The sequence below is a fragment of the Capra hircus genome, chromosome 6 (assembly GCF_001704415.2).
Source record: "Capra hircus breed San Clemente chromosome 6, ASM170441v1, whole genome shotgun sequence".
Classification (NCBI taxonomy): Eukaryota; Metazoa; Chordata; class Mammalia; order Artiodactyla; family Bovidae; genus Capra; species Capra hircus.
In genome coordinates this window covers 65,867,440-66,072,276 of record NC_030813.1, presented here as the reverse complement: position 1 = coordinate 66,072,276, position 204,837 = coordinate 65,867,440, and the positions used below count along the sequence as shown (strand labels likewise).

General features: G+C 37.8%; 1 protein-coding gene and 1 pseudogene across 1 annotated transcript; one reads left to right on the top strand and one right to left on the bottom strand.

Moving 5' to 3' along the window:
* Positions 38,093–188,542, top strand: LOC102184512 (cytochrome c oxidase subunit 7B2, mitochondrial). Its single transcript, XM_005681574.1, has 3 exons — positions 38,093–38,177; positions 101,745–101,800; positions 188,126–188,542. The coding sequence occupies exon 3, from the start codon at positions 188,185–188,187 to the stop codon at positions 188,422–188,424; it is 240 nt and encodes a 79-aa protein (XP_005681631.1). The 5' UTR covers positions 38,093–38,177; positions 101,745–101,800; positions 188,126–188,184; the 3' UTR covers positions 188,425–188,542.
* LOC102184235 lies at positions 90,698–92,284 on the bottom strand (annotated as a pseudogene).

Below are 204,837 nucleotides of genomic sequence, written 5' to 3'. Positions count from 1 at the left end.
AATGGAAGAATAAATTGATCAGAATGTTTAATCATTCTTGTGAAAAGGAATTATTTCTATTGCCCACATGTTAGTAGTAAAAATATACAGTTTGTTTTCCTTAACTCAATTCCATCAAATTAATTCAAAGCTAACTTTTTAAAATGATCTTTTCTATCTTTTCAATAACTCAGAGCTGCATTAATGGAACACTTTTGTGAAGAACCAGTCACGTTTTACCATGAGAAAATATCACAAGAGTTATTAGGAGAGCCCAAATCCTGGCAGTTTGTGCAAAAGAATGGCTATAAATGGTACCTTTTTATGTCTCTATCTTTTTTTTTTTTTGGCTGCATCTTAGTTGCTGCACTCAGGATCCTCATTGCATTGTGCAGGAACTTTTGTTGCAATGCGTAGACTATACATTTGTAGCAAACAGGCTTCAATGCACTGCAGGCTGTGGGATCTTAGTTCCCTGACCAGGAATCAAACCCACGTCCTCTGCATTGCAAGGAAGATTCTTAACCACTGGACCAGCAGGGAAGTACTTGTCTCTATCACTTAAAGATAAAATTCAGAATTGTTTCCTTCAGTACCAGGATCTATATTCACTGCTGCTACGTAATTACTTCCAACTTCCAGGTATGACTAGGGATGATAATATACTTACATGATTAATCCACAGTTGAAAAGGGCTTGCATTTTGTGTATATACAGAGTATTTGAATAATGTATACTTTAAATTGAACCTCACAAACCTTGAATTTGAGTTGGCAGAGAGTAGAATCACCCTCTTTTACAAATGGACATGAATCATAGAGAAGTTAGTGACCAAGATAAAAGCAAAGAGCTGGAAAGAACTTTGAAAGGTCATTTTTCCATCATTTAAAATCAAAATTAATGAAAAAATTGATGATGAACAAAATGCCTAAATTTTAAATAAATATGGGATTGGTATTAATAATTTATCCTTTTGCATCAGCATCTAATATTGCTTGGCATGGCACTGGTATAGACGGTGAGGAAAGAATGCATGTAATTGTATGACTGTTGACGGGGAGAAAAAAAGAGTGATGGCAGGGAAGGCTTCACAGAGATCTTAAACTGAATTTTGTAGAATAATTGGGAGTTCTTATCCCCCTGCCTACTCCCACAAACAACAAAAGCATATTTTCACCACCCTCTGAAGCATGAAGAGATACAGATTTTGAACTTCAAGAGGAAACTCTTCACGGTATTGGGAAGCAAGGTAAACATGAGGAAGTGAGAGTTGCTGATGTTGAAAAGACCTGCTGGGACAGAGAGAATTTTGTGTAAATTACTAAAAAGAATAGATATGATCCTGGATTAGTGGCAGTTTAATGAAAATATTGCAGGATAATAAGATGAAAACGAACATGCTATGCTTCTGTTTCAGAGAAATTATCTGATGTTGTAAGAGCTATGAAATAGACGGCCATAAATCTAGAATTAGTAACAGAATGGTGATATCTCATTTTTCTTTTCTCTCAATCTTTGTCTTCTAATTCTGTTTTTTTACCCCAATGAGTTCATTGTCATTCATAAAAATATGTGATTAAAAAAATAAATATAGGTATCACAGAAAATTATGAACCCTCTCAAAATCCTACTGCAGAGAAATTGTTAATATTTCATGAATATTGTGCCAGATACTTTTGTACAAGTGTTTGTGTTGAAGAATAGATTGACTGATTAAAAGACAGAATTCTGTAAATTTGAGCCAAATGTTCCATAAATGAATACTCTTAAATAATTTTAAAAACATTCCATTTATCTTTATCTCAACTTAAGATAGAAATATAAGGACAAAACGGAAGAAATTATTGAAGTTTAGATAGTCAAAGCAAAAGATTTGAAAGATACCATAGGTTTTTACTCCAGATTTCAGAATTTATTTCAGGATTTTTTCCCCTATTATGTGTCTAAATCGCATTTTTTCAAAGTGTTCGTTTCTCTGAAAATGTTTAGTTTTAGTTTTCAACTTCATAATAGTTTGGGTTTTCTTCTTGTCCCTTCCTTTCCCACTCTATGTTAATTCATTTTTACATTTCTCTCTTCTTATTTTTATAGTCTCTGTTAATTTTTTCTTTTTTTTTTTTTTTGAGCCTCTGACTGTCTTAATGAGATCATGTCTATAATTTATTTGAGGCTATAGAGAATTATTTATATAAACTTTTCCTTCATTTCCACCCCAAAAATGTTTTCTCTAGTATGAACTTTATCTGCATTTTCATTGTGCTTTTGTTCTTTGCCTTCTGGGCTGATTTCTGTTAATCACTGGATGAAGTCAGGTATTTACCAAACTATAGAGTGGGAAGTGGCAAGAGAATGAATCAGATTAGCCCACAGCAGCTTTTTAAATCTCAGGTTTCAAGCCCATCTCCCGAGATTTGTTTTATCTTCTGCCTAGAGACCATATTATTTCTCTGCTGTTGACATTTGGGTGGTCAGTGTGACTCATAGTGTAGAACTCTCAGTTTTACTTTCTCCGTGTTGTTAGTATTTTAGTGGTTATTGCTGCTTTCCCCAGCTTTCCCACTGTGATGCCAGTGGTCCGTGTTATGCTGCAGTCTGTGTCACAGCTATAAGAGTCTAGAGCAATTTTGTCTTTACCCCCATATTCTACCATCTGGGAATAAACAACTGGAAACTCATGAAGACAGGATTGTTTTTCTCTTACCTTTTCACACTCCGTATTATGGTGACTGCAGTCTTTGGAGGACAGTGTAGGACTGTAACATTCAGTGAAATCCACATCCTGTCAAGATATGTGTGCTAGTCAATATTCTTTCTCCTGTGAGTACAAATGTCTCTCCACTTGAAAGCTATTTATTATAGTTTATGGTCAATTACTTGTATTTATAGATGTGTTTTTCATCCCGATTTTTAATTATTATATTTTTGGAAGGATTTCTTAGAAGTAAAGTGCATTATAAATGTCTGTATTTCACCCGTTTAAATTGAATCCATCTATCATTTTTATTTCCATTAGATCAAGGTTGACCAGATTATCTTTTGCTGATATCATTTACTGACAACCAGAGCTACCTGGTTTTCCCTTCTGCTTATCAGGTGTCATTGGAATCAGGTATTCAACCTAGATTAAATCTGTTATGACAGTGTTGATAGAAAACACTTCCCTTTGCGGGAAGGAAAAAAACTATAATACTAGAAAATAAATATTATTGCAGTTAACCATTGACTGACATAGTCTTTCTCAGCTACCTGTATTTGTGAACAGTAGTCTGCATTACAACTTTGCAGGTGTTTGCTGATATAATGGAACATGTTTATTGTCATTTTACTAATTCCATATACTGTTTTCCAGTTTAATATACAATAAACCAGAGCTTTCATTTTTTAACATGCATATAAATTAGTAATGGTCGATGAGGTAAGGGTCTATGATTTTAAAGGAAGGATCTATGATTTTAAATTGAATTAAAATCCAAAGTGTTCATGCCAAACTGTACTCTGTGTTATAAGACATTGAATGGCCATAGTAAATAAGAAGCTAAAATTTCCACTGGTTTATCCTTAATGATGAAAACCTCTTAACAATTAACTGAAGAAGAAATTAAGTATTCTGTCTGGTTTTTCAATTGGAATGTTGCACAAATTGAGGAATAAAAGCTTATCTGCTTGTCCTCTGAATGATTTTGTTTCCTTAATTGTACAATTGAAAATATTCCTTATCATGAAAGTAAATAACAGTAATAATACATATTTTATTTGTATCATAAAAAACTAAATTTGTCCTCCTTTGAGCTTTATTGTTCTTTTTAAATCAGAATAGCAGATAGTTAAGTGTGGTATTTAAAACAGCTCAAAATTCTATAATAGATACACATGTTTTGATTTCATGGGGATGCAGTTTTCTTACAAAGTACCCAGTTCTAGAGCTTATAGCAACCACATTTGCCCCTGTAAAACTGATGATTTTATTGCTGTAAGCGTATTATATATTTTAATGAGTACAATACAAGGAAGAGCACATAGTCATTATGATTTTGCTTGGGCAGATTTCTTTTGAAAAAGGGATATCAAATATTGGTTTAGTATTTTAAATAATTCATCAGGAGATGAGTTTTTAAAACTCTCTTTAAGCAAACTGCCCTTGCTTCTCAAAGTTTAACTTGTTACTAGTGGCACTTTTTCCTTTGCTTCTTAAAAACAATATACTTGAGCATGGCATGGAGAATAATGCAGTTTTCAATTTCCACTGGAGAGTGAGTATTTAAAATATTAAGGATTAAAATTTCCATAAAATTTGATCACAGATACTTATATCTTAAGAGACATATTTTGGAGTTGAACTCTGGATCATTAAAATATAAACATTGTATCTCTCTAATGCAGTTTTCTATTTAAAACAATAAATATAAATAGCTTTGGAATATTTGGGGGGTGCTTAAGAACCTTTCTTCTGTTTGTAAATACGTTTTCTTTAAATTGGTCAGTATTGTTAGTGACAAGATATGTCACTTTTGAAGCCCTGCCCGTATCATGAGTATTTCTAGTTTTTCCTACTTTTAATTCCCTGCATAACCCATACCATCATCTAGGTTGTAGTTTTGCCAAGCTCTCATAATTGGGGAATTTTTTTGTGGGTGATGTGGTTGAAGATAATTTATAAGGCCCATGAGATCTGATATAGCACAATAAAAGCCTGTAACTAGCTGGTTTTGATTAAAGAGATATCAAATTTTCTGATAAGTCAAAATAAAGTATAGCTCTCCATGGTTTAATCCTAACTTGTAAAAACAAAATAAAATTCTGAGAAACTAAACAATGCTAACTTATAAAATTGTGTTTTCATGTTTTTAAATATCTAGCTTAGAATAATAGTGTAATTATTTTGATGAGATGAAGTACTTTGAACGTTCTGATGGTCTTTAACGAAATTTTTTAAAAATATAATGTATTTTGAAGCACTTTTTATGTAACCCTTCTTGCTCTAAAGCAACTGTTTTCTGAAGAAAAATTCAGCTCTCTGAATTATACCTTTTAAAAGGAGAATACACCTGAGAGATAAAAAATTGACCACAGATTTTCCGTGATGTACATGCACATGTGCATATCTGAATACATACTAATAAATTACATAGTATTTTTGTTTCGGTTGTTCACTTTTCAGTTCAGTTCAGTTCAGTCGCTCAGTCGTGTCCGACTCTTTGCGACCCCATGAATTGCAGCACACCAGGCCTCCCTGTCCATCACCAACTCCTGGAGTTCACTCAAACTCATGTCCATCGAGTTGCTGATGCCATCCAGCCATCTCATCCTCTGTCTCCCCTTCTCCTCCTGCCCCCAATCCCTCCCAGCATCAGGGTCTTTTCCAATGAGTCAACTCTTCACATGAGGTGGCCAAAGTACTGGAGTTTCAGCTTTAGCATCAGTCCTTCCAGTGAACAGCCAGGACTGATCTTTAAGATGGATCAGACTGATCTTTAAGACCTCCTTCACTTTTACAAGATATTAATTTAGTCCCCTCATACTTAATTGTATTTATTCAGTTAAACGTGATTCTTGTTGTGGACTGAATATTTGTGTCTCCCAAGGTGCATATGTTGAACCTTGACCTTCCATGTGATGGTGTTAGGAGATGGGGTTATGGAGAGAGAATTTGGCTTAGATGAGGTGGTAAGAATGGAACCCTTATGAATGGGATTAGTGCCCTTAAAAGAGTCAGATGAGTTTGCTTCCTCTCTCTGCTGTTACAGGAAGATACATTAAGAATTTGGCAGTCTGTTGGACTCTGTGGGCACCTGATCATGGACTTCCAGCCTCTGTAAGTGTGAGGAATACACCTCTGTTGTTTAAGCTACCCAGTCTATCATGCATTAGTCCTTCAATCATGTCCAACTCTTGTGACCCCCATGGACTACAGCCCGCCAGGCTCCTCTGTCCATGGAACTCTCCAGGCAAGAATCCTGGCTGCTGCTGCTAAGTCACTTCAGTCATGTCCAACTCTGTGTGATCCCATAGACAGCAGCCAACCAGGCTCCCCCGTCCCTGGGATTCTCCAGGCAAGAATTCTGGAGTGGGTAGCTATTCCCTTCTCCAGGGGATCCAGGGATGAAACCCAGGTCTCCTGCATTGTATACAGATTCTTTACATAGTCTATGTTATTCTTTTATGGCTGTCTAATCTGTCTAAGGCAATTCCTTACTCTTGGGGGAATATTTCTATCAAATTTTTAATATTTAGATATGTGTGAGTGAATGTTCAATCTCTCCTTCATGTTAGACTCTTTGTAACCCCATGGACCGTAACCCTTTAGGCTCCTCTGTCCATGGGATTTTCCAGGCAAGAATACTGGAGTGCCATTTCCTTCTCCAGGGTAGCTTCCCCACCCAGGGATGGAGCACACACATGTTTCCTGCATCTCCTGCATTGGCAGGTGGATCCTTCCCTACTGAGCCACCTGAGAAGCCCAATATTTAAATACATAGCCCCTTTATTGTGTAGTGATTTGTGTTCTGCTTTAAAAAAAAATTGAAAGTTGTATTGATCACCAGATCTGATTTCCAATTGAAATGAATGTTCATTAGAAAATACCTGCCTTTTATAGTTAATATTGATCATAGAGAAGTACAGCTAATGTAAAAAAAAGTCAAAGTCAAAATCAAACAAACAAAGCTATTCTGAAACACAAGGTGATAATGCCACATATAAAGTTTATGACTTTTCAATTGTTATGGCATCAATTGTTTAAATTATACCAATTTTGTTTGTTTGAATCTTCTATGAATAATTTCTACATAGCTTACATTTAAAGGTTAATTTTCTTTCTGACTAATTGGAAGCAGAAGCTCAGTGCTGGCCACGTGGATATGAAAATACACCCTGGGGCAATTCAGTAATTGTGAGCTTGTTTACAATATTACCTAATCTGTATTATCATTCTCTGTGCATTTTGAAAATTAATCTCTCTCCTGAGGAAAATTATATTAAATTCTTGCTATTATATTCTCATAAGTTTTCTTGATGTCAAATATGCATCCATCATGTGAGTTCTTAAATGTTATCCCTCTCATTTTATTCCAGAGGATGTAAAATAATGTCATTCATTTAATGTTGCTTTGGATTATGTTCTCATTTAAAAACTCTTCAGGGTAACATTCATCAACTTTGTATTCTAAGCAAATGAATTCAGGAATCTGTATCATTAGCATTAAGATAAATGCTAATCACTGGTATCATTTATTAAGTAAGACCCTTATGTCTGCTTTTGAAATAATAGTATTGTTAAAATGCCCACATGCATCTATCAGCTGAAAACTAAACAGACTGATACATAGGTACTTTTAATAGAAGGAAATATCTGAATTGGCATTTACTCCAACATTCTGATACATTTCCATTTCTTCCTTCAGTCTCCTACATTTTGCCTCCTAGTCATTACTGTAAACTTATGGCACCCAGACTCCTTCCCTTGAGTTTATGGTGTCCTACTAGTGTCATAGAGAGAAGAGATTTAAAAAAAAATCTTTTTATCCTGAATGCAAAATGGAAAGAGTATAGGCATCATTCTATTAATACATCATATAATACTCCCCCATAAATGAGAACAATACATTCTTACTCACAAGTAAAACTTGGTTTAATGTTTCTTTTAGCAGAAAAGCAAATGTGAGGGGGAAAGCTATTGCTTTTTATTTTGGAAAAAGTTGCATTGTGAATAGAATAATACCTTCTGGCCACTCTAAGAATAAACCATAGAATTGAAAATGCCCTGTAGAGACTTGTGCTAACTGAATTATTCAAATACATCCTTTAAAGAGCAGATCTAAAATGCTGGCATTCATCATAAAAGTTGAGTGATACATAATCCATTTTTCATTACGCAATTACTCCTTGCATTTCTGCCTAACTGATGGCCTTATTTAAGCTCCTTGACCTTGATGTCTGTATAGTCTGTAATGTCTGTATAGTCTCACCCTTCTACGTGCTGATGTCAGAATATTTCAGCTCATTTTACACTTACCTCTGGCTTCCCCGGTAGATCAGCTGCTAAAGAATCCGCCTGCAATATGGGAGACCTGGGTTCCGTTCCTGGGTTGGGAAGATCCCTTGGAGAAGGAAAAGGCTACTCACTTCAGTATTCTGCCCTGGAGAATTCCATAGACTGTAAAGTCTATGGGGTCGCAAAGAGTCAGACATGACTGAGTGACTTTCACTTCACTTCACTTTAAGTTTCTATTGGTTGGCTCATCACCTATGTGATAAAATATTAATCCTGATTATGACATTCAGGTTCCAGTTCTGAGGTCACATTTATCCTCTCCTTCCACCTATTCTACCATCCAGCCACCCAGGACAACATGGAATTCTCTGGACATATATGCACTGGTGTCTTTTCAATCTAAATCCTTTGTTTTGATTGCCTTTCTTATGCTCTTGTCTTGTTGATGACCTCTTATAAGTAATAGCTCTAACATCAAAAATAGATGTAGGAAACACAAAGAAGTCCATTTCTCATTCTCATTAGTAGAATTAATTCATGGCACTTCCCCGTATTTCCTACATCTATTTTTGTAGTAACTTTCATATGGAATTATGATTATTTGATAATATTTGCTTTTAATTTCTGTGTTTAATTTATAAAGTAACTATATTTAGATAATGGTGCGAAGGGGCTCAGCTCCTTGATCACAAGTTCAGTCTTATCTCATCAGTGTAACAGGATTAAAATTAATGCGTATATTGCCTTATGGACTTCCCATGTGGCACTAGTGGTAAAGAACCGACTGGCCAATGTAGGAGGTATAAGAGATGCAGGTTCAATCCCTGGGTTGGGAAGATCCCTTGGAGGAGGGCACAGCAATCCACTCCAGTATTCTTGCCTGGAGAATCCATGTACAAAGGAGCCTGCAAAGAGTCCATGGGGTAGCCAAGAGTCAGACAAGACTGAAGCAACTTAGCATGCACACACGCTTATTGCCTTATAACAAACAGGATCATAGCATACTGCTTGGTAATTCATAGGGTTTTTTTTTTTTTCCTTTTAACTTATTTTTTAATTGAGGGATAATTGCTTTACAGAATTTTGTTGTTTTCTGTCAAATCGCAACATGAATCAGCCATAGGCATACTTATATCCCCTCCCTCTTGAACCTCCCTCCTATCTCCCTCCCCATCCCACCCCTCTAGGTTGATATGGAGCCCCTCTGAGTTTCTTGATCCATACAGCAAATTCCCATTGGCTATCTATTTTACATATGGTAATGTAAGTTTCCATGTTACTCTTTCCATACATCTCACCCTCTCCTCCCCTCTCCGCATGTCCATAAATTTATTCTCAATGTCTGTTTCTCCATTGCTTCGCTGTAAATAAATTCTTTAGTACCATTTTCTAGATTCCATATATGTGTGTTAGAATACGATATTTATCTTTCTCTTTCGACTCACTTCACTCTGTATAATAGGTTCTAGTTTTATCCACCTCATTAGAACTGACTCAGATGTGTTCCTTTTTATGGCTGAGTTATATTCCATTGTGTGTATGCACCACAACTTCTTTATCCATTCATCTGTCAATGGGCATCTAGGTTGCTTCCATGTTCTAGCTATTGGAAATAGTGCTGCAGTGAACAGTGGGATACATGTGTTTTTTCCTCAGGGTATATCCCTAGAAGTGGGATTGCTGGGTCATATGGTGGTTTTATTCCTAGTTTTTTAAGGAATCTCAATACCATCTTCCATAGTTGGCGTATCAGTTTACATTCCCACCAACAGTGCAAGAGCGTTCCCTTTTCTCCACACCCTCTCCAGCATTTATTGTTGTAAATTTATTGTAGACTTTTTGATGATGGCTATTCTGACTGGTGTGAGGTCATATCTCGTTGTTTTGATTTGCATTTCTCTAATAATGAGTGATGTTGAACATCTTTTCATGTGTTTGTTAGCCATCTGTATGTCTTCTTTGGAGAAATGTCTTTTTCCAGGTTTTTGATGGGTTGTTTGTGTTTCTGGCATTGAGTTGTATGAGCTGCTTATATATTTTGGAAATTAATCCTTTGTCAGTTGTTTCATTTGCTATTATTTTCTCCCATTCTGAGGGTTGTCTTTTCACCTTACTTGTAGGTGTGCAAGGTTTTTAAAAGCTTAAAAGCTGTGCAAAAGCTTTTAAGTTTAATTAGGTCCCACTTGTTTACTTTTGTTTTTATTTCTGTTGCTCTAGGAGGTGGGTCATAGAGGAACTTGCTTTGATTTATGTCTTCAAGTATTCTGCCTCTCTTTTCCTCTAAGCGTTTTATAGTTCCTGGTCCTACATTTAGGTCTTTAATCCACTTTTGAGTTATCTATCTTTATGGTGTTAGGAAGTGTTCTAATTTCATCCTTTACCATGTAGCTGTCCAGTTTTCCCAGCACCATTTATTGAAGAGGTTGTCTTTGCCCCATTGTATAGTCTTGCCTCCTTTGTCAAAAACAAGGTACCGATAGATGCATGGGTTTATTTCTGGGCTCTCTGTCTTGTTTCATTGGTCTATATTTGAGTTTTTGTGCCAGTACCATACTGTCTTGATGACTGTAGCTTTGTAGTATAATCTGAAGTCACGAAAGTTGATTCCTCCAGCTCCATTCTTCTTTCTCAAGACTGTTTGGCTATTTGGGGTCATTTGTGTTTCCATATGACTTGTGAAATTTTTTGTTGTAGTTCTGTGAAAATTGCCATTGGTAATTTGATAGGGATCACATTGAATCTGTGTATTATAGTCATTTTCACAATATTGATTCATCCTACCCAGAAACACAGAATATTTCTCCTTCTGTTTATGTAGTCTTTGATTCTTTCATTAGTGTTATATAATTTTCTGTGTACAGTTCTTTTGTCTTCTTAGGTAAGTTTCTTCCTATATATTAAATTTTTTTTTTTGCAATGGTGAATGGGATTGATTCCTTGATTTCTCTTTCTGATTTTTCATTGTTAGTATATAGAAATGCAGATGATTTCTGTGTATTGATTTTGTATCATGCAACTTTTGCTAAATTCACCAATTAGCTCTAGTAATTATCTGGTACTATCTTTAGGGTCATCTATGTACAGAATCATGTCATCTACAAACAGTGAAAGATTTACTTCTTTTCTGATCTGGATTCCTTTTATTTCTTTTTATTCTGATTGCCAAAGCTAGGACTTTCAGAACTATGTTGAATAATAGTGGTGAAAGTGGACACCCTTCTCTGGTTCTTGATTTAGGGGGAATGCTTTCAGTGTTTCACCACTGAGAATAATGTTTGCTGTAGTCTTATCATTTATGAGACTTCCTTGGAGGCTCAGATGGTAAAGCGTCTGCCTAAAATATGGGAGACCCAGGTTCAAACCCTGGGTTGGGAAGATCTCCTGGAGAAGGAAATGGTAACCCATTCCAGTATTCTTGCCTGGAAAATCCCATGGATGGAGGAGCCTGGTAGGCTACAGTCCATGGGGTCACAAAGAGTCGGACACGACTGAATGACTTCACTTTCTTTCTTTCTATCATATATGGTCTTTACTATGTTGAAGTAGGTTCCTTCTATGCCCATCTTTTGAATAGTTTTAGTCATAAATGTGTGCTGATTTTGTCAAAGGCTTTTTCTGCATCTATTGAGATGCTCATATGGTTTTTATCTTTCAATATGTTAATATGGTGTATCACATTGATTGATTTGCATATATTGAAGAATCCTTGCATTGCTGGAACAAACCCAGTTTGGTCATGGTGTTGGAGCTTTTTGACGTGTTGCTGAATTTAGTTTGTTAAAATTTTGTTGAGGATTTTTGCATCTATGTTCCTCAGTGATATTGGCCTATATTTTTCTTTTTCTGTGTTGTCTTTGTCTGGTTTTGGGATCAGGGTGATGGTGATCCTGTAGAATGAGTTTGTTTGGAAGTGTTCCTTCCTCTGCAATTTTTGAAAGAGTTTTAGACGAATAGGCATTTGCTCTTCTCTACATGTTTGATAGAATTCTCCTGTGAAGCCATCTGGTCCTGGGCTTATGTTTTTTGGGACAGTTTTGATCACAGCTTCAATTTCAGTGCTTGCAATTGGGTTGTTCATGATTTCTATATCTTCCTGGCTCAGTCTTGCAACACTGAACTTTTCTAAGAATCTGTCCATTTCTTCCAGGTTATCCATTTTATTGCCATATAGCTGTTCATAATATTCTCTTATAATCTTTCGTATTTCTGTACTGTCTGTTGTAAACTCTCCTTTTTCATTTCTAATTTTATTGATTTGATTCTTCTCTCTTTTTCCTTGATTAGTCTGGCCAAAGGTTTGTCAATTTTGTTTATCTTCTTGAAGAACCAGTTTTTAGTTTTATTAATCTTTACTTTTGTTTCATTTCTTTTTCAGATGTTTAGGCTCAGATCTTTATGATTTCTTTATTTTTACTAATTTGAGGGTTTTTTTTGTTGTTGTTGTTCTTCTTTTCCCAGTTGTTTTAGGTATAAATTTAGGTTGTCTATTTGATGTTTTTCTTGTTTCTTTAGGTAGGATTGTATTGCTATAAGCTTCCCTCTTAGAACTGCTTTTGCTGCATCCCATAGGTTTCGAGTTGTTGTGTTTTCATTGTCATTTGTTTCTAGAAATTTTTTTATTTCCCTTTCGATTTCTTCAGTAACCTTTTAGTTATTTTAAAATATATTGTTTAATCTCATGTGTTTGTGTTTCTTATAGTTTTTTCTTATAATTGATATCTAGTCTCATAGCATTTTGGTCATGTTGCATGTTGTAATGCATGTTATGATTTCAATTTTCTTAAATTTACTGAGGTTTGATTTGTGACCCAAGATGTGGTCTATCTTGGAGAATATTCCATGTGCACTTGAGAAGGTGTATTCTTCCGCTGTGGATGGAATCTCCTGAAGATATCAGTGAGATGCATCTCATCTAATGTGTCATTTAAGACTTGTGTTTCCTTGTTAATTTTCTGTTTTGATGATCTGTCCATTGGTGTGAGTGGGGTGTTAAATTCTCCTACTATTATTGTGTTCCTGTCAATTTCTCCTTCTGTGCCTGTTAGTGTTTGTCTTATGGATTGAGCTGCTCCTATGTTGGGTGCATAGATATTTACAATTGTTATGTCTTCCTCTTGGACTGATCCCTTGATCATTATGTAGTGTCCTTCCTTATCTCTTGTAATCCTCTTTAAGGTCTATTTTGTCTGATATGAGGATTGCTACTCCAGCTTTCTTTTGCTTCCCATTTGCATGGAATATATTTTTTCATCCTCTCACTTTCAGTCTGTATGTGTCTTGAGGTCTGAAGTGGGGTTTCTTGTAGACAGTGTATATATGGGTCTTGTTTTTGTATCCATTCAGCCAGTCTGTGTCTTTTGGTTGGAGCATTTAATCCATTTACATTTAAAGTAATTATTGATATATATGTTCCTATTGTCATTTTCTTAATTGGGGTTGATTTGTAGATCTTTTTTCTTCTCTTGTATTTCTTGGCTATATAAGTCCCTTTAACATTTCTTGTAAAGTTGATTTGGTGGTACTGAATTCTCTTAACTTCTGCTTGTTTGATAAGCTTTTGATTTCTCCATCAATTTTGAATGAGATCTTTGCCAGGTACAGTAATCTTGGTTGTAGATTTTCCCCCTTTGGTACTTTAAATATATCCTGCCATTCCCTTCTGGCCTGCAATTTCTGCTGAAAGATCAGCTGTTAAGCATATGGGATTTCCCTTGTATGTTGCTTGTTGCTTTTCCCTTGCTGCTTTTAATATTCTTTCTTTGTGTTTAGTCTTTGTTAGTTTGATTAGTATATGTCTTGGTGTGTTTCTCCTTGGGTTTATCCTTTATGGGACTCTTTGTGCCTGTTGGACTTGATTGACTATTTCCTTTTCCATGTTGGGGAAATTTACAACTATAATCTCTTTAAAAATTTTCTCATACCCTTTCTTTTTCTCTTCTTCCTCTGAGACCTCTATAATTCAAATGTTGCTGCATTAGATATTGTCCCAGAGGTCTCTGAGACTATCCTCAGTTCCTTTCATTCTTTTACTTTATTCTGCTCTTCAGAAGTTATTTCTACCAGTTTATCTTCCAGCTCACCGAATTGTTCCACTGCTTCTGATATTCTGCTATTGATTCCTTCTAGAGTATTTTTAATTTCAATAGTTGTCTTGTTTGTCTCTGTATGTTTATTCTTTAATTCTTTTAGGTCTTTGTTAATTGATTCTTGCATTTAATCCATTTTGTTTTCAATGTTTTTAATCATTTTTTTAAATCTTTTATTTTATTTATTTATTTTAGTTTTTTATTTTTTAAATTTTAAAATCATTAATTCTTACATGCGTTCCCAAACATAAACCCCCCTCCCACCTCCCTCCCCATAACATCTCTCTGGGTCATCCCCATGCACCAGCCCCAAGCATGCTGTATCCTGCGTCAGACATAGACTGGCGATTCAATTCTTACATGATAGTATACATGTTAGAATGCCATTCTCCCAAATCATCCCACCCTCTCCCTCTCCCTCTGAGTCCAAAAGTCCGTTATACACATCTGTGTCTCTTTCCCTGTCTTGCATACAGGGTCGTCATTGCCATCTTCCTAAATTCCATATATATGTATTAGTATACTGTATTGGTGTTTTTCTTTCTGGCTTACTTCACTCTGTATAATCGGCTCCAGTTTCATCCATCTCATCAGAACTGATTCAAATGAATTCTTTTTAACTGCTGAGTAATACTCCATTGTGTATATGTACCACAGCTTTCTTATCCATTCATCTGCTGATGGACATCTAGGTTGTTTCCATGTCCTGGCTATTATAAACAGTGCTGCAATGAACATTGGGGTACATGTGTCTCTTTCCATTCTGGTTTCCTCGGTGTGTATGCCCAGCAGTGGGATTGCTGGGTCATAAGGTAGTTCTATTTGCAATTTTTTAAGGAATCTCCACACTGTTCTCCATAGTGGCTGTACTAGTTTGCATTCCCATCAACAGTGTAAGAGGCTTCCCTTTTCTCCACACCCTCTCCAGCATTTATTGCTTGCAGATTTTTGGATCACAGCCATTCTGACTGGTGTGAAGTGGTACCTCATTGTGGTCTTGATTTGCATTTCTCTAATAATGAGTGATGTTGAGCATCTTTTCATGTGTTTGTTAGCCATCCGTATGTCTTCTTTGGAGAAATGTCTATTTAGTTCTTTGGCCCATTTTTTGATTGGGTCGTTTATTTTTCTGGAATTGAGCTGCAGGAGTTGTTTGTATATTTTTGAGATTAGCTGTTTGTCAGTTGCTTCATTTGCTATTATTTTCTCCCATTCAGAAGGCTGTCTTTTCACCTTGCTTATATTTTCCTTTGTTGTGCAGAAGCTTTTAATTTTAATTAGATCCCATTTGTTTATTTTTGCTTTTATTTCCAGAATTCTGGGAGGTGGATCATAGAGGATCCTGCTGTGATTTATGTCTGAGAGGGTTTTGCCTATGTTCTCCTCTAGGAGTTTTATAGTTTCTGATCTTACATTTAGATCTTTAATCGATTTTGAGTTTATTTTTGTGTGCGGTGTTAGAAAGTGATCTAGTTTCATTCTTTTACAAGTGGTTGACCAGTTTTCCCAGCACCACTTGTTAAAAAGATTGTCTTTACTCCATTGTATATTCTTGCCTCCTTTGTCAAAGATAAGGTGTCCATATGTGTGTGGATTTATCTCTGGGCTTTCTATTTTGTTCCATTGATCTATATGTCTGTCTTTGTGCCAGTACCATACTGTCTTGATGACTGTGGCTTTGTAGTAGAGCCTGAAGTCAGGCAAGTTGATTCCTCCAGTTCCATTCTTCTTTCTCAAGATTGCTTTGGCTATTCGAGGTTTTTTGTATTTCCATACAAATCTTGAAATTATTTGTTCTAGTTCTGTGAAAAATGTGGCTGGTAGCTTGATAGGGATTGCATTGAATTTGTAAATTGCTTTGGGTAGTGTACTCATTTTCACTATATTGATTCTTCCGATCCATGAACATGGTATATTTCTCCATCTATTAGTGTCCTCTTTGATTTCTTTCATCAGTGTTTTATAGTTTTCTATATATAGGTCTTTAGTTTCTTTAGGTAGATATATTCCTAAGTATTTTATTCTTTTCATTGTCATGGTGAATGGAATTGTTTCCTTAATTTCTTTTTCTACTTTCTCATTATTCGTGTATAGGAATGCAAGGGATTTCTGTGTGTTGATTTTATATCCTGCAACTTTACTATATTCATTGATTAGCTCTAGTAATTTTCTGGTGGAGTCTTTAGGGTTTTCCATGTAGAGGATCATGTCATCTGCAAACAGTGAGAGTTTTACTTCTTCTTTTCCAGTTTGGATTCCTTTTATTTCCTTTTCTGCTCTAATTGCTGTGGCCAAAACTTCCAGAACTATGTTGAATAGTAGCGGTGAAAGTGGACACCCTTGTCTTTTTCCTAACTTTAGGGGAAATGCTTTCAATTTTTCACCATTGAGGATAATGTTTGCTGTGGGTTTGTCATAGATAGCTTTTATTATGTTGAGGTATGTTCCTTCTATTCCTGCTTTCTGGAGAGTTTTTATCATAAATGGATGTTGAATTTTGTCAAAGGCCTTCTCTGCATCTATTGAGATAATCATATGGTTTTTATTTTTCAATTTGTTAATGTGGTGAATTACATTGATTGATTGTGGATATTGAAGAATCCTTGCATCCCTGGGATAAAGCCCACTTGGTCATGGTGTATGATCTTTTTAATGTGTTGTTGGATTCTGATTGCTAGAATTTTGTTGAGGATTTTTGCATCTATGTTCATCAGTGATATTGGCCTGTAGTTTTCTTTTTTTGTGACATCTTTGTCAGGTTTTGGTATTAGGGTAATGGTGGCCTCATAGAATGAGTTTGGAAGTTCACCTTCCTCTGCAATTTTCTGGAAGAGTTTGAGGAGGATAGGTGTTAGCTCTTCTCGAAATTTTTGGTAGAATTCAGCTGTGAAGCCGTCTGGACCTGGGCTTTTGTTTGCTGGAAGATTTCTGATTACCGTTTGAATTTCTGTGCTTGTGATGGGTCTGTTAAGATTTTCTATTTCTTCCTGGTTCAGTTTTGGAAAATTGTACTTTTCTAAGAATTTGTCCATTTCTTCCACGTTGTCCATTTTATTGGCATACAACTGCTGATAGTAGTCTCTTATGATCCTTTGTATTTCTGTGTTGTCTGTTGTGATCTCTCCATTTTCATTTCTAATTTTATTGATTTGATTTTTCTCTCTTTGCTTCTTGATGAGTCTGGCTAATGGTTTGTCAATTTTATTTATCCTTTCAAAGAACCAGCTTTTGGCTTTGTTGATTTTTGCTATGGTCTCTTTTGTTTCTTTTGCATTTATTTCTGCCCTAATTTTTAAGATTTCTTTCCTTCTACTAACTCTGGGGTTCTCCAATTCTTCCTTTTCTAGTTGCTTTAGTTGTAGAGTTAGGTTATTTATTTGACTTTTTTCTTGTTTCTTGAGGTATGCCTGTATTGCCATGAACTTTCCTCTTAGCACTGCTTTTATAGTGTCCCACAGGTTTTGGGTTGTTGTGTTTTCATTTTCATTAGTTTCTATGCATATTTTGATTTCTTTTTTGATTTCTTCTGTGATTTGTTGGTTATTCAGAAGTGTGTTGTTCAACCTCCATATGTTGGAATTTTTAATAGTTTTTCTCCTGTAATTGAGATCTAATCTTAATGCATTATGGTCAGAAAAGATGCTTGGAATGATTTCGATTTTTTTGAATTTATCAAGTTTAGATTTATGGCCCAGGATGTGATCTATCCTGGAGAAGGTTCCATTAGCACTTGAAAAAAAGGTGAAATTCATTGTTTTGGGGTGAAATGTCCTATAGATATCAATTAGGTCTAACTGATCTAATGTATCATTTAAAGTTTGCGTTTCTTTGTTAATTTTCTGTGTAGTTGATCTGTCCATAGGTGTTAGTGGGGTATTAAAGTCTCCCACTATTATTGTGTTATTGTTGATTTCCTCTTTCATACTTGTTGGCATTTGTCTTACATATTGCGGTGCTCCTATATTGGGTGCATATATATTTATAATTGTTATATCTTCTTCTTGGATTGTTCCTTTGATCATTATGTAGTGGCCTTCTTTGTCTCTTTTCACAGCCTTTGTTTTAAAGTCTATTTTATCGGATATGAGTATTGCCACTCCTGCTTTCTTTTGGTCTCTATTTGAGTGGTATATCTTTTTCCAGCCCTTCACTTTCAGTCTGTATGTGTCCCTTGTTTTGAGGTGGGTCTCTTGTAAGCAGCATATAGAGGGGTCTTGTTTTTGTATTCATTTGGCCAGTCTTTGTCTTTTGGTTGGGGCGTTCAACCCATTTACGTTTAAGGTAATTATTGATAAGTATGATCCCGTTACCATTTACTTTATGTTTTGGGTTCAGGTTTATACACCCTTTTCATGTTTCCTGTCTAAAGAATATCCTTTAGAATTTGTTGGAGAGCTGGTTTGGTGGTGCTGAATTCTCTCAGCTTTTGCTTGTCTGTAAAGCTTTTGATTTCTCCTTCACATTTGAATGAGATCCTTGCTGGGTACAGTAATCTGGGCTGTAGGTTATTCTCTTTCATCACTTTAAGTATGTCTTGCCATTCCCTCCTGGCCTGAAGAGTTTCTATTGAAAGATCAGCTGTTATCCTTATGGGAATCCCCTTGTGTGTTATTTGTTGTTTTTCCCTTGCTGCTTTTAATATTTGTTCTTTGTGTTTGATCTTTGTTAATTTGATTAATATGTGTCTTGGGGTGTTTCGCCTTGGGTTTATCCTATTTGGAACTCTCTGTGATTCTTGGACTTGGGTGATTATTTCCTTCCCCATTTTAGGGAAGTTTTCAACTATTATCTCCTCAAGGATTTTCTCATGATCTTTCTTTCTGTCTTCTTCTTCTGGGACTCCTATAATTCAAATGTTGGAGCGTTTCATATTGTCCTGGAGGTCTCTGAGATTGTCCTCATTTCTTTTAATTCATTTTTCTTGTTTCCTCTCTGATTCATTTATTTCTACCATTCTATCTTCTATTTCACTAATCCTAATTTCTGCCTCCGTTATTCTACTATTTGTTGCCTCCAGAGTGTTTCTGATCTCATTTATTGCATTATTCATTATATTTTGACTCTTTTTTATTTCTTCTAGGTCCTTGTTAAACCTTTCTTGCATCTTCTCAATCCTTGTCTCTAGGCTGTTTATCTGTGATTCCATTTTGATTTCAAGATTTTGGATCATTTTCACCATCAATATTCGGAATTCCTTCTCCGGTAGATTCCCTACTTCTTCCTCTTTTGTTTGGTTTGGTGGGCAACTCTCCTGTTCCTTTACCTGCTGAGTATTCCTCTGTCTCTTCATCTTGGTTATATTGCTGCGTTTGGGGTGGCCTTTTTATATTCTGGTAATTTGTGGAGTTCTCTTTATTATGGAGCTTCCTCACTTTGGGTGGGGTTCTATCAGTGGTTTGTCAAGGTTTCCTGGTTAGGGAGGCTTGTGTTGGAGTTTTGGTGGGTGGAGCTGGGTTTCTTCTCTCTGGAGTGCAGTGGAGTGACCTGTAATGGGTTATGAGACATCAAAGGTTTTGGGATAATTTTGAGCTGCCTGTATATTGAAGCTCAGGGGAGTGTTCTTGTGTTGCTGGAGAATTTGCGTGGTATGTCTTGTTTTGGAACTTGTTGGCCCTTGGGTGGAGCTTGGTTTTGGTGTAGGTATGAAGGCATTTGATGAGCTCCTATTGCTTAATGTTCCGTGAATTCAAGAGTTCTCTAATGTTTTCAGGCTTTGGATTTAAGCCTCCTGCTTCTGGTTTTCAGTTTTATTTTTACAGTAGCCTCTAGACTTCTCCATCTATACAGCACCGATGATAAAACATCTAGGTTAAAGATGAAAAGTTTCTCCACATTGAGGGACACTCAGAGAGGTTCACTGAGTTACAAGGAGAAGAGAAGATGGAGGGGGTAGTTAGAGGTAACTGGAATGAGATGCAGTGAGATCAAAAGAGGAGAGAGCAAGCTAGCCAGTAGTCACTTCCTTATGTGTGCTCTATAGTCTGGACCGCTCAGAGGTATTTACAGAGTTATACGGGGCAGAGGAGAGGGAGGAAGTAGACAGAGGTGACCAGGAGGATAAGAGAGAGGAATGAGTAGGAGAGAGACAAATCCTGCCAGTAACCAGTTCCTTAGGTGTTCTCCACTGTCTGGAACACACAGAGATTCACAGAGTTGGATAGAGAAGAGATGGGGGAGAAAAGATACAGAGGGCACCTGGTGGAGAAAAAGGAGAGTCCAGAGGAGGAGAGAGTGGTCAAGCCAGTAATCTCGCTCTCAGGTAAACTTGGGTAGTGAAGTTTGGGTTTTTAAATGTACAAAATTGACAACAAAAACCTAAGAGCAAAGATTAAAAATCTAGAGTAGAGGTTGGATTTTCAAAGATACAATATTAAAGAAAAGCAGAAGGAAAAAGGAAGAAAGAAAAAAAAGAATTATTAAAAAACAAACAAACAAACAAAAAAACCACCAACAACCATCCAAGGACTATATATGGTGTTTGCCTTAAAAAAAAAAAGTCTTTTTTTTAAAAATAGTAATAATAGGTTATAGAAATAAAAATTAGAGGAGAAATAGAAGACTTAACAATTAAAAAAAAGTTAGAAAAAAAAAAAGAAAAAAGAAAAAAAAACAAAAAACAAAAAAGCAAAAAAAAAAAGGAATGATTTTAAAAATAGTCAAAAATATAACTGGCCCTTCTCTGATGTTATGGGCCGTGTGGGATCACTTCCAAGGTGGTTCCCTCTGTTTAACTTCTTCTGTTTGCTGGTTTTTTAGGCTCACTAGTTCAGTTGCGCTGTGGGGAGGGGGGATGCTGCAAACACATAGCACTGTCGCGTGCACACAGTATCTCAGCCCCGCTGGGCCTGTCCCTTCTCGCGGGGCACAAACCGCTCCGGCTCTACGATGCTCAGCCGGAAACCGTCTGGGGCCGGCCCTAGGCTGCGTGCACTTCCCCGGTCCAAGCCGCTCAGGTTCGGCGCTCAGGCAGCCCTCAGAGGCACAGATTCGGCTGGGACTGCGCTTTGTGCCCTTCCCAGGTCCGAGTAGCTCAGGAGTTTGGCGAGCACGATTGCCGCGGCTTGTCACCTTTTCTGCTGCTGCTGCTCAGCTTTCTGGGTGGACCGCTGGCGCACCCCGTGAGGCAGATTGTGACTGTCCAGCACCCCCAGAAGTCTTAGCAAAGGAGCCTGCTTGCAGTTAGGTAAGTAAAGTCTCTCTGGGTCTGCAATTGCCCCTTTCCAGTCCTTACGGCTCTGGCTGCCTGTCCCCGGCGGGGGATGGTCTGCAGCCGGCTTTTTCCGTTCCGTCCTTTGTTCTGTGCTCGGTCCTGGCGGTGTCTTATATTCGAGCTTTTCGCATGGTAGCTATCCCACAGTCTGGTTTGCTAGCCCAAGTTAGATCGTTCTGGTTGCGCGTGGGGCGTTCCTGCCCGATTCTTGCAAAGCTCTGCAGCCCGCGCCTCCCGCGCGTCCCTGCCCTGCCCCCACTTCCCAATGGCGGATGCAGGCGTCTGTGCTGCTTTTCCACTGGGGGAGTTACTGTTGGGCTTGTAATCTGTTGGTTTTAATTATTTATCTATTTTTCCTTCCTGTTATGTTGCCCTCTGTGTTTCCAAGGCTTACCACAGACTCGGCAGGGAGAGTGTTTCCTGGTGTTTGGAAAGCTCTCTTCTTCAAATTCCCTTCCCCGGACGGGCTTCCCTTCCCAGGACGGAGCTCCCTCCCCACCTCCTTTGTCTCCTTTCTCGTCTTTTATATTTTTTCCTACCTGTTTTTGAAGACAATGGTCTGCTTTTCTGGTTGCTTGATGTCCTCTGCCAGCCTACAGAAGTTGTTTTGTGGAGTTTGCTCGGCGTTGAAATGTTCTTTTGAGGAATTTGTGAGGGAGAAAGTGGTCTTCCCGTCCTATTCCTCTGCCATCTTTCCCTCCCTCTTCGTTTTTAATCATTTTTACTATCATTATTCTGAATTCTTTTTCAGGGAGTTTGCCTACTTCCTCTTCATTTATTCGGACTTCTGTGTTTCTAGTTTGTTTCTTTATTTGTGTAGTATTTCTCTGCCTTTTCATTATTTTTTTAAACTTATTGTTGTTTGACGTCTCTTTATCTGAAGCTTCAAAATTCAAGTCTTTCTTCCTTTTGGTTTCTGCCCTCCTAAGGTTTGTCCAGTGATTTGTGTCAGGTTCACATAGGATGAATTTGTGCTGAGTTTTTGTTCGTTTGTTTTTCTTCTGATGGGCAAGACTGAGTGAGGTGGTAATCTTGTCTGCTGGTGATTGGATTTGTATTTTTGTTTTGTTTGTTGTTTAGATGAGGAGTCCTGCACAGGGTGCTACTGTTGGTTGGGTGATGCCTGGTCTTGTATTGAAGTAGTTTCCTTTGTGTGAGTTCTCACTATATGGGCTTCCCTGGTAGCTCAGAGGTTAAAGCATCTGCCTGCAATGTGGGAGACCCAGGTTCGATCCCTGGGTTGGGAAGATTCCCCTGGAGAAGGAAATGGCAACCCACTCCAGTATTCTTGCCTGGAGAATCCCATGGACAGAGGAGCCTGGTGGGCTACAGTTCACGGGGTCTCAAAGAGTCGGACTCGACTGAGTGACTTCACTTTAACTTTCAGGGTTAGTTATGGAGAAGGCAATGGCAGCCCACTCCAGTACTCTTGCCTGGACAATCCCATGGATGGAGGAGCCTGGTAGGCTGCAGTCCATGGGGTCGCGAAGAGTCGGACACGACTGAGTGACTTCACTTTGACTTTTCACTTTCAGGCATTGGAGAAGGAAATGGCAACACCCTCCAGTGTTCTTGCCTGGAGAATCCCAGGGATGGGGGAGCCTGGTGGGCTGCCGTCTATGGGGTCGCACAGAGTTGGACACCACTGAAGTGACTTAGCAGCAGCAGCAGCAGCAGCAGGGTTAGTTCTCTGGTAGTCTAGGGTCTTGGTATCAGTGCTCCCACTCCAAAGGCTCAGGGCTTGATTCAAGATAGACCATATTCTGGGCCATAAAACACACCTCACTCTCAAGTCTTTGAGGCTGCAGTTGCCATAGCACTCCAACTTAAGAGATGAAAGGAGCTTTTCTCTGGTGTCTGCCAACCTCCTCAAACTTCAGAGGCTGAAGTCATTCTAAACCCTTGGGATTTGCCAGCGCTCCTCTCAGCAACTGATAGGTTTTTTTCATTCAATAATTTTAAATAGTTGATTGCCAAAGAAGACAGTAAGCCAACAATAGATTTTACTTTTTATATTAGTTCAGTTCAGTTCAGTTCAGTTCAGTCGCTCAGTCGTGTCCAACTCTTTGCGACCCCATGAATCACAGCACACCAGGTCTCCCTGTCCATCACCAACTCCCGGAGTTCACTCAGACTCACGTCCATCGAGTCAGTGATGCCATCCAGCCATCTCATCCTCTGTCATTCCCTTTTCCTCCTGCCCTCAATCCCTCCCAGCATCAGGGTCTTTTCCAATGAGTCAACTCTTCACATGAGGTGGCCAAAGTACTGGAGTTTCAGCTCTAGCATCATGCCTTCCAAAGAAATCCCAGGGCCGATCTCCTTCAGAATGGATTGGTTGGATCTCCTTGCAGTCCAAGGGACTCTCAAGAGTCTTCTCCAACACCACAGTTCAAAAGCATCAATTCTTCAGCACTCAGCCTTCTTCGCAGTCCAACTCTCACATCCATACGTGACCACAGGAAAAACCATAGCCTTGACACTTTTTATATACATAATGATAAAATATTGAATTATCTAAAAAAAGTAGGATAAAACAAATTCCTTCATATAATTCCAACTTAAGGTTGTGTACTATGATGAAAACACCCGTTTTTAATGTTGAAAATTTCTCCCCCAGTTTTATTGAAATATAATTGATGTACAGGACTGTATAAATTTAAGGTGTACAGTATAATGATTTGACTCACATACACCATTAAATGATTACCACAAAACTTTTAGTCAATAGCCATTATCTCATAAAGACACAAATCTGAAGAAATAGAAAAGGTATTTTTACTCGTGATGAAAACTCTTAACAATGTTGATCTACAACAAATAGCAGTGTTGTTCAGTCTCTCAGGCATGTCCGACTTTTGCCATCCCATTGACTGCAGCATGCTAGTCTTCCCTGTCCATCACCAACTCCCAGAGCTTGCTCAAACTCATGTCCGTTGAGTCGGTGATGCCATCTAACCATCTCGTCCACTGTCATCCCCTTCTCCTCCTGCCTTCTATCTCTCCCACCATCAGGGTCTTTTCTAATTAGTTGGCTCTTTGCATCAGGTGGCCAAAGTATTGGAGCTTCGGCTAAAGCATCAGTTCTTCCAATGAATATTTAAGATAGATTTCCTTTAGGGTTGACTGGTTTGATCTCCTTGCAGTCCAAGGGAGTCTCAAGAGTCTTCTCCAATGTCACAGTTCAAAGGCATCAATTCTTCAGCACTCAGCCTTCTGTATGGTCCAACTTTCACATCCATACATGACTACCAAAAAAACCATAGCTTTGTCTAAACAGACCTTTGTTGGCAAAGTAATGACTATGCTTTTAAATATGCTGTCTAGGTTTGTCATAGCTTTTCTTCCAAGGAGCAAACATCTTTTAATTTCATGGCTGCAGTCATCATCTGCATTGATTTTGGAGCCCAGGAAAATAAAGTCTGTGACTGTTTCCATTGTTCCCCATCTATTTGCCATGAAGTGATGGGACTGGATGCCATGATCTTAGTTTTTTGAATGGTGAGTTTTAAGCCAGGTTTTTCACTCTCCTCTTTCACTTTCATTAAGAGTCTCTTTAATTTTTCTTCACCTTCTGCCATAAGGATGGTGTCATCTGCATATGAGGTTATTGATATTTCTCCGGCAATCTTGATTCCAGCTTGGGCTTCATCCATCCTGCATTTTGCATGATGTACTATGCATATAATTTAAATAAGCAGGGTGACAATATACAGCCTTGAAGTACCCCTTTCTCAATTTGGAACCAGTCTGTTGTTCCATGTCTAGTTCTAACTGTTGCTTCTTGACCTGCATACAGGTTTCTCAGGGGAAGGTAAAGTGGTCTGGTATTCCCATCTCTTTAAGAATTTTCTTTAAATATAATGAATTAACAGGAGTGTTAATTATATTTATTATGTTCTACATTATATCCTTAGTACTTATTTATTTTATTTATATTGTAATGTACCTAGTTTGTACCTTTTGAATGCTTTCATCCAATTCTCACTCCACCACACTCTCCACTCCTGGTGACCACAAATGTGACCTCTTTTTCTGCCTTCTTTTGATCTTGTTTCTCAGTTTTGTTTTGAAGTATAATTGACCTGAAACATGTCAATTTCTATTATACAACATAGTGATTTGATATTTCTATACATTTCAAAATAATCACCATGAAAAGTGTGGTTATGTCACCGTATAAAGATATTACAAAGTTATTGACTATATTTCCCATACTGTGTATTTTATAACCTGACTCATTTATTTTGCAACTGGAAATTTGTACCTTTCTCCTCATGTTTCTCTCCTCTGACAGTCACCTTCTTTTTCTCTGTATGTACAACTTTTTTTCTCTTTTATGTTTTTTCATTTGCTTTGTCATTCAGAATCTACATATAAATTAAATCATATAGTATTTGTCTTTCTCTGTCTGAGTTACTTCACTTATCATAATATCTTCTGGATCCATACATGTTGTCACCAAATGCGAGATTTCATTCTTTTTTATGGTTTATGGCTGAGTTATATTCCATTGTGTGTGGATTGATATATATATCTATATATAACTACATATCTCATATCTTCTAAATCCATTTGTTTGTTGATAAGCATTTAGGCTGCTTCCGTATCTTGGCTATTATAAACTGTGGTATAATGAACAGAGGAGTGTGTATGTCTTTTCTAATTTTTGTTTTCATGTCTTTGGATAAATACCCATGTGTGGAATTGCTGGATCATATGGTCATTCTATTTTTACTTTTTTGAGGAGTCTCCATACTGTTTTCCATGGTGGCTGCACCAATATATGTTCCTACCAATAGAGCAAGAGGACTCCCTTTTCTCTACATTTTGGTCAACACTTTATTTGTTTTGTTTGTTTGTTTGTTTGTTTTATAATAGTCAATCTAAGAGGTATGAGGTGGTATCTCATAGCAGTTTTGATTTGGATTTCCCTGGTTATTAGTAACGTTGAGCATCTTTTCATGTGCCTGTTGGGCATGTGTATATCTTGTTTGAAACAATGTTCAGATCCTCTGCCCATTTTTAATTGAATTATTTGCTTTCTTGATGTTAATTTGTAGTAGTTCTTTGTATATTTTGGATATTAACCACTTATTAGATATATTACATGCATTATATTTCCTTCCATTCAGTAAGTGGCCTTATTGTTGGTTACTTTCACTGTGCTAAACTTTTTTCTGTGATTTAGTCACATTTGTTTCTCTTTTCGTTTGTTTCCCTTGCCTGAGGATACAAAAAAGCCCCTAAAAACCTATTACTAAGACTGATGTCATAGATCTGACTGTCTATATTTTCTTCCAAATGTTTCATGGTTTCAGGCCTTACATTTAAGTCTTTAATCCTGTTTGAATTTATTTTTGTGCATAATGTAAGAGAGTAGTCCACTTTGGACAGATACATACAAAAGAGTCTAAACAACCATTTTTAATGCTCTTAACTAAAGGTATTATCACGACTTTATAATTATCAATGTAATTCTGACATGTAGTTGATAGAAACTGGGCTGAGATTCAGACCTATATATTTCAAAATTGTTGTTGGGTTGTATATTTTTGTTAAATAATAAATACAGCTTTACTGTTCTTGACTGTTGTTTTCTCCACTTGCCACTTTAAAATAATAGGTATAGAAAATACAAAGGATCAGCTTCACACTCATTTCTTGGTTGTAAACTTTTAATGGGATTTCCTGCGGCACAGGGGCAAAGAATCCGCCTGCAATGCACGAGACCAGGGTGTATATCTGAGTGGGGAAGATTCCCTGGAGAAGGAAATGGCCATCCACTCCAGTATACTTGTCTGGGAAATCCCATGGACAGAGGGGCCTGGCAGCCTACAGTCCACGGAGTCACAAAGAGTTGGATATGACTGAGCAACTGAGCATGCACACACATAAATGTTCTATTAACTAATAGTAGAATAGGTTGATTCCACTGGTTTTAGAAGTAGAACACTGACATACATTGCCATTCTATGAAAACCTTACTTTAGTGCACTACTTATTGAGTGTACCAAATTCCTTCCTATAATGAGAATAGGATGGGAAAAGTGGTATCAAAGAGATAAGAGAGTAAAAAAATTTAGAAACACTGGTAAGAAGCATCTGAAAGAAGTTCAACAATAGTTTTTAAAATTGGCCAGGAGCAGAATGAAATACTTTACAAAGCAGGGATGCCATTTCTACTACTTTTAGATCAGTTTTCAAATCTTACAAAATTAAAAGTTAACCTTGGGCCACAGCAATAAGTTGGAGAAGATAAAATGAGGAGAGTCTTTTTCAGTAAATATAACATGATGTATATTCAAGCTTGCTGATGTTCTTATTTCTGAACTGTTTGCACAGAGACATAGATGTTTAGTAGTGTGGAAAAATCAAATTGTTGCTGATGTAGCTACCTGTATTGGGTGGTGTTGGCTTTGTGGATATAAATGGAAAACTAATTCAATCGTTTCTCCAACCTGTTTCCTGACTGGCAAGAAATTACTTTGTAAGAACACAAATTGATTTTTATATTATTATGTAATAACAATTTAAAGATAGAAAACTGGGCTTCCCCTGTGGCTCAGTGGTAAAGAATCTGACTACAATGCAGGAGTCACAAGAGACACAGGTTTGATCCTTGGGTTGTGTAGATCCCTTGGAGAAGGAAATGGCAACTTGCTCCATTATTCTTGCCAGGATAATCCCAGGGACAGGAGCCTGGCAGGCTCCAGTCCATGGTGTCACAAAAAGTCAGACGTGACTGAGCACACACAAAGATAGAAAAGAAGCTGGAAATAAAGACAGAGTAAGGGCAGAGAAGAAAATAAAATGAAATGTTTGTTTCCCAGTCATGTCTGACTCTTTGTGACCCCATGAGCTGTAGCATTCCAGGCTGATCCAGTATTTTACTTTCAATGTGTTAATATTACTTTTAAGTCTACATGACATATGGATGGATGGGCACTTATATACCATGATTTTTATTCACTTACTTTACTCATTTGAGGAAAGAAATGTGTCTGGTACTATGGAAGTAATAGAAACATTTGTGTACAATATAAATATATTTTTGTATCAATACTATTGATTTTACTTCTAAATTTAAGATTTACAGTGTCTTCAGAGTTTATATATGTCTTGTCATCTGATATGATGAAGCTGAAAATATTTTCAATAAAGTCAATGCTTGCTGGTACAAATTATTAAGCAGGGACACACATATACATACAAACACAATATTGTAAATGAGAGACAACAAACTAAGATATTTAAGGTGACAATCTACTACTTAGAAGCAGGTTAATATAGTGCTAGTTCAGGGGCTCTAGGATAGTACATCACTTAATAGTGTGTGACATTAGACATATTATTTAATCTCATTGCTGTTTAGTTTCCTCGTCAGTCAAATAAGAATAATCATCTGAAGAGTGATTTTGATGTGAATCAACTCACGTTGATTCATATGACTATGTTTTGAAAAATACCTGGCTCATAGTTAAATGTTCAATAAATGATGGGTTTTATTCTCAGTTATCAATTGAGCCTAACAAACTTCCTTGACATTTGGTGGCTTAAAAACATCAACTTATTATTTTCCTTTGTTGTCCTTTTGGCTCAACTGAGTGGTTCTCACTTGCAGTCTCAGATACAGTTGCAGTCAAACAGCAGGTGAAGATGGGGCCATAGGAAAGTTTTTATACTCACAGACCTAATGCCTTGGACTGAGGCCCACAATTATGGTGGTTATTTCAGGATTCCTCTCTGTATGTAGCCATTTTGCATGACAAGGTAGTTTCATAAATCAGACTTTATATAGGGCAGCTAGCTTTCCCTGGAGCAAGCATTCCAAGAGATAAGAAGTAGAAGCAGCAAGTCTATCAATGTCCATCCACAAACTGGCACAAATATGGTGCTTGTGCCATATTCTCTAGGTCAAAATGGAGTCCTTTCAGATTCAAGAAGAGGGGCCTCAAACCTTACCTCTCAGTGGGAAGTGTGTCAAAGGATTACAGCCATCTTTGATCTGTCACATATATTAACATTATTCAGTGACCTATTTAATGAATACCAACATTTCATGACTTCTTGGCAGTTGATGACCTCTGTGGAATTTAGATACATTTGCCCTAGATTCTCAATATTACAATGTTAAAAAAAATGGTATTTGAACAATTAGCATTATAATCACTGGAGAATTCCAACCTATGAAAAAGACAACCCCAGCTTTATCCCCCATTGGCTTGCATCATTTGGAGTGCTGTTGTGTATACCACCATTACCTAATAGTTAAAGATCAATTCAGAGAGGACATGGAGGAAGAAACATTTGTTCTTCTATAAAATCCATTGAGGATACATATCTCTGTTTTAAACCATGAAACAAGATTGTGAGAGAATTGGGTCACATATGTTGCTCTCAACAGGGTATAAAAATTAGAGGTCATTCAGGTTCCAGGGAAAAGAATTACTGGGGCAGGGTGGCTTCTTCCTAAACCTTAGCTAAAAATGGCAGCACAGATAAGCAAAGGGACTTCAAAGTTCGGGATTGTGACAATGGAGATATGTTTTTCTGCTCCTGTTGCACCAGCCCCTTAACCATCCCTTTATTTAGCTAATTGACTCCAGACCTTAGTGAACTGGCACTTGAGCCAGTTCAAATGGCAATTTGAAACAAAGAAATTTTAAAATTAGTTTTGGAGGTTCAGTTCAGTTCAGTTCAGTCACTAAGTCATGTCAGACCCTTTGCGACCCCATGGACTGCAGCAGCCAGGCTATCTGTTCATCACCAACTCCCAGAGCATACTCAAACTCATGTCCATCAAATTAGTGATTCCATCCAACCATCTCATCCTCTGTGGTCCACTTCTCCTCCTGCCTTCTATTTCTCCTAGCATCAGGGTCTTTTCCAATGAGTCAGTTCTTCCCATCAGGTATTGGAGTATTGGAGTTTCAGCTTCAGCATCAGTCCTTCCAGTGAACATTCAGGAATGATTTCCTTTAGGATTGACTGGTTAGATCTCCTTGCAGTCCAAGGGACTCATAAGATTATTTTCCAACACCGCAGTTCAAAAGCTTCAATTCTTCGGTGCTCAGCTTTCTTTATGGTCCAACTCTCACATCCATACATGACTACTGGAAAAACCCTAGCTTTGACTAGATGGACCTTTGTTATCAAAATAATGTCTCTGCTTTTTATATGCTAAGTTGGTCATAGCTTTTCTTCCAAGGAGCAAGCATCTTTTAATTTCATGGCTGCAGTCACCATCTGCAGTGATCTTGGGACCCAAGAAAATAAAGTCTGTCACTGTTTCCATTGTTTCCCCATCTATTTGCCATGAAGTGATGGGACCGGATGCCATGCCATGATCTTTTTTTGAATGTAGAGATTTAAGCTTTTTCACTCTCTTCTTTCACTTTTATCAAAAGGTTCTTTAGTTGCTCTTTGCTTTCTGCCATAAGGGTGGTGTCATCTGCATATGAGGTTATTGATATTTCTTCCTGCAATCTTGATTCCAGATTGTGCTTCATCCAGCCCAGCATTTTGCATAATGTCCTCTGCATACAAGTTAAATAAGCAAGATGACAATATACAGCCTTGACGTACTCCTTTCCCTATTTGGAACCAGTCTGTTGTTCCATGTTTTGAGGTTCAGTATCACAAATTTAGACAGGCGGTTCAAATGACCTAAATAAATGGAGAAGTCATTTCTGTCAAATATCCTGCACAGTATTAGCTATAAAGAAAATAAAAATAAAAACTTGCCAAGAAATATAGTCTCTCAAGCATTCATGTGGTACTAATGTAGTTGGATATTTATTTTTAACCTGAATCACTTCTTGACCAAGATATATTATTTTATCACATCTCCTACTAAATTCCGTAATTTGTTTCATTAAAAAAAAAACTTTTGAAATCATATACTTGCAGTAGAGTGGTTGTAGAATCACACACAGCAATCAAAAATAAATTTCCAAGTAAATTAATTTATTCACTTGGATTTCTTAAACACCTTGAAGTGTATGCATATAATAAAAATGAACACTTAAAATCTCTTATGTCCTATCCCTTTCCTCATATTCCACAGTCATTCCCATATCCCTGCCTCCAAAAGTCTTCATAAATGCCTCCTTAAACTACCACACAATTGCACTCATCTCACATGCTAGTAAAGTAATGCTCAAAATTCTCCAAGCCAGACTTCAGCAATACGTGAACCGTGAACTCCCTGATGTTCAAGCTGGTTTTAGAAAAGTCAGAGGAACCAGAGATCAAATTGCCAACATCTGCTGGATCATGGAAAAAGCAAAAGAGTTCCAGAAAAACATCTATTTCTACTTCATTGACTCTGCCAAAGCCTTTGACTGTGTGGATCACAATAAACTGTGGAAAATTCTGAAAGAGATGGGAATACCAGACCACCTGACCTGCCTCTTGAGAAATCTGTATGCAGGTCAGGAAGCAACAGTTAGAACTGGACATGGAACAACAGACTGGTTCCAAATAGGAAAAGGAGTACATCAAGGCTGTATATTGTCACCCTGCTTATTTAACTTCTATGCAGAGTACATCATGAGAAACGCTGGGCTGGAAGAAGCATAAGCTGGAATCAACATTGCCAGAAGAAATATCAATAACCTCAGATATGCAGATGACACCACCCTTATGGCAGAAAGTGAAGAGGAGCTAAAAAGCCTCTTGATGAAAGTGAAAGAGGAGATTGAAAAAGTTGGCTTAAAGCTCAACATTCAGAAAATGAAGATCATGGCATCTGGTCCCATCACTTCATGGGAAATAGATGGGGAAACAGTAGAAACAGTGTCAGACTTTATTTTTTTGGGCTCCAAAATCACTGCGGATGGTGACTGCAGCCATGAAATTAAAAGATGCTTACTCCTTGGAAGAAAAGTTATGACCAACCTAGATAGTATATCCAAAAGCAGAGACATTACTTTGCCAACTAAGGTCCATCTAGTAAAGGCTATGGTTTTTCCAGTGGTCATGTATGGATGTGAGAGTTGGACTGTGAAGAAGGCTGAGTGCCGAAGAATTGATGCGTTTGAACTGTGGTGTTGGAGAAGACTCTTGAGAGTCCCTTGGACTGCAAGGAGATCCAACCAATCCATTCTGAAGGAGATCAACCCTGGGATTTCTTTGGAAGGAATGATAATAAAGCTGAAGCTCCAGTACTTTGGCCACCTCATGTGAAGAGCTGACTCATTGGAAAAGACTCTGATGCTGGGAGGGATTCAGGGTGGGAGGAGAAGGGGACGACTCAGGATGAGATGGCTGGATGGCATCATGGACTCGATGGACGTGAGTCTGAGTGAACTCCGGGAGTTGCTGATGGACAGGGAGACCTGGCGTGCTGTGATTCATGGGGTCGCAAAGAGTCAGACACGACTGAGCGACTGAACTGAACTGAACTGAAGGACCTATATCATTCACCTCTCATATTTTACAGCTTTCTGCCTAACTCTCTAGTTTGCTTCTTCTTCGTATTGCATTGTTCTTTAAAACAAAGCATCAGACTTTACTTTCACCACCAGACACATGCACCACTGGTCATCGTTTCTGCCTTGGCTCAGCCTCTTCACACTTTCTAGAGCTATTTCTCTGCTCTTCCCCAGTAGCATATTGGACAGCTACTGACCTGGGGCCTTATCTTCCAGTGTCATATTTTTTGTCTCTTCTTACTGTTTATGGAGTTCTCAAGGCAAGAATACTGAAGTGATTTGCCACTCCCTTCTCCAGTGGACTACGTTTTGTCCTTGAATATTCATTGGAAGGACTGATGCTGAAGCTGAAGCTCCAATACTTTGGCCACCTGATGTGAAGGGCCAACTCATTGGAAAAGACCCTGAAGTTGGGAAAGACTGAGGGCATGAGGAGAAGGAGCAACAAAAGATGAGATGGTTGGATGGCATCATCGCTTCAGTGGACATGAGTTTGAGAAAACTCTGGGAGATATTGAAGGACAGGGAAGTATGGTGTACTGCAGTCCCTTGGGTCACAAAGAGTTGGACATGACTGAGTGACTGAACAACAACAACAACATATTCCACTATGAACAAAATAACCAATCAGGCAATTGACAAAATTTTCTTTAGAGAATTCTGATCATTCCTTCTTGCCAACTTGGATTCTGAATGGATCTACATTTAGAAGCAGGAGTACTATGATCAGTTTTCAGAGATAGAGAAAAGAAAAATGTAGGAAAAGAAGAGAACTGTCCAGTTAGAACTGGACATGGAACAACAGACTGGTTCCAAATAGGAAAAGGAGTACATCAAGGCTGTATATTGTCACCCTGCTTATTTAACTTCTATGCAGAGTACATCATGAGAAACGCTGGGCTGGAAGAAGCATAAGCTAGAATCAACATTGCCAGAAGAAATATCAATAACCTCAGATATGCAGATGAAGGTGCCAATACAAGGTGCCAATTTTCACTTCTGAAGTTAAGCTCTATGATGGAACAACAACAACAAAAATCTACATGGTTAGAAATAACTATAAAGGGAGGAAAGTACACAAAATACATGTAGTTGATTTGGAGAAGATCTTTTCAATAGGGATTGCTTCCACACCTTTTCTGAAGACTTTCTGAAAGTGTCAGGCTCGCAGAAGTGCGACACACAAAAGACTGTATATCCCATTTCTTGGCATCTTGTCCAAAATAGTATTTATCCCAGATTTTTAATTTTTGATTAAAAATTAGTCTTTATGTTTGTACTAAAATAAGTCAGCTATTTGTTAGATCTTAGCCTTATTCTTCTGACTTCTACCATGGTCTCATTTAGAAATGTGAAACGTATAATAAACAAAATTCTGATTTTGTTTGTTATGCATGATCAAACCTCAGAAACAACCAACAGTAGATTGTCTCTGGTTCCTGTCTTTCCAGACCCAATATAACCAACATCTTTCCATTAAGAATATTAGGTAAGATACTAATAAAGCAACGTGATCTGGGACACTAGCAGCTCAGGGCAGCTTAAAGAACTAACTTCCGCTGGTCTTGGGTCATGGCGAGCAAGCTTTTTGATGCTGTCCTCCTTACTGTCCTGTTGGGGTACCATCCTGCTGTGACCTGGTTCAACAGGCCTTTGAGAGACAGAGGTCCTCCCTTAGATGCCAAAGGATGTCCTCAGTGAAACATTGCAGATAAGGTACACAAAACAAGTCTGGGCAACTGAGGCTAACTTATACTACTCTTGAGCTCATGTATAATCAGCTGAATTTTCTTGTTACAGTTGTTTTGTCATTTATTATATATTATAACAAAGTACTTTATTATTTAGTAAAATTTTAACTTGCAATAAGCCTTTTCATAGACAATGAGACTTAAAAAAGAAAGTGCATATTAAATGAGATTTTAAATATTAAATTTGTTTTTAAGAAAGTTCATAAATATTAAGTACACAAAAAAGTTGTCATCATTTATCATCCATAATGAGAACATTAGTGATATCACTACCAAAGCCAGAAGTGATAGATTTGCAAAGAATCATCATCATTTACTTCAAAGGTTAGTAGTTATTTTAAGAAGACTGTACTGGAAGATAAGAAATCAACCCACACATGGCTACAGAAGGTGCATGTACACCTTCATTGTGAAATAGATATTTTCCTTTAGAGTAACTGACTATTTATCTAGTTAGTTTTTATTATACTTTTAATCCCAAAATTTTAGTGCATGAAGTTTGATATATTGGCTATTACATAAGGCCGGTTTTGTATGATATTGCTATCTGGTGCTTCAAGTAGAAAACAAGTAAATTCCCATGCTTTTTCTTTACTATTCAGCTTGTGGAATCACATTAAAACCTGACAATTCATTCCTCAGAAGTAAAACATCTGCTATTTTTGTGAATGTTATCTTATATTAAAAGGATTATATTTAAAATAAAATTATCTGCAGTGATATGAATTTAAAACGGGCAGGTCATAAGATCATAGTAAAAGATAAAAATTCTTACTGAGAAATATATGCAATGACTATATCCTCAGAATTGGCGGTGGTATGTACATAATTCATAAATGCATCTGAACTGCAATTGACTTGTAAGCTGTTAATTGTCAAACTTCACAAATATTGTTAGGTACAGATATACCTTAGTTTTCTTTGTGTGTGTGTGCTTCATGTCATTGTGTTTTGTAGATGCTGAGTTTTTTACAAATTGGAGGTTTGTGACAACTCTCCTTTGGGTAAATCTATTAGAGACATTTTTCCAACAACATTTGATCACCTCGTGTCTCTGTGTCACATTTCAGGAATTCTTGGAATACGTCAAACTTCTTCATTTTATTATATTTGCTATAGTGATCTGGATTAGTGATCTTTGATGTTACTACTATAACTTGCTGAAGGCTCAGATGATGGCTAGCATATTTTAGCAATAAAATATTTCTTAATTAAGATATATCTTTAAATTTTAATTAAGGTATATACATTGTCTTTTTTAGATATAATGCTATTGTACATTTAATAGACTACAACATACTTAAACATAAATTTTATATGTGCTGTGAAGACAAAATGTGTGTAACTTGATTTATTTGGTATTTGCTTTGTTCTGGTGGTCTTGAGCTGAATTTACAATATCTCTGAGATATGTTTGTATATAGTTGACTGACCTTCAGTATCTGCAGATTCCACATCCGCAGATTTCACATCCACAGATTCAACCAACCAAACATTGAAAATATTTGAAAAAAAAATTCAGAAATTTATGAAAAGCAAAACTAAAATTTGCGGTACACAGGTAACTATATAGCATTTACATTGCTTCAAACATTGTAAGTAATCTAGAGGTGATTTAAAGTAAATGGGAGAATGTACATAGGTTATATGCATATACCATGGGATTTTATATGAGGAACTAGAGCATCCATGAATTACTACTGTATATAACAGTTTGATGAATTAAACTACAAAATATTTTGTGATAAAACCAGAATTGGCTACCCAAAAAAAAGAAAAAAAACCCAACAACACTCAAACATAATAGCATATGTTTTCTCTCTTTAGTTTCTCCTTAATAAGATTTTATGAATAGTTAATTCTTTAAAAATACATTTTAAAATAAATTTAATTATCTAAAAAGCTACTCAATTTTTTATAAACCAAAGTTAAAAAATTTTGTTGCATTGTTTAAAATTCATTTGGAAATTTTAAACAGTTCAAAAGGTGTGCTAATGGAATTCAGATTTTGAAGATATTACAGTTATTGAAAAAGAGCTGGTGACACAAGAAAGACATTTATATTTACCTCTCCAAAATAAATAACCTAATCAAGTTCACATGAATTTTAAATGATGCACAATATAAGATTTAATTTTGACATTCTATAATTATTTCTTGAGATATTTTAACTCATATGAAGAATCTTTTGATGGAGTGCTTATTAAAACAGGATAAATTTGCATTCTTAGAGAAAGTAAATGAAAGTTAAGAGGCTCTCCAATTTGCAGCATCTAAGTTTGGCAAAACCTTCAAAAAGATCACAAATAATGGAAAACTTATTTTATGAAACTTGTGTCATACAAATGTTTGCCGAAGACTGTTACTTTGAGTAGAGACAAAAAAGACAGTACATGGGAAAATATTTGGACTGAAAATTATATATTTTAAGAAAAACTGGAAATGAGATTTTCTGTTTAGCATAATTTCTCTGAGTTTATTTTCTAAATTTAAAATATTATCTACAGTGAGGAGTAAATTAAAGATGTCAAAATTTCCCATATATCAATCATAACATACATATTTGACAAGACTGTAGGCAATTAAAAAATTTTAAAACAGTAACACCATATTGGAAAGGCAATGGCAACACACTCCAGTAGTCTTGCCTGGAAAATCCCATGGAGGAGGAGCCTGGTAGGCTGCAGTCCATGGGGTCGCGAAGAGTCAGACACGACTGAGTGACTTCACTTTGACTTTTCACTTTCATGCATTGGAGGAGGAAATGGCAACCCACTCGTGTTCTTCCCTGGAGAATCCCAGGGACGCGGGAGCCTGGTGGGCTGCCATCTACAGGCTTGCACAGAGTTGGACACGATTGAAGCGACTTAGCTGCAGCAACAGCAGCAGCACCACCATATTAAAAATATATTCTTCAGGAAAATATTAGTGACACAGTAATACAGACAATAAAGGCTGAAACTAATTAAAATACATTAAGATTTGCCAAAAATTACCATTTTGCTGTTTTTTAATATTCATATTATAATGAAGACATCTTAAAGTTTTTGCTTAAATATAGTTTCTTTAACTTTGAGAAATAATTTTATTTTAAAAAATGAATTTTGAATTGCCTCTATACTAAATTCACCAATATAAAATCTCAAAAATTTATAAACTTTTTTGTCCCCTTTCACTTTCAGGGGTCCTAGCTTGGAAAACATATGGTCACCATAATTAATAACCTGGCATGCTTAAGAGAGGTCAGATACACTGCAAGACTTGCAGCTCATTCTCTGATTACAGGCACTTTCAAATTTCTCTCACGGCCAGGTGGGATTAAGATGTAACCGAAAGAAACAACCAGACAGTTTGCCAAAAGATCGCTGTGACAAAGAAGGCAAAGAGTCCCACCGGAAAGACCATGCATTTCGTTAAGGAACAGGAACCCTTGTCCCAATGCTGTTTCCTTTACAATGGAGGGACACATACAAGAACAACACCCTTAACGGTTCTCGGTCTTTGGACGTCTTCCTGTATAGCCTGAGGCAATTAGCTATCTGATTGGTTAGTTCTAAAAGAGGAAGTCGGGATGTGACCCGCCCCTTTATTTCCTTTTAGGGAGGAGCAATCTCTAATAGGTTCCCTCCTCACTCGGCACTCAGACCCCCAGGCAGTGAAGTTGACAGGCTGAGGATTTGCTTCTGCGCCATCTTCCGTTGGATGCTGTCTGGCCAGTGGTTGGTAAGTCTAATTCTGGAGTTCAGTATCAGTAAGCCTGCGGTTATAAGCCACACTTAATTAAGTACCTTCTTTAGCAGTTGTAGGGAAATATTTTGGTTTTCCTGCCACTTTTTTTTTTTTTTTTTTCCATTTCTCTCAAGGGAAGAGAGAGACGTTACTTACGGTACCCTTCTCACATACAGACATCTAGAATATAGAGTGGGAGTAAAGAGAAAACGAAAAAGAGAAATTTGTGTTTTAGAGTGTTTATGGAGTAGCACTTCGGGCGCATGCTTATGGCATGGTTAGAGTGGGAGGTATTGGACAGTGTTGGACTAGGCACTGACCGCGTATTTTCAGCTGTAGGGAGCTGTGACTACATATTTTCAGTGGTAAGAGGCTGTTCCAGCTGATGGCAGTTTTGTTTACAGGAGAGTGGCTGTGTTTATATAAGCAGACGCCGATTTCTGTAGCGGGCAAGTCTGCATACTTTGGGGTGTAAGCAAAGGTAGGCAAGCTTTCAAGGGCTCAGCAAGTAACTCTGACCAATACCACTGAGATATCCTTATTAAATGCTGCTGCTGAGTCGCATCAGTCGTGTCCGACTCTGTGCGACCCCATAGACGGCAGCCCATTTATTAAATGCATCCTAGCCAAAGAGTTGCTGCTGCTTGGGACGGGGGAGCCTGGTGGGCTGCCATCTATGGGGTCACACAGAGTTGGCCACGACTGAAGTGACTTAGCAGCAGCAGACCTTAAATTCTGCACATTTCATTATTTCTAAGTAGCCTTGTCAGAGACAAGGGTTTGATTATAGAGTCTTTTCGTGTACCAGCCTTTTTTAGGTCTCAAAGTGTTTCTATTGTAATCAGCAGTATCTGCAGGGTGTATTTAGTGCTAGGCTTAGGTTGTGGCAGAGAAAATATGATGAAATTCTGGTTATTTTTTTTTATTGTTTTGAGTCCCCTTCAGAGTCAAGAGAGGAAACAGGAACAAATTTAGGAGTCATATGACTTGTTCCTATGTTTAAAAGTTGCTCCTATCTCTTCCAGGAGATACAACAGGACTTGGTGACTAAACCACCACCACTTATCTCTTGATCTCAAGTGGCCCTAAATTTGATAATTTCATATACAGTCTGACATGACTTTTCACTGCTGAGATTCAAATTGTAACTCCACCAATAGGAGGTTGATGGATATCAAAATTAAAAAAAAAAAAGGGAACTCCTACTGTAAAGAGTAACTTGTTGTTTAGTCCCTCAGTCATGTCCAACTCTTTTGTGACAGGCTCCTCTGTCTGTGGGATTTCCCAAGCAAGAATACTGGAAGAGGGTTCTCATTTCCTTCTCCAGAGGATCTTCCTGACGCAGGGACTGAACTTTGGTCTCCTGCATTGCGGGCAAATTCTTTACTGCCGAGCCACCAGGGAAGCCGATAAAGAGCGTATAACTTCCTAAATTCAGAAGGAGAAATAACTCAATAAAACGATTGCAAAAATAGTCTCTAAAAAAACAAGTCAGATAGGCTTGTGCTTGGGATTCTCTTGTTCTAATGATTGTATTTGGTTAGTTTGAGGTATTCAAATAATTTAAAATTTGTGCTTAGGTTAATATAGAACAATGGAAACAAAAGAAAAACTGGAGGAGAATAAAACTTATTTTAGAAGAAAACTTGAGAAATTATGGAGTGAATTGACAAAGGTGACATAGAAAATTACACTTTGAAGTTCCAGTAGACATCTATAAGAGAGAAACAGAGAGTCAAGGGGATGTAAATACTGTTCAAAGGAGTATAGGAAAAGGGAGAGGTGTTCAGTTGTTGCTAGATTGAAATAGGTCCCCAGGTCCCAAATTAATCAAAAAGAGAAAGAGGCAGGATCTCAAATGGAATGTCTCCTTCAAAGAGAGTCAAGAAACAATTGAGGTAAGAAAATGATGTAAAGTACATTAGAACAGAATCTTAAATAGTGAGAAAAGTAGGAAGGTCTGTAGAATATACAAAGTATCATTAGGTGATTTTCAGATACTATAGTCTTTGTAGATTTGCAGAGAGATACACTTAGTTTGTGCCTTAAAGGAATATGCCCGAGAATTAGGACTCAAGACAAGGCTCAGCAAGATAAGGCATATTGCAAGGAACAAAGCAAGAAGATGAGTTAAATTTAATCTTGTATGGGCTTGATATCAGTCTGATTGGAGAAGAGTCTTTTTCGTGGCATTATCCATCTCAGAGAAGTGGGGGATAAGAAATCTGTTTAAACAGTAGATACTTTTAGTAAACTCAGAATGTAGTGATTTCGTCATTGATAGTTGAAATGATTCTGGTATTTAAGAAATGGAGGAAGAAATTAGGAAAAAAAAAATCACAAACCCTGATGTCTAGAAAAGATAAAAAGGAAAGCAAGTATTCATTTCCAGCAAACAGCAATAATCTTTTATATTTTGGAGAAGAGACCAAATTAATAAGCAGGTTAAGCAGTTAGAAACTCACCTTTTGAAACGGATTAAATGGTTAACGAATTAACTACAACTGTCTGAAAGGTATAGGAAAATAAAAAGTAGAGGCATATTTTATTGCTGTAGAAAAATGTGTAGCAGAAAAAAAATGCTGTTTAAGGCCTGGACACTTCAGTGATGAAAGACACTGCCCGCAGGAGCATATGGAAGGGCTATTAGTTCTCAGTGGGCCCCTAGGCTCTCAGGCTTCAGAAGCATCAATTGCAGCTTCACTTCAGGAATCAACTGTTGAAAGTGATTTTTCAGCCAAAATAATTAAGATAAAAAGGAAACCCTCTCTGTGATATAGGTTTCCCCAGCTAAGCCATTCCACGGCAAGAGGGAGTGGAAAGAGCCACTGCCATATAGGATTGAAAATACCTGCTTCCTGGAGATAGTAAGGCTTATTTCATGAGATAGAGTTTCCACTTCCAGTAGTAACAGTGTCAAAAACTGTAAGTTAAAGGAGAGAACAGAAATGAAGAGGTTTTAAAAATATGTTGCAGAGGGAAGAATACTTCAGATAAAATCTGGTGATCTTGATTGCAGAATTTTAAACTTTTCTGGAAGTCAGAAATGTCTGAAATGTCAGTCCGAGAGAGGCAGTGGTATGCTAAATGCATTTTTGTGCCTAGATTGATGAGTCCATTGTGTCATAATTAATGTACTAATAGTTTTCTGGAATCTGTACTGCTCACACAGACTTACAAGCATCCAGATGAAGCTAAAACCAAGAATATTTCCAGGTACACTTCTTCCTTTTCGTGCATACTCAGTCGCTCAGTCCTGTCCAACTCTTTGTGACCCTATGGGCTGTAGCTTGTTAGGCTCCTTTGTCCAGGGGATTCTCCAGGCAAGAATACTGGAGTGGGTTGCCATTTCCTACACCAGGGGATCTTATCAATCCAGGGATCGAACCTGCATCTCTTGTGTCTCCTGCTTTGGCAGGTGGATTCTTTACCGCTTGTGCCACCAATTCTGATTTTTAAGAACACAGTGTTTTAGGGGGATATCTAGTCTAGAATCTGGGAATGTCTTATATTTAAATTTTAGTGCTGTGAAGCCAGTTTTAAGTTTATATGTTAATTTACTATTGTTTTTAAACCATACATTCCAAACTCAAAAACTTGTAATTCAAAAACTAAAAAAAATATACATTGATAAATCTAATTTCTGTTATGTTCCTTGCAAGTTGTACTTACTAATATTTACTTGTTTAACATGGGATTCCCAGGTGCTTCAGTGGCAGAGAATTTGCTTGCCAAGCAAGAGACCCCGATTTGATCCCTGTGTAGAGAAGATGCCCTGGAGAAGGAAATGGCAACCTAATCCAGTATTCTTGCCTGGGAAATTCCTTGGACAGAGGAGCCTGGCAGGCTACAGTCCAGGGAGTTGCAAAGAGTCAGACATGACTTAGCCACTAAACAGAAGCAGCAGTTGTTTAACAAACATTACTGTAATTGTTAGTAAATGCCCAATATTGTCCTGTGTACTTTGCAGTTGTTAACTAATTATTTTTGTTTGGTTTGAGTTAGACTATGTGGAAAATTCTTAAAGAGATGGGAATACCAGACCATCTTACCTACCTCCTGAGAAACCTGTATGCAGGTCAAGAAGCAACAGTTAGAAATGGACATGGAACAACAGACTGGTTCCAAATTGGGAAAAGAATGCATCAAGGCTATATATTGTCACCCTTCTTATTTAAGTTATGTGTAGGGGCCATCATAAGAAATGCTGGCCTGGATGAAGCACAGACTAGAATCAAGATTTCTGAGAGAAATCAATAATCTCAGGTATGCAGATGACATCACCCTTATGGCAGAAAGTGAAGAGGAACTACAGAGACTCTTGATGAAAGTGAAGACAAGAGTGAAAACCTGGCTTAAAACTCAATATTCGAAAAGCTAAGATCATGGCATCCAGTCCCATCACTTCATGGCAAGTAGATGGGGAAACAGTGGAAACAGTGAGAGACTTTTTTCTTGGGCTCCATAATTACTGCAGATGGTGACTGCAGCCATGAAATTAAAAGACGCTTGCTCCTTGGAAGAAAAGCTATAACCAACCTAAACAGCACACTAAAAGGCAGAGACGTTACTTTGCCAACAAAGGTCTGTCTAGTGAAAGCTATGGTTTTTTCCAGTAGTCACTTGTGGATGTGAGAGTTGGACCATACAGAAGGCTGAGCACTGAAGAATTGATTCTTTTGAACAGTGGTATTGGAAAAGACTCCTGAGAGCCCCTTGGACTACAAGGAGATCAAAGCAGTCAATCCTAAAGGAAATCAACCCTGAATATTCATTGGAAAGACTGATGCTGAAGCTGAAGCTCTAATACTTTGGCCACCTGGTGCAAAGAGCTGACTCATAGAAAAGCCCCTGATGCTGGGAAAGATTGAAGGCAGAAAGAGAAGGGGATGACAGGATGAGGTGGTTGGATGGCATCACTGACTCAATGGACATAAGTTTGAGCAAGCTCTGGAAGATGGTGAAGGACAGGGAAGTCTGGTGTGCTGCAGTCCCTGGGGTTGAAAAGTTTAAATGCAAATGCATGCATATATGAATACATATTTTTAATTTTGCCTTTTCTCTACAAAAGAAATCAAATTTTATACACTGTTCCACACCTTGTTTTTTCCTTTAGTTGCTCATTCTAGAAATACTTCCATATCAATAGGTAGGGAGTTTCTTTCTCATGGTGTAAAATATTAATATAGCTGTAGCATGAATATTTGTGAGTGATTTCCCTTCTTTTGCAATTAAAAATAGTGTGGTAATAAGCTTATATACTTCTCATTTTTGGCAAGTTATCTATAGTGTAAATTCTGAGACCTGATTTTTTGGATCAAAAGTTAAATGCATATATAACATTGTTTGGTGATGGTGGTTTCGTCGCTAAGTTGTGTCTGACTCTTGTGACCCCATGGACTGTAGCCTGCCAGGCTCCTCTGTCCATGGGATTCTCCAGGCAAGAGCATTGGAGTGGGTTACCATTTCCTTCCCCAGGAAATCTTCTTAACCTAGGAATCAAACCCAGGTCTCCCATATTGCAGGCAGATTCCCCACCGACTGAGCTATGAATAAATGATTTCAAATATTACAATGAACCATATATCTAATCAGTTACAGGTTCCATTATTCATCAAATACGTTAAACTTGGCTACCAAATTCATTCAAATCTTACATACAGAATTTTATTCAGAAACTAATGCTCTCCATTTCAAGAGACCAATATTGTCAACAGTTAAGCACTTAATATCCAATTCTTCACATGAATTTTTTGTCTGATGGGCCACTGTTGAGCTTTTCTCATGAAGTCTGAGCAATAAAATTATATTTCATAGATGTTCTTACAGTATTTTTTCAGTAGATAGCATTGTTTATATATTGCCAAATCTCATAAGTCTTTTACATTTTGCATTCTGCTTATATGCTTCACAATAGCCTTGTTAACAATATTATGAAATGTTGAGATTTTTGCCAATCTGATAAGTGAAAAATATTACTTCAGTGTTGTTTTATTTTGCATTCATTGTATAATAATAGGACACAAAAGAGTTTGATATCTTTCTATTTGTTTAAGGGCCACTTGAATTTTTCTGTGAACTGGCTCTCAGTTTTTGTCCTTTTTCTAGGGAACCCTTAGTGTTTTATTTTTGTGGTATCCAGCTACTCTTTTTATATGAAGAAGATATTACTTTTGTCTCTGATGTGAGTTTTACATGTTTTACCCATGTCAGTCATTTGTCTTTTGATCCTACTAATATTTTTAATGTGGTAAAATATATCTATTTTCTTTTATGAGTTTTGAGTCATATTTAGAAATGTATTTCTCCAAGTTTATAAAGAAATTTATTTTCTTTAGTACTTTCATGGTTGCGTTTTTTCCTTTATACCTTAAATCTTTGATTCTTTTTGAGTTTGTCAGTGGTCATGAAGTGAGATACAGATTCAACTTTATTTTTTTCAGATGACTACTTTTTGAACTCGTTAGATGTATGTAGTAAAAACATGTCTTTTTGCCTGTCTTTGACATGATACAATTTATGAATCCTTGAAGAAACTATACCCATTTCAGACGCTGAGAACACCTTTGACTGAGAAAAAGTAGAATAAATTCATTAACATGAGTTTTGGACTTTGATTTTAGTATTATTAGCAATTTGATAGCAATTTACTAGCAATTTGGCTTTAATATTTTCAAACTGCAGCTCACAAAGGCCTGAGACTTTGACCATAGACATTAAATTTCTTTGAACCTTTAAATTTCTTGTATTTAAACTTTCAAGGTTATCTAATTTTTGGACTTTAATTTATCCTTGGGCATTTAATAATTTAAAGAGGTTATTTTCAAGTTAGGAATTTGTCTATAATGTCAGAATTTTATTCTTAGAATTTCAGCCTTTTGATATAATTACAGGACTCCTGATGAAAATGGTGAATGTGCTGGTCAAAATTTGGGATAAGAGATAGAATTAGGATTAAATTTTCAGCTTTAGATTTAGAATGACTACAGATTTACTTCAGTTAATGTGGTTTTTGACCTGTTTTGAAGGATTCTGGGCTTGAAAATCTAAACTGGGAACAGTGGCTCTAGAAAGATACCCAAAGTCATAGTTGGAGTGGGTGACTCAGTGGTGGAATGTCTTAATAAGATACTCATTCCTTTCTCTAGGGGAAAGCCACTCCTCAAGCTGAGCTGAAGCTTAATGATTAAGCTTAGAAGTTTAGAAAGAACAGAATGCTGCAGAATATTGGTGTATGGGAGGGACCCATACACCAGAATATGGTGTATAGAATGCTTCCTGCCCACCTCTGATGTTTCCTTTATGTATAAGATCCATTGTCATAACATGTCTGACCTTTCAACCTAACTTCTACCCAAGTAGGTCAGGGAGTTATTTGATTGTTGAATTGAGAAGGGGAAACTAGGAACCCCTTTATTTTCACTTGTTCTTGGAATTGAGCTGTCTTCAGGAAGCTGCTCTGCTCTCCTGTTCTACAAGGGTGGAAGAAGGACTGTCACCAATACCTTATTTCTGAGACTAAAAGGGAGACAGTATAATTTTGGATTCAGTACTAGAAAACATAGTAATAAACAACAGTCTCCACTATCTGCTTTAATCAGACCCAAAGGTAATATTTGGATCTCTCAATTAAGCCAATTCAGTAAGCCATTTTGTAATTCTTAAAACTGAGTAGGAATGCCAATTATTGACCTTCCTCACCGCCATCAAAGTGAAAAGACCATGATAAGAACAATGGGATGGTTGAACTGAAATTTCAGATGCTGGATTTTGCCTCATAACTGAACTGGGAATCAAGACGGCAAGGACATCACCATTCAGTACACTCAATACATGCTCAGTAGCAGTCTACTGAGGGAATAGCTGTGTGGAGGGAATGTATATGAGTTATATCTCCATAAGATATGTATAGAAAAATGAGCAAGGGTTATCTGCATACCAGCCTTGATGACTTAATGTTGCATATGACTTAATGTTCTGAAATGTGAAATAACAGAAAAGTCTAAATTTAAAAACTAAAATTGAAGTTTTGTTTTCGGCTACATTCTCAGAAGCAGAAATAATGAGATGGAGAAGTAAAGTAAGTTATATATTGTACACCTGAGTGTTTAGAACTGCCAAGACTATAAAGTCACATCATGTTGAGTTTTGGGTTTTTAATATTCATCTTTATTAATTTTGTTCTGAATGAGCACTTGGATGTTTTTCATCAGTGACAGATTTTTGTAAATAATAAAAGCACTACCCCTACCCCTAACCTTAACTTTTGTGACACATAAGAGCCAAGATAGTTGTTTTAGTCAAGTCGCCAAATTGTCCGTAGGTGAAGAACATGAAAAGATGTTTTTTCCTCTACTTATTAAGCTGTAAGGAGTAGCTGTCTTCCCCCCGTTCTAAAGGAGTCCTCTTGGAAACTTACTGGGCCTGACTCAACTATAAAACACTTGTCTGTCAGTAAAATCTCTGCAGAAGTCAGATAGCCTTGTACAGCTCAGACAAAGAGATGATGTCTCTTAAGTATTGGGTCTCATTCCTCCTTGAAATTCCTCCTACTACCTAGGAGTAGTCCCCACAGTACTTTCATCTAGTACTTACATACCTATCCTATGGTATAACCTTTGGCTTTGGAGAAGGTAAGTGTTACTGTCCTTCTGGTTAAGGGCAGTTTAGTACCATCATTGGAGAAGGCAATGGCACCCCACTCCAGTACTTTTGCCTGAAGAATCCCATGGACAGAGGAGCCTGGTAGGCTGCAGTCCATGGGGTCGCGAAGAGTCGGACACGACTGAGTGACTTCACTTTGACTTTTCACTTTCATGCATTGGAGAAGGGAATGGCCACCCACTCCAGTGTTCTTGCCTGGAGAATCCCAGGGATGGCAGAGCCTGGTGGGCTGCTGAGGTCCCCTGGTGGGGTCGCACAGAGTCAGACATGACTGGAGACTTAGCAGCAGCAGCAGTACCATCATTTAGGGGAATAAATGGCTACAGATTTAATCCTATGATTTATGAAAACGTTTCTAGGAAAAATGAAAGAAGGTTCTCTAACTTTATAGTGAATTCATTTTCATGTTGTAGGAAGCTTGGACTTTTCATAGGAAATATGAGAAATCCATGAATGTTTTATTCCCCCATACATCCCTTACATGATTTTTCTGTCATTTCTGCTGATAAAGATGTTAATACTGTACTTGGGGGCATAACAAATGCTTCACAAATGATAGCTATTAGAATAATTATGCTTATTATTTTGAGATCTTAAAAATGCCTATATCTGTGTTGCAGAGGAATCATTAAAATGGAAATAACTTTTAAAGTCATTTATTTCAGTTATAAAATGAATTTATGGTTGAAATTTAGGTGGAATGGTATCTATCATGAGCTTTGAAATCTGCAGAGAGGAATCCACATTTTCCTCATGGAAGACTGCTGCTTGGTTCACAGCTCACTTTCTCTCCTTGGTAAAAGAGTATCTCCGCCCCCACAAACATATATATGTGTACAAATGTCACATACACACCTATATACACATGGGCATGCCTTCGAGTGCACTTAGGTTTTTGTTCTTGCCACAGCTTAATTACAGTGGATTTTGTGCTTTCTAAGGCACTGAGACTTTATTCCCTACAGGTAGCTAAACCTAATAGTTGGGAGATGATCTCTTACTTGCCTTTCTTAACTGATTTTTTAAACTCTACTTATAAGGATTCAAGTTCATTTTATTCCCTGTGTAATACAATGACAACTCTTCAAATAGAGTACTGTAATGTCTAGCTAGAAAAAGAAAGCTACTTCAGGTGAGGTAATATGAGATATTGTAAGGCTATAGTAGTTGAAAAAAAAGAAGGATAAATACAGGATGAAGTATTGATAATATTTATTGGAGGAGATGGTACATGATTTGGACCTTGCTTTTTATAAGTAAAAAAAGAAGAAAGCATATCAGGTATGGGTATTAATATGAATTAAAGCCATTTCTTGAACATACAATAACTTTTTTCTCCAGCTATAGAGAAATACAGCAATAAACAAAAAGTGATGAACAGCCCCTTTTCCCTGATTTTACAGTATGGTAATTTTACAATACACTGTGATTGATTGATTATTCCTGTGATTAGGGAACAAAGGAGATATGCTGTCAGCAATGAGCCTACCAGGGTAGACCAAAGAGTTTAGGATAGATGCTATGCATTATGTAGGATCAGCAAGAGATTTGAAACCAGAAAGTGAAAGCATGAAAAACGGTACTTTAGGAAATTTGGTCGTTGGTAAATTGAATGGAGAGAGACCTAAGTCAGGAAAACCAATTAGGGAAATAGTAGAATAATCTAAGCAATAAATGATAATAACACCTAATTTAATTTTGCCTTTTTCAACAGTGAATTCAAAAGAATCAGTAGTTCTTTTAGGTTTAATTTATGAATGGAAGAGATAATTCAGAGCTTCAGGATTTGTAAAAAGGTATAGAAATTTGGAAGAGAAGTAGTTAAATTCATCTTGATATACATTTGGATATTGGTCAGTGCCTATATACAGAAGAAAAATCCCTATATAAATATTAATGTTTTAATATTAAAAATGTTATAAAAATTAAAATTATAAAATTTAATTTTGTATTTTGGGGTGGCCTGCCTTGAACCCCATCACTTGAGAGTGGACAGTAATAGGCTATTTCCTAAATTAGTGTCTTCTAGTACTACTGGAGGCAAATAACTACTTTGTTTCTTAGCAGAAGTCCAAGTGGTGTTTTTCTGCCTTAGCATTTTCTTGTTATAGAGAGAATGAATGCCAGCTGAGCCAGGAGAGTTATCACCTCCTTTTCTTTTTAAAGACTTGAAACAAGCATGGGGGTAGGTGAAGGCAGGGGAGAAGAGAGCTGGAAACTTAATTTTAAACTTAATTTTACAAAAAAAAAAAAAACAAACAACGTAGCATTTCTTAACAGGGCCCACAGCTTGAGTGACCTGTATTTCCAGACAGTTGCCCCTGTCTTGACCTGTTTGTTTCTGGTTTGTTGTCTGTGCCCCCGGGGGTGAGGCCAAGGACAAAGGACAGTTGGGAAGCCAGCCCTGGTCCACAAAATAAGCCTTCAATTGTCATTTTAATGGGTCTACCATTTCACCTTAATTTAAGTTCCTTACCTCCAAGAATATATCTTGTTTTGTAAGTTCACAAGCTGACACATCATCCAGAGAGGCTATTTATTTTTCCTATCTTCTTCACACAAATGCTGAGATTATTCTAGCAACAGTAATCAAGATCTTCTGTCTTTGGGTTGCAAAGAAAATGCATTCAACTGTACTTGAAAGAGAAAATTGAAATTTGGCAACAGATGATAAAGCGCATTCTCCTCTCTTTCAATTCTGTCTGCTCATATCAGCTGAACTGCATTAATAAAAGCAAAAGGGGCAAATATACAATAATCAGTTGCCCAAAACTATGTTTTAGGTGTGTTGTGGCTTATTCCTATTACAGAACCTTGTGCTTTTAGTCCTTTTTTGGGTCAGTGCTAGCATGGTGCAAAATGAGCCACGAAAGTAGTCCCTGGAGGAAGGTTTTCCCACTAGCTTTAATAGCAGAGCTACTGTGAATTTTCTAGAAATATGATCAGATCTCAAATATGATTGCCTTGCCTATCTGCTCATTGTAACCTTTTTACATTTACTGCTATAATTATTTTAGGAAATAACCCTGTAAATTTATTAGCATGCTTAATGCTAGTTTAATTATTTATTGCATTTATTGAGTATGCAAGTCATGAAATTGCCACTGGGTACATTTACCAATAGCACAACCACCACAATAATAAAAGGCATCCAAAAATAAAAGTAGGTTGGTGCCTCTGAGAGAGTGAGTTCCATAAATAAAGGGCATACTGCAGATTTTTCTTTTCCCCCATCAGACATTCTCATGGTCATGATGATTGTGAAACCATAGTCCAATTTATAGAAATACATGGATAAGGGCAAAATAAAAGTTCATACTCAGGTACACTCAAAATAATTCTTTATTGCTAGCCCTGTAATAGGTGGATGGCATGAGTCTAGGCAAAATTTTGAAGTAGGAATAGTTGAATTTTAGGTACTTCAAGACTCCTCTTTGTGTACCTACTTATGTTTCCTTCTCCAGAAGCCTCATTTATTTTCTCTTCCCTCCAAAATTATTTATTCTCAAGAGGAGATGAGATGCATTAACACTGGGGTTTAAATGATGAAGGGGGCACTATGAGACCAAGCAGCCTAGTTTCAAGTCCATTTTTTATTATTTTCCATCTATGTGATTTTAATGAATGATGTCTACCTCAGGGAGATGAGGTGTTGGTACAGCTTGAGCTTATGCAATTTAGAGGACTCTTTTTTGAAAAACACAAAACTGTGTCTATACATTTAGGTAAGAAAGTGAATATGTATAATTACAGTTTAAAAATGACAAATACAACAAAATTCAGGAAAATAAATTTTACTGGGCATTCACCAATCATGTTTGTCCATAAAAGTTTTTCAACAATAAGAATACCTTCCCAAAATAATGAGTGGTCTTGGCATACAGTGACCTATTCTGATTTTCTGAAGATGTAGGGATTACTTTGATTTTCTCTCCTCTTAATGAATCATTTTTTTTCTGATAATGAAAACTGATGTGGGGAAGATGGATGAAGTTTGGGATGAGTCAGGCACCACTGAGTAAGTCACCTCTCTAAGAATACTGTGCTGCCTTTCATATAAGCTGATGACAAGTCCCCAAAGTAACTCTTGTGCAAGGAATGCATGTCTTTGCCTTACTTCCTGAATCATGGCCAAACCAATAAACTGCTTGTAAGATGTATCATAAAGTCCATAAAGAACTATTGAAATAAAGGTAACATGACAGTGATTTCAAAGATGCTCACCTATACTGTTTACCTATATGTGACATTTCCAATAGACTTCTCCCAGTAACATTATGAAAAGTATCACTTAAGTCTGATATCACATGTGATACGCTTTTCTTTCTAGCCTATATTCTAACCTGTAACAGTAATACTAACAGTCCCTGCAGTTAATATCAAAGTCAGGAAGAAGACTCACAGGCCACCAGAGTTAGCAAGAAGTCCTTGACCATCCTGAGAGGAAAGGTATTCTTCCTTTGACATTGATGCATTAAGTAGGCTGTTCTTTGGAGCCTTTGGGTTGTACTTAATTATAGTCCTTAGTATTTGCCTCTCCTAAAGGATGCCCAACAATAGCCAAAAATAAATTTAACTGAATAGGGTGAAAGAGTAAGGAAATAAAATGAATACATAAGAGGTCCGTTGCACAGAGCTGGAACAAAAGAAACCTACTTAAATCTGAGATTCATTTTCTCTTCACTGCATCAGAATGACATGCCTGAAATTTAATTTGGTTTTACAATGCTCACAATCATGCTTGCCTTTCAGGATGTGTTATTCTGAAAAATCTGTGGTCTCTTCAGCTTTTGCTGAATGCAGAGTCATTCTCTAGTTGCAGGAGGAGACGGGAAAGAAACAAGAGTGGGCTCAGAGTAAGCAAACTAATCCATAATGAGGTGGCATAGTATTTACTAGTCTACTACATAGATTTCCCCCATAAGAATTGGGGGAAACTGAGACTTGATGTAAACTACTGTCTTTTCCCCAAGGCTCTGAGATCAGAGACAAGGGAGTTTTACATAGTTGTGTTATTCATCATATGTGAAGCGAATTGCCAGTCCAGGTTTGATGCATGATACAGGATGCTCGGGGCTGGTGCACTGGGATGACCCAGAGGGATGGGATGGTGACGGAGGTGGGAGGGGGGTTCAGGATGGGGAACACATGTATACCCGTGGTGGATTCATGTTGATGTATGGCAAAACCAATACAATATTGCAAAGTAATTAGCCTCCAATTAAAATAAATAAATTTATATTAAAAAAAAAAAACAAAGTGCATTCTCTTAGACTCTTTCAATTGGTTCTGGGGGCATATTCTAATCTTCTCCTTGTCTCATTGCTCTTCCCTTTCAGTCTTCTCTGCTGGATCCTCTTTTTCATTCTGGCCTTAAATGTTGAAGTGTCCCAGGACCCCGTCCCTCGACCGCGCCTGTTTAGACACATTCGCTCCCTAGGTGATCTTTTAATTACCACTCTGACACTGAAGGCTCCCTAGGTTCCATCTATGGCCTGAATCTTTCAGCCGCATATCCAAATGTCTGCTTAAACCTAACGTAACCAAATTTGAATTCTCGACTTTTCTCTGCCAACTCTGTTTCTCTCATAGTATTCCCCTTCAAGCAAATGATAATATCTAGTTGCTCAAGTCAAAAAATTTGGCATCATCCTTGACATCACTCTTTGTTTCATATCCCATGTCAGCAAAACTGTTGGTTGTACACTTTTGAATCTGACTACTTCTCTCCATTTCTGTTGTCACCACTTTCATTCAAGCCACCATCATCTATTGCCTGGACGTTTACTTAATCCTCCTACTTCTTATGTCTTCCCTTGCCTCCATTTAACTATATGTCTTTCTTACATTGCCAGAAGTTCCATTTAAAATGTAAATATGCTACGACCCTCTTGAGTACGTTGCTGTCATACTCAATGAAGTAGAAAATCCTTATTCACCCAAAGGCCTTACATTATGTGCCTCCAGACTCCCTAGTTTCTGTCCTTACTTCCTGTTCTCCAGCAGCTCTGCTGTTCCTTTGCACTTGCAGTTTTCCTGTCCAGAATGATCTTAGTCCGTGCGGTTCGCTCTTTTATTTCTTTCAGTCTTTGTCAGCTTGTCAGAGAAAACCTCACTGCTTGTCTTGCTCAAGGAAGCAGTTTTATCCTGCTTTATTTTTCTTTAAATCTTTATTGTCTGCATCTCCCAGTAGAATGTGAGATCTATGTTGAAAGAGATGTGGTCTGATTTGTCTTCTTTTATATGCCCAAAGTGTCAGATGTCCGGGCATAGTATAGTCAGTAAGTAAATATTTGGAGAGTGAATGAATAAGTCATCGTTAATGTTCTTGGGGGCCTCCATTTGTATTAGAGCAGCATCCTTTCTGTTCTGTAGTCAAGTCCATTATGGTTCCCAGCCAGTTTCCCGTCCTGGCTTTTAGTAGCTAATCTCTACTAGAACAAATGCCAAATCCTAGTGATTATGAAAACATGGCATGCACTAAGGAAGGCCTAGACTTAGGCTACATTTCTGCCCAGACACACCAGAGTAACATAAAGCTTCAGAGCTCATTACAGATTCTTCTTAATGGGGGCTTAAGTCCGCTGTCCTACTATCTTCAGCTAGAAGTCGTATTTTCAGAGCAGGGACAGCTGGCTGTGCTGGTTGGAGGTTTCAAGGCTTAGGTGGCTTTCTGTAAGAAATGCTGCTGGGATTTATTCCTTTGTGTAAATCAATTTTCCTATGTTACAAAAGTAACACTGACTAGATGAATAAGGAAACGTTGGCAAAACAAGAATTGTAGAAAAAAGTAGAGAAATAATTATTCAAAATTCCACTACTTGCTGTGTTTCTCATTAACTTTATTTTAGTGTTTGTTTATATTTGGGGGGTGTGTGTGTGTGTGTATGCATGTTTATGCAGTTGGGGTAAGCCAGCAGTATTTACTGAGCATTATTTGTTGCCCTGGTGGCTCAGGCAGTAAAGAATTTGCCCACAATGTGAGAGACCTGGGTTCAATTTCTGGGTTGGGAAGGTCCTGTGGAGAAGGGAATGTAACCCACTCTAGTGTTTTCGCCTGGAGAATTTCATGGACAGAGGAGCCTGCCAAGCCGCAATCCATGGGGTCTCAAAGAGTTGGACACGACTGAGTGACTCACACACACACATTTATTCAGAGCCTTCTGTCCCTGTCCTAATTATCTTAATTTAAAAAATGAGGGCTTTTGACTTTCTGTCCTCAATATGAATACTCTTAAGGAGGCATTCCTTTCACATGAAATTAAACTTCAGTCTTTCCATGTTACCATTACCCTGTGCTGAATGTACATTTGTCCTTTTTGTTATCTATCTATCTAGTCTCTCTCCCTCTCTGAGAGGCAATACCCCTAGAAGCCTGCTCAGATATTTTGGAACAGTGTTGGAAAACAGAATTCCAGTGAAAACGAGAGAAGTATGTGAGAGTGCCATTGACTTGAAGAAGAGTCAAGTAGTATTGTGGTGTCAGGCTTGGTGGATATAGGGAAGAGTTGAATGTTAAGGAATATTTGTGACTGAACCTAAATTCAGGGAGCAGATAGCAGGTTTAAGGCCAGACCTAACAAAGATGATGTGAAGTCCTAGCCAGAGAGAATGCAGATAGTAAACATAATGGATAATGGAAATGTGGGGACATTTTATAAAGGTAGATGAACTAGTTCTACCAAGTCGACTTTTCTCCTTGGGTTTATTAAATTAATATATGATCATTACAGAAACCCTAGAAAGTACAGTTAAGTAGCTGTCCACTTATCTTAAAATATCTTTTGGTGCTTGCTTTGTGATATTAGTGATATCTAGGGTGGAGATTAGAGAAAAAGAAAATTGAAAATTGGAAGAAGTAGGGCTTCCCTGGTGGCTCAGATGGTAAAGAATTTGTCTGCAATGCTGGAGACCCGAGTTTGATCCCTGGGTCAGGAAGATCCCCTGGAGAAGGGAATGGCTACCCACCCCAGTATTATTGCCTGGTAAAGTCCATGGACAGAGGAGCCTGGCGGGCTACAGTCTGTGGGGTCACAGGGAGTCAGACATGATTGAACGACTTTCAGTATACAAGAAATGAATAGGGAAAGACATCATTGCAATATAATCACTCAGAAAGAAATAGTAATCTGTCATCTTTATAAATATAGTAACCTGTCCATCCCTGCTACTTGACCTATTATGTATTACTTTTGTGATTTGAGTCAAATCTATTACTTTAAAAAAAACGCTTAAATTCATAAACCGGCATTAACAAGCTGGAAGTAGACCAGAATTTAAATGCTACTTATTTCCTATAATTCTAAAAGAATTCATTGAAATCTTAGTGGAATGCAGTGTCTAATACCTGAGGGCACCCTTCTGAGATACCTAAGTCTTTGCCTCAAAGGAAAGTGTTGGGCTCTTATGGCCCCTTCCAAGGTGCCACTTTGTCACTCTCATTGTGCTCTGAATTCACAGTACCCGGCATGTGATTTATTGCTTATCAGAGAAGCTCTTATTGTCACTGTGCAATGTTGTTCTCCAGATATTTGAGCCATTAAGAGTGGTGTCAGCATAGCAAGCAAGCCTTCCGTTTTGGAACATCAATGCCTTCCGCAGGGGTCAGCAGCCTACTGGTTCTGGCCTGATTAATAGTTGTAAACAGAAGTGAGCTGTGTCCAAGAAGAGGCGAAAGAATCCCTGGACCATGCTAAGTGCTTCCTTTGTTTTTATTCTTCAAGCTGCCTCCAGTGTGCGGAGGCTAACTCTGCTCTGGTGAGGCAATTAGGGAATAGTCGGATAGTAAGACTGCTTTCCTAGCTGGTAAAAATTGTCACACAAGTCTCAACTGCCTTGTATCTGTATGAAATATTTACTTTGTAAAGTAATTTGGCATACATCTTAGATGAAACCGTTGAGTCCTACGTGGCAGACAGTGTACAGATGAAGGACATAAGAACCTTTTCTTATAAATGTCAAACTGGTTAGGGTTCGAATGAAATTTTGCTTCTTAAATGAATGTATTTGCATTTTGATGTTGTTATTTGTTAATACTCTTGGTCTGGGAGGACATAGTATCTTTCTGTGGAACATGCACATGAAAATCTATGCCCTAAAATCCTTCTCAGCAAAAAATGAACAAAATGAAGCACGAACAGTCTAGAAAGAAGAGATGAGATTCATTCCTTCCTTCCCTCTCTCCTCCCTTTCTCTCTTTTTTCCTCCCTCCTTTCCTTCCTTTCAGTTTGATTTATATTTAAACCCTCCTAGATTGAGGTCCACTTACTGACTCCTGCCTCTTGTTAGAATTGTAATGCTAATTGTTTTTTAAAAAGCCAATTATATTTTCATGTTGCTGAGAGGATTTATGCCTAGAGTATAAGACACCTGCTTCTGAGTTTTTTCCCCACACCAATTAATAGTACGGTCCAGTAGGTGGACTCCTTCATGCACATATAGGGGTTTTCTTTTTCCTTTAATCAAGTGTTCCTTAAATCTGTGAAAAAGCATTTCCTCGTATTGAACTTTTGATTTCACCAATTTATTTTCTGAAAGGCTGAAAATAGATTCTGGTATACTGCCTATTCCTGTTGAGAAATGACTTCATCTTTAGTTATTTTTTTAAATTTCATTTTTGTTTTAGTCTATATCTTGACATTTTTTATTTATAAGTCAGAGCTTCTTTGCAGTAACTAAACTTCATCTTCACTGGATTCTCTTAAACTGCAGTTCTGCATTTCATATCCATCACCGTATTCAAATACATGATTAAAGCAAATTGACACCAAGGACTAATAATTATGTTTATTATGAGGATAAATCACTTTATAGTCTCCATAGTTGTTTTATTCACATTGTTCTGCAGTAAGTACTTTTTATAATGGTTTTTTCAACAAGTAATCTGGCACGTGGGTCATTTCTAAGCCAGTCCCTGAAACGCCCGTAGGATGATCTGAAGTCAGGTGTTTTTAGTTTTTTGCAGTTTCTCTATGGCCTCTGGGACAAGTGCAGATTCTCATTTTAAGTTATGTCTTTCTTTGTCCCTAAATTCTTACCTTGTTCTTTGAAAATCTTATCATATCATGTACTTATAGACACAGATGTTGTATGCATGAAAATTACAGTAGTTGATTCAGTACTTTTATGTCAACATGAAGGAGAAATCTTTTGAAATGGAAATCCAATTTAGGAAAAGCTTCATTTAGGTAACCTTTGTGTGCTCTTTCTCTGTGACTGAGCCAGTGAGGATAGCATGTGATCTGAAACCAAATTTCTCTAGTAATTCATTGCCTTTAAATATAGGTTCCACCTCCAGTGAAAGATGAAAATGTCAAAAATAAGTAGAAAAAGAAAAGACAACCTTTTTCTTGTATAATCAAGACCAATTTTGCTCTTTTTATTCTAGCTTATAAATTTGTTGAAAGAGTTGTATCTTACTCATCTTAATCTTAGTATCTGATATCAAACATGGAGGTATAGCTGAACAGAATGTGTTCTATCACTTCAAAAATTGAAATAACTTGAATTAGAACCTTCTATTAAGCAGAATAATTAAGGATGTCATTATAAAAACAGAATATTTTTTAAACCCACACACAGATATTTAAGACAGGCAGGTACAGTTTTGACTCATGACTCCTTTTATTAGCTGCCTGACCCTGTACAAGTCATTGAACCTCTTGGAGCTTCAGGTTTCTCAGTTTCTAAAATGGGATTGAAAATACTTAGAAATAATCAAGAACAAGATATTATATAAATTATCCAATAATATGCTACAAAAATAATTCAAACCTAGCTCTTTTGATTTCTTTTATATAACACTGAAATTGTTTTCCCATACTTTAAGCACTTATAAGGACAGGGATTAGAAAATTCTCCACACTAGTTATGATAATCCTGTTCTATGATGATACAGGGAGAAGAAAAAAGATAATGCTGGAAACTTCATTCTGAAAGCAGATTTAAATTTTGAAAACTTTATACTATCTGAATGTTTGAGTCCCCTTCAAATTCATATGTTGAAATCCTAATGCGCCATGTGAAAGTATTAAGATGTGGGGCTTTTAGGCAGGGTTCTTAGGTCATGAGGGTGGAGCCTTCATAATTGAGATTAGTGAGATTTATAGAAGTGACTCCTATAGAGCTCCCTAGCCTCTTCCACCATGTGAGGATACAAGAAGAGGTTTATAACAAGGAGAGAAGCCTCAACCAACCACACACCCTGACCTTGGATTTCCAGCCTCCAGAACCATGAAAAATAAATGTTTATTGTTTATAAACCACCCAGTATATGGTAGTCTGTTGTAGCAGCCCAAATGGGCTAAGACAGATCCTGACAAGAATTTTAAACTAATATTCAGACAATGCAATTAAATGTTTATAAATTGGTAGATAAGAATTATTTTTAGAGAAAATTTTTAGTGTGGAAAAAATGTGGAATGATGAATTCTGAAAGGAACAAATCTGAGATACTATTTTCTAAATTAAGTGAAAAAACCAAGATATATGCCAAGACATTAAATCTGTGAAGTAATTTCAAGAAAGCATGAAGAAAATAAACAATCAGAATTGTCAGAGCAATTGATAACATCTTTCACATGGTAAAACATTTTCTTCTAGAATTTAAAATTTTAATCCAGATATGATATCAATTTAATTTTACTCAAGATTGGTACTAGCCTTATCTAGGATTCAACTGTGAGTATGAAAATATAATACACCTTGATTTTTTCTTTACCAAAAATTTAAAATAGAGATTTTATTTCCTACTACCTATCAAAAATAAGAGGAAATTGACTTTATTTTTTATACTATTATAACCTTCAGATTTGGTTGCCCAAGATCCTGAGAGAAGTGAAAGTGAAAGTGTTAATCACTCAGTCGTGTCCAACTCTTTGGTACATCATGAACTGTAGCTTTCTGGGCTCCTCTGTCCATGGAATTCTCCAGGCAAGAATACTGAAGTGGATTGCTATTCCCTTTTCCAGGGGATTTTTACCAACCCAGGGATTTAATCCAGGTTTCCTGCATTGCAAGCAGATTCTTGGCTTCTGAGCTGCCAGGGAAGCCCATAAAACCCTGAGTAAAGGATACTTACTAGTAGCGGTGAAAGTTTTTATCATAAATGGATGTTGAATTTTGTCAAAGGCCTTCTCTGCATCTATTGAGATAATCATATGGTTTTTATTTTTCCATTTGTTAATGTGGTGAATTACATTGATTGATTTGTGGATATTGAAGAATCCTTGCATCCCTGGGATAAAGCCCACTTGGTCATGGTGTATGATCTTTTTAATGTGTTGTTGGATTCTGATTGCTAGAATTTTGTTGAGGATTTTTGCATCTATGTTCATCAGTGATATTGGCCTGTAGTTTTCCTTTTTTGTGACATCTTTGTCAGGTTTTGGTATTAGGGTAATGGTGGCCTCATAGAATGAGTTTGGAAGTTTACCTTCCTCTGCAATTTTCTGGAAGAGTTTGAGGAGGATAGGTGTTAGCTCTTCTCGAAATTTTTGGTAGAATTCAGCTGTGAAGCCGTCTGGACCTGGGCTTTTGTTTGCTGGAAGATTTCTGATTACCGTTTCAATTTCCGTGCTTGTGATGGGTCTGTTAAGATTTTCTATTTCTTCCTGGTTCAGTTTTGGAAAATTGTACTTTTCTAAGAATTTGTCCATTTCTTCCACGTTGTCCATTTTATTGGCATACAACTGCTGATAGTAGTCTCTTATGATCCTTTGTATTTCTGTGTTGTCTGTTGTGATCTCTCCATTTTCATTTCTAATTTTATTGATTTGATTTTTCTCTCTTTGCTTCTTGATGAGTCTGGCTAATGGTTTGTCAATTTTATTTATCCTTTCAAAGAACCAGCTTTTGGCTTTGTTGATTTTTGCTATGGTCTCTTTTGTTTCTTTTGCATTTATTTCTGCCCTAATTTTTAAGATTTCTTTCCTTCTACTAACTCTGGGGTTCTCCAACTCTTCCTTTTCTAGTTGCTTTAGTTGCAGAGTTAGGTTATTTATTTGACTTTTTTCTTGTTTCTTGAGGTATGCCTGTATTGCTATGAACTTTCCTCTTAGCACTGCTTTTATAGTGTCCCACAGGTTTTGGGTTGTTGTGTTTTCATTTTCATTAGTTTCTATGCATATTTTGATTTCTTTTTTGATTTCTTCTGTGATTTGTTGGTTATTCAGAAGTGTGTTGTTCAACCTCCATATGTTGGAATTTTTAATAGTTTTTCTCCTGTAATTGAGATCTAATCTTAATGCATTATGGTCAGAAAAGATGCTTGGAATGATTTCGATTTTTTTGAATTTATCAAGTTTAGATTTATGGTCCAGGATGTGATCTATCCTGGAGAAGGTTCCATGAGCACTTGAAAAAAAGGTGAAATTCATTGTTTTGGGGTGAAATGTCCTATAGATATCAATTAGGTCTAACTGATCTAATGTATCATTTAAAGTTTGCGTTTCTTTGTTAATTTTCTGTTTAGTTGATCTGTCCATAGGTGTTAGTGGGGTATTAAAGTCTCCCACTATTATTGTGTTATTGTTGATTTCCCCTTTCATCTTGTTAGCATTTGTCTTACATATTGCGGTGCTCCTATATTGGGGGCATATATATTTATAATTGTTATATCTTCTTCTTGGATTGTTCCTTTGATCATTATGTAGTGGTCTTCTTTGTCTCTATTCACAGCCTTTGTTTTAAAGTCTATTTTATCGGATATGAGTATTGCCACTCCTGCTTTCTTTTGGTCTCTATTTGCGTGGTATATCTTTTTTCCAGCCCTTCACTTTTTGGTCAACCACTTGTAAAAGAATGAAACTAGATCACTTTCTAACACCGCACACAAAAATAAACTCAAAATCGGATTAAAGATCTAAATGTAAGATCAGAAACTATAAAACTCCTAGAGGAGAACATAGGCAAAACACTCTCAGACATAAATCACAGTAGGATCCTCTATGATCCACCTCCCAGAATTCTGGAAATAAAAGCAAAAATAAACAAATGGGATCTAATTAAAATTAAAAGCTTCTGTACAACAAAGGAAAATATAAGCAAGGTGAAAAGACAGCCTTCTGAATGGGAGAAAATAATAGCAAATGAAGCAACTGACAAACAACTAATCTCAAAAATATACAAGCAACTTCTGCAGCTCAATTCCAGAAAAATAAACGACCCAATCAAAAAATGGGCCAAAGAACTAAATAGACATTTCTCCAAAGAAGACATACGGATGGCTAACAAACACATGAAAAGATGCTCAACATCACTCATTATTAGAGAAATGCAAATCAAAACCACAATGAGGTACCACTTCACACCAGTCAGAATGGCTGCAATCCAAAAATCTGCAAGCAATAAATGCTGGAGAGGGTGTGGAGAAAAGGGAAGCCTCTTACACTGTTGGTGGGAATGCAAACTAGTACAGCCACTATGGAGAACAGTGTGGAGATTCCTTAAAAAATTGCAAATAGAACTACCTTATGACCCAGCAATCCCACTTCTGGGCATACACACTGAGGAAACCAGAATTGAAAGAGACACATGTACCCCAGTGTTCATCGCAGCATGTTCATAATAGCCAGGACATGGAAGCAACCTAGTTGTCCATCAGCAGATGAATGGATAAGAAAGCTGTGGTACATATACACAATGGAGTATTACTCAGCCATTAAAAAGAATTCATTTGAATCAGTTCTGATGAGATGGATGAAACTGGAGCCGATTATACAGAGTGAAGTAAGCCAGAAAGAAAAACACCAATACAGTATACTAACACATATATATGGAATTTAGGAAGATGGCAGTGACGACCCTGTATGCAAGACAGGAAAAAAGACACAGATGTGTATAACGGACTTTTGGACTCAGAGGGAGAGGGAGAGGGTGGGATGATTTGGGAGAATGGGAATTCTAACTTGTATACTATCATGTAAGAATTGAATCGCCAGTCCATGTCTGATGTAGGGTGCAGCTTGCTTGGGGCTGGTGCATGGGGATGACCCAGAGAGATGTTGTGGGGAGGGAGGTGGGAGGGGGGTTCATGTTTGGGAACGCATGTAAGAATTAAAGATTTTAAAATTTAAAAAAAAGAAAAAAAAAAAGGATACTTACTAGGTGTCTTTTCCCCATTGAAAAACTAGGAATAGTACAGATATGTGATAATAATGATAATTGCATACAAAAAATGATTAAGAACCAAGGTTATGGGACTTTTCAAGGAAATGAACAGAGTCTACAATTTGATTCTTACTCTTCACTTATATACAAAAGTATTCAAAAGATTCAGTTCAGTTCAGTCACTCAGTTGTGTCCAATTCTTTCTGACTCCATGGAGGACAGCACACCAGGCTTTCCTGTCCATCACCAACTCTTGTAGCTTGCTCAAACTCATGTCCATCAAGTCGGTGATGCCATCCCACCATCTCATCCTCTGTCATCCTTCTCTCCTCCTGCCTTCAGTCTTGCCCAGTATCAGGGTCTTTTCTAGTCAGTTCTTCTCATCAGGTGTCCAAAGTATTGGAGCTTAAGCTTCGCCATCAGTTCTTCCAGTGAATGTTCAGGTCTGATTTCCTTCAGGATTGACTGGTTTGATCTCCTTGCAGTTCAAGGGACTCTCAAGAGTCTTCTCCAACACTATAGTTCAAAAGCATCAATTCTTCGGTGCTCAGCTTTCTTTATAGTCCAGCTCTCACATCCTGGAAAAACCATAGCTTTGACTAGATGGACCTTTGTCGGCAAAGTAATACTTCGGCTTTTTAGTATGCTGTTTAGGTTTGTCATAGCTTTTCTTACAGGGAGCAGGCATCTTTTAATTTTATGGCTGTAGTCACAATCTGCAGTGATTTTGGAGCCCAAGAAAATAAAGTCTGTCACTGTTTCCATTGTTTCTCCATCTATTTGCTGTGAAGTGATGGGACTGGATGACCTGATCTTAATATTTTGAATGTTGAGTTTTAAGCCAGCTTTTTCGCTCTCCTCTTTCACCTTCATCAAAAAGCTTTTTAGTTCCTCTTTGCTTTCTGCCATAAGGGTAGTGTCATCTGCATATCTGAGGTTATTGATATTTATCCCTGTCATCTTGATTCCAGCTTGTGCTTCATCCAGTCCAGCCTTTCTCATAATGTACTCTACATATCAGGGTGTAAATAAGCAGGGTGACAATATACAGCCTTGACGAACTCCTTTCCCTGTTTGGGACCAATCTGTTGTTCTATGTCTGGTTCTAACTGTTGTTTCTTGACCAGTGTACAAATTTCTCAGGAAGCGAGTAAGGTGGTCTGGTATTTCCATCTCTTTAAGAATTTTTCACATGTGTTATTCAAAAGATCAGGCTCTACCTAATATCCTTTGGGCTTTGCAAACCTGCATGCTACATTGGGAAAACCTCATCTTACAAGAGATCCTATTCAAGCTGTACTGGAAAAGCAGAGAAAGAAGCAGCTCCAGGCTTTCTGTCAGGACTCCTCTTGCGATATTAATGTGTAAGTTTACTACAGTTGAATTATAACCCAGGTTTGATTGGACCCATTAAAATGTGGTTCTGAGTAATTTATCAGATATTGGCAGAATGTGTAGTGTCATATAGACCACATACACATTGAGTTGAGGAAGGAAATCAATCCTTGCTATCCTTTAGTGTCTTTTGTCTTTGAAATGTGGCAGGCGTAGTGCTGAATGAAAGCCAAATAAGCTGGGAATCCATCCTTCTGTCAGAGTGACTTGGGATAAGGCTCTCAATTTTCACATAGCTGTTATTCTTAACATACAGAGTTTAGAAAGAAGAGAGCTTCAATTGTCAAAGAGATATTTTTTATTATCCTGGGATACATACATCTCAAATTCTGGGACTTTTCAGTAAAACATTTCTGCATAGCTTCCAATCAATTACACTAGCTGCTTCTTCAGAACACCTCTTGTTCAGTGTTGCCCATGACACTGGAAGGAAAGGAGAGAAACTTTCTATACATTAGAAGTGGAATCTCTGGTAAGTGGAATATCTGGTTGCTGGTCTGAAGTTTTGAACTCCATTTTTTTCTAATATTTCTTGTTAGATCAAGAATGTATATTTTTATGGTATTTTATTTATCTAAAAAAAATTTTATGGCCCTTCTTGTTCAGATCAGTTCACTTCAGTTCAGTCGCTTATTTGTGTCTGACTCTTTGTGACCTCATGAATTGGAGCATGCCAGGCCTCCCTGTCCATCACCAGCTCCTGGAGTTTACCCAAACTCATGTCCATTGAGTCGGTGATGCCATCCAGCCATCTCATCCTCTGTCGTCCCCCTCTCCTCCTGCCCCCAATCCCTCCCAGCATCAGAATCTTTTCCAGTGAGTCAGCTCTTCGCATGAGGTGGCCAAAGTATTGGAGATTCAGCTTCAACATCAGTCCTTCCAAAAAACACCCAGGACTGATCTCCTTCAGAATGGACTGGTTGGATCTCCTTGTAGTCCAAGGGACTCTCATGAGTCTTCTCCAACACCACAGTTCAAAAGCATCATTCTTTGGTGCTCAGCTTCCTTCACAGTCCAACTTTCACATCCATACATGACTACTGGAAAAACCATAGCCTTGACTATATAGACCTTTGTTGGGAAAGTAATGTCTCTGCTTTTAAATATGCTATCTAGGTTGGTCATAACTTTCCTTCTAGTTACCAGAAGACAAAATCAGCCCACCATATTTGGACCTTAGTCAGTCATTACCAGGCTAGACTAACTGCCTTTCCAAGATGAATTTAACAAACTTGAAACAACCAAAGTTTTTCTCATAAAAATCAGTTGCATTTAACCCTAATTAGATGTAGTGACTTTCCAGACTAGAAATGTCAGATATGTTTTCAGCATAGATGAAACTTCACAAGTACCCTTTTGGATACTTGCATCAAACTTCCCTGCTCTAATTTTTTTTAATAAACATGTGGGTTTTCATTAACCTGTTTTAAAACATTGTAGTCTTTTTCAAAGTATCTGTTGTTAATAATTTTCTTATAGAATCTCAAACTTAGAAAAACTAGAAGCATAGTACAAAGACTCTTTTCTTCTCCTGAACCACTTGTAAGTTACTGAACTGATTCTTTATCATTCCCAATACTTTAGTATTTAAACCTTATGAAGAAGGACATTCTCCCACATAATCATGGTACTACCTTCAAAACCAAGAAATCAACTTTGGTACATCAGAGAAATCTCAGATTCCATTCAGATTTTGCCTGTTGACCTAAATGCATCCAGCAAAAGAATCCAGCTAAAATTTTCATATTGTATTTAGCTGTTTTGCCTCTTTTGACTTCTTTATTTTGAAACATTTCCATTATTTTTTCATTGATGCAAGCTCTAGGAGTTGGTGGTGGACAGAGAAGCCTGGTGTGCTGCAGTCCATGGGGTCTCAAAGAGTCAGACACAACTGAGTGTCTGAACTGAACTAATTATGACCCTAACACTCTTGAAGATTGCAGGCTAGTTATTTGGTAGAATCCCCCCTCAATGTGAATTTGTCTGTTTCGTCATGATTAGATTGAAATTAGGAATCTTTGTCAGAAACCATGGAAATACTTCCCTCTTTTCATTGCAGCCTATCAGGTGGTACATGATTTCAGTTTTACTCTTTACTCATGATATTCACCTTGATGACTAGATTAATGCAGTATCTGCTAGACTCCTTCACTTTTATAAAGCAACTCTTTTCCCTGTTGTAGTTTCTATTTTGTGGGAAGTTACTTTGGTGATGCTGCTGCTGCTAAGCCGCTGAGTTGTGTCCAACTCTGTGCGACCCCATAGGCGGCAGCCCACCAGGCTCCGCAAGGATTCTCCAGGCAAGAACACTGGAGTGGGTTGCCATTTCCTTCTCTGATGCATGAAAGTGAAAAGTGAAAGTGAAGTCGCTCAGTTGTGTCCGACTCTTCGCGACCCCATGGACTGCAGCCTACCAGGCTCCTCTGTCCATGGGATTTTCCAGGCAAGAATACTGGAGTGGGGTACCATTGCCTTCTCCGGGGAAGTTACTTTGGAACTGTGTAAATATCCTGTTCCTCATATATCTATTCTTTAATTTGTTAATTCTATTTTATTTTTTCTGTTCAAATTGTCCCAGTTTGGCAAGGAGTAACCAACCTAGATAGCATATTGAAAAGCAGAGACATTCCTTTGCCAACAAAGGTCCGTCTAGTGAAAGCTATGGTTTTTCCAGTGGTCATGTATGGATGTGAGAGTTGGACTGTGAAGAAAGCTGAGTGCCAAAGAATTGATGCTTTTGAACTCTGGTGTTGGAGAATACTCTTGAGAGTCCCTTGGACTGCAAGGAGATCCAACCAGTTCATTCTAAAGGAGATCAGCCCTGGGTATTCTTTGGAAGGAATGATGCTAAAGCTGAAACTCCAGTACTCTGGCCACCTCATGCGAAGAGTTGACTCATTGGAAAAGACTTTGATGCTGGGTGGGATTGGGGGCAGGAGGAGAAGGGGATGACAGAGGATGAGATGGTGGGATGGCATCACCGACTCGATGGACGTGAGTCTGAGTGAACTCTGGGAGTTGGTGATGGACAGGGAGGCCTGGTGTGCTGCGATTCATGGGGTCACAAAGAGTCGGACACGAATGAGCAACGGAATTTAACTGAGCCCACTTAAGCTGGCTTCTTTGTTCTTAGGATATGCATATTATTTGAGTATTTCCTTTTTGTGGCTTATCTTTTAAATTTTTTTCCATCTCTATTGAGGCTATGACTGACAGATAAAAATTGTTTTTATTTAAGGTATACAGTGCAATGATTTGGTATATGTATACCTTGTGAAATGATTACTACAGTTAAGAAAATTAACATATCTGTTGCCCCACAGCTAACTTTGTGTGTGTGTGTGTGTGGTGAGAAGACTTAGTATCTACTCCCTTAGCAAATTTAGAGTAAACAATACATTATTATTAACCGTAGTCATCATTCTGAACTTATTCATCTTAAAATTGAAAGTACCTTTTGGCCAACATTTACCCATTTTCCCTAACCCCCAGGCTCCGGTAACCATTCTTCTACTCTGTTTCTATGGATTCAACTTTTTTTTTATTCCATATATAAATGGGATCATACAGTGTTTCTCTTGCTGTGTTTGGCTGATTTCACTTAGCATAGTGTCCTCAAGATTTCTTTATGTTGTCACAAATGGTGACATGTTGAATACTATTCCATTGTGTGTGTATGTATATCTTTATATGTATTTGTATATTATATATAAATAATAATACTTGTATATGAAATATATATTTATGATAAATTTATGCATTGTATATAATATATATATGATTGGATATGGAAGATTTGGTTTATATATATATATATATATGATTTTCTTTATCCATTCATCTGTTGATGCACACTTAGGTTGTTTTCATGTCTTGGCTGTTGTAAATGATTCTGCAGTCAGCATGAGAGTGCGGATAGCTCTTTGAGATACTAATTTTATTTCCTTTAGATATATACCCAGAAGTAGAATTAGTGGCTCATAGGATAGTTGTTTTTAATGTTTTGAGGAACCTCTCTACTATTTTCCTTATGGCTATACCAAATTACATTCCCACCAACAGTATATAAAAATTTCCTTTTCTCCACATCCTTGTCAACACTTCCCTTTTGACTTTTTGATAATAGCCATTCTGACAGGTTTGAAGTATCTAACTGTGGTTTTGATTTGTGTTTCCCTAATGATTAGTGGTGCTGAGCACCTTTTCGTATACGTGTTGGCCATTTGTATATCTTCTTTGGACTCCCACGTGTAGATGTCCTCTTCACATCACTAGGGATCTTATACCCCATCCTACATCACTCTTCGTTGAAAGGAGCTCACCACCTCATTTGGATTCTGACATCCAGTGCTACACTGCCCTCACTTACAAAGATTCTCCTCTCTGCATTTGGGCTCCTGATTCTCCTTGTTGGACCAATCTCTCTATATACGAAAAGATCCTTCTCACTCTCCTGGAGCTCTGACATGACACACAAAGCTATGCCTATGAAGAGATACCCTCCTCTTCTTGCTTTGATGCTGGCATCTCACATCAGGCCAACTTCCCACAGGAGTCACTGCTAACTCTGGTTCTGAGTGTCTGCATTGGGCTTCTGCTCTTCTCTCTTATTTGGATGTTCCCTAATTCACTCCAGGTTGCTATTCCACGAGGGAGGCCTTCCTCACATCAGACTCTGATACTCCATCAGAGGGAGATTTTCTCTGTGGATATCCTTGCTTCTCATTCATGCTCTGATACACTGCTCTGGGTTTCTGTTGGTACCCTTCTCACAGCTGGCAGACATGTCTATTAATATTTTGCTCTCCTCCTGTATCTTTTTTTTAACTCCTACTTTAAAAAATAAAAAAGCTTTCTTTTTTAAGAGAACAGGACTGAAACCTGTTTGAAACTTTGGATGTCAGGTGGTCCTCTTCTGTTTATAAAAATGTGATTTCTACTTAATCTTTTTCAGAGAATATACATTTTCCCCATTCACATTATCATAGGCAATAATTAATTAATCCATAAGTAACACTACAAGTAGAATTTTATTTTGTAAACCTTTTTTAAAGATGATGATGTCATGTCCACTTTGTGTTCTCATATATTTAGTGTGTTTCCAGCAGTGAAAAAAAATTGGTAATAGATAACATAGAGTACTGTCTCATCACCTCAAGTTGCTTATGATCTTTTTGGATTAGCAGTAGTTCCAAAGGATAAAGAAGGCAGCACAATATATAAACTTCTGTGAATAACTTAGTCAGTTGGTAAATATGGTATAAATTCCAAGAATAATAATGACTTTTGGCCTGGAGCAGTTGAATTTTCTTATAGCATGTCTAAAGGGTCATCACTTCAGTTGATTATGAACAGTAAATGGGATTCAGATAGATGAATGGATGGGGAAAAAAGAAGAGGCAAACATCAGGAAAATCACATGTAGAATAAGCATGGCACATGGGGGATACAAAGAAATTTATTCTGATGGGAGTATCAGTAAAGGAGGAAGTCACAAGAGGTTAGATTGATAACTAAAATGGGGGCTACTTCCCACACCTTGGAGCCTGTCACTATAAAGAGTATGATCTTTTTTCATAATCACTAGAACCACAGTGGGATCTTGAGCAATATTATGACATGATGAAAGTTCTGTTTTAGGAAATTTAATCTATAGATTGTTTCTACCTTGTGTGGATTATAGTTGGGGAAAATTGTCACTTAGGCAGTTAAAAATGAATTGGGAATGTCCGGAGCCTAAAATTCATCTATGAGACTGAGGATGGAAAAGATGAAACAACTCAGAGCTCTTTTCAAGAACAACTGAGAACACAGTGAAACAAATGGAAAAATGAGGGATAAAGAGCTGCTTCAGAAGACATCAGGCAAAATGAGTGGACAGTGCATCCTCTGAAAGAAACATTAACATCTAACATTTTGCACTTACTATTGGATTTAAATGATTTTCTTTAACTTCCTTGTTCAGTAATTATTTTAATTCATGACTTTCCAGAAAATCTGCAGAATGTTGATTTAAAAAAGCAAAATAGGAAAATTAAAAAGAATTGGTAATGAATGATCCAAAACACATACATGAACAGAAGTTATAGCTTCAGTTACCCACAGGAGGTACGTGTTCAAGATATATTATGCAGCTTTAGTTCCCAGCCATAGTCTTGGAAGCAGATGGGAGATTTGAAATATTTTTAATAAACATTTGGAGGTGGGATTGAACCCATAATTTTCAGAGAATACTTAAGAGACCAGCTGATATATCAGATTGGGAGCCCTTTGGTAAATGGTTACATGATTATATCTGTGTACAAACACACACATAACAGAAGAGAAGCAACCAGCATAGAATTGCATGTGTCAGTCTTACAAAATACAGAAAAATATCAGTGTTGAGAGAAAATCTAGGAAACATCTTCATTTGCAGCTATTCAGCCAAGTTTACAATTTTCCCTTTTTTTTTCTTTTAAGCATCATATAGAAGTCTACATAGACAAAAAATATTGTGGTTTCAGAGGGCATCAGGGACTATATATAACTTACTTATCAAAGCATAACCTTTATTTTGAAATATTAATATAGCTGAAAATACTTTCTATTCTTGGAACAAAAATAATACCCAAAGAATCAATATGATGGGCCATGTATTATTTGGTAGTTATAAAATGAAACATAAAATGAAGGCTAGTTAGTTTTCAGTTGTTTTTTAGTTTTATATATATTGAATGTTGTAACTGAAAAAAATACATCCTCAGTGAAGATTTTAGGGGTGAAATTCTACTCACTGCTGCATTTCATTCGGTTCTTGTTGTGTCTTGACTGCAACTAAAATAACCTCAAATTTGCTTTAAGTATATTTTGTGAATCTTAAAAGTATCACAACTTTAAGCAAATTCCAACTTTCCCCCTCTCCCAGGTATGTTGCTCTTTGTTGAATAAAACAAAATTAAATGTTGGCTTTTGGTTGTAGGTTGTAAATTATGCATTGTTTTCTCTGAAACATGAGCCAAATTTTTTTTTTTAAAGCAACAAAATAGATGGATAAGCTAGTTTCCAAACTAAGAAAAGACTTGCTTCTGTTTGAGTTGGGACACAAAGTAAATGTAATCTGAAAGGAAAATATATTTTTTCTCTATAGTTTATAATATTTTAATTTACTTAACAACTGTGTATCAGTCTGCTGATAATCTGACCAAAAAGATGTGGCTGTGGTTTAAATAAACAGGGAAATAATATATTTACTAACAAATAATAACAAAATTTATTGAATTCTTATCATAATTTAAGTGCTTTCTATTTGCTTTTCTATTTAATTAAATTAACACCAAACCTCTGTGTGGTGGGTAGCTCTGCTGTTGCTATTCTAGGCACAGAGTGAGTCAGTCAATTGTCCAGGTTTCCACAGCTAGGAGCAGGTGAAGACAGAAACTCTGACATTCTGACCTCTGAGTTCATTTCCTTTTCTCATGCTATAGAACTTCTCTGTTTGACATAATTTGTGAAGAATTACCTTTCTGAGATAGAAATAAGAAACACAGATTTGTATTACCTAGAATCAGATAACTTGAGGATACAAAATGTCATTAAAGACATAGAATATAATAGCAATAGCTACTGGACATACGTCTTAGGTTATCATACTTGAGCTTTTTTACTTATTTTCTTTCCCCAGCACCATTTTCCAGATGAGGAAACTAGAACTCAGATACATTATATGCCTTCTTCAGTATCCCAGAGCTTGTAAATGTCAGATTCAGAATTTAAACACAGATCTCTGACTCCAGAAATCTGTGTTCCTTTTAATAGGAATCTGTGAGTCCAAAAAAAGAAGGGAGCTGAATAAAGATTTAGGAAAAATAGAAAATGCTGTATCTGTGGCAAGGGCAGTAAGGAAAAGGAGGAAGTTGGTAGATCTGGAATATGGATTGTTAGGGTGGAGACACCCTCATTGGCAGGAAGAGACATTTCTGGTGAGACAGGGGCTTTTAGTAGCCTCACCCTTTTATAGAGTCCAGCGCGAGGGCTAATTCATCTAACTATGCATTCCTCAACATATCCATCCACATTTGTTAAACACAACACATTCTCTATGAGTATTTTTTCCATCCTAAGCTGGCAGATCTAAGATGAGGTTCTGAATCTGCCAGCTACTGTATATTAATGAGGAATATCATAAACACACACTTTTCAGCATTCATCTTTGAAGGTTGAAGTAAGGAGCAATCAGTGATGTTTGTGAAATGACTTTAGGAAAGTGGTCAGCATGTCATACATGTTAGTTGCTGTCATGACTAGCCTAAGTCTAGGACAGTGATTGTCAATCCTTACAACCTCCAGAACCCAAACAAAGGTACCCATACACACACACACACACACACACACACACACACACACACACACACACGGCACGCACACACACACACACACACACACACACACACACACGGCACCCATCAGAATCTTTAAGAGTTGGGGGAAACAGCTGTATTGTTTGGTAAAGTCTCCTGGTCCCAGGAAATTCTTAGATATTCCTATTGGGTATGTCTAAATGTGGGCTTCCCTGGTGGTTCAGTTGATAAAGAATCTGCATGCAATGCGGGAGACTTGGGTTCAATCCTTGGAGGAGGGCATGGCAACCCACTTCAGTATTCTTGCCTAGAGAATCCCCATTGACAGAGGAGCCTGGCTATAGTCCATGGGGTTGCAAAAGAGTCAGACATGACTGAGTGACTAAGCACAGCATGTCTAACTATACCAAACCAAATAATTAGATAACTTTGAGATGTAGTATTTTATTTTCTTAGTTCTATATTTCCTTTTTTAAAAAATATAAATTTGTTTATTTTAATTGGAGGTTAATTACTTTACAATATTGTATTGGTTTTGCCGTACATCAACATGAATCCACCACAGATATACACGTGAATCCCCATCCTGAACCCCCCTCCCTCCTCCCTCCCCGTATCATCTCTGTGGGTTGTTTCAGTGCACCAGCCCCAAGCATCCTGTATCCTGCCTTGAACCTGGACTGATGATTCGTTTCATATGTGATAGACATGTTTCAGTGCCATTCTCCCAAATCATCCCACCCTCTCCCTCTCCCAGAGTTCAAAAGACTGTTCTATACATCTGTGTCTCTCTTGCTGTCTCACATACAGGGTTCTATATTTTCTTAAATTTTTACTGGGGTATAATTAATTTACAATGTTGTGGTAGTCTCAGGTGTACAGCTAAGTGAATCTGTTACGCAAATAAATATATCCACTGTTTTTTAGATTCTTTTCCCATATAGGCCACAAGAGAGAGTTGAATAGAGTTCCATGTGCTATATAGTAGGTCTTTAATAGTTATCTATTTTATATATAGTAATGTGTATGTGTCAATCCCAGTCTTTCAATTTATCAGTCCCTACTGTAACTCTGGTAACCATAAGCTTATTTTCTACATCTTTAACTCCATTTCTGTTTTGTGGGAAAGTTCATTGGTAGCCTTCTTTAAGACTCCATGTCTGAGTTGTGTCATGTGATATTTGTCTTTGTCTGACTGACTTCACTCAATATGAGAATCTCTAGGCACACCCATGTTGCTGCATATGGCATTACTTTATTCTTTTTTATGGCTGAATAATATTATATTGTATGTACGTATGTACCATGTCTTCTTTATCCTTTCTTCTGTTGAGGGGTCTTCCCTGGTGGCTCAGATGGTAAAGAGTCTGCCTGAAGTGTGGGGAACCCCGGTTTGATCCCTGGATTGGGAATATCCTTGGAGAAGGAAATGGCAACCCACTCCAGGATTCTTGTCTGGAAAATCCCATGGACAGAGGAGCATGGTCAGCCACAGTCCATGGGGTCGCAAAGAGTCAGATACGACTGAGCAACTTCTCTTTCTTTCTGTTGATGGATATTTAGGTTGCTTCCATGTCCTGGCTAATGTAAATAGTGCTGCAGTGAGTATCGGGGTGCATGTATTTTTTCAGATTATGGTTTTTCTCTGAGTATATGCCCAGGAGTGAGATTTCTAGGTCATAATGGCTCAGTCATGTCTGCCTCTGCAAACCCATGGACTCTACAAACACGCCGGGCTCCTCTGGCCATGGAATTCTCCAAGCAAGAGTACTGGAGTGGGTTGCCAATTCCTTATGGTAGTTCTGTTTTTAGCTTTTTGAACTGAGAACTTCTAGATGTACAAACTGGATTTAGAAAAGGCAGAGGAACCAGAGATAAAATTGCCAACTCCATTGTATCATAGAAAAAGCAAGGGAATTCCAGAAAAATATCTATTTCTGCTGCATTGACTACACCAAAGCCTTTGTATGGATTACAACAAACCATGGAAAATTCTCAAACAGATGGGAATACCAGACCACCTTACCTGTCTCCTGAGAAATATGTATGCAGATCAAGAAGCAACAGTTAGAAATGGGCATGGAACGATGGACTGCTTCCAAATTGGGAAAGGAGTACGTCAAGGCTATATATTGTCACCCTGCTAATTTAACTTATATGCAGAGTACATCATGCAAAATACTGGGCTGAAGGAAGCACAGGCTGGAATCAAGATTGCTGGGAGAAATATCAATGATCCCAAATTTGCAGATGACACCACCCTTATGGCAGAAAGCGAAAAGGAATTAAAGAGCCTTTTGATGAAGGTGAAAGAGAAGAGTGAAAAAAGCTGGCTTAAAACTCAACATTCAAAATATTAAGATCCTGGCATCCGGTCCCATCACTTCATGGCAAATAGATGGGGAAACATGGAAACAGTGGCAGACTTTTTTTTCTTGGGCTCCAAAATCACTGTGGACTGTGACTGCAGCCATGAAATTAAAAGGCACTTGTTCCTTGGTAAAAAAGCTATGATAAACCTTGACAGCATATTAAACGACTGAGACATTACTTTGCTGACAAAGGTCTGTATAGTCTAAGCTGTAGTCTAACTTAGTTTAACTAAAGCTGTAGTCTAAGCTATGGTTTTTCCAGTAGTCATGTACGGATGTGAGAGCTGGACCATAAAGTAGGCTGAGTGACAAAGAATCGATGCTTTCAAGCTGTAATGCTGGAGAATACTCCTGAGAGTCCCTTGGACTGTAAGGAGATCAAATCAGTCAATCCTAAAGTAAATCAATCCTGAATATTTATTGGAAAGACTGATGCTGAAGCTGAAGCTCATTACTTTGGCAACCTGATGTGAAGAGCTGACTCATTAGAGAAGATCTTGATCCTGGGAAAGATTGTGGGCAGGAAGAGAAAGGGATGACAGAGAATGAGATGGTTGGATGGCATCACTGACTCAATGGACATGAGTTTGAGCAAAGTCTGGGGGATGGTGAAGGACAGGGTAGCCTGGCCTGCTGCAGTCTATGGGGTTGCAAAGAGTTGGACACAACTGAGTGACTGAACAACAAAAAGGAACCTCCATACTGTTCTCCATAGTGTTGGCACAGTTTGCGTTCCCACCGACAGTGTGGGAGTGTTCCCTTTTCTCCACATATACTCCAGCTTTCATTGTAGACTTTCTGATGATGGCCATTCTGACTTGTGTAAAGTGATACCTCGTTGTAGTTTTGATTGCCATTCCTCTAATAATTAGTGATGTTGAGCATCTTTTCATATACTCTTTAACGATCTGTGTATCTTATTTGGAGAAAGGGCTATTTAGATTTTCCACCTATTTTTGATTGTTTTGTTTGTTGCTTTGATATTGAGTTGCTTGAAATGTTTGTATATTTTGGAGGTTAATCCCTTGCCAGTTCCTTTGTTTGCAAATGCTTTCTCCCATTCTGAGGGTTCTCCTTTCATTTTGTTTATGGTTTCCTTTGTCATGCAGAAGCTTTTAAGTTCTATTAGGTCCCATTTGTTTTTGTTTTTGTTTTTCATTATTCTAGGAGGTGGATTGAAAAAGATCTTGCTTGACTTATATCTGAGAGTGTTCTCTCTCTGTTTTCCTCTAAAAGTCTTATATAGTCTTTAATCCATTTTGAGTTTATTTTTGTGTGTGGTGTTAGGATGTGTTCTAATTTCGTTCATTTACATGTAGCTGTCCAGTCCAGCACCACGTATTGAAGAGACTGTCTTTTCTCCATTGGATATTCTTGTCTCCTTTGTCTTGTATTAGGTGATAATTGCATGTGTTTATCTCTGGCCTTTCTATCTTGTTCTGTTGTTTTTGTACCAGTACCATACTCTTTGTTAATGTGGTGTATCACATTGATTTGTGCATTTTGAAGAATCCTTGCATCACTAGGATAAATCCCACTTGATCCTTTTAATGTGTTGTTGGATTCAATTGGGCTTTGATAGTGGCTCAGATGATCAAGTGTAGAAGGCAATGACAACCCACTCCAGTACTCTTGCCTGGAAAATCCCACGGACAGAGGAGCCTGGTAGGCTTCAGTCCATGGGGTTGTGAAGAGTCGGACACGACTGAGCGACTTCACATTTACTTTTCATTTTCATGCATCGGAGAAGGAAATGGCAACCCACTCCAGTGTTCTTGCCTGGAGAATCCCAGGGATGGTGAAGCCTGGTGGGCTGCCATCTATGGGCTCACACAGAGTCGGACATGACTGAAGTGACTTAGCAGCAGCAGCAGCAGATGGCAAAGAATTTACCTGAAATATGGGAAACTGGAGTATTCAGTTTGCTAGTATTTTGTTGAGGATTCTTGGGTCTATGTTTATCAGTAACATTGGCCTGTAAATTTATTTTTCTGTGATTTCTCTGTCTGGTATTGGAATCAGGGCAAAAGTAGTCTTGTTGAATAAGCTTGGAAGTGTTCCTTCCTCTGAAGTTTTTTGGAAGAGTTTCAGAAGGGTAGATGTTAACTTCTCTAAATGTTTGATAGAATTTGCCTGTGATGCCATCTAGTCCTGTTCAGTTCACTTCAGTCGCTCAGTTGTGTCCGACTCTTTGCGACCCCATGAATCGCAGCATACCAGGCCTCCCTGTCCATCACCAACTCCCAGAGTTCACCCAAACCCACATCCATCGAGTCAGTGATGCCATCCAGCCATCTCATCCTCTGTTGTCCCCTTCTCCTTCTGCCTCCAATCCCTCCCAGCATCAGAGTCTTTTCCAATGAGTCAACTTTTTGCAAGAGGTGGCCAAAGTACTGGAGTTTCAGCTTTAGTATCATTCCTTCCAAAGAACACCCAGGACTGATCTCCTTTAGAATGGACTGGTTGGATCTCCTTGCAGTCCAAGGGACTCTCAACAGTCTTCTCCAACACCACAGTTCAAAAGCATCAATTCTTCGGTGCTCAGCATTCTTCACAGTCCAACTCTCACATCCATACATGACTACTGGAAAACATAGCCTTGACTAGAAAGACCTTTGTTGACAAAGTAATGTCTCTGCTTTTTGATAAGCTATCTAGGGTGGTCATAACTTTTCTTCCAAGGAGTAAGCGTCTTTGAATTTCATGGCTGCAGTCACCATCTGCAGTGATTTTTGATCCCCCCCAAATAAAGTCTGACACTGTTTCCACTGTTTCCCCATCTATTTCCCATGAAGTGATGGGACCAGATGCCATGATCTTCATTTTCTGAATGTTGAGCTTTAAGCCAACTTTTTCACTCTCCTCTTTCACTCTCATCAAGAGGCTTTTTAGTTCCCCTTCACTTTCTGCCATAAGGGTGGTGTCATCTGCATATCTGAGGTTATTGATATTTCTTCTGGCAATGTTGATTCCAGCTTGTGCTTCTTCCAGCCCAGTGTTTCTCATGATGTACTCTGCATATAAGTTAAATAAGCAGGGTGACAATATACAGCCTTGACACACTCCTTTTCCTATTTGGAACCAGTCTGTTGTTCCATGTCCAGTTCTAACGGTTGCTTCATGACCTGCATACAGATTTCTCAAGAGGCAGGTCAGGTGGTCTGGTATTCCCATCTCTTTCTGAATTTTCCAAAGTTTATTGTGATCCACACAGTCAAAGGCTTTGGCATAGTCAATAAAGAAGAAATCGATGTTTTTCTGGAACTCTCTTGCTTTTTCGATGATCCAGCGGATGTTGGCAATTTGATCTCTGGCTCCTCTGCCTTTTCTCATCCAGCTTGAACATCTGGAAGTTGACGGTTCATGTATTGCTGAAGCTTGGCTTGAAGAATTTTGAGCATTAATTTACTAGCCTGTATGCAGAAAAGCAAAATGGCTGTTTGGGGAGGCCTTACAAATAGCTGTGAAAAGAAGAGAAGTGAAAAGCCAAGGAGAAAAGCAAAGATAAAAGCATCTGAATGCAGAGTTCCAAAGAATAGCCAGAAGAGATAAGAAAGCCTTCCTCAGCCACCAATGCAAAGAAATAGAGGAAAAGAACAGAATGGGAAAGACTAGAGATCTCTTCAAGAAAACTAGAGATACCAAGGGAACATTTCATGCAAAGATGGGCTCAATAAAACACAGAAATGGTATGGACCTAACCGAAGCAGAAGATATTAAGAAGAGGTGGCAAGAATACACAGAAGAACTGTACAAAAAAGATCTTCACCACCCAGGTAATCACAATGGTGTGTGACCACTCACCTAGAGCCAGACATCCTGGAATGTGAAGTCAAGTGGGCGTTAAGAAGCATCACTACGAACAAAGCTAGTGGAGGTGATGGAATTCAAGTTGAGCTATTTCAAATCCAGAAAGATAATGCTGTGAAAGTGCTGCACTCAATATGCCAGCAAATTTGGAAAACTCAGCAGTGGCCACAGGACTGGAAAAGGTCAGTTTTCATTCCAATCCCAAAGAGAGGCAATGCCAAAGAATGCTCAAACTACCACAGTTGCACTCATCTCATCTAGTCCTGTTCAGTTCAGTTCAGTCGCTCAGTTGTGTCCGACTCTTTGCGACCCTGTGAATCACAGCACGCCAAGCCTCCCTGTCCATCACCAACTCCCGGAGTTCACTCAGAGTGCGTCCATCAAGTCAGTGATGCCATCCAGCCATCTCATCCTCAGTCGTCCCTTCTCCCTCCTGCCCCCAATCCCTCCCAGCTTCAGAGTCTTCTCCAATGAGTCAACTCTTCGCATGAGGTGGCCAAAGTACTGGAGTTTCAGCTTTAACATCATTCCTTCCAAAGAACACCCAGGACTGATCTCCTTCAGAAAGGACTGGTTGGATCTCCTTGCAGTCCAAGGGACTCTAAGGAGTCTTCTCCATCACCACAGTTCAAAAGCATCAATTCTTTGGTGCTCAGCCTGCTTCACAGTCCAACTCTCACATCCATACATGACCACTGGAAAAACCATAGTCTTGAGTAGACGGACCTTAGTCGGCAAAGTAATGTCTCTGCTTTTGAATATGCTATCTAGGTTGCTCATAACTTTCCTTCTAAGGAGTAAGCGTCTTTTAATTTCATGGCTGCAGTCACCATCTGCAGTGATTTTGGAGCCCCCCAAAATAAAGTCTGACACTGTTTCTACTGTTTCCCCATCTATTTCCCATGAAGTGATGGGACCAGATGCCATGATCTTCACTTTCTGAATGTTGAGCTTTAAGCCAACTTTTTCACTCTCCTCTTTTACTTTCATCAAGAGGCCTTTTAATTCCTCTTCACTTTCTGCCATAAGGGTGGTGTCATCTGCATATCTGAGGTTATTGATATTTCTCCCGGCAATCTTGATTCCAGCTTGTGTTTCTTCCAGTCCAGCATGTCTCGTGATGTACTCTGCATATAAGTTAAATAAGCAGGGTGACAATATACAGCCTTGACGTACTCCTTTTCCTATTTGGAACCAGTCTGTTGTTCCATGTCCAATTCTAACTGTTGCTTCCTGACCTGCATACAGATTTCTCAAGAGGCAGGTCAGGTGGTCTGGTATTCCCATCTCTTTCTGAATTTTCCACAGCTTATTGTGTTCCACATAGTCAAAGGCTTTAGCATAGTCATAAAGCAGAAATAGATGTTTTTCTGGAACTCTCTTGCTTTTTCGATGATCCAGCAAATGTTGGCAATTTGATCTCTGGTTCCTCTGCCTTTTCTAAAACCAGCTTGAACATCAGGAAGTTCATGGTTCACGTATTGCTGAAGCCTGGCTTGGAGAATTTTGAGCATTACTTTACTAGCGTGTGAGATGATTGCAATTGTGTGGTAGTTTGAGCATTTTTTGGCATTGCCTCTCTTTGGAACTGGAATGAAGACTGACCTTTTCCAGTCCTGTGGCCACTGCTGAGTTTTCCAAATTTGCTGGCATATTGAGTTCAGCGCTTTTTTTTTTTTTAATTTTTAATTTTTTTTAAATTTTAAAATCTTTAATTCTTACATGCGTTCCCAAACATGAACCCCCCTCCCACCTCCCTCCCCATAACACCTCTCTGGGTCATCCCCATGCACCAGCTCCAAGCATGCTGTATCCTGCATCAGACATAGACTGGCGATTCAATTCTTACATGATAGTATACATGTTAGAATGTCATTCTCCCAAATCATCCCACCCTCTCCCTCTCCCTCTGAGTCCAAAAGTCCATTATACACATCTGTGTCTCTTTCCCTGTCTTGCATACAGGGTCGTCATTGCCATCTTCCTAAATTCCATATATATGTGTTAGTATACTGTATTGGTGTTTTTCTTTCTGGCTTACTTCACTCTGTATAATCGGCTCCAGTTTCATCCATCTCATCAGAACTGATTCAAATGAATTCTTTTTAACGGCTGAGTAATACTCCATTGTGTATATGTACCACCGCTTTCTTATCCATTCATCTGCTGATGGACATCTAGGTTGTTTCCATGTCCTAGCTATTATAAACAGTGCTGCGATGAACATTGGGGTACATGTGTCTCTTTCAATTCTGGTTTCCTCGGTGTGTATGCCCAGAAGTGGGATTGCTGGGTCATAAGGTAGTTCTATTTGCAATTTTTTAAGGAATCTCCACACTGTTCTCCATAGTGGCTGTACTAGTTTGCATTCCCACCAACAGTGTAGGAGGGTTCCCTTTTCTCCACACCCTCTCCAGCATTTATTGCTTGCAGATTTTTGGATTGCAGCCATTCTGACTGGTGTGAAGTGGTACCTCATTGTGGTTTTGATTTGCATTTCTCTAATAATGAGTGATGTTGAGCATCTTTTCATGTGTTTGTTAGCCATCCGTATGTCTTCTTTGGAGAAATGTCTATTTAGTTCTTTGGCCCATTTTTTGAACACACTTCTGAATAACCAACAAATCACAGAAGAAATCAAAAAAGAAATCAAAATATGCATAGAAACTAATGAAAATGAAAACACAACAACCCCAAACCTGTGGGACACTATAAAAGCAGTGCTAAGAGGAAAGTTCATAGCAATACAGGCATACCTCAAGAAACAAGAAAAAAGTCAAATAAATAACCTAACTCTACAACTAAAGCAACTAGAAAAGGAAGAGTTGGAGAACCCCAGAGTTAGTAGAAGGAAAGAAATCTTAAAAATTAGGGCAGAAATAAATGCAAAAGAAACAAAAGAGACCATAGCAAAAATCAACAAAGCCAAAAGCTGGTTCTTTGAAAGGATAAATAAAATTGACAAACCATTAGCCAGACTCATCAAGAAGCAAAGAGAGAAAAATCAAATCAATAAAATTAGAAATGAAAATGGAGAGATCACAACAGACAACACAGAAATACAAGGGATCATAAGAGACTACTATCAGCAATTGTATGCCAATAAAATGGACAACGTGGAAGAAATGGACAAATTCTTAGAAAAGTACAATTTTCCAAAACTGAACCAGGAAGAAATAGAAAATCTTAACAGACCCATCACAAGCACGGAAATTGAAACTGTAATCAGAAATCTTCCAGCAAACAAAAGCCTAGTTCAGCGCTTTTTCACAACATTATCTTTCAGGATTTGAAATAGCTCTACTGGAAGTGCATCACCTCCACTAGCTTTGTTCGTAGTAATGCTTTCTAAGACCCACTTGACTTCACATTCCAAGATGTCTAGCTGTAGATGAGTGATCACACCATCGTGATTATCTGGGTCGTGAAGATCCTTTTTGTACAGTTCTTCTGTGTATGCTTGCCACCTCTTTAATATCTTCTGCTTCTGTTAGGTCCATACCATTTTTGTCCTTTATCGAGTCCATCTTTGCATGAAATGTTCCCTTGGTATGTCTAATTTTCTTGAAGAGATCTCTAGTCTTTTGCATTCTGTTCTTTTCCTCTATTTCTTTGCACTGATGGCTGAAGAAGGCTTTCTTATCTCTTCTTGCTATTCTTTGAAACTCTGCATTCAGATGCTTATATCTTTCCTTTTCTTCTTGGCTTTTCGCTTCTTTTCTTTTCACAGCTATTTGTAAGGCTTCCCCAGACCAGTCATCTAATCCTGAACTTTTGTTTATTGGAAGATTTTAAAAATAATTTTATTGGTTTATTTTTGTTTGTGCTGGGTGTTCGTTGCTGGATGGGCTTTTCTCTCCTTGTGGTGGGTGAGGGCTGCTCTCTAGTTGTGTGGTGTGAGCTTTTCATTGCCGAGGCTTCTCCTGTGGCAGAGCATGGGCTCTAGGCACATGGTCTTCAGTTGTTTGTGGTACACGAGCTCAGTAGTTGCAGCTGTTGGGTTCTAGAGCACAGGCTCAATATTTGTGGCACACAGACCTAGTTGCTCCACAGCATGTGGGATCTTCCCAAATCAAGGACTGAACCTGTATCTTCTGCATTGGTAGGTGGATTTTTTTTTTTTTTTTTTTTTACCACTGAGCTACCACGGAACCTCCTGTTGGAAGATTTTTAATTGCAGTTTCAATTTCATACTTGTGATTGAATGTATTCATATTTTCTGTTTCTTCCTGGTTAAGTCTTGAAAAGTTGTATCTTTTTAAGGCTTATCCATTTATTCTAGGTTGTCCATTTTATTGGCATATAGTTGTTTGTAGTAATCACTTATGATTCTTTGTATGTCTGTGGTTTATGTTGTGACATCTTTTTCATTTCTAATTTTATTGATTTGGATTCTCTCCCTTTTTTTCCTGATGAGTCTGGCTAAAGGTTTATCAATTTTATTTATTGTCTCAAAGAATCAGCTTTTAATTTCATTGATCTTTGCTGTTGTTTTCTTGATTTCTATTTCATTGTGGTTTTGCTCTGATCTCTGATTTCTTTCCTTCTACTAACTTTGTATTTTTGTTGTTATTCTTTCTTTAGTTGCTTTAGGTGTAAGGATAGGTTGTTTATTTGCTATTCTTGTTTCTTGAGGTAAGATTGTATTGCAGTAAACTTGCCTCTTAGAACTGCTTTTGCTGTGCCCCATAAGTTTTGAGTTGTCATGTTTTTGTTGTCATTCATATCTAAGTACTTTTTTTTTCTCTTTGATTTCTTCAGTGATCCATTGATCATTAAATAACATTGTTTTGTCTCCATGTATTTGTGTTTTTTACATTTTTCCTCCCTATAATTGATTTCTAATCTCAGCATTATGGTCAGAAAAGATGCTTGATACAATTTCAGTTTTCTTAAATTTACTAAGACTTGATTTGTGACCTACCCTGGAGATGTGATTTGTCCTGGAGAATGTTCCATGTGCACTTGAGAAGAAAGTGTATTCTTCCGCTTTCAGATGGAATGTTGTATAAACATCAATTAAGTCTATCTGATCTAATGTATCATTTAAGGCTTGCATTTCCTTATTAAGTTCCTGTCTGGTTGCTCTTTCCATTTATAGAAATGTTGATGCCCCTTTTAATGGCTGTTAGCAATTGTCTTATATATTGATGTGCTCCTATGTTGGATCCGTATATATTTACAATTGTTATGTCTTCCTCTTGGTTTGATCCCTTGATCATAATGTAGTGTCCTTTCTTGTCTCTTACGGTAGTCTTTATTTTAAAGTCTGTTTGGTCTGATATGAGTATTGTTTCTCCAGCTTTCTTTTGACTTCCATTTGAATTGAATATCTTTTTCCATTTCTTTACTTTCAGTCTGTATGTGTTCCTAGGCTTGAAGTGGGTCTCTTGGAGACATCATATGTATGACTCTTGCTTTTGTATTCATGATGAAGTATTTTAAAGCTCTAGAATAATGTCTATATCTTTTTTCTTTCTCTGTTTTAAATGCATTAATACAGAGCTAATCTTTTTATGAATGAAAAATTGCCTGAAACCCACATGCTGCTTGGGCTGGTTTATTAAAATATCTTAAAATCTAAGTGATGCTACAATATTTTCTTCATTTTGATGGGAAATTGGGTAAGGGGAGCAAAGAGTATTGTATTAAAGAAACTTAACAAGTGATTTTTCTGTTTTCCAAATGTAATTAGCAGTCTCTTTCCTCCTCATCTTTGCATAAGCCATTCCTACACACAGTTTCTTATAGCAGTGCTTGAATATTACTCCTTATCTTCCCTGCTCTGACCAACCATGGCTAATTTCTGAATTTCCTTTAGGGGATCTACAGACTTTTGGTTTTTTATTTTTCTAACCTTATAAGTTATTTTCTTGACTGAGCTAAGATGTTAAAAATTGAGACTTTACATTTAAAAACCCCTGCTTTCCGTTTCTTTTTTTTTTAAATATCAAAAGTTCTAACAACACTGGACTATCTCTCCAAGGCTAGATCTGAGATAAATAACCTTACTCATGAGAATATTATTTTAGATTTTCCCACAAAGCTTAGGTAATTTTAAGGAAGATAGTATAATTTGATTTAAAAGGAATCAATGTCTTCTTTTTGTGGTTTTGAAATTAACATTATTTGTTTAAGAAACTAGACTAGTTTCATTGTGACCAAGGCAGTTCTTAAACTTTAGGCTGGGGACAGATCATACTCTCTTGCGATACCATTGTCAGACACTTTGTAGGGAGACTGGGTAATCTCTAGATGAAATTAAGAAATGTAACTTTAAAATAGTAATGACATTAAAAGTTGTTGTTGATCATTATTTGACACTGAAGATTAGTAGGAATAGAAAAGAATAAGTTTACTAGCTTTTGATGTTCTGTGTCAAATGTTAAATTAAATGTTATATATGTATTATATATAATCTACTTTTCCTAGTTCAACTATGAAATGTCTACCAGTCCAGTTCCAAGTTTATCTCTAAAAATACCATGCTCATTCCTTCCTCCAGTGTTCACATATTGCCTATAACTATAACCATTTCATATCTCCCCTTTGGATACCCAGATCTTTCCTACCCTCCAGGGTCTAAAATAAAGTTCTTTTTTTTCATGCATTTTTTTTAAATCAATAAGTATTGCCTATTAGAAAGGATAGGGACTTTAGAGGTGGACAAACTCCTGAGAAATCTGTATGCAAGTCAAGAAGCAACAGTTAGAACTGGACAAGGAACGATAGACTGGTTCCAAATCAGGAAAGGAGGACGTCAAGGCTGTATATTGTCACCATGCTTATTTAACTTATATGTTAAAGTACATCATGAGTAGAGTACATCATGAGAAATGCTGGGCTGGATGAAGCACAAGCTAGAATCAAGATTATTGGGAGAAATATTAATAATCTCAGATATGCAGATGATACCACACTTATGGCAGAAAGCAAAGAACTAAAGAGCCTCTTGATGAAAGTGAAAGAGGAGAGTGAAAAAGTTGGCTTAAAACTCAACATTCAGAAAACTAAGGTTATGGTGTCTGGTCCCATCACTTCATGGAAAATAAATGGGGAAACAGTGGAAACAGTGACAGACTTTATTTTGGGGAGTCCCCAAAATCACTTCAGATGGTGACTGCAACCATGGAATTAAAACTTGCTCCTTGGAAGAAAAGTTATGACCAACCTGACAGCATATTAAAAAGCAGAGACATTACTTTGCCAACAAAGGTCCATCTAGTCAAAGCTAGGGTTTTTCCAGTAGTCATGTATGGATGTGAGAGTCAGACCATAAAGAAAGCTGAGCACTGAAGAATTGATGCTTTTGAACTGTGGTGTTGGAGAAGAGTCTTGAGAGTCCCTTGGAGTGCAAGGAGATCCAACCAGTCCATCCTAAAGGAAATCAGTCCTTGGTATTCATTGGAAGGACTGATGTTGAAGCTGAAACTCCAGTACTTTGGCCACCTGATGTGAAGAGCTGATTCACTGGAAAAGACCCTGATGCTAGGAAGGGTTGAAGGCAGGAGGAGAAAGGGATGACAGAAGATGAGATGGTTGGATGGCATCACTGACTCAATGGACAGTTTGAGTACGCTCCAGGAGTTGGTGATAGACGGGGAGGCCTCGCATGCTGCAGTCCATGGAGTCACAAAGATGTGGACATGACTGAGCTGAACAGAAACTTGGTTTTGAAACCAAGTCTGCTTATTTATGTGACTGTGTGGACAATTTTAGCTTTCCTGATCCTCCATTTCCCCATAAAATCATAAAGTTGGTGTAATAATTGCCTCACTTTTTATGAGAAAAATGTTACAAGATGCTAAACATCTGAAGATTCATAAAGTGTTAACATATTTTCTCTAGCATTTAATAATCCAGAGTAGCAGCTCAAGATGCATAAGCCTCAAAGTTGTGTCTGTTTGATTTACCCATGTTTTAAAATGTTTATATTAATTTCCAACACTAGAAAAATATTGATATTTTAAATAAGCCTCTAAATTCTTGTTACTGTTTTGAAAATTTGAAGATCTGGGAACCCTCGACCTCTGTTACTAAATGGCAGCAATCCATGGGTAGCTTTTCTGAGCAAACATGTTTCAGTGTGGCTCAGTATCTATTTTGCCCATTGCACTTACTTATTTGCGTTTCTTGGGTCCGATTATCATTTGAATTTACTTTCCTACTTTTAAGCCATTTATTTTTGTATTTGAATATATTCTCTACCTTTCATCTTTAACTATATATGTGTGTGTGTATATATATGTATATATTTCATAGTCTGTGCATGCATGCTCAATTGCTCAGTCATGTCTGACTCTTTGGAGTCCCATGAATTGTAGCCCACCATGCTTCTCTGTCCATGCGTTTTTCCCAGGCAAGAATGCTGGAGTGGGTTGCCATTTCCTTCTCTGGGGATCTTCCCAATCCAGGGATTGAACCCTGGTCTCCTGTATTGCAGGCAGATTCTTTACTGCTTAGCCACTAGCAATGCCCATCATAGTCTACAGTGTTTAAAAATACCATATATTTTAATGTACCTTGTTACATATAATGTATATTGCATGCCTTATTCTATTATATATTATAGATATATAAATGGGGCTACCCTGATAGCTCCGTTGGTAAAGAATCCACCTGCAATGCAGGGGACTCTGGTTCGATTCCTGGGTTGGGAAGATCCACTGGAGAAGGGATAGGCTACCCACTCCGGTATTCCTGGGCTTCCCTTGTGGCTCAGCTGCTAAAGAATCTGCCTGCAATGTGGGAGACCTGGGTTCAATCCCAGGTTGGGAAGATCCCCTGGAGGAGGGAACGGCTACCCACTCCAGTATTCTGGCCTGGAGAATTTCATGGAGTGTACAGTTCATGGGGTTGCAAAGAGTCAGACATGACTGAGCAACTTTAAGGACTTCCCTGTAGCTAAAATGGTAAAGAATCTGCCTGCAATACAGTAGATCCAGGGTTCGATTCCTGGGTCGGGAAAATCCTCTGGAGAAGGGAATGCAATCCACTGCAATAGTCTTGCCTGGAGAATCCCATGGACAGAGGAGCCTGGCAGGCTACAGCCCATGGGGTTGCAAAGAATTGGACACTACTGAGTGACTAGCACACAGACATATATAAATAAATTCCTAGATGGCACATATGAGATTTTAAAAAATCTTCAAAACTCTACTAGCTTCTAGTTGTTACATTACATCATAAGTTAATAAATACTGGTTAAATTATAGTATAAGGTTAAAAGGTGTAAAGATGTAATGTGTCCATGGAGTTAATTTTATCTATCATCAGTGTAGCTTCCATCTCTCTATGAAACTATGAAGGAGGATACATGCAGAGGGGGAAAAAACTTATTTTTTTTTTCTCTCTTCAGCGTCAGGATTGGTTTTTCAGGGTTTTTTTCTGTTCACTGGAACTTTAGTATGCATACATGCTGAAAATTCTTTGTTTTGATCAGTTTTTACTTCTGTAGCTCTCCCACTGGGAAATTGTACTTGCTCTTTGTTTAATTTAGCTGTTACATAAATATGTTGAAATGATCCATTATTTCAGTTCCTACTGTGAAAATATTTTGTAAGCAGCAGTATTAAAGCACTTTTTTTTCCCCTCTCAGCTGTATAGATCATAGGAATTTGAAAGCAGCCAGAGAATGTAAACCTTATCCAGCAGACCTCCTCATGACACCACTGAGGCTCTGGAAAGAAAATGTCCACAGCTCACCTCTAGACTGAAGAACCTCAAGTAGGGCCCAGCATACATGACTCCTGTTCCAACTAATGTTTAAATTTTAAATAGTAGTTCAGCTTTTTATGATGATGTGAAGCAAATGAAATGGATTTCACTGAAATAGTTACGTTTTCATCCTCATAATCTAAATCAACTAGTATTTATTTAACTTACTATGTAGTTTTATTTTATTTTCACAAGAGCTATGTGGGATATGTACTGTTATTATCTCATCTTACGGCAGGGAAACCTGAGTGACTTTCTGAGAGTTAGAAAGCTAGCGATGGTGGATGTGAGATTCCCACTCTGGCCATCCGACTTCAGCTTCCATGTCTGTAACCATTAGGCCGCCTGCTCTGTCATCATGTGCTTATTTTCTCTATTCTGTCTTGCCTTTGTCATGTCCATGTGTAAGAACTGATACAACGTTAACAAAGTTTTCAGTCTATATGTGATTGTTTAGATGTTAACTTCTAAAGTTAAAAATTTCTGCCTTCATTAGACAGTTATATCAAACTGTATCTCTACTGTTCTGATTCACCATTTCACCTATCTGTGAAATTCTGAAATTGCTATAGTGGAGATTTTCTTCCTCTGCAAATACTTCTACTGATGTTTGCCACTTTAAAAACAAGCAAACAAAAACACTTTAGCTATGATGACTTTGGATGAGCAAAATAATTCTTTTAATAAGTACGCCTCAAGCCTTTTCTCGATTGCTCAAAAAAATCTCATTTCCCGTAGAAACAGTTTTGATCTTCAACTTTCAATTTCACCCTTTTTATGTAAAGAGTGCCTGATGGGATGAAAAGCTGTGTACTTTCTATTCAAGAGAGGGTTTTTCATTCAACTTTTTAATGTCTTCATTTTTACAAAAGCTATACCCATTGCTGGATGAGGCACTATATAGGAGACCAAAGGATTGGAAGTTGGACTTCACAGTTGAGAATTAAAACATATGAACAATCGGTTAAATAACTTAAATCCATGTAAGGAGACCCTGAGCAGTGAAAGTCAGTGTTCTAGTCCTCTAGTGCTGAGCTAAAGAGTATATGAAGTGAAGTACAATTGAGTCAGGTGATATTAATCAAGGGCTTTGGAAAAAAGTCAGACTTCCCTGGTGGCTCAGACGGTAAAGCATCTGTCTACAATGCGGGAGACCCGGGTTCGATCCCTGGGTTGGAAAGATCCCCTGGAGAAGGAAATGGCAATCCACTCCAGGACTATTGCCTGGAAAATCCCATGGACAGAGGAGCCTGGTAGGCTACAGCCCATGGGGTCGCAAAGAGTTGGACACGACTGAGCGACTTCACTTCACTTGGAAAAAAGTACCATCCAGTTCTGGTTCTGTAGTCATATCCTCTGCCTGGCTTTCATTTCTCACTGATCTGTAAGAAATTGGAGGAGGCACATAAGTCAGATTCTGGGTTATCTTTTTTGTAACACTTTATTTTTCTGACTAGAAAACAAAGCCAGACTTAACTGTGAATATTTAGAAACTATAAAAAAGTATGAAGAAAAATATTGTCATCCAACACCCAGAGAAATCCACTGTAAACAGTTAATTATCTATTTTTCCAGGTCTGTGTGCTTAACTGTTTAAACAGCTCTTTGTTGCCTTTATATTATGTATGTTCAACAAATTTAGGATCATATGTTTATGTACAATTTGTTTATGTTTATTTTTAGTTCACCTTTTCTCACTTAGCCCAGAACTCAGAGGAGCATGAAATACATGACTAGTTTGCATACATTTAGTATTGCTCAAAAGGATGTTTTAATGCCTTTGTCATGTTTTCTTCTATGATGATTAGTGTATTGTTATTCTACTATTACATCTTCTCTCTTCATTTTTTAATTGAAGTATAGTTGATTTATAATATTATATTAGTTTTAATTGTATAACATAGTGATTGAATAATTTTATAGATTATACTCCGTTTAAAATTATTATTAAATGGCTGTATGTGCTGTGCTATACATTATATCCTTGTGTCTTATTTACTTTGTAGATAATAGTTTATACTTAGTCCTGTATCTCTATCTTGCCCCTTCCCCCTTTCTCTCTCCCTGTTGATAACCACTAGTTTGTTCTCTTATCTCTGTGACTCTGTTTCTGTATTCATTTTTTTTTTATTTTTTAGATTCCACATATAAATAATATAATACTTATCTTTCTTTCTTGACATACTTCACTGCACCTAATGCCCTCCAGTTTCATCCATATTGTTATAAATGGCAAAATTTTATTTTTTTATGGCTGAATAATATTTCATTTTATATCTCTCATATCTTCTTTATCCATTCATCTGTTGGTGGAAACTGAGGTTGCTTTCATGTGGTGGAAATTATAAATAATGCTGCTAAGAACATTGGAGTGCATGTATCTTTTTGAATTAGTGTTTTTGTTTTCTTCAAATATATATGTATTAGTGGAATTGCTGGATCATATGATAGCTACATTTTTATGGTAGATAAATTTTGAGGAACTTCCATACTATTTTCCGTAGTAGCTACACCAATTTATATTCCCACAAACAGTGTACTAGGGTTCCCTTATCTCCATGCCATAGCTGATATTTGTTATTTGTATTCTTTTTGATGATAACCATTCTGACAGGTGTGAGGTGATACCTCACTGTGGTTTTATTTGATTTCTCTGATGATTAGTGATGTTGCACATCTTTTCATGTGCTGGTTGGCCATCTGCATGTTCTCTTTGGAAAAAATGTTCTGTTCTTCTGCCCATTTTTATTCTGTTTATATTTGGTATTGAGTTGTATGAGTTGTTTGTATGTTTTAGATATTAATCCCCATCAGTCATATAATTTGCAAATATTTTCTCCAGTTCAGTAGTTTGTCTTTTTGTTGTGTTGATGTTTTCCTTTGCTGTTTAAAAGCTTTTAAGTTTGATTAGGTCCCATTTGTTTATATTTGCTTTTGTTTTCTTTGCCTTAGGAGGTGAATCCAAAAAAATATTACGGCAGTTTTTGTCAGTGAATGTTCTGCCTATGTTTTCTTTTTCTTTTTTTTTTAACTTGAAAAAATTGCCTTTATTCAGAATCATACTTTTTTTTTCACTCTTACCATAACAAAAGTTTAAAAAAATATATCGCTTGGTGCAATGAAATACTACATTTAATTATTCAAACACTTAATGCAAGGTTGCTCACAGTTTACATGTGAGAATTTAGCATGATCCAAACTCAAATATCCATTTCTCATATCTTTCAATGTCTGCAGCAGATACTGACTTTGAAACCTTTTTTAAAGCCATTTCAAAATCCTCCATAGTTGTAGGCATATACATTTCTTCTCTTGAAAGATTTCTGATTTCTTCTGGGGTCAAACCTTTAATACGCCTTCTCATCGCCATCAAGGATGCATCCCTGCACACGTTGGTAATGTCCGCACCTGAATAGCTCTCCATGTTTTCTGCTATACTCGCAAGGTCAACATCATCAGCCAATTCCAGCTCACGGAGACTTATTCGTAATAGCTCCTCCCTGCCTTTTGCTGATGGTAATGGAATATAGATTCTTTCTCAAGACGTCGTCTTAAAGCCTCATCAATATTCCAGGGAAAATTAGTAGCTGCCAGAACCATAACCATTTTGGAAGGGTCATCATTTTCAGAAGCACCTCCAACACCATCCATCTGAACCAGCAGCTCGGCCTTCACCCTTCTGCCTGCCTCGTGCTCTTCAGACGTCCCTCTGCGGCTGCAAATGGAGTCTATCTCATCAATAAATATAGTAGCTGGAGAGTAAAATCGAGCCATTTTGGACAGAAGACGAACAAGCTTCTCAGACTCTCCTCTGTATTTGGAAGTCAGAGTTGATGAAGAGACATTGAAGAATGTTGTCTTACATTCCGTTGCTACTGCCTTAGCAAGGAGGGTCTTTCCTGTGCCAGGTGGGCCCACCATTAACACTCCTTTCCATGGTCTCCTAATGCCTTTAAAGAATTCTGGCATCCACATTGGTAACACCGCAGCTTCCTTAAGCAACTTTTTAGCTTCTACTAAATCAGCAATATCATCCCATCGAACATTGGGATTCTGAGAAATTATATCCCTTTCCAAAGCTTCTACTAAGTCCTTATCATACCCAGTACTATAAAATTTATTTGTCTCTGGTTCTGTAGCTGCAGCAGGTGATTTGTTCTTTTCTTCTCTTCTTTTATTCTGTTCTTTCTTTTCCCGACTACGAACAGCTTTCCCTCTGTCATTGTGAAGATTGTGTGTGGATGGACGGTGAACTCTGACAGCTGTACTTGGACGGTTACCCTGTGGTTTAGGGTCGCTGTGCTGAGAAGACTGGAGTTTTCTAGGTCCTGGTGAAGGTCTTCGTTCGGCAGGTACGGGCAAGGACCAGACTTCTCCCTCAGACGCTGGAAGCTCGTGTTGTGCGGCTTTTAATGGCGTGCTGTCTAGTTTAAAGCTCTCTAGTGTTTTCATGATATCCTTGACATGTTTCGCTTCCACATTTATTTCCTGCCAAACCTGTTGCCATTTCTGCTGGAGGTATGTATCTTTGACTGAGTACAGATACTTGTTCATTTGGTCAAGAACTCCCTGATAATAGACCATTGCAGAGTCGTAATTTCCCAGCAATGCATATTCACGGGCCAACTTTACATTCTCACTAATCATAAGAAGACTCATGCTCAATTACAAGCTTCCAAATTTGTCAGTTCAGAATAAGCCCTCCCTCTTCTAAAGTCTCCCGGTACTTGACTAGGGGCCTTCATCTCAAGGCACTTGTCCACCTTGAATCTCTGCGGTGCAGAGGCTCTCGGGAAACCGCCCACGGCCGGGCGTAGGGGGAGAGCCAAGTGGGGTTCCGGGCAGCGAGGAAGGAGGGCCCTGCCCTGTTCTGCCCCAGCCACCCTGCTGTCTGCTCACGGACCTGGCACTGTCTGGTCCAACCGTCATGAGCCCCAGATGCTGCTTCACGTAGCCCAGACTTTGAAGGCAGACCCGCCAGGGTCACTTCCGGTGCCAAGGCTGGCCTCGGTGACTCCAGCGCACGCGGGGCAATGCCCCAGGAGCCTGCCTATGTTTTCTTTTAGGAATTTTATAGCTTCTGGTCTTACATTTAGGTCTTTAATCCATTTTGAGTTTACTTTTGTATACGGTGCAGCCATATGGAAAAGGTTTGGCGGTTCCTCAAAAACTTAAAAATTGATCCCCGGGTTGGGAAGATCCCCTGGAGAAGGAAATGGCAACCCACTCCAATCTTCTTGCCTGGAAAATCCCATGGACGGAGAAGCCTGGTAAGCTACAGTTGATGGGGTCGCAGAGAGTCGGGCACGACTGAGCAACTTCACTTCACTTCATGATTCAGTAACCAACTTCTAGGTGGAGTGGCAACCCACTCCAATCTTCTTGCCTGGAAAATCCCATGGACGGAGAAGCCTGGTAAGCTACAGTTGATGGGGTCGCAGAGAGTCGGACATGACTGAGCAACTTCACTTCACTTCATGATTCAGTAACCCACTTCTATATCCTAAAGGAATGAAATCATTTCCATAGGGAAAGATAGCTGCACCCTCAAGTTCATTGTTTCATTATTTACAATATTCAAGGTATGGAAATAAGTATCTGTTGATGGATGAATGGATAAGGAAGATATCCTGTACAGGTTTCTCTCACTACTCGAAAGCAGAATGTTCCTATGAAACCTTAAGCTGAAATGGCCTAAAGTGAAGAGGCAATTACCTTACGATACACACATCTCACTAACAGATGCATGAAATAAATCTAGATAAAGCACAGATGCTCACACACAGTTCAAACTATGATGACTTGGCGCTAAGATACTGAGTGTAGTTAATGGGGAAGAAGCTTGGTGCTGCCACTCTAAAACAGATGCTGAATGCTATTTTCACTTTTTGCCTTTTTTCATATATGTGAAAAGTCTTCCTTAGATTTCTTTTAACTAACAAAAATTGGTACTAAAAGCTAACTGGTGTAAAGCAAACCTTTGAAAAAGCAGGATTATATATATCCTGGAGGATATGTATCTCCTGGAGGAGGGCATGGCAACTCACTCCAGAATTCTTGCCTGGAGAATCCCATGGACAGAGGAGCCTGGTGGGCTACAATCTATAGGGTTGCATAGAGTTGGACACAGCATGCACTAATATAGTATGTTGATTGTTGATACTCATAATTAATATATAAACATTGATATGTAATATTATTATTATTATATAGTATTTTCTAAATAATATAAACTGTTATTCAGCCATAAATAGAAGAAAACTCAATTTCAAACAACAAGGATGGATCTTGAGGGCTAAGTGACTTAAGTCAGAGAAAGACAAATACTGAATGATCTCATTTATATGTGAAGTAAAAAAAAATAAACTCAGAAAGAGTAGAGTTGCAGTGAGGAGAGGGAAATTGGGTGATAATGGTCAAAAGGTACACACTTCCAGTTATAAGATGAGTAAATTAGCGGGGTAGAATGTATTACGTGCTTGAAAATTGCCAAGAGTGTATCTTCAATGTTCTCACCACACCCACACCCACACTGCCCTACACACATATAACTATGATAGGTGATGGCTATGTTAACTGGCCTTACTCTGGTAATCATTTTGCAATATATTGTTGTTCAGTCGCTCAGTCATCTCTGACTCTTTGCACACACCAGGCTTGCAATATATATATCTACCAAATCAGCACATTGTAGCCAATAAACTTACACTTTATTATATGTCAATTATATCTCACTAAAGCTGGGGGGAAAAAGGTGTTGTCTTCTTAGAACACAGATGAATTTGTACTGAACTGCAATCAAGTGCTCTTGGGGGCTACCTACTTTCTTGGATCCTGTCATAAACCAAAACACTTCCAATGGCAACTCTACTATCCTCAATGCCTATATTCCCAAGTAACATTTATTGCCTCTTTATTCCTCTGTCATTTTCAATTCCGTCACTGCTCAATCTCCTTGTCATTTCTTAGTTTGAATCCAAAGAGAAAGAAGTACATTGGCTCCAGCATTTTTTAAACTTGCACCAGTTCTCATTTATTGTCACAAGCCAACCCAATGGATTCATTGTCCTTGGATTAGATGCCTAGCTCAAGACCACTGACTTCTGTTTCTATGGGGACATGGAAATGTGGTACAAAGGCTGGCTGCCTAATAATTTCATTCATCAGGAATAATGGTTTCAGCAGCTTGCTATGGTACTGGCAAGCAGTACATTTGGCCTATGGAGAACAGCAATTTATTCTCACTAATATATGACTTGGTAAATAACTATACTTTTTTTTTTTTACAATGTAATTAATTTACATTGTTGCAGTGTTTCATAGGCTAAAACTGTTCACTTATATAATTTCATGCGATACTTCATATTACATTTTAGGGGAATAGAAAATGGATCTTAAGATATGTTTTCCATGTGTGATATCTATACTATACAAATTATTCTACATTTGAGAAATTTACAAGATACTCATGTTCATTTAGCAATCTTTTTTTTTTCTTGAAAATGCTCACTAACTTGTTCTAATAAATAATTATCCCTGAATGTAGGAATAATTAACACTAAGAATGATAGTTGATAGAATCACATAGTTGATAGAATTTCTGGAAAGAACTGTATACCTCACTCAATTCAACATCTTCATTTTAACAATGCTATGTCTATTTAATCCATCTTTCTTTAGATTGTTAAGGAAGACATGCTCTGATTTTTAATTATCTTTGCAATAAATGCTTGGAATTAATTGCCTAGGGAAAAATGTTTTCTTTCATAAAATGAAATACTTCTTTTTGTTGGAAATAATGTTACTGAACTTGTATTTCTGTCTTTGTAATAGTTGTGAGAAAGCACAGGGCTGGATATAATTTTCAAAACAATTATATGGGCATATTTTTAAAAACAATTATTGTCTTCAATTCATTAGACAAATTATTGAGTGAACAAAACTATGGGTTAAGCATTTTGTAGGCCCTTATTTTTAGCTGTAGTTTATATGTGTTCATCTAATGGTGTATTTCCATTTGCTTGTGTAAATGCATATTTCCATTTTCATGCAAGCCACCTCAGTCATTCTGGAAAGTAGTTTTCCAGTCAGGTAGATCTTACTGAGCACATACTATGGGTTCAGAAGTGTTTCAGTGAAAAGCTAATAGGAGTAAATACTGTGGAGGGACATACATTCTAGTGAGGATTGGACAGAGAAGATTAGGAAAACTGTTAGTAATAAAATAAGTTGAAAACTCCTCCATGCCATGATATAATTCCCCTTGCTTCATGGTGCCAAGGACATTACTGAGAATAATGAAACCTGCTAACCTGAACAAAATGAAGTATATCAGCAATTGATTTAACTTTTAGCATTAATAATGGAGTAAAACCTTGGGAAGAGCTGATGGTGCAAGATGGAGAGTTGTATTGCTAGCTTAGCAGAATATCTATAGAGAAATATACTGTAAATAAATACATATATACACACATACACACGTACACATATACATATGTATATACACATATACTATATATATACATATATGTGTATATATATATGTTAGGCAGAGTAAATGCATATATAATGTATGTTTCCAGATATAATTGACCCTTGAGTAACACAGATTTCAACTGCACAGATCCACTTATAGGCAGATTTCTTTCTATAGTAAATGCTATAATACTACATAATCTGAGTTTGGTTGAATCCACAGATGTGGAATTGAGAATATGGTGGAACCATTAATACAGAAGGCAGACTGTAAAGATACAGAATTTTTATATGTGCTGATGGTTGTCACCTTAACTCCTGTGTTGATTAAAAGAGTCAACTCTGTGTAATATACACACACACATAACACATGTATACACACATGTATGTATAGATACCACATATTGAATATGTAAAAAAAAAGAGAAACATTTTGCACATTTTGGATAGTATTGTTTTCTAATAGAACAGGAATAATGAATACTTGTGTGTCTTTTATAGTTTGCCTGTCTGTTTAAGTAAGTGCTCAATATATCTTCAGTGAATAAATGAACAAGAAAGAAACTGCTTTCAAAGCATTATAGGAAAATAGGATGCTCACTGTAGATAAATGTAGATAAAAGCTGAATACTAATCATACTGGGGCACAACATAGGCTTTGATTATGTGAGAGTGTTTTATAAATAGTATAAGTTTGCATACAAATTATAGATGTTCAAAAAGTGGCAGGGCAGCTTCTTTCACTGAGACATACCTGGTAAATTCAGGGCCTTTCACATAATACATGCTCATTAGATTTAGTTGTATTAATTTATAAAAAATGCACATTAAAAGCTAATCTAAGCATGTCTAAAAACAAAAGTTTAAAAATAGGTTATGTTAGCTACTTAGTAATTAAAATGAACTGAGTTTGATTAATATTAAGTGTTAACCAGTTTTGAAATACCAACTTTCAAAGCCTTATAAACAGTGAAGTAGCACAACTCTGGCACTAATTGGGTCTTCCTGGGAGCCTAATAAGGCTGAATGTCTTTTACTTAGCAGTGCTATTTAGAGCTTTCTCCTCAGAAGGAGGCTGGAGTGAAGGTGGCTGGGACTTTGCTTCTTGTGTCCCTTCCAGTGATGATCACCTATAAGGTGGCTAGAACACTAAGACCCACCTCCGCACAGAAACATCTGCAGGAACACTCATCATTGCTTAAAAAACTGTTAAGTCTTTCATCAAAAGAACTAGTATTGTTAGCGAATGACCTCCTAAGGCAGAAGGAACTGAATGCTTACTGGCTTCTACCAATGTCCACTCAAAATCACTGCCTCTTACCACTTTCTGCCAGTAAGGGGTTAAGTAGAGGATTCCAAGGCTGGAATGGAGATGGCTCCACCTGGTTTCCTTATTCCTATAAGTGGTGATTACCCCTGCGCCCCTAGTAGGTCAGAGGACTCAACCTTCTCTTTGCTCTTTATCTTTGTGTCAGATTTGTCTGAAGAATCTGGAGAAGTTTCTCTTGGAGAAATGCTTTTCTCTTGGTTTTCTTCCTACTTCACTAGTCTCTCTTCCTTTGTCTTTTCCCTGGCTTTTTCATAACTCCCTAGCCTCTAAATTTTGTAGTAACTCAGGACTTGCATAAATTTCTACTGATGCATAAAAAATTACATCAAAGTTGGCTCAGATGGTAAAGAATCTGCCTGCAATGCAGGAACCCAGGTTCGATCCCTAGGTGGGGAAGATCCTCTTGAGAAGGGAATGGCTACCCATTCCAGTATTTTTACATGGAGAACTCTATGGAAAGAGGAGCATGGTGGTCCCTTCTTGGGGTCTTTGGTCTTTGTGTCACAAAGAATCAGAAAAAACTAAGCAACTGATACTTTCCAATTGTTTTAAACAGCACGCATATATTATCTCACAGTTTCTTTGGCTCATAAGTCTAGATACAGCTTAAGTAGGTCTTCTGAAAGACTGAAGACAAGGTGTCAGCTGTTGTGGAGGTAACATCTGAATCTTTACTAGAGAAGAATCTATTTCCAAACTAAACAGGTTGTTGGCAAAATATATTTTCTTAAAGCAATAAAGTGAGGGCTTCATTTCTTGGCTGAAGTTTAGAGACATTACAAGAAGCCAGCTAGAGGCTGCCCTCAGTTTTTTGCCTAGTGGGTTCCCCAACAAGACTCTTGCTTCACAGAAATCAGCTAGCAAGGGAAAAACTCCAACACGGTGGGCACTATATACTGTATTGCAATAGTGTAGTCACAGTGTCAATCATGTGCATGCTGTCATGTATTCTATTGGTTAGAAGCAAGTTTCAGGTCCTGCCCACATTCTAGGGAATGGGAATCAAACAAGAGCATGATCCCCAGGAGGCAGGAAGGAGTGAGGCACCTTAAGAATCTACTCACCCCTAAGGCTAGTCTCTGTCATCTTTCTTCTCTGTCTGTACTCACTTCCTCTTGTATCTCATGTCTTTATACTATCAATGAGTTTACAACCCTGTTTTATATTTAAAACTTGATATCCTTCTGTAAGGGGCTTCCCTTGTAGCTCAGCAGTAAAAAATCCAGTGTTCTCACCAGGAAAAATCTCACGGACAGAGAAGACTGATAAGCTAACAGTCTGTAGGGTCACAGGAGACAAATGTGACTGAGGTGGCACACACAAGCACACACAAATCCTTCCGTAAACTACACACTGATAAGACACTGCATTCTTTATATTGCTCCTCTTGAGTATGTCTGATAGATATCTAAAAATTCAAATATCCAAAGTCAAAATAATTATTTCCCCTAGTAGTAAAAATACCTGCTTTACCAGTGGTTTCACAGTCCCACTAAATGGCAGCTATATTCTATGCTTTCAGTTCCTCAGATCAAGAAACTTGTGTCATTCTTGACTCTTCTCTCTTATCCAAGACCCAATTTATTAAATCTTACTTTTTAATTGGCCATTTCTTGATTAGTATCCTTATCAATGCAAAGAAATTGAGGAAAACAATAGAATGGGAAAGACTAGAGATCTTTTCAAGAAAATTAGAGATACCAAGGGAATATTTCATGCAATGATGGGCACAATAAAGGAGAGAAACAGTATGGACCTAACAGAAGCAGAAGATATTAAGAAGAGGTGGCAAGAATACACAGAAGAACTATACAAAAAAGATCTTCATGACCCAGATAACCACGATGGTGTGATCACTCACCTAGAGCCAGACATCCTGGAGTGCAAAGTCAAGTGGGCCTTAGGAAGCATCACTACGAACAAAGCTAGTGAAGGTGATGGAATTCCAGGTGAGCTATTTCAAATCCTAAAAGATGTGCTGTGAAAGTGCTGCACTCAATATGCCAGCAAATTTGGAAAACTCAGCAGTGGCCACAGGACTGGAAAAGGTCAGTTTTCATTCTGATACCAAAGTAGCACAATGCCAGAGAATGTTCAAACTACCACACAATTATACTCATTTCACACGCTAGCAAATTAATGCTCAAAATTCCCCAACCTAGGCTTCAACAGTATGTGAACTGAGAATTTCCAGATATTAGAAATGGATTTAGAAAAGAGAAACCATAGATCAAATTGCCAGCATCTGTTGGATCATAGAAAAAGCAAGAGAATTCAAGAAAAACATCTGCTTCATTGACTATACTAAAGCCTTGAATATGTGGATCACAAGAAACTGTGGAAAATTCTTAAACAGATGGGAATACCAGACACTCTTACCTGCCTCCTCAGAAATCTGTATACAGGTCAAGAAGCCACAATTAGAACTGGACATGTAATAACAGACTGATTCCAAATAGGGAAAGGAGTACGTCAAGGCTGTATATCGTCATCTTGCTTATTTAACTTATATGCAGAGCACATCATGCGAAATGCTGGACTTGATGAATCACAAACTGGAATCAGGATTGCAGGGTGAAATGCAGATGAAATGCAGAGTGAAATCAGATATGCAGATGACACCACATTTATGGCAAAAAGTGCAAAAGAACTAAAGAGCCTCTTGATGAAAGTGGAAGAGGAGGGTGAAAGAACTGGCTTAAAAACTCAACATTCAAAAAACTAAGATGATGGCATTCAGTCCCATCACTTCATGGTAAATAGATGGGGAAACAATGGAAACAGTGAGAGGTTTTATTTTCTTGGGCACCAAAATCACTGCAGATGGTGATTGCAGCCATGAAATTAAGAGATACTTGCTCCTTGGAAGAAAAGCTGTGACAAACCTAGCATATCAAAAAGCAGAGACATTACTTTGGTGACAGTAATCATGTATGGATGTGAGATTTGGACCATAAAGAAAGCTGAGCACTGAAGTTCGATGCTTTTGCACTGTGGTGTTGAGAAGAGTCTTTTGACTTTTGAATGTCCCTTGGACTGCAAGGAGATCAAACAAGTCAGTCCAAAAGGAAATCAGTCTTGAATATTCATTGGAAGGGCTGATGCTGAAGCTGAAGCGCCAATACTTTGACCACCTGATGCAAAGAACTGATTCATTGGAAAAGACCCTGATGCTGGAAAAGATTGAAGGCAGGAGGCAAAGGGGATGACAGAGGATGAGATGGTTGGATGGCATCACCGACTTGATGGATATGAATTTGAGCAAGCTTTGGGAGTTGGTGATGGATAGGGAAGCCTGGTGTGCTGTGGTTCAGGGGGTCACAAATAGTTGGACCTGATCCTTATGTTTGGGTAGCACTGGGACCTGATCTTTATATAGGTCCCTTGGCGACTCTGGCAACTGGACTCGTAATGAGAAGTAAGCTCTATCTGTTTTCTACGAGCCAGCTCAGTGCCTGCTTCTATCAGAATGGACCACGTGACACTCCAACCCCTCAGCTTTCTGACTTTGCTGCTGATGGAAACTCTTGTGATTTTATAATGTGCCAGAGTTGCCTCTCACCAAACAAGTCTGCTTTTGCCTTAATGAACCTCTCAGTACAAAGAGTAGGAGGTGCAGGTAATGGGAGTCACATACCTCCTGTCTTAACATACTCTCTCTTCAGGGTTTTCTCTTCTTGGGCCTTCCTGCTTTTCTTCCAATATTCTTTTTGTTCTTTCATACCCACATTTTGGAAAACTGTTATTATCTGTTTCTGGTTAGGTAGGGCTTCCCGTCATCCTCTTACACTTTGGTCGAAAGTAGTGAATAAATACATCATTTTCTCCAGGTGTATTTTTACTTTATAGAATAGGAAAAAAGTGTTCCTGTGACTAGAATTTGAGGCATTAACGTGATGGTGACTTTGATTTAGGACACAAACAGTAGAGATGTTCATAATTGTTTCCTTGAACTCACGTGGATGAGGTAGCTGTCTATACTTTGTACATATTAGGTGAACCTTGATCACAACTCTGCCTATTTGAGCTTGGACACAGGTAAATGCTGACTCAGGAAGGCAGCTGACAGATAAGTGTGGTCTCGACTACACAGGTTTAGAAAATTTTACAGACTCCTTCTGTATCTCCATAGGAAGGCAGGAACCGTGTCCTCTTTCTTTCATATGCTTTGCAATTCTTTTCTTTGTACTTTATTTCCTCAAGTTTATTTAATCAGGTGTCACTTATGTAAAATATTTATTGTTGGTGGAGTAGTCTATGGTGATTTTCTGGATAATATAGCTCAGTCTTTACTTTTTGCCTTTTTCTGTTTCCTTGAAACCTCATACTAATTCTCTAATTATATTTTTAGGAATCTGAATCTTGAACTTTCTGAGGAGAACATCTGAGCGTCAGTGTTCCTGTCAGGTAATGACAAGATATGGGAAAGGCCCATAGCGCCAAGATTAGAATTTCACTATGAGTGTCAATTTTAGATAATTTTAAGGAACCCATTTTTTTATGGAAAAAAAAAGAAAAAGCTAAAGTGCTAGTAAGAAATTATAAGTAAAATTGACAACAAAGCCAGGGTGAAAAGTTGTATGTACTCCTAAGCAGTGTATTTATTATTCAGAATTGGTCCCACCACAGAAAGAATGGGAGCATATGCAAATAGGTAAATGTTTCCAAAATAAGATTAATTCCTATCAGTCAAAAAAGTTTTACTTGAGAGATTAACTTGATAATCTTAAATGCAAGCAGTTGGATGAAAAATAAAATGTGTTTATTGCTAGCAAACATTTTGGAGAGGTAAACACTTATTGCAAGTACTGTACAGGCTTAGAAAGATCTTTTTTTAGCCAGCTAAAACCACCATTTGTTTTAAAATGCCATCCATCATTTCAGTGTTAAGAGCGCCCCCTGGTGTGGTTGTATAATCATGCTTATGAGAAATTTAGGCACTATCCTTTTTCATTTTAAAACATTTTTATTGAATACTCTTTTATTGATACATAGTTGATTTTTATTTTTTTAATTCTTTTTCTTTTTATTTTTTTTCATAGTTGATTTTTAATATTATCTTAACTTCAAGTATACAGTACAGTGATTCAGAATCTTTGTAGATTATACTCCATTATGTTATTAAAAGATAAAACTTACAATTCCGTGTCCTGTACAGTATCCTTTGTTACATTTTTTATATGCTGTTTTTTAAATCTGATTTTTCTATTATACGGTGATAGGACTTCTTTTCCTGCTATGCCAGCCAGACCAGTATGGTGTGTAACTATCTGAAGAAATGTGAATTTAATTTTTTCCTTGCCCTTATCCATTATTATATCTGGAATCAGTGGTGAACCTGAATGTAGAATTTGGGAATACTAAGCCATAAACTCCTTAAGTTAAAGTTAATGATCAGTAATATATGCTTTGGTAAATATGAAAGTATATACTGAGATAAAATTTTACAAGATAATCAAATTCTTTGATGGTGATAGCTTTGTTAAGTGCCAAATTTCTATGAACAGTTTCTTTTTGGTAAACTCATGAACATTTTAATAATTAAATATGAGAATTAAACATCACATTTTAGTTTTGAAATATTCATTGTGTGAAAAAAGTGATCTTAAGTTCTAAGTTTTTTTTGTATTCTAGTACCCTCCTATAATCACAGAAATTCCAAATGTAAACATAATAATTTATCCTTGAATCATAAACAGAACTCTTACCCATCCCCTGAAATCACCCTCACTCCTGTAAATTGTCATTCAAATGTTGCAGCAGATTGTCTATTTTATAACTGTTCATTTTCCCTTGCATTTAATATTTAGTCCTTGGGGAATAATTAAACCATCCTTACAAAGTGAAAATGTGTATATTATTCTAAACTACATTTCTGTAAATTTGGTAATTGCAGTTATATTCCCCCTACTGTCTCTTCTCCAAACTTACTTATCATGATGATTTTAACCATTTCTTGTAGGTTCTGTGTTCTAAACATGATCATTTACAGGGCTATCACATTGAACTCTTTAGAGTAGACTGGTTTTACTTTCATTTACTTCTATATGTACCTCTTTCATTGAATTCTGAAATTACAAGCTCAGCACAGGATTTATATTATGTCCTGGCCTGTTAAAAGGATATTTTCTAAAATATAGAATAAAAAAATCAGAACAGTGAACCTATGATAGTCGACCTGTATTTGAATCTGTTGTTGAAATTTACTAGCATTGTGACCTTGAATAAGTCAGTATCCATCTCAGAGCCTTAATCTCTCTGTAAAAGGGGAATGCAAATTGCTACTTGGCAGAATATTGTTAATTCATCATTTACATTAAAATGCATTTAAGATTTACCATCTGCCAGATTTAAGGCTGGATGCCACATGAGCATTTCATTCTCAAAATAATTCTGTGAAGTGGGTGCTATTATTTCTATGCTATTGATGAGGCTTAGGCCAAAATTTCTATTGTTGTCTTTCTGACTTAAAATGAGCTTATAAACACTATGCTTTGTATTTGTTTTAATCTTACTCATTTCTGTTAATTCATTGATTTTATTGTCCTTAAGGTCAAATTATCTCCCAATATACAAACATACAAGAACCCAATCTTTTGAAAAAGAAGAGCTGGATCTTTTAATATGGATGCTCTTCATATATGGAAAACAGAATTAATTTGGGGATTTATTCTTGTACACAATTTTTTCAAACCAGGCAATGCACTAAGAGGTTATTAGCATGGTTGAGCTGATAGTAGTGACAAGGACTATTGGGTTAGTGAACCTTATGCTACTTTTATGCATACTGTAAAGTAATAAATGCTAATTTTAGGAACTGTTATGTGCTTCCCACTCACCATTTCTGCTGGTTTTCTTTGGAGCTGGAACCATAATCTATTCCTTTGTGCCTTGTTGTTCTTATTGGTATTTAAGCATCTAATTACTAGGAATGGCTTTGTGAAGGCTGCATCATTTTCCTTATGGTTTAAGAATTTTCCCTCATGTTTTCAATACCAGATTTTATTCTTTAATTGCTACAGAAGCTAATATAAGTTTCTCATTTTGCTAATAAGTTGTTTTGAAGGCTACTAAATAACTCACTAAGGAAACTGTGTGAACACTGTTTATTTTTCATATTTTTCATTGGAGCAATTGGAATACTCCTTTAACTGAATTCTCTCCAGTGTTACCTATCTCCAATAAACTGTCCCTAGTAGCACCAGAATAATTTTCTTAAAACTTAGAGCTAGTAACAGCTTAAAATTATTCATTGTCTCCTTGTTCAAAAAGACTCTTTGGTTCTTGCTTACCTGTCTTCTGATTTGCTCACTACTGTTGTCTTTACCCTTTGAATTCTATTCTTTGCACCACTGAATACGTTACACATCCCAGAATGCTTTTCACTTTCTTTGTCTTCCTGAGTTTGTGTGCACTAATGCATTTGCGTTTATGCTGGTAACACCCTTCTGCATTTCATCTGGTAAGCTCCACTTTCTCTTCTCTAACAGTCAGTCCTTCCCTCTCAAAACTCACCCCACAAGCACATAGAGAGTCTAAGTGCTTCTTTAGTGGACAATTGCAAGATCCTATGCTCACTTCTGTTGTTACAAAATTTAGATTAAGGAGGGCAACGTTAAAGCAAGTATTGTGTGGTGTTAGAAAGTGATCTAGTTTCATTCTAAAATGGATTAAAGATCTAAACGTAAGACCAGAAACTGTAAAACTCCTAGAGGAGAACATAGGCAAAACACTCTCTGACATAAATCACAGCAGGATCCTCTATGACCCACCTCCCAGAATTCTGGAAATAAAAGCAAAAATAAACAAATGGGATCTAATTAAATGCTTCTGCACAACAAAGGAAAATATAAGCAAGGTAAAAAGACAGCCTTCTGAATGGGAGAAAATAATAGCAAATGAAGCAACTGACAAACAACTAATCTCAAAAATATACAAACAACTCCTGCAGCTCAAGTCCAGAAAAATAAACGACCCAATCAAAAAATGGGCCAAAGAACTAAATAGACATTTCTCCAAAGAAGACATACAGATGGCTAACAAACACATGAAAAGATGCTCAACATCACTCATTATTAGAGAAATGCAAATAAAGACCACAATGAGGTACCACTTCACACCAGTCAGAATGGCTGCGATCCAAAAGTCTGCCGACAATAAATGCTGGAGAGGGTGTGGAGGAAAGGGAACCCTCTTACACTGTTGATGGGAATGCAAACTAGTACAGCCACTATGGAGAACAGTGTGGAAATTCCTTAAAAAATTGCAAATAGAACTGCCTTATGACCCAGCAATCCCACTTCTGGGCATACACACCGAGGAAACCAGAATAGAAAGAGGCACAAGTACCCCAGTGTTCATTGCAGCACTGTTTATAATAGCCAGAACATGGAAACAACCTAGATGTCCATCAGCAGATAATGAATAAGAAAGCTGTGGTACATATACGCAATGGAGTATTACTCAGCCATTAAAATCAGTTCTAATGAGATGGATGAAACTGGAGCCTATTATACAGAGTGAAGTAAGCCAGAAAGAAAAACACCAATACAGTATACTAACACATATATATGGAATTTAGAAAGATGGTAATGATGACCCTGTATGTGAGACAGCAAAAGAGACACAGATGCGTAGAGCGGACTTTTGGACTCTGAGGGAGAGGGAGAAGGTGGGATGATTTGGGAGAATGGCACTGAAACATGTATACTATCATGTAAGAAACGAATCACCAGTCTGTATTCAATGCAGGATACAGGGTGCTTGGGGCTGGTGCACGGGGATGATCCAGAGAGATGATATGGGATGGGAGGTGGGAGGGGGTTTCATGTTTGGGAACTCATGTACACCCGTGGTGGATTCATGTCAATGTATGGCAAAACCAATACAGTATTGTAAAGTAAAATAAAGTAAAAATAAAAATTAAAAAAAAATAAAGGAAAAAAAAATAAAGCAAGTATTGTGTTATATTATTCAACATCCCACAGAGCCAGATATTTAGAAAATGCTCAGGACTACTTTATTTATAAAGTCGATAAAAAGGCTTGATGAAAAATAAATATTGTGTTAGGATTTCCATGAAGATCCCATGCCTCAGTCAGGTTTTCAGGCTTGTGGATCTGATTGATTTCTGTCAGCTGGGCAGGATAGTGAAGCAGCCATCAGCTGACTTTATATGCTCTCTTTCATTTATATTGAATCTTTTACATTTTCACTTAAGTTGACATTTTCCCCAGCACTCATGCACTTCTCAGTACCCCTGTGTGACAGCAATTTCTTGTGACTTGTTCTGTATTCATTCTCTTCTTCTTACTTGTGGAGTCAAGAGAAAGAAAAAAACTCCACAAATTCCCCATTATTTCATTCTCCTTGTTGCTATGGGAGACAATCTGCCATAATTCTGTCTAATGAAATATAAACAGAAATCCGATGAAATTCCTGGAAAATTTCTGCATTCTTGATGTTGATTTTATCTTGTCTTCCTTCTGGCCTTTTCTTTCTTCCTTGTTCTGGAAAGTGCACATGATGACTGGAACCTTGTTACCTTGAAAGATTAGGAATATTGCTGAAATTTTAGCCATGAGTTAATTGAACTTCCAAATCAATATCAGTAATTTTCTTCCCTTGAACTTACTATGCGAGACAAGTGTCACCATTTTGTGTTTAAGTCATTGTTATTTGAATTTTCTGTTGCATCAACTGACTCAGTTCCCAAACTGATACTTCTTACAGTTGAAATGAATGCGTTGGAAGTTAGTGGTAGAAGTTTTTCACCTATTCCACATATGTTTTGTATCTGGTAACTCAACAGCCATATATTTAGACCTATTGTCATCATATACTACACTAGACACTAATATATAAGGTCTAGAACACCATTCCTATGTAGATGGCTTACAGTCCCATAGATGCATAGAAACATAAAATTAATTGTGATATTATATATGAACTATGATGAATTATGACAATAGAATATGAAATAGAATATATAGTATGGTAAACACTTTAGCAGTATATGTAAAAAGCCTAAGTGTATACAGAAGACAGTATTTACAATTTGATTAAGCTCTCCTAAAAACAAAGCTGCAATTTTTGAAATGAGAGAAATGAACCTCTTATCTGGGACTTCAGGCACCCTGGACAGGACAGTGTGGGTGGTTACTTACCTTTATGTGTCTGCCTTCTGACTCTTACTAATAATTATAATGAACACAGTCTCTGAAACCAGAGATAAAAATCCACACTTTGAATTGCTGACAGGCTATCTTTGGAAAGTCAAATTGGTGAAAAGCAATCTGTGAAGAAGGAGTGGCAAGAAATGACACAGGAAGTTGCCAAGGATTCTGTTGACACAGAATAGTAAGCCAAGAGCGGTGACAAGGATGGCAGTAAACAAGGAACTGAAGCTTGGTGGTTGAAAGGCAAGAGTTAGTTAATGGAGAGAGACATCAAAACATCAGGCAGCCAACAGCCCGGAACAAACTCACAATGAGGGAGGGCTAGGGAACAAGCCTCCTCAAGAGAGCACAAAAATAGGCTGCTCTTTTCCAGGACTCTCGGCAAAGTCTGTGAGGAAAGCCAGAAACAGACCATAATAAGGACACTATTTATAAAATTACAGCAACTCAAAGGAGTTAAAATGAGAAAATGGTCTCAAAATAGAGCATAAAAATTTTAATCAGTCAATGTTTTGAAAAGCACTAAACATTCAAAGAACTTGCTTCAAAAAGAGAGTCCAGGGACATTGGCATTGATTTCAGTGCTTGATCTTGAAGTGATGTTTTTTTGGTACAGATTTTGAAATGAAAAAATGTTCAGGAAAGGCAAAAATCAATGTGGAATAAAATTTCTGGGCTTGGGCCAAATGCCATTCAGAATTCTCAGGTCTTGGGCTAAACTACAGAAGGAAATTTGAGCACGTTACTATTTCTTCTAACTGTGACACAGGGTTTTCCCAGAAGATGAATGAGAGGAAAGCTGCCAGTGATCCAGGTTTGAATAATAAGGACTGGCCATCTCTAGTCTACCACACACTTGAGAGAAGCTATGAATACCAATAAAGCAACAAGACATGTTGTGTGATCACAGAATACTCCATACTTTTGCTCTACTCAGGATTAATGGACCAAGTTATGCTTTGATAGATGACTCCCAGGGTCTGATAGAAAATTATAGACACTTTTCTGTGGCACAATTCCAGTCTTTCTGAAAAAGAAAAAAGAGGATAACTAACAAAAATAACATATTTTGACTTCTATGACCGTATTGTATCTGCATTCTTCATCTAATGAAGGATGCTAATTACCTTGTGTAAATGAAATTTGATCAAGAATGATTTTCTGGTGTGTGTGTGTGTATATATATATTTCATTTTTATGTATTTTTATATCTGAAATATATTAAATCATTTATTATAAATTAAATTATTTCTAATGTAAGACATATAGATAGTTCATTCATGATTTTGTGTTTTTTTTTATAACTTTTAAAGTGCTTGCTGCCTCTGAGGAAGCATGATTATTTTGCATGATGTCAAATGCCACAGAGTGAGGGTTTGACCTAAATACCTTTTACCTTTTCTTCATAATTTGATGCTTATCTAGAATATGCAAATTCATCTAAATTTTCTAGGAACTATTTTGCTTGTAGTTGGCAGGCTGCTTTGCTTCATCTGTGAAACACTAATGTGCTTTCAAAGAGTATACTTTTTTTTAGATTTATGTTCTAGGCAACCAGAATTCAATACATGCCTATGTTCACTTTATTCATGTCTTCTTTTTTTGCAGTAGCTTCAGTTATTTCAACCTCAGTCTCAGACTGAGGAGTTTTGACCTTTGGTGTCTTTTTCACTTATGAATCTGTTCTATGGTTTATTATTATTATTGTCCTTAACCAAAACTTACCTTGCTTTTTTGTATTTCTGAAATGTAGCAAACAGCATGAGGCTGTATGTGTGCATACATGCTCAGTTATGTCCGATTCTTTGTGACCCCATGGACTACAGCCTGCCAGGCTCCTTTATACATGGGATTTTCCAGGCAAGAATATGGGAGTGGGTTGCCATTTCCTCCTCCAGGGAATCTTCCTGACCCAGGGATTAAACCTGAATCTCCTGCATCACCTGCATTGTCAGGTGGATTCTTTAACACTGAGCCACCTGGGAAGCCCATGAGGCTATATAGAAACACAAAAAACAGAATGTTATAAAAAACACTTGGTGGATATATAATCATCATTACTTTTCTAAGAGCACTGTCTCTTCCTGTTGATGAAACCTATCTCCAAATAATATATTCCTGATTTTGGTAAGTTATGATTATAGTGAGTCATTAATATTTGATGAATATAACTTGAAAATTATGTTAGATTTCCAAAAGAGATCAAAGTCAAATAATAATCAGGAATTAATTATGAATTTGCCAAGAAGTTTTATTTAAAGAGATATTTGTTTTTAACTTATCAGTATCTTCCTTAGATTATTTATATAGGGAGATATTGCTTTCAAGAGTTTTCACCTATAGAAAACCCAAGTTAATGTTTTAATTTATTTGTGCCTCTACTTGTGTGTTTGGGTTGGATCTCACTTTTATGTTGCGCAGGCTTCCCCAGGTGAGTCTGATGCATACCAGTATTATAAGAACATTCTAAAATACTCAATAAAAGTATGTAGATTGATAGCTATTATAATGAGAAGATACTTAAAAATATGTTTAAGATTTCTGTGTTGACTTCAAATTAAATATAATTGCAAAGTATGTGTTGTGGACTGAATGTTTGTGTTTCCCCAAAATTCATTTGTTAACTCATTCATCAAAATTCATTTGATGGTATTAGGAGGTGGAGCCTTTGGGAGGTCATTAGTTTAGATGAAGTCATGAGAGTGGAGACTCCATAGTGGGAACAGTGTTAGATGTTAGAGGATTATCAATATAATTAATATAAGAAAGGGAAGAGACTAGAGCTCTCTGTGAGGACACAGTGATCTATGATATACTGCAAGCCAGGAAGAGAACTCTCACCAGGAACCAAATCTGCCAGCACTTTGATCTTAAACTTTGCAGCCTCCAGAAGTGAGAAATTCTGTTGTTCAAGCAATCCAGTCTATGTATTTTGTGTTACAGCGGCCTGAACAGATTAATATGGTATGAATTGGAAGACAGAAACAAATTGAAAATTTAAATACCTTTTTCTAACTAAAGTTGACTACTAAACTTTTAGAACTGCCCCAATAAAGAATGTAACCAAACGACCAATAGTAGGCATTACAGAAAAGATGATCCATTAGGAAACAGAATGTTTGGAAAATGTAGTGCAGATATATCCTATAGCTAAATTTAAATATGGAAAGACATAGTTAAACAGAATGCCTAGAGAGACATTGTTCTAATTTAATTGGATCTTTGATAAAAGTTGAGCTGAATGTCCTTTGTGACTCAGTCATTGCCGACAACTTTATCATCAGTAAAATGTTATCCTTATCTGCTCTCCCTTAATGTAATCAGAATTGAATTGTTTGCTTTTGGAAACTACCCTGAAGCATAGTTCTCATTCCACAGTACTATCAAGGGATGAGGATTAAGAGCCATAGGTGTTTGTAATGGGACTCTCTGACATTACCTTTGTGTGATTTGCCACATTATGTTATTAATGGAATATAGAGAATTCTAGATAAATAATTCAAGTTAATGATTTTATTGAAAAAACTTTTAAATCTTAGCTGTTAAAGGTGTTTATTCATCATAATAGTCATTAATTTAGAGAAGAATTTTGTAAAAGAGGATTTAGAAGATTGATATAGTCTAAAATATTTAAAGATGTATCCTGATTCTGCGCACTACTTTTTAAAATTAATGGAGGTCTAAATGGAGCTCTATCTATAGTTTATGTTCTTCACATATCACTGTGCTGTACTAAGTACTTATTTTGTGCTGGGCATTGAGTTAAAAGTGTATACACGTAAACACACACATATAAAATCTCATTGCTATATTATATAGTCTAGTTTCCGTAACAGCCTAGAAAATTAAAATATTTGTGAAATTGACAATAGTTTGTGTGTTTGTATGTGGATATGAGTGTTCAGAGCAATAGCAAACAAAACTGCTCTATTTTATTATCAACTGGAACATAATTGTATTTATTATAATTATTGCTGTTGTTAGTTAAGCTTGTTCTAAAACTTGAAGAAATAAAATTAAAACTTAATAGAACTCTCAGAAATAAAGTGCTAAATTAAAAGCATGGAAAAGGTAAAAGAAGCACTAGAATGATCAAAATAGTGTACTCAGAGGAGTGAGAATCAGGAACAGGGCAGAAACAGTAGAAGGCTTGTGTTTTATTTCATAAACCTATTTTAAAAAACTTGATTTTTTAAAAAATATGATTTTATAAATAGGTTTCAAATGTAACAAATAATTTTATGAGTTAAAAAAAAGAAATGAAGTACTTAAGATTCAAACTGTCAGAACCGTTCTAGGTCGCTTTAGCATTAGGTAGGAAAGAAACAAGTTCATCAATTAGGTAACTACAAATTAATTAACTTTGAAATAGCAATGTGTGTAAGGTCTTTCTTCTTTTACTACCTTTACTCGATTCCTTGTCTCCACTGGCATTCCTCTCTGCTCTTACTCATGTTAGATTTTGAGCTGAATGTATATTTGAAATTGTATAGTGTTACTCTGTATGTATGTGTTCATGTGTTTTTAGTTTACATAAATTATGACCAGTGGGCTTCCCTGATGGCTCAGTTGGTAAAGAATCCACCTGCAATGCAGGACACCCCAGTTCAATTCATGGGTCAGGAAGATCCACTGGAGGAGGGATAGGCTTCCCACTCCAGTATTCTTGGGCTGTTTTTGTGGCTCAACTGGTGAAGAATCCGCCTGCACTGTTGGAGACTGGGTCTGATGGCTGGGTTGGGAAGATTTCCTGGATGAAGGGAAAGGCTACCTACTCCAGTATTCTGGCCTAGAGAATAAATGAAAGTCAGTCACTCAGTCCATGGGGTTGCAGAGTCGGACATGACTGAATGACTTCCACTTACTTATTCTATTTAATAGGTTTTCTGGTGAGCCCTGTTTTTTCTTGTGATTTATTAATTCTCTTATTAGTATTCATCTAATTTTGTCCTTCTGATTGTTGCCTTGAGTTCATCTCATGCATATGCCACATTTTACTCATCTTATCTCTTATGATTGACACTTTGTATTACCAAGAGGATTCTATAGGTCACATGTGCATATAATTTTACTAAGTACTTCCTGATTGCTTTTCTGAAATAGTTTATAGGCCTAGCAGTAAAACCTGGAAGCTTAACTTCACCCTTATACTTTCTAACATTGGTACTATGCAACTTCCTGATTTTTGTCACTTGGAAAATTGGTATTTTAAAATTTGTGTTACTTAATAGTGAAGATGAGCCCCTTTTTCACATATGTACCCTTTGTTTATTCTTTCTTTTGGGTTTCTTGTGTTTTCCTTGACAATTTTTAGGAGCTTCTTATATATTCTCAATTATACTCTGAAATATCTAGTCTTTAATATCTTTTAACTTTGTTTACAGTATTCATTGAACAGAAAATCTGCATGTTTTGTCAAATTTAGTAGTTTTTTGCTTTATATATATCTTAAAGTTAATAAGCTATAATTTATATACATTAAAATGCTCTCATGCTGAGGATACAGTATGAAAATTTTGACAGGTATATACATCTGTGTGCTTACCATCACAATGAAAATATAGAAAATTTCCATCACACCAGAAACTACCCTTGTGACCCATTGCAGTCAATTTCTTCCTTTTGTCTCCAGCTCCAGACAACTAACGTTCTCTTTCCTGTTGTTAAGGATAAGTTTTGCTTTTTCTAGAATATCATATAAATGGGATCATGCAGTATGAACATTCTTTATCACTTCTTATACTCAATATAATGTTTTTTAAAGAAATTAAAAGAAGAAAATGTATCTATACATACATACACATGTATGCATGCATTCATATATGTGTACACATACACAGTTAGATGTATACATACTATACATATATGTACAGTTTATATTTCTTCTTGTGTATCTTATATATCATTTTTAATCCTTCAGACTTCCTTTAGCATTCCTTTTAGTGAACATCTGCTGCTAACTCATTAAAAATGTTTTTCTTTCTTTAACATAAATTTATTTATTCCAATTGAAGGTCAACCACTTTACAATATTGTATTGGTTTTGCCATACATGAACATGAATCCGCCACAGGTATGCATGTGTTCCCCATCCTGAACCCCCCTGTCTCCTCCCTCCCCATACCATCCCTCTGGGTCGTCCCAGTGCACCAGCCCCAAGCATCCAGTATCATGCATCGAACCTGGACTAGTGATTTGTTTCATATATGATATTATACATGTTTTAATGCCATTCTCCCAAATCATCCCACCCTCTCCCTCTCCCACAGAGTCCGAAAGACTGTTCTATACATGTGTCTCTTTTGCTGTCTCACATACAGGGTTATCATTATCATCTTTCTAAATTCCATATATATGTGTTAGTATACTGTATTGGTGTTTTTCTTTCTGGCTGATTTCGCTCTGTATAATAGGCTCCAGTTTAATCCACCTCATTAGAACTGATTTGAATGTATTCTTTTTAATGGCTGAGTAATACTCCATTGTGTATATGTACCACAGCTTTCTTATTCATTCATCTGCTGATGGACATCTGTGTTTTTCAACTTTATTTTGGAAGAGTAGTTTCACTGGATATAGATTAGTTCATAGCTGAATTGTTTTTTCTTTTGTACTTCGGATACATCATTCTTTTCTGGAATCCACTGTTTGTGATATAAAACTCATTGTTGATTGAATCACTATCAACATCTATGTACTGTGTCAATTTTTCCCCTGCTTCCAGAGCTTTTTTTTTTTTTAATCTGTAGCTTTCAGAAGTTGACTGTGCAGTACCTGAGTATGATTTTCTTTGTGTTTACCCTACTGGGAGTTTGTTAAATTTCTTGGATGTGTAAGCTAATATTACTTTTTTCTTTCTTTTTTCCTTTATATTGTTTATGAAGATTATAGCCCTTATTTCTTGAAATATTTCTCTTTCATTTTTTGTCTCTATTCTCCTGGTACATTGAATCATTTGATGGCTCAGACAGTAAAGAATCTGCATGCAACGCAGGAGACCTGGGTTTGATCCTGGGTTGGAAAGATCTCCTGGAGAAGGAAATAGCTATACACTTCAGTATTCTTGCCTGGAGAATTCCATGGACAAAGGAGCCTGGTGGTCTACAGTCCATGGGGTCACAAAGAGCCTGATACGACTGAATGACTTTTCACTTTCTGAGTGAATACTCAGAGTCTGTGAGCCTTTATTTATTTTCTAAAGTTTTTGTCTCTTCAAATTGTATTCATTCTAATGATCTACTTTCAGATTCATTGATTCTTCAACTAGTGTTGACCACATTTAGTAAAATTTAAATTTCAGTTTATTTTTCAATCCAGAATTTCCATCTCATTCTTTTTATAGTTTCTATTTCTCTGCTAAGATTCCATGTCTGTTCACACATTGAAGTATGTTTTCCTTTAAGTTTTGAATGGTGGTATTTAGTCACTAAGTCCTGTCTGACTCATTGTGACCCCATGGACTGTAGCCTGCCAGACTCTTCTGTCCATGGGATTGCCCAGGCAAGAATGCTGGAATGGGTTGCCATTTCCTTCTCCAGGGGATCTTCCCCACCAAAGTATCAAACCTGTGTGCTCCACATCTCCTGCATTGAAAGGTGAATTATTTACCATATCTCTCTTTAATTCTTTGAACATGTTTGTAATAGCTGCCTTGAATTCTTTGCATGGTATGTCTAGCATCTTTGTCTGGTATGTCTAGCATCTGTGCTTGTTCAAAGTCAGATTGTATTAGGTGAATATTTCATGAACAGGGGTCACAGTTTCCTGCTTTTATTATTGTTTTATTGCTTGCCCACTAATTTTTGGTAGAAAAGTGGACATTATAAGTAATATGCTTTAATGACTCAGAAACTCCTTTTTTTCTTTCCCTGATGATGATGATGGTGGTTATGATTTTGTTCACTGGAAAAAATGGAGAAAGCCCTTATAAGTTAATTTGTTTGGAATCAAATTTTGAAATCTATTTCTCCTTCATGTTCAGCAGCAGCTGATTTTTTCTTAGCTTCTAGCTGCTACTATTGCCTATTCTCTCCTTGTTCTTCTTCCTTTGCTCTTACTTCATTTTTCTTTTTTCCTCTTTTTGTCTAGCCTCTCAGCTCTAACCTGAGTGTGCAGTTTAGCAATTAATCAAATATCTTATGTGCAGAGTCTATACTCAGATTCTGGGGCTCTGTTAGCTTTTTACCAGTCTGTTTGCTTTGTCTTTAGCTATTGACATAATTTTTTTTTTACTTTATTATCTTATAATTGTGCATTACATGGGTTGGTTTCAAATATAAAATCCATTTATATATGATTTATTTTCCTTTTTATATATTTCTAGATTTGATTGACTGATATATTGTTAAAGTATTAATGTTGATTTTTATGTAGTTTTTTTTCCTCTAATAATGTCTTAATCTACTTTTGATTTCAAGATAATTCTGGAGTCAAAAAATGAGCAGAGATGTATTTCTTCCTCTCATTGTAAGATTGCTTTGGCAGTGTTTCTAATGGTTTTTTTTTATGTGTTTGGTAAAACTGTCAGTAAAGCAGTTTATCCTATAGTAGTCTTTGTGGGGAGTTATTAAGTTACAAATGCAATTTCCCTAGTGCCGGGATCCAGCTCAGGAGATCCCACCCATGAAGGGGTCACGTGGAAGAGAACTGTTAAGCAAGGCTTCAGGACTCGAGGGGCTCCCTAGACTGCTCGAGCATCTACCCCAAAACCAGAATCTGTCTGTCTTACTATTTTGTGCCTTTCACCAACTCTCCTGACATTAACAGGGGCCTCTCCCCCGACCACCTTTCTCTGGAGAAAATCACCTTAGGGCTCTAGCTAATAAGTCTCCTGGACATGAGAGGAATATTTCAGGTCAAACCTCCTCTGTTAGCATTCTAGCTTGCTTGGCAGGTTTATCCAGACTCTTGCAGCTACGCATATGATTATTCACAGCCTCCCAACTGTGAGAAGCACTGGAGGCCTAAAACATAGAGCCTTTCAAAGAGGTAAAAGTTATTAGAGTAGTGCTGGTATAGGATTTCATTATTGGGCTAATGCTTGTTGCCAAGTTCCCATATCTCTTATCCACTGTGTACCTGGGAGTGCATTAGTTAACATAGTTGGAATGTAAGAAAAACAAGTGTAGCCTTGAAATTAACCACATCAGACTTTTGAGCAATTTGGTTCTTTCTTTGTTGTAACTCACTGCACCTTTGCTCCCTGAGAAATGTAACTCTGTTTAACATTTTTTGAGGCTGACATAGATGAGAAATATAAAGAAAAACATTTCAAGGGAAAATAAGTTTTCTGGTTGAGCAGCCTTTATCAAAAGAGGGTCACAAAATGTTCACAGGCCTCCAAGGCCAGAAGATAATGTACACAATATTGTTTATGGGAAAGGTATGCAGAAAAAATTCTGGTTTTGATAAAGACAAACAGATGTAACGTTTGGGCTGACTCTGTATGACTTTGCATCGTTCATTCCCCTCTATATACAAATTAAGGTATAAAAGCCCCTTTTAAAAAATAAAATAATGGGCCTCGCTCACTGAAGAAGCTTGGTCACCCCATGTTTTTCCTTTTTTTCTGTGTTTCTTTCTTTCTCTCTCCGTCTCCCTCCCTCTCTTTTTCAGGCTGATCCCTTGGAACACAGAGGCTCTCTGCATTCACTTTCCTGCCTGAGCTTCTAAGACTTTATTAGCTTTCTGTGTAAACCAAAGAATATCAGCCTCTTTCTCTCCTCTATTTTCTTATCTACAACATTCTTTCCTTATCTCTCTCTAAATCATCCGCCGACGCCGTTTCTCCTTCGGCTTCCCCTGGATCCTGTGGGGGCTGGACCTTGGCACCCCAGTATATGTAGGGCTATTTAATTTTACTATAATGTTTTTTAGTTAATTGTATTGTACTCATGAGGAACCAGAGCTCAAATTGCCAACATCCATTGGATCATGGAAAAAGCATGAGAGTTCTAGAAAAACATCTACTTCTGCTTTATTGACTACATCAAATCCTTTGGTTATGTGGATCACAACAAACTGTGGAAAACTCTTCAAGAGATGGGAATACTAGACCACCTTCCCAGCCTCCTGAGAAATCTGTATGCAGGTCAAGAAGCAACAGTTAGAACTGGACATAGGACAGACTGGTTCCAAATTGGGAAAAGAGTATGTCAAGGCTGTATATTGTCACCCTGCTTATTTAACTTATATGCAGAGTACATCATGCAAAATGCTGGACTGGATGAAGCACAAGCTGGAATCAACACTGCCAGGAGAAACATCAATAACCTCAGATATGCAGATGACACCACATTTATGGCAGAAAGAGAAGAGGATTTAAAGAGCTTCTTGAGGAAAGTGAAAGAGGAGAGTGAAAAAGCTGCCTTAAAACTCAACATTCAAAAAATGAGGATCATGGCATCCAGTCCCATCACTTCATGGCAAATAGATGGGAAAACAATGGAAACAGAGAGACATGTTTTGGGTTCCAAAATAACTGCAGATGGTGACTGCAGCCATGAAATTAAAAGACACTTGCTCCTTAAGAGAAAAACTATGCAACCTTATAAAGAAAAGCTATGACAAAGCATGTTAACAAGCAGAGACATTACTTTGCTGACAAAGGTCCATGTAGTCAAAGCTGTGTTTTTTCCAGTAGTCATGTATAGATATGAGAGTTGGACCATAAATATGAAGGCAGAACACCAAAGAATTAATGCCTTTGAGCTGTCATGTTGGAGAGACTCTTGAGCGTCCCTTGGACTGGAAGGTGATCAAACCAGTCCATTAAAGGAAATCAGTCCTGAATATTCATTGAAAGGACTGATGCTGAAGCTGAAGTTCCAATACTTTGGTCACCTGATACAAAGAACTGACTCCTTGGAAAAGACCCTGATGCTGGGAAAGATTGAAGGCAGGAGAAGAAAGGGATGACAGAGGATGAGATGGTTGGATGGCATCACCAATTCGATGGATATGAGTTTGAGTAAGCTCTGGAAGTTGGTGATGGACAGAGAATCCCTAAGTGCTACAGTCCATGGGTCACAAAAAGTCAGATGCGACTGAAGGACTGAACTGACTGTATTATTTGTGATATGAACCCTTTAAATGACTAGTTTTATGTTACAATATATGATTTTTTAAAAATGATTAGGTATAAAGTTTCATAAATGTCATCTGCTGCTGCTGCTAAGTCGCTTCAGTCATGTTCGACTCTGTGTGACCCATAGATGGCAGCCCACCAGGCTCCCCTGTCCCTGGGATTCTCCAGGCAAGAACACTGGAGTGGGTTGCCATTTCCTTCTCCAAGGCATGAAAGTGAAAAGTGAAAGGGAAGTCGCTCAGTTGTGTCTGACTCTTAGCGACCCCATGGACTGCAGCCTACCAGGCTCCTCTGTCCATGGGATTCTCTAGATCAAGTAAAATTTTCTCAGTCATGTCTGACTCTCTGTGATCCCGTGGACTGTAGCCTGCCAGGCTTCTCTGCCCATGGAATTCTCCAGGCAAGACTACTGGAGTGGGTTGCCATGCCCTCCTCTAGGGGATCTTCCCAACCCAGGGTTCAAACCCAGGTCTCCTGCATTGCAGGCATATTCTTTACCCCACCAGGGAAGCCCAGTTTATTAATAGTGTCTTTCAAAATTTGTATATTGTTAGTAATATTCTCTTTTGTTTGGTCTAACACTTGTGGGATCATATGGTAAATACATGTTTAACTTTATGAAAACATGCCAAACCATTTTCCAAAGTGTCTGTATAATTTTGAATTCCCACTCTCAATAAATGAGTGCTCTTTTTGCTTCAAAGGCATTTTTTATGAACTAGAAGAAAAAAATTTACAATTTCTGTGGAAACACAGAAGACTGCAAATAACCAAAGCAGTCTTGGGAAAAAAGAATAGAGCTGCAAGAGTCAAGCTTCCCAACTTCAGACTATACTACAAACTTACAGTAATCAAGAAAGTATGGTACTGGTGCAAAAACAGATATATAGCTGAATGGAACAGGATAAAAAACCCAGATACAAGCCCATGCACTTACAGTATGTGACTTCACTTGTAATGTGATATTTTTGTTTGGTATAGAATTCTTTGTTGGCAAGTTTTTGTCTGCTTGTGTTGTTTTCTCTTAACACAAGAGAGATACACTCTGTTGTTGTCTTGCTTGCCTGGTGGTCTGGATCCAAACCATCAATATATTTGAGGTATTCCTGTAACTATTTGTGTTGAGACCTCAGTTCTTTGGTGGATTAAAGATAATTTTTAATTTTCTGTTTGTCTTATTTTTGTTATTGTCCTGTAAATTAGGAGTGAGGCTCTTTCTAGTTCTATTGAACTCTAAGCTATTATTTTTAATATACTAGTATATTGTACAGTATGTAAACTGTGGGCTTCCAGAGGTTCAAGCTGGATTTAAAAAAGGCAGAAGAACCAGAGATCAAATTTCCAACATCTGTTGGATCATAGAAAAAGCAAGAAAGTTCCAGAAAAACATTTAATTCTTCTTTATTGTCTATGCCAAAGCCTTTGACTGTGTGGATCACAATAAACTGTGGAAAATTCTGAAAGAGATGGGAATACCAGACCATCTTACCTGCCTCCTGAGAAACCTGTATGCAGGTCAGGAAGCAACAGTTAGAACTGGCATGGAACAACAGACTGGTTCCAAATTGGGAAAGGGTATGTCAAGGCTGTATGTTATCATCCTGATTATTTAACTTATATGCAGAGGATATCATGCGAAATACTGGGCTGGATGAAGCACAAGCTGGAGGTGAGATTGCCAGGAGAAATAGCAATAGCCTTAGATATGCAGATGACACCACCTTCATAGCAGAAAGCAAAGAAGAACTAAAGAACCTCTTGAGGAAAGTGAAAGAGGAGAGTGAAAAGGTTGGCTTAAAACTTAACTTCAGAAAACTTAAGATTGTGGCATCCAGTCCTATCACCTCATGGCAAATAGATGGGGAAACAATGGAAGTAACTAAACTGAACTGATTGTTATCTAATAATCTGTTTTCTTTCGTAAATACTTTCCTTATCCTGTTTTAGAATATGTATTTTCAGTTCAGTTCAGTTGCTCAGTTGTGTCTGACTCTTTGCAACCCCATGGACTGCAGTGTGCCAGGCTTCCCTAATCAACTCCCAGAGCTTGCTCAAACTCATCTCCATCAAGTCGGTGATGCCATCCAACCACCTCATCCTGTTGTCCCCTTCTCCTCCTGCCTTCAATCTTTCCCAGCATCAGGGTCTACTCCAGTGAGTCAGTCCTTTGCATCAGGTGGCCAAAGTATTGAAGCTTCAGCTTCAACATCAATCTTTCCAATGAATATTCAGGACTGATTTCCTTTAGGATTGATTGGTTGGATCTCCTTGCTGTCCAGTGGATTTTCAAGAGTCTTCTCCAACACCACAGTTCAGAAGCATCAATTCTTCAGTGCTCAGCTTTCTTTATAGCCCAGCTGTTACTTGCATACATGACTAAGGGAAAAACCATAGCTTTGATTAGATGGACTTTTGTTGGCAAAGTCATGTCTCTATTTTTTTAACATGCTATCTAGGTTGGTCTTATCTATTCTCCCAAGGAGCAAGCATCTTTTATTAGTTTCATGGCTGCTGCTAGTTCCATAATATAAGTTGGTAGCATCACTTTTTTTTTCTGTAAGAATTTATGTGACATAGATATTAACTGTTTTTAAAAACAATATGATTGTGGAAAATCTAGGATTTTTAAAATTTTTATAAGGGAAGACATTCCTTTTAATAAAATTTCATTTCGTGTAAGTTTTTCTATTTTTGTTCCAATTTTGCACAGTGCTTCTGTTTTCCTGCCTATGATGCAGTTGGGCAAAAGTTTCATCATAAGGAAGAAAAATAACACATAAATAGATATTTTCCCCTATCCCTCCATAGTCTTTTCTCCACCTGCACCTCCTTCATGTTATCTTTTGTCTCCCTAGATGTTTCTTGTAGTTTACATGCTATATTCTGGGCTCTTTTAATCCTTCCTTCTCATTTTTGAAGCATCCCATGTTGTTTTTTTGGACAGGATCTAGTTCATGTTAGTGGCCTTTTCCTTGAAAGACAGAATCTCTCATTTCTATTTAAAAATAGAAGAAACTGAGTTCTTAAAGTGTATTAAACACTTGATATCTATTTTGGCAGTGTAAGAGAGACATACTTCATGATTTCTGTTTCCTAGGCTTAGTTTATGAACTTCCCCGGTGGCACTAATGGTAAAGAACCCGCCTGCCAATGCAGGAGATGTGGATTCTATCCCTGGGTTGAGATGATCCTCTAGAGGAAGGCACGGTAGCTCACTCCAGTATTCTTGCCTGGAAAATCCCTTGGATAGAGGAGCCTGGCAGACTACGGTCCCTAGGATCACAAAGAGTTGGAAACGACTGAAGTGACTTGGCACACACACATGTGGTTATCTAACAGAGATCTCTCCATATTCCATTATCCTAAGTATTTGACCTTGATAATAAATATTTGTGACAGTGATTATTATTCAGCTTCTACATTTAAATAATACTTCAGGTTTTATACTGTTTATACATTCAGTTGATTCTCTTTTCTGCAAGTGTGAGCTGAGCTAAGATACTGTTGTCTGCATATCAGATTAGAGAATCTGAAGCTCAGATGGGATTAAATGATCTCCCTAATATAAAAAAGTAAATGATAGAGCAACCACCAGATCTCCAAACCCAGTCCTGGTATTGCTAAAAAGACTGCTGCAGGTGATCACCCTTCTTTGCTTCTTATGTTGTGTCTTAATTTGTCCATTTACATACAAGCTATAACATGGAGTCAAAAATACTTAAGGATTCACTGAAAACTTCAAAGAATGTTTCTGCCACATACAGTTTATGTTTTTTTTCTGGAAAAGTAATTTCTGTCAGAAGAAATCATCTATGCTAACTGATATTACTTTCTTTGATGAGAGTGACTGAATTCTGTCTGGTACAGTTTTCAAAGTGCCTCTCATGACTTTGACTTCACATTTTCTGTTGTATTTATGACATCTTGTTAAAGAATAATTAGAAATCCATATTTGACTTGAATTCAGAGCAGAAGAACCTCAACAAGAACAACTAGATATGAAACTCAGAGGTGATTTTTAAGTCAGCATATGGTAGTGGATCTACTTTTAGTATGTGGAAAACTTAATTGACAGACCTGTTAAAATTCAGATTCCTAGCCTTCAACTATAGTAATTCTGGTTGGCTTTCTGTGATGGGCTGTTGCATCTAAATTTTTACCTTTTAGAGATGCGCTACCTAACTTACTCTTCTGTATAAGCCAAAAGCAAGTAAGCAAAAAGCAAGTCATCAGATTAGACAGAGAATTATTGAAGCTGAGTAGCTAGCAATCAATCTTGCAGAAACAGTGCAGTTGCCTTTTGAAATACAGACAGTTGAAAGATCTGGAATTCTACCCTGATCTAGTTTCTATCTGGGACTAGATCAGAATTTCCTGTCACTTCTCTGCTTTACTTTAGCATTTAATCATGGTTTGTAACTCTTATTTGTTGCTTTAATTGATTTCTATACCTGTGGATTGTAAAATTCCTGAGAGTGAGGTATTTGTTACTGTTCTCCTTTCAGCGCTTAGGATGGGAGCTTTAATTCCATATGTGGAAAGAATGAATGAGGTGTGACTGTGAAATGGTATCACCAAAGGGATTTTTGATGAAAAGTTCAATCAAGAAGTTTTCCAAATCAAATTTGCCCTCATTTTGCATTTTTTTTCTATCAGAAATACTCATTTAATAATCCCTATGATGCAAGGAACTCTTGTCACTTGTCAGCCAAGAGAAGCTAACATGCTTGAAAAAAAGACTTTGTTTTAAAAAGGGCAAAATTTGAAGTGATTGTGAACATGTCAAAGTGACTCTGAAGACATTGTATTCATTTTATTCAGTCATTCATTAAAAAATAGTTTTTGAGCACTTATATTAATTTACAGGTAAATTAATTAATAGGTAGAATAACTAAATTAATAGGTAGAAATAATGGTCCTTCGTTTTTGAAGCTTACAGTGTTTGGAGGAGGAAAGACAGCCAAATGAGTAGGTAAAACAAGGGAGGGACTTTCTGCAACATTGAGATATCTGAAGTGTCACAGAACAGAGCCTCCAAATTTGTGGCATAGATAAGACAGATATGGAATCTGTGGTCTACTTCACACAGATGATAACACATATGTATGCCACGTCTAAGAGAGCTACTTATAGTAATGAGAACATTTTTCTGTACTTGGTTTTCCATTATATTGAAAGATGCTTAAAGTCTGCCATGCTTTGCTAAGTCACTTTAGTCGTGTCTGACTCTTTGCAACCCCATCAGTCTCCTCTGTCCATGTGGTTTCTTCTGCACTGGTACCCATGCCAGAATGGACTGTTTGAAAACATCCAGAAAGTTGTGCAAGTGAGAATAAGTAAAGAGAAATTATGTCGATTCTCAAATTATTCAATGATCTTGTAGTTCTCAGTAACCTTTATTGAATTTACTGTCTTATTAATCCTTTGTACTTCAGCAGAAGGTAAGACGAGTCAGTTTGGTTTTTTGTTTTGTTTTGCTTTTGTTTGTTTTATTGGAGTCCCACTCTATTCAGAGTATTCAGTGAACTTTGTAAAGAATGTTGGTATTGTTTAGTTACTAGGTCATGTCTGACTGTTTTGTAACCTTATGGACTGTAGCCTGCAAGTCTCCTCTGCCCAAGGGATTTCCCAGGCAAGAATACAGAAGCGGGTTGCCATTTCCCCCTCCAGGGGATCTTCCCGATCCAGGGATCAAACTCGCATCTCCTGTGGCTCCTGCACTGCAGGCAGATTCTTTACTGCTGAGCCTTATGCTCTTGTATTTTTCACAAGGGTGGCTAAGTGGTAAAGAATCCTGCCAATGCAGGAGATGCAAGTTCAATCCCTGAGTCGGGAAGATCACCTGGAGAAGGTTACTGAGAACATACAAGATCATTGAATAATTTGAGAATGACATAATTTTTCTCTTTATTTATTCTCACTTGTACAACTTTCTGGATGTTTTCAAACAGTCCATTCTGGCACAGGTACCAGTGCCCCTTTGTATGGAGCTTAATAAGACACTGGAAGCCACTGCACACTATTTTGGGAGGAAGTCTATCTTTTGCAATTTTGAATTTTTCTGAAATTTAAATTTCTAATCAGTTCTTTTTCTTTGTTCTACTGAGAAATGCGTAGGTTCTAAGAGTTATTCAGACATCTCATGTGCAAAGCAAGTTCTGAAGTTGAGGGATAAAATGTGTTTGAAGAGGGTTTCAATAAGGTGACCCTCCAACTCTGCTCACTACCTAAACTTTAATCTACTGAGATGATTAGAGTGTCTGGGCTTCTTCAGCTGCCCCAGTTTGAGGCTTTTCCCCCTATCTTCTGCTTTTCTTTAAATTTCATTGAGCCTGACTCTGCAACCAGACCCTAAGCCTCTTTGAGGCTTCTTTAGCTTCATCCTATTTCCTCAAGATGGGAAAGTATTTCAGAAAGTGCTTTTCACTCTGGGACCTAGGATTATGCTTTGATTATGTGATTATTCATAATGTTTAGAGCTTGCAGTTAGTGAATTAAAGTCACCCAATTAAAGAATGTCAGAGAGAAGTAATAAAAAAAGCACAGTGACAGTGAAAATGTCAATATTGATTTGTACTTGAGTTTTTCAGCATACTATAGTAGAGAGATCATAAACTTGAGGAACTGATGGGATGAACTGTGAACCTGGCTTGTCTACTCACCTTATAGGTATACTTAAATCCCTAGTGCCTCAGCTTCTTCAACAATGAAAGGAAGGAAAATGATTCTATCTCTTGTTAGAATGGAATAAAATAATTCATGTAAATCACTCAGCAGAATGTCTGGCTCTTGCTAATATCTAATGTATTAACTTTTCTCTGATTCTTGCTTTGCCTTTCTTCTTTCCACACACAGACAGACTCTAGTAAAGAACGATGACATGTTATTAGTTAACCACTTAATCTGTGTAGTTGAGGTTTAAAATTTGCTTGCTTCCCTTCTATCCCCTTTCATGTCTCATTTTAATTTCCCATTTATGTTACAAGCTTAAAGTCTTGAGCTAAGGTTTTATCTCTCTCTCTCTCCATACGCTAAATCTAAAAGGCAAAGTGAAGCAAAATCTTGGATCTAACCCCCATTTAGAAAACAAAATTCTCAGAGGCTCAAAAAAAGCTGTAAGCTATTCAAAGTAGGATGCCAATAAATTGACAACAGCAGAGCAAATAATATACCAGATGCCTCGTATGAAAGGTCCACTTCTAGCCCACACATAGCCAGGGTTATGGTGAAAATGAATCAGTGAGATATGAAGTATTCTACTGAAAGTGAATACTGTGCTGTTTTATGAATTTTTATTATGCAATAAACTAATTTTTCTAGTTGTGGGAAAACATCCTAATGAAAATAATATATTATTTTGAAATTAAATATTTCTTAAAATTAAATAACATTTTCAACATTTGATTTGCATTTCTGCTATGTACAGGATATTTCACAGAGGATTAAAAAAAGTCCAGATACCAAACATGATTTCAAGGTGATTACAGTAGTAACAGAATAACTATTAAATAACTATAAGCCAAAATAGATCATTTTAAAGGTTCTAATAACATACTATGAGAATTTTGAGAAGAACATGATTACTCCCTCTCACGTAAACAAGAAAGTAAAATTTTTAAGTTCTTAATTTATTGTTTAAGCAGAACTGAATCTGCATTTTTGCAGTTGTAAATGAAGGCAGAATGTGTCCGTTTTCTTACTTTGCTGAGATTTCTTTTGCTAGAGTCAGGGCAGTCTTTAATTTCAAAGGCTAAGCTCTGAAATTTTCTTGGTTAGCACTGAAGAGTGGCATGGGGAAGTCAGATCTAAGATATACAAACTGTACACTATAAATAGGGAAAGGCTGTATTAGAATTGCTAGCAAGTAGGATTGTTAATGATCACATTGGAAGCCATAATGTGACTATCATGATTTCTATTGATATCTAAATAGAGTCTGCATAATTTGGCTTTCATAAGCATAAATTCACTCATACTTATTCTACATTAATTGACCATTTATCATTTAAAAGAAGAGTCTACCCTTAGCCCAAATGGAGATAATTTTTATTCACTATCTGAATAATTTATATGCCTCTCAATGACATTTTAAAAAACCAAATTTATATACTAATAAATAAAAGAACGATAGGATTGGCAGAATTGGTTTTACCAATGCATCCAAATTCCCTAATGTCTAAAATATAACTACTGTAGGAAATCATAACTCATGCTGATATCTCTTCAATGAAAGAATTCAATGGCAGTCAGTACACCAGTAATACACAGTTATAAAAAATGACTGACAAAACTTATAATACAATCTTTGAAATCATTCATTGCCAACAATTTCGTAACATATCACCATTTGTTAGTATAACTATAACTTCACATAGCAAAGAGGGTGTCTGCTATGATACATGGACATTATCAGATGATCAATGCTGAAATCAGATTGATTATATTCTTTGCTGTAAAAAATAAAGAACTATACAGCCAGCAAAACAAGACAGGGAGCTGACTGTGGCTCAGATCAGGAACTCCTTATTGCAAATTGAGACTTAAATTGAAGAAAGTAGGGAAAACCACTAGACCATTCAGGTATGATCTGAATCAAATCCTTTACACAGTGGAAATGAGAAATAGATTTAAGGGACTATTATAATAGGGTGCCTCATGAACTATGGATGGAGGTTTGTGACATTGTACAAGAGACAGGGAGCAAGACCATCCCCCAAAAAAAGAAATGCAAAAAAGCAATGCAAATGCAAAAGCAGATGCAAAAAAAAAAAAAAAAAAAAAAGGTTGTCTGAGGAGGCCTTACAAATAGCTGTGAAAAGAAGTGAAAAGCAAAGGGGAAAGGGAAAGATATATCCATTTGGATGCAGAGTTCCAAAGATTAGCAAGGAGAGGTAAGAAAGCCTTCCTCAGTGATCAGTGCAAAGAAATAGAGGAAAACAATAGAATGGGAAAGACTGGAGATCTCTTCAAGAAAATTAGAGACACCAAGGGAACATTTCATGCAAAGATGGGCTCAGTAAAGGACAGGAATGGTATGGACCTAACAAAGCAGAAGATACTAAGAAGAGGTGGCAAGAATACACAGAAGAACTATACAAAAAAGATCTTCATGACCCAGATAACCACAATGATGTGATCACTCACCTAGAGCCAGACATCATGGAATGTGAAGTCAAGTGGGCTTCAGGAAGCATCACTGAACAAAGCTAGTGGAGGTGATGGAATTCAGTTGAGCTATTTCAAATCCTAAAAGAGGATGCTGTGAATATTGGCATAGTGCTGCACTCAATATGCCAACAAATTTGGAAAACTCAGCAGTGGCCACAGGACTGAAAAAGATCAGTTTTCATTTCAGTCCCAAAGAAAGTCAATGCCAAAGAATGCTCAAACTATTGCACAAACACTTATCTCACACACTAGCAAAATAATGCTCAAAATTCTCCAAGCCAGGCTTCAACAGTATATGAACTGTGAACTTCCAGATGTTCAAGCTGGTTTTAGAATAGGCAAAAAAACCAGAGATCAAATTGCTAACATCCGTTGGGTCATTGAAAAAACCAAGAGATTTCCAGAAAAACTTCTATTTCTGCTTTATTGACTACGCCAAAGCCTTTGACTGTGTGGATCACAACAAACTGTGGAAAACTCCAAAGGAGAGGGGAATACCAGACCACCTGACCTGCCTCTTGAGAAATCTTTATGCAGGTCAGAAAGCAACTGTTAGAACTGGACATGGAACAACAGACTGGTTCCAAATAGGAAAAGGAGTACGTCAAGGCTGTATATTGTCACCCTGCAGAGTACATCATGAGAAACAGTAGGCTGGAGGAAGCACAAGCTGGAATCAAGATTGCCGGGAGAAATATCAATAACCTCAGATATGCAGATGACACCACCCTTATGGCAGAAAGTGAAGTTGAACTAAAGAGCCTCTTGAAAGTGAAAGGAGAGTGAAAAAGTTGGCTTAAAGCTCAACATTCAGAAAAACAAGATCATGGCGTCTGGTCCCATCACTTCATGGGAAATAGATGGGAAAACAGAAGAAACAGTGGCTGACTTTATTTTTTTGGGCTCCAAAACCAATGCAGATGGTGACTGCAGCGATGAAATTAAAAAACGCTTGCTCCTTGGAAGAAACATTATGACCAACCTAGATAGCATGTTAAAAAGCAGAGACATTACTTTGCCAACAAAGGTCCATCTAGTCAAAGCTGTGGTTTTTCCGGTAGTCATGTATGGATGTGAAAGTTGGACTATAAACAAAGCTGACCACTGAAGAATCGAAGCTTTTGAACTGTGATGTTGGAGAAGACTCTTGAGAGTCCCTTGGACTGCAGGGAGATCCAACTGGTCCATCCTAAAGGAAATCAGTCCTGAATATTCATTGGAAGGACTGATGTTGAAGCTGAATCTCCAATACTTTGGCTACCTGATGCAAAGAACTGACTTATTTGAAAAGACCCTGATGCTGGGAAAGATTGAACGCGGGAGTAGTAGGGGATGATAGAGGATGAGATGGCTGGATGGCATCACAGACTCAATGGATATGAGTTTGAGTAAACTCTGGGAGTTAGTGACGGACAGGGAAGCCTGGCGTTCTACAGTCCATGGAGTTACAGAGAGTCGGGCACGACTGAGTGACTGAACTGAACTGAACTTTACATATACATACCTTTAAAGAAGGACTGTCTTAAAGTTGCTTTTATTGAAAAATTGTTCATTTCCTAAAGGAAACATGTTATTTTATAAATGTTCCATAATTTGCACTGAAATCAACTATATATCTTTAGTAGTAATTTTTCAGTAGGAAGATGATTCTATCCAGGAAAGATACACTTAAAGATACATGTTACATGTCACTTTCCCCAGGTTGATCCGCCTAAAGGAAAACAGGTGATGTATTTCTTCGCACATGGCAACTTTCGTGGTGACCTACAGAAAGCAAAGTGAAAGTTTCCTTCTGCAATCTGCAAGGCTACAAGTTTGGTATCTTATGACAGGCTAACAGTTAGGCAAATAAGAAATACTTTCAAAAGATTGTCATATGATTAGAGAAGTATCATCAAATTAACCTCAAATTTCACATGTAGCTAATGATACTGTTATAGACATTGCTGGTCACTGATCAAAATCCATGTTTTAATCATCTTTCTAGTCACACTGGTAGTGTTTGCCAAACTTGCTTGTGAATAGGCATGCCATGTGACTGAGTGCCACCAAGTGGAATGGGAGCAAAAGTAAAACATGCCACCTACTCACTTGAAAATGAAATTAAACTTCTCATGTTTGTGCTTCCCTGTTTATGACCCTTTTCAACAGCCTGGAATTGAGACTCCATTTTGCATGGGAGGTCAGCTCTACTGTTTACCCATCCAGTGCTTTAATGTGAACAAGAAACAAATTTCTAACATGCTTCAGTCAGTTCAGTTCAGTTCAGTTGCTCAGTCGTGTCCAACTCTTTGCGACCCCATGAATCACAGCATGCCAGGCCTCCCTGTCCATCACCATCTCCCGGAGTTCACTCAAACTCAGGTCCATCGAGTCAGTGATGCCATCCAGCCACCTCATCCTCTGTCGTCCCCTTCTCCTCCTGCCCCCAATTCTTCTCAGCATCAGAGTCTTTTCCAATGAGTCAACTCTTCTCATGAGGTGGCCAAAGTACTGGAGTTTCAGCTTTAGCATCATTCCTTCCAAAGAAATCCCAGGGTTGATCTCCTTCAGAATGGACTGGTTGGATCTCCTTGCAGTTCAAGGGACTCTCAAGAGTCTTCTCCAACACCACGGTCCAAAAGCATCAATTCTTCGGCGCTCAGCTTTCTTCACAGTCCAACTCTCACATCTATACATGACCCCTGGAAAAACCATAGCCTTGACTAGATGGACCTTTGTTGGCAAAGTAATGTCTCTGCTTTTGAATATGCTTCACTCATACTATATTTTGGAGTATATTTGTTACAGCCATTAGACTATCTTAACTCATATAAATATGTATTACAGTAATTAGATATAATATTTTTCTGGTTCAGTACTGAAGCTAGGGGAGCTGCACAGTTTAAATCCACATGTATTAAAAGGAGCAACAACAGCAGCAACAAACAGATCTAACCGATGATGGTTACATGAAAACATGGAAGGGTATTCCTCTTACTTTTCCTTTTATTTTTCATGATAGGGAAAGTCAGTCATTAGCATTGTGATTTTATTTTTCCAATTAAGGCCCTAAGCCATGCATCTTGTCATTTGACTTGGTTGGTTATTAGAACATGAAATATTAAAATGGTGTATTAAAATATAGATAATCTGTTACAATTTAGATGAATAAAAGGAGAATGATTGCAAGGGCATATTTAGGGCCAGTACATTAAGGACCAGCATAAACCCATGTAACATAAAATAGCGGCAAAGAAATAAGATGAATACACAATGACAAGAAGATTGAAATTGAACCAAGCAAGTATTTCTTATGAGGCAAATTAGAAAGGCACAGAAAATGCCTCTGAGATGTGTGTGTGTGTATGTACACGTGGATATGTGCATATTGCACCTACCTCTCCGTATTGATTAAGCATTCATGCTGTATGAAGAATTAGAAATATAAAGGGAGCAGAAGAAAAAGATCAGGACTCCAGGTGATCAAAATATAAGGCTATTCAAGACATCTGGTAAAGAGCTTGTATATTCCCCTTCCTTCAAATATTTAGAGATTACGTGAAGACATGGAAGTTTTTTTTTCTTTTATTTTTTTGAAACAACATCTAATAGAAGCATAAAAGAGTAAAAACATATAAAAGATCTTACTTACTTATGAAAATCTACAAAGTGGCTGGAAGTATGGGGAGAAAGAGGACATTGCAAGAAGATAAATGAAAACATGAAAAGACAAAAAGAAGGAAACAAAAATGACATCATTAAAATATTTGAAGTCTTTTTTAAATTAAAAATTATTGAAATATAGTTGTTTTACAACCATATTTCAGGCATTAGTTTCAAGGGTACACCAAGTTTATATTATATATATATATATATATATATATATTCCTTTTTTTACATTCTTTTCCCATAACAGGTTATTACAAGATATTGAATGTGGTCCCCCTTAGTATGCAGTGGGTCCTTGTTGATTTTCATCTATTTTATATGTAGTAGTGTATATCTTTTAATCCCAAACTCCTAATTTGTCCCACCCTCCCTTTTAGTAACCATAAGTTTGTTTTTTTATGTCTATGAGTCTTATTTCTATTTTGTAAATAAGTTCATTTGTATTATCCTTTTTAGATTCCACATATAAGCATATCATGATATTGGTCTTTCTCTGTCTGGATCACTTCACTTAGTATGATAATCATTAGGTCCATCCATGTTGCAACAAATGGCATTATTTCATTCTTTTTTTGTGGCTGAGTAATATCCCATTGTAATATTTGAAGTCTTAAAAAATCTAGGCTTAGCTCCTACATCTTCCATTTGTTGGCCATATAACCTTTGATTTCACCATTCTTAATTTTAGTAGTCCTATCTCTGAAAAAGAAACCAGAATTCTTGATGTATTTATCTTGTAGGATTGTAATGAAGGTGAAATAGGATAATGGGTGTGAAAGATCTTTACAAGCTATAACATAGTCTTACATACATACGTTTTAGAGTATATTATTTGGTTAACATGTAATGTCTTGAGTTTTTTTGGAAGGAGTGTAGTGATATTTTTCTAACAGAAACCTCCAAGGTAGCACAAAGGCAAGATTCATAGGGAGATGGCTTAAGAAAGTCTCATTCTGAATTTTTTTTAAGTGAGGGGTGTGTAAACTATAATGAGTACTTGACTTTGTGGACAGCTTTATATATTAGAAAGTAGAGAAATCAGTGAAGTAAATGAGGTTTAATTTTTGGACAAAGAGCAAGAATGATTGTGATTTGAAAGCACTGAGGAAAGAAAGAAAATGGACAGAAAGTGTCCAACTTATCTGAGAATAAAGATTTGTACTACATTTATAAATGCTAAACATTTGGAGAAGGGGATAGTGGGAGAAAATGTAAAGAAATGATTGCATTGTCTCAGATTCTTAAAGGAACACTGGCTCAAGTCAGATGAGACTCTTAAAATTATTGAAACTAATGAAATAAAATATTTGATGAAGAAATAGGAAGCACGGTAACTGGGCAAGGAACCGTAATTGAACTCATATTTTTAATAAAGACCCAGAGAAAAGATGAAAAGAGGCTCAGTTAACCACACAGCATCATGAAAGAACACCAAACAGAGCTCAGAATGAGCTACAATTTGAGAAAAGTGCTAAATACAAGAAGCAGGAAATTTTGTTTGTAGTTAAGGAAAGTTGGACAGGATTCTAACTCTAGGTATGGATGTCATGATGTTAACACCTGAAGCAAGAAGTCATAACATCATGGTTTTATTTGAATTCCATCTTCTCCTATAAGTAGGAAGTGCTTGAAACATAGAATCCCTTTTCTCCACACAGCATATTTAGAACCAGTAGAAAAGTTACCTCAAAAGAGGCACCATGAAGGGTGGAACATGGTATAAATTTTCAGTAACTGAAAATCTGATGGTCTAACCTAGAAGGTAGTGAAACTTCCATCTCTAGAAGTACCGAAGTAAAGGTCACATCGTTAATATCATTATTGAGTCGAACTTAAGTTGAAGTAGTTTGTTATGTTCACTTGCTGAGTCATGTCTGAGTCTTTGTGGCCCCATAGACTATAGCCCTCCAAGCTCCTCTGTCCGAGCAATTTCCCAGGCAAGAATACTGGAGGAAGTTGTCATTTCCTTCTCCAGGGAATCTTCCCAACCTGTGTCTCCTGCTTGGCAGACAGATTCTTTACCACTGAGCCATCTGGGAAGCCCTCAAAATACAGGGGACCTGATTAAATTTGAATTTCAGATAAACAATGAATAATTTTTTAGTATAAGTATATATAAGATGTTTTATCTAGAAAGCCTTCTTCTAGACATTTTTTTCCCCAATGACTCTCTGGGTCAATTTTTCCCACTCTCTTATTATACAAGGAATAGGGAATAAAGAAATTACCAGCACAACACAGTCCAACAGTACTTACAGACTTGACTCCAGGGGTTTTCTCAAAATTGTTAAGTTAGAATCCATAGAATCACAAAATTGAAAGGAACTCCTATGTGAAATCTGGAAAATTCCTTAATTTTAAGAGGAAAATGAATGATTTGGCTTCTCCAAGACAGAACATAATGATGTAGAAAGTTGTTTTCCACAGTTATTGGTTGCTAAGAAAGTTTATGGATTCTCCTTTATTGTAGGTGATTCAAAACCATTTAAAATTCATCTTTCTTATGCTTGTGGGAATGGAAGATAAACTTCTCCAGGTACCTTTTTGCTCTGGAAGCCTATTTTTAAGCCTTACCAGAATTCCCCTGAGGTGTAATCCCTTCACAGTTTTATAGGACTAAGTTTTTCAGCTCATCGATCCCTGAAGTTCCAGTAACTTCACTACAGATAGTTGTGGGGATAATTTAAGCAAGTCCCATTTCCCCCCAATTTCCTTTTCCACAGCTTTACAAAATAACCCAAGCGTGGGGCATTTTGTAAATGTGACAGCCTAGTTTTCAGCCTCTCCTGGGGTTAGAAGCTCTTGTGGCTAACCTTTGAAGAACTAACTCAAAGTAGGAATCCCTTAAATAGATTGTTGTTGTTCAGTCACTGAGTTGTGTCCAACACTTTGCATCCCCATGGACTGTAGCCCACCAGGCTCTTCTGTCCATGGAATTTCCCAGACAAGAATACGGAGTGGGTTGCCATTCCCTTCTCCGTTCAATAGATTGCAAACTGTAATTCATTTTTTTGTTGCTTGAATAACTTATATAAAATGATAATAATGTTGCTGGGCATGAGGGTGGGGTGAATATTTGACTTACAATTAAAGCCATGTGCCTCGAAAAAGGACATTTTAAAATATCCTGCAAAATTCTCTATTATGCATGATTTTTTCAATGTCAGCACTTCCATAAAACCATTTTACTCATTCCATGAAAGAAGCCATAGAAATTAGCTAAAATTAGCAAGTTTTTGTCATATTGAAGGACACCTTCCAAGGTGTTTCATGCACATTCAACCTAATTCCCTTGTCTACTCCTGCATATCTTCTTTAAACTAATTGACTTATCCGTGTAACATGTAGCCAAAATCACTTAATATAACCCTACCAATCATTTGAGCTTCCCTGGTGGCTCAGTAGTAAAGAATCTGCCTGCAGTGTAGGAGAAGCAGATTTGATCCCTGGGTCAAGAAGATCCTCTGGAGAAGAAAATCTCAACCCACTCCAGTATTCTTGACTGGGAAATTCTATGAACCGAGGAAACTGGCAGGCTATATATAGTTCATGGGGGTCACAAAAGAGTTGGACACGACTTTAGCGATTAAACAGCAACAACAATCATTTGAGCCCCTGGGATTCTCCTCTTCATCTAAGCACTGGCTCTTAGACTGACAAATCTGCCTGGTTTGTTCTAACCAAATGAATGGAAACCATCTCAGACTGAACTCTTTTAATTTAAATTTATTTATTTTAATTGGAGGCTAATTACTTTACGATATTGTATTGGTTCTGCCACACATCAACATGAATCCACCACAGGCGTACACGTGTTCCCCATTCTGAACCCTCCTCCCACCTCCCTCCCTGTACCATCCCTCCGAGTCATCCCAGTGCACCAGCCCCAAGCATCCTGTATCGAACCTGGACTGGAGATTCGTTTCATATATGATATTATACATGTTTCAGTGCCATTTCCCCAAATCGTCTCACCCTTTCCCTCTCCCACAGAGTCCAAAAGACTGTTCTATACATCTGTGTCTCTCTTGCCATCTTGCATACAGGGTTATCGTTACCATCTTTCTAAATTCCATATGTATGTGTTAGTATACTGTATTGGTGTTTTTCTTTCTGGCTTACTTCACTCTGTATAATCGGCTCCAGTTTCATCCACCTCATTAGAACTGATTCAAATGTATTCTTTTAATGGCTGAGTAATCCATTGTGTATAGGTACCACAGCTTTCTTATCCATTCATCTGCTGATGGGCATCTAGGTTGCTTCCATGTTCTGGCTATTATAAACAGTGCTGTGATGAACATTCGTGTACATGTGTCTCTTTCAATTCTGGTTTCCTTGGTGTGTATGCCCAGTAGTGGGATTGCTGGGTCATAAGGCAGTTCTGTTTCTGGTTTTTTAAGGAATTTCCACACTATTCTCCATAGTGGCTGTACTAGTTTGCATTCCCACCAACAGTGTAAGAGGGTTCCCTTTTCTCCACACCCTCTCTAGCATTTATTGCTTGTAGACTTTTGGATCACAGCCATTCTGACTGGCTGAAATGGTACCTCATTGTGGTTTTGATTTGCATTTCTCTGATAATGAGTGATGTTGAGCATCTTTTCATGTGTTTGTTAGCCATCTGTATGTCTTCTTTGGAGAAATGTCTATTTAGTTCTTTGGCCCATTTTTTGTTTGGGTCATTTATTTTTCTGGATGAGCTGCAGGAGTTGTTTGTATATTTTTGAGATTAGTTGTTTGTCAGTTGCTTCATTTGCTATTATTTTCTCCCATTCAGAAGGCTGTCTTTCCACCTTGCTTATAGTTTCCTTTGTTGTGCAGAAGCTTTTAATTAGGTCCCATTTGTTTATTTTTCTGTTATTTCCAGTATGCTGGGAGGTGGGTCATAGAGGATCCTGCTGTGATTTATGTCAGAGAGTGTTTTGCCTATGTTCAGCTCTCAACTCTAATACAGAGGTAATTCCTATGCTGGTTGTTTTCTATCGAGAGGTCCTCTTAAAGTAGGAAAGAACTATATTCAGAAAAGGGCTGTCTCTAGTAACATCATGTATGGAACTCGCAGTGCTTAGAATAAATATATCTGCTCTAAGCTCTAAAGACCTGTGCATACAAGGGATATATTCAGAGCTTCCTGAGGCAAATTTTGTATGAGTTCTTGGATCTTCCTGGCAAAGGCCCCAATACTTTTATGTTAAGAAAACAAATGGGGAACTCAGAGGCAACGAAAGTACTAAGTACTTAATTTAGGGCCTGGGTTGTTCCTCAGCCTTCTCAACTGACTATGTCAGATGGGATGGTGAAGGTTAGAAAATTCACTAAACTTCCAAAGTGACTCTAACTCGTTGATATCTGGTAGAGCAATGGATGTTAGAGTATTTAAAATCTGATTTGGGTGACGGCAGTGCCAAATGCTTCCTTTGGGTTATGCGATATATTAAAACATGGGGCTTCCCAGGTGGTACTAGTGGTAAAGAACCTGCCTGCCAATGCAGGAGATGTAAGAGACGTGGGTTTGATCCCTGGATGGGAAGATCCCCTGGAGGAGGAAATGGCAACCCTCTCCAGTATTCTTGCCTGGAGAATCCCATGGACAGAGGAGCCTCGCGGGCTACAGTGCATAGGGCTGTGAAGAGTCAGACATGCCTGAAGTGACTTATCATACATGCATACCATGCATGCAATATACTAAAGATTACAATGTCTAATAAATAATATTCTCTTTGGCTTCTTAGAATCTGGGATATGAACAATAGGTCTTGGAAATGTCTTGCAAAATCACCTGGTTCAAAAAATATAGAAGCAACTTCAATGACATTCCTCTGGGTCAGTATAGTTCAAGACCCTTACTAGATTCTTGTTTAAATATCTGAAGGTCACAGTCTTAGGCAATCTGATTGGGGAAAACTGGAAGATTCTAAGCAAAGTATTTGCCCTCCTAAAGGATCCCTGATCTATCAAGAATACACAGGAGGTCTGACTCTCATGTTGAAACCTACTTCTGGAAGTTAATCAGGCATGTTTTATTGGATCTTTGTGATAGCTGAAATATTGTGGGAATTTGAGGTGCTCTGTGTATGCATTTGAACAGTGTTGTTGCATTTCATTGGTATGTTCTAAAGTCAAAGTTGAAAACAGCTGTTAATTGTCATATCATCTTTGCTTGCAGTGTCTAAAGACTTGGGTGATACCAATAACCATTCCTGGGTACAAGCGGGAATTCAGACAGGAGGGTCAGCAGATAGAGAGGTCCCTTGTTCTTTCAGAGTCCTATGGAAAGGAATGCTTGGGTACGAGTGCAGCTGTAATGCTCTGTGGGTTTGGATTCCAGGAGAGGGGCTCTTAACAGCTGTTGTTTTCTTTCAATAGGGAAAAAGTGAGAACAGCTTTGCATGGGAAGAAATGGACAATTTGGGCTTAGGTGCTGGGCATTTAATTGAGTGTTAGAAAGCCAGATGCCCAGCCCTTTGGGATCTAGGAAGCTCCTGGTCCCCTTGCGAGTTTTAATTTGGAAGAAGGAGAGCTACTTGGTCCTAGCTACCTAACTGCAAAGCAGTCTAGAGGAACTTCCCAGTGTCATTCACTAGATTATCCTATCTACCACAAAGTAAAAGAGACAAATGTATATCTGCAGGTTAGTCAAGACTCACCTACAGATCTACTTAAAATCTACCACTCTTGTTCAAAATAGTATCATTTTGTTAGAATTATAAAATATTATATGTATTTCCTGATACTGTTTCCACTTGAAAAGGTGCTCAGTCACACAGTTTGTCAGATTCTTAGTGACTCCATGGACTGTCACTTGCTAAACTCCTCTGTGGGATTTTCCCAGTAAGAATACTGCAGTGGATTACCACTACCTACTCCAGGGGATCCCCCCTATGCAGGGAATAGACCGACATCTCCTACGTCTCCTGCATTGCAGGCAGAGGCTTTACTGCTGAGCCACTGGGGAAGCATTTTTACTCAAAAAACTCAGTAATTAATTGATACATAGTATAGAGTTTCACACAACTGAGAGACTAACACTTTTCACTCCCCACCCCCCCACTGGACTGAGGGTGAGATGAAGTATCCTTCTGAAGCAAACTGAACTGTTTTTGTACAGTGGAATTCCACTCTCACTGAGGACATTCAGGAAAAAAAAAGAACAGAAAAATGAGAATAAGCTAGGGCGTGATGCTTAATAAGCAACAAGAATGACGGTGAAAATTGAAAGTCGCTCAGTCATGTCTGACTCTTTGCAACCCCATGGACTATACAGTCCATGGAATTCCCCAAGCCAGAATACTGGAGTGAGTAGCCTTTCCCTTCTCCATGGGATCTCCCAAACCCAGGGATTGAACCCAGGTCTCCCACACAAAAATAGGGTGTTTTAATAAACAGAGTGGGGCATAATAGATGGTTCCACATGGTAAATGGAGCCATGATAGATGGTCAGGCATGTGCCCAGAGCTCATCTGGTAGACTTTGTCTCAGCAGACCCTATTGAGACTGATAATGCATTGCTTTCTTTAGAGATTTGTTAGGAATAGTAAGAGTCTGAGCTTATTAGAAATTCCAGGAGGATATAGGGAACTAAAACAGACATGGGCTGAAAATAATTAAAATATATTGGGAAGTGGGATACCAAAGGCAGAGAATATAGTTTGGGGTGACCCTGTTTGTCTTTGTCTGAAATGGCACAGTCTTGATCTGGGATCAAGTAGTGACCGTGAAAGAGGAGCAAAAATAAGACAAGCATAAAGTGAAGTTGCTCAGTCATGTCCGACTCTTTGTGACCTCATGGAATGTAGCCTACCAGGCTCCTCAGTCCATGGGATTTTCCAGGCATGAATACTGGAGTGGGTTGCCATTTCCTTCTCCAGGGGATCTTCCTAACCCAAGAATCAAACCCGGGTCTCCCACATTGTAGGCAGACACTTTACCATCTTAGCTACAGAGCTCTAAGGTCAAGCATAATATAAGCATAGCAATAATAAAATAATATGTGTAATATGAATTTTGAACATGAAGTCACCAAACTGCTGATCAAAATATTATTCAGAACACTACAAATGTTAGATATATACCTAGAAGACTCAGGAATTTGGCTCTTCAAGAGCTATTTAGCTGCCCCCTCCACATGAAATAAATCCACACATTTAGGGTACAAACTATGAGTCATCTATAGAGCTTAGCCTTAGGCCAGAACTTAATAAATATTTGCAGAGTAAGTTAATAGAATTGGAAAGAGCACACCTAAGACAGATAAATTGTTTACTCTGTTTCTGCCTCAAATGTTCCAATGTTTCCTGATTTTAAGTAGACAATGTATAAAGGTATGCTTAGATGACAGACATAAAAGTTAAAGACATTACATCTTTTCACCAAAAGTATATCTGATTTTAAGATATAGTATTGGTCCAAACCAATATATATTATTGCTACCTCTTTTAAAACAAACCTAAAAAATAGTTTTTAGATGCAAAATATATGATAACCTTTGTCTATTTTAGTTACTAAGAGACAGTTCCACAGAGGGTCTCACTTTCCTCATGTTTCTTTAAAATTCCAAGAAGTGTCACTTTTACACTTGCTAAACCTGAACTTCTGCTAGTAGGATGCCCTTTAATTGGATGTATAAAAGCAATTCCCCTAGAGTATAGTTACAACCAGTTTACAGAAACCAGTTCAGGGTTTACAGAGAGAGAGGAAAACAACAACAACAACAACAACACTGAAAAACGGCAAGTCTCCCTTTGCTCAACTTAATATTTAGAGGAAAAAGTGAGGAGATTAAGCTTCAGTGGTTCATCTGAATGACAGTTGTTTCCCCCCTTGGATTAGATGAAACACATTGTTTTATTTCTTTTTATGTAGTTTTCCCCAGTGTTTCAGGATCATGACATTATTAAAGCTGTGAACAGTAATATATGCCCACTGGCAATAGTTCATTCTAGAGTTTTCAGAGTAATGGTAAACAGTGTTAGATCAATGAAATTGACAGATAATTCAAAAGGGTCTTCTTATTCAATAAACAATTTCAACATTCCCAGAGAATACAGTTTTTAAACCTGTTTTTCTGTTGTGAGATTTTGCTTTTTGTAATGATTGTTTTTAACAGTAGTTACATAACAGGTAGGAGAGGCACAGTATTGATCTGTTTTTTGATTCAGTTGTCTTGTTTACTTATTTTGGACCTTTCTGTTTTTGGTCTTATCTGGTAGAAATGCAAGTAGACATTTGAATAGTTAAAGGAGAGGCAATCAGAGGAAGAGAGGTAAATGGCTTTGATAATCCATACACTAGCTAATCATCCACCTAATTTTTGAGAGTTGATTGGATTCACAGGGCGTGAAATAGAGTCCTGTAAAGTTTTTCTAACTAAGCTTCAACTTATTTTTGCTTCCCAGTAAAAAACTTTGTGAAGTTCAGAAATCGAATGCTAGGTTAGAACACATCAGAGATGACTTAGGACCCAAAGCAGAAAATAGAAATTTGGGGAAACTAGCTGAGTCAGCGCAGTGCTTATTAGAAATGGTAGCCTCCACACTGAAGTCTCTCTGCAATCCTGAGGATAAATAATTTTGTTCCATGGATCATTCATGGGCTGATGTAGGTCAACACTTCTCTCTGCTTTGCACTTGCAAGTGTGCTAAGTCACTTCAGTCAAGTCCGACTCCTTGCTACCTGATGGATTGTAGCCCACCAGGCTTCTCTGTCCCTGGGAATCTCCAAGCAAGAATACTGGAGTGGGTTGCCATTTCCTCCTCCAGGGGATCTTCTAGACCCGGGGATTGAACCCAAATTTCTTATGTCTCTCTTGCGTTGGTTGTGGTTCTTACTACTAGCACCACCTGGGAATAGGCAAAATCATGTTCTCATGAATGTATTATTTTATTTTGAGGGTGGGGGGGAGAAGCATCATTTCAGTAAATTAGAACAATATGAATTTATTATTAGAGTTGGAACATACTGGATCAATTTGGAATTTATATCATATTGGAACAATATGAATTTATTAATAGATTACTAACAGATTATTTTTTGTGACTTTGTTAGTAAGTTTTATTAATTAACATGACAAGAATCAATCAATTCTGGTGATTCTTAGGATCCTAAAAAGTATCATTTAGGTCAAAGCATGCTGGTTAGAAATTCTGTTTTGAAATTCTGACTCCTTATTTTAGATTTTTGACTCTTAAAAACAGCCCTTTCACTTGATATGGATTGTTTTAGCTAAGAAATGACTCTTTGGTATTTAAAAATTGCATTAAAAAAATAGAGCAATCTTTTCAAGGACACGTTAATCTCATCAAAACTCTCAAAAGGCAACTTTTGCCTTTTGTTATCCTGTTATGTATAATGTTTTTATTGTATGACATAGAAATAAAATTCAGAGAAGGCAATGGCACCCCACTCCAGTACTCTTGCCTGAAAAATCCCATGGACGGAGGAGCCTGGTAGGCTGCAGTTCACAGGGTCGTGAAGAGTTGGACACGACTGAGCAACTTCCCTTTCACTTTTCACTTTCATTCATTGGAGAAGGAAATGGCAACCCACTCCAGTATTCTTGCCTGGAGAATCCCAGGGACGGGGGAACCTGGTGGGCTGCCGTCTATGGGGTTGCACAGAATTGAACATGACTGAAGTGACTTAGCAGCAGCAGCAGAAATAAAATTGGTTTTTCATTTCAGTTTTTATTATGTACTCTCCAGCCTTGCTTGGTTTCATTTATATTGATTTAAATATAACTAGACTGAATGTAAGTGACCAAGAATATGGAACATGTTAAACTAGGGAATTGGGGGCTTCTTTCTTATCGGATACTTTGTTCTACAATGTTGTTCTATAACTTTTCCTTTACTTTTCTTTCCTGGGCTTTTGTTTGTGCTGTTTTCACAATTTAGGCATATTCTCTCTAAGTCCAAGTGCCCAGCTCAATTTGTTGAAAGCCTTGTCTCTTAAGTCCTAAGCTACAAGAGAGATAGCTGTAGAATAGAGTTGATATCATATTTAAACAATATTGTGTGGTACATATAAAGATGTGGTAAGAGGGTAGATCTCGTGTTAAATATTCTTAGCACAGTAGTTTTTAAAAAGCAGGAGGGATAAAGTTTAAAAAAAAAAAGGAATTGGGGATCACAGGTCATACATGTCAGGACTAAAAAGCCATTCAAGAGTCTTGGAGAGAGAAAGATACACTTTGAGTGATGGAATTACCTGGGTGGTCAGGAACTGGCTAGGTTGAAGCCACTAAAACTAGTGTAAACTAAAATCCTGGGAAAGAAAATAAAGAGAATACCAAGTACATAGAGCCAATGCAGGGTGTGAAAGTAATTTCGGAATTTATTTCTGGCTTCCTTGCAGTTTAATGAAGTCCTGCTGATCAGGCACTGAGTTCTACTTATATTGAGGTCTGGCTCAGCCAGACACTGCCCTCTAGGATTTTCATCTCAGATGGTTTCTCTTCAATGAAGTCTCTTTGGTATTCCCCAAGCTACAATTAATATATCCCCTCAATACTCCACCAATATTCTCATTGTATTTTTACTTTCTAATTCAGTTTAATAAATATTGAGTGGCGACAGTGTTTCAGACATTCTGCTAGGAAATACCTTGTCAGTTTTTATTGGTCTCCCACTTCCTCCTAAGGCTTCCCAGATGTCTCAGTGGTAAAGAATCCGTCTGCCATTCAGGAGACGTTTGATCCCTGGGTTGGGAAGGTCCACTGGAGGAGGAAATGGCAACCCACTCCAGTATTCTTGCCTGGAGAATCAATCCCATGGACAGAGGAGCCTTATGGGCCAGGGTCCATGTGATCACAAAGAGTTCGATATGACTGAGTACGCATGCATGTTGTTCCCTCCTAACATCAAAAAGGAGAATTTGCACTTATTAGAAAATGGAAGATTTCTGACTGGTCTCTTTGTCATGATTGTTAGTATCATCATCTTTTCCAAGCCCACAGCAAACACTTGAAATCCAGAAATGTTATCTGTTTTCATATATTTTTTGAGGATTCAAGTTTATAAGGTATGCTATCTTGCAACAATACCCTCTTAGATATTGCCACCTTGGGGACCAACTATGGTCTATAAAACCAAAGGTGCCTCGTCGCTCAGTCATGTCTGACTCTTTGCAACCCCATGAACTGCAGCACGCCAGGCCACCCTGTCCATCTCCAACTCCTGGAGTTTACTCTAACTTATGTCCATTGAGTCAGTGATGCCATCCAACCATCTCATCCTCTGTCCTCCCCTTCTCCTCCTGCCTTCAATCTTTCCCAGCATCACAGTCTTTTCCAAGAAGTCAGTTCTTTGCATCAGGTGGCAAAAGGATTGGAGTTTCAGCTTCAGCATCAGTCCTTCCAATGAATATTCAGGACTGATTTCCTTTAGGATGGACCGGTTGGATCTCCTTGCAGTCCAAGGGACTCTCAAGAGTCTTCTCCAACACCACAGTTCAAAAGCATCAATTCTTTGGCACTCAGCTTTCTTTAGAGTCCAACTCTCATATCCATACATGACTACTGGAAAAACCATAGCTTTGACTAGACGGGCTTTTGTTTGCAGTGTCTCTGCTTTTTAATATGCTGTCTAGGTTGGTCATAACTTTTCCTCCAAGGAGCAAGTGTCTTTTAATTTCATGGCTACAGACAGCTTTTTCTACAAGCAGGTATCCTTACCTTAATGTTTTCCACCCTAAGGTATCTCATATAGTCTCCTTAGTGATTTTAGGCTTTTTATAAAGGACAGACTTCTTAGGTTGCTTCTGCTTTCTACTCAGTTGTAAACCCTGAGGGGAAGAATTATGGAGCCAGATTATCTCAGTAAAATGGGGGAAGGGAAAAGAGAAAATTTAGCTGAAGTTCTCAAAAATTTACTTGCCAGACAGATATTGAACAAATGATTATTACAGATGAAAAAAATAATTGTAGTTATAGCTACCCAATTAATTTGGAGGATTTATTTCCCCCAAACAATCAAACACACTAGTATTTAGTTACATTTATGTCTAGCATATTCAAAAGCAGAGACATTAATTGGCCAACAAAGGTCTGTCTAATCAAGGCTATGGTTTTTCCAGTAGTTATGAATGGATGTGAGAGTTGGACTGTGAAGAAAGCTGAGCACCGAAGAATTGATGCTTTTGAACTGTGGTGTTGGAGAAGACTCTTGAGAGTCCCTTGGACTGCAAGGAGATCCAACCAGTCCATTCTGAAAGAGATCAGCCCTGGGATTTCTTTGGAGGGAATGATGCTAAAGCTGAAACTCCAGTACTTTGGCTACCTCATGCAAAGAGTTGACTCATTGGAAAAGACTCTGATGCTGAGAGGGATTAGGGGCAGGAGGAGAAGGGGACGACAGAGGATGAGATGTCTGAATGGCATCACTGACTCAATGGTCTTGAGTCTGAGTGAACTCCGGGAGTTGGTGATGGACAGGGAGGCCTGGCGTGCCGTGATTCATGGGGTCGCAAAGAGTTGGACATGACTGAGCGACTGAACTGAACTGAACTGATGTCTGTCACCAACCCACTCCAGTATTCTTGCCTGGGAAGTCCCATGGACAGTGTCACAAAGAGTGGGACACAACTGAAGAGACTTAGCATGCATGGCTTGGCATGCGTATCACAGAGTCACTTATTAGAAAAAAAGGCATAGATATCAGTACTCAGTAATGAGAGTATTGAAGTAAAGTGTTCAAATAAAGTTACATCTGTAAAAGGATGTACTGCATGGGTACATGGACATTAAAATGATGGTGATATTGACATTAGAAAATGTATATTTAGATGCAAAATACAGTTTACAAAGAATATGATTGACAAGATACTTACCCATGTTATACCAGTGATTATGACTAAGTAGTCCATTTAGCGGGAATTCATCAGTTTTTAGCTTTATTCTTTTTGTTCTCTTGCATTTTAAATTTTTTCTCCAAGGAATGTGTATTTTCTCTTAACCATGAAAATAAAACTAATGAACAATTTTGAATTTCAAAAAGATCTAACTGCTTCCATCTAGTAAGTGTTTATTGTGTGTGGTCACTTTGTAGGCACTTTACATACATTATTTCTATTTTTCTCCCCAGTGTTAAGAATTGGTATAAAAGGGATTTTTTTCCTATTTATTTTCTTTATTTGTTTCTAGAAGAGGAAGTGTTAATCAGATTGGTAGATGGGAAAGCCTGTTTCCTTCTCGGCAGGGTTGCTGTGTAGTAACAGGCTCTTTTCTCACAGGCCACCCCTCTTCTGCTCCATCCATGTGGTTAAGTGAAGAACCCTCCACACAAGGCTTTCTTTTTCCTTCCTCTGTGATTATTATCTTAACATACTTGCTGTTGCTGTAACTTGGGTAGAATGTGGTGATGAAGGGACAGCAAATGGACTTTAAGTATGGAGTAAGAAGAAGAAATCTGATTTTTAAAAATTTAACTGTGGAGGAATTTCCACACAAATCCCAGAAAGGGGATAGATTTCTCAAGAAAGCAGCATTCTGTTAGTTCTACACCTTTGGTAGTATTTTCCATCTCAGTGATGGGTATAACTTTCCTTAACAGTGTATCATCCACTCATTTGATGGGCATGTAAGTGACACTCTACTAACTGGAGAATCAAAAAGCTGCACAAGCAATGAGACATAAAGTGATAAAATATGTGCCTTAACTGATGATTTTTGCTACTGAAATATATTTTTAAAAATCAGAGTAATAGATTCTGAAAATTTATTGCAATATTTTAAATTTCTTTTATGTTTACAATTTTCATGTACCTAAATAAGCATATTATATTGGGCTTCTCTGGTGGCTCAGATGGTAGCTGCCTGCAATGCAGGAGACCTGGGTTCGATCCCTGGGTCAGGAAGAGCCCCTGGAGAAGGAAATGCATATGGATAAGATACCTATTGAGTCATGAGAATTACAGCCTGTCATGGCCTGACTGATCCTTATATATCTAATGTAGATCTTGGAGTTGAAAATTTCACTCCAGTTGGTTTTTAGTATATAGAAATAGATCATTCACTTGATTCTCATAGCTCGTTTTATTTGTATAAGTCTATTTAGTCTTTACTGTTGTTGTTCAGTTGCTAAACTGAGTCTGACTCTTTGCAACTCCATAAACTGCAGTGCAGCAGCTCCTCTGTCCTCCGCTATCTCCTGGAGTTTCCTCAGATTCATGTCCATTGAGTCGGTGATGCTAATCATCTTTACTGCTGCTGCTGCTGCTAAGTCGCTTCAGTCGTGTCCAACTCTGTGCGACCACGTAGACAGCAGCTCACTATGTTCCCCGTCCCTGGGATTCCCCAGGCAAGAACACTGGAATGGGTTGCCATTTCCTCCAATGCATGAAAATGAAAAGTGAAAGTGAAGTCGCTCATTAGTGTCTGACTCTTAGTGACCCCATGGACTGCAGCCTACCCGGCTCCTCCATCCACGGGATTCTCCAGGCAAGAGTACTGGAGTGGGGTACCACTGCCTTCTCCTACCTAAGCCTAAATTTATATGGCTTTTGTTGTTCGCAACAACAGTGATGCCATCCAACCATCTCATTCTCTATCAATCACCCCCTTCTCCTCTTGATTTCAATCTTTCCCAGCATCAGGTTTTTTTTTTTTCCAGTGAGTCAGGTCATCTCATCAGGTGGCCAAAGTATTGGAGTTCAGCTTCGGCATCAGTCCTTCCACATTTCATTTTCTTGGCCTCCAAAATCAACGTAGACAGTGACTGCAGCCACAAAATTAAAAGATGCTTGCTCCCTGGAAGAATAGCTATGACAAAACTAAACAGTGTATTAAAAAGCAGAGACATCATTTGTCAAAGGTCTGCATAGTCAAAGCTATGGCTTTTCCAGTAGTCATGGACGGATGTGAGAGTAAGCCTAAATTTATATGGTACTTTATACTTTGCAGTGTAGTATGTTGTTTAATCCACAGTTAGATTTTTGTCTACCGAGTATCAGTTTTGCTAATACTAGTACCATCTTTGTACTTTACCACTCCTGTATTCCATGAGGTTCTGAGGGGACTGCTATTCTCCAAGTAATTTGATAGTGTAGGAGGCTTGTAAGGTACCGGATATCTGGCTGTGATTACAATGAGGACATTTTTAACACTGAATGAAATACTATATACAAACACTGGGAAATAGAAGAAAAATTATGATATTGTCTCAGTCATGTTTTCTCCCAAAGAGAGGATTCCAGCCATTAGTAGAAAAGATAAAAGAATGAGGAAACTAAGGAGAGAAGCAAAGCTAACAAATTCTGAGACCTTGCATTTCTATCTTATCACTCTATGTCTGAAATAGGTAGCATTTCTAACCTTCCTAGTTAAGTAAATTGGTAATTTATGTTTTAGCTTGTTTCATATTATTTGCGCAGAAAATGTGAGTGACCTCATTGAAGTGAAGTCGCTCAGTCGTGTCCAACTCTTTGCGACCTCATGGACTGTAGCTTACCAGGCTCCTCCATCCATGGGATTTTCCAGGCAAGGGTACTGGAGTGGGTTGCCATTTCCTTTTCCAGGAATCTTCCCAACCCAGGAACCGAACCTGGGTCTCCCACATTGTAGGCAAAAGCTTTACCATCTGAGCCACCAAACTGATGCCCAGTATATGTGACTTTTCATTAGTAAGACCCTGCTTCAAAGAAAGGTAAATAGAATGACCTACTTTGTAGGTGCAGTCATTCTGCTTCCTTTGTCAACTCGGGGTTTATTCAGTAGGCTCATTTACAAAGTGGAAAAATAGAATGAGTATGGAGATGCTGGTGTGCTCAATAAAATGGACTTCCCCCTTACCAAGACTGACCTGGCTACATCCACTGAGAGTGCCTAATTTTCCCAAATTGTTGACAAACATCACCTAATATGAAATGATATTTCTAGGAGATCAGCCAACTACCTAGTTATGGGTCAACTTTCTTTGAATTTCTTTCTTAAAATGCTAACAGTCTGCAACCTCAAAAATACATATTTTGAATTTGGTTTTGTTTTTCTACCTGTAATGTTTCTGTCAGATCCATTATTCATCGATTTCCTGAATGTTTTAATATTGTCAAAATATTCCACACAAATCATCTTTCATATTCTGTTTCGCTTCACAGTGGAACAAGGAATGTAGTGGACCAAGGCCTTGGGTTCCCTAGACTTTTCCTGAATCCCACTTGAGGTACCAGGTTAGAACTTATAACTGTTTCAGTAGTTAAAAAGAACTAAGTTGAACACAGAACTGATGATGGACAGGGAAGCCTGGCATGCTGTAGTCCATGTGGTCGCAAAGAGTCAGAAATGACCGAGTGACTGAACTGAACTGAACACAGAATATGTAGGAAAGGATTGAAGGGAAGACTTGAAAACCAAGCCTTGAGGTGTTCAGAAACTAGAGCAGTTCTCTTTTTGTCTACAGTAGGTGATGCTGACTGAATCTCCAAGGCACTGTCATCAGAATCTCAGCTCTAATTTTGGTTCCTCTGTGTGTGTGTTTTTCCAGACACTAACATTTCTGGAGGGAAGAATCTGGTTGGCTTAGTTTGGGTCTGTGCTTACTCCTGAGATAAATGTGGGAAGAAAGAAGTATATTAAATATTAGGCATCCAAGGACTGGACTGTAGTAGCTATTGCTTTTGCTTCCTCAGGATGTTTCCTTTGTGTCTCCCTCTTTTCCCTGCTGCCCACCATTTAATAATAGAAAGTCTGTTCTAGCTATATGGTTGAACATATGATCTGAGCTATTGATAAGAAAATTTAGCTGTTACGGTGGTGACTGTTTCTAATTTCAAAATGATAATAGTCATCCTTTCTCTATCATATTGAAATTAATCATAAGCTATAACATGTCCTTTGCAAGGATAATTCACAGTAAAAATATTTTCATATGGTTTATAAGTTTATTTTCTTAAGTGTAATGAAGACATTGACTTCACATAATAAAAATGATATGGAGTTGTGGTAGTGCACTATTTTAATTTTATTAATTTTATAGAGAAGATGAGTATGGATTGCCTCCAAATTACTTAATAATGTATGAACAAAGATTTTGCAGTTGTTCAACTAGATGATAAATGGGAGCAAAAGAGTGTAAGCATGCTAACCTGAAGACAAAGAAAAAAAGTCAAAACAATTAGGGTTGTGTTTATGTTTCAGATATAGGTAATCACAGATCTGATGTTTTAATTCTTAGGGAACCATCCAAATTCTGCCAGAGATTGTATGCCTGAATAATTTTGTACTTTTTCCTTAGAGTAATTTATCATATTGGTTCTGAAATTTTTGGTTTTATGTTCTTTGTCCGCCTGTCACATAGTGAGGCAGAGACTGTGTCATTCTTTTCTATATCTCATAATCTACTCTTTAATTCAGAACGTGACAACATAGGACATAATGGTCACAGACATAGCACATGAGTTTTGGTTTTAGTGAAAACTGTTTAATTATTGGATTTACCAAGGTTGAGCCATGTAACCAGGAGTAAATTGTTGACCCTAATCATGCTTACTACATTTTTATATGTGATCTGAATAACATTGCTTCTTTGGGTAATGTAAGAATTAGATGTGATAATGTAAATAAATTAATAATCATAGTTTTGACATAAATTTTAGATGACATATAGGTAGTAGCATTGGTTATCCAATAAATACTTCTGGCTTCTTGAGTGAATGGTTATGTAAGTGATATTTAAAAATGTCTACTAATTCTATATGCTTCATCTCACACATTAACACCACACGTTTTTAAATTTGAGTGTAACAGTGGCAAGCTGTTTAAGTATGTCATTCATAATTGCAATTGATATATAGTGCTTATTTTTCTTGTTCTGCTAGTCAACAAATACTTTGGTAGGGTAGTCATGAAAAATAATGAAACTTAAGATCTACACGCATTTACCTGTAACTATGGCATTCCAATCCCAAAGAAAGGCAATGCCAAAGAATGCTCAAACTACCACACAATTGCACTCATCTCACACGCTAGTAAAGTAATGCTCAAAATTCTCCAAGCCAGGCTTCAGCAATACGTGAACTGTGAACTTCCAGATGTTCAAGCTGGTTTTAGAAAAGGCAGAGGAACCAGAGATCAAATTGCCAACATCTGGTGGATCATCGAAAAAGCAGGAGAGTTCCAGAAAAAACATCTATTTCTGCTTTCTTGACTATGCCAAAGCCTTTGACTGTGTGGATCACGATAAACTGTGGAAAATTCTGAAAGAGATGTAATACCAGACCATCTGACCTGCCTCTTGAAAAACCTGTATGCAGCTCAGGAAGCAACAGTTAGAACTGGACATGGAACAACAGACTGGTTCCAAATAAGAAAAGGAGTACGTCAAGGCTGTATATTGCCACCCTGCTTATTTAACTGATATGCAGAGTATATCATGAGTAACACTGGGCTGGAAGAAGCACAAGCTGGAATCAAGATTGCCCGGAGAAATATCAATAACCTTAGATATGCAGATGACACCACCCTTAAGGCAGAAAGTGAAGAGGAACTAAAGCCTCTTGATGAGAGTGAAAAAGTTGGCTTAAAGCTCAACATTCAGAAAACGAAGATCATGGCATCTGGTCCCATGACTTCATGGGAAATAGATGAGGAAACAGTGGAAACAGTGTCAGACTTTATTATTTTGGGCTCCAAAATCACTGCAGATGATGATTGCAGCCATGAAATTAAAAGACGCATACTCCTTGGAGGAAAAGTTATGACCAACCTAGATAGCATATTCAAAAGCAAAGACATTACTTGGCCAACAAAGGTCCGTCTAGTCAAGGCTATGGTTTTTCCAGTGGTCATGTATGGATGTGAGAGTTGGACTGTGAAGAAAGCTGAGTGCTGAAGAATTGATGCTTTTGAACTGTGGTGTTGGAGAAGACTCTTGAGAGTCCCTTGGACTGCAAGGAGGTCCAACCAGTGCATTCTGAAGGAGATCAGCCCTGGGATTTCTTTGGAGGGAATGATGCTGAAGCTGAAACTCCAGTACTTTGGCCACCTCATGGGAAGAGTTGACTCATTGGAAAAGACTCTGATGCTGGCAGGGACTGGGGGGACGACAGAGGATGAGATGGCTGGATGGCATCACTGACTCGATGGACGTGAGTCTGAGTGAACTCCAGGAGTTGGTGATGGACAGGGAGGCCTGGTGTGCTGCGATTCATGGGGTAGCAAAGAGTCGGACATGACTGAGCGACTGAACTGAACTGAACTGATGGTGTTACTAGGAGAAAATACTGATAGCATAGAGAATTCAGACAACTTGCTTTGTCAAATGCATGTTATTGTCATAGTTACTTTATATTGAGAGAGAAAAATTAATGAAAATAGCAGATTTTGTAAATCCCTTTAGAAGAAATACAAACAGTAAGGATAGTGATAGGAAAGGTTTTAGCCATGATCATGGATACTCCCGAGAAAGAATCTGGACTTTTTCATTCTATTACAGAATTTGAGTTTTAGATCATGTCTCTCACACCTGCTCTCCCCTCACCTCATAGCCACTTTAACCACGGGGAAGGTCCCTTGTCTTTGTTGTGGGAAGGAATCATTTCACTCTGAATCAGTGAAGATAGTATTAAAGTTAGTAACTGGTCTTAATAGTAATAGGTCACCCTTTTTGAATACTTATCTGTGTCAGGTACTATGTAAGCACTTTTCAGGTGTTATTTATTCATTATTAGTTCTGTGCCTACTAAGTCTTGGACATTTAAGAACTAGGAATATAACATAAAAAAGGAAAAATGATGGAAATTCATGTCCTCACAGAGCTTATATTTTGTTGAGAATATATTGAAAAATAGATGCTGTGTTATTTAATCCTTTTCAGCTATATTCATTTGGTTCCAGTATTATCTTCATCTACCATTGAAGAAATGGAGGTTTAAAAGAAACGCTGTGGCTCAGATGGTAAAGAATCTTCCTGCAATGCAGGAGACACAAGTTTGATCCGTGGGTTAGGAAGACCTCCTGGAGAAGGGAATAGCTACCCATTCCAATATTCTACCCTAGAGATTTCCATGAACAGAGGAGCCTGGTGGGCCTGTAGCTGTACTGTGGGGTCCCAAAGAGTAGGAATGATAGCAAGACTAACACTTTGGTAATTTGCTATACAGTTCAGTTCAGTTCGGTCCAGTCACTCAGTTGTGTCCGACTCTTTGCGACCCCATGGACTGCAGCACACCAGGCCTCCCTGTCCATTGCCAACCCCTGGAGTTTACTCAAAGTCATGTCCATTTGAGTCCGTGATACCATCCAACCATCTCATCCTCTGTCCTCCCCTTCTGTCTTCAATCTTTCCCAGTATGAGGGTCTTTTCAAATGAGTCAGCTCTTCGCATGAGGTGGCCAAAGTACTGGGGTCTCAGCTTCAACAGCAATCCTTCCAATGAATATTCAGGACTGATCTCCTTCAGAATGGACTGGTTGGATCTCCTTGCAGTCCAAGGGACTCTCAAGAGTCTTCTCCAACACCACAGTTAAAAAGCATCAATTCTTTGGCACTCAGCTTTCTTTAGAGTCCAACTCTCACATCCATACATGACTACTGGAAAAACCAAAGCTTTGACTAGATGGACCTTTGTTGGCAAAGTAATGTCTCTGCTTTATAGTATGCTATGTGGGTTGGTCATAACATTTCTTCCAACAAGCAAGCATCTTTTAATTTCTTGGCTGCAATCACCATCTGCAGTGATTTTGGAGCCCCCCAAAATAACGTCTGTCACTGTTTCCCCATCTATTTGCCATGAAGTGATGGGACTAAATGCCATGATCTCAGTTTTCTGAATGTTGAGTTTTAAGCCAACTTTTTTACTCTCCTTTTTCACTTTCATCAAGAGGCTCTTTAGTTCTTCTTCACTTTCTGCTACATGGGTGGTGTCATCTGCATACCTGAGGTTAGTGATATTTGTCCCGGTGATCTTGATTCCAGCTTGTGCTTCATCCAGCCTAGTGTTTCTCATGACGTACTCTGCATATCTTTTAGGCAATGGCTATTTTAGGACTGAACCCAGGAACTAAAGCCCTGCAGTGTCTTGCTCTACCATGATATTCTGTTTTTCCTAGTCTACTGCTTCTTCCTTTACAGCCCTGTTCATTTCTTGAGAAAACTGAAGTTTTTCCCTGCCAGCATCTGTTATCCACATATTCTTCTTCATTCTAATGATACAGATGAACTTTCTGTGTGCCATTCTGGAGCCAATTCCTCCGTTTGTACCCAGGATCCCTCTGCTCTTGTCTAGTTAAGAACCTTGTTCTAGCAAATTTCCCCTTTCTTTCCTGCATTAGTATTTTCCTCTCTCACTCTCTCTCTACTGGATCATTCCTAATTAGAAGACATAAATTCTATTATTTTCTGTTATTTAAAACACATGCATGCATGCACATGGGCACACATTCTCTTTACCTCGGTTTACCCTTCAGTTACTGACTCATTTATCTGTTCTTTGTTAAAAGCAGAATTTCTCATGAGTAATCCATACTGGTTGTATTCAATTGCACTTCTTCCACATTTTCTTAAAACCATCACATTAAAGCTATCACTCTTATTTCACACTGAAGTTTCCTTGTGTTAAGTCCAAAGGCTTCTGAATTCCTAAATCCAGTTGTCATTTGTCAGTTCCCATTAGCTTATTATTGACAATTGACACAAATAATAAGTCTCTTCTCCTTGAAATTCCTTCTATACTTAGTTTCCGGTTGAATACACTCTTCTCTTTTGTTATTTAGTGGTAGCTTTTTCTCAGTCTCTTTTATCAGTTTTTCTTCATCTGGTCATCCTTCTAATGATAAAATGAGCCTGGGCTCAGTTCTTAATAATTTTACTTCTTTTGCTGCACTCATTTGATGATCTCATCTAGTCTTGATTTTTAAATACAAGTATATAATCTGTGATAAACTATACTATTGCACTCACTCACTCATTTTTTGTGTCCCTGCAACAAGGTTTCACATTCTTTTCTCTTGTAGCACTGTTTTATCTTCAGGGCACAGGAGAATTCCTAATGGAAAGTAAATATATCTTTGGATAAATTTTCTCCAGTTAAAATAAACATTCTACTGTCTTTCCTTTATTATTATTATTATTTACTTTACAATATTGTATTGGTTTTGCCACATATCAACATGAATCTGTGACGGGTGTACACGTGTTCCCAATCCCAAACCCCCTCCTACCTTCCCCACCACACCATCCCTCCGGGTCATCCCAGTGCACCAGCCCCAAGCATCCTGCACTCTGCATCGAACCTAGACTGGTGATTTGTTTCTTATATGATATTACACATGTTTCAATGCATTCTCCCAAATCATCCCACCCTCTTCCTCTCCCACAGAATCCGAAAGTCTGTTCTTTACATCTGTGTCTCTTTTGCTGTCTCACATATAGGGTTATCATTACCATCTTTCTAAATTTCATATATATGTGTTAGTATACTGTATTGGTGTTTTTCTTTCTGGCTTACTTCACTCTGTATAATCGGCTCCAGTTTCATCCACCTCATTAGAACTGATTCAAATGTATTCTGTTTAATGGCTGAGTAATACTCCATTGTATATATGTACCACACAGCTTTCTTATCCACTCATCTGCTGATGGACATCTAGGTTGATTCTGTGTCCTGGCTATTATAAACAGCGCTGTGATGAACACTGGGGTACACGTGTCTCTTTCAATTCTGGTTTCCTCAGTGTGTATGCCCAGCAGTGGGATTGCTGGGTCATAAGGCAGTTCTGTTTCCAGTTTTTCAAGGAATCTCCACACTGTTCTCCATAGTGGCTGTACTAGTTTGCATTCCCACCAACAGTGTAAGAGGTTCCCTTTCCTTCACACCCTCTCCAGCATTTATTGCTTGTAGACTTTTGGATTGCAGCCATTCTGACTGGCGTGAAATGGTACCTCATTGTGGTTTTGATTTGCATTTCTCTGATAATGAGTGATGTTGAGCATCTTTTCATGTGTTTGTTAGCCATCCATATATCTTCTTTGGAGAAATGTCTATTTAGTTATTTGGCCCTTTTTTGATTGAGTCATTTATTTTTCTGGAATTGAGCTGCAGGAGTTGCTTTTCTAAAGTTGCCAATAATTGCATCTTGTCTTTTGCCAACAACTTGGAAATAATGATAGCCATTGTCCTGTTTAGTGCTTGGATTTTCCATCAACTTCAGGCTTCTTTTAATACCTCAGAAAACAGGGATCTCACTACCTCCCAAGGTTCTTGTTTCCTCAAAAGATAGCTTTAATGTTTATAATTCTCTTCCTTGTGTTGAGCCAAAATCTGTCTCTAAAGTTCTGTTCTAATTTGTCTTGCTTTTTCCCCATTGAACCCCATCTACTGTTTTTGCAGACCTCATAAATAATGGAAGGTTTTGGCTCTCTATGTATCTTGCTGCTGTAACAGATTTTACTTTGTATGTAGAGAAAATGACATTATTCAGGAGCTTTGTATTATACATCAATACATAATGCAGGGTGCTATTCATTGCAATATGACCCAATTAGACCAAAGCATTTAAATAACATATTTATCACTGAACAGTAAGATTATGCTAATAAAAGTAGTGCACAGTCATGTGCAATCTGTTTGAGGAAAAAGTAGGATTCTGAAAAGTGGACATTATGATTTCTGTGATGAAAGATTTAAAGTCATCCTAAAGTACAGTGACTTTTTGCAATTGCATTAGAGCACCAAACTGAATAGAGATGATCCCTTTAACAATACATGACTATAGTGCTAAAATTTGGCTCCAGAGGGCCCAATACTCTGGTTTGAAAAATACAGTCTTATAAGGTAGGCTTTGCATAACATACTGGAAGTCCTCTTTGTACTTTCCTATAAAGAATATAGCTTGTCTTTTCTTAGTCATTTTCTTTAATAGTAATAAAGAATGACTAGAAAACCCTGTATATTTGCTGTGTATTTTTAAGTATCAAGCAGTGTCACGTATAATATCTAGAGTAGGGCTAATTTTGTAATTGAGGTAACAAATCAGAATATTAAAAGTTGCAGAAGTCTAATTTTATTTCAAAGATATAGAAACATCAGTTGCATGTTTGACAGTAAGTGGTACCTCTTTATTTATATTTCCAAGTAAAAATAACGTGTCTTATTATGTAATGCCTTGTGTTTCTGAGTGAATAAATTGCTATGTGAATTGAATAGTCAAAGTGTAAATTTTACATGTAGTTAAATCTCTGATGCATTTAACTGTTTTCCTTTTGGAGTCAAGATCAACCTTAGGAAAAGTAGTCCCTTTCAAGAGAGTTTATTATCAGCTACTGTTTTTACTCACCAGTGATATGATTTGAGAAGAGGAGAGGCTCAGGTAAAAATGGAGCTTTCAAAATAGATGGAGATGTGAAAGAAGAGTAGGGTATATAACAAAGAAGGAGGAAAGAAAAGTCATCGATAACTCTCTATAGCCATCAGTCCAGCAAACCATAGTTCACATAGAATTTGGAGAAACAGATAATAGTCTACCAATGGAAAAAGGGTAAGATAGACATCACCTTCCTCCTAAAGTCAAATATTCTGTTTTGTGCCAACATAATAAGACTATCTGGAGAAGGCACTGGCACCCCACTCCAGCACTCTTGCCTGGAAAATCCCATGGACGGAGGAGTTTGGTAGGCTGCAGTCCATGGGGTCGTGAAGAATCGGACACGATCGAGCGACTTCACTTTCACACATTGGAGAAGGAAATGGCAACCCCCTCCAGTGTTCTTGCCTGGAGAATCCCAGGGATGGGGGAGCCTGGTGGGCTGCTGTCTATGGAGTCGCACAGAGTCGGACACGACTGAAGCAACTTAGCAGCAGTAGCAGCCATAAGACTATCTACAAAAGATTTAGAGTGGAAAATTGGTGATAGGCATCAAAAATTAATAAAACTAAAGCACTGGAGCAGTACTAGTATAGAGTAATGGGGAGTTAGTATAATTTCTCTGCATATGAGGACATGGTCAGGCAAATTTAAAATCCAGGGCAGAATCTTTGAAAGTAGCCATTAATAGAAGAATTGAGTTCTAAAATAATGAGTTATAATTGTATGGTTAGCTAATGCAAGTAAGGAAGGATGCATTTTTAAAGAAAATCATCTGCCAAAATTGGAGGCATCTTTCAAGAAGGGATTATTGGCTATTTGAACTATGGAAAACAATAATAGGTGAAAGCTTTAACTGAAAAACAGCCATGAAAAACATAACCTAACCAAATCTATGGCAGACTTTTTAGAAACTGTTAATGGGCTAGATTCCTGAAAGAGCAATGCTTAAGAGCAAATATCCAGGTCAGTTCAAAGAGAAAAACTGGATGAGGGAATTAGGAGGGTACATGTTTCCAGTTACTATAGGAAATATAGCCTTCTCAGGATCATGAAATTAAGTTTACTCGTTGTCTGACTGAAACATCCATCTCAGTTCATTCGGGTTGCTATAACAAAGTGCCACACGTGGAGTAGCTTGTAAACAATAGTTCTGGAGACAGAAGTTCTGAGATTTATTTCTCACAGTTATAGAGGTCAAAAGTAAGAGATCAGGGTACAAGCATTGTTGGGTAAGGACCTTCTGGATTGCAGACTGCAAGCTTCTTGCTATGTCCTCAAATACTGAAAGTGCTGAGGATCTCTCTGGAGCCTCTTTTATAAGAAAATAATCCCATTCATGAGTGCTCCACTTTCATGATTTAAGCACCTCCAAAATGCTCCATCTTATAATACTGTTATATTTGGGGGTTAGGATTTCAACATGAAATTTTGGGGGAGGCAAGCATATAGACAATAGCAACATTCCTCTAGATAGGATCTTACGGAGGCAGTCCATAGACTGAATATGGCCCTCAAATGCGTTTTGTTTGCACTACGCCTTATTTTTAAAAATTATACCTATTCTTGAAAGTCAGAATATTTCACATTCATAATCTGGATGTTCAGCTTCTCTTGAAAAAAATGAGATCTGGAAAACCATCTCAAGTCCTAACAATGCAACAGTGAAACAAAGTTTCCATTTGTGGAAACGATTTGATTTCATTACTTTACCGTGGTTTCCAGCGTAGCCTATTTTTCCCCAGCACTAAAACTTGGTGTCAGTTCTGAATTTGAATCATGCTTACACCATGGGTTTTCTTTGTAACAGTATAGAAATATTTTTTTGTGCCCACATCTCTATCTAGAATGGAAAATCTAACAGTGTAAAAATCAACATTGTATGTCATATGTTACAAGGAAATGGAGAATACATATATTTGGGGGGCTTCCCTCGTGGCTTAGTGGTAAAAGAATCCACCTGCAATGCAGGAAACATGGGTTTGATCCCTGAGTCAGGACGATCCCCGGGAGAAGGAAATGGCAACCCATTCCAGTATTATTGCTTGGGAAAACTCATGGACAGAGGAGCCTGGTGGGCTTCAGTTTGTGGAGATGCAAGAGTCGACCAAACTACCACCACATTTATTTTTGTTGAAATATAAAAATGTTCTGCCTAATTCGTATGAAAATCTTTAGACCCTTTGCCATGTTTCCATTTTTTTTAGCTTCTGTGGACATTTAAGTCTATGCCTTGTGTAGGGGTCTCAATAGTCCAAAGTTTTAAAAAACAATCTTACTTAAAGTTCATGACAGAGTCATTAGGTAATTTTGGTGTCCTTGAGTCAGGTACTCTAAATAGTGCACTAAGGAGGCACTGGCAATAAATCATCCTGAACATCTGAAACCTGAACAACCTGCATATGTTGTTGGAAAAAAAAAGACCTTCTGTACAAATGAAAATAAGGTACTGGATTGTGATCACTCCACTTAAGCACATAATATAGCTGACTGCTGTTCTATTCCTTGACATTTCTTTAAGTGCAAAAAAGCATATTATTTTTTGAAATTTTTGCATGTCAACATTTCTGAAATTAGTTTATCTGAACATCAATGTGTACATTTGATGTAGCAATATTGTTTATAATCTTTAAATAATTGTTATTGAATTTGATGATCATCAAATCAAAGAGGAAATTTTAAAAATGCTCATTGCCTTAATATATACACTTAAAGATCCTAAATAGTAAGAAAAAAATGCTGAAGAATTCTGACATAGCAGCAGCTGGAAAAAGAAAACGTTTTTTGGAAAGGTAATCTTTCAGACTACTTCAAATCAATTATGTAGATGGTTACCTACTCCTGAGTGAGGCTGACCTGAGATATTATCATTGGCCATATTTTTATCTCCAAACAATTTTGTCTTCCCTAACATACAACAAGTGTTTGAATTACCTTCTTTGTGTAGCTGAATTATATTCAGACTGAATGTGAAGACATTCAGATAGTCACTCACGTATAACTTGAATAGAGAATCAATTTGTTGCTGATGTCATAGTCATTTATCTATTTTGTTTCTATGTGTATATGCATATATTAATATATTTTATTTATAAACCCATATATGGGTGTAACTTCAAATATAAATGATGTTTTAATTCTCTGATGGCTTCATATTTAGTTCATATAATTGAAAGGTTGATTTTTCCATTTAAGAAATCGTATAGAGTGTACACCTCATTCCTACCTTGGGCTGGATTTCTTGCCTCCTAAGTTCCTATGATTTGGCAGGGGTGGAGACATAATTACTGAGGTACACATAGAGTCTGATTAAGTTAGCGTGAAATTTGGTTGAATTAAGATCATGTTCATGAACTCTGATAGAAATGGTCAGGAGCAGGATGAAAGACCTTATTTTGTGCTTCAAGATTTAAATGTTGTAGTCCTTTAAAAAATATATCAAAGACAATTTGAAGTCCAACTAGACCACCTGAGTCACTGTTGGTAGGAATAAGATTCTGTCCTTGGGTCTACTCTAAGACTATTTAATATAATGGATCACATGCACAAAAAGGGGGAAATGGGACATGTTTTTTAAGCTCATGAAATTATAACCTTTATAGAAAAGGAAACTGAAGCAAGCTGTTATATATGTCTATATGTATATGTTTCCATTTTCCTGAGGTGGCATGAAAACTGTGATGTATACATCCCCACTTCCTTGTCATCTCTGTTAAGGTGCTATAGTTGGACACTTACTTAACTCTATCAGAATTTATTCACTCAGCAAGGATTTATTGAAAACTTCAATATTCGAGATACTCTGTAGGTGCTAGTAATTCAAATATGAGTTGAAAACTACCTACAATTAGTAAGTTTATTATTAAGTGGGAAAATATCAGAGGGCAGGCCTTATTAATAAAGTTTAGAATGTGTAACTATAGAGCTAAAAGCCTTCTTGTTCTTTGTTGGACACTGTATTCCATTGTCACCTATTTCTATGCTAATTAAACCTCTTATAAATTCTTTCCCCTAAGACTGCAACAGTTATTATTATCCTTATTTATATATTAGGAAAATTAAGCAAGGAAAGTTTACAACCTGCCCAAGGTCACATAGTTACTAAAGTTGCAGAGTTAAGACTAGAAATTCCTGAACCCTGCACCCAGGATCATACTATTCATGTGGTTATATGGAGTCTCAGCAAGGTAGTCTAAAAGAATAGACAGTAGATAAATATATGACAGTCATGATTAGAGATATCAGTAAGGTGCCTTAATAAATGATGGAATTTATAGGTCTTTTATATTTCACTCTTCTCAACAACTTTGACCTGTAGTTAGAATTTCTGATCTCTCCTGGGTGCTCTCGATTTTTAATCCCGAATGCTTCCAAAGGTCTAAGAAGGGCATAACAGAAAGCAATTCATCATGTTGGCCAGCAGAGATCTATATTTCCCTGGAGCAAAGCAATGAACCTTTGAGTTTCAAACTGCTTGGGATATTAAGTCCAAGCATTCTGGTTTCAGACGTAAAACTAAAAGGAACTAATAGTTTCTGGAAAATGCATTCTCAGCCTTAATTCTATTCATACTTCCTCAGCCAGAAGCAGTGGTATGAAAACGCAAACAGGAACAGTTCATCTCCCTCCCCTCTGGGACCAGGAGAACACAGTTGGAATGATTGACCCATTAAAGCAGTGTAATCTATATGTGGAAGGAAGAGGAGACTGTGTATTTGGTAAAGGCCATTTCTAATGTGCCTCTGGTAGCTGTGCCAGATCTTTAATGGATTACCATGGCCGCATGAAAACAGCAGGGAACTATATTGCACTCCAGATGCTACCATTTAGGTGGTCCCCTGCTACTGGTTCTGCTGACAAGCAAGTTGTGCAAATAGAAAGAAGGGCTATTTTTCAGGGAGCTCTGGCTTCTGTGGGCATAGTGTTCTTTTAAAGCTGTTTCTCGTCACTTTAAAAAAGAAAGTGAAAGTGAAAGTCGCTCAGTCATGTCCAACTCTTTTCGACCTTATGGACCATAGTCCTTGGAAGTCTCCTGGCCAGAATACTAGAGTGAGTAGCCTTTCCCTTCTCTAGGGGATTGTTCCAACCCAGGGATCGAACCTAGGCCTCTTGCATTGTAGGAGGATTCTCTACCAGCTGAGCCACAGTTCAGTTCAGTTCAGTCGTTCAGTTGTGTCCGACTCTTTGCAACCCCGTGAGTCGCAGCACATCAGAGTCCCCTCAAACCTATGTCCATTGAGTCAGTGATGCGATCCAACCATCTCATCCTCTGTCGACCCCTTCTCCTCCTGCCCTCAATCTTTCCCAGCATCAGGGTCTTTTCAAATGAGGCAGCTCTTTGCATCAGGTGGCCAAAGTATTGCTTCGTCAGTCCTACCAGTGAACACCCAGGACCGATCTCCTTTAGGATGGACTGGTTGGATCTCCTTGCAGTCCAAGGGACTCTCAAGAGTCTTCTCCAACACCACAGTTCAAAAGTATCAATTCTTCGGCGCTCAGATTTCTTTATAGTCCAACTCTCACATCTATGCATGACCACTGGAAAAACCATAGCCTTGACTAGATGGACCTTTGTGGACAACATAATGTCTCTGCTTTTTAATATGCTATCTAGGTTGGTCATGACTTTCCTTCTAAGGAGTAAGCGTCTTTTAATTTCATGGCTGCAGTCACCATCTGCAGTGATTTTGGAGCCCAAAAAGATAAAGTCTGACACTGTTTCCACTGTTTCCCCATCTGTTTGCCATGAAGTGATGGAACCAGATGCCATGATCTTCGTTTTCTGAATGTTGAGCTTTAAGCCAACTTTTTTGCTCTCCTCTTTCACTTTCATCAAGAGGCTTTTTAGCTCCTCTTCACTTTCTGCCATAAGGGTGGTGTCATCTGCATATCTAAGGTTATTGATATTTCTCCGGGCAATCTTGATTCCAGCTTGTGCTTCATCCAGCCCAGCATTTCTCATAATGTACTCTGCATAGAAGTTAAATAAGCAGGGTGACAATATACTGCCTTGATGTACTCCTTTTCCTATTTGGAACCAGTCGTTTGTTCCATGTCCAGTTCTAACTGTTGCTTCCTGAGCTGCATACAGGTTTCTCAAGAGGCAGGTCAGGTGGTCTGGTATTCCCATCTCTTGAAGAATTTTCCAGAGTTTGTTGTGATCCATGTAGTCAAAGGCTTTGGCATAGTCAATAAATCAGAAATAGATGTTTTTCTGGAACTCTCTTGCTTTTTTGATGATCCAGCAGATTATGGCAATTTGATATCTGGTTCCTCTGCCTTTTATAAAACTGGCTTTTTTTTTTTTTTTTTTAGCTGAGCCATAAGGGAAGCTCTAATTAAAAGAAAAAAAAAAAAAAAAGGTCTTATTGAGAAAAGGCTAAGGCCCTGCTAAGAGAGTACTTAGTTTGCTATATAAATAACTCACCTGCCTTCCAAGAAGTTTTCCTGTGTTTAATTTGCAAGCAGCTCAATTGACTGATAAATTAAGGGTCAGAGTGGTTTTAAGGGTCAAAAGAAGGAGAAAATTTCTGGGAGGCCAAGTTGGAGGATATATTCTATTACAATTTACTGCTTGTACACTCACAGTGTGGTTCTGAGTTCTCTTCTAGGCATCTGAACAGATTAAAAACCTTTCTACATACGGTTTTCTTTGTTTCCCTCTGCTAAATTCTGAATGATTTCTTCATAGTTATCTTCTTGTTCACTGATTTTCTCTTGAATTGTGACTAACTGCTATTAAATCCATATATTGGGTTTTTAATCATTTATATTTCTAGAAATTCTTTTTGGTTTCTTTTCAAATCTTCTTAGTCATTCTACAGTGTATAGTTTCTTGTTCACAGTATATATTTGAAGATTCAGAAAAATTCTTTGAGTGTTATAAATATGTTTACCATGGAGACTATCTCTGATAATTTCCTCATCTGAAGTACTCATGAGTCAGTTTCTTCTGTCATTTCTTGTGGTTCTTGCCTGTGATTCCTTGTTTCCTTTGTGATTTGTACTTGTTTATGAACTGCTCATTTTCTTTAGACTTTTAATTGTGAAATACCTCTGGGATCTGGGAAAGATGTGTGTTCTTCCAGAAAGGATTTATAATTACTTGTGTGAGTCTAGGCTCTCTAAATTATATCCTCAGTTTGTGGGCTTTCAGACTACCCAAACCATGTGAAATTGGGCTATAAACCTGAAGGAAACCAGTTTGTCATTCTAAAATATTAATCACCATTTTTAACCAGCACCCTCTAGTTTACAGATTTAAGAGAGTTTTGTTTTAGTTTTCAGCAATGTGGAATATTTCTGGCCTACCCTTTCCCTGAATATAAAACCTTTTAGAATCTCAGTTGTAAGAAGATAAATATCTGCCTGGGACAGGTTTAGGCTTTGAATATTAGTTTTCATACACAGTTAAACCGTAAAAACTGAAATTCGAATTCACTTTTTGGGGAAAAGATCTTAGAATAAATGCTGTCCAACCTCCTGTGCTTATTTGACTGAGTTCCTTCGTCACTAAACCTTTGCTTTGAATTGCATACATTTTCATGTATCCTGCCATATTACTGAAAATATGAATCAATTAAAAACACTCTGTGAAAGAGATTTTGACTCAATATGCAGCTATTTTTATAATTTCCTTTTCTTTTGCTGAGGTAGAATGTTTTTCTTTCCTTCATGTAGTTACAGCTTTGTTATCTCTACTTCTGGAGATGAGAATATATTAATGTTTCATCAGAAAACACATGCAAACTGTTGTATGTTGAGGCATTTGCCTGAATGCAGAGACATGAATGGACTTGTTATCTAATTCCTGGCAAATATTAATAAATGGCTGAGATAATGGCTTTCTTGAGAAAAAGAAAGAGATTGACTGTCTTCAAGGGCCCTAACAGCCACCCCCTTCTCTAGATATTTTGTGTGCTATAACTCTCAACTTAGAACATTAGAGAGCAGTATATTTAATTGCTATATGAAAATTTTCACTGAATTCTAATTGAATAGTATCCCATTTTGGGGGGAACAATACTACAGCAAATGGTTACATTATAAAATAAAATATTGTACTTATAAATTAAATTCAAAATCCCCCTTGAGGCATGCACAGTTCTGCATTACTGGCTTCTACCAACGATTTTTTAACTTTCACGTGCTAGTTTCCCTCACTTCACAATCCTTGAGTCTCACTGAACTTTGAATTTCCACCTTAGGCTTCCATGTGTGTTGAGCCTTCTTAGAATTTCCTTGCCTGTCTTCTGCTGGAACATTTCTAGTAATTTTCTGGTCTTACCATAAATGTCTTTTGCTCAGACATCTTTCCTACCCACCAATTTAAAATAACTTTTAAGTTATTAATACTTTATATTTTTATAGGATCCATCATATATCAAAATCATATCTGACTGTGGTTGTCTAATGATTTTATTTCCCACTGACCTATGTAAGCTCTTCGAGGCCAGAGAATGTGTCCAGTTTTTTACTGGTATTTCAATAAATAATCAAATTTACAAATAACAGCATAGCATAAAATCTCAGTTTCATATGCTCTAAAATGATAGTAATAATTAACTTTCACATTTTCTAATGGAAGTTAAAAGAAAATGTTGGCATAAGAAGTAGATTCTAAAGTAGACATACAAATATTCACTAAATGGCCTGCCATGAACTCCACCACCACTGATTACAGATGTACACGTGTGCTTCAATAAAATTCCAAATGAGTCATATCATAGAGCTAGTTTTTGTTTGTTTTTATGTAGTTGAAACAGTCAATGAGAAAATATAAAGGCCTCTCTGAGAATACTTTGAGTTTGTAACAGAAGGATGAGTTAAAACTGGCTACCTGAAGTAACAGGAGAAAAATCAGGAAACTCAGTAGAGAGAATGAATAGAAGTTTCAAAAAAATGAAAGAAGTCTATTTGTAACTGGAATGCAAGCAGTGAACAGATGTTGATGAAGCAGTGATGTGAGATGTTGCTGATTAAATACTCAAGTATCATACTAGCCTTATAGGTCATTGTTATGAACTGAATACTTGTGCCCCATGAAAGCCCTAACCCTCAACTTGACTGTTTTTGGAGACAGGACTTGTGAGGTAAGAAAGGTTAAATCAGGTTATAAGGGTGGGGCCCTCACATGATAAGGCTGGTGTCCTTATAAGAAGGACTTCCCAGATGGCCAGTTGGTAAAGAATCTGCTTCCAAATCCAGGAGATGCAAGAGACACAGATTCAACCCTTGGGTTGGAAAGATTCCCCAGAGTAGGAAATGTCAATCCACTTCAGTATTCTTGCCTGTAAAATTCCATGAACAGAGGAGCCTAGCGGGCTACAATCGATGGGGTCACAAAGAGTAGGACATGACCGAGCAGATGCACTCACATGCATGGCAACAAACTGGTCAAAGAGGAAAAAGAAGAGAGAGAGAAAAAATAAAAGTATATGTATATGAAGAGGAAAAAATAGCAGAGCTTGTTCTCTGTCTTCCATGGAGGATACAAGGGGGTAGATGTCTGTAAGCCAGGAAGAGGGCCCACAGCAGAAAACAAACCCTGCTTGCCCTTGATTTTAGAATTTCCAACCTCCAGAATTGTGAGAAAATAAAATTCTGCTTAAGTCAGGCAGTTTGTGGTATTTTTCATGGCAACCTGAGCAGACTGGGATAGTCACATCCAATGTAAGTCTTATCTTAAAAACAATAAATGACTATTGATACTGTGTTCTGACCTAAAACAAGTTTGGCTTTTCATCATTATCAGGTTCCTTTGGTAAATATTTGTATTCACAAATAGTTTGAGTAGGTTGTTCACATGGATGGTATTATGATGAAAGAAATTCTTTAACTTAATATTCTCATATATGGACTCAATAGAAATAAGCTATAAGAACAGAAATTCAGGGCAATGTCCTTAGACACTTTGGCACATGTCTTACATTAAAACAAGGGTGATGATATTCTTTTTAAAGGCAACCAGATAGTTTAACTAGATAATAAAATTCTGTATATAGTAGATAGAGTCAGGACAAATAGAACTCTAAAATTAAAGGACTATTTCCAGTTTATCAGGCTACTGTGTGTGCTAGAATTTCATTCTTCATCAATGCAAGAGTATTATTAGACTTAATATAACATTTCTAGTGAACCATGTATCTTGTTGTTGTGGTTCACTTGTTAAGTTGTGTCCAACGTTTTGAGATCCTATGGACTGCAGCCTGTCAGGCTTTCTTGTCCTTCACCATCTCCTGGAGTTTACTCAAACTCATGTCCATTGAGTCAGTTACTCCATCCATCCATCTCACCTTGTATCACTCACTTATCCTCCTGCCCTCCATCTTTCCCAGCATCAGGTTCTTTTCCAGTGAGTAAGTTCTTTGCATCAGGTGACCAAAGTATTGGAACTTCAGCTTCAGCATCAGTCCTTCCAACTAACTAAACAGGGTTAGTTTCCTTTAAGATTGACTGGTTTGATCTCCTTGCTGTCCAAGGGACTCTCAAGGGTCTTCTCCAGTAGCACAGTTCAAAAGCATTAATTCTTTGGCACTCAGCCTTCTTTCTGGTCCAAGTCTCACATCTATACATGACTACTGGGAAAACTATAGCTTTGACTCTGCAGGCCTTTGTTGGCAAAGTAATGTCTCTGCTTTTTAATACACTGTCTGGGTTTGTCATACCTTTTCTTACGAGCAAGTGTCTTTTAATATCATGGCAGCAGTCACTGTCTAACTCATATTTTCATTTAAAAATTATTTCTAATATATTTCATTCTAAATAAGCCCTCTGATATATATTTCTATGGTTATGTGCCAGGTGCATATGTAACTATTCCTGAAATGTGCATTTCTGACTGCACGCATGCTAAGCCACTTCTGTCATGTCTGACTCTTTGTGACGCTATGGACTGTAGCCCGCCAGGCTCCTCTGTCCATGGGATTCTCCAGGCAGGAATACTGGAGCAGGTTGCCATGTCCTCCCCCAGGGAATCTTTGCAACCCAGGGATCAAACCCGCATCTCTTATGTCTCCTGTATTGGTAGGTGGGTTCTTTACCACTAGTGCCACCTAGGAAGCCCATGCATTTCTGATTAATACAATTCAAATGCTAATATCGCCTAGGATATAAACTGAGGTTAAATTATTTACATATGTGTTATACTGTTTTTATTTAAACATTTGAAAAGTAAATCATCTGAAAGTCTAATAAAGATTTGTCAGTGTGGATGTGATACAGTCATGTTTCTGCTTTTAGAAGATCACTTGTGAAGGAGGGTTCAACATATACAGCCAAAAAAATGGGATACAGAACATTAACAAAATGAAAGATGAAAACCATATGATCACCTCAATAGATGCAGAAAAAGCATTTGACAAAATTTGAAAACATTTTATGACAAAAACTCAAAAAATGGAGTATAGCATCAGTTCAGTTCAGTCGCTCAGTCCTGTCTGACTCCCTACAACCCCATGAATTGCAGCACGCCAGGCCTCCATGTCCATCACCAACTCCCAGAGTTTACTCAAATTCATTTCCATTGAGTCGGTGATGCCATCCAGCCATCTCATCCTCTGTCGTCCCCTTTTCCTCCTGCCCTCAGTCCCTCCCAGCATCAGGGTCTTTTCCAATGAGTCAACTCTTCGCATGAGATGGCCAAACTATTGCAGTTTCAGCTTTAGCATCAGTCCTTCCAGTGAACACCCAGGGCTGATCTCCTTTAAATGGACTGGTTGGATCTCCTTGCAGTCCAAGGGACTCTCAAGAGTCTTCTCCAACACCACAGTTCAAAAGCATCAATTCTTTCGCACTCAGCCTTCTTCACAGTCCAACTCTCACATCCATACATGACCACTGGAAAAACCATAGCCTTGACTAGATGGACCTTTGTTGGCAAAATAATGTCTCTGCTTTTTAATATGCTATCTAGGTTGGTCATAGCTTTCTCAAAATAATAGAGACCATGTATGAGAAGCCCACAGCTATCATACTCAGAGATGAAAAGCTAAAAGTTTTTCCTCCATGATCGGAAACAATTCAAGGGTGCACTCTTTTGCCACTTTTATTTAACATAGTATTAGAAGTTTTAGCCAAAGCAATGTGACAGGAAATGTAAATAAATTAAAGGCATCCAAGTTGGAAACCAAGAAGTAAAATTGTCTGTATTTTCAGATAACATGGTACTTCATGTAGAAAATCCTGTAGAATACCCCCTAATTTTTTTTTTCAGTAAAGTTGCAGGATATGAAATCAACATGTAAAAATCAATTGCAATTCTATATATTAATAATGAACTATCTGTAAAAGAAATAAGACAATTCCATTTATGATATCATTAAAAACAATAAAATATCTAGGAATAAATTTAACTAAAGAGGTGAAAGACCTCTGAAAACTGTGACATTGATGAAAGAAATTGAGAAAGACACAGATAAAAGGAAAGATATCACATGTTTATGGATTGGAAGAACTTAATATTATAAAAATGTCCACACTACCAAGTGATATATATAGTCTATGCAGTCCCTCCCAAATACTGATAGTATTTTTCAAAAAAATAGAAAAATAATCTTAAAATTTTTATGGAACTATAAGGACCATAATTACCAAAAGCAATCTTGAGAAAGAACAAAACTGGATGCATCACCCTCACTTATTTTGAACTGTATTATAAACCTATAGTAATCAAAACAATATGTACTGGCATAAAAACAGACGCATAAGACCAGGGGAACTGAGCAGAGAAGCCAGAAATATACCTACGCATATATGGTCAAATAATTTTAACAGGGGCACAAAAAACACACACTGGGGAAAAGATAATCTCCTCAATAAATGGTATTGGGAAAATTGTATATTCACATGCTAAAGAATTAAACTAGAACGCTATTTTATATCACTCTTAAAATTTCACTTGAAATGGATTACAGACTTAAGTGTAAGACCTGAAATCATGAAACTCTCCTATAAGAAAACATTTGGAAGAAGCTCCAAGTTGTTGGTCTTGGCAATGATTTTTTAAATTTTGACACCTAGCCACAGGCAACAAAAAAAAAAAAGAGAGCTATATGAAAGTAAAAAGATTCTGTAAAGCAAAAGGAACAAAACGAAAAGGCTACTTGTGGAATAGGAGAAAATATTTGAGAACCATATATCTAAGGGATATATATAAGGGATAATATACAGGATAAGGGATTAATATACAGGATATATAAAGAATTTATGCAATTCAATAGAAAATAAATAACCCAGTTAAAAAATGGGCAAGGAATCAGAATAGACATTTATCCAAAGAAGATGTACAGATGGTCAGTAGGTACATGAAAACGTGTTCAAAATCGCTACTCAGGAAAATGCAAATCAAAACCACAATGAAATATCACCTCACACATGTTAGGATGAGAGCAAAGTTTTTCAGTCATGTCCGACTCTTTGCGACCCCATGGACTGTAGCCTACCAGGAATCTCTGTCCATGGGATTTTCCATCCATGGTATTTTCCAGGCAAGACTACTAGAATGGGTTGCCATTTCCTTCTCCAGGGGATCTTCCCGACCCAGGGATCAAACCCAGGTCTCCTGCATTGTAGGCAGACGCTTTCCGTCTGAGCCACAAGGGAAGCCCCATGTTAGGATGGCTACTGTCAAAAAGGCAACAGATACCATGGGTCTTGGAAGATATGGAGAAAAGTGAACACTAGTGCAGTGATGGTGGGAATATAAATTGGGTTGGAAAACACTATAGAGGTTCCTCGAAAAATAAAAATAGAAATATCATATGATCTAATAAATCCCATTTCTGGGTACACATCCAAAGGGAACAAAATTAGTATTTTGAAGAGATATTTGTACCCGTGTGTTTATTGTAGCATTATTCACAATAGCCAAAATGTGGAAATAATCCTTCCGTTGACAAATTAATAGGTAAGTAAAATATGGCGTACGTTCAGCTATAACAAAAAAGGAAATTCTGCCATTTGGGCCAACATGGATAAACCTAGACTGCATTATGCTGAATGAAATAAGTCAGAGAGAGAAAAACAAATACTCCATAATCTCACTTATAGGTGGAAACTGGAAACACACACACACACACACACACACACACACACAACTGAACTCATAGCAGCAGAGAGTAGATTGGTAGTTGTCAGGCATGGATGGGGGAAATAGATGTGTATTCAAGGATGCAAATTTCCAGTTATAAGTTTTGAAACTCTAATTGATAGCTTGTTGTGTATACTAACAATTCTATACAGTAAACTTGAAATTTGAAGTTCAGTTGAGTTCAGTCACTCAGTCATGTCCAACTCTTTGCAACCCCATGAATCGCAGCACACCAGGCCTCCCTGTCCATCACCAACTCCAGGAGTTCACTCAGACTCACGTCCATCAAGTCAGTGATGCCATCCAGCCATCTCATCCTCTGTCGTCCCCTTCTCCTCCTGCCCCCAATCCCTCCCAGCATCAGAGACTTTTCCAATGAGTCAACTCTTCACATGAGGTGGCCAAAGTACTGGAGTTTCAGCTTCAGCATCATTCCTTCCAAAGAAATCCCAGGGCTGATCTCCTTCAGAATGGACTGGTTGGATCTCCTTGCAGTCCAAGGGACTCTCAAGAGTATTCTCCAACACCACAGTTCAAAAGCATCAATTCTTTGGCGCTCAGCTTTATTCACAGTCCAACTTTCACATCCATACATAACCACAGGAAAAACCATAGCCTTGAGTAGGCGGACCTTAGTCGGCAAAGTAATGTCTCTGCTTTTGAATATGCTGTCTAGGTTGGTCATAACTTTCTTCCAAGGAGTAAGTGTCTTTTAATTTCATGGCTGCAGTCACTATCTGTAGTGATTTTGGAGCCCCCCAAAATAAAGTCTGACACTGTTTCCACTGTTTCCCCATCTATTTCCCATGAAGTGATGGGACTGGATGCCATGATCTTCATTTTCTGAATGTTGAGCTTTAAGCCAACTTTTTCACTCTCCTGTTTCACTTTCATCAAGAGGCTTTTTAGTTCGTCTTCACTTTCTGCTATAAGGGTGGTGTCATCTGCATATCTAAGGTTATTGATATTTCTCCCGGCAATCTTGATTCCTAAATGCCCTCATCTCTCTCTCTCTGTCTGTCTGTCTCTCTCTTTCTCTCACACACACACAAACACAGTGACAACTATGTGAGGTGATGGATGTGTTAACAACCTTTGTTGTTGTAGTTCATTTCGCAAAGTATACATACATCAAATTGTCACACTATATAACTTAAATTTATGCAATGCCATATGTCATTTATACCTCAATAAAACTGGGACAGACAACATCACAAAAAAATCTCAAGCAAAAAGAAACACTTATGAGCAGTTGGGAGAATAGATAGAGAATGTGGGATGGCAGAGGCATTGTAGAGACACCATTTATGGAAATCATTCACCATTTATGAAGAAAAGTTGAGCTGTGATAGAGGCAGTTTGGATAGAAAAAAATTGATGGATTTGAGATGTTTTTAAGATGAAAATTTAAAAGAATCCAATGCTGTATTAAATGTTTCAAGGGAGTTGAAGGTGTCAAGAATCATTTGTAAGTTTAAGTTGTTCCACCACATGTGTGGAAGTAATCTTTGCTAGGTTAGGAAACATTAATAAAGACCAGGTTTGAGTGTGGAAGGGAATACACTTACACCTGTTGATTTTGTAGACATCAAATTATTTTTGGATTATTTCATAATATCTTTGAATTAGAATTATCTTAGGAGAGATGTTAAGAAGGCAATTCAATGTATTGCCCTGTATCTAAGAAGATAGCTTATATGTGAAGACATAATTTGGGAGTCATCTAATTGCCCATTGATGGTATGTTTATTAGTGTGCCTAGGAGTACCTAGTGAGAGAGAAAGAGCATATACATCCTTGAAGTACTCCTTCACAGAGGACCTATTAGAGAACAAGTTTGTAAAGAAGAAATAGCCATAGAAATAGAAAGAAAACTTAAGAGATATTATAGAAGCTAATGGAAGAGAAGGTATTCAGAAGAGGGGTGCATTATTGGATTTTATTGTAGCAGAAAAGTCAAGAAAAGGGATTTACTATATCATTTTAGATACAGGAGAGCCATTATTGCTCTTTGTAATATCTATTTATATTAAATGAGGGGAAACCGGATTGGGTACAAGGGAAAAAACTGGAAACTCAGGGATTTTTCAGGGTTCGTTAATTGTCTGAAACTAGATCGCTTTTCCATGGAATTGTGTCCTTCTATACATTCTTACATTGTGTGTGTGCATGTATGCTAAGTTGCTTCAGTCATGTCCGACTCTGTGCAACACTATGGACTGTAGCCCACCAGGCTCCTCTGTCCATGGGACTCTCCAGGCAAGAATACTGGAGTGGGTTGCCATGCCCTCCTCCAGGGGATCTTCCTGACCCAGAGATCGAACCCACATGCCTTATGTCCCCTGCATTGGCAGGTGGGCTTCCCTGGTGGCTCAGACTGTAAAGAATCCATCTGCAATGAGGGAGACCTGGGTTTGATCCCTGGGTTGGGAAGATCCCTTGGAGAAGTGAATGGCTACCCACTCCAGTATTCTTGCCTGGAGAATTCCGTGGATAGAGGAGCCTGGCAGGCTAACAACCCATGGGGTCACAAAGAGTTGGACGCGACTGAGCCACTAAAGCACAGCACACCACAGCACCACCTTGGAAGCCCTTCACATATATATGCAGTTCACATAATGTAAATCTCAGTTTTGGCTTAAGGCTTCCCTGGTGACTCAGACGGTAAATAATCCTGCAATGTAGGAGACCTGGGTTCAATCCCTGGGTTGGGAAGATCCCCTGGAGGAGGGCACGGCAACCCACTCCAGTATTCTTGCCTGGAGAATACCCATGGACAGAGGAGCCTGGTGAGCTACAGTCTGTGGGATCAGAAAGACTTAGACATGACTGAGCAACTAAGCACAGCACGTTTTGTTGTTGTTCTGGGACTGTTTTCTACAGTCAAATAAATGAATGTTTTATGTAGGAAATCCCCAGCATCATCTAGCTGCTGGGTGTAGGTTGTATCAGTAATTTTGGATTTTCCCAATATTTTGACAAATAACCATTTGTAGGCACTCACCTAATGTGTGACTTTGGATGTTAGGCATACTTGAAGGGAATACGTTCACAATCTAGCTTAAATGCAGTCCTGGATGAAGCAAGTTCCTATGAAGGAAGCATGGCTGTCATTTATTATCCCAGTATCAATTGCAAGATTTTCTTAGTATTCTTTCTGGCTCTTTAATATAAATTATGAAGTTATAGGTGACCCTGCAAAATCATGAACTATGAAGTAAAAGCAGGAGCTTGCTTCACTTTGGATATTATTAATTCAAAACAATTAGATTCTAACAATCAATTCTAATTATTTTGTGTCTATCCAGTCTTATAAATTGCCTGCATTTGTTCTCAAGTCTCTCAGGCTTATCTGCTATTATTTCTCAGAAACATTAACAAGTTTTTATGATGCTTACAATATAATGTTCAGTCTAGATGAAAATGTATTATAGAATTGGCAAAAAATCAGAAGCAGCTTCATTCCGGTATGATGTTTATGTGCTCCCATTATTGGTGCTGTTGTTATAAATTTGACATTAAAGGAGGTTCTCTTAATCTGTACATGATCAGACCTGAAGATCACCTTTGAAGAGGAAATATTTGAAAACTAAATTTTAGTTTTGCTAGTTGGAGAAAAACCCTCAATAAAGCTTTCCACCGCCATTCCTTTACATCTAATTGAGCTTATTTATGAATTTTAGTTCACTCATCCATTACTCCAGAAAGCTTGTACTGAGCTCTTTGGCTGATGTAGATGTCTTTTTTTTGGTGGCTTAGCGTCTTGATCATATCTATTATAGAACTTTTCATATTGAAACCTTATCGTTATCTGTCTTTCCCACTGAGCGTTCATGGGAAGAATGGACCTTTCTGATCCATTTTTGTAACTCCAGCGTGTAGCAGGCTGTAGTCACATAATAGGAGCTTAATTGAATCATATTTAAGCGTAAAATAGTCATAATACTATTTAGGATTTTCTAGAGGATCATTTCATTATGCAAAAATCTTGAAATGGAAATTTTCAGTTCTGTAAATAAGCGGCAGAAAGAAGAGTGTACATGCTCCCATCCTCACGCAGTCTCAATTGCTCCTTTTACTGACTTCTCTGTGCCAGTGCAACATATTTATTTGAAAGCTGTGGTACATATACAAATGAGTATAATAAAAGAATCATTGAATCAGTTGATGAATGATGAAACTGGAGCAATTAAAAGATGAAGTAAGCAGAAAGAAAAAACAATACAGTATAAACAATATATATGAATTAGAAATGCAATGACACCTGTATCAAGACAGGAAAAAAACAGATGTGTATAACGGACTTTGGACTCAGAGGGAGAGGGAGGGGGGATGATTGGGAGAATGGGAATTCTAACTTGTATACTGTCATGTAAGAATTGAATCGCCAGTCATGTCTGACGTAGGGTGCAGCTTGCTTGGGCAGGTGCATGGGGAGACAGAGAGATGTGTGGGGAGGGAGGGGAGGGGGTCATGTTGGAAGCATGTAAAATTAAAGATTTAAATAAAAAAAAAAAAAAAAATTAAAAAAAAAAAAAAAACTTTTGATAATAGAAATAAAATGTTATAGATGGAAAAAGCTGGAGAGAATCTAGTCAATGGATCCCTGTCATTTAGTGACTGCATTGCTGTGTTTCCACTCCCTTTCCAACGGACTTGTATTTGGATCAATTTTTTCTCTCAGTATAGTGGAGATATTTTTTTGTTTTGGTTTTGTTTGTTTGCTGTTTTGCTTTGCCCTTGCCCATTCAGTATGCAATCCACCTTCTTCTGGTAACAGTATCCCATTGTTTATTCAGTGTCCTGATCTAAGGGAGGGCAAAGGATTCATACCTGTTTCTATACTTTGATCTTTGTGCCTCTTTTGTAACTAGCTGACATTACATGGAGAAGGAGATGGCAACCCACTCCAGTATTCATGCCTGGAAAATCTCGTGGACCGAGGAGCCTGGTGGGCTACAGTCCATGGGGTTGCAAAGAGTCAGACACGACTGAGCAACTTCACTTACATTAGAAAAATACATACATGTGTTTGATTCTCCCTCAGTTAAAATGTGAATTCAGGAAAGGAGTAGCTTAATCTCTGTATTTACTCTACTCTGTTTTCCTATTTCTACCCATGTTTTTCCTCAACATTTATTTATAGTACTAAGTCACCGAATGACCAGTCACCAAAAGCTAATTGAGCTTTTTAAAACTAATTTAAGCATTAAATAACAATTTAAAGTGATATCTGGGTCTTTGAGATCTTATGGTTTGGATTCAATGAATGTGATAAAATACATAGTCTATATAAGAGGCCCACAGATCCTCATCAGCTAGGTTCTAAGCTATATATAAACTGTGAAAGTGAAAGTCACTCAGTCCTGTCCGACTCTTTGCGACCCATGGACTATAGAGTTCATGGAATTCTCCAGGCCAGAATTCTGGAGTGGGTAGCCTTTCCCTTCTCCATGGGATCTTCCCAACCCAGGAATCAAACCCAGGTCTCCCGCATTGCAGGCAGACTCTTTGCCAGCTGAGCCACAAGAAAGCCCACATAAATTATATGTATAATCAAATTATGGCCTATTTGCATATTAATCTTATTTTTCAAGTTAACAAATGTTCAAATGATTTAAATTATGCCAGGTTAGTTTAAGAATGCCCATTTAGTCTGTGAAATGTTAGACTCCGTTAGATTAAAGAAAAAGAAAGTGAAAGTAACCTCTTTGAAACCAGAATTCTAATTGGAAACCTTAAGATTTCAAAACAAGAATCTATGTTCTGAATTTCTGTTGCATGTGTTTAGATGGGTAACCTCCTTCAGACTTGCTTTATTCTTTAGCCTCTTTCCCTCAGGGATTTAAAAGAAAAACTAAAACGAAATATCAGTTCACTAAAGCAGGCACCCTGCCCCAAGGTTTGGCAAAATGCATCCTGTCTTACTTGTCTTCTGAGGCATCTACAAGGGAAAAAAAAATCAGTTTACTAAAGTCAGCGCCTCTGGCCAAAGTCTTTCTCACTTCCAAATAATGAATTCTAAATGGAAAGGAAGAAAAAGTAGAATACCAGCATCTTGTTAAAAGTTTCCAAAATTTTATGAAAGCAAAAATAAAAAAATAAATTATACTGAAAGAACTGGTAAAAAAACAACTTGCAAAGTGATCACAGTTACTACTTGAGGGCTGTGAAGTGCCCTTCTCATCAAATGATATTTCTCTGCAAATGCTCCATAAGTTGCCCAGGTGATGGCAATAACAAAAGTCTTATTCTTAAAAAGGTTTTATTTGCAGATATATCTTGAACAGAGTTCAGCAGGACAGACGTAGTCCAAGTAGGAAATAAAATCTGGATTTTTCAGAAACAAGGATGAAAGGATTATTTTGCAGCACTCAATATTGCAATCTAAATGTGGATTTGATCCGAATTAACTTCTGGAATAGACCATTACTGCCCTAATTTTTGACCAGTAGCTGAAAACAATTTTCATGAAAAATAGAGACACTTTCAAAATTAAAATGTGGTTGATATCTAAAAGTTAAATATTAATATTTTAATTTTTGTCCCTTTTTATGTGAATGTGAATAAATACTTAAAGACAGGAATACCTTCCATGTTTTTATTTCAAGATTTAAATGAAAGTTTCACATTATGCTGAGAGGTCATTGGTGCAACTCTAATGGCCATTTAAGAATCATACAATCTTTCTGCTCATAGAGTGTTTAATGAATAAAGGTAGATGTAGAAAGGAGAAAAACATACACACAAAATATTAAAACTGCAGAAGTCAGACTCACACAGTGAAGGCTAGAGTTAATTGCTGAGTGTGTTAAGATACCCCTAGGCTTACCACACACTCTATATTCCCTGAGTCATATGTTGCAAGTCCCCACAAGGAAGTGATTTAGTTTGCAAGATGCCTCCTGGAGCTATTAAACCATTTAAAATGAATACAGTGATGTAACTGCATTGAGAACCAGAGACATCCTTTGGTGTTCCCCAAAGTGTGTTGTGGAAAACACTAATATGAAAATATGCTCCAGAGGAAGAAAGCATGCTGGCTCAGCTAAGTTTGGAAATCTCCACATGGCGTTCCTCTCAGAGAATCACTGTATGCATTAACACCATTCAGGTTTGGGAAATACTTCAGTAAAAAAGAGTTCTACTTTATTACCTGCATATTTACCAGACTTAGATGACACTGAAGTCGTTTAAATAAATAACGCTCACTAGCATCAAACAGAGCTACTGAAATAGGCATATCTTTGGGGAAATGCTGAGAGAAGGTCACTTTACTACTGAAATCAGTGTCAGGCAAGTTGAGTTAAAAGATATATTATGTATTCCAGTCACTGGACTGGAATATTCTTCTTTTAAAGTTTAGAAAATAAATTCTCACATTCCAGTTTCTATGTCAAGTTCTGAGAGTTCCGTTGGCAGGTGGATGCTTATCTTTACATGCCTTTACAACCAAAAGAATTGTCTAGCCCTCCAGAGCAAAGGATTGGATACAGAAATTTGAAGACTGCAGAAACAAGGGACTGGCATGTTTTAAAATCTTGATTGGGTGAACTGTCCAAGTTCTAATCATTCATCATTAACATTTGCATTATTCCCTTGCAAACTCTTGCCCACACCAGAGTAACGTCTAAGGTGCAATGTTGACCCCCATAACTCATGTTCGTAGTGTCTCTCAGTGGCTCATTTTCTAGATAAAACTTTCAAAGTTTCTGGAATTTATTAAAACCACATTCTTTTTCTTTTAAAAAAAAACAACACTCTTTCTTTTCCAATGTTAAGTTGGATAAACGCTACACATTTCTCCAGATGTTTCGATTTACTGAATCCATAGACTTTTAGCTGGACCTGACCCTACAACAACCTACAGGCCTTGGAATGTACTTAATATAAAATCTTTTGGGAGTAAGCACAGCAGCCTTCTTTCTGACATTAATATATTGCCTGAAATAACAAGGTCACTTATTTCCAATGTTTGAAATGGATCGTAATGTAAAAATAACATGGAACTTTGCTGAATCTACTAGAGTTTAAGGGCTACCCTGGTGGCTTAGCAGTAAAGAATCTGCCTGCAATGTGGCAGACTTGGAGTTGATCCCTGGGTTGGGAAGATCCCCTGGAGGAGGAAATCGCAACACACTAAAGTTTAATAAAAAAACAAGATAAAGTTTAACAGAGAACAGTCATGCCACTGACTTGTAGTGTGGTGTGGAGAAGAGCCCCCAAACTCGGTAACAGTTTCGTTCTGTTGTACATAACTATCAGAAAGGGAGAAAATGAGGATAGTTGAGAGTGCTTTGTGACTAAAGAAAATATAATGGGCACTTCAGGAGTGAAGCACATTAATGTAATCAGTTACATAAAAAGAATTGCCTGAATGAACACTGTGGTTATTCTGAGGATGGATAGAATTGAATCCTTTCAGCATTCTATATAAGATAGAAATAGTCTGTTCACTTTGACTGTGAGAAGAAGTACCTGAGGGAGAATACATACCTTCTATCCCTTCAACTCTTCAAGAACCATTTGCCATTTGAGGGCATTGACTGGCAAGTTGTCTAGTCTCTCATTTCTCCCTCCTGCACAATAATCCACCACTGGAATCTGCCTTTGTGTTTGTTCAGGTGACATCCGTTTTTGTCACTTTTGGGCTTAATAAAGTGACATAATCCACACCCTTAAACAAATGGCTGCACCATGAGTAACTGAGGAGGCGATATCATTACATAAGAAGTAGAACTATCGTTCAACATTTCCATCAGTGGCACTGCTTCATGCAGGGTTCCCAGATCTCCTGTTACAAAAAGGCTGAAGGCTTAAGTAGTTCTGATGGGTGACACCACATCCTGTACACTTAATCCCTCCTTGAGCAGCCTAATTTTCTGAGAAATACATAAATGAATGAAGACAGTGCCGATTCGGTGCATTTTCATTTCAAGACAATTATCTTTTTACTGTTTCTTATTTTGCATCAATGTTCTGAAGCTGTCGATGAAGAGTAGCAGAGTAGAAATAAAAGGTGGAAATAAAAGTGTTGCAGTTGAGTAATGGAGTCTAGGAGCCTTAGCTTTGAAAGATTATTATTCGTTATACAGCAGAACACCCGTGTTGCTAGTGCTTTTAATGTTTTTAAATGCTACCAAATGTTTCGTTGACTAACCCATTCCCAGCGGTTCCGTATAACTCTTTCAGGTCACTCAGGTACTGCTTTCTAAATTACCCTGGTGGTGAATTCAATTACTACTGTACTCTTTCAGTGGCCTAAAAGAATAAATGGTCTTTCTAAAATGTTTTTCTCTTTGAAAAGGTCTAGAATGTTAGGGCTGAATAGGACCTTAGAGATTATCTGATTCAGTGTTCCATAAACTTGTCTGATGACAAGATTCTCCAGAGAACTTGTTTTCAAAAATATAGATTCTCAGGCTTCTTCTCTGGATACTCTGTTACAGTATATTTGACATGGGGCCCAGGAATCTACATTTTGTAATGAAGATTCCAAATAACTAAGGTGGGTTTGGGAAAAGCCAAATTAGTTCCACTTTTTAATTTTATGGATGAAGAAGCAGATGCCTAGATAGATTAAATGATTCATCTAAATTATACTGTAAAGAATATTTTGAAAAATTGAGATTATTTCAGGAAAAAAGTTTTGATGGGCAACTTACATGCATCTCATAGTACAGAATGTATTTTCTTATAATTTAAGCCTTCTATATTGAATAGAACAGTGCTATTTAGAAGACTGTGACAGTAGTGATGGAAGACGCTTGACTCTACATACGACAGTGGTACTCAAGAATTATTTTGCCCCACAAGTGACATTGGGCAATGTCTGGAGATAGACTTTGGTGTCACAGCTAAAGGAAAAGAGGTGCTACTGGTATGTAGTGTACAGAGACAGAGATGCTACTAAACACACTGCCACACACAAGACATCCTCCTACAGCAAAGAATTATTTGGGCCACAATGTCAGTAGTGTCCAAGTTGGGAAACCCTGGTATTAATTGCTTCTTGAGGATTGTCTCCTTTTGAGATACTTAATAGTCCTGTCTGGGCACATTTGAGAAGTACAATACAGTTTCCAATTTTCTTCCTGAAATCAGATAGAAAGCCTTATACCAAAGTTAAGCAGGTCATTTATTGACCCATGTCAGGCTATTCTTAGGCTGGGTGAAATTCTTTTTTTTTTTTTTTTTTTTTTTAATTTTAGGATGATGCAGTAAAATCCTTTTAGGATTCTTCCTCTTTCGTCTACTCAAATATCTAGACATGTCATTCCTAGTACACCTCAATTATGTCTGCTTTGACCTTTCTGCATTCTTTATCTAGATCACCCAAATTCTAATTCCATGGGATCAGCTAAAAGCTACAGTGTCAATGTCTGCTGAGTTTTAACAGAAATTGAGACAGTTTCGGGCATAATCTTAACCTAAAAGCTAAGTGAATAGAATACACAGTTTACTTAGAGTAACTTCTTTTCTTTTCTTTTTTTTTAAAAACTTTTTATTTTTACTTTATTTTACTTTATAATACTGTATTGGTTTTGCCATACATTGACATGAATCCATCACGGGTGTACATGCGATCCCAAACATGAACCCCCCTCCCTCCTCCCTCCCCACAACATCCCTCTGGGTCATCCCCGTGCACCAGCCCCAAGCATGCTGTATCCTACATCGGACATAGACTGGTAATTCGATTCTTACATGATAGTATACATGTTTCAATGCCATTCTCCCAAATCATCCCACCCTCTCCCTCTCCCTCTCCCTCTGAGTCCCAAAATCTGCTGTACACATCTGTGTCTTTTTTGCTGTCTTGCATACAGGGTCATCATTGTCAGTATGATTTTTTCCCCTAATATGTCTCAGTTTTATCTCCTCTCTGTCTCTGTTGTCAGTACTTAATTCAGATCCTCATTGTCTTTTTAGTAAACCATTGAAAAAAACACTTAACTAACTCTCAACTTTTCTGCCACTTTTGCTGTTTTCTTACCGTTTTTTTTACCTAAACTATTTTGTAAAGTGCTATTTCCTCCAGATTTTCCCCCATCTTAAAATTTTCCTGATTAAACCAATAGGTAGTTTCTCCCCATCAATAGAATGTTTCTCAATTGTGGATTACATATGGAATCTTTTTAAAGAGGAAAGAAATCATTTTATCTCAACTGGTATCTGCTTAAATTATTTGATTGTAATATCACATGTATTTACGTATAAACATAAAATCAAATTCTAATTTATGTTTAAAGTTTAACATAACTATGAAACCAAAACAAATTTTCAAATTCAAAATGAACCAAACTATTCAACAAATAAAATTCAAATTTGCAATATAGCTCAGTAAGACAGTTAATATTGTCCTGAAACTAAAACATTGCTTTCAGTGGCCTTGTGTTCGTTATTTTCAAGTGCCTGTGCTATATGGTAAGCTGTGGTGTGACTCTATTCATCTAATTCTTTATTCTGTCCCTGAAATCAGTGCATTATTTAAATATAAAACCTGCCTCTATTCTTTTCATATTAGCCCAGGACAGATAAATGTACACTAATGCAAACGAAATGCAAAACAAGGATAAACACTGGTACTAGAAATTGATAAGCTACATCAGACAATTCTCATATTATTTTCTTGTATTTATTTATATTGTATTATTATAAAGGAGCAAATCACAGAATTAAGAATTCTTGTTAAATTACAGGAAAGGCTTTGTGTTTGAGCACTGTTTCCTCAACAATGGGAAAGACTGACCTATAGAATTGAGTCCAGATGCCACAGCAAGGCATGTAAAGTCTTCAATATCCACTGCTGTTCTTTTCTCATCCCTCCCGGCCCATCCATGGTATTTGCTGTTTTAGTACTTATTACTTAGTGTTACTGAGCTCATCAGACTGCCTTGCTCCCATACTATTTCACCTCTCTGTGCTTTTGCTTGTGGTACTTGGTCTACATTTTTTTCCTACCAGTTTTGTTTTTTATGTTTCTTAATCATCCTTCAAGATCAAGCCTAGATGTCTTTTCCTCTCAAACCATTTCTAGAACCCCAGGATGAAATGTACCTCTCCTCTGTGGATTCAGGGTACCCAGTGACCTTCCCTAAACTGTCTCCTCCCTTGTGACAGTGCTCTGTCATCACCTCCCTCTATCAGAGCTACAATAAACAGTAGGGATGGTACCACTAGCCCAGGTCCTGTCACACCAGGAATCACTCTAGAAATACATGTATGTATAGTAAGCTGAAGTGGCCCATTTTCAACTGAAGACCCGTCTCTGGTAACCAGGCTAGCTTTTGTTTCTTTGTACGTATGTTTGTTTCCAATACTCAGAATTGAATGTACTTTAAGAAAACATGGCATAGTTGAAAATGCACAGTATTTAAAATCAAAGGACTTGATTTCACATCTTGCCCTGTCATTTGTTCTTGTCTGTAAGATGGAGATAATCACCATCTCACACTCTTTGCAGATGTGCAAAATTTTGGCATAATATTTGGCAAACAGGCATATATGCAATAAAATATTAGTTTCTTTCCTATGTTATTGCTTTCCTTCTTTTTATGGGCTGTAGTTATTTAAAATTGTTATTGTTACCAGTGGAGTTTCAAATTTATATACCTCCTTATTATAGTCAGATTGAGGTCCACTATTAGTTATTTTTTTCTGAATTGTGCTTCTGCTTTACTGTATAAAATAGATGGGACAATCCATCTTTCCTTTTCATCCTCGCAGGATATCTCACTCCCTTTAACTATTTATATTTATTCAGAACGTATCTTTTTTTCTTTTATTGCCACAGGCATGAGAGAACCTCTACTTTGTTCTTATTGCCTAGAAAAATCTGTCTTCTTCCTTCCCTTTGTAGTCCATTTTCATCAAAAAGCATCTACTTTGAGAAGCATTTTCTTTACCTGCATTGTATTATTGAATTTTCCTTTTTTATGCTTTCATACAGTTATGAGAATCTATAGCTTCAGTTCTTTTGGTAATAGGCTTAAGGCTCTTAGATAACACAAAATTTATTGTAAAAGTAAGTCATATGGAGTTCAGCAAGATGGAAAATTTCTCTAATCAGTAGGTCTCCAGCTCTTACATGTGTTTTATAAACAAAAATAGATCAAAGGTAGATATGAAAGCAACTGATTCTGATTTAGCTGATGCTTACAAGGAAAAACAAAAAAGGAATTAAAAGGTGGCAGTTTTTTTTATTATAGAATGAAATGACTGTAACTACAGAAAGCTACAGAAAGCATTCCTAATATGAAATTCTTAATAATGGACACTTAGTAGTACAAGAAAATTTAGACTAGATGGAAAAAAGTGTCACAGATCTGTTGATAGCCAAAGGATGAACTAAGCAGCAAAGGGATCCAACCAAGTGTCACTAGAGACAAAGTGTTTGAGTTTCAACTTAACATTGAGAGGATAGGAATAATGAAACCAATTTGTCATAAAGCAGCAGGCATGAGTTGATGACCCACAGGAGATCCCTGTTATCACGAATTATGCTCTGGTTCCGTGCCTTCTTAAAGACTGAAAGCTCTGTATGGCGCAAGTGCTTTTGTATTGGATTAAGGCTGCACCTGTCATACTCTGATCCATTTCACCTTCAACCAACTCTCTGAACGCCATTCAGATTAAAACTGCAGTGCCTTTTGGTGAAGAGAGTCATGACTAACAGAAAAAAAAAAAAAAAGCTATGAATGCTTGAAACATCAGAGGAAATGCATTTGGTTCTGTTTTTACCCTGTTTGTCACAGTCACGAAGAGTACCACTTTACCATCTGGTAGGAAATAAAAGAGAACCTTAGGGTCTTGTTTTCTAAGTTGGGAATAAAATAATTTGAGTTGGAAAATCTCAGTGAATAGTTAAAAGTTCACAAGTACTGACCTCAGGCCCTTTTGTATGCATGTCGCCTGCATTTGGGGTTCAGTTAATGTATGTCATTGCTAGAGACTGAGCACTGTTTGACAGCTTGCACAGAGAAGAGAAATTAACAGAAAGGACTCCTCCATGCATTTCTGCTTCTATATCTCTTGTTCAGTGTAACTATCTGTTTGAAAAATTAGAATTATTAGGGCTATTATGGTCATATACATCTGATTCCATGACTTGGGGTCTTGTTCTAAGTTGGTTTTAACTTCTTACGAGAATACCAATGTTTATTTATATTTCAGATTGACTCAAAAATGTTCTTTCTTAATTTTCGTGTCAGCTACTGGGTATGCAAAATTATATTCTTTGCTCTTGAAGATTTTCAGATTATTGGAGGAGAATATAAAGATAATTCTTTAAGATAATGACAAGACAAGCCATAGGCTGGAAGAAAATATTTGCAAAAGACATATATGATAAAGGACTGTAGGTTCATTGCAACATATATAGCAAATGTGCTATGCTGGTACAGGATGGTAAAGGCATGCATGTATGGAGTCAGAAATTATATGGGGACTTTATACTTTCTATTCAATTTTTTGTAAACCTAAAACTAAAGAAATTAATTTTTTTATGCTCATCACATCTTTATTGCTTGAGAAATTACAAAGGTTTTAGGAGCTCTGGTCAGGATCTATGGATGAAGACTGAAATGTATATTTTTTACTGTATCACAATAATCACGCCTTAACATCACAAATTTACAGTGGAGCCAACTGTAGCCCTACCAAAACAGTGAATGAAAGAAAAGGGAAATTGGTCTCTACTTTCTAGAAAGTTTTAAAATGAAGATCAAAGGAATAAATAGTCAGTTTCAAAATATCTGTTGTTAAATTTAATCCAGTTAAAGGTGAGGCTCCAACTGTTAAGTCCAACTACTAGAAAAAATTTCAAGTGATTGCCACTACTATAAATCTATTCTTTCTTTGATTATTATTATAGCACATACTAGTTTAAAATACTTTTCCCTCAGAGTTTCTTTTTTTAATATATTTATTTTAATTGGAGGTTAATTACTTTACAATATTATATTGGTTTTGCCATACATCAACATGAATCCACCACGTGTTCCCCATCCTGAACCCCCCTCCCTCCTTCCTCCCCATACCGTCCCTCTGGGTCATCCCAGTGCACCAGCCCCAAGCATCCAGTATCATGCATCGAACCTGGACTGGCGATTCATTTCTTACATGATATTATACATGTTTCAGTGCCATTCTCCCAAATCATCCCATCCTCTCCCTCTCCCACAGAGTCCAAAAAACTGATCTATACATCTGTGTCTCTTTTGCTGTCTCGCATACAGGGTTATCATTACCATCTTTCTAAATGCCATATATATGTGTTACTATACTCTGTTGGTGTTTTTCTTTCTGGCTTATTTCACTCTGTATAATAGGCTCCAGTTTCATCCACCTCATTAGAACTGATTCGAATGTATTCTTTTTAATGGCTGAGTAATACTCCATTGTGTATATGTACCACAGCTTTCTTATCCATTCATCTGCTGCTGGGCATCTAGGTTGCTTCCGTGTCCTGGCTATTATAAACAGTGCTGCGATGAACATTGGGGTACACGTGTCTCTTTCAATTCTGGTTTCCTCGATGTGTATGCCCAGCAGTGTGATTGCTGGGTCATAAGGCAGTTCTGTTTCCAGTTTTTTAAGGAATCTCCACACTTTTCTCCATAGTGGCTGTACTAGTTTGCATTCCCACCAACAGTGTAAGAGGGTTCCCTTTCCTCCACACCCTCTCCAGCATTTATTGCTTGTAGACTTTTGGATAGCAGACATTCTGACTGGCATGAAATGATACCTTATTGTGGTTTTGATTTGCATTTCTCTAATAATGAGTGATGTTGAGCATCTTTTCATGTGTTTGTTAGCCATCTGTATGTCTTCTTTGGAGAAATGTCTATTTAGTTCTTTGGCCCATTTTTTGATTGGGTCGTTTATTTTTCTGGAATTGAGCTGCAGGAGTTGTTTGTATATTTTTGAGATTAGTTGTTTGTCAGTTGCTTCATTTGCTATTATTTTCTCCCATTCAGAAGGTTGTCTTTTCACCTTGCTTATAGTTTCCTTTGTTGTGCAGAAGCTTTTAAGTTTAATTAGGTCCTATTTGTTTATTTTTGCTTTTATTTCCAGTATTCTGGGAGGTGGGTCATAGAGGATCCTGCTGTGATTTATGTTGGAGACTGTTTTGCCTATGTTCTCCTCTAGGAGTTTTATAGTTTCTGGTCTTACATTTAGATCTTTAATTCATTTTGAGTTTATTTTTGTGTATGGTATTAGAAAGTGTTTTAGTTTCATTCTTTTACAAGTGGTTGACCAGTTTTCCCAGCACCACTTGTTAAAGAGATTGTCTTTAATCCATTGTATATTCTTGCCTCCTTTGTTAAAGATAACGTGTCCATAGGTGTGTGGATTTATCTCTGGGCTTTCTGTTTTGTTCCATTGATCTATATTTCTGTCTTTGTGCCAGTACCATACTGTCTTGATGACTGTGGCTTTGTAGTAGAGCCTAAAGTCTGGCAAGCTGATTCCTCCAGTTCCATTCTTCTTTCTCAAGATTGTTTTGGCTATTTGAGGGTTTTTATATTTCCATACAAATTGTGAAATAATTTGTTCTAGCTCTGTGAGAAATACTGTTGGTAGCTTGATAGGGATTGCATTGAATCTGTAGACTGTTTTGGGTAAGTATGCTCATTTTCACTATATTGATTCAGTTTGTTTTTTAAAATGATTAAACCAATGCATCATGCCAGATGGTATGAAAGAAGGGTTGTAAGACATGTAGAAGCCCAGAGAAGAGGGGCTTATTCAGCCTAGAGGGGTTTCAAGAAGACTTCATAGAACCGATGGCTTTTAGACCAGGATTTAAAGGTAAATAGAAGTTGCCCTGTAGGAAAGTGCAAGGCAAGAATTACAGGTAGAGGTGAAGAAATGAGGAGGAGGTTTAGAAGAGAGGAAAGGAGCAAGAAAAAAATGAGATATGACATACTTGTGAATGCCTTGTAATTCTGACTGAAACTAGAGTTTTACTGTAGACATAGGCAGGTCATTGGACTAGTGTGACATGTTGGAAATCTAAGCCATTTTATCAGCTGGACATTTTTGTCTCAGTTTGCCATTGAAGAAATTAAGGCAAAAAGAACTATATGAACTGCCCAAGTTCATATGGCTGGTCAGTGTCAGAGCTAAGACTCAGATCCAGACATCATGATATCAAAACTCAGCTCCCTGAACACACTGCAGGAGATAGTGTGGGTAAAACCTTCAAACTGGGAAGAACTAAATGTAGGTCAGATGTCATTGTCCATTTTTTGTTTTTGCAGGTTTCTTCGGAAGGAAATAAACCGGCAGCTTCAATCAACTTCAATTCCGTCCTACCTTCATGATGTTTCCCTTGGTCAGAAATGCACTAAGTAGTGTTAGGATCCGAAGGATTCAACAAATTAGACAGAGTCACTCAAAACACTCACCAGATTTTCATGACAAATACGGTGATATCCTACTAGTCACTGGAACCTCTTTCTGTCTTGTTACATGGGTATTTCTAGTCACACAGATTGGCATACAGTGGGGCCGTTCCCCTGTTGGCAGAGTCACCCCACAAGAGTGGAATGAAGAGTAGCCATCACAGTTACTGTAAAACAGAATTGTTTCAAGGTCAACTTGTTCTTTAAGCACTCTGCTGCTCATTAAAATATAGCATAATTGAAGAAATAAAATGCATGTGAAACTGTTGAAAAGTCATTGAAAATAGTCATTATTGTGCGTGAAAGCGAGGCAGTAGTGGTATATATAGATTCCAGGGCATTATGAAGAATAAATATTTGAAAGTGGAATTAATGAAACATGTACTTTTCTGGTTTAATAATTTACATATCCTTCAGCAGATATACATACATAGGTACTTTACAAAGGGGCTTCCCAGGTGGCACTAGTGGTAAAGAATCTCCCTGCCAAATCCAGGAGCTGCAGGAGACCTGGGTTTCATCCCTGAGTCTGGAAGATCCCTGGAGGGAGAAATAGCAACCCACTCCCATATTCTTGCTGGAAGAATATCATGGACAGAGAAGCCTGCTGGGCTACAGTCCACAGGGTCGGAAAAGAGTAGGATGTAAATGAGCATCTGAGCACACACATACACTTTACAATTTAATTGTTTGGCAAATCCTATTAAATCTTACTTTAAAACAATTCATAATTGACCATTTTTCCTTCCCTGATCTGAACAAACATACTTTCACTGGGATTATTATAAAAACTTCCTAGCCTGTCTCCTTTTCTTTACACTTGATGACCCCCAAGCCTGCCCTGCACCCCCCCAACCCAGTCACACACTGTTTTAAGGACAACAGCAAGAATTATCATTTTAAAACATTAGTCTAGTTGGGCTTCTGTGGTGATTCAGACAGTAAAGACTCTGTCTGCAATTCAGGAGACCTGGGTTCAATCCCCGGGTCAAGAATATCTGGGGGAGGGCATAGCAACCCACTCCAATATTCTTGCCTGGAGAATCCCCATGGATGGAGGAGCCTGGCAGGCTGCAGTCCATGGGGCCACGAAGAGTCGGACATGACTGAGTGACAAATCAGAACACAGTGATATTACTCCTTTCTTCAAAACCCTGCAGCTCCCCGCTTCCCTCCAGAGTACCCAGAACCCTTCGATGCTGCACTGCTCAGTTTCACCCCTGCATCAAGACTTCTACATTTGCTTTTCTCTCTTCCTGGAACACATTTCCTCCAGACTCTGTATGACTCACTCCATCACACATTTTCTGGATTTTGTTTGCATACTGTCTTTTCAGAGCAGGTCTCTGACTACACTTTTGAAAATTGCAAACCCTGCTTAGACCAGGCTTTGTTTATCCTGTCTACTTGCTTTATTTTTCTCTATAGGATTTTCATCATCTGACACATAGGATGTATTTTATTATTAATTGTCTGTTTATCAGTTCAGATCAGTTCAGTTGCTCAGTCGTGTCCGACTCTTTGCAATTCCATGAATTGCAGCACTCCAGGCCTCCCTGTCCATCACCAACTACTGGAGTTCACTCAGACTCGCGTCCATCGAGTCAGTGATGCCATCCAGCCATCTATCATCCTCTGTCATAACCTTCTCCTCCTGCCCCCAGTCCCTCCCAGCATCAGAGTCTTTTCCAATGAGTCAACTCTTCGCATGAGGTGGCCAGAGTACTGGAGTTTCAGCTTCAGCATCATTGCCTTCAAAGAAATCCCAGGGCTGATCTCCTTCAGAATGGACTGGTTGGATCTCCTTGCAGTCCAGAGGACTCTCAAGAATCGTCTCCAACACCACAGTTCAAAAGCATCAATTCTTTGGTGCTCAGCTTTCTTCACAGTCCAACTCTCACATCCATACATGACCACTGGAAAAACCATAGCCTTGAGTAGATGGACCTTTGTTGGCAAAGTAATATCTCTGCTTTTGAATATGCTAGTCATAAATGTAACTAAATACTAGTGTGTTTGTTTGTTCCCTTGGTGTCTCTAATTTTCTTGAAGAGATCTCTAGTCTTTCTCATTCTGTTGTTTTCCTCTATTTCTTTGCATTGATCACGGAGGAAGGCTTTCTTATCTCTCCTTGCTATTCTTTGGAACTGTGCATTCAGATGCTTATATCTTTCCTTTTCTCCTTTGCTTTTTGCTTCTCTTCTTTTCACAGCTATTTGTAAGGCCTCCTCAGACAGCCATTTTGCTTTTCTGCATTTCTTTTCCATGGGGATGGTCTTGATCCCTGTCTCCTGCACAGTGTCACGAACCTCCATCCGTAGTTCATTAGGCGAACCTCCATCCGTAGTTCATTAGGCACTCTATCTATCAGATCTAGGCCCTTAAAACTATTTCTCACTTCCACTGTATAGTCATAAGGTATTTGATTCAGGTTGTACCTGAATGGTCTAGTAGTTTTCCCTACTTCCTTCAATTTAAGTCTGAATTTGGCAATAAGGAGTTCATGATCTGAGCCACAGTCAGCTCCTGGTCTTGTTTTTGCTTAGCTTCTCCATCTTTGGCTGCAAAGAATATAATCAATCTGATTTCGGTGTTGACCATCTGGTGATGTCCATGTGTAGAGTCTTCTCTTGTGGTGTTGTCTGTGTATAAAACTCCATAAAAGCATAGGTTAGGAACTTGTTTTTTTTTTCTTAACTTTAACCCTACAACAGGGCCTGATAAATTAGGTCTTCAGTAATTACTGGTTGAATTAATGACTGATTTGAGATAATTCAAAGTCCTTCTTAGTGTGAAAATAATGCATTTGTTTACCACTGTGGGTTTGCAGTGATTACTGGAGATTTTATTAGTATCTGTTGCTACTTTACAAAGTGCTTTAAAATTTAGTGATTTGAAACAACTAACATTTTTTATCTCACAGTTGCTGTGGGTCAAGAATCTGGGTATGACCTAGCTGGATATCCCAGGTCCCGGATCCTAGACTTCTTCAAAGTATCAGACAAGGCTGCTATTATTTTAAGACACAATTGAGGGAGGATCCATATCCAAATTCACTCATATGGCTGTTGACTGGTCTGAGGGCCTGACTGGAGTGTGGCTGGACACATCAGTTTCTTGTCATGTTGGTCTCCATAGAGCTTACAATGTAACAGAATAAGAGAGGGTGTCCAGGACAGAAGCTTCAGTCTTTTTGTAACCTAATCTTCAAGTAACATTCCATCACCTGCACCATATTTTGTTTATTAGAAGTGAAACACTAAATCAAGGCCGTGCAGAAGGGGAGGGAAATTTACAAGGGCATGATTGCCTCAAGGCAAGCATCACTGAAACTATCTTACGAGAGACTTCCTACCTCTTACTAGAGTGACTAGACCACCTCCTACTCCTGGATGATCAACTCCAAGGTAAGTGTACTGTTCCTCAAGCTCAAATACATATTAGTATCATTATTCTCTGGATAAAGGACACATTCTTCCCCATTATTACTATTTGAGGGTTTTCTAGAATCTTTCCGAGGTGTGTTGCTTATAGATCTTTAAGGAATGCCCATTTTCAGTTTTGTTAGTATTGCTAAGTTAATGTAAACTAATGTAACCCCAAAGTGGTTAGTTTACATTCTAAGCAATGATATGTACAACTTCTTGTTTCACATCCAAACTCACTCTTAGAGTTTTCATACATTTTAATATTTTCTACTTTGATGAGCATGAAATCATAGCTCATACTTTATGTTTTCCTGATAATTGATGAGGTTAAACATCTTGTGATAGCTTTTTGTGTTTGGATTTTTTTATGTATATAAACTTTCTATATGTTCCTTTTTGCCATTTTTCTATCATTTACCTTAATCATATGTAGAAAGTTTTGTATATTCTTCACACTGTTAATGATTATATCAGGATTGAATCAGAGAGACAGAAGCAGTGTGAATAGTATAGACTCTAGAGCTAGAAGAGAAGTTTTTACAAGGCTGTTGTCTTTGGTACTCAACAAGTTCTCAGTAAAGGAGGAAAGCTAAACATCAATTAAGGGAGTGCTGGGGCCAACAATAATTGAGAAGGATGCACTGGAACCATGGCTATAAACTGGAAACTGTGCCTCTTTCTTACTGTCTCTTAATTGAAATGAGAAGGATGCCTTATGGGAGAAGCTAGAGCCCGTCACAGTGGAACTGCACATTCACCTGGCCCAGGACTCAAAGAGCTGGAGAAAAACAGGCAGGTGTTTAAGCAGTTACAGGCCCAGGTGCTGTTTCTTATCAATCAAGCCAGAAGATCAGTAACAGCATACGCAAGCTGCCACAGTGCAGGGCCACTTCAGTTCAGTCGCTCAGTCGTGTCCGACTCTTTGCAACCCCATGAACCACAGCACACCAGGCCTCCCTGTCCATCACCAGCTCCCAGGGTCCACCCAATTTCATATCCGTTGAGTCGGTAATGCCATCCAACCATCTCATCCTCTGTCGACCAGTTTCCTACTACCCTTAATCTTTCCCAGATCAGGGTCTTTTCAAATGTGTCAGCTCTTTGCAGCAGGTGGCCAAAGTATTGGAGTTTCAGCTTCAGCATCAGTGCCTCCAGTGAATACTCAGGACTGGTTTCCTTTAGGATGGACTGGTTGGATCTCCTTGCAGTCCAAGGGACTCTCAAGAGTTCTCCAAAACCACAGTTGAAAAGCATCAATTCTTTGGTGCTCAGCTTTCTTTCTAGTCCAACTCTCACATCCATACATGACTACCGGAAAAACCATAGCCTTGACTAGATGGAACTTTGTTGGCAAAGTAATGTTTCTGCTTTTTAATATACTATCTAGGTTGGTCATAACTTTCCTTCCAAGGAGTAAGCGTCTTTTAATTTCATGGCTGAAATCACCATTTGCAGTGATTGTGGAGCCCCCCAAAATAAAGTCATCCACTGTTTCCACTGTTTCCCCATCTATTTCCCATGAAGTGATGGGACTGGATGCCATGATCTTCATTTTCTGAAGGTTGAGCTTTAAGCCAACTTTTTCACTCTCCTCTTAAACTTTCATCAAGAGGCTCTTTAGTTCTTCACTTTCTGCCATAAGGGTGGTGTCATCTGCATATCTGAGGTTATTGATATTTCTCCCAGCAATCTTGATTCCAGCTTGTGCTTCCTCCAGCCCAGCATTTCTCATGATGTACTCTACATATAAGTTAAATAAGCAGGGTGACAATATACAGCCTTGACGTACTCCTTTTCCTATTTGGAACCAGTCTGTTGTTCCATGTCCAGTTCTAACTGTTGCTTCCTGAGCTGCATACAGGTTTCTCAAGAGGCAGGTCAGGTGGTCTGGTATTCCCATCTCTTAACAAATTTTCCACAGTTTATTGTGATCCACACAGTCAAAGGCTTTGGCATAGTCAATAAAGCAATAGATGTTTTTCTGGAATTCTCTTGCTTTTTCCATGATCCAGCAGATGTTGGCAATTTGATCTCTGGTTCCTCTGCCTTTTCACCAGCTTAAACATCTGAAGTTCATGGTTCATGTATTGCTAGAGCCTGGTTTGGAGAATTTTGAGCATTACTTTACTAGCGTGTGAGATGAGTGCAATTGTGCTGTAGTGTGAGCATTCTTTGGCATTGCCTTTCTTTGGGATTGGAATGAAAACTGACATTTTCCATTCCTGTGGCCACTGCTGAGTTTTCCAAATTTGCTGGCATATTGAGTGTAGCACTTTCACAGCATCATCTTTCAGGATTTGAAATAGCTCAACTGGAATTCCATCACCTCCACTAGCTTTGTTTGCAGTGATGCTTTCTAAGACCCACTTGACATTCCAGGATGTCTGGCTCTAGGTGAGTGATCACACCATCTTGATTATCTTTGTCATGAAAATCTGTTTTGTACAGTTCTTCTGTGTATTCTTGCCACCTCTTTTTAATATCTTCTGCTTCTGTTAGGTCCATACCATTTCTGTCCTTTATCGAGCCCATCTTTGCATGAAATGTTCCCTTGGTATCTCTAATTTTCTTGAAGAGATCTCTAGTCTTTCCCATTCTGTTGTTTTCTTCTATTTCTTTGCATTGATCTCTGAGGAAGGCTTTCTTATCTCTCCTTGTTATTCTTTGGAACTCTGCATTCAGATGCTTATATCTTTCCTTTTCTCCTCTACTTTTCGTTTCTCTTCTTTTCACAGCTATTTTTAAGGCCTCCTCAGACAGCCATTTTGCTCAGCCACTGCTGAGTTTTCCAAATTTGCTGGCATATTGAGTGCAGCACTTTTACAGCATCATCATTCAGGATTTGCTCTACACCCATCTTCCAAGTGTAAAATGGATGCTGGTTCACATCTACTAACTATCTCATGCATCTCTCTCTCTTGTAGCCAGTCCTAACCTGAAACCATAGACGGGAGGGAATTCTGGAAAAAGTTCAATCCTAGCTAAGTTAACACTTAAAAAGCTATGATAATCCACCACTTGTCAACTTGCCTTTCATGGAAGTACTTGTATTTCAAATAAAGACAGTAGCAAAAATAAGCTTTCACCTAACACAATACAACTGTCTCTCTTAAAACTAATACACTAATCCTTCCTCAAAAGAGGACACCACAAAGACCCTTTATCTGTGTCAGGGTGGCACCCTCAACTTCCAGTTTAGTGGAACCATTGCTGTGATCTCTACTGGAAACTTAGACTTCTAGACCAGCAAAACTCTACAGTTACGGGGACAGGAAACAAGTGCTTCTCTAGTGTAATGCTAGGGGTGATTGTGGAAAAGCAACTCTAATCTCCACCTCTTGATTTCCAGGCCTGTGAACCTCAACTGTGGGAAATAGTACCGTATATTTGTTGGTTATTTAAAGCAAGTCCAGCATCTTGGGAGACATTACTTCAGCTGGCAAGATAGTGTGGCCCAGTTGTTTCAGTCACAAACACTTCAAAAGTGTCCCATTACCATTTCATAAGTGATGGGAAACATGGTAATATTACTGACTCCCAGAAGCATAAACCCATTACTATACTACATTTGCTGTAAAGTAAGCTTCTTGGTCAGAATCAGTGCTGTGTTACATACCATGGTACTAAGTAAGACACTTTGTAAGTTAATGGATGATGGTATTCACAGAAAAGTCACAGAGAGAAGAGGTAAACTTACGTTGTTAGTAAGTGTGTGTTCAAATGAGAACAAAATGTTGCCTGTTTCATGATGAAGATGTCTAATGAAATCAACCTAGCACTGATAGCTAGCTGACTCCTTCCTTTCCTCTAAGGAATTAGTGTCCAGTAAAGGTGCAGTGTGGGTCTATTCATTTGATAGATCAGGCACTCAACAGTTACTATAGCCAGACTAACCTTGATGAGTGCAAGTCCACGTTGTTGAGCACAGACAGTCTCCCTACCTGCTGTGATGACCACTTTGTCTCTGAGCCACTGTGAAAGCTGAGTGTGATAGCCACAAGAAGGGATCATCTTGTCCACCTGAGCATTAAGATAGATAAACTTCTGATAAGTATTTTTTTGGTGAGCATTTATACGGGACCTGAATATCTTCCTATTCTGTGGTCATTTAGAGAAATCTGTTACATAATCCATTCCCAGACCTGTCACCAATTTTCCAATAGTGTTGCTTCTAATTCCCTGACCAGCTTACCAAGCTATTAGGTGGTATCCATGACCAGGTGTACACTTGTACCTCCAGCTAAGCAACAGCTCTGTGTACTAGTTCATGTACTACCTACCAAGAAGATTTCCCTTCTTCAGGGACAATTAGTAATTAAACTATATTGCTGAAGCTGTCTGGTTTCAGGTAGGGCCAACATATTTTGTAGAACCAGATCTGAATTCTTTCTTCCTCATTCAAATGGCTTATGAACCTATAAATCCTAGATTTTGAAGTGACATGAGACTTTCCCAAACCTACAATGTGTAAACAGTGGAACCTGGAGTCAAACTTTAGAATATGTTATTTTACTTCCAAGTTACACTGTCTCTCAGTGTTTCTTAAAGTGTATGGCTTGGACATTCCAGAGAAGGACTCAAGCTGGAGCTAGAGAAGATAGGGAGTTATCAGATTGTTGTGAAAACCATGGGGGTGAAAAACATTATCAAGAGAGTATATCAACAAGGTGGAGGAGGAAATGACAACACACTCCAGTATCCAGTATTCTTGCTTGGAGAATTCCATGGACAGAGGAGCCTTGTGGGCTACAGTCCATAGGGTCACAAAGAATCGGACATGACTGAGTGTCCAAAACGTATCAACACAAACACACACACATATCAACAAGGAAGCAGGTATAAGGAATACATGAGGCATGCAATGGATACTATATTTTAAAATGGCAATTACTTTATGTTCACCTTGAATATTTTCTAATTTGAAATGAGAATGAAAGCCTATCTCTTTAGGCTTATGTATGCATATATAAGTATGGGCACGCATAAATGGGAATGTGTATGTGTGGGGATGTGGAGTGTGCATATTTAGTTATACAGATACAGACACACATCTATATCGATATATACACATGCATACATATTTTTAAAATTTATTTTAAAGAATGTCTGTACACATAAATGGACTTCTCTGGTGGCTCAGATGTTAAAGCGTCTGCCTACAATGCAGGAATTCAGTTCAGTTCAGTTCAGTCGCTCAGTCATGTCCGACTCTGCAACCCCATGAATCACAGCACGCCAGGCCTCCCTGTCCATCACCAACTCCGGGAGTTCACTAAGACTCGCGTCCATTGAGTCAGTGATGCCATCCAGCCATCTCATCCTCTGTTGTCCCCTTCTCCTCCTGCCCCCAATCCCTCCTAGCATCAGGGTCTTTTCCAATGAGTCAACTCTTCGCATGAGGTGGCCAAACTATTGCAGTTTCAGCTTTAGCATCAGTCCTTCCAGTGAACACCCAGGGCTGATCTCCTTTAAATGGATTGGTTGGATCTCCTTGCAGTCCAAGGGACTCTCAAGAGTCTTCTCCAACACCACAGTTCAAAAGCATCAATTCTTCAGCACTCAGCCTTCTTCACAGTCCAACTCTCACATCCATACATGACTACTGGAAAAACCATAGCCTTGACTAGATGAACTTTAGTCAACAGGAGATCCAGGTTCAATCGCTAGGTCAGGAAGATCCCCTGGAAAAGGAAATGGCAACCCACTCCAGTGTTCTTGCCTGGAAAATCCCATGGATGGAGGAGCCTGGTAGGCTTACCATTCATAGGATTGCAAAGAGTTGGACACAATTAAGTAACTTCACTTTCACTTTCATACATATAAATAAGCTTTGCTGCTGCTGCTGCTAAGTCACTTCAGTCATGTCCAACTCCGCGTGACCCCATAGATGGCAGCCCACCGGGCTCCCCCGTCCCTGGGATTCTCCAGGCAAGAACACTGGAGTGGGCTGCCATTTTCTTTTCCAATGCATGAAAATGAAAAGTGAAAGTGAAGTCGCTCAGTCGTATTAAAATTTGTGACCACTGGTCTCTTACAAGAAATTGAAATATTGAATTTTTTGCTATTTCTGTCTTTTCCCACTGGATTATTATAATCTGATCAGACATAAAACATCAAATTCAGGCTGTTTTATTATTCACATGTCCTAAAACTAACTTTTGAAGACATTTATAAAATTTTCAGCCACAATGTATTTTTTTATAGTATCACATACACTTCTCGGAAGATTAATTTATATTATTAAAATGTTGCTGTTTTTGTTTGGTCGCTAGGTCATGTCCAACTCTTTGAGACCCCATGGACTGAAGCATTCCAGGCTTCCCTGACCTTCACTATCTTCCAGAGTTTGCTCAGACTCACGTCCATTGAATCAGTGAGGCCATCCAACCATCTCATCCTCTGCTGCTTTCTTCTCCTATTGCCTTCCATCTTTCCTGCATCAGGGTCTTTTCCAATGAGTCAGCTCTTCACATCAGGTGGCCAAAGTATTGGAGCTTCAGCTTCAACATCAGGGCTCCCAATGAACATTCAGGGTTGATTTCCTTTAGGATTGACTGGTTTGATCTTTGCTGTACAAGGGACTCTTGGAGTTCTCTCCAGCACCACAATTCAAAAACATCAATTCTTTGGCACTCAGCCTTCTTTATGGTCCACCTCTCACATCCATACATGACTACTGGAAAACCATAGCTTGACTGTATGGACTTTCATCAGCAAAGTGATATCTCTGCTTTTTAATAGGTTTGTCATAGCTTTTCTTCCATGGAGCAAGCGTCTTTTAATTTCATGGCTGCAGTCAGCATACACAGTGATTTTGGAACCCAGCAAAATAAACTCAGCCACTGTTACCATTTTTTCCCCATCTATTTGCATGAAGTGATGGAACCGAATGCCATGACCTTAGTTTTTTTAATGTTGAGTTTTAAATCAGCTTTTTCACTCTCCTCTTTGATGGCTCAGGTGGTAAAGAATCTGCCTGCAATACGGTAGACCTGGGTCTGATCCCTGGCATAGGAAGATCCCCTGGAGAAAGGAATGGCTGCCCACGCCAGTATTCTTGCCTGGAGAATTCATGGACAGAGGATACTGGCAGGCTACAGTCCATGGGGTTGCAAAGAGTCAGACACAACTGAGTGACTAATATTTTCACTTTCACCCTCATAAAATGCTCTTTAGTTCATCTCTGCTTTCTGCCATTAGAGTGGTATCATCTGTGTATCTGAGGGTTTTGATATTTCTCCTGACAGTCTTCATTCCAGCGTCTGATTCATCCAGCCTGGTGCTTCACATGATGTACTCTACATAGAAGTTGAATAAGCAGGGTGAAAATATACAACCTTAACAAACTCCTTTCCCAATTTTGAACCAGTCTGTTGTTCCATGTCTGTTCTAACTGTTGCTTCTTCACCTGCATACAGGTTTCTCTGGAGGCAGGTAAGGTGGACTGCTACTACCATCTCTTTAAGAATTTCCCAGAGTTTGTTGTGATCCACACAGTTAAAGGCTTTAGTTTAGCCAATGAAAGAGAAGTTAATCCTTTTCTGGAATTCCTTTGCTTTTCTTATGATCCAACGGATGTTGGCAATTTGTTCTCTGCCTGTTCTAAATCCAACTTGTACATCTGGAAGTTCTTGGTTCACCTAACTTGAAACCTAACTTGAATTTTGAGCATTATCTTGCTAGCATGTAAAATGAGCACAGTTGTTAAGGTAGATTGAGCATTCTTGGTGGCTCAGCTGTTAAAGAATCTGTCTACAATGCAGGAGACCCTAGTTTGAACCCTAGGTGGGGAAAATCCCGTGGATAAGGGATATACTACCCCCTCCAGTATTGTTAGGCTTCCCTGGTAGCTCAAATGATAAGAAATCTGCCTGCAATACAGGAGACATGGGTTCAATTCCTGGATGGGGAAGATCTCCTGGAGAAGGGATATACCACCCACTCCAGTATTCCTGCATGGAGAATTCCATGGACAGAGGATCTTGGCAGGCTACAGTCCATCGGGTTGCAGAGTCAGACATGACTGAGTGACTTTCACTTTCACTTGCACATTCTTTGGCATTGCCTTTCTTTGAGATTGGAATGAAAACTGACTTTTTCCAGTATTGTGGCCACTGCTGAGTTTTCCAAATTTGCTGGCATGAGTGCAACACTTTAACAGCATCATCTTTTGTGATTTGAAATAGCTCAGCTGGAATTCCATCACTTCCATTAGCTTTGTTCATAATAATGCTTCCTAAGGCCCACTTGATTTCACACTCCAGAATGGCTGGCTTTAGGTGAATGCCCACACCATTGTGGTTATCTGGGTCATTAAGACCTTTTTGTATAGTTCTATGTATTGTTGCACTTCTTGATCTCTTCTGCTTCTGTTAGATCCTTGCTATTTCTGTCTAGTCTTTTCCACTCTGTTATTTGCTCTATTTCTTTGCACTATTCACCAAAGAAGGCTTTCTTATCTCTTCTTACTTATCTCCCAAATGCTGCATTCAGTTGGGTATATCTTTCCCTTCCTCCTTTGCCTTTCACTTCTTTTTCTCAGTTATTTGTAAGGCCTCCTCAGACAACCATTTTTTCCTTCTTGCATTTCTTTTTCTTTGTGATAATTTTGGTCGCTGCCTCCTTTAGAATGTTATGAAGCTCTGTCCATAGTTCTTCAGGCACTCTGTCTATCAGATCTAATCCCCTGAATCTATTTGTCATCTCCACTGTATGATCGTAAGTGATCGATATAGATCATACCTGAATGGCCTAGTGGTTTTTGCTACTTTCTTCAATTTAAGTCTGAATTTTACAACAAGGAGCTCATGATCTGAGCCACAGTCAGCTCCAGGTCTTGTTTTTTGCTGACTGTATGGAGCTTTTCCGTTTTCGGCTGCAAAGATAATAAGCAATCTGATTTCAGTATTGACCATCTGATGATGTCCCTGTGCAGAGTCAGCTCTCGTGTTGTTGGAAGTGCAGGTTTGCTATGACCAGGGTGTTCTCTTGGCAAAACTCTGTTAACCCTTACTCTGCTTCATTTTATAATCCAAGCCAACTTGCCTGTTACTCCAGGTATGTGACAACATCTTTAGTATAATTGTTCTCCAGTTTATGAGTTTCCCACCTGGCAGCTCTATGATAGCGCTTCATGCTCTATGGTAGGGCTAATGGCGCCCTCCTCCCAAAGGACTTATGCCAGCACCCCGACCCTCCTAGGACTGCTGTTGCCAGTTCTCCTGTGCTGTGGCCAGTTCTCCTGTGCTGTGGCAGGCCACTGCTGACCCACGCCTCCACAGGAGACCTTCAAACACTTACAGGCAAGTCTGGCTCAGTCTTCTGTGGGAGTTACTGCTCCTTTCCCCTGGGTTTGGTGCGTATAAGGTTTTGTTTGTGTCCTCCATGAGTCTCTGGTGGGTATAGGGTTTGATTTTAACGTCCTTTTAATGTGATTCCTACTGTCTCATTGTTGTCTTTGGACATGGGGTATCTTTTTTTGGTGGGTTGCAACATCTTCCTATCGATGGCTGTTCAGCAGCCAGTTGCAATTTTTGTGTTCTCACAGGAGAATGTGAGCACACATTCTTCTACTCCACCATCTTGTAAATATTATGAGGAAAATATTGCTTGGAAATTACTGAATATATTTGCTTGCTGCCATCAAAGGAGGAGAACTTCATTCTGACACATTCTCTCTTTATTTTGAAAAACTGGGCTAGTAAGACTATACTTTGATACTGGGCTCAAGTATGAATAATAAGCTAGAATAATTAAAGCTTTCTATTTCTACATGCTCTTATAGTTGTTGAAGCATTGAATATTTTTCTTATTTGAAATTTATAGAATACATAAGCTTGTCATGTATCCTATTGAATAAATGTATATCCGTGATTAGCCAGGGTTGGTTAAGTTTGGATGTCATCCAAAATTGAAGATAGAGATAGAACCCACATCTCTCGGCCTTTGGTCTACTGTCCCGTTAGAATTTCGCATGCTTCTAAGAAAAGACAACCCTGATCTCATCCCTTGAGATGATGGTAAATTGATAAATAACTGGAGTGGCTGCATGCCAGCTATTAGGAAAATTGGTAAGTTAGAGTCAGGCTGGAGAACAGGACTGAAAGGGTGGTGTGTGTGTGTTTGTGTGATCAGTCTAATTTATGTGCACGCAACCACTTTAATGTGATTTGAATATGAGGTCCAGCATTTACTAATTAATAGAAATGACAGAAGCTATCCAAAAAGTATAAACAATAAGTAAAGAGATATCTCTGTGCTAAAATTTTCACTCACATCATTAATTGATGTAACAGATGCAATGTGTGCCATCTTCAAAGATGTGACGTAAGGAAAAATGAAGTGGAGATGACAAGCTAGTTCTTAACAGCCATTGTTAAAACAGATTTCAGTAGAAAATTCCCCCTTTTAAGGGAAATTTCCGCTAAATTTAGAATTGTTTAAGTATCATGTTAGTTCCTCATTTGTTACAAGCATAGAAAATAGCATAGATGTTCCACCTACATCATAAAATCTTTCACGTTTTGCAATAACAGTAGTTGCTTTCCTTAGTGGGGGGGGTACATTAATTTGAGCAGTTATCTGTAATTTGCCAATAACCTTTTACATTACCAAAAAAAAAAAAAAATCTGCAACTTCATTTTCTTCTCCTATCTGGAAACCATAGAAACCAATGCGAAATTACAGCTAAGAAGTTCGTCACTGGGCTATCTCAAGCTGATCTCCATGGAAACATTTCACATTTTCTTGAGATGAAAGATATTCCAATCAGACACAACCATAACTGATGGGTGTCTGACAAATATACCACTACCAACAAAAAGTACACAGATATTTTTATTAGATAATACATTTGGAAGAGTTTTAAAACTACTTCATAAATGAGGACATTTAAATGGTAAATGTGATACCAATACAGAAATAAAAATACAGTTTTGAAAACAATGTTCTGTCACTCTATTTAAATATTTTTCTTTCTAGATTTTTGCATAAAAAGCAACTTCCTAAAATAGTATGGACTTCCAATTCAGAAAGATCTGTATTCACAGCGTAATTCTGCCCCTTAGCTGTCTGGCTTCTGACTCCTAATTTTCTTATTATAAAGCTGAGGAAAATAATACCTGATTTACAAGTTTTGTTTACTAATGGGTTATGCTAAATGCTTAATAAGCAATATGAATTTTTTTTTTGCAATATGAATTTTTAACTGGTTAAATGAATAAATGCATGATGGAAGTATTGATGAGGGTGAGAAGGAGGATTATATCAGCCTTTTAATGAATGGTTAAGAGATGAAAGGTGAAAAGAAACTAAATAGGTGAAAGAGACCAAATAGGAATGTCAAGAGTTTTGACAATGATTTAATTCTAATAATACAATGATTATTCCTAATTCAAAATTTGAATAATCTCCAAAAAATTATTTTTAAGATTGCTGTTTGGAGCTTTGGTCATATGAATGGGGTGGAGAAGGGACTTCATCATATTGTAAGAGTGAGCCCTAAAATAAGCCCATTAGGTAAAAATCATATTTTCAAAAGTATCTTAAATTGCACATAAAATTCAGTATCCATTTAATGTGGTCTGTTATATAAAGAATATACACAGTAACACACATTAACCAAGACATATACATGACAAATATAATTACACAATATACCTCCATAGAGTATGAGGGCATGTCCTTTTATGAGAGCAAAGTGAAACCAAAAAAACACTCAGAAACACGTAGACTTACTGAGAGAACAATAGACGGATTGTTCTGCTCTGCATTCACTATGTTTTTGTATGTGTCTGTCATTCTGTATCTTTGTTCCAGTTTCTTTAATCTCACCCCATGCCTCTTTCCATTTTCGTGTCCTCCTGTTTCTGTCTCCAAGCCTACAAGCTGAATCTGATTAAATTAAACACATATATGATATGACTCCTCTATATTACCATGGAAGCAATATTAAAATTAAGCAGCTTTTAAACTTCCTCTGCTGCAACACATGCTGAGTGATATAAAACAAACTTCCATGGGTGTATTCAGAAATTTATTTTTCCAGAAATAAGGAAAGCAAAAGGAACATGCATATTAAGTCAGTTAAGAAGTCATGGATATTCATAAAAGTATTTTAAATACACACAATTTCATTGATTATAGAATGGTCAAACTTTTAAAGGAAATAACTAAACATTCATAAACTGTGTAATATGGAGAAGGACATGGCAACCCACTCCAGTGTTCTTGCCTGGAGAATCCCAAGGACAGAGGAGCCTGGTGGGCTGCTGTCTTTGGGGTCACACAGAGTTGGACATGTCTGAAGCAACTTAGAAGAAGCAGCAGCATGTATATTAAAGACCGACATTTAAATTTTTTTTTTTGCTTACTTTAGGTTAAGATAGGCTTTCAGTTATGTTACAATTTCCAGTGCAATACCTTTGACCACACACCTTTTTATCTCAATGAAGTAAATTCACATGTTAATATGTGTAAAAGGCATATGCTAGGAAAACCTTAAATCCACACCAATTTCTTTCTTTTTCTTTATATATCTACCTCCCCTACCTACTAAATAATTTGTGAATCTGAGTTTTTAACTCTTAGGACTTTAGCAATGAAGACATTTTAATTTTTACATCACTTAATGAGAATGCTGGCTAGGATTATATGACATCCTGCCAAAGTTTGTTTACTTCATGCACTCTCTAAATTGTGATATCAAGAAAATGTTGTTCCGATAGCTCTAAAAATTACTCTCTAATGATACTGAAAAGGACTAAAAGCTGTTATCCCCAGTGGAATAGAATGGCTTCTGACTGTAAGTGAATACCCAGTTGCTTCAGTTATGTCTGACTTTTTGCGACCATGATTACAGTAGCCTGCCAGGCTCTTCTGTCTATGGGATTTTCCCAGCAAGAATCCTGGAGCGGATTGCCATGCCTTTCTCCAGAGGGTGTTCCTGACCCAGGGATTGAACCTGCATCTCCTGCATCTTCTGCACTGCAGGTGAATTCCTTACCTCTGAACCACCAGAGAAGCCCACTGACTGTACACTTATTTTTTTAAAAGTTACTTATAATTACAAGTAACAAGCTACACACTTCATATATGAATGGAAATTAATCTTCAATGTATTTTCACAGTCAGTTCAGTTCT

What these genes read in the sequence shown, in the direction of transcription:
- LOC102184512 (XM_005681574.1), top strand. Translation starts at nt 188,185, where the DNA reads ATGATGTTTCCCTTGGTCAGAAATGCACTAAGTAGTGTTAGGATCCGA.